At 49.8% G+C, this 265898-nt stretch overlaps 103 protein-coding genes across 103 annotated transcripts; 52 read left to right on the top strand and 51 right to left on the bottom strand.

The window, feature by feature from the left end:
- Positions 1 to 11746: 11746 nt before the first annotated feature.
- Positions 11747 to 13277, bottom strand: IAQ61_001174 (uncharacterized protein; the record flags this gene model as incomplete). Its single annotated transcript, XM_066095005.1, has 4 exons — positions 11747 to 11790; positions 11858 to 12511; positions 12563 to 13190; positions 13239 to 13277. The coding sequence occupies 4 exons, from the start codon at positions 13275 to 13277 to the stop codon at positions 11747 to 11749; spliced, it is 1365 nt and encodes a 454-aa protein (XP_065955313.1).
- Positions 13278 to 14735: 1458 nt separating this feature from the next.
- IAQ61_001173 (uncharacterized protein) lies at positions 14736 to 15939 on the bottom strand (the record flags this gene model as incomplete). Its single annotated transcript, XM_003841048.1, has 3 exons — positions 14736 to 15583; positions 15652 to 15804; positions 15873 to 15939. 3 exons carry the CDS (start codon positions 15937 to 15939, stop codon positions 14736 to 14738), a joined length of 1068 nt encoding a protein of 355 aa, XP_003841096.1.
- A 357-nt stretch (positions 15940 to 16296) lies between these two features.
- IAQ61_001172 (uncharacterized protein) lies at positions 16297 to 17163 on the top strand (the record flags this gene model as incomplete). Its single annotated transcript, XM_003841049.2, has 1 exon — positions 16297 to 17163. The coding sequence occupies one exon, from the start codon at positions 16297 to 16299 to the stop codon at positions 17161 to 17163; it is 867 nt and encodes a 288-aa protein (XP_003841097.2).
- Positions 17164 to 17647: 484 nt separating this feature from the next.
- Positions 17648 to 18991, bottom strand: IAQ61_001171 (uncharacterized protein; the record flags this gene model as incomplete). Its single annotated transcript, XM_003841050.1, has 1 exon — positions 17648 to 18991. The coding sequence occupies one exon, from the start codon at positions 18989 to 18991 to the stop codon at positions 17648 to 17650; it is 1344 nt and encodes a 447-aa protein (XP_003841098.1).
- A 344-nt stretch (positions 18992 to 19335) lies between these two features.
- IAQ61_001170 (uncharacterized protein) lies at positions 19336 to 19759 on the bottom strand (the record flags this gene model as incomplete). The annotated part of the gene is made up of 2 exons (XM_066095004.1): positions 19336 to 19614; positions 19718 to 19759. 2 exons carry the CDS (start codon positions 19757 to 19759, stop codon positions 19336 to 19338), a joined length of 321 nt encoding a protein of 106 aa, XP_065955312.1.
- Positions 19760 to 19865: 106 nt separating this feature from the next.
- IAQ61_001169 (uncharacterized protein) lies at positions 19866 to 21255 on the bottom strand (the record flags this gene model as incomplete). Its single annotated transcript, XM_003841052.2, has 2 exons — positions 19866 to 20847; positions 20900 to 21255. 2 exons carry the CDS (start codon positions 21253 to 21255, stop codon positions 19866 to 19868), a joined length of 1338 nt encoding a protein of 445 aa, XP_003841100.2.
- Positions 21256 to 21419: 164 nt separating this feature from the next.
- Positions 21420 to 22110, bottom strand: IAQ61_001168 (uncharacterized protein; the record flags this gene model as incomplete). The annotated part of the gene is made up of 2 exons (XM_066095003.1): positions 21420 to 21791; positions 21871 to 22110. Coding segments are annotated over 2 exons (612 nt in total), but the record flags the coding sequence as incomplete, so codon positions are not given.
- A 643-nt stretch (positions 22111 to 22753) lies between these two features.
- On the top strand, positions 22754 to 24955 carry IAQ61_001167 (uncharacterized protein; the record flags this gene model as incomplete). Its single annotated transcript, XM_003841054.2, has 4 exons — positions 22754 to 22892; positions 23183 to 23500; positions 23549 to 23719; positions 23769 to 24955. Coding segments are annotated over 4 exons (1815 nt in total), but the record flags the coding sequence as incomplete, so codon positions are not given.
- Positions 24956 to 25326: 371 nt separating this feature from the next.
- On the bottom strand, positions 25327 to 27102 carry IAQ61_001166 (uncharacterized protein; the record flags this gene model as incomplete). The annotated part of the gene is made up of 1 exon (XM_003841055.2): positions 25327 to 27102. One exon carries the CDS (start codon positions 27100 to 27102, stop codon positions 25327 to 25329), a length of 1776 nt encoding a protein of 591 aa, XP_003841103.2.
- A 1140-nt stretch (positions 27103 to 28242) lies between these two features.
- On the bottom strand, positions 28243 to 29475 carry IAQ61_001165 (uncharacterized protein; the record flags this gene model as incomplete). The annotated part of the gene is made up of 1 exon (XM_003841056.2): positions 28243 to 29475. One exon carries the CDS (start codon positions 29473 to 29475, stop codon positions 28243 to 28245), a length of 1233 nt encoding a protein of 410 aa, XP_003841104.2.
- A 76-nt stretch (positions 29476 to 29551) lies between these two features.
- Positions 29552 to 29839, bottom strand: IAQ61_001164 (uncharacterized protein; the record flags this gene model as incomplete). Its single annotated transcript, XM_066095002.1, has 1 exon — positions 29552 to 29839. One exon carries the CDS (start codon positions 29837 to 29839, stop codon positions 29552 to 29554), a length of 288 nt encoding a protein of 95 aa, XP_065955310.1.
- A 1212-nt stretch (positions 29840 to 31051) lies between these two features.
- On the bottom strand, positions 31052 to 31882 carry IAQ61_001163 (uncharacterized protein; the record flags this gene model as incomplete). Its single annotated transcript, XM_003841057.2, has 1 exon — positions 31052 to 31882. One exon carries the CDS (start codon positions 31880 to 31882, stop codon positions 31052 to 31054), a length of 831 nt encoding a protein of 276 aa, XP_003841105.2.
- An 890-nt stretch (positions 31883 to 32772) lies between these two features.
- IAQ61_001162 (uncharacterized protein) lies at positions 32773 to 36270 on the bottom strand (the record flags this gene model as incomplete). Its single annotated transcript, XM_003841058.1, has 1 exon — positions 32773 to 36270. The coding sequence occupies one exon, from the start codon at positions 36268 to 36270 to the stop codon at positions 32773 to 32775; it is 3498 nt and encodes a 1165-aa protein (XP_003841106.1).
- A 1305-nt stretch (positions 36271 to 37575) lies between these two features.
- On the bottom strand, positions 37576 to 37875 carry IAQ61_001161 (uncharacterized protein; the record flags this gene model as incomplete). The annotated part of the gene is made up of 2 exons (XM_003841059.2): positions 37779 to 37875; positions 37576 to 37662 (listed from the first exon to the last, which is right to left on the bottom strand). Exons 1-2 carry the CDS (start codon positions 37839 to 37841, stop codon positions 37576 to 37578), a joined length of 150 nt encoding a protein of 49 aa, XP_003841107.1. The 5' UTR covers positions 37842 to 37875.
- Positions 37876 to 37999: 124 nt separating this feature from the next.
- Positions 38000 to 39416, top strand: IAQ61_001160 (uncharacterized protein). The gene is made up of 2 exons (XM_003841060.2): positions 38000 to 38407; positions 38470 to 39416. The coding sequence occupies exons 1-2, from the start codon at positions 38170 to 38172 to the stop codon at positions 39048 to 39050; spliced, it is 819 nt and encodes a 272-aa protein (XP_003841108.2). The 5' UTR covers positions 38000 to 38169; the 3' UTR covers positions 39051 to 39416.
- A 446-nt stretch (positions 39417 to 39862) lies between these two features.
- Positions 39863 to 40852, bottom strand: IAQ61_001159 (uncharacterized protein; the record flags this gene model as incomplete). Its single annotated transcript, XM_003841061.2, has 1 exon — positions 39863 to 40852. One exon carries the CDS (start codon positions 40850 to 40852, stop codon positions 39863 to 39865), a length of 990 nt encoding a protein of 329 aa, XP_003841109.2.
- Positions 40853 to 42744: 1892 nt separating this feature from the next.
- IAQ61_001158 (uncharacterized protein) lies at positions 42745 to 43161 on the top strand (the record flags this gene model as incomplete). Its single annotated transcript, XM_066095001.1, has 1 exon — positions 42745 to 43161. One exon carries the CDS (start codon positions 42745 to 42747, stop codon positions 43159 to 43161), a length of 417 nt encoding a protein of 138 aa, XP_065955309.1.
- Positions 43162 to 43301: 140 nt separating this feature from the next.
- Positions 43302 to 45304, bottom strand: IAQ61_001157 (uncharacterized protein; the record flags this gene model as incomplete). The annotated part of the gene is made up of 2 exons (XM_066095000.1): positions 43302 to 44677; positions 44806 to 45304. The coding sequence occupies 2 exons, from the start codon at positions 45302 to 45304 to the stop codon at positions 43302 to 43304; spliced, it is 1875 nt and encodes a 624-aa protein (XP_065955308.1).
- Positions 45305 to 46518: 1214 nt separating this feature from the next.
- On the top strand, positions 46519 to 48237 carry IAQ61_001156 (uncharacterized protein; the record flags this gene model as incomplete). The annotated part of the gene is made up of 1 exon (XM_066094999.1): positions 46519 to 48237. One exon carries the CDS (start codon positions 46519 to 46521, stop codon positions 48235 to 48237), a length of 1719 nt encoding a protein of 572 aa, XP_065955307.1.
- A 389-nt stretch (positions 48238 to 48626) lies between these two features.
- IAQ61_001155 (uncharacterized protein) lies at positions 48627 to 49334 on the bottom strand (the record flags this gene model as incomplete). Its single annotated transcript, XM_066094998.1, has 2 exons — positions 48627 to 49060; positions 49169 to 49334. 2 exons carry the CDS (start codon positions 49332 to 49334, stop codon positions 48627 to 48629), a joined length of 600 nt encoding a protein of 199 aa, XP_065955306.1.
- A 1349-nt stretch (positions 49335 to 50683) lies between these two features.
- IAQ61_001154 (uncharacterized protein) lies at positions 50684 to 53176 on the bottom strand (the record flags this gene model as incomplete). Its single annotated transcript, XM_003841065.2, has 3 exons — positions 50684 to 51347; positions 51396 to 52285; positions 52349 to 53176. The coding sequence occupies 3 exons, from the start codon at positions 53174 to 53176 to the stop codon at positions 50684 to 50686; spliced, it is 2382 nt and encodes a 793-aa protein (XP_003841113.1).
- Positions 53177 to 53423: 247 nt separating this feature from the next.
- On the top strand, positions 53424 to 53654 carry IAQ61_001153 (uncharacterized protein; the record flags this gene model as incomplete). The annotated part of the gene is made up of 1 exon (XM_066094997.1): positions 53424 to 53654. The coding sequence occupies one exon, from the start codon at positions 53424 to 53426 to the stop codon at positions 53652 to 53654; it is 231 nt and encodes a 76-aa protein (XP_065955305.1).
- Positions 53655 to 54588: 934 nt separating this feature from the next.
- Positions 54589 to 56235, bottom strand: IAQ61_001152 (uncharacterized protein; the record flags this gene model as incomplete). The annotated part of the gene is made up of 1 exon (XM_003841066.1): positions 54589 to 56235. One exon carries the CDS (start codon positions 56233 to 56235, stop codon positions 54589 to 54591), a length of 1647 nt encoding a protein of 548 aa, XP_003841114.1.
- Positions 56236 to 58005: 1770 nt separating this feature from the next.
- Positions 58006 to 58323, bottom strand: IAQ61_001151 (uncharacterized protein; the record flags this gene model as incomplete). The annotated part of the gene is made up of 1 exon (XM_066094996.1): positions 58006 to 58323. One exon carries the CDS (start codon positions 58321 to 58323, stop codon positions 58006 to 58008), a length of 318 nt encoding a protein of 105 aa, XP_065955304.1.
- A 211-nt stretch (positions 58324 to 58534) lies between these two features.
- Positions 58535 to 60945, top strand: IAQ61_001150 (uncharacterized protein; the record flags this gene model as incomplete). The annotated part of the gene is made up of 5 exons (XM_003841067.1): positions 58535 to 58653; positions 58712 to 58820; positions 58886 to 59095; positions 59158 to 59268; positions 59329 to 60945. The coding sequence occupies 5 exons, from the start codon at positions 58535 to 58537 to the stop codon at positions 60943 to 60945; spliced, it is 2166 nt and encodes a 721-aa protein (XP_003841115.1).
- A 524-nt stretch (positions 60946 to 61469) lies between these two features.
- IAQ61_001149 (uncharacterized protein) lies at positions 61470 to 64127 on the top strand (the record flags this gene model as incomplete). The annotated part of the gene is made up of 3 exons (XM_003841068.2): positions 61470 to 63615; positions 63668 to 63963; positions 64089 to 64127. 3 exons carry the CDS (start codon positions 61470 to 61472, stop codon positions 64125 to 64127), a joined length of 2481 nt encoding a protein of 826 aa, XP_003841116.2.
- Positions 64128 to 64416: 289 nt separating this feature from the next.
- Positions 64417 to 66238, top strand: IAQ61_001148 (uncharacterized protein; the record flags this gene model as incomplete). The annotated part of the gene is made up of 2 exons (XM_003841069.1): positions 64417 to 64471; positions 64599 to 66238. The coding sequence occupies 2 exons, from the start codon at positions 64417 to 64419 to the stop codon at positions 66236 to 66238; spliced, it is 1695 nt and encodes a 564-aa protein (XP_003841117.1).
- A 664-nt stretch (positions 66239 to 66902) lies between these two features.
- On the top strand, positions 66903 to 68100 carry ARD1_2 (N-terminal acetyltransferase A complex catalytic subunit ard1; the record flags this gene model as incomplete). The annotated part of the gene is made up of 2 exons (XM_003841072.1): positions 66903 to 67106; positions 67189 to 68100. The coding sequence occupies 2 exons, from the start codon at positions 66903 to 66905 to the stop codon at positions 68098 to 68100; spliced, it is 1116 nt and encodes a 371-aa protein (XP_003841120.1).
- A 466-nt stretch (positions 68101 to 68566) lies between these two features.
- Positions 68567 to 70384, bottom strand: IAQ61_001146 (uncharacterized protein; the record flags this gene model as incomplete). The annotated part of the gene is made up of 4 exons (XM_003841073.1): positions 68567 to 69447; positions 69505 to 69914; positions 69963 to 70220; positions 70275 to 70384. 4 exons carry the CDS (start codon positions 70382 to 70384, stop codon positions 68567 to 68569), a joined length of 1659 nt encoding a protein of 552 aa, XP_003841121.1.
- A 552-nt stretch (positions 70385 to 70936) lies between these two features.
- IAQ61_001145 (uncharacterized protein) lies at positions 70937 to 72100 on the bottom strand (the record flags this gene model as incomplete). Its single annotated transcript, XM_066094995.1, has 2 exons — positions 70937 to 71334; positions 71998 to 72100. 2 exons carry the CDS (start codon positions 72098 to 72100, stop codon positions 70937 to 70939), a joined length of 501 nt encoding a protein of 166 aa, XP_065955303.1.
- A 1745-nt stretch (positions 72101 to 73845) lies between these two features.
- On the top strand, positions 73846 to 74423 carry IAQ61_001144 (uncharacterized protein; the record flags this gene model as incomplete). Its single annotated transcript, XM_003841075.1, has 3 exons — positions 73846 to 73903; positions 73985 to 74301; positions 74358 to 74423. 3 exons carry the CDS (start codon positions 73846 to 73848, stop codon positions 74421 to 74423), a joined length of 441 nt encoding a protein of 146 aa, XP_003841123.1.
- A 717-nt stretch (positions 74424 to 75140) lies between these two features.
- On the bottom strand, positions 75141 to 76407 carry IAQ61_001143 (uncharacterized protein; the record flags this gene model as incomplete). Its single annotated transcript, XM_003841076.2, has 3 exons — positions 75141 to 75389; positions 75451 to 76251; positions 76381 to 76407. The coding sequence occupies 3 exons, from the start codon at positions 76405 to 76407 to the stop codon at positions 75141 to 75143; spliced, it is 1077 nt and encodes a 358-aa protein (XP_003841124.2).
- A 454-nt stretch (positions 76408 to 76861) lies between these two features.
- IAQ61_001142 (uncharacterized protein) lies at positions 76862 to 77989 on the bottom strand (the record flags this gene model as incomplete). The annotated part of the gene is made up of 2 exons (XM_066094994.1): positions 76862 to 77916; positions 77974 to 77989. 2 exons carry the CDS (start codon positions 77987 to 77989, stop codon positions 76862 to 76864), a joined length of 1071 nt encoding a protein of 356 aa, XP_065955302.1.
- Positions 77990 to 78234: 245 nt separating this feature from the next.
- On the bottom strand, positions 78235 to 79075 carry IAQ61_001141 (uncharacterized protein; the record flags this gene model as incomplete). The annotated part of the gene is made up of 3 exons (XM_003841077.1): positions 78235 to 78621; positions 78679 to 78915; positions 78992 to 79075. 3 exons carry the CDS (start codon positions 79073 to 79075, stop codon positions 78235 to 78237), a joined length of 708 nt encoding a protein of 235 aa, XP_003841125.1.
- A 200-nt stretch (positions 79076 to 79275) lies between these two features.
- IAQ61_001140 (uncharacterized protein) lies at positions 79276 to 81836 on the top strand (the record flags this gene model as incomplete). Its single annotated transcript, XM_003841078.2, has 3 exons — positions 79276 to 80252; positions 80306 to 80396; positions 80444 to 81836. Exons 1-3 carry the CDS (start codon positions 79442 to 79444, stop codon positions 81834 to 81836), a joined length of 2295 nt encoding a protein of 764 aa, XP_003841126.1. The 5' UTR covers positions 79276 to 79441.
- A 227-nt stretch (positions 81837 to 82063) lies between these two features.
- Positions 82064 to 83419, bottom strand: IAQ61_001139 (uncharacterized protein; the record flags this gene model as incomplete). Its single annotated transcript, XM_003841079.2, has 4 exons — positions 82064 to 82093; positions 82149 to 82488; positions 82565 to 82745; positions 82807 to 83419. The coding sequence occupies 4 exons, from the start codon at positions 83417 to 83419 to the stop codon at positions 82064 to 82066; spliced, it is 1164 nt and encodes a 387-aa protein (XP_003841127.2).
- Positions 83420 to 84032: 613 nt separating this feature from the next.
- On the top strand, positions 84033 to 87264 carry HIS3 (imidazoleglycerol-phosphate dehydratase; the record flags this gene model as incomplete). The annotated part of the gene is made up of 2 exons (XM_003841080.2): positions 84033 to 86478; positions 86532 to 87264. 2 exons carry the CDS (start codon positions 84033 to 84035, stop codon positions 86714 to 86716), a joined length of 2631 nt encoding a protein of 876 aa, XP_003841128.2. The 3' UTR covers positions 86717 to 87264.
- A 1-nt stretch (position 87265) lies between these two features.
- IAQ61_001137 (uncharacterized protein) lies at positions 87266 to 88976 on the top strand. Its single transcript, XM_003841081.2, has 2 exons — positions 87266 to 87986; positions 88068 to 88976. The coding sequence occupies exons 1-2, from the start codon at positions 87394 to 87396 to the stop codon at positions 88831 to 88833; spliced, it is 1359 nt and encodes a 452-aa protein (XP_003841129.1). The 5' UTR covers positions 87266 to 87393; the 3' UTR covers positions 88834 to 88976.
- A 178-nt stretch (positions 88977 to 89154) lies between these two features.
- On the bottom strand, positions 89155 to 91005 carry IAQ61_001136 (uncharacterized protein). Its single transcript, XM_003841082.2, has 4 exons — positions 90952 to 91005; positions 90449 to 90899; positions 90258 to 90396; positions 89155 to 90208 (listed from the first exon to the last, which is right to left on the bottom strand). Exons 2-4 carry the CDS (start codon positions 90752 to 90754, stop codon positions 89214 to 89216), a joined length of 1440 nt encoding a protein of 479 aa, XP_003841130.1. The 5' UTR covers positions 90755 to 90899; positions 90952 to 91005; the 3' UTR covers positions 89155 to 89213.
- Positions 91006 to 91809: 804 nt separating this feature from the next.
- IAQ61_001135 (uncharacterized protein) lies at positions 91810 to 94139 on the top strand. Its single transcript, XM_003841083.2, has 2 exons — positions 91810 to 92654; positions 92767 to 94139. The coding sequence occupies exons 1-2, from the start codon at positions 91828 to 91830 to the stop codon at positions 93980 to 93982; spliced, it is 2043 nt and encodes a 680-aa protein (XP_003841131.2). The 5' UTR covers positions 91810 to 91827; the 3' UTR covers positions 93983 to 94139.
- Positions 94140 to 94654: 515 nt separating this feature from the next.
- On the bottom strand, positions 94655 to 96142 carry IAQ61_001134 (uncharacterized protein; the record flags this gene model as incomplete). Its single annotated transcript, XM_003841084.2, has 1 exon — positions 94655 to 96142. One exon carries the CDS (start codon positions 96140 to 96142, stop codon positions 94655 to 94657), a length of 1488 nt encoding a protein of 495 aa, XP_003841132.2.
- A 1485-nt stretch (positions 96143 to 97627) lies between these two features.
- Positions 97628 to 98459, bottom strand: IAQ61_001133 (uncharacterized protein; the record flags this gene model as incomplete). Its single annotated transcript, XM_066094993.1, has 3 exons — positions 97628 to 97804; positions 98009 to 98079; positions 98348 to 98459. Coding segments are annotated over 3 exons (360 nt in total), but the record flags the coding sequence as incomplete, so codon positions are not given.
- A 1661-nt stretch (positions 98460 to 100120) lies between these two features.
- Positions 100121 to 102136, bottom strand: IAQ61_001132 (uncharacterized protein). Its single transcript, XM_003841087.2, has 4 exons — positions 101818 to 102136; positions 101499 to 101761; positions 101144 to 101437; positions 100121 to 101094 (listed from the first exon to the last, which is right to left on the bottom strand). Exons 1-4 carry the CDS (start codon positions 102000 to 102002, stop codon positions 100310 to 100312), a joined length of 1527 nt encoding a protein of 508 aa, XP_003841135.1. The 5' UTR covers positions 102003 to 102136; the 3' UTR covers positions 100121 to 100309.
- A 383-nt stretch (positions 102137 to 102519) lies between these two features.
- IAQ61_001131 (uncharacterized protein) lies at positions 102520 to 104192 on the top strand (the record flags this gene model as incomplete). The annotated part of the gene is made up of 4 exons (XM_003841088.1): positions 102520 to 102617; positions 102669 to 102680; positions 102733 to 103186; positions 103239 to 104192. 4 exons carry the CDS (start codon positions 102520 to 102522, stop codon positions 104190 to 104192), a joined length of 1518 nt encoding a protein of 505 aa, XP_003841136.1.
- Positions 104193 to 104785: 593 nt separating this feature from the next.
- Positions 104786 to 105025, bottom strand: IAQ61_001130 (uncharacterized protein; the record flags this gene model as incomplete). The annotated part of the gene is made up of 1 exon (XM_066094992.1): positions 104786 to 105025. The coding sequence occupies one exon, from the start codon at positions 105023 to 105025 to the stop codon at positions 104786 to 104788; it is 240 nt and encodes a 79-aa protein (XP_065955300.1).
- Positions 105026 to 105482: 457 nt separating this feature from the next.
- Positions 105483 to 107447, top strand: IAQ61_001129 (uncharacterized protein; the record flags this gene model as incomplete). Its single annotated transcript, XM_066094991.1, has 2 exons — positions 105483 to 106028; positions 106090 to 107447. Exons 1-2 carry the CDS (start codon positions 105773 to 105775, stop codon positions 107445 to 107447), a joined length of 1614 nt encoding a protein of 537 aa, XP_065955299.1. The 5' UTR covers positions 105483 to 105772.
- Positions 107448 to 108119: 672 nt separating this feature from the next.
- Positions 108120 to 109580, top strand: IAQ61_001128 (uncharacterized protein; the record flags this gene model as incomplete). The annotated part of the gene is made up of 1 exon (XM_003841091.2): positions 108120 to 109580. One exon carries the CDS (start codon positions 108120 to 108122, stop codon positions 109578 to 109580), a length of 1461 nt encoding a protein of 486 aa, XP_003841139.2.
- An 870-nt stretch (positions 109581 to 110450) lies between these two features.
- Positions 110451 to 111774, top strand: IAQ61_001127 (uncharacterized protein; the record flags this gene model as incomplete). The annotated part of the gene is made up of 4 exons (XM_003841092.2): positions 110451 to 110876; positions 110955 to 111355; positions 111412 to 111548; positions 111626 to 111774. 4 exons carry the CDS (start codon positions 110451 to 110453, stop codon positions 111772 to 111774), a joined length of 1113 nt encoding a protein of 370 aa, XP_003841140.2.
- An 893-nt stretch (positions 111775 to 112667) lies between these two features.
- On the top strand, positions 112668 to 113647 carry IAQ61_001126 (uncharacterized protein; the record flags this gene model as incomplete). The annotated part of the gene is made up of 2 exons (XM_066094990.1): positions 112668 to 112967; positions 113057 to 113647. 2 exons carry the CDS (start codon positions 112668 to 112670, stop codon positions 113645 to 113647), a joined length of 891 nt encoding a protein of 296 aa, XP_065955298.1.
- A 431-nt stretch (positions 113648 to 114078) lies between these two features.
- IAQ61_001125 (uncharacterized protein) lies at positions 114079 to 117040 on the top strand (the record flags this gene model as incomplete). Its single annotated transcript, XM_066094989.1, has 2 exons — positions 114079 to 116089; positions 116181 to 117040. 2 exons carry the CDS (start codon positions 114079 to 114081, stop codon positions 117038 to 117040), a joined length of 2871 nt encoding a protein of 956 aa, XP_065955297.1.
- Positions 117041 to 117278: 238 nt separating this feature from the next.
- On the top strand, positions 117279 to 117545 carry IAQ61_001124 (uncharacterized protein; the record flags this gene model as incomplete). The annotated part of the gene is made up of 1 exon (XM_066094988.1): positions 117279 to 117545. The coding sequence occupies one exon, from the start codon at positions 117279 to 117281 to the stop codon at positions 117543 to 117545; it is 267 nt and encodes an 88-aa protein (XP_065955296.1).
- A 470-nt stretch (positions 117546 to 118015) lies between these two features.
- On the top strand, positions 118016 to 119279 carry IAQ61_001123 (uncharacterized protein; the record flags this gene model as incomplete). The annotated part of the gene is made up of 3 exons (XM_003841093.2): positions 118016 to 118028; positions 118122 to 118307; positions 118396 to 119279. The coding sequence occupies 3 exons, from the start codon at positions 118016 to 118018 to the stop codon at positions 119277 to 119279; spliced, it is 1083 nt and encodes a 360-aa protein (XP_003841141.2).
- A 67-nt stretch (positions 119280 to 119346) lies between these two features.
- On the bottom strand, positions 119347 to 119603 carry IAQ61_001122 (uncharacterized protein; the record flags this gene model as incomplete). The annotated part of the gene is made up of 2 exons (XM_066094987.1): positions 119347 to 119417; positions 119474 to 119603. 2 exons carry the CDS (start codon positions 119601 to 119603, stop codon positions 119347 to 119349), a joined length of 201 nt encoding a protein of 66 aa, XP_065955295.1.
- A 592-nt stretch (positions 119604 to 120195) lies between these two features.
- On the bottom strand, positions 120196 to 121862 carry IAQ61_001121 (uncharacterized protein; the record flags this gene model as incomplete). The annotated part of the gene is made up of 6 exons (XM_066094986.1): positions 121636 to 121862; positions 121273 to 121547; positions 121125 to 121143; positions 120880 to 121080; positions 120330 to 120809; positions 120196 to 120279 (listed from the first exon to the last, which is right to left on the bottom strand). Exons 1-6 carry the CDS (start codon positions 121774 to 121776, stop codon positions 120196 to 120198), a joined length of 1200 nt encoding a protein of 399 aa, XP_065955294.1. The 5' UTR covers positions 121777 to 121862.
- Positions 121863 to 124814: 2952 nt separating this feature from the next.
- Positions 124815 to 126599, top strand: LAE1 (Secondary metabolism regulator lae1; the record flags this gene model as incomplete). Its single annotated transcript, XM_066094985.1, has 8 exons — positions 124815 to 124828; positions 124903 to 124996; positions 125400 to 125548; positions 125614 to 125632; positions 125692 to 125729; positions 125846 to 125989; positions 126072 to 126497; positions 126566 to 126599. The coding sequence occupies 8 exons, from the start codon at positions 124815 to 124817 to the stop codon at positions 126597 to 126599; spliced, it is 918 nt and encodes a 305-aa protein (XP_065955293.1).
- Positions 126600 to 137163: 10564 nt separating this feature from the next.
- Positions 137164 to 137830, top strand: IAQ61_001119 (uncharacterized protein; the record flags this gene model as incomplete). Its single annotated transcript, XM_003841100.2, has 2 exons — positions 137164 to 137358; positions 137414 to 137830. 2 exons carry the CDS (start codon positions 137164 to 137166, stop codon positions 137828 to 137830), a joined length of 612 nt encoding a protein of 203 aa, XP_003841148.2.
- A 709-nt stretch (positions 137831 to 138539) lies between these two features.
- On the bottom strand, positions 138540 to 144634 carry IAQ61_001118 (uncharacterized protein). Its single transcript, XM_003841101.2, has 6 exons — positions 142167 to 144634; positions 142033 to 142103; positions 140360 to 141978; positions 140129 to 140293; positions 139453 to 140074; positions 138540 to 139385 (listed from the first exon to the last, which is right to left on the bottom strand). The coding sequence occupies exons 1-6, from the start codon at positions 143966 to 143968 to the stop codon at positions 138928 to 138930; spliced, it is 4737 nt and encodes a 1578-aa protein (XP_003841149.2). The 5' UTR covers positions 143969 to 144634; the 3' UTR covers positions 138540 to 138927.
- Positions 144635 to 145747: 1113 nt separating this feature from the next.
- On the top strand, positions 145748 to 147069 carry IAQ61_001117 (uncharacterized protein). Its single transcript, XM_003841103.2, has 3 exons — positions 145748 to 145912; positions 145978 to 146571; positions 146639 to 147069. Exons 1-3 carry the CDS (start codon positions 145858 to 145860, stop codon positions 146971 to 146973), a joined length of 984 nt encoding a protein of 327 aa, XP_003841151.1. The 5' UTR covers positions 145748 to 145857; the 3' UTR covers positions 146974 to 147069.
- A 109-nt stretch (positions 147070 to 147178) lies between these two features.
- On the bottom strand, positions 147179 to 147779 carry IAQ61_001116 (uncharacterized protein; the record flags this gene model as incomplete). The annotated part of the gene is made up of 5 exons (XM_066094984.1): positions 147179 to 147204; positions 147280 to 147308; positions 147377 to 147447; positions 147541 to 147629; positions 147686 to 147779. The coding sequence occupies 5 exons, from the start codon at positions 147777 to 147779 to the stop codon at positions 147179 to 147181; spliced, it is 309 nt and encodes a 102-aa protein (XP_065955292.1).
- A 612-nt stretch (positions 147780 to 148391) lies between these two features.
- IAQ61_001115 (uncharacterized protein) lies at positions 148392 to 149017 on the top strand (the record flags this gene model as incomplete). Its single annotated transcript, XM_066094983.1, has 3 exons — positions 148392 to 148493; positions 148819 to 148825; positions 148878 to 149017. The coding sequence occupies 3 exons, from the start codon at positions 148392 to 148394 to the stop codon at positions 149015 to 149017; spliced, it is 249 nt and encodes an 82-aa protein (XP_065955291.1).
- Positions 149018 to 149445: 428 nt separating this feature from the next.
- Positions 149446 to 150930, bottom strand: IAQ61_001114 (uncharacterized protein). Its single transcript, XM_066094982.1, has 4 exons — positions 150659 to 150930; positions 150119 to 150333; positions 149828 to 150010; positions 149446 to 149793 (listed from the first exon to the last, which is right to left on the bottom strand). The coding sequence occupies exons 1-4, from the start codon at positions 150917 to 150919 to the stop codon at positions 149688 to 149690; spliced, it is 765 nt and encodes a 254-aa protein (XP_065955290.1). The 5' UTR covers positions 150920 to 150930; the 3' UTR covers positions 149446 to 149687.
- A 576-nt stretch (positions 150931 to 151506) lies between these two features.
- On the bottom strand, positions 151507 to 151761 carry IAQ61_001113 (uncharacterized protein; the record flags this gene model as incomplete). Its single annotated transcript, XM_066094981.1, has 1 exon — positions 151507 to 151761. One exon carries the CDS (start codon positions 151759 to 151761, stop codon positions 151507 to 151509), a length of 255 nt encoding a protein of 84 aa, XP_065955289.1.
- Positions 151762 to 152101: 340 nt separating this feature from the next.
- On the top strand, positions 152102 to 153788 carry IAQ61_001112 (uncharacterized protein; the record flags this gene model as incomplete). Its single annotated transcript, XM_003841107.2, has 2 exons — positions 152102 to 152553; positions 152603 to 153788. The coding sequence occupies 2 exons, from the start codon at positions 152102 to 152104 to the stop codon at positions 153786 to 153788; spliced, it is 1638 nt and encodes a 545-aa protein (XP_003841155.2).
- A 578-nt stretch (positions 153789 to 154366) lies between these two features.
- On the top strand, positions 154367 to 155533 carry IAQ61_001111 (uncharacterized protein; the record flags this gene model as incomplete). Its single annotated transcript, XM_003841108.1, has 2 exons — positions 154367 to 154426; positions 154487 to 155533. The coding sequence occupies 2 exons, from the start codon at positions 154367 to 154369 to the stop codon at positions 155531 to 155533; spliced, it is 1107 nt and encodes a 368-aa protein (XP_003841156.1).
- A 617-nt stretch (positions 155534 to 156150) lies between these two features.
- Positions 156151 to 157624, top strand: IAQ61_001110 (uncharacterized protein; the record flags this gene model as incomplete). Its single annotated transcript, XM_003841109.2, has 3 exons — positions 156151 to 156245; positions 156354 to 157205; positions 157258 to 157624. The coding sequence occupies 3 exons, from the start codon at positions 156151 to 156153 to the stop codon at positions 157622 to 157624; spliced, it is 1314 nt and encodes a 437-aa protein (XP_003841157.2).
- Positions 157625 to 157933: 309 nt separating this feature from the next.
- On the bottom strand, positions 157934 to 158362 carry IAQ61_001109 (uncharacterized protein; the record flags this gene model as incomplete). The annotated part of the gene is made up of 3 exons (XM_066094980.1): positions 157934 to 158087; positions 158170 to 158276; positions 158324 to 158362. The coding sequence occupies 3 exons, from the start codon at positions 158360 to 158362 to the stop codon at positions 157934 to 157936; spliced, it is 300 nt and encodes a 99-aa protein (XP_065955288.1).
- Positions 158363 to 158755: 393 nt separating this feature from the next.
- IAQ61_001108 (uncharacterized protein) lies at positions 158756 to 163985 on the top strand (the record flags this gene model as incomplete). The annotated part of the gene is made up of 3 exons (XM_066094979.1): positions 158756 to 159383; positions 159430 to 163501; positions 163562 to 163985. The coding sequence occupies 3 exons, from the start codon at positions 158756 to 158758 to the stop codon at positions 163983 to 163985; spliced, it is 5124 nt and encodes a 1707-aa protein (XP_065955287.1).
- A 2523-nt stretch (positions 163986 to 166508) lies between these two features.
- Positions 166509 to 167852, bottom strand: IAQ61_001107 (uncharacterized protein; the record flags this gene model as incomplete). The annotated part of the gene is made up of 1 exon (XM_066094978.1): positions 166509 to 167852. The coding sequence occupies one exon, from the start codon at positions 167850 to 167852 to the stop codon at positions 166509 to 166511; it is 1344 nt and encodes a 447-aa protein (XP_065955286.1).
- A 1438-nt stretch (positions 167853 to 169290) lies between these two features.
- Positions 169291 to 170945, bottom strand: IAQ61_001106 (uncharacterized protein). Its single transcript, XM_066094977.1, has 2 exons — positions 170191 to 170945; positions 169291 to 170120 (listed from the first exon to the last, which is right to left on the bottom strand). Exons 1-2 carry the CDS (start codon positions 170307 to 170309, stop codon positions 169832 to 169834), a joined length of 408 nt encoding a protein of 135 aa, XP_065955285.1. The 5' UTR covers positions 170310 to 170945; the 3' UTR covers positions 169291 to 169831.
- Positions 170946 to 171457: 512 nt separating this feature from the next.
- IAQ61_001105 (uncharacterized protein) lies at positions 171458 to 173414 on the bottom strand (the record flags this gene model as incomplete). The annotated part of the gene is made up of 4 exons (XM_066094976.1): positions 171458 to 172338; positions 172399 to 172791; positions 172857 to 173050; positions 173202 to 173414. 4 exons carry the CDS (start codon positions 173412 to 173414, stop codon positions 171510 to 171512), a joined length of 1629 nt encoding a protein of 542 aa, XP_065955284.1. The 3' UTR covers positions 171458 to 171509.
- A 1060-nt stretch (positions 173415 to 174474) lies between these two features.
- Positions 174475 to 174702, top strand: IAQ61_001104 (uncharacterized protein; the record flags this gene model as incomplete). Its single annotated transcript, XM_066094975.1, has 1 exon — positions 174475 to 174702. The coding sequence occupies one exon, from the start codon at positions 174475 to 174477 to the stop codon at positions 174700 to 174702; it is 228 nt and encodes a 75-aa protein (XP_065955283.1).
- A 269-nt stretch (positions 174703 to 174971) lies between these two features.
- Positions 174972 to 175785, bottom strand: IAQ61_001103 (uncharacterized protein; the record flags this gene model as incomplete). The annotated part of the gene is made up of 2 exons (XM_003841119.2): positions 174972 to 175573; positions 175668 to 175785. 2 exons carry the CDS (start codon positions 175783 to 175785, stop codon positions 174972 to 174974), a joined length of 720 nt encoding a protein of 239 aa, XP_003841167.2.
- A 1266-nt stretch (positions 175786 to 177051) lies between these two features.
- Positions 177052 to 179562, top strand: IAQ61_001102 (uncharacterized protein; the record flags this gene model as incomplete). Its single annotated transcript, XM_003841121.2, has 1 exon — positions 177052 to 179562. The coding sequence occupies one exon, from the start codon at positions 177052 to 177054 to the stop codon at positions 179560 to 179562; it is 2511 nt and encodes an 836-aa protein (XP_003841169.2).
- An 830-nt stretch (positions 179563 to 180392) lies between these two features.
- Positions 180393 to 182413, top strand: IAQ61_001101 (uncharacterized protein; the record flags this gene model as incomplete). Its single annotated transcript, XM_066094974.1, has 4 exons — positions 180393 to 181124; positions 181180 to 181422; positions 181473 to 181705; positions 181759 to 182413. The coding sequence occupies 4 exons, from the start codon at positions 180393 to 180395 to the stop codon at positions 182411 to 182413; spliced, it is 1863 nt and encodes a 620-aa protein (XP_065955282.1).
- Positions 182414 to 189757: 7344 nt separating this feature from the next.
- IAQ61_001100 (uncharacterized protein) lies at positions 189758 to 192930 on the top strand (the record flags this gene model as incomplete). Its single annotated transcript, XM_003841125.2, has 3 exons — positions 189758 to 190386; positions 190479 to 192729; positions 192778 to 192930. Exons 1-3 carry the CDS (start codon positions 189869 to 189871, stop codon positions 192928 to 192930), a joined length of 2922 nt encoding a protein of 973 aa, XP_003841173.1. The 5' UTR covers positions 189758 to 189868.
- Positions 192931 to 193728: 798 nt separating this feature from the next.
- IAQ61_001099 (uncharacterized protein) lies at positions 193729 to 194400 on the top strand (the record flags this gene model as incomplete). The annotated part of the gene is made up of 1 exon (XM_066094973.1): positions 193729 to 194400. One exon carries the CDS (start codon positions 193729 to 193731, stop codon positions 194398 to 194400), a length of 672 nt encoding a protein of 223 aa, XP_065955281.1.
- A 349-nt stretch (positions 194401 to 194749) lies between these two features.
- Positions 194750 to 195999, top strand: IAQ61_001098 (uncharacterized protein; the record flags this gene model as incomplete). Its single annotated transcript, XM_066094972.1, has 3 exons — positions 194750 to 195001; positions 195191 to 195238; positions 195337 to 195999. The coding sequence occupies 3 exons, from the start codon at positions 194750 to 194752 to the stop codon at positions 195997 to 195999; spliced, it is 963 nt and encodes a 320-aa protein (XP_065955280.1).
- A 1438-nt stretch (positions 196000 to 197437) lies between these two features.
- IAQ61_001097 (uncharacterized protein) lies at positions 197438 to 202076 on the bottom strand (the record flags this gene model as incomplete). The annotated part of the gene is made up of 3 exons (XM_066094971.1): positions 197438 to 201595; positions 201802 to 201841; positions 201958 to 202076. 3 exons carry the CDS (start codon positions 202074 to 202076, stop codon positions 197438 to 197440), a joined length of 4317 nt encoding a protein of 1438 aa, XP_065955279.1.
- Positions 202077 to 202780: 704 nt separating this feature from the next.
- IAQ61_001096 (uncharacterized protein) lies at positions 202781 to 203214 on the bottom strand (the record flags this gene model as incomplete). The annotated part of the gene is made up of 2 exons (XM_066094970.1): positions 202781 to 202948; positions 203161 to 203214. 2 exons carry the CDS (start codon positions 203212 to 203214, stop codon positions 202781 to 202783), a joined length of 222 nt encoding a protein of 73 aa, XP_065955278.1.
- A 487-nt stretch (positions 203215 to 203701) lies between these two features.
- IAQ61_001095 (uncharacterized protein) lies at positions 203702 to 204001 on the bottom strand (the record flags this gene model as incomplete). Its single annotated transcript, XM_003841129.1, has 1 exon — positions 203702 to 204001. The coding sequence occupies one exon, from the start codon at positions 203999 to 204001 to the stop codon at positions 203702 to 203704; it is 300 nt and encodes a 99-aa protein (XP_003841177.1).
- Positions 204002 to 204709: 708 nt separating this feature from the next.
- On the top strand, positions 204710 to 206090 carry IAQ61_001094 (uncharacterized protein; the record flags this gene model as incomplete). The annotated part of the gene is made up of 2 exons (XM_003841130.2): positions 204710 to 204730; positions 204786 to 206090. The coding sequence occupies 2 exons, from the start codon at positions 204710 to 204712 to the stop codon at positions 206088 to 206090; spliced, it is 1326 nt and encodes a 441-aa protein (XP_003841178.2).
- Positions 206091 to 207123: 1033 nt separating this feature from the next.
- IAQ61_001093 (uncharacterized protein) lies at positions 207124 to 209166 on the top strand (the record flags this gene model as incomplete). Its single annotated transcript, XM_003841132.2, has 3 exons — positions 207124 to 207448; positions 207532 to 208809; positions 208901 to 209166. The coding sequence occupies 3 exons, from the start codon at positions 207124 to 207126 to the stop codon at positions 209164 to 209166; spliced, it is 1869 nt and encodes a 622-aa protein (XP_003841180.1).
- Positions 209167 to 209941: 775 nt separating this feature from the next.
- On the top strand, positions 209942 to 211138 carry IAQ61_001092 (uncharacterized protein; the record flags this gene model as incomplete). The annotated part of the gene is made up of 1 exon (XM_003841133.2): positions 209942 to 211138. The coding sequence occupies one exon, from the start codon at positions 209942 to 209944 to the stop codon at positions 211136 to 211138; it is 1197 nt and encodes a 398-aa protein (XP_003841181.2).
- Positions 211139 to 211819: 681 nt separating this feature from the next.
- Positions 211820 to 212212, top strand: IAQ61_001091 (uncharacterized protein; the record flags this gene model as incomplete). Its single annotated transcript, XM_003841134.1, has 2 exons — positions 211820 to 212023; positions 212096 to 212212. 2 exons carry the CDS (start codon positions 211820 to 211822, stop codon positions 212210 to 212212), a joined length of 321 nt encoding a protein of 106 aa, XP_003841182.1.
- A 74-nt stretch (positions 212213 to 212286) lies between these two features.
- On the bottom strand, positions 212287 to 213255 carry IAQ61_001090 (uncharacterized protein; the record flags this gene model as incomplete). Its single annotated transcript, XM_003841135.2, has 1 exon — positions 212287 to 213255. One exon carries the CDS (start codon positions 213253 to 213255, stop codon positions 212287 to 212289), a length of 969 nt encoding a protein of 322 aa, XP_003841183.2.
- Positions 213256 to 214114: 859 nt separating this feature from the next.
- On the top strand, positions 214115 to 215359 carry IAQ61_001089 (uncharacterized protein; the record flags this gene model as incomplete). The annotated part of the gene is made up of 2 exons (XM_003841136.2): positions 214115 to 214258; positions 214433 to 215359. The coding sequence occupies 2 exons, from the start codon at positions 214115 to 214117 to the stop codon at positions 215357 to 215359; spliced, it is 1071 nt and encodes a 356-aa protein (XP_003841184.1).
- Positions 215360 to 216750: 1391 nt separating this feature from the next.
- IAQ61_001088 (uncharacterized protein) lies at positions 216751 to 217011 on the top strand (the record flags this gene model as incomplete). The annotated part of the gene is made up of 1 exon (XM_066094969.1): positions 216751 to 217011. The coding sequence occupies one exon, from the start codon at positions 216751 to 216753 to the stop codon at positions 217009 to 217011; it is 261 nt and encodes an 86-aa protein (XP_065955277.1).
- A 564-nt stretch (positions 217012 to 217575) lies between these two features.
- Positions 217576 to 221901, top strand: IAQ61_001087 (uncharacterized protein; the record flags this gene model as incomplete). The annotated part of the gene is made up of 4 exons (XM_066094968.1): positions 217576 to 217671; positions 217728 to 219439; positions 219498 to 220914; positions 220983 to 221901. 4 exons carry the CDS (start codon positions 217576 to 217578, stop codon positions 221280 to 221282), a joined length of 3525 nt encoding a protein of 1174 aa, XP_065955276.1. The 3' UTR covers positions 221283 to 221901.
- A 1229-nt stretch (positions 221902 to 223130) lies between these two features.
- On the top strand, positions 223131 to 224143 carry IAQ61_001086 (uncharacterized protein; the record flags this gene model as incomplete). The annotated part of the gene is made up of 2 exons (XM_003841138.2): positions 223131 to 223258; positions 223316 to 224143. Coding segments are annotated over 2 exons (924 nt in total), but the record flags the coding sequence as incomplete, so codon positions are not given.
- Positions 224144 to 225282: 1139 nt separating this feature from the next.
- On the bottom strand, positions 225283 to 226843 carry IAQ61_001085 (uncharacterized protein; the record flags this gene model as incomplete). The annotated part of the gene is made up of 4 exons (XM_003841139.1): positions 225283 to 226273; positions 226325 to 226423; positions 226479 to 226569; positions 226621 to 226843. 4 exons carry the CDS (start codon positions 226841 to 226843, stop codon positions 225283 to 225285), a joined length of 1404 nt encoding a protein of 467 aa, XP_003841187.1.
- A 2797-nt stretch (positions 226844 to 229640) lies between these two features.
- Positions 229641 to 233486, bottom strand: IAQ61_001084 (uncharacterized protein; the record flags this gene model as incomplete). Its single annotated transcript, XM_066094967.1, has 9 exons — positions 229641 to 229645; positions 229702 to 229789; positions 230048 to 230099; positions 230147 to 230193; positions 230246 to 231116; positions 231168 to 232863; positions 233234 to 233245; positions 233300 to 233323; positions 233459 to 233486. The coding sequence occupies 9 exons, from the start codon at positions 233484 to 233486 to the stop codon at positions 229641 to 229643; spliced, it is 2823 nt and encodes a 940-aa protein (XP_065955275.1).
- A 390-nt stretch (positions 233487 to 233876) lies between these two features.
- Positions 233877 to 234347, top strand: IAQ61_001083 (uncharacterized protein; the record flags this gene model as incomplete). Its single annotated transcript, XM_066094966.1, has 3 exons — positions 233877 to 233937; positions 233987 to 234048; positions 234222 to 234347. 3 exons carry the CDS (start codon positions 233877 to 233879, stop codon positions 234345 to 234347), a joined length of 249 nt encoding a protein of 82 aa, XP_065955274.1.
- Positions 234348 to 235457: 1110 nt separating this feature from the next.
- On the bottom strand, positions 235458 to 235907 carry IAQ61_001082 (uncharacterized protein; the record flags this gene model as incomplete). Its single annotated transcript, XM_066094965.1, has 1 exon — positions 235458 to 235907. The coding sequence occupies one exon, from the start codon at positions 235905 to 235907 to the stop codon at positions 235458 to 235460; it is 450 nt and encodes a 149-aa protein (XP_065955273.1).
- Positions 235908 to 237188: 1281 nt separating this feature from the next.
- Positions 237189 to 238874, bottom strand: IAQ61_001081 (uncharacterized protein; the record flags this gene model as incomplete). The annotated part of the gene is made up of 2 exons (XM_066094964.1): positions 237189 to 238367; positions 238665 to 238874. 2 exons carry the CDS (start codon positions 238872 to 238874, stop codon positions 237189 to 237191), a joined length of 1389 nt encoding a protein of 462 aa, XP_065955272.1.
- A 1285-nt stretch (positions 238875 to 240159) lies between these two features.
- On the top strand, positions 240160 to 240402 carry IAQ61_001080 (uncharacterized protein; the record flags this gene model as incomplete). The annotated part of the gene is made up of 1 exon (XM_066094963.1): positions 240160 to 240402. The coding sequence occupies one exon, from the start codon at positions 240160 to 240162 to the stop codon at positions 240400 to 240402; it is 243 nt and encodes an 80-aa protein (XP_065955271.1).
- Positions 240403 to 241627: 1225 nt separating this feature from the next.
- On the top strand, positions 241628 to 243780 carry CYP6 (Peptidyl-prolyl cis-trans isomerase cyp6; the record flags this gene model as incomplete). The annotated part of the gene is made up of 2 exons (XM_066094962.1): positions 241628 to 241791; positions 241908 to 243780. Coding segments are annotated over 2 exons (1509 nt in total), but the record flags the coding sequence as incomplete, so codon positions are not given.
- A 545-nt stretch (positions 243781 to 244325) lies between these two features.
- On the bottom strand, positions 244326 to 248066 carry RPB2 (DNA-dependent RNA polymerase II; the record flags this gene model as incomplete). The annotated part of the gene is made up of 1 exon (XM_003841144.2): positions 244326 to 248066. One exon carries the CDS (start codon positions 248064 to 248066, stop codon positions 244326 to 244328), a length of 3741 nt encoding a protein of 1246 aa, XP_003841192.2.
- A 521-nt stretch (positions 248067 to 248587) lies between these two features.
- Positions 248588 to 249715, bottom strand: IAQ61_001077 (uncharacterized protein; the record flags this gene model as incomplete). The annotated part of the gene is made up of 3 exons (XM_003841145.1): positions 248588 to 249174; positions 249228 to 249627; positions 249683 to 249715. 3 exons carry the CDS (start codon positions 249713 to 249715, stop codon positions 248588 to 248590), a joined length of 1020 nt encoding a protein of 339 aa, XP_003841193.1.
- Positions 249716 to 250177: 462 nt separating this feature from the next.
- On the top strand, positions 250178 to 252257 carry IAQ61_001076 (uncharacterized protein). The gene is made up of 3 exons (XM_066094961.1): positions 250178 to 250923; positions 250979 to 251101; positions 251157 to 252257. Exons 1-3 carry the CDS (start codon positions 250462 to 250464, stop codon positions 251970 to 251972), a joined length of 1401 nt encoding a protein of 466 aa, XP_065955269.1. The 5' UTR covers positions 250178 to 250461; the 3' UTR covers positions 251973 to 252257.
- Positions 252258 to 252670: 413 nt separating this feature from the next.
- Positions 252671 to 253151, top strand: IAQ61_001075 (uncharacterized protein; the record flags this gene model as incomplete). Its single annotated transcript, XM_066094960.1, has 2 exons — positions 252671 to 252694; positions 252930 to 253151. 2 exons carry the CDS (start codon positions 252671 to 252673, stop codon positions 253149 to 253151), a joined length of 246 nt encoding a protein of 81 aa, XP_065955268.1.
- Positions 253152 to 253779: 628 nt separating this feature from the next.
- Positions 253780 to 255960, top strand: IAQ61_001074 (uncharacterized protein; the record flags this gene model as incomplete). The annotated part of the gene is made up of 3 exons (XM_066094959.1): positions 253780 to 253879; positions 253932 to 255484; positions 255607 to 255960. 3 exons carry the CDS (start codon positions 253780 to 253782, stop codon positions 255958 to 255960), a joined length of 2007 nt encoding a protein of 668 aa, XP_065955267.1.
- A 520-nt stretch (positions 255961 to 256480) lies between these two features.
- On the bottom strand, positions 256481 to 257484 carry IAQ61_001073 (uncharacterized protein; the record flags this gene model as incomplete). The annotated part of the gene is made up of 3 exons (XM_066094958.1): positions 256481 to 256719; positions 256783 to 257306; positions 257375 to 257484. 3 exons carry the CDS (start codon positions 257482 to 257484, stop codon positions 256481 to 256483), a joined length of 873 nt encoding a protein of 290 aa, XP_065955266.1.
- A 557-nt stretch (positions 257485 to 258041) lies between these two features.
- On the top strand, positions 258042 to 259145 carry IAQ61_001072 (uncharacterized protein; the record flags this gene model as incomplete). The annotated part of the gene is made up of 4 exons (XM_003841149.2): positions 258042 to 258142; positions 258211 to 258779; positions 258836 to 258885; positions 258935 to 259145. 4 exons carry the CDS (start codon positions 258042 to 258044, stop codon positions 258971 to 258973), a joined length of 759 nt encoding a protein of 252 aa, XP_003841197.2. The 3' UTR covers positions 258974 to 259145.
- Positions 259146 to 265898: the final 6753 nt, after the last annotated feature.

The raw sequence follows: 265898 nt of genomic DNA, 5'->3' as shown, positions 1-265898 counted from the left end.
ATCTCATTCCACTTTCCGCACATTCACCACCACGAGCCTCGCCATACTTGCATAGTTACTAGAATTACCAGCTCACAAGTTTACTGTGCAAACTCAGATATACACTCATATCAAAGAGCCAATATGGCGGGTGTACCACGGCTTTCAGTGTGGCTCTCAGCGACTGAAGGACCCAGCTGTGATCATGACTACGTTCCCATGTTTGTTACCGCCTACAGAGTTACCGAAGCCTTGAAATGTGCGCCTTGGATGATTAATCATTGTATCCGCGACATACATTCTGTGCAAGCAGGACTTCAAGGCCGTGGTTGTATCTTCAGTTCCAAATATCACGGTCAACACGACCGCCTTGACGATAGTCCTCAGCACCGGGGCTGGACAAACAAGTGGAGGTTGCACAAGATATATTGCTGCAATTTCATTCGGGCCCTGGAGCAGATGACATACGAGAATACTGGCAGAAGCTCGAAATTGTGGGATGCACGAGGCGCTGAGGCTTTGGAACGAGGCGAGGGAAGAGTGCTCTCGAATGCCCGGTTACCAATGCCTCGATGAAGACTCGGAACAGGGTGTGCTGAAAGAAAGACCGAAGACCGCAAGTTCTGAAGTGAAGACAATATTCAACCTGGCGAATTCTCACCGACCGCCTTACGACAACATTCCCACTGGCTTCGATCGAATGGCATTATACAGGAACAGAATATAAAGTGTAGGTATGGATACAGATGATTTTTGTTTCTCCAAAATACATACACTGGTCAACTATGACTCTAATGCATCAACTGTTGATTTAGATACCACTACGGTAAAAAATTGTTTACTGTAGAATGGTACGCTAGGGGTTTACTATATAGGTGTAAACTAACCTCGTGTATACCTATAAATAGGTTTAAAGTGGTGGTTTACTTTTATTAAAGTGGTAGTTTACTTTTATAGTAGGGGTTTAAATTAAGTATAAAAAGTAGTTTTATTTCTATTACACGCTATAATACCTACCTAAGACTAAAAGGGGTAGAGGAGATTAGCTTCACGCTATACGCACATATGACATAATAATGAGTCATGATATTTTTACTAATAGGAGGTGGTGATAATAGGAGGTGGTGATAATAGAGGTGGTGGTAGAGGTGGTGGTAGAGGTGGTGGTAGAGGTGGTGGTAGAGGTGGTGGTAGAGGTGGTGGTAGAGGTGGTGGTAGAGGTGGTGGAGGTGGTGATAATAGAGGTGGTGGAGGTGGTGATAATAGAGGGGGTGGAGGTGGTAGAGGTGGTGGTAGAGGTAGTGATAGAGGTGGTGGAGGTAGTGGAGGTGGTGGAGGTGGTGGAGGTGGTGGAGGTAGTGGTGGTGGTGGAGGTGGTGATAGAGGTGGTGATAGAGGTAGTGATAGAGGTGGTGGAGGTGGTGGAGATGGTGGAGGTGGTGGAGGTGGTGATAGAGGTGGTGATAGAGGTGGTGGTAGAGGTAGTGATAGAGGTGGTGGTAGAGGTAGTAGTAGAGGTAGTAAAGAAGATTAAAGAAAGGAGGGGTAAAATACTTAAATAGTTAGTAGGAAACTAGTTATTACTACGTAATACTAGTAGATTAATAGAAGTAGAAATAAAAGTAGTTTACTTTTGTGGAATACATAGTATAATAAACCCTATTTAGGTTTACTTCTTCTACCTAAACCACTTCTTAGTCTACTTTAGATAAATATGGCTACTGTAAACCGGTTTTGTACCGTAGTAATAGATTATTAGATTATATCTACTACGATTAGACTTATATATATAGAGCTTTAGCTACCCTTACTAGAAGGTAAATAATTAGTAAACCTTCCTTACTAGAGCTCCTACTTTTTATTAGGCACTTAGTAGTAAGCTAGTAGTTAATTAGATAGTAGGTTATACAGGGGTATTAATTAGGATTAATTAGATTAATATACTCTATAATCTAGTTAATATCCCTCCTATAACACACCCCCTAGGTATAGGTAGATCTTTTATTATTATAGTTGCGCTTATAGTTAGTAGGTAGTATAGCTAATTAGAGTATTATATATCTAAAGGGTTAAATTAGCTTACCCTTTAGATACTAACTAGCACGCCTTCCTTATTTAGCCTGCGCTTACGCGCATAGATATTATCTAGATAGAGCTCTATAACTCTATCTACCTAACTATAATCTTTACTATAGCTTAAGTTATAAGATTATATAACCCTAAAGATCTAAACTATACCTATATCCCTACTAACTTATATCTTAGTTAAAGTTAAAACCTACTACTTATACTTACTCTACCTATGCTACCCTTATTACCTTCTGCGTAGCTAAAGCTATAGTTACTAAAGCTACTACTACTAAAGAAGAGCGCGCTACTACTAAGTATAAGGCTATTATAGAGTGTGTAGTAGCTAAGTATATAGCTACTACTACTATAGTTAAGATTATAAAGCTAAGGAAGGGCGCTCCTACTCTAGCTCCTACTACTCTAGCTCTAACTCTAGCTCCTGCTCCTCCCTAGACCCTACCCCCTATCCCTACTCCTACTCCTACTCCCTCTCTAGCTCCTAAGGAGACCCTAAGATCCTCCTATTATAGAGAGCCTAGTATTTATTATACTAAAACTTATCTAAATTATCTACACTTAGTACTCTTTAATAAGTCTAATAGTAAGTGCTATAACTCTTCTAGTAGAGGGACTTAGTACTAGTAGTACTCCTCTAGGTATAGCTATATCCCTATATATATAATCTATATAAGAATTTTTCCTTTATAATACTTAGTAAGATCTATACTAATAAACTAATAGCCCTAAGCTTGCCTAATATTCTACGCTATCCTTTCTAGTAAGGAAGTAGGTAGGTAAGAGCTAAGACCTTCTTAAGGATAAGAAGTAGAGGGTCTTAGTACTCCTTAAGGAGAGTAAGGCTAAATAGCAGGAGCTAGTAAAAGCTACTACTACTGCTACTAAGCTTGCGCGTAAGGCTGCTACTATAGCTAAGGGCGCCTAGAGCTCCTTATTAGAAGATAAGGACTCTAGCTCCTTTAAGGTTCCCCCTATAGATCCTAGGATAGGGTAACCTAGGTAGCTCCCTATAGACTCTAAGGCATGCTTTACGCGCGTAATAGAGCTCCTTAGGGAAGCTATCTAGTTAATAATAAAGAGGTAGGCTATAGTTAGTTATTCTTATATTATATATTAATAGATCTTATATACTACCTTACTTTAATTAATATTATATAATCTATACTCTACTATTATATAACTTTAGGTGCTCCCTAAACCTTATAAATTATTATATAGTTAGGTTTTTAGTAAGCCTATTAGCTAGTATATTACTAGTAGGTAGGTAGGTAATATAGAAAGATCCCTTTTTATACTCTTATCTAAGCTATATGTTTTAAATATCTATATAGCGTAGCTTAGTAGTAATCCTTTTATTATTACCTATTACTAACCTAATAGTTTATTAATTATTATAATTAATTATCTAGGTAGTATCTAAAGTAAGGTGTATTTTAGTTAAAAAGTGTTTTAACACTATTACTTCTTTGCTTACTTGCTTAAGCGTAAGGAGCTCTACCTTAGTAGTTAAAGTAGTAATAGTTGCTTATTAAGCTGCCTTCTAAATAATAGGTCCTCTAAAGAGCGTAATTAGGTATCTATATAATAATTGCTAAGTATTAATATTATTAGCAAATAACGCATTACTATATATTATAAGCTTATTAGGATCCCTATTCCTATATTAGATTAATTAGTATTAAGTTTAGTATAGATAGACAATTACTTAATTAACTATATTAAAGTGTTGTTTAGATAGGTTAGTAAGGTATTAGGAGAGCTAGAAGGCTATATAGGTAATATTAGGGCGCACTATAATTAAGGTATAAAGGATTAATCTAACGCGCTCCTAATAGTCCTTAATCTCCTTTTTAGTGGCTTCTCTAGTGCTCTTTTTAATATCTTTACTTAATAGTAGTGTAGTAGGGAATTTTCCTATCTCTACTAGATTAAATTTCTTTGTAATCTTATTAATGTATTTGTTATAAATAAGCGTTATTATCTATCTCTTTCTATCCTAGATTACTCTTACCCCTAGAAACTAGCTTATAGGTCCCTTCTCTTCTATAGTATATCTTTGCTTTAGAGCTTAGATAACTTTATAAGCTTAGCTTGCGTAGTTTTAGTAATAGAGCGATAGGATATTGTCTATATAGAATATTAACAAGATACTACAATCTCTATTAAAGAATAGGTATAGCTCCTCTTTAGAAGTAATAAGCTTATTTTCTTAGAGTGTAGTTAAGAGCTTGTTATACTATAATAATAGTAAGTCTTTTAATCTATATAGAGCTTGTTTAAGCTTAATACACTTCCTAGGTATTTAATATCCTTTAGGTAGCTTATAGATAACTATAGGGTGTTAATCCCTTAAGGTGTTAAGGAAAGCTCTAATAATATTATATTAATATATCTTAAGGTTAAACTTAGCTCTAATAGCTATTATAGTCCTAAAGGTTTAAGCTACTAGGGTAGCTACGTAGGTTAAATAAATTAAGTTAGTAAGCTATAGATCTCCTCTTACTACTATCCTTGCTTTGCACTTAATTAGGTAACTATCCTAATTAAGCTTGTATGTAAACACCTATTTAAGTAGGAGTAGATGCTCTCCTTTAGTTAGCCTATTAATCTCCTCCTAGGTACTAGCTTTTAGTAGAGTATTAATTTCTTTATATACTACGTCTCTAAATTGCTATCCTATTTAGTAGTTATAGAGATCCTTCTATTATTTTAGCTCTTTTTGTAGAGCGTCCTAGTGCGTATTTCTTTTAGGGTTTTTAGGGGGTTTGCTCCCTATTACTACTGCGATTATAGCGTGGATTATAGCGTTTAGTTTAGGATATACTAAAAGATTATATAAGGGATTTCTAATTAGATCTATATCTAATAGATCTATTACTATATATATCCCTATACTTATAGAGCCTCCTAGTAGTTTATTAGGGTCCTGTCCCTAAGCTTGCTTACTAACACGCGTTAGTAGTAGTCCTTTAACTTGCAGTTTTCTACTTCTTCTAGGAGCTCTAGGTGCCGCTTATAAGGGATCTATAGGAGATACAGAATCTAGTCCTAAAGCGGGTAGGTAGGAGCTCTACTTACTACCCCTATAAGAGCTAGATAGGGTACCCTTACCTATCTCTGTGCTCTTATAGAGTAACCTACTAATAGCACTCTCCCCTCTAGGTCTTTCCTAGGAGCTACCTATTATAGCGTTATAGTAAGTTAGATTACTACTATCTTAGGTAGTAAGACCCTAATCTATAACCTATATAGATCCTTTATCTTCTATACTAAAGTTTAGTTCTAGTGTTAGTTTAGGAGTTTAAAGCCCTATTAACTTAGGGGACTTTATATAGATCCTTTGTGCTAAGCTAGCTATACTTAGTACCTACGCTAGAGGTGTCTGCTTAGGGGGTTATAAATTACTAGGCTAGCTAGCCTAATTATCTACCTCCTCTAGCTCTACCCTACCCCCTAGCTCCTGCGCTAGGTTTAGTCCTCCTTGCTTACTAGACTCCTTATATTACTCTACTATAATATAAAGCTAATTAAAGATATTAAGCTCTTTATATGCTTCTCCTATATTATAGATCTTATCTTTACTAATAATATTAACTATCTTTTAAGCCTCTAACTATTAAAGCTACTCTAGATCTTTCTCTTTATAGAAAAGATCCTTATTAAAGGTAATATTCTATATTATAATAATCTAATTAAGTAAGGGGATCTATATCCTATATATATTAGATACTCTATATCCTACTAGATATCTAATATAACCCTAAGGGTTTACCTTAAAAACCCTCTTGTAACGCCTAGCTACTTAATCTTAGTTAAGGGGGTAAGCTTAACAGCTATAGGCGTATATTCCGCTCTAATTAGGGCAGAGATTAGTAGTTGCCTCCCTTATCTACTCTAGTTGCTACTACCTAAAGTATCTAGTAAACTAACAATCTAGCACTTTATTAGGTAATATTATATTATAAGTATAGGATAGGCTTATATTATAGAGCTAAGTTACTGCTTTAACAATTTTAGGCTAGAGCTTTGTTAGTAGGTTAGCACTAATCCTTATTTTAATAAATTTTGTTATAATCTCCTGCCCTACTCTTTCTACTCCTCTATTAGGTTTATAGGTATATACAGGTAAGCTCTTAATCTTAATACTATTATTAGCTGCCTAGATCTAAAAGTAAGATTTGCCGCGCTAAGGGAGCGTTATAATATTGTTGTCTTGTATAATCTTAACTATGCTAAGCTTATATTAGTTAAGTATTAAGCTCTTAAAATTTTTAAATACCTATATAATCTTATTAAGGTTTTTAGCTTATAGTAGATAGGTATAAAGCTTTCCTAAGTAGTCGCACTTTAATACTAAGATCTATTACTTATAAGCTATACCTATTAGTATATTAAATAGATCCTATAATACCTAGTAGTATAGACGTAGTAATCTTTCCCTTAGTTATCTTAATATAACCTGTTAGGCATATGTAATAGCGTAGTGCTCGTATTTGCTCCTAGGAGTTCCTTTAATCCTAATATTTATAGCTAACTTAACTAGAGCTTTAAGCGCCTTAGGTCCTAAATAGCCTAATTATTAGTGCTAAAGCTCCTTACTATTATATCTTAGGTAAGTTATCTAGGATTATTAGGGTTATTTAGGTACTATGCTTTAGATTATTTAATAAGGGGTAGAGGGCTTATATTCTAGGAAAGTTAAGTTAAACTTGCGCAGTAACTTAGCTAATACAACGCTCTTCTCTAATAATCTAAACTATAAGGTAGTATCTAGCCTAAGGAACTAAACTCCTGCTTTAAGTAATTAAGCTTCTAATATAATATTTATATAAAAACCTTCTACTAACACTATATTAGTAAGCACTAAATCTTCTATTTTTAGACCTCTTAGTCTATTAAGAGTATTAGGGATTACTCTAGTCCCTCTGCCTAAGATTAGAAAAGCTTAAGTTCCTGCTTTAACTATCTTATATTTAACTAATCTAAACAAGCTTTCTTCTAGGTAGCTTATATTATTAACTAGGTGCACTGCACCCCTATTGTTAAAGATAGTGCTCTTTAATAGAGCGTGAGCTTTAAAGTCTATAGTTAAATAGATCCTATTTGTTTTCTCTGCTATTAATATAGGGTTAATTAGTGCCGCTTAGATACTACCTAGATAGGTAATTACGCTTGCCTTACTACTATAATCTTAATTAATAGGATAGGACTTAATTAGAGCTTTTCTTAACTCTTTAAATTTTAGATTCCTATTAATCTTTTTCTTAATCTCTAATTATTAAGTAGTAGTAAGCTTATTACCTATATTAGTCTAAGCTTTAATAATATTTTTATATTTAGGAGGTTTCTATAGGTAAGATCTACTACATAGGTATAAAGACTCCTTCTTAGGTTAGTTAGAAGGTGGAGCTCCTATTATTGCAAACACTCTAGGACCCTTAGAGCTTAATCTTATATTATTCTCTTAGAGAAGTAATAAATAGATCTTAGTAACCTATAGGAGGTTATAAGTTAGCTCTCCTATTACTAACTTTTTAATAATCCTTTAAAATATAGTTTAACCCTAATCTAGTAAGATCCTAGTAGATAGAGCTTTAAGATAATCCTATACTATAAGCTATCCTTTAATATTAGGAATGTTGTATACCTTAGCTTACGTATATAGGATTATCTACTCCTTCTACTAGTAATTAGTGTCTTAGCTACTTATCTTTACCTTAGCAAGATAAGCTTTATACTATAATCTTGCTAGTGTTACAGCGCTTAAGTTAGTTAGCGCTAGGTTATTGTAGAGCACTTAGATAAGTGCTTAGAGGGTTACTCTTCCTTAATTAACAAGCTCTATATAGGCTAGGGTAAGGATCCCTTAATCTACTATATTATTAACCTATATAAAGAGGTTCTAGATTACTAATAACTTTAATACCTAATCTAATAAGTAGGCTTAGTACTAAGCTATTTTAAGTTTATACTACTTGCTTGTTATATTAGATAGCGCGATATCTATTAGCATATTAGGCTTAATAGGTTTATTCTTAAAGTGGTTTTTAGTATCTAGAGCCTTAGGGTCTACCTCTACCTAGATCCCTTTAGTTAGGGTATAGTATCTAAATTAAATATACTAGGTAGGCTAGTTAGTTAATCTAGTAAGTAGGATATCCCCCTTTAAGATTTAGTTACTTATAGTAGAAGAGTAATAAGTAAGCTTCTGCTTAAGAAATAATATAAAGAGTAAAGCTTGCTAGCTTAGTGTCTAAGTTAAATAATACGCTTAAATAGATAGGACAATCTTTAATAAGGTAAAGCGCGAACTAGGCTTATAACTATAGAAATTTAGATTACTAAGGTTAGGAATAATTTAGGAGATAGATTATTAGATTATATCTACTACGATTGGACTTATATATATAGAGCTTTAGCTACCCTTACTAGAAGGTGAATAATTAGTAAACCTTCCTTACTAGAGCTCCTGCTTTTTGTTAGGCACTTAGTAGTAAGCTAGCAGTTAATTAGATAGTGGGTTATATAGGGGTATTAATTGGGATTAATTGGATCAATATGCTCTATAATCTAGTTAATATCCCTCCTGCAACATATAGTATAAAGAGTCCTAAAAGTAGCTAGATACTACAAGATAAAGCCTATAAGGAAGCCTAGGTTAACAAAGAAGATAAGACAGGACAGACTTAAGTAGTGTCTTGCCTATTAAGGCTAGACTCTAGAGGACTAGAAGAACGTTATCTAGTCTAATAAGACTTCTATCCTACTTAACTACTACTATAGTAGCTACTATATCTAGAGAAAACTGTAACAAGGTAGGCGCCCTGCCTATAAAATGAATACTACGTCATCTCCCCTGTCTGTACCAATTCGGCCATGGTCCAAAAGGTACGCACGAGAATACTTAAGCTAAGTAATCCTCGCATAGTATAATATATATATCTTAGCTAAACAGCCTAAGATAATAGTGCTAGACCCTAGCGCCAACCCATGAACCTTGTTTAAGTCTAGCCTAGGCATCTAGTAAGCGCTAGCTATTTTAGCCTAGCCTTGTTACAAAAACCTAATAAGGCTTTTGCTAAGACTATTATTTGTAAGTAGTAGAAGGGCTACTCTAAGTTTATATTCTAGGGCTACTTTTCTTATAATTATAAGGGCCTATACTACGTCTAGTGCCCTAAGACTATATAGGAGAAGAGAGAAGTAGCTCTAAAGATTAAAGAGATAAATAAGACTCTTAAGCCTATTATAAGATAGGAGTAGGAGCTTATTACTAGTATAAAGAGGATAGGATTAAGGAATAAACTAGGTAAGACTCTATAGTAGAAATAGAATAAAAAGAATAGCAAGCTCTCTTATAATAGTAGAGGAGGTATAGATTAGTAGCACTACTAGAGTTAAGTTCTAATCCCTAAGCTTATCCCCTTTACTAAAAAGTGTAAGAAAGAGAGACTATATACTATAGTTTAAGAGGATAAAGCTCCTTTATATACCTACTATACCTAATAACTAGTATATAAGAGAGAGGGAGTAAAGAAGCTTCTTTAGTATAGTAATTTACCTAACCTTAACGCTATTAAAGTAGCCTAGCTATAGCTTAAGTAGAGAACTACTAGGAAAGGCGCTCTTAAGAGTAGAGTAGAGGGTACAAAAGTATAGTTAAAGGCTTAGGATAAGCTACCTTAATACTAAATCTAGGCTTAGATAGAGCGTATATAGTATTATATTTAGCAGATTATTAGACTAGAAGGTAGTAATAAGTATAAGGAGGGGCGGCGCGATAGAACAGTCTAAGCTTTAGTGGTATCACGGCGGTAATATAGACACCCCTGTTAGCAAGAACTTTTAAAAGCCACCTCCGTACTGTACCATACTGTTGCTGAAGAACGGCAAGAACCCCCACAATTAGCCTCCCTTGTTCATTTCCGCCCTCTTGCTCGCCGTGTTTCTCACGACTTTTGTTGGGTGGGCGAGGTGGGTGATTTTTCGGACACGACAGAGGATTTATTGTGATCGGCGGGACTTGATAAGGGATAACGAGATTTTTCTTGTTTTTATCCCGTCGTCGTTGAAGCTTGGCTAGGTACTACTGTGTATATCTGTGTTGCTATTGTGGTGGATGGATGAAAGATGGATAGAAAGCTGTGTACATGGTTCACGCCCGCAATCTGTGAGATGTATCTGGCATCTGGCATTTGGCATATGGCATCACGCGTCCATCTCACATTCATGTGTCGCCTGCTTTATCCTATCTACCGGCTACACCTACCTAGTCCACTGAAATAATAAAACAATGAACTCTGAACACGGCGCAAAAGCAAAGCAAAACCACCCTTTCCATTCCTCACGCTTACCTACTATGTGCACAATCAGACTGTATCTATCCCACACACACACCGCATGAAACCATTCAAGCGTAAGCCAGGAATAAGAAACCACACACACAATGCACATTGACCTACCATCTACATGACACACCATCATACCACGCACCACACTGCATATCACGAATACAACACACCCGCCGCCCAATGTCTCTCCCGCGCCCGCTCGACAGTGCAGTAGGTACACAGTAAGCCTGCTCCGTCACCGGCAACAACGGCATGGCACCATGTCCACGAAAGCCAGTAAACCACCGAGCAAGTCGGACGCGACACGCCACGCCATGCTTCTGCCCGGGCAAAGTTGCACCGTGTGGGGCGTTGATCATGATCAACACTGTACATACAGTAGCTAGTGCTTTCGTGGTGGTACGGGCAGGCGGGTGGGGAGGCTCGTGAGGATCGAAAGAAGTCTTCTCGCTCGCCTTGGTTCTTTCCCGGGTGCTGATTTGTGCAAGGGTGGGTGGACAAACTTGTATGCGGCCAGAGTTCAAGTGTTTGTCTGATTGTGGGGAGAAGGGGGCTAAGAAAGGGTAGAGGTAGAGTCGTGCGTGACGTGGTATATATCATAGCTAGCTTTCCTAAATTACATTCTACGTTGGATGATGAACACACACTCTAGTTACTTAGTGACAGCGACGTGAATGTTGTTACTGTATGACGCTGAACAAGAAGCCTTGAAGGATAAAAATCCGACCAAGGGAAGAGCAGTGTGTGACGTTAGCCGGCACGCGAAACCTGAAGGTTGCTCTACCGGTATCCATCGCATTCGGTGCTACTCCTGAGCCGAATGAAAAATACGCTCCCAGCACTTAGAGTTCGGAAAAGCAAGAGTTTTTCCAAACTCTGTGTACCCAAATCATGTGTCAAAGGGAACGAACAGTAACGACACGACATCACAGCTTTTATGTTTTGAATTTAGTTTACATAGTAAAGTTAAGACGGAGCTCTCATAAGTTATCTCTATCTATCTAGAACAACAAGAAACTCTTTTCTCAGGGAGTGTCTTTTTTAAACGCACCAACTCTCTTTGAGCGCGCGTGCGCGGGACATTGTTCTTCATCTGCCTGAAACTGGATGCTGTAATGCTAAAAATGCTGCACGTGTGTATGTACTGTGTATTTAATGTTCTCAAGGAAAAAGAAAATATCGAATAAACGCCCTGAAATGCCAGACGAGGTTGTTGGTATCCGCGAAGCTGAAGCGAAAAAGGCGACAAAGGGAATCGTAAATCTGCAATGGAAGAATAATGTGCCAGCACGGAATGCAACGTGGCTAGATCTGGCAGGAACTTTTTTTTAGTGTTTTGCGGTTCCTACGGTACGCCTGTGTGGGTATGCTTCTGCATCGAAACACGTTCGCCTAAAGTCTTCTTCAGGCAGTGGTGCATCGGCGGAATCAAGCCATACCTGCCACACCGAGCTTTTCGTCCTCGTTCTTCTCGAACATGGCCTCTTCCAGCCATTTCGTGGCTTTTGCGCATTGCGAGTCGACGTAGGTGGTCCATAGGTGCGCAACTGTGTATTCGACAACAAAGAAGGTGGGGATAGCAAGAGCCCATACAAGCCAATTTGTTGACCGGGGAATGTAGTGGTGAATAGGCTCGCCGCCTTCAAGCTGTTCGACATAGTAAGGTGTCGTGCTCCATCCGTAAATGAGTCGTACAAGGCCGACTTTCATGACCGCTCCGTGGGTGAGGTAGACTGCAAAACTGTTGCGGCCAACCCACATGAAAAGTTTGTTGGAAAATATGCTCTGAAGGGTAGGAGAGAGCCAGATTCCAGTGACCATGAGATCCCAGCCAATGGCGGTGAAACGCTTCGGATAGCTATTTTCTGCTCCCTCTGGCATGATCCAGTCACCAATATTCTTTAGCTGGACAGACCAGGTTGCCCATTCCCAGTGTTCTCCGGGGTAGCATGCGACATACCAGCCCAGGCCGATGAGGAACACTGTAGCCAGGCGACGGACTTTCGGTCGGTTGTTGATGAAGTCTCGGAAAGTCTTCTCGGAGCCGATATCGCAAAGGATTACACCATAAAGAAATTGACACTGGAAAGTTTCTACAAGTGAAGTCAGTAAACGAATGTACCACTGGAAGCGCAGATGCATACCAATCTCGGGACTATTTCTCATCCAGTACCAGACGTAGAGCACAGCGCAGGTGAACACGCGCATGTGGAATTTCATAAAGACCGTAGCGAACAAGAGGACATAAATGAGAAAAGCGCCCTGCAGCAAGGGGAGCAGTGCCCACTGGTGATCGTCGTACACGTTGTTAGCGCCAGACCAGGCGTTCTGGAAGTTCTTGAACAAGCGTGGAATTTCCGTGTCGAGACCTCCAATGTCGGTAGGAACTGAGCGGCGAAGCCAGCGAGAGTCACTCAGATGTGAGATTTCGTAGGCACCCAGCTGAGCGAAGATCCAGGCAATACACATGGCAATCGTTGCCGGTAAGATCAGGCGGGGGGGTCGACGGAAAGCCGATTTGCCCAGAGTCTCGAGCGCGCCTGGAATATTGCCAGACTTGGCCTGTCGAAGAGGTTTGATGGCACACACATAGCCAGTGAGGAAGGCGAACATGGTGACGCCAATTCGGCCTTGCCATGGCAGTCGTAGAAACGGTAATTGGAGAAGTTGAGGCGCGGCATTCTCGTCATCGCGGGGCGACCATAGACTGTAGTCCCACGCTCGACAGAGATGTGTGACGACAACCCAGAATGAGGCTACGCCTCGCACACCCTGCCATGGTCAGTTTGAGACGAATTATCTGACGTAACAGAAGCCTACCTCGACCCATGTGACATTTTGGCGGTTGTTGCTTGCCATGCTGCCAGGGCTGGACTGGGCTTCTGACGATGGCGAAAGTCTGGTGACGGTTGCGCGCACAAGATGTAGTGGAGCCTTTGCAATAAAAGACATGTGCATGCAGACAATAACTATAGGAAAGGAAAAAAAAGGGAAGCGGACGGCCTGAGTATGTATGTGGCCGATCAAGGGAAGTAAAAAGTAACAGGAACGAACGAGCGACAATGGCACCTATAGAGGTGCATTGGCGGGTTTTGTCTGACAAGGAGGAGGTTGAGTGCTGGTCGCCAGGATACAGGCAAGTTCCCTCGATGCAAAGACGGGTATCCGGCGAAGAAGCTTGGCATGATAGAGAGCGGGCAGGGAGGAGAGGATTTTGGTATCAGTTGTGGCTGTCTAATTGGCCTCAGGCCTAGAAGGGGAAACAAGCGCCGAGCGTGTATGGACGGCCGCGTAATGTTGCTTGGCGTGGAGAGAATCATGTCCAAATCGTCTCCACTCGTTTCACGATTGTATCGCTTTTGGCTGTCTGAGTGCGCAGTAGAGTAGTCATCTACTCAAGACTGTACTGATGGACCGACTCTTCGGCAGCACTCGATGGGTACTCGGAAGACGGGAATTCGGCACATTAGGGGGGGGATAGGTTGGCCATCGCATCAAAAGGATGGCCGACTGCAGTGATCACATCTTCCATGTGTGGCGCATACACAGTGACAGTGGAGCAAAGGCGCATCAGTGCTTGTCAACTAGTCCCTTTCTGCAGACATGCAGGATGATGCTGCACTTGTTGGGGCCCGGCACAGGACGAGGAGCCACAGAGCGCCTTTCCAACGCGGGTCAGGGGACAGGGGCCGATGTTGGTAAGTAGGATCGGCTGTGGAGAAATTAGAGATTAGAGTACATAGGTATGAGGTATATGTCTATAGACGCACCACGTAGACGATGGGTTGCCGTCCCATTTTCGCATGTCTTGGGGTAGGTGGTAATGCGCATGGGAGGCTTTAGGGGGTGGATATTTGGCATTACAGCTGTGTTGAGACGTACCGGTACGTGCGGCTTCCCATAGTAACGGTAGCTACAAGTGGTAGAAAAGGGGACGCGTTTCCAGTCGAGACGCTTGGAGGGAGACTGAGATTACCATGTTGCGGCTCTGCACAACTCAGGGATACCGACACAGGCGAGTAGGTACATCCCATAGTACAAGTACAAACTCCACCACCATTCTGGCGTTCCCACTGGTGTTCCCCTCGCACACCATGTACCACCACCAACAGGGGCTCGATCTTCGGACAGCGGCACCAGTTTAGCGTCACGAGCCACACAGCAGACTTTCTTGCCGGGCCAGGATGTCTGCAGATGCCACTGTCGTCATTGCGCATTGTCGCGTGGACACACGATAGGCGCGCGTAAAATGGCCATGTTTGTGAGTTTGTAGGTACGCGCAGATGTCAGACACCAGCCCCCATCCCGATCGAACCTTTAGTGGTTCTTTTCCACAATCTGCCGCGCAAACGCTGCGAAATCTCGATGCTCGTCGACCTTGTCCCACAGATTCGGCTGCGTGAAGACAGCCAAAGTGTTCCTCGCTACTTTACCGCCAACCCCTGGACCAGCGCCCCTCACAAAGTGGGGTACGGCCTTGAATTTTCCGTGAGTGATGACCTCAAGAGCCTCGCCAGTCTGGAATGCGAGACAATTACGCGGGATGCTGACCTTGACCACTTTGCCGGTCCGCGAGTGAATATACAGCCCAGCCTTGGGGTCTGGTGAACCTTCCAATTCCTCGAGGGGCGAGAATGCTGATCCAGTTTGGGGCGGTTGGCCGGCCTCGTCAACAAACATGGCAGACGTTAAGCCTGTGAGACAACCGTGGTCAAGATGTGTTGCACACCAGTCATCCTCATCGCCGCCAGACTCGCCAAGTGGGTTGTGTGGACTGGGGAAATAATGCAAAAGCCGAGCCTTGGTCGAGATACTGGTCTTGACCACATGCTCGAGATAGCCTTTTTGATATGCTTCAATGTTCGCTTCGGCATACTTGTCACATGCGCGAGCCACTAGAACAGCAATGCCGATGATGAGCTCGCAGAGTTGGCGAAAAGTCTCCTCAAAGCCCGGTAGAAGTTCTTCAGAAGGCCAGACATTGGGTGCAGTATATTCTGGGAACGATGGATACTTTTCAGCAATCGACTTTTGCTGATGGTCAAACTCTCTTGCACAGTTGACGTAATACGAGCCTTTGAGGGTGTCGTAACGACCATCCTTCAGCGTCTCTTTTCCACATGACCATCCCACCAGCCACTTGGATGCTGGAGACTCGAGCTTCTCTAGAGGCCGTGTCAGTCCTGGGACAGTCCCTCTTCTCAGCGTACACAGTAACGCGGTAGCCACATACCCAGCTCGTCCCGAGGAAGATTACCCAAGGCAGAGGCGTAAGAGAGCAGCTTATGTCTCAGCTCGTGAAATCTTGGCGGAAGATCTCTCACGAGAACGATGCCGAGACTGGAGGATCCAAAAGCCTCTTCCAGGAGAGAGAAGTCGACATTGTCTACATGGATCCTCGTCAGGGCGTATGCTTTTCAAACCTGCATGAGAATCGGGTATGATGGGGCTTACCATTCTGCAGATCGGCCAGTCCCACGGCCACTGCACTCTGGCTGACTGCGTTCTTGGCACTTGCCATGTAGATATGCTGCGTAGGTAGGTGTGCGTGAAGAATCCAAATTGAAATAAACAGGGTATGCTGCAGAGCAAACAATATACTAGGTATGCACAGCAGACCAGAGCCTTCAAGCGACGAGTCTTTGGGCTTTCTCCTGATTGTCCAGCAGCGTGCAGAGAAGTTGTTGTTTTCGTCTCTGAGGTGTGGGCGGTGGGGGAGTAAGAGTGCATTCACCAGCCTGATTTGTCTGCTGCCTCGGCGAACCCCGACGCGTCGCCATCCACAGGGTCACGCGTTCTCGCTAGAACTGGAACCTCCAAGTTCGAACTGACGACCCGAAGGAGAGCCTTGGACGCACCACCAAGCGAAACAGCAATCATGCCCAAAGCGCTCCACTTCAAGGGCGACAAGAAGGTGAAGAAGCGCAGGAAGGCGGCGGACCCCTATAACGCCGACGCCGCACCCTCGAAACAGGTCAGCACCAGCGCTCCTGCTGCGACCGAGGACGACGATTCCTGGGTCAGCGCAGACACGCCCAGCGATGTCTCCGGGCCCATTGTGGTCGTCTTGCCCACGGATGCGCCGACCTGTCTGGCATGCGATGCCCATGGAAAGGTGTTTGCGAGTGCGTTGGAGAATATCGTGGATGGCGACAGTTCGACTGCCGAGCCTCATGATGTGCGCCAGGTCTTCATCGCCAATCGCGTGGCCGGCACCGAGAATCTCAGTCTCAAGGGACACCATGGAAGGTACATAGCTGGCCAGCGCCCCCGTCTCCAAGCAGCCTTCTCCGCTAACAAGACTACCAACAGATACATGAGCTGCGACAAATTCGGCATCCTCAGCGCAACAGCGACCGCCATCTCCCCGGAAGAATCCTTTCTCCTTATACCTATACCCGACAACCCCTCTGCCTTTTCTCTACAGACGCCCCGCGACAAGTTCCTGGCCATCAGCGACTCCTCGATGAGCACCCCTGACATTAGAGGCGATGCAGAAGACATCACCTTCAACACGACCTTCAGGATACGCATGCAAGCACGCTTCAAGCCACGCCTCAAGGCATCCAAGGAGGAGAAGGCCAAGGAGAAGATCAGCAAGCGGGAACTCGAGGACCTGATAGGAAGGAAGCTCAACGACGACGAAGTCAAGAAGCTGCGGAGATCACGCCGAGAAGGCAACTACCACGAGGTTGCCCTGGACATGAAGGTCAAATCCAGTCACGACAAGTACGCCAGCATGTGAGTCACGTTCTCCTGAGCCGCGAGTCTACACCCACACGCACCGGTACACGCAAACAGGTCGTCGTCCTACCTACAGAGTACACAGACCTCGAGATCTGCGGTGGCGGTGCCTTCTGTCCGGGCAGTCATTGCCAAGGCGTTGTACAGGCTACCGCTGTCCTTGTCCGTGCAGTTCTGTAACCTTGCATACTGTGTACTACCTACATATAGTACAATACCTTACAGGTGGTGGCGCAGCAAGTTCTGTAAATGCGTAGCCGCACACGCCACAGCCTTTGAGCATACAGAAAGACGCTCGTCTACGCGTAGGTACGCAATTAAACACTGAATAGTGAAGACAGCATGAAAGAACATCCGAAGATGTGACGAGGTCGTTGCGGATGACGCCTTTATCTATTATACACCAAAACAGTAGAAAGTATGTTATGGCAATGCTATTGTCACACCTGCTTCCATACAGCACTCTATCAGGAACCCTCGTCTTCTCATTCTGTCTCGTTCCACAGGCCCATTTCCTCCATCTCCGCCCGTCGCCTCTCCCACCTCTTTACCATCTTCTCATACGTCCAATAATCCTTCCAAGCATAATACTTGGGTACACTCCACATGAACCACCAAGCCACCCATGCATACCCGGCCGCGAGTTCTCCTCGACTCACCCATTTATTGTCTGCGGCAACACCCATCCATTTCTTCGCTCTGTGCCAGTAATGCTGCACCACGCTCTCGGCGACAATGGGCAGCATCTGCGCAATATACCACCACGTAATAGCCAGCCACTCCTCCTCTGGATCCTGCTGCCATTTGACCACACTATGCATCGCCCCACTCACCGTAAACACAATCACATTCTCTAACAGCCTCGTAGACAACGCCCCTCTCTTGCAGCCCAGCCACGTGCGCGTAACCACCTGCGTATGCGTCGTAAAACTAATATATATATAATTATGCCAGTGAGTGCCCCAGTAGCGACGCATGCTCCACGACTCCCTGATGTGGCCGCAGAGACTCAGCGGCCAGTGTGTGGGCGCGTCTGTGCGCAAAAGGGAGACGAAGAGCAGTGCGAAGAGGGAGTAGTAGAACTCGTACTCGAAGAGCGAGATGATGGTCCAATCGAAGCAGTAGCTGGCTCGGGCGTACATTTCGTTGGCGTCGAGCGAGGCGGGGAGGCGTCGGAAGAAGGAGCCGTAGCCGGACTCGAAATCGTACGAGGGTGGTCTGTAGCTAGATGCGCGGAATCGGTCGTTGAGTGTGAGGAGAGAACCGAGGAGGATGGACTGGACGAGGTGGTGCGAGGTGAAGCGGACGTAGCCGTAGCCGTGGTGGTATTGGGTTCCTGTAGCGGTGTGGGTGAGGGTAGGTTGAGGTAGGTTTGGAAAGGCATGCTGGGGATTGATCATGGTTGTGCCTGCTGCCTTGCCTTGCTCTTCTCGAACCCAGTCTCTTCTTTTTCCCTGCTCCTTTTCTACAGCTGGCTTGTGATTCCGGTCAAAGATGACTCGCCACGCCAGCTTCATCCTGCTCTTCCAGTTGTCATTCTCCTTTTCCACTGCGGGCGCAAACTCCAAGATCAGGACTTCGTAGCTCATATGCGCGTACCAAATGTACAGGAAGCGTCCGAATGTGTCGGTAAGCATGAAGTCTGGCGCCGCGTATAGGTGTTGTTTGAAGGCATAGGCCAGAGGTATGGCGAGAAGGAACATGCTGAGCTTCTTGTAGGTGGGTGGGTAGGCGAGAATGTAGAGACCATAGGTCAAGGAAATGGCTGCAGCGATAATGGGAGGTATTGCAGAGCGGATAGACCACCATCTCCAATCATTGGTTAACATTGTGGATGCTGGACTAGGTTAAGAATGGTGAGTGGAGGTTGTGGAGTTGAGAAAGGAACATTGTAGACCCTCGGATCAACTGAAGTCTCAAGGCGATACGTTACGCAAACGCTCGAATCAGACTTGCAAACGGCAAGAAGTTTCAACCGAAGCGGGTGAAGAGTGCTCTTCTCTGTAGTAATCCCATTCGCCGAACAAGATTTGGGCTTAATTTCATCTGCAAAGTTTTGGTGTGAAAGTGAAGAATAGCGTCTGGATGAAGATTTTCATTAGAAACTGGCCATCAAGATATTCCCTTGGGTATCAATATTCCCATGCATGGCATAGCGTAATATATGCACAAGCTAGTGAAAGCTAGCAGGTGAATGTGATCCTTGAATAATTTCAACGTGTTGACGTTGCAATGCCTCTGGGAGAATAGTCTTATTGTGGCCTGTCGACAGTGTTGACGATGCGTGGCGGAGAGCCAGCTTTCCACTACAACGATTACCCTCATTTTCCGTCCTGTATCCATACAGTACCATCTGGATATCTAAATCAGTGCATGAAAGTCTTTCGTGTCTTACTGAAACTTTTGGAAGCGAAGAATGCTCGAGCTCCAACGTTCCAAGGTACACAAAAGCCTAGTCATACAATTTTCAACTAGCGTGTTGCAAGACTGCAAAAGGCTGTATTCGACGTTCAAGTGCAAATCTCTCTCAGGTAATTGTCACCATAAGGGTATACATTAACACATGCTGGCTCACTCTCATGTAAATTTCTCGGCATCGATGCTCAAGTTTGCTTGATATCATGATTTCATTTCGAGCTTGGATCATCGAGGTATCTTTAGAACTATAAATGCGCAAAACAATTCATTAAGCATAATGATTCTTTAATACCTAGTCAGCTCCGGGCTGCCCTTCCATGCTGGGAAACTCCACTTTGTCTCCACAAAGACCTTTTGCATCCCGTCTTCCTTGTTCTCAAACTTCTTGTAGACCTTGTCCAGGTCTTCGAGACGTACGCGGTGAGTGACCATCTTGGACGGGTCAATGCGCTTCTCTTGGATCATCTGGAGTAGTGACTCCCAGTAGAGATGAACCGGTGCCTGACCGTTACCGATGAGGCGGATACCACGCTCCATCAGCGAGCCAATGTTGAAGTGGTTAGTATAACCAACATAAACGCCGGTGATGCCACAACTTCCAAAGTTTCGTGTGCTGGCAATCATCTCGTTCACGAGCTCGCTGGTGTCGGTCTCAAGACCCAGCATGATCTCAAAGTAGTGGGCCCAACCCTTGGCGTACTCGCCAGCAGCGCACTCAATGCTGATGTCGGGGCCGCGATTGTTGGTCATCTCCTTTAGTTTGGAGGTGACCGTCTCTCCCTTGGCGAGGGTTGAGAAATCCAGAGTCCGTACGTGGGGGTATTTTTGCTTGACGAAATCGAGACGCCAGTTTTGGTCGATCATGATCACTTCCTTTGCACCGTTCAGGAGCGAGAAATCAGCGGCCATTTGACCGATGGGACCAGCTCCCCAGATGGCGACAACATCGCCCTTCTTGACTCCAGTGTCGACGACGGCGTGCCATGATGTGCAGAGGACGTCAGACAGGAAGAGACCTTGCTCATCTGGAACATCATCTGGAAGCGCGAGTAGATTGACGTCACCATAGGGAACACGTGTGTACTCGGCTTGTCCCCCAGCAAATCCACCGGTGAAGTGAGAGTATCCGAACATGCCTGCTGTTCGGCCACCGTACATGCCCTTTTCGATGGTGTTTGAGTTGGTCTTCTCGCATTGTGAGGATAGCTTCTGCTTGCAGTAATAACATTCACCACAAGCAATCTGGAAGGATGCAACGACTCGTTGCCTGTTCCCTGGTCAGTCATCAACTCATTCACAAAAGGCATTTCCTCACGTACCCCTTCTTAAATTTGGTGATGGCGCTACCAACATTGTCTACCACACCGCAGAATTCGTGACCCAAGATGTCACCCTTCTGCATCTCTACGACCGACCCGTGGAGGAGATGGAGATCAGAGCCGCACACTGTTGATCCAGTAATCTTGACAATGACATCACGGGGCTCGATCACTGCTGGCTTTGGTGCATCGATGACGCGAACGTCGTTCTTGCCAAACCAAGCCAGAGCCTTCATAGTCTCTGAATGATCCGCCCACTCCTCTTTGTTGGCTGGGTTGGCAACGTCCTGGGCTGTAGTGTTGTTGTCATCATGGCCCATGGCCTTCTCTGCCTGCATAGCAGCTTGGGATAACATATTGGAAGAAGGTTCGGTTGATGTACTCGGAGACTTTTGGTAGAAGCAAAGGGTTTCAGAGAGTCTAGGAGGAGTCGTTGGTTGTGTTACCGTGGTTTACTGGGAGTAGACACCCAAGGTCGCGAACAGGAGTTGTATATGTACCGGTAGCCCAACAAAGATAACTATGACATAGTCATAAATCTGACGTTGCAAGGCATAGCGTACGCCCAACTACCGACAAACCAGAGTTGATCCCATTCCCTTGTATATGCGCTCGGAGAGGCTAGTTCGACGTCATGACTTGATGTTGAGGGGTTCATGTCCGTTTTGTCGAACGGGCAGGCAGCAAAATGCCATGTAGTGCGGATCGGATTTCGCGACGAGCATTTTTGGCGAATGTCATATTGACGTAGGGCGGGGCCATTCAGGGCTGGCCGTTGGAGCTTGTGTGCGAACAACAGTGGGACCTGGCTAAATGAACGGGAAGGGAGAGAGTGAGGTCCAGCGCGTTTGGCCTGCTCTGCAACCGTGGTGTGGCTAGCAAAGAAATTTTCCTTTTGGGCGTCATATTGCCTTCATATGTGGAAGGTGGCGAGGCGGTTGCCTTGCAGTTTAGAGTACACTACGGCCTACTACTCGAGATCCACAGCCAAAGAGCCATCGACGGCTAGAGTAGGGTACTGTTATGCGATTCAGACTGTCGAGTTTTTCAGCTGGGTAGATGCTTCGCGTGCGGCTTCTTATGTGAACTGGATTTGAGGACCGTGATGGCGGCTCGTTTCCATGTGAGTTCAAGATGCACGTGTTGGTAACTTGTAATCTATAACTTGTACAAGTGTCAGTGCCTTGGCTGGCTTTGGTATTGCAACACCTCCAGGGCTGTTGACACAGAGGCCGACAAAGGCTATTGTACGGTAGGTAGTCACGCCTCACTGACTATAGTTTGCCAACGCCATCATTGCGACACCTTGACGAGCTCTTCGACGCGAGTGCCCAAGCGCGCACAACCGTTGTTTATACCCTCACGACAACAATAAGGCCATCACATCTCCGTCCACAAGTCACATGACAACATACCCACACGAAACACGACATCTTAACTCGTCCATCTCACACGCAAAACAACGCGTCCTCACGAAACTAACCAACAACTCTTCCTCAATCCACCGCACAAGACGATGAAATCAATGAAAAGGTTATGTGCATGCAAGATGCAGACCAGCAAAAATTGCCCCGCCGAGATTCCCGAAGGAAGCTCGTAAAGATTCCACGCCGCGCTGTGCAATGCAGGCGAAACCTTTAGACCACTGAATGCTTGAGCTCAGTGAGTCGCAAGAAGGTAAGTATGATTTCTTGCAACGGGGACGGGGGCAGGCCGCCTTATATAGACAGACGATGCTGGCTCGTGCGCTGTGTCACGTGACCGCGGCGCTGCCTGGCCGGCCTCCGTTCTGCACGGGCCTTGTGTTACAATCCAGTTAGGCAGTGTAGCGCTTATTGGCTGCTGAGGACTAGCGAGAGCTTGGGGCATGCTCTGCCCGCAGACGCGACGCCAAGATTGCACCAGCGACCGAGCTCGAGAACTTCTCTCGTTGACAATCTACCGAGTCATCAGCCCTCACCTTTGCTTGTGAGGGGACATGATCAAAACACAGGTAAGCTCAGCATCACCCTTCCACTAGATAGGCCAGGACGTTGGAGATTTGCGCTGTGTTATGGACAAGTCCCATGTCGTGGGAATCTTTTCAAATGGCACCTCTGCAGGCTCTGATCGACCCTTCCTTCCTTCACCCACACCCTCTATGATGATTATGTACAACCTTAGAACCGTTGCGAATGACGCCTTCGGGCGAGTGACTTCACAGCTTCACCCTATCTGAGATTCCATCCTCTCTCTAGTTCAAGCAGATCCTTCTTTGCTCGAGCCACAGCTAACGAGGAACAGACATCATGAGGAGATCATATCTCAGCTTCTTGCGCCCGTACCTTTGTCAGGCTTCACGGCCGCTCAAGCCTGAGCATGCGCGCGCCTATCTCGCTATACAGAGACGCCTCATACAATCGATAGCTGCGGAGGAGTACACTGGGCCACACGATGTGGAGAAGCAGAAACGGATTGAGCAATTGAGCAAAGTCAAGTCACTGGGTGATTATCACCCGCGGCTTGTGCATTCTGCTGGAGTAGACAGTTTGTCACTGCGTGACTTCAATGCAAAGTACAATAGTATTCAAGTTACACAGAATGAAGTCGTTTCGGTACTCGGTATGGCCCATGTCCCATCAGGTCGATTGTGAAATCTGACATCGTCAGGAAGGGTGCGTTCGGTGCGAACGCTTAGTGCCAAGCTGATATTCCTCGATGTTGAGCGTGATATGCAACGCTTGCAGGTCATGGTGGAGCTGAAGAAGCTTGCCACGCCCGAAGATTCCCTGGAAGCTTACAAACGCTTCAAGAAGGTCGCTCGACTTGGTGACTGGATTTGTACGTGACCACCAATTTTCACGTCTCCTCTACAACTAACATGCCTAAGCTGTACAAGGATGTCCAACTAAAACATCGACCGGCCAACTCTCCATCCTGGCTCGGGAAGTACCTCAAGTTCTTGCACCCTGCCTTCACCATATCCCCGAGCTTGTCGACAGTGCTGAAACGCTTGCACGACGGCCGCACATTCACCAGCTCACCAGCCACGAGCCTGGCGATGTTCTCCGCCTACGCGCCATGATTTACGACTACATTCGCATGTACTTTATTCAAAGCGGCTTCTTGGAGGTCGAGACCCCGCTCTTCGACGTCAATGCCGGCGGTGCCATTGCGCGACCCTTTGAGACTGTCGCGAACGAAATGTCCAACATACCAATCAAACTCAGAATAGCACCGGAGCTTAATCTCAAGCGACTGATCATTGGAGGGCAGGACAAAATCTTCGAACTCGGACGCTCATTCCGTAACGAAGGAGTGGACAACACACACAACCCTGAATTCTCCACATGCGAGTTCTACGAGGTTGGTGCCACGCTCGCCGATGTCGTTGCGCGGACCGAGCAGCTCATTCACGGTCTACACACCGCGACTAAAGCCCTGCGACCAACCTACTTCCCCTCTCTCACCGCACCAGAAGAGATTGACTTCTCAACTCCATTCGCGCATCTGCCCTTCATCCCCACAGTCGAGCAGGCATGTGGTCGCAAACTGCCCAATCTCTCCACCCCAACAGCAGCAGATGACCTTCTCGCCCTATTCAAGGACCTCGACATCACCATACCACCCAACCCCACACTACCCCGTCTCCTAGACACCCTAGCCGAAGTATACATCGAGCCGCTCTGCAAGAACCCCACCTTCATCTCCCAACATCCCGAAGCCCTCTCTCCGCTGTCAAAGTCCTACGTCGACGATGTAACAGGGCAGCGCGTCGCTTCGCGCGTAGAACTTTTCATTCACAGCCGTGAATACGTCAATGCGTATGAAGAGGAGAACTCTCCGTTTGAGCAGCGCCGCAAGTTCATCCAGCAGCGCGGGTTTCAGGCCGAGGGCCATGAGGGCGCAATCGATGAGAGTTATCTAGAGGCGCTGGAGTGGGGGATGCCGCCGACAGGGGGCTGGGGATGTGGGTTGGATAGGCTGGTCATGTTGTTTGCGAGTAAGAAAAGGATTGCAGATGTATTACCTTTTGGCACGTTGAGGAATGTGGTTAGTATTGCTAGGATGAAGTAGGGGAGGATGAGGGGATCCTGAAGGAACGTAGACAAGGAGGGGGGGTTCTAATCAAGATCAAGTCATTGTGTTCAGCAGCGTATTATAGGGCTTACAGGGCTTACGAGGAACGGTGCATCTGAGTACTATGAGTATATCACGGATGATGGCCACGGAAAGAAACGTGTGCAAGCAAATGACCACGTGAACTATGAAGTCTCAATTGACGACCAAATGGGTATCCTGAATGACTGGACAAGTAATGTATGATCCACCATGCCTTTTTTCGCCTGCAGGCATGCATATCATACGTCATCATTGCCCTCCTATAACGGACACTCTTTCATCATGTACATGCACATCCATCACCCTTCATCTTGCACAACCCATCATTACTTTCTCTTCTTCAATTTCTCCCACTCCATCTCCTCAAAGACCGTTGGCCTCCTCGCAGCATCATCCTCACACCGAATCGGATCCTGTCCCTCGCAACGCTCGAGCTGGAACCGGTACATGGCCCTATCCTTGTCCACGACCATGTACTCCTTGACCTTGTACAAGCCATCGTAGCGTAATCCGACACTGGGTCTGTACTGATTGCTCTTGGGAAGCTGGTGGGAGCGGATGACGCGGATGGGATTCTGGAGCTCCTTTGATTGAATCAGGTGGTGGGTGTTTTCAGTTGGGGTGGCGTCTTTGGACTCGGTGCCGCTGTATTCAATGGTGTCGCCGTTATCCAGATCGTGGTAGCCGGTACCGCTGGAGAGCACAATGGAGTAGGCGCCGCGGTCTTTTTCGCCGAAGATGCCTGCGTGCTGAGGTGAGCGAGTGCAAGAGTGGATGGGGGTTGGTGAGTGGGTTTGCAGATTCTTACCTCCTTGCGCCGCGCCGTGGGCGCCGTCTCTTACCGTGCAGAGCTGGGTGGGCCACCACTGTCCCTGAACTAAATTGCCTTCGCCGTAGTACTTGGCGGTCGTTGGATGGGCTGATCGATACTCTGGGTCGAAGCTGTCGTTGTTGCGATCTTTGCCTGCCTTGGTGATGATGCCGCGAAGTATGTCTTGATCAAAGTCCTGGTTGTACCAGCGGTTGTAGAGCTGATAGCTATCTGCCTTGAGGTCGGAAGGGAAGGCCGAGTCTTTTCTGAAGATTGCTGGTAGGCCAGTATCTGGATTCAGAATTCGGGCCTTCTTGAGGATATACTTGTTGACAGAGAGTTTGATCTCGGCTTTGTGGACTTCATTGCGCAGTTCCTCGTAAAACGGCTTCTGCTCTTCCCGGCATTTGGCAATGTAGGCCTTGAGTGAGTCAAGCGCGGTGAGATCTTGAGGTTTCTTCTTCGACAGTTGCTTCATGTCGAAACTGTTCTCGTTGATGGAAGTATACCATTTGGGTAGAGGACGGATTGGATACCGGTCTGTTGAATCTTCTGGGAAGTAGAGGCCATCCATTGTATTTGGCAACGAGACTGGTGTCGTTGCATTCGTCAAAATCTCTCGTGCAGCGCCCGCTCTAGAGGACTCAGCCACAGCGAGAATCTCTTGCCCATTCACCTCCACTTGATTTGCCACGACACCTTCCTTTGCTTGCTGTGCTCGAATCAGTTTCTTCTTACCCTGCCTCTTTTCTCGTAGCCACTCTTGCTCTTGACCAAGGGAATCATTGGATTGGGTCACACGGGGGATTTCTGCGTCTGGTAAAACATGGCGATCCATCTCTTCCGTAGGCTGAGGTTGCGCAGTGAGGGAGAGCGGTTCAAAACTTTTTTGCGTTCGAACTTCCGCGCTTTCCTGCACAACATCTTTCTTGGCTGTCTTTCTTCTGCTCTGTGCTTCATCGATGACATTCTGTAGTCTCACCTTTAGAGCGTCTGATGGGACAGTCGCTCGAGCAGCGTCCCGGACTTCCTCGACTTTTGCCCTTAGAACATCTGCTGTGACCTCCGAACGAGCAAGATTGTGCTGAGCCAAATCAATCAGCCAAGCGGGCGGCTTGAATGGCTTATATTTGTCTTCACAGCGAGGATCGTCCAGATCTGAATCACTCGCATCGCAGTCTTCCATATTGGCATCAACCGTGCTAGGATCCCGAGTCGTTGAATTCTTGAGTTGTGCTGCTGTACTTGAGCACGGAGGCTCCACGTAATTATTCAGTATGATTGGTATCATGTGCCACAGAGTAAGTAAACAACTGGTTTATGACGTGCTATGACAGCGTGCTGCAGTGAACGCGACTGTGACGCGATCAGTTGTTGTAGCTCATGGTAGAATAGCCTAGTCGGTGAGGTTTGTTTGCACTAGTTGCTAGGTATGCGACGCGCCTGGCTCTAATGTACCACGTCGTGTAAGGTCAGGGCCATTCAAATCTAACAAGCCAAATAAATTAGGCTTGGAAACGTTGCATGCCAAAGAAAGAGGTGATTAGAATATTGCAAACAGTACCTGGGCACAACATCTTCAGGACACGTTAGATCACGGGGTTAGCGCGGGCCTGAGTGGGCACCAAAATCCGGTAGGGGAGAATCAAACTATCGGACCTTGAACTCGCATTCCTCTTAGGTATCGAAGAGCGTCATTGTGAATTTACAATAGTTCCAGAAACCTAGTAACATTCTAGTAATTAGAATTCGTAGCATTTTGTACGTAGATATTTGTTCAAAATAATATAGAAGTACGCTACTATACCTTGCAACTGTAACTTTGTTCTAGGAAAAGGCATTTATTTGTAAGGTGATGTTTAAAAGTAATCTCGCACATCAAGAGCCGTGCGCGCATGCCCCAAACATCCAAAATGCCTTTACTCGCACATAACTATCTTAATACAACGCTGTCACACATATCTGAGGCACGATTTAGATCTGACACAGATCTCGTTGCGGAGGTTCACCGCACCTTTTAGCACCCGGAAAAGTGCTCATGGTTTGCAAACAGGCTGTGACTGGTCCTGTCAGATGTAGTCTGACATCTGTTGGAGATGGTTACCTGCTGCAGCAAAGCATCTCGGCGTATTTATGATGATGACGTGAATTTATCTAGGCATTCCTCATGTGATCAGGGCGATATCTAGAAAATACGATCTGTTCTAGAATGGGAAGAACGTTATAGTAGATCCCGTTGTACTCACTCCACTTTATTGTATGATGTGGCGATGGGCAATTGAACTGTTATGCAATGAGATTCGTAACTTCGTCGTTGAACCAGGTACGCCTGACCTATATTTTCCAAGGACTTCTGTGCTATGCTCAAACGCCGTCTCCAAAAAAAAATGTCTAAAATCTTTTTGGCAAGTTGAAGTCCAAGTTCAAGTGTTCAATTTCCATTGCCCTCAACAACCTGCCCCAAAGCTTCTCCCTCAACCATAGCCTCCTCGGGCCCCTTCCCGTCCTCCCCAACCCTCCTGTCCGCCTGCCTATCATCTCCCTCCTCCACCTCTGTGCTTAAATTTACCCATCCCCTCACACTGTCCTTCTTTGTACTCAGAATTGCGGTATCTTGCGCCAGCATCGCATCCTCCCCTTCGATTTCAAGGTCCGCGGCGCTTGTATTAGCAACCTCTACGCCACTCTCTCTGAGCACCTGTAGAATGGCCCTAGTGTTGAGTCTCAACACACGTTCTGGCTCCTTGGCACCAAACGCCTTAGTCGTGATCCAAGGAAACAGGACGCCGAAATCGCTCTGGGAAAGATGCGCAGAGGAGATCGGGTAGAAGATGTGCGGTCCTGGTTGATTTTGGAACTTGGATTTTGAAGGGGAGGGAGGGGCGATGATGCGTTTTGTTTCGCGAAAGTTTGCGGACCACTTGTAGAAGCCCTCCGAGGCAATGACGAGGAGGTTGCGGCCTCCGGTCAGGGAATCATAACAGGGCATTGGCTGGGAGCTGAGCCAGGCCGTAAAGGGACTTTGTATCGGCAGGGTCCAAAGGTCGAGGAGTACTACTGGTGTCGATGGGGTGATTTGGCGGACAAGGGCTGAGCCGGAGGACGGAGTGAAGAGAGGCTTATAGTATGGGATTTGGGTGGAGGGTCGATGGTAGATGGATTTCACAAACTGAACCATGGTGCATGCGCCAAAGGAGTGGCCCGCAAAGCTTATAGCGCCTGGCTCGTGAACTTTGAGAGTATTCTGGAACATGGTGAGGAGATCTTTCTCTGCATGCTTGGGCTGGTCGAGTGCAACATTCTTGAGCTTCTCTCCTTGGTCAATCTTGATGAGCGCATCGTGAATTGTGGCTACTTCCCACAGTCGTATGCGCAACTGTTCGTCTCTCGCCTCGTAAGTTTCGGTGCTTGGCTTGTGAGCAATTGACCGGTACTCGACGCGCTTAGTCTTCTCTTTTTGGTCTGGTGTCTGGTGTACCGACAATGGCGCACTTCCATCACGATGGTCGGCCGCTACAACAACGATTCCGTGACTTGCGAGCGAGCCGCAAATGTGTGAATAAGCGTTTCTTGAGCCACCGAGGCCATGTGAGAAGACCATGACGGGCCACTGTTTGGATTTGCTCGGGGATTGGAGGATATCAGCGTTCTGATGTACGGGCATGGTGATGAAATAGAGTAGTTGGGGGATCAATCTGCCTTGGTCTTAGCATTCTCATCCAGAGCTCCTGCATGTCAACTTACGCAAACACTCCAGCAAATATGCTGTTGGCGCCCAAGAACTTGGCATACGCCGCAATCATGTCACGCTGTGGACTTGGAATCCACTTGACAGCATTCTGGTCGCTGTCCTGTTTGCATGGGTAGAACATGCGGAAGGCCACTGTGGGCAGATGCGCCGGGGGTGCATCGCCTGTCGGACTCTCCAATCCACTTGTGGGAATCTCTACGTCTACGGAGCCGACTTTGTAAGGCCCTGTATGCGCCGGGAATGCGGGCGTGGGATTGATGCGCCTCAGCCATGTCATGTTGGCGGCTGGGTGGATATTGGCCTTGGTGACAGAGACGTGTAAATGTATTTCAGAAGTAGTCTAAATGGATGCAGGGAACGGAGTGGCCGTAGGAGAGAGGTTGGGTGCGGTGTGAAGCGCGACAGAGAAGGAGAAAGGCGAAGAAAAGATGAACAGCAGGCCGAGGCACACTCACGCATGGGAAATAGGAAGCAGGACATGGGAGTGAGGCAGATGTCCATGTTTATCGCAGACGCTAGTTTCACGAACAGTCCGGAGCAGGCGACCTTTGAAGTCCCGGGCACTCAGGCGCTGAGCGATACGTGGTCCTTGTCCAGGAATAGTATGTAGCGTAGCGTGGCAAAGGTAAAGAAAAACCGTCTCTACTACAGTACCGAGGCTCCTCCCCATGGCCGGTTTGTCGGATGAACGTGACGGCCTGGAGATTGTTCGCATGTGCGTGTTTTTGCGTAGTGCGCACTCGAATGCCGTCCGCTTTACAGAACAATCGATTGCGTCTGATCTTTTCCCTCTTTTGGCTCCATGTGCAACGTTGGGGGAGGGTGTGAATTGTCGTGCTCGTGTGCTCTCCCCAAAAGTGCGTTGTGCGGAGATGACGACATTGGATTGGCAGAAAAAGGACGCTAGCCGCGGTCCGGCTCGGGCTCCGGGGCAGGGCCAAACAGAGTTACTACATGCAGTGTAGTGTGTACTCTAGTCACAGGACTTGGGTTGTCAGAGAAACATGTGACATGTGTCATGTGACATGTGACATGGCATGGTGATGGACACTTGGGGGAACATCAGCGAATGCAGCGAATGCTGTCTGCGCACATTGGCTCAAGGGCAAGGGTAGACAAAGAATCCACCAGTGACTTTGATCTCTGCACAAAGTACTGTTGGATATAGCGCATTGGCCGCAAAGGGAGCAGGGCTGCCCAACCTCCGAAGACTATCCCTACACGAGACAGAAAGAAACTTGCCAACGCCGTGCCCATGCTGCGGACGCAAAAAAAGAAAAAAGAAAAAAGTCTGGGAACAATTCAACGGGAGAAACAAAACAAAACAAAACAAAACAAAACACAAAAGGCGAGAAAAGAGTATTCGCATCTGTAAACCGACCCCCGCTCAAGCAACTTACAAGCATCAAGTACTCCGCTCTAGTCATCAAAGTCTCTCCTCCATCAAAGAATGCCCCAGAAGCCAGGGAACTGCAATCATCATCCCTCCTCAGCAACAACCCCCTCTTCGCCGGTTCCCCCCGATCCTGAACACGCCCTCCCATTCGCCCAAAGCTCCAGCTTTCTTTCCTCTCCTCCTCGACCGTAGACCCTCATCCCCAAACCCACTCTTGATGCTCCCGCCGCCATCGTCCCAGCCCAGATCGCCATATTGGATTCCACTTGCCGGATCGTCGGGGTCGATTTCGCCCAATTCAATCTTTGTGAGTATCATGCGTGCCAGTCTTGTAAATAGCTCCTCTACATTTTCGCCATTCAGCGCAGACACTTCGACCGCCACTGGTATCCCATTCTCACCTGCCCAACGTGAAGCCGTGTCGGTGGCTACCTCGCGTCCATCAGGCGCAACCGTGTACGACGCATGTAAATTTCCGTTCAGTGATGGCGCATGCGAGGACTGCGAACCGGGCGTTGGTGGGGAGAACCCGCTTTCACTAGAGGGCGTGCTGCTGTAACTTCCCAATGCCCCATGACCCCCGACGCTCGACGGCGGTGGCGGCCCGTCTTCCACGTCGGCTTTGTTGCCCGCCAGTATAATGGTGATGTCTGGTCCCGCCAGTGCGCGCGCATCATTCAAAAACGTCTGTAGTTGCTCAAAACTCCGCCAGCTGCTCACATCGTAGACGAGAATGGCACCGGCCGCGCCGCGGTAGTAGGATCGCGATACCGAGCGGAAGCGTTCGGTGCCGGCCGTGTCCCAGAGTTGGAGTTTGATGCGCTTGCGGGCAGAGGCGTGGGCTTTGCGGTCGGCGATGTGGACGATTTTGGAGGAGAACTCGACGCCGATGGTTTGTGAGGAGAGGACGCGCCCTGGGCCCATAGTCAGTCTGTAGCCCTCGTACATGGGAAGAGAGAAAGATCGCTCGAACATAGCAAGGAATGTAACAAGGCACTTGTTCGGCAACTTACATTCATTCTTTACGAATCGGTGTAGCAGACACGATCTTGAACAGGTCAGCCCTCGCTCGTGATTTCCTTTGTCCGCCCAAGACTGATTTACTTTCCAGCTCCGCTCGGACCTAGCAGCACAATTTTCGCAAGGTAATCATACATGCTGCCCAATTCCTGGGCTTGCTTAGCATGATTCGCGGATTCCTGCCATGTTCCCTACCTACTTGGTGCCGGGGCTCACTGCTCTTGTTCGACGCAGTCGAGGCAGCCCGATTGCGCCCCATGGTGCCAAATGGCCTTGCCGCGTTGAAAAGAACGAGGGGTTGTGTGGTTTTGGCTATGCACCTCGGTCGCGCATATCCTCTGGGCGGAGTGTACGATGAACAAGAGCGAAAATGCACCAGGTTGTGCAACAAAGGCGGGACCTGTCGTGCTGTGTTGCAACCATACGCTTGGCTCATCGCCCTGACGAACCGCGGTCCGCGACTCCACTGTCACGCGCAACGGCCATTTAACTACATACATGGTTGTGATTGGCCTGCTAACAAACTCGTCACCGTTCGAAAGCACGAGAGTAGTACATGGAAAGGATTGTAGGCGTGAGCTTGTATCGTCATGTATTCTAAACAATGGTATAGGAAAACTAGTCGCTGTGAGAGTCTATGTACAAATCAATTGCCGAATGATCTCTCCTCATTCGGACTTCAAAACAAAAATAGTAATGCAAAGGTGGGTAGTTATGCCGCTAGTTCGACTCGACATCCAAACCTGTTCAAGGGAAATGAGAATTTAGGAGTAGAAGTCCAAGGTGCACACTCTTTAGTCGCCGAGATCCTTGAGCGGGATGTAGCCTGCCTCTTCCTTATTTCTTCCCCATGCAGACATTGCATCTCTCATCCAATCCCGCGCTGAGGCAAACGCACCCTTGCGAGTCTGTTTCTCTTGTTCGGCTTCAAGCTCGGAAACAGACGCTCCAGGGTCCAACACCGCAACTTTCATCCAACTCGGGCGACGCCAAAACTTGAGGTGCAGCGAGCTAGCAACGACAGAGACAGAGGAACATGCCATGGCAGCACCAGCGGCCATGGGATGGAGTGATAAGCCCCATGGGAGGAAGAAACCCATGGCGAACGGGAGCCCAATGAAGTTGTACATGCATGCCCACGCAAGGTTGAGTTTTATTCGCCAGAAAATGGCACGGCTGAGCACGAGACTCGCGGGGATGGCCAGAAGATCGGTATTGGTCATGAGGACGATGGAAGCGGCCTCCATGGCTACGTCAGTACCCGTAGACAGCGCGATACCAATGTCAGCGGATGCCAGGGCCGGACTGTCATTGATACCATCTCCCACCATGCCGACGACTTGACCACGCGACCGTAGGTCTTCCACGATAGCTTTCTTGTCAGCCGGTGTCGATGAAGCGTGAACATCACTTTGATCGATGCCAACTGCCGCTGCTACGATCAAAGCAGATGCTGATGTGTCGCCTGTTACAATGGAAGATGTGATACCCAGACGCGAGAGAGCCAAGACGGCTGCGCGAGCTGAGGGTTTGATAGTGTCAGACAGACTTAGCGTGCCCGTGTATGTCGTGCCGATAGCAGTATGGATAGTCGTGATACCTGCAGAGCGGGATTGCGGCCCATGTGGATTGGCAGTACCTGTGGTCTGAGGCTCGTCTGAGAAGTCAGGAATGTTGACATCCTGAGAGGTCAGGAAGGCAGCATTGCCAATGAGAACTTTGTAGCGTATGCGCTCTTGGGAAATGGCAGCCTCGACAGTCGCGCTAATACCCTTGCCGACGATGGCCTCGAAGTCTCCGACAGACCCGTCAAGAACACCGTCAGGCCCAAGTCGCAGATGCTCTTTGGCAGCAAGAACGATAGCTCTGGCAATTGGGTGCTCAGAGCCCATCTCGGCCAGTCCGATTAATGTCCACCAAAGATTCTTCTTCTCCGCACTCGCCCATTCGCCCTGGATGTCGGCCTTGGACACACTCATCTTACCAACCGTCAGCGTCCCAGTCTTGTCAAAGATGACGTGTGTTATTTTCGTGGCTGTCTCGAGAGCTGTGCCACCCTTGACCAAGATTCCTTGCTCAGCGCCAACTCCAGTGCCAACCATGACAGCGGTAGGTGTAGCAAGGCCAAGGGCACAGGGGCAAGCGAAGACGATAACAGCGATGCAAAGCTTGACGCAGACCATCGTTTTACCGCCACTGGCGTGCCCTTCAAAGGCCTTTGGCGGATAGGGAAGTACATGGCTAAGCACCATCCAGCCGACGAAGGTGGCCAATCCAAGAGTGATGATAATCGGAACGAAGTAGCCGGCGACTACATCGGCAAGACGCTGAATAGGCGCTCGACTAGTCTGAGCTTCCTGAACAAGGCGAACAATCTGGCTGAGCTGAGTATCGCGGCCAGCCCTTGTGACCACGAATTCCAAACGGCCATTTCCGTTGACCGTTCCAGCCATGAGGAGCGCTCCTTTTTTCTTCAGAATAGGCATCGCCTCACCAGTGACCATGCTCTCATCGAGATAGGATTCGCCGCGCGTCACCGTACCGTCGGCCGGAATCTTGTCACCAGGACGTAAGATGACCACATCTCCAACATCGATTAACTCTGTGGGAATGACGCGCTCTTCCGCAGCATTGCCATCGACAGACATGCGATCCAGCTTTGCGTCCTCAACATCCCAGTCTTCGGCAGCCTTGGCGGCAGCAATTGGGTCTGCATAGATGGTTGCCATGGGTGGAGCCAGAGACATGAGTCTAGAAAGTGCCTTTGACGTCTGACCCTTTGCTCTATTCTCAAGGTATCGGCCCAAGCTAATGAAAGTGATCAGCATGGTGCTGGTGTCGAATAAGGTAGTCGGTTTGGTATGAGGCTCAACAAACAGCGATACAAGCATGGATGCAACGCTGAAGAAGAAGGCGGCGGATGTTCCAAGTACGACGAGGACATCCATAGTGGGAGAACCATGGCTAAGTGATTTGTATGCGGAGGTATAGAACCGTCTGCCGATGCCGAATTGAACGGGGATTGTGAGGACCAGACAGAGGACATCTCGGACATAGAGACCGGGTATAATACGAATGGCGCCGTAGTTGAGAAAGGGGAGACAAAAAGGAATGAACATGCTGGTAAGGAAGACCGGGACGGCGAAACAAGCCGTAAATATGACAGCGTGTCTCCATTCCTGGATCTCCTTTGTTTTCGCAAGAGACTCAAGCTGAGCACTGTTGTCGTCGGAATCAGCGACCAATACACTGTATCCGGCCGCTTCAATGAGTTCAACAATGGCTCGTAGACCAATGACTTGTGGCTCACGCTGGACTGTGACGCGAGATGTGCTGAAGTTTACAGTCGCCGATGTAACGCCTTGATGTTTCCGCAAAAGGCCTTGGAGATCCTCGGCTGCACTCGGGTTGGAGAGTCCAAAGATCTTGAGTTGTACTGGCCCGTTGTTCGCCGATGACTCCTGCAGACTGCCGTCCACTGAAGAGACGAGCTTGGCATCGAATCCACGGTCTTCAATAATCTCCACGATTTGGTCCTCGGTCAGTTTGGCGGGGTTGTGGACAATGACGGCGCGGTTCGCAAGCAAGCTGATGTTGAACTGAAAGACACCATCCAAGTCCACGAATCCGCTCTCAATAGCCGAAGTGCATGCGCCACAGGTCATGCCCTCGACAGCAACTGTGGTGATCAGCGTCCTTTGTTTCTTTGCCTTTTTGTTCTTCTTTGCTGCCGGTGTAGCGGCTACGCTATCCAAGACCTCGGCATCGAAGCCTACATCCTCGATTGTTTCAGCAAGTTTTGCCGCATTGATGATTGTGTTGTCGTGTTGGATTACAGCGCGTTCGGAGAGTAAAGATATGCTAAAGGAATGGATGCCTGCCACGTCCTTGAAGGCACCCTCGACGGCAGATGTACAGGCACCGCAAGTCATGCCCCCTACAGAGAGTGTAGTAGTCAATATGTTGCTGTCCATTTCGTCTTCTTCCTCCTCTGAGTCGCTTAGGAAATGGTCATCGATCTCTTGGCCCATGGGAAGATCGCTAGAGAGGATCTCGGCGTCAAAACCTCTGTCTTCGATGATTTCCCTGACCTCGTTGGCGGAGATGATTTCCGGGTCATGTTGGACTACCGCCCGCTCCATTACCAGGCTTATTGATACTTTTCCGACTCCTTTGACACCTTTGAAGCCCGAGTCGATGGCAGATGTACATGCGCCACAGGTCATGCCTTCGACCTTGAGCGTAGTTGTGGCCATGTGCGCCGTTCCGCGCGATGCTAAGGGAGGAGACATGTCGTCAGAAGAACCGTCGCACGGCGGCAGGGTCGCTGTGTGGGGTCTGTGGTGCAGTCGTCGAGGTCTCAGCGCGACGCTTCCACGCGAATCATGCAAGGCGAAAATAATTGGGGGCTAGGGGATCAAAGGGGTAGAGAGTATATGATGGGTATTGCTGCATGCACCGGATTGATATCGCCAAATCACGAGCAAAGAGGGCTCCCAGAAAAGAAGAGAAAGTCCGGCTTCCGATAGTGGTCAGATGTCGAGGGGTTGTTAATCTGGCTGAATAATTTGGCTGAAGGGAAAGCCGCAGCCACAAGTTTCCCAGCTTGTTTGTCGGACGGCTAAAATAAGGCCACCCAGATCCCGAAACTGAGGGCGGACAAAAATGGGCTAGACGAGCTCGGTAAGCTGACGATGGGGATGGGACCCTGTAGCTGGAACCAGCCGCAAAGGACCGTGTGAGTCAGGAGTGGAGAGGGTTAAGTGGGCGTGGGACCAGGAAGAAGATTACTTTTCTTCCCTCAAAGGATAAAGGGCGGAGACGACGAGGTTTTGAAGGCAGGTTTCCATGGTGGAGCGTGGCGCTCTTCGTCCTTGTGTGAGCGGGGGTGGTTGACAAGGAGATGATTGGAGGGCCGTGCGTCCTGTGCGCGCTTCCCAGGGCCGGATGGAGAGTCGTTTTGGCTTGGCATCTGAAACAGGAAGGCATCCAAAACACGGCCCCGAGGCAGGATGCGGTGCCATGCGCATGTGCGACAAGTGGAGCCTCAGCCTCGGAGCTTAGAGTAGCATGTAGTAAAGAGAGAAGGGAAAAAAAGAGGGTGCATGGTAGTACTACTCCTCTCGTGTAGTAGTAGCTTAACCAGTATTTCGTCCACCGAGCAAGTAAGATTGGTCTGCTCCTCCAACAATACATGTGTGCTATCGTACAGTACTCTACATGCACAAGCATAGGCTAGCTAACATAGGCAAGTCAAACTAAGTTCACCCGATCTCCTGTTGCTTGTTTTTCTTCTCCTTCTGGCTCTCTTTCACATCCTCCTTTTTCTCTTGTATATATATATATATATACTTTTACACAAAGACTGTAAAGTCCAAGCCAGGGCGGGATGTAGGTGGGTATACCATACCGTACCACCTATGTGACAAAAAGTGAGAAGATTTCTGCACTTGATACCGCCGTCATACGCACATTCCCCCGTTTCTGTTTCTAGCGCCCATCCTGCAGCACATACTACATAATGCTCCCGGTAGATAAACTCCACCGTACGCAACAATGCTCATCCGTCCACATCCGCCCGCCTTGGCCATGGTCGTTCATAGGCGATCCGTGATCCACCACCTGTTCACGAGGTCACGACATGAAAGTTCCGGATCGACGCCAGACAGCTGATTGGGCTCAGGCTAGCCGCCATCAGCCTCTTCGGTGTGCGGTAGGTAGGTAGGTAGAGAGACAATTTACACGGTAGTCTGTATTTTGGCCAGCGTATCGCACAGCGCGAGATGGTGAGGAGACTCACGTAGGGTGTGCCAGGTACTGAACAGCACACCGTCGACCGTGTGTCGTTGGCATACTCGTACATGGATGATGGATTGTATGTAGTGTAGGTACTTGTACTGTATGTAGTATATGTACATGCACGCCATCGCGGGGCAGGGAACAACTGATGCCAAGCCCACACGCCGCATTGGGACTAGGTAGCACGTCGTGTTGGTACTCTACTACTGACATACCGGTAGCACTTGAGGTACCGGGACCATACTAGGTAGATGGCAGTAGGTAGGTAAAGCTGCCTGCTTACCATCAACACCACACAACAACAACAACAACAACAAGCTTTGCAACGATAGCCGGCTCAACACCTACCTAGTCCCAAAGACAGAGTCTCGGCGTCTTCGCACAATTGCACCATGGAGCAGACCAAGGCACTCAATGCCCTCGAGCCGTTCCTTGCCCTCAGCAAGTCTGCAACCTCACCACGCGCTGCATCCGACTTGGTCATGCAAGCCACAAGTGCGCCCAACACATACGTCTTCGCCGAATTACTACAGACACCCAATATCCAGAACCTGCGGAGTTCTGAAGACTACGCACCCTATCTCTCACTTCTCGAGATCTTTGCGTGGGGCACATGGGAGGATTACAAGGGTATTACTCACTTTGCTGGCTTGCATGGCAATAGAACTAGACACCAGACTGACCGCCACCAGCACAACCGGACCTGCCCAAACTCTCAGCACAGCAGCATCAGAAGCTCCTCTTGCTCTCGCTACTTCCACTGTCACACTCACACAACACACTCACCTACAAACACTTGCTCGTGGCGCTCGACTTGTCCACCACACGCGCCCTTGAAGAGCTGATAACAACCGCCATTTACTCTGGCCTCATCACCGCTACACTCGACCCCGCCCACTCTCTCGTCTCGGTCACTTCCATCTCTCCCCTCCGCGATCTCGCCCCTGGTTCATTGCCTGCACTACAAACCACACTACAGTCATGGTCACAACGTTGCGACTCGGCACTTGCAGACCTCCAGGCCCAGGTAGAGAAGGTGAAGAATGAGGCAGCTACCCGGGAAAAGGTTCGCAGGAAGAAGGAAAGGGCTATTGAGGCGGCTTTGCAAGCTGAGAGCGAAAAGAGCAACGGGAAGCGGGGGATCATGGGTATGGCTGGTGATGATGCCATGGATATTGACGAGGAGAGTGGGAGCAGCCGGAACACCAGGGGAACTAAGAGAGTTCCTGGTGGAGGGCTGGGCTCCATTGGCATGGGCCGCCGCTTGGGATGATTCATCGTCGCATGTCGAGCACCTAAACATGATTCGATGACCTCATGCATCCACATGCCAAAAGGTACTTGTTGTAGGCGGTAGATGGGATGCGAAAAAGCGCCATCTTTTGTTTTTTTGAAGCATTGCCGTGCCTTTGTGGCCATGGAAGAGACGAGGCGAGGTGGGAGCTGTCTCGTGCACTCTGGTATGGAGGAGAAACGTACCCACTATCCATAGGACGAAGAGCCATGTCTCTCAGGAGAATGTCTCGACCCAGCTACTGCTAATATAGCACGAGCACATGAAGTACATGAAGCGAGGAACATCATGATACACAAAACATGGACTTTTGCTGAAGGCAAGGACAAAAGAGCAACAAATAAATAACGGGAAACACTGGCATCGGTACAGATTCGATGCATGATTACAAACTAAGCTGCTGCTATGCCATGCTAACATGATAGTCTGCATCCAACATCCCTATGCCCATCTATCGACTAGAGAAAAAGCTTCCCTAGCATAATCAGAGTATCGTGCATGCCATGCCATGCATTCCAGTCCCCTCCGTGAAACGCCCTGCCTTCTGCGAGGTAGTAGAGGAAGAAGAAAGGGAAAAAAGAAAAGAAGAGGGAAAGAACGCCATGCAGTGCCTATTCACAGCCAGTCAACGAAGTATGTGAATGTCAGCCATCCAACTCCCCAACCTCCAACCGTACCACCTCCTCTTCCTCCTCCTCCTCCTCCTCCTCCTCCTCCTCCTCCTCCTCCTCCTCCTGCTCCAACACCCCCACCGCAGTAGCAGTAGTAGTAGTAATAGTAGTACCAACTTCCTAAGCCGGCGCTGCAGGGGCTTCCAAGCCCACACCTTCTGCCCCCTCGGCGCTTCCCACGGCCTGCTGCGTCTGCGCATAATTTTGATGCAACAGTGCCATGTGGCCGGCCATGTTGCGCAGCGCCTCGCGCGTGGCATCCATGTTGAGCTCACCCCTCTCCTGCGCCTCTTTGAGATATTGTTCCCATTCCGGGTCCATGGACACATTGGCGCCGTGGTCGCGGAGGGCAGCGGCATGCAGGAGCCGCGCGTTGAGGGAGAAGCCGATGCTGGTGCTGAGGGAGGGTTCGGAGTCGAGTTCTGCGTCGTCGGTGTCGGAGGAGGATGAGGAGTCGGGCATTTCGGTGTCGGTATGTTGCTGTTGCTGTTGCTGTTGCTGCTGTGATTGTTGGTGCTGCTGTGATTGTTGTTGCTGCTGTGGTTGTTGTTGCTGCTGTTGCTGTTGCTGTTGCTGTTGAGGTCGCGAAGACATGGTTCCCCTATCAGCAGCGTGCGTCGATGTGCTTGTGTTGTTGGCGAGTTGTTCAATTTCGACTTCAATGTCTGTCTTTACGTTGATACCCTTGCTGTTGTGCGGGTTCCGCTGGCCTCTTCGGTCGACCCATTCCTTGATCTCTACTCCGGTTGTGTCTTCTACCCGTACACCCTCGTCGCGCTCGTATCGCTCACGCGCCCAAAGCGTGCCTTCCCATCTGCAGAATCCTTGTATTTCTGCCTCGGTCAAACCCAGGCGGTCGAATGCTTCGAAGAGGCGTCGGTGGTGCGGAAAGCGGCCTAGACGCTTCCGATGTGGTGCAAAAGCGTAGTTCAGGCCTGGATAGCGCGCTTCGATTGTGTCGAGCGAACCATAGAAATTTGCCGTCTCGATGCGAACTTCGCCCACGAGGTTCTTGGAGAGGTGCGCGCTGAAGGACGGGGGATCTGTGGGTGAAGGTGTCGGGAAGAGGCTGTTGTAGACGAGCACACTAATGGGGTTCTTGCGATGCATGGTCTGCTTGTGCCGTCGAGTTGATGCTGGGTGGGAAAGGGGAGACGCTGCCGGAGTTTGGAGAGAATAGGTGTTGGTTTCGCAAACCACCCCTTTGTCGCTGCCGTTTGCGCAAGCGCGATGTATGTCTCAGAAGTTCCCGGCTCTGTGTGAAGTTTTCCCTGTCTTCAGAACCTTATGTACACTTCGTAAATTGTCGTCTTCGCCGTCGCCGCCGCCGTCGTCGTCGTTGTCGAGGAGGATGCTGACCTAGAAAGGAGTCCAAGGGAAATGAGAATATGGGAGGAAGTCGCAGAAGGATGGCCTTGGAACCTGGAAGGAATCCGCTCGTCCTTTCTCCGCCAGCGAAAAAGGATCGTTGCTGACCTCGGGCGTGACCGCTGTTTTGCCTCTTTCCAGTTCCTGCGCCGCCTAGCCACACTAGTCAGACGGTCAAGAGCGTGGCCCTCTCCGAATGACCCTGGTGCCCTGTCGGGTACAAGTCACAGACACACAGACACACAGACACACACACCTGCACACACCTGCACACACCTGCACACGCACACAGAAGAAAGACACCCCTCTCACCCGTGCCCGCACCCTCTCACAGCCTGCTTGATGGAGGGGGCACGTTCTCGTTGAAAGGCGTTTGCCCTAGGAAGCTGGTGCGCGGGCAGGGAACGAGCCGCTTGAATCGGCTGGGGACTGGCTTGCAGATCGGACGGCCCAGGCACCCCCAGTTGCTGTTGAAAAATGGCTCAGAAAATATGTGTGTGTGTGTGCGTGTATGGGAGAGAGAGGGAGAGAGGGAGAGAGAAAGTAACAGAGAGAAAATAAGTGAGCGAGCTTGGGGGAACGCGCTGTGCTGCGCTGTGACAAGGAAGACGGGCACAGCGACAACAAGTTGCTGCAGATAGCCGCAAGCCGGGCCGTGCAGTTGGGGGAGAAAAGAAGGATGATGCGTGGCGGGTAAGTACAGGAGGAGGACTCGGTACATGCAAATTCACGTAGTACAAAGCCGCCAACGAAGGGGGAGCGAGGCAGCACTGAGGAATGGCAAAGAAACGTCTCCAATGTATGGCAAGGGGGGAGATGGATGGGGGGGAAAGGGGAGCAACAGTGAATGCTACAAGAGTGAATAGATATATACTCTGCCTCCCCTCGACCCAGCTCCTCTTTCCGCCCTCTGATCCTTCACACCGCCAGCATGCAATGCACGTCTCCGACTCATCCCAACTCTTTGCCCAGCCCACCTAGCTACTCTACCCACCAGGTGCACTGAGCAGTCCGTCTTTTTGGACATGCATGCCCTTCCTAAAAGTGCCTGGCACATTGCCCCAAAAGAAAGAAAAGAAAGAAAAAAAAAACCCCTCTCGTCCCCCCCCCCGGGGCCGCCCTATGCCAGCCCAGACCCTGAATGCTCGCCTGAGACTTGCTTGGGTGCGCTGTCACCGTAGCCATGTAGGTATATGTATGCAGATGAGCTGTAACGCAGGGAAGACGGCCATAGGGATAGGGTCCGCCGTCGACTGGCAGTCTGGCACCGAGTCGTGCACTCGCATTGGACCGGCCAGCCAGCGACCGACATGGGATGATGGGGACGATGGGGGGCTACCTATGGCCCCTATGCCGTGTCTATGCCGCATCCTACTGCTTTTGCAGGCGGGACAAAGACGTACAGGATGACGGCCATCCAATCCTCACCTCCTCTCGGTGCCATGCCCGCAAGGCAGCAAGCCCATACATGTACACACCACCCAGTCAGTATGTACGATCCAGCCCATAGCAGACTATCCTATAGATGCATAGATACATGGAAAGATAGGTAGGTAGATAGATGGGTAGGTAGGCAAGTAGAGGAGGAGGAGGAGGTGACAGTGATACCAAGAATCTACCGTGTACATTCTGACATGTCTTGCACCATGCGCCAGACCATGCATCTTTTGCACTCACAGGGCCCCCCGTATGTTGTCAGCCCTCCATCATCAGATCCAAGCATCGTCGTCGCAGGGCGCTTCCACTCGACTACACTACACAGTAGGCCGAGTTGGGTCAGGTGTGGCGCTGACAGCCCATTGGCCCTACCCACGACGCACAAGTCCCCCGAACTGAACACAAGCCAATTCTCTTTTGTCAACTGGTCTGCTCATGTGCAATCGTGTTCCTCGAGGCAAACAGGAGGGAAACCCAAAGTTCAAATCATGACTTCTTCCACACAAAACAAGGCAGCAACACCTCCTACCTTGCCTGGACATTCCTCTAGTCTACCCCAGCCATCTGCATGCGATCATCGCAACCCGACAACAACCAACCCGCTGTCCCAATAGGAGAAGCTTAGCTTGTCCATGCAATGCATTGGAACAAACAAGCAAACGAATAAACAATACACCCTAGAGACCCACGCTTGTATCACTGTCATCATCATCTTCCCTTTCGTCTTCGTCTGCTTCTTTTCCTCCCTAGTGGTCTATTCCTCCGCTTCCGTGTTCCATATCTCCACCTCTCGATTCTCCAGTTCCTTCATCTTCTCTTCATCAAAAATGGTCGACGTGGGCAGCCCCGTCTTGCCATAGTTGACCACCGGGCCAATCGTGCTGATCCACTGTTGTCTCCTCTCCATCAGAGTCCGGATCGGCTCTCCCACACCAGGCCTAGTAATCCCAGCGTTGGCGACGGCATGTGACCCGCCTCCTGCCCCACCGGGTCGCTTGTTCTGTTTCTTGCCTTTGCCAATGTTACGATTGCGCTTCAGGTACGCGGCATTGAGCTGGTTGTCGAGATCGTCGGCAATGGTGTTGTATTCCTGTTGTGCTATCCTCTCCTCCGTCAGTTCGAGAAGACGTTGTTTCCGCGCCCCATTCTTGATGGACTGTTTGCGTAGCTCTTCTTGTAAAAATCGCAAGCGCTGCGCCACTTCGTCGTCAAAATGCGAGTCGTACGACTGCGACTCGGCATCCGCTTCACTGATGAGACCGTAATGCTTCAACTCCATCATGACACGGTCCTCCAAACCAGCGTAGTCGGCACGCCCGCTTGGTGGCACGGGTCGGAAACCTGGCTGGCTGAATTCAGGAAGCTGTGTCGCTGCCGGTAACGAGTTGGGATTGGTCGTATCGGCAGGTGCCCCGGAGCCCTCATCAATGTCCATAAGGTCGCCGTTTATGGCATTTGTGTCGCCGACAGCCGTCTGACTGCCACGGCCTTCGGGCCTCAGTGCCGCCACAAGCCGCGACAGTAATGGGCCGGCAGAAATCTGATCTGTGTCCAGATTGTCGTCTGTGATATCATCCGCTGCCCCACGAGGTACGTTGGGCGCCGGCCGTTGATCGTTGGAGTCGACTATCATCCCCCCATCCTCCTCTGCCCATATCTCTTTGTAGTGACGTTGGCCCCTTCTAGGGAGCACAAACGGTGCTATTCGATCACCTCGCTCCTTTAGAAAGGCGACATCTTCCTCGGTCAAAGGTCTTATGTAGGGCTCCACGTAATTTGCAAAGACCGTGGCGTTGACCTGTGCGGCAGGTTTTGCGTTGGAGAAATCCTTGTCAGGCGGCAGACCAGCAATCCTGTCACGTAGATCTGATGGAGGAAACTCTGCGACGCAATATATCTCTTTCTTCTCCTCATCCGTCATGCCTGGTGTGACCTCGCGTATGTGATATATAGTAGGGTCATCGAACTTGCATGGATCTGGACCAAAGGTCTGATGTTGAGGCAATGCAGGCGCGGGCGCGGGTTGGTGAGAGATATCTGACCCAGTGGGAGAGGGAGCCTCCGCAGCTGCTGCACCGCCGGCTGAAGGGGGAGCTTGTGATATAGGCGAGGACATGGATGACGAATTGTCTGCGTCGAGATAGAGTAGATTAGCAATGTGTACAATGGTTGTTGCTATCTCCATGCCAAGAGAGGTAGATGCCAGCGACGGGGTGAGACGAATGCATAGGTGAGACTTGGGCTGGAGGAGGAGGTACCTTTGGGGTCCACGCCGTCTTGCCTGGCGACACCATGGGCGCCCGTCGTGGGCGGATGCTTGCCATCCTCATCGTGCTTCTTGCTCACTTTCTTGAGCTTGTGCTTGCGGTCACGATCGTCTGCCTCCTTGTCCTTGTCCCTCTCTCTCGGCGTACGGTTCTTGCGGATGCTCTGCAGCTCCCTGAGGGCGCCTTCGGATTGTGTGCAGCGTGCCTCGACATGCTTGAGCACCGTCTTCTCGATCTGGTCGCGTAGCGCCACCAGCTTGGAGCCAGATGGTATTTGTGAGCTGGTACCCGCACTGTCCAAGATATCTTCGACGGTGGACTCGGACTTTCTGAGGTAGGAGCTGAGCGGTTTGCTAAAGTAGGTCGACGCTGTGGAGGGCTCGACCGAGGGGCGGGCATTGGGGAGTGGTGTGGTATTGCGACTGCGTGGGGCGCCGGCAGCCTTTGAGCCTGACTTGGCCTTGCCCTTGCTGCTGACAGCGGGGGGCATGGTGAAGGTGTGGACAGGCACAGAGGTTGGCGGGGAACGAGGAAGGGTCGCGTCCACGGCGAATGTGGGGTTCAGTGGTCCTCGATATCTACGGTAGGTACCGGTAACGTTTGACTACTCTAGAGTATTGAAAGGGAGGGGCGGAACTGTAGGTATATGGGGTATGTAAGGTAGGTCAGTGTGTTGGCCGTTGCGCGCGTAGTGTAGGCAGTCCTCTTCGTCCTCTTTCGTTCTTCTCCTCTGTCTTCTTCGTCTTCTAGCACATGGGCCGGCCGTTTTGTTCCTTGCAAGGTTCCTCAGGCCGGTGTCGGTGGCGCGTTGTTGACCACTGCGTTCGCCAAGCACAGGCAAGTCGGCCAGTCGGCGCCAGGTTGAACAGCGTTAGCGTGAGACATCGGACATGAGATGTCGTTCCATGATGGCGAAGTCATCCCATCCCCAGCCTCAATCATGAGTGCTGGGAACAGTAAGCCATGAATGTACTCTACGGTACAGTATACTAAGCATTCAACAACACTAACTTTCCATCACGGCTGCCGCCAGATGCCAAAGCCGCTACGATACATAGGAGTCGAGTAGAACGGACTGCCCTGCTACCGATACATCATAGTACATGCAATGGCACATGCAATGGCACATAGAGTACAAGGGCCCATACAGTAGCTAGGTGGACAGATAGCTTCTACGGCGTACCATGTACGGTACTACTATAAGGTGGACAGATAGCTTCTACGGCGTACCATGTACGGTACTACTATACTACCAGGTAATTCATTCCTTCTCCTCACCCCAGTGCCGCCCAGCGCCTCCATCATCCCCACCCGCCCCCCCTTCCCCCCCCAAAAAAAACAATTTTCTCCGCACCAGCCTCTTGGAACCCGCTTTGCTTCGTCATCCACCCCCCTTGTCCTCTCCACCCTCAGCCCTCTGCCCTACTCTACTACTCTACTCTACTCTACTCCTACCCTACCCCTCGCTCACGAACCCCCGACCCCGACACCAACACACATTTCCTGCACACTCCCACCACCACCTTGCCCCCGTCCTCTGTTCGCCTTCCAGCAGCATGTGCAGTCGTAGTTGGCGCACCATAGCGGTCGTGTAACCCACCTAGATCTCCCCACGCTCCCTTCATCATGTGTACGTCATCCATCCGCCACGACCACGGCCACGGCCATGGTAAAAAAAAAGTAGGTTAGTTAGGATGCGCTGACATGTCGTCGCACACCCACACAGCTGCCCAGCGCATTGGCATCTTCACCATCGCCTTCCCGGATCCGTATGCCATCACCTACGAAAACAACAAATTCGACACACTCAACGACACCCTCGGCTTCTCCTACCGCATCCTGAACAACATCCAGACCCTGTCCACCAAAGGCGTCGAAGCTGGCAGCGATCCATACGGCATCCTCTATGTGCCCGACTTGCGCACCGATGGCTGCAAAGAGCAAGAGCGCCAACATGTGCCCGCCAATGTCACGCGCCTGGCTCAACTGCCCGATGACAAGAACTACGCCCTCATAGCCGTCGCGCCCTGGTACAGCGCGCAATGCACCATCGAGTACTTTACCGCCGCTCGAGACACGGCAACCAAGGCCTTTTTCACCTACCAGCCAGGCAACACCAATGCGAGGCCGCCCGTCTTAAACGACGCCTCTTGGAATCTCCAGGATGGGGGCAGCTGGCAGACGGCCAACACGTTCCCGACCTATGCTGTCTCCTCCAACACGGGTAACAACATCATGGAGCAGCTGGAGCAGTACTCGGGCAACGTCAGTACCGTGCCGCACGGCGAAGTCCTCTCGCAAATTTATGCTCCTACCGAGTACGTCCGATTGTGGGCGTCTGTCAGTACAGAGACGGGCGCACAGCTTCCCAGTCTTTGGGTCTTCCTCGTCATCGTGCTCGCCATCCTGATCCTTGCCGTCAGCGTTACCTCTCTCACCATGCACCTGTTACAGCGCAGGAGACGCAACAATCTGCGCGAACGTGTCATCGCCGGCGAAGTGGATCTTGAACAATTGGGCGTCAAGCGTCTGACCGTGTCACAGCAGCTACTCGACAAGTTTCCGCTTTACACATACACAGCTCCATCCACAACCGTGCCGACGGATAACACCGAGAAGACGCCGCCGCAGTCGCCAATCCAGCCACTGAACTTGCCTGTCCCCCGGGTCGCTGTCGGACCGGGTCAGAAGCTGCCATCGCTTCGTCACTCATCCGCACCCACGGTACCCACTGCATCTGCAAGCGCCATGTCCGCAGCCTCCTGGGCCCAGCCTACCTGTCCAATCTGTCTGGACGACTTCGAATCTGGTGAAACACAGGTGCGCGAGCTGCCCTGCCGACACATCTTCCATCCCGATTGCATTGACACCTTTCTCCTCAACAACTCGTCTCTATGTCCCATGTGCAAGCAAAGCGCACTGCCCACAGGCGATTGCCCTGTAAAGATCACCAACGTCATGGTACGTCGGGAACGCCACATCAACCAAGTGCGTGCACGCACTGCCAACGGCCAAGCCAATGCTGCCTCCCCTTCAAACACTTCGACCGATCCTTCGGGGGATGCACATCCCTCGCTGGGTAGGCGAATAGGAGGTGCGATCACAGGTCGGCGAATTTTCAGCGCCCCGGAGCGAACCACAAGGCCATCTGATATTGAGATGGCACACACGGCAGGTGCAACTGTCGCCGGTGCACCTGAAGTACCCTCTCAAGCCACTGGTGCTCCCCCTAATACATCTTCAGTGGCGGCTCCCACCCAACACTGTACGCCCACCCAAAATCGAAGAGAATGGGCACGGCAAAGAGCGCTGGCAATGCTGGGTACTCGTCATGCTGCGATTGCAACAAACGACGCCGAAGAGGAAGATAGTGGTCCCCGCTGGCGGCGAGGACTTCGTAAAATCTTCCCTGGTTTCCGCTAAAGTTTCCTTTTGTTTATACACCAGTGATACCGACATCGTAGCAAGCGACATAGCATTTAGAGGCGTTTTCCATTTAGTTTTTAATCTGTAGGGACACTGCATTTTAGGCATATCATAACCAGTCCTTTTTTGTATATCATAAGCAATTTCGAGGAGGCGTACAATGTTTGTCTTGAGTTTGGTTGAAAGTCGTGGATTCACAAAGGACAATTGTTATTATGCTCAACGGAGCTCAATTCTCCAACCCCAATGGGTCCAAAACTTCCTCTCAACATGATGCACGACAGATGAACTTGGATTCAGTCTTCGGTCCGGGAAATAGAAAGAGAAGACTTTTGAACTGCTGTACACACACATACACACACACACGGGAACCCCTTCGCAACTATCTAACATTTCCTCCATTGCACATACAATGTCGAACTCACCTTCGCACTCTCCCTCGTCTGCGCCAAAACCCCACTCCCAGCCCCTCCCAACGGACTCAATGCAACCTCTGAATTCACATTGAGCGCCGCCTCGCCTCCACAAGCCGACCACACACTGACATCCACCTGATCTTTCTTTTCATACCGGCCTCGAAACGGACCGGGGATATTCAATGTCGTAGACGTCTGGGCCGTATTGCCGGAGAGATAATAGGTTGATTTCACGACGCCCGTTATGCCGGCGTCGAGGTCGCCGTAGCCGCTGTGGTCTGCGCTCAGGAGTGAAAAAGAGTAGCCTGGGGTGAAGGAGAGGGCGAGGTTGAGTTGGCAGTTTTTGCGCGAAAGCGCTGCATCGGTCGAGGGACCGGTTTTGGCGGTGAAAGCAGGGGTAAAATCTGCAATAGTTCAAGTTAGGGATGACAGCGGTGTTGTGCTTGTTGGAGGAAGTATTGGGGTGTAGAGAGGGCCTGTACTGTGGCCGTGCATGGGGGGCTACTACATACAGATGGGAAGGATTCTGCTGTCGGTCCAGCTTACTTCAATGCTACCTTGAGGACAACCCGAGCCTCCTGAGATGACATTTGTAATTTTAAAGGCTGGTGGTGCAATATTTGTGGGTGATGCTAGGGTAATGGCTGCGAGAGCGAGTGTGGGCAGAGTGTATTTCATTATTAGCAATGAAGTAATATGTTTCTAGATGGATATGTTTGTAGATGGAGCTTTAGCAATAGGGTAAGGTAATGAAATGATTGAGTCGTGCACTGCTATCGCATTTATCGGCCAATGATGGAGACTATGTTCTGTCTCTCGTATGGGAGAGGTTGAAGAGTCCTTTATATGGAAAGGATTCTCTCTTCGCAAGCGAGCACACGGTCTTTACAACACCATGCTTTTTACACTACGAGAATATATTTGACCCGGTGTTACGGCCCGCATATAGGCAATTTTCGTGAACATTGGCCAAAGATTACGTGCTCACTCGCCTGTCTAGACCTGGTCGTCGCCCCTTCTATCGCTAGCCCAGAGATGGCTACAGACCTGATATAGTTGCCACGGTCCCAATATGCAACCCTTCTGCTGATATTGTTGCTAACATATGTATACAGAGACTTATCCGTGAAGCGAGCATAGCCGTTAACGAAATGTGCTCTAGGGGCTCCTCGGAATCTAGACCACGGGAGACCCTGGGGTAACCGAGTATGAATGCAAGGCAACAATCCAAGAATAAGCCTCCCGGGGGAGGGGCAAGGCACAGTGTGACGAGGAGTATGGCGGGACTTCTTGTGACGGGAAAGTTGTATATATTATATTGGAAGACCTAGGTCGAGCTCGCCAAAACCAAAGGCTGCGGTTGAATTGTCAACTTGGCTTTGTCTATTGCTCTTTTGGGAAGCTCGAATTCTTTAGCGAGCGAGTAGGATCATTAACCATTTTTTGGTGCGAAATTACCAGCCCAGTTTTGCAAGGTTGCTATTGATGTTCGTATCGGTGATTACCGGTTATATCGATGTGGAGTCAATGGTTCTTGTTCGAAGCGAGAGCTGCCAATACCTAGCCGTTGTTGCGAAGTTGAAGTTTCCTCTTTGCGATCTGAAGAGCCCATCACCGTCAATTCTTCACGGAGAAGCACAATTCTGTTTGAGATCCGCACTCACCTAACGTATTTCTTATCGATCCGAAGTAGTTATGATGAACGATTGACGATCCTGAGCAGTTCTCGCTTAGGCTATTGTATAGGAGCCAAAACCTCATGTATAAATCTGACCGCAACTTATCTTCATCAAAAAAAATTCGCGACGTGGAAGAGTACATCGGGCAGAATCACCATCTTTCCAAGAAATGGACTCTTTTTATGAGCAAGAGCTAAGATGTTAGTATGTCAACTGCATTACATGGCAGGCTAGCTTGTCTCAGGATCATCATAATCTAGTATTGTCGTGCAGAAGGATTGTCATTCAGTCGCGTGTACTGTCAAGATCCGTCACCACCTTATGGGTGGACGTCCATTGGGCTCTAAATTATTCTTGCTTCGGAGGATACTGCGTGTCCGCTGTCTCGTGCGAGGCACTTGAGCTCACATGTGAAAGCTTTGCATTCACACCAGCAATTGCTGACTCTACGGCAGCAGGCACATCAATGTGGAAGAACGGTCTGTTTTGACCATGTACAGTGGTAACTTTGCCAGGCACTAGTCCATTAGAGCCTTGAACCTTGTCTTGCGCTTCTGGGTCGTGAATTTTGCTTGTGATGGTATCCAGTGGCGTATAGCTGTACACCGGGTTCCAATGTGCGCGAGAGGCGAAGCGTGCGCGGTCAAGGTAACCAAAACCCGCCGTGGTCAAAGCTCGTTTAGTCCACCTACTGTTTATAGAAGCGAAATGCCACTCTACAGTATCGGGGGCAGCGTAGCGATCCAGTTGCGCGCGCACGTCAATAAGGCCCTGAATAGACGTGACGTCAACGTTGTTGACGGCGCTGAAGTCCAAGATGATGGCGCGGAGGATGGGGCGATGATCATCAGCGTTCACCTGTCGTCCGCGTCTTGGGCCAGGGTCGTTCCAAGGGCGATCTCCGAGCCTCTCATAACGGTCGAGAATTGTGGGACGTGAAATGGTCTGGGCATGATGAACGAGCTCATCCATGTAGCCTTGTTGATTTAGATAGGAGAACCCTTCCGTGAATCTGGTAAACATTTAGCGATTTTCCACTGTTCTTCGAGTCTAAACATACCTGTAGATCAAGATGCCAGGGTACGGAGTTTCGACATCAACAAGAGGATTCGTCCCATCCTGGCGACTAACAGGAACATACGCCTCCCGGACTGATGTCTCAAGGGCGACAACACCCTGGATATTCTCCTTATGTGCGGCGATTGATTCAGGGGTAGAACAAAAGACCCTAACCCGGCCGAGAACGACGCCATGAGTGAATAGCTGACGCCATAAAAGCAACGCGAAACTTGCCGCCACCGTCGCGTATATACCGTTTTCGATGTTGGTGAAGATTGTAATCAGAACACCAGCGAAGAAAATGACAACCTCCAGTGGACTGGTCTCCCAAAACTGAAAAACCACGTTTGGAGGGGTGATGAGATCTCCCACAGCATGTATGATGATCGCTGCGAGCGTAGCCGATGGAATGTAGAAGAATACTGCGGTCAAGGCATAGAGAGCGAGGAGAACGATAACTGCTGTGAAAATTCCTGCGAGTGGTGTCCGAACACCAGCTTTCGATTTAATAGCGGTCCGGGAGAAGGAACCAGTCGCTGGGTAGGCGCCGAGGAAGGGACCAATGACATTAGTAAAGCCAACAGCGACAAGTTCCTGGCTAGGGTTGATAACATAGTTATTAATACGGCCGAAAGATTTCGAGATGGCGATGTGTTCTAGGATCAGGACGATGATGGTAACGGGTAGATCGGGGGCAATTGCCGAGAGGAGCTCGGTGTTCATCTTAGGCGCGCCCGCATGCTGAAAGCCTCGTGGAACGCGTCCGAGAATCTTGAAGCGTGCATTTTTGAGGTCATTATTAGCATCATGTAGACCTTTGATATCTTTATTGGCGAGCCAGCTGATCAAAATGTAAAGCAGAATGACAAAGGCCATGCGGAGTGTACTAACCTGGAATGAGGGTCAGACGGATATGCTTTGGAAGAATGAATTTTGTCGAATTGTCTAACTTACAAAGAACCATAGCTTCTTCCTCGAGGGCTGCTTCCTCGACATGAAGTTACAGAATATGCGAATTGCGTAAAGTAGAAACAAGGCACTGAGACCCATGGCCGCGTCAAGCTTGGTCCGCGGTAGACCCTTGAGTGAGTCGATAATGACTCTGTATGTCGCTCCACGGTTATTGACACCGGAAATTCCCATTAGGGCAGGAACCTGGCCCGCACCAATACTGATGGCAGCGCCTGTCATGAAGGAGGTGATAGCGACCAGAGGGATCAGTTCTACAATCCGTCCCAGCCGTGTGAGGCCGATGAAGAGAAGGACTGCACCAGCAATAACGGAAAGAGCTCTGGCTATATCTACAGCTTCCAGCTCAGGCTTGGTTTCCTGGATCTTGATGATGATGTTACCGACAATAGTGCTCATGACAGCAACTGTGCCGATGGTGATATCTTTGGATGTAGCGAATGCCCAGTATAAAATGAAACCCACGAAGCTGGTGTACAAGCCATATTCCGGAGGTAGCTTGGCAAGCAATGCATATGCCATTCCCTGGGGAATGACTACAAATCCCACTGTGACTCCCGCAACCACATCGCCGAAGAGCCAGGTCAAGTTGTAGTGAAATATCCAGTCCCAAAACGGGAATAGACTTCGAATGTAGAGCTTTGTAGCATGGACGGACGGCTTGAACTGGGACAACCACTCGGAGGCTGTTGGTTCGGGTTCAAGGTAGGTCTCAACCGATGAGACAGAAATTCCACCTGAGACGTCGGGTTCTCTGCGGTAGTCAAGGTCAATACCGAGTACCTTGGCTGCTCTGCGCCCAGGGGCCGCCATGGTGACGAGATTGCTCAGCAATAGCTTTTTCTTTGACCTTGGAATGAAACGTGGGATCTGGGGAATGCGAGAACGACCGAGGTACTTGGTAGAATGATGTATCGAGACCACGGTACGGTTGTTCTTCGGAGAAAATAACAAAATGTGCTCAAATGCAGGGAGCTGGTGGTAGGTGGCAGGTGATTCTTAGCATCTAGGAAGGCATGTCGACAGCTACGACTTATACCAAAGTGGATGGGAAAAGCCCATGGACACAAGTCGATGGCGAAGTCCGCCATCAGTCAACAGACAGCTTAGCTTGCAAGGTTCCCAGACCACGTCGGAAAGCAGCCACAAGCGCTCTGGTCTGGCTAGGTTACAAGATATCGGCCGCCGTGCTCAAGCTGGAGGTGGGATGGCTCTCTTGGCATGGGTAGATCGTGGCAGTGAGAAGATTTGGAGCAAACGGAACACGGATGCTGCCGCTGCAGGATGGTAAGGCCAGATCATGCGGCGAAGGATGAAACCACAGACTTGGGCTGAGCTTTTGCAGTCTAGGCTGGACAATGGCTTGCAAAAGGGGCTGATGGATGCTTGAGATTGCCCAGTGTCGTCAATGGGTTGGCTCCGTGCATGGCACGTTTGGTTTTGTTTGGTGGTTGAAGGGATGACTAGGCACAGTAGACAAAGCCATGGGGACCGCGCAAAGCCAGGATGCTGGTAGACGACATTTCTAGTGACTTATCAAAGAGGCAGTTAGCTAGTACATCAGAGTTAGAAGAAGTGCCAGCTGAGGTTTGGCGGCCCACTGGTAAGCGTTTCGCGTCAACGATCGCAATTGTGCCATGCTATTGCGACATCGTCCATCCACCTCCAGGCCTAGGCGGAACTTGGCGGCCCTCACGGCCGTCTGACGCGCCTAACCTAGTTGTGCTTAGCCCCGCTCCTCCGCATATGCACCACATGCCACAAAACAACCTCTTGCTTATCTTGACTGTACACTTGCTTGTTCCAGTCCTTGATCATCGAGATACACCTGAACACACCAGCAATGACAAATCCTCAAGAGTTGGAATGAATGACAAGTGGCTGGATGCAACCTTGGTTCGTCAAACCATGCCGTCGTTCTCACTTCGGACACCACTGATGCCTCTCACTGCTAGCACTGAGTGAAAGCCTTTTAGTGGCCATCAAATGGCATGAAATGGGAAGAATTCGGACTGCAGGTAGTTCTTTACGATACCATCAGACCGTTGTTTTTACTGGACTCCTAGGCCTTGGCTTCAGCCAATGCATGATTCCTGCTACTACTACTACTACCACCACCACCGCCACCACTACCATCACCTCCACAAATCAGGCTGAGACAAAAGCCCTCAACATGCCCACATGTCCTATTCTGTTCTTCCGGCTGATGTTGCCACTTGTACCATTCACCGCAGCAGCACTTCCGCGTTGAACTCAGTGGTCACACCCGTCGCCGGCGGCTTACCCAAGTTATCACTCATGGGACGGACAACATCGCAACGAAGCGACTGTTCAGGCGACATGCTTTCCATCCTGGTGTTGTTGGTCTGGATGAACAAACGCTCGCGTGAATCAATCCCGCGGAAAGGCGACCATTCCACTGCGCCACTCAGGCGATCGACATTGGGATCCAAATTTCGAATGAAGCTTGTCCAGTAGGATCGAACCATCGAGATGATGGGTCTGTTGGTAGTGAAGTAGCTTGGAGGCTCGCTGCCGTCGGTGCGGTTGGTACCCCAGAAAGCGTATACATTCACCGTGTGCCAGGCACCATAGCCTTCGGCCTCGTCCTCAGGATCCAGCACGGTGTACTTGTAATTGTAGGTAGGTACTCCGTCGCGGGCAAGGTAGGTCTGGAGATTACGGGTGATGCAATGCGTAGCGATGTTGCCAATCGCATTGGCCCCATGGCGCCAAAAGCGACCCTTGCCTGGAAAAGAAGGCTGTGGTGGCTTGATGAACAGATCATTGAGAGTGGCAATCGAAGCGTTACTGAGACTTGGGTCCTTGTCGGCAACCCACTTGAGTGCCTCTTCCGCGGTAGCCAACGTCTCTGGAGCATTGAATTTTGTCCCTTCCTCGGCGCATGATCCCATTATGGTCGGTACTTTCGTGTATTTGCCTTGTTCGAAGAGGTTGACGAGAGAGTCTGTGTACAAATCCCCTTCAATATTGGGACTGAACCAGCAATTTGCAGAGCGAATGGCCGACTCATTCAACGCGCGCAGACAGGCGAGGCTATCTGGAGCGCCGCCGCATCCCTTCTCTTCGACCAGACACTTGTACTGTTCTTCACCTTGCTCCGGAGTGCGCATAGTAACCCACCCTCCAGATTCCATGATTCCGCCCGCGAACAGCTTCTTGCCTGTATTGGCAGCCAGCATGAGGGATACAGAAGTACCACCAGCACTGACTCCATCAAGAACAACCCGGTTTGGATCGCCGCCGAATTGAATGATGTGCTCTTGCACCCACTCGAGGACCTTGATCTGGTCTCGGAGCCCAGCGTTGACATCTCCGCCTCCCTTTTTGACTTCGGCACTGCTCAAGAAGCCGTACATGCCAACACGATGGCTGAATTGAACGAATACGACCTGGCCATCGGCTACGATCTCGGTAGGATCCCAATTAGCACTTGATTGGGACGAGAACCCTCCCCCCTGAAAAAAGACAACCACTGGCAATTTTGAGTCGACGGTTGCCTTGGTAGGTGCGTATACGCTCAGGTACAGACAATCCTCCGCAATATGAAATCTCTTGTTTGGCTTCGCGGTGAAATCGTCAGGTGATCGAGGGGGGCAAGTGGCGCCATGTTTGGTAGCATCGATTACTCCGGTCACCTCAGGATCCTGGGGTGCCGCAAATCTCAGGTTTCCAACAGGAGGTTTGCCATACTGAATGCCTTTCCAGGCCGAAACTTCAAGTGCTGGGTCGACGACGGCACCACGATACTGAGCATAGCCAACATCAACTAGAGTGTCCACTGCTCGTACGATCGAGGCAAAGGCTGTTGCCACTACGAGCGAGCGCCGAATGGTCCAAGCCAGTTTCATCGGGAAGTGGAGCTGGAGGCAATCGATCAAGATTATGCGGTTCCACGCAACGTGGTTGTTGACACGCTAGGGCGGTTGGACAGGGAGATGGAGATGACACAGACTTGCAGCCAAGATTGGAAGAAGTGATTTCCCTGTACGCAGACGAAGGCGCTCAAGTTGATAGTATACGGTAGTTGGACTCAATGGTGGTTTTGGCTGCATCCTCGGCGCGCAGGATACACATATTTAAGTTGTCTATATTCTCGCAAAGTACCACCGTGGCATTGAAAGGACCGAGTACAGAACGAGTACGACGCGGATCGTTAGAAGGTGAAACAGACCAAACCGGTATGAATTATATACTCGTTTGTATTGCATTTGATGCGACTCCAGGACCCTGGGTATATAGCGATGGAGCGAATTAGCGAGGGTCTATATTCGGGCCGGCGAACCAGGCGCAAATTAAGGGTTTCAGGCGCTGCTATGCGGACTACGCTGCGGTTCGGTGAAGGTGTCACTCGTAGGATAGCTTCAAGTTATTTGGTAGTGCATGGTTCTCTAGCCATCTATATGTGGGCGGTACAGTGTGCAAGACGCGGGGTGAGAGACAGGCGTTGGAGCCTGAGGTTTTGTGCCCGGACGGCGGCTGTTGTCAAGCCACAGCCGCGGCTAAATCGAGACATGCGTGTAACACAGTGGAGACGGAGTATGGATTGTAGAGTAGGACGAATGTTGAGCTGTGGTGGAGGAGGGTGAAGTTTGAATAAGGTCAGAATGTGGGTCAAATGATTGGGCCAGGTTAGGATACCGAAACGGTGGTAGGGTAGACTCAAAGCGGGCTAGAGTGAGAGCTTGTATTGCGGTTTTACGTGTAATATACATGCTTACAGTACGTTACTACCAATTGATATCCGCCAACTGCGATCCATCCCCCCTCTCCCCCTCAGAGATAGGGGGGGAAAAGGGAAAAAGAAAAGGAATCACAATGGCAGGTCCCTATCTTCTAAACATGCCAATGGAATTGGTTTGGTGTAAGCAGGCCACGTTGCGGAGGTGGGATGGCGCCAGTTTGTCAGAGCAGTCGGGAGCCGTCAGACGGGCCAATTCGCCGCCCGCAACCACGCCGCACGAGTACATACCTACAATAGGTTCTAGAGTATGGTAGGTGACGATGCCAACTGCGCCGCTTCGGGTAGCTGATGGACATGACCCGATTGCGTTGTTGAGAGGCCAAGACCAAGGCGTGCCGACAGGCAGCACCTGTTGTCACTGCCCAGATGTACTGTAGGTTGTAGAGTACCGTTCAAGGAATCGTGTTAACGGTCAAGCGGCATGTTGTTATTCTTTGGTTACTACTTCTTTTTATCGTCTTCACGTTCTTGTTGTCGGTGTTGTTTGATTGCCATGTTGCTTTTTGTCGTAGTCGTCGATGTGGCATGGTGCCAGTTGGTCGCGCGGGTGCGGGAGACAGGGCCACCCAACTTGGGTATAGCGTGCTCCCAGCGCTTAACAGTTGACAGCCCACCACTGATTGGCCACGCGCAACAAGCAAGCTCTTTCGGCACCTGGTAGGAATACGGGTTACATGGAGAGTACAGAGAACAACAGGACATATGTGGCTTAGCAGCACACAAGTAGCTTACCTACATAACCGCGTCCTGACTACTCTACCCTTGCTTGTCCTGCTACTCGTTGCCTGTTGCGTTGCGAGCACTTTGTGTCCTGTGTGGTGTTGGCCAAGTCCAAAGTTCGCCAGCATTTACCTACTCTACTCTACTCTACACCTGCTTATGGCTGTGCCTGTCCCTGTCTCTTCACCGGTACACTACTATCAGTCCAGTCAGACTCAGATCTTTCCCTTCTCTTCTCTTCTTCACAACCTAAACACACAATCTTCTCCCACGCCTCTCCACGCCTCTTGAGCCTCGTTGCGGCAGCTGGCCTGCTATCAGCATCCCCCGCCCTCTCCTCCTGCCCACCCCCGCCCGCCTCCCTCGCCTCCCTCGTCGCCTTCGTCGCCAGCGCTTCCGTAACGTTTTTCACAGCGTTTCCCCTTCTTCTCCTCTGGCCCGCCTGATTCGCCGCGCCAGAGAGTGCTCCGTCCATCTGCCTTGTCTCTCCCCAACGCGCGGCCTGTGCACTTAGTGATAGACAGCCCCCATCGGACGGCCGAAACAGCCATCCATCCCATCCCATCCCATCGCAGGCAGGGGAGCCTCACCACGCGGCGCAGATCTGGGGCACAGACCTGGGCACAGCCGACGGTTGTCCTGTCTTGCCTTGCGACGCCGTACCCGCCCAACCGCCATTGTGAGGCATGGCCACAGCGACGCAGCTCATGCCGTCACCGAGCGGCCTCAAGTCCATGTCGGCCTTCAGCCCTTACACCGACTCGCCCAGCTCACCGGCCAACTTTGCGCACGTCTTCTCAAATAGGTGCGCCTGCCCTCATCGCCGTCCATGGTGCTGCATGCGTGCTAATGGATTCCCCAAGATCATCAAACACCTCGGACCATCTGCAGCCACCACCCAGTCCATATCCTGCCACGGTTGACCCTTCGCCCGTCGACAGCAATGGAACCAGTCAGACGGACCACACCGATGTAGGTACTGTCGGAGGCAGCCATGGCTTTGGTCGTCATGCAGCGCGGGGCTGACCCCACTCCAGATCGAAGATGATGCACAGGTCAATCACCTCGGTGAAGAGAGCATGACCAACATCAGATCCCCCGGCACCGACGACCTGATGAGCCCTGCGAGTCCAACAAGTCAGTCCAAGCCGCATCGTCTCAACACCACACTTCCAGTGCGCACACGCGCAGACTCGGACGATGCGCCTCCTTCCGTCATTCACGCGCCAGACAACTTCAAGCAGTTTGTATGTAGTCTACTCATCGCAGCTGCACTCGCTACAGAATGGGCGCTGACTCTCTCCATCAGAACCGGGTGGATATATCGACGTCGTCTTCGACTGCAAACACGTCCGACAACACGGCCGTCGTCTCGCCCTCGACACCGGAAGCCCATTCACTGCCCGACGATGACGAGAAGGTACGTGACTGGCATGAGCCATTCTCTCTTGGCTGCATCCCGCCGACTCACCATCTGTAGCACACGCAATCTGCATACACAACACCAATCGATACCGCAGTGACATCCATTGGCCCTCCCGATCGGAGCACACCACGTGCCCAAACGCGCCAGGATTATGAAGAAGACCAACGCCGCAGTGTCAGGAGGAGCATCAACCTTGCAGACATTGCTGAGCACGAAGACAATGCTCTCACCGAGTCATCGGCAAGCTCTGTGATAGATCAAGATGACAGTGTCTCCTCCCACTCTCAGAGCGCGGAGTCGGCATCCATTGGCACGCAAACCATGGGCGAAGCGCTGCATGGTATCAATGAGTCCGAAAGAGAAGTGGCTGCTCTACACGGCGCTCTCAATGAGTGCTGGATACTATGCAATTCGCTAGCCAAACTCAGCCAGCATCACAGACAACGCATGTTTCACTACTCTGGCGAACGTGCGGACATACAGGAACATGCTTGGAGGACGTGCTGGAAGCTATGCCAGAAGCTATACGAGAGTCGCGATGAGAACCCCTCTGCGCAGACTAGACCGGTCTTGGAACTCTGCCGGGATTTCTGTCAAGCACTCTTCGATGTGCGCCAACGTGGGGATGAAGCATCCGACTCGGTGCTCCGCGTGAGCTTTGAGTTGAACAATCATCTATACAATGTCCATGACCGTGCTTTACCCGAAACGTTCCGCGAACGCACGCTAGATTTCTACCTGACATTGTGCCATCGGCTCATGAAGCAGCGTACATCTCTTCCAGAGGAGACGGATTCATTGTTGCACGCCTGCTGGTCGCTTGCAGAAATGCTTTTCAGCCTCCGCCAGAACAGTCGCGACGGAAAAGGTGCGGATGAGGAGCTTCTCGGCTCTGCCATCCAGGCCTGCTGGGAACTGTGTGACCTGTTCCGGGAAGGGTGGACACAGGTACGACCCGAACGTGGAACCCCGCGCCCGACCCAGTACACCTTCTCTGGCGGTGGCAGTTCCGTGTCTCACTCCCACATGTCGTACTCGGATCGCTCGGGACGTTCTTCGAGCATGAACGAATCCTACCATTCTGCCATCCAGTCCAGAAGGCCCACGCCCATGCAACCAGAGACACCGACGACGATTTTTGATGACCGAGAAGAGTTTTCGCCCGCCGAAGAACCAAACGTACCCAATATTTTAGTGCTGGGCCCGGAGGCTGGCTTGACTCGCACCCATGACCGGTGGTCCTCTGCGTCTTCCAATCTCTCCACGTATTCTGATGCATCGGTGCATACGTCGTCGACAGCAACTGCAGGGCGGGAGGACCCGAATCTGATCCGGCTGAAAGGGCTGATCATCAAGGCGGCCATCAATACAGGATACAATCGTCAGATTCCACTTCCCGACTTCATTCGCGCTCTGCCCTCGAACAGTTTTGGGACAATCCCCTGGCAAAGCCAGTTGTTTGAGAGCTACCGAAAGCTCGTTCTGAGTGATCCGACCTTGCGGACCGCTCACGCTCAGCCTTTACGCAGGTTGACGGCACTAGAAATTGGCCGTTCTGTGCAATGGCTAGCTAGGAGTGAGCAGTTCAAGTGGTTACGCGAACTGTATCGGTTTGTTTTTGGAAATTACCCTGAAGACTCTAGCCAGCGTAACCTGATTATCAATGCATAGTGCGGCCTTGGGATGGCATACAGGCTTGTGATTTTTTCTTGTTTTTGGTCGGGTGGGATGCTCTGTCATGTTTTCTGCCATATACCCCCCCTTCCCCCTTGACGCTCATTTTCTGTGCGTTTGGATATTCTTTGGCCATGTTACCACAAACGGCACATTGGTTGAAATAATATTTCTAATTTGTGTACATGTATATATTTGTTGTATAAGCTAGGATCCATCTAAAGACACATGTGCATAGTAGAGTCATGCATCACAGACAGTATAATAGCTATAGATATGTAGTACACATACCTACTATATACACTCATGCCAGGAGGCGGCGGAAATAGCGGCGGTAACTTTAGGCCAGGTTCTCTCCGCGTGCCTCGGCTCCCACGCCTCACATGCCGCAAACATGAACCAGCAAGCAAGCATTCACACAACCACCCGATCACCTATCTTGAGAGCGGCACTAGCAACATCCACATAAATGTGCGCTGCGACATGACCAACTTGCACGAAAAGCATGTCCACGGCGTATAATGGCCGCTCAATCTACGCTTCGACCCACGCATGATCCGCTGCTCGCTCTCTACGACCGCTATGCCCGGCTCGTCAAGGCGCGCGTCCGGGGCGCATCCAAGACGGCGCAGCTCGTGTCAACCATCACGCTGCTGTTCACCATCATAGGCGCGGGCTATGGTGGAACAAGATGGTACAACAGGCGCCGTGCCGACAAAGAGACGGGACGGCGGCTGCTCAGGAGGAACAGTGGCCTCAGGAACAAGGACGGATCGCGCACCATCTACGTGCCCTATCGCGACTCCACGTCCAAAGTCACCATCAATCCTACCAAGCCGACGACGTTTGATGCACACAAACGACTCTTTCTGCACCCTCCGCGCGTCACTCGTATGGCCGACCCGAACAACCCGCAGGCACCACCGCCGGCGGCCACCAAGCCTGGCTTGAACCTGGCCTTCCTGCACCAATTCCTCTCGCTGCTGAACATCATGATCCCACGATGGAACAGCAAGGAGACGGGACTGCTGCTCAGCCACAGCGCCTTCCTGATGCTGCGCACTTATCTCTCGCTCGTCGTGGCCCGTCTGGACGGTGACATTGTCCGAGACTTGGTTGCCGGCAATGGCAAGGCCTTTCTGTGGGGCATTTGCAAGTGGCTTGGAGTGGGCACCTTCTCCTCGTACACCAATGCTATGATCAAGTTCCTGCAGAGCAAGGTCTCGATTGCCTTTCGCACACGGCTGACCCGCTACATTCACGACCTGTATCTCAACGATCACCTCAACTATTACAAGCTGCACAATCTGGATGGCGGGGTGGGGGTGGGTGCGGACCAGTACATCACCCAAGACCTGACGCTATTCTGTGCCAGTGCTGCGTCCTTGTATTCCAGTCTGGGCAAGCCTTTTGTTGACCTCTGTGTCTTCAACTACCAGCTCTACCGCTCCCTGGGCCCTCTAGCACTTACGGGCCTGCTGACCAATTATTTCCTCACCGCGACCATCTTGCGTCGACTTTCGCCACCTTTTGGCAAGCTCAAGGCAGTCGAGGGACGAAGAGAAGGCGAGTTCCGCGCACTGCACTCACGGCTCATTGCCAATGCTGAGGAAGTCGCCTTTTACGGCGGTGATCAGATGGAGAAGCACTTTCTGGAACGGGAATTCAAGAATCTGAAGCACTGGATGGAAAACATCTACAGTCTCAAGATCCGCTACAACATGCTGGAAGACTTTGTATTGAAATACTCCTGGTCTGCATTTGGCTACCTCGTCACATCGCTTCCCGTCTTCCTTCCAGCCTGGGGTGGTCTGGGTGGTGCGCCAGAACTGTCCGGGGGTGAGAAGACACACCGAGAACGGAGTCGTATGAAAGACTTCATCACGAACAAAAGACTCATGCTCTCACTTGCTGATGCGGGTGGACGGATGATGTATAGCATCAAAGACCTATCCGAGCTTGCTGGCTACACCTCGCGAATCTATACCCTCATCAGCACCCTGCATCGCGTCCACGCAGATGCATACTTCCCATCCCCTGGTACCCGACCAGAGTTGTACTCTGTATCCGATGTTCAGGGCACCATACACAAGGGTTTCGATGGCGTCCGTCTAGAACATGTCCCCATCGTAGCGCCTGCCCAATTCCCCATGGGCGGTGAGGAGCTCATCGAGTCTTTGAACTTCATTGTGCATTCTGGAGAACACCTCCTCATCACTGGGCCGAATGGATGTGGAAAGAGTGCTGTTGCCCGTATCGTGGCTGGGCTGTGGCCAACCTTTCGTGGTCTCGTCAGCCGCCCGCGCTCGATTGGTGTGGACGGCATCATGTTCTTGCCCCAGAGACCGTATCTGTCTACCGGCACACTACGCGATCAAGTCATCTACCCCCATACCGATGCAGACATGAAGGAGGCAGGCCGTCGCGACATTGAACTGTCGCAGGTTCTCGAGCAAGCGAAGCTCGGCTACCTGCCAGACCGCGAGGGCGGCTGGGACACGAAGAAAGTATGGAAGGACGTGTTCAGTGGGGGTGAAAAGCAAAGGATACAAATTGCAAGGCTGTTGTATCACGAGCCGAGATATGCCTTCTTGGACGAATCGACAAGTGCGGTCAGCAGTGATGTTGAAGGGCTGATGTACGAGATGGCCAAGGCGAAGGGTATCAGTAAGTTGCATGCCGTGTACAGCCCAGACCTGCCAGACTAATGGCCATACAGCACTCATCACAATCTCTACTCGCGCCTCGTTGAAGCGCTACCACACGTTTACGCTCACACTGGGTCTCGGAGACTATGGCGGTGACTGGGAGCTGCAACGCATTGGCACAGTAGAGGAGAAGTCTTCGGTTGAGAAGGAGCTCGCTGAACTCGGCGAGCGGCTGGCCAAGGTGGAGGAGTGGAAGAGGAGGAGGGATGAGATTGAGGAGGAACTGAACAAGGTATGGGTAGAGGGCGAGGAAGGTGGCGGAGAGGAGGAGCTGGCCCCACCACCGTATCTTGCGACCGAGTCTCAAGTGCGTGAAAGGGATGGAGAGGGAGAGGGAGGTGAAGAGGGAGGTGAAGAGAGCTCGCGAGAGGAGAGGAAGAGAGGAGATGGCGAAGATGTGTCGCCTTCTACCGTATAGGCAGAATAGAATAGAATAGCCATACTACGGATTATGATTGGGCCAAGACTTGACCGACTGTTTGTTCATGATGGGTGATGAGTGGTGGGTGGGGGGGCATCGAGGACATGATGGTGGCGCACAGACTTGGTGACTACATACTCTACCGGTAACCATGGGGGGAACTACTGGATGGCTTTGGCATCACTGCATCCACCCTGTTCCTTGTTGGATGAAGCAAACATCAATGTCAGTCACTGTCTACATGCCTATATCGCGGTAGTCGCCCCCAAAGCCCTCACTGCCCGGCGACGCTCGACACCACCATTGCCCACCTGCCGATACCGTAATGCAATCACAGCAATGCCTACGCGCGCAATCAAGGCCATCTTCTACACGCGATTCCACCACGAGAAGGGTGGGTACGCCACGATGAGCGATTACTGCATCTACTGCTTGTGTTTTGTTTGTATGGAATGACATGGGATGACACTTTTGTATGCCAACTTTTGACGCACCAAGGCTGACAAGTTGCGCACGACTAGGAAACCGCGTCCTCCACCAGGTCCCCGCCGGCAGCATCATCCCCTCACAGCTGCCATCTGCCCTCCCGACGCCGCTGATTCCCTTTGCCTCGGTCACGCAATATCTCATCCCCACGCAGCAATTCTGCGATCGCCTGCTCACCTTTTGCGTCCACCACCACCGCGTCATCGGGTACCCCGTGTGCATCCGTGAGGGCCGGTACAGCCGTAACGAGTTCATCTTCAACTTTGCCATTGTCATTGGCGAGAACGAGGCCGATTGGGCGTGCTACGGCGAGGTTGTGCGCAAATTGGGCCGTCTGCTGCGCGGCCTGGAGGAGCAGGGTGGCTTCCTGAGCAGAGAAGAAGCCGGCGTATGGGAGTGGGACGACGATGCCAGCACACGCGACCAGGGCAACGGCGACAGCAAGGTGTATGCCTTGTGTGAAATGGTGCTCGAGGATCTCAACAACTATGCGGAATGCATGATCCCCATCGACGACTCCAACACCATCAACCTCAAGCTGTTCCCAACCCGACCGCCGCCTCCGCCTATTCTCGCCCACCAGGTTCCGCTGCTGACCATGTCGCTGTCGAGCCTGCAGACGCCCATTTCCTCGGATCTCACCCTCAACCGCATTCTTCCCTACATCAACGGTGTCAATTCCATTTCGCGCATAGCACAGCTCGCCGACACGGATCTTTCCCTCACCCGCCGGGCCATACAGCACCTCGTCTACTACGGCTGCTTGGTGCTGCTGGACATTTTCAGCTTTGGCGCCATTTATGCACCGACTGCAGAGATTGGCAGCTTTGTCATGGACGCGGATATCAAGGACGAGTGTATGCGCTATGTGCGGGTGCCTCGCCTGACACCAGAGTCGAACCCCAAGATGGTGAGGATGGGCAGTGAATCTGAATCGAGCCTGACTGGTGGGCGAAGCCCCCTATCACCATCTGCATCGCAGCTCAGCGATCCTGGAGGATCAACGTCCAGAGCGACCGAGCACCTTGGCGTCAATGCGACTGTGAAGAAGGATGCAAACGCTACCGACGAATGGCACATCGGCCACGAGACACTTATCACGCTGTACACTTCCCTTCGCCAAGGGCTGACACTGAAGAATTGGGTCCTCGAGAACCTACACCACTTGAGCGGCATCGATGTACGACGACTCATCAGCTTTGGCATCATCAAAGGTTTCCTGTACCGTGTGCACAAGTACGCCATAGCAGCACCCAGCACTCTACCCCCAGCACCACCTACCAGTTTACAAAGCTCTGCTGCACCCTCGATAGTCAATGCGCAGGATTCAGACACAGTTACGATCCGTGGTGGAGCTACACACCATACTTCCCAGTCCAAGGTGCACTCCCACTCTCAACACCCTTCGGTGCAGATTTCTCGACCGAGCAATGCGTCGACTACATCACTCAATCCGCACGTAGCTACTACACAGCACCTGAACTTTGGCAAACCAGAGGCTGTCGAGAATATGGTCGCTGGAAGGGAGCAGAAGAACAGCCTTACGCTGCTGAAGTTTCTCGATGGCGTGCATTGCTTTGATGAGATTTGTTCCGAGCTAGGGTGGCCGGAGAAAGTGGTGGAAGGGAAAGTACGGGGCATGGGGGATGGTTTGGGGGTAGTTATTCATCGTTGATGCTTTGTCGACTAGCAACGCAATCAGAGTCATCTTCATTTCCCCAGCAGGTGATTTCTCGTCAGTGAGATTCAGATTAGACTGAAAATTGGGAGCTGGCCAATGCCCGCTCTCCGCATGGATGCTTCCATGAGCATTGTATGTACCCAGTGCGAATCTAGCCCATGGCGAGTTTCGAGTTTCGAGACCCTTTTCCGAAATCGACAACCTTGGCTACTTAACGTTACTGTACCGGTACGACAGCTAGCATCGGCCCGGATGCCGAGGCCACTCCCCATCGAAGCGGCAATCCCACCGAGCCACAGCTTACCAACCTCCCAGAAACAAACATCGTGAACGCTATAGTACATACATAGCACACTTTGAAGGGGGGTCGGATTACCGCTAACAGCATGGTTGGCGTCGCTCCCATCGGAACTTCGACGGGCCATTGCGGACTTCCTCACCTCTTCATTCGTGGAAACTCCCAAAATCATGCGCGTGCCGCCGGTGGGCATGTCCGTACAAGTGGCATTGCTACTTACTAACAAAAGAGTGCCCCGCACTAGATTCGGTCAAGGGGACCAGGTGATCTATCTGTATTGTTGACTTCTGTGAATCTGTCTTTTCACAACACCATCCATATAGGTACCAGCGGTGAAGTTGGACTGGATTCCTCTTCAGGATGAGCACAACAACAGTGACAGCGGTCAAACCGACCAAAGCCAACATTGGTGTCTACACAAACCCCGCACACGATCTCTGGGTCGCAGAAGCAGAGCCCAGCCTGCAAGAGGTGCAGAATGGCGGCGACCTGAAGCCGGGAGAGGTGCTGTTGAATGTGAAGAGTACGGGGATTTGTGGAAGTGACATTCACTTTTGGCACGCTGTAAGTCTTCCTCTCTCCCTTTTCCCATTCTCACAAAAATCGGAACATAGAGAGCGACCCCAAGGCTAATGAACAAACACAGGGCTGTATTGGTCCCATGATTGTAGAAGACACTCACGTACTTGGCCACGAATCCGCCGGCACAGTCCTTGCCGTTCACCCTTCCGTAACCTCGCTCAAAGCAGGCGATCGCGTAGCCATTGAACCCAATGTCATTTGCCATGAATGCGAGCCCTGTCTTACCGGTCGATACAACGGCTGCGAGCGAGTGCAGTTCCTATCCACACCGCCCGTCACCGGCTTATTGCGACGCTACCTCAAGCATCCTGCCATGTGGTGCCACAAGATACCCGACAGCATGACATTTGAAGACGGTGCAATGCTAGAGCCTCTCAGTGTAGCCTTGGCAGGTATGGACCGTGCCAATGTACGATTGGGCGACCCGGTGGTCGTATGTGGCGCCGGGCCTATCGGATTGGTGACCTTGCTATGCTGTCAAGCTGCTGGTGCTACGCCCCTCGTCATCACAGACATTGACGAGGGCCGTCTGAAATTCGCAAAGGACCTTGTCCCCAAAGTTCTCACACACAAAGTCGAATTCACCCATTCCCCCGACGACTTCCGCAACGCCGTCACCAAACTCATGGACGGTGTGGAACCCGCTATTGCCATGGAATGTACGGGTGTGGAGAGCAGTATCGCCGGTGCCATTCAGGCCGTCAAGTTTGGTGGCAAGGTGTTTGTCATTGGCGTGGGCAAAAATGAAATGAAGATTCCCTTTATGAGATTGAGTACGAGGGAGGTGGATCTACAGTTCCAGTACCGGTACTGTAATACGTGGCCCAAGGCTATTCGGCTGGTGAGGAGTGGGGTGATTGAGCTGAGTCGGTTAGTCACGCATAGATTTCAGTTGGAGGATGCGGTTGAGGCTTTTAAGACGGCGGCGGATCCCAAGACGGGAGCTATCAAGGTGCAGATACAGAGCTTGGATTAAACATGTGTTGGGTTTGAGAGATATGTTATGTGGAACACAGGGAGGGACATCATCTTCAGGGGAGTTTGCATATAGAAAGAGGGAGGGCGTTGAGATTTGGTTTATTCCTCGTATCAAACTAGCTTGCTGATAGTGCCGTGCATATACATCTATATATCCCAGTGTGGCTATCCAAGTGTGGTTGCACACGTGCCTAGGCAAAACAGCTGGAGACACTGGCGTGTCTCACAAACATGGTTACGCTTGGTATCGCTCAATAGTCAATAGCAAATAGGCATGTTCAAGATTTACAGCAGATACATTCATACATGTTTCCGAAAGGGCTATACACGCAGACGCCAGCAGATGTACCGCGCAGCTCGGCCCAGGCCTCGAATTCTTCTTATTCATCTGGCCCCTCATGATGCCGTTGCAAACCACCACCATGGAATCAACGCCAACAAAAAAACAAAACTTCAACATGCGTCTAGAAATGCTCCTTCCAAAAGTCAAAAGACACTTCCTGGCACGTAGCCTGCTTACACGCCTTCTTGATGTCCCTGGCGGCCACGTTGGGACCGCAAAAGTAGACTCCAACCTTGGTTCGCAGTGTGCTTTCTAGACCATTCATATAGGTACGGTCGAGGATGCCATCACGCATCCCGCAGAGGAGGCGCTGGAAATCAGGGCGTCCAAAGTTTGTCCGGGACTTGAGCTCGGTCAGGGGATCTTTGTCTGTGCCTACCGAGTTGAGAACGATATTTTGTGCAGTGTTGGCGTCCATTTTCTGGGTGAGGTAGGTGTGTATACGGAGAAATTGGTCACCATCTGGACCGCCGAGGGACTGTGCTTCGAGCGAAGAGAGAAGAGTCTGGAACCATTCAAAGGACGAGGTATCCTTGCAGACCCAGATGAATTCAACACGACGAAGGCGCTTAGGCGGGTTCGGGCTCAGACGGAGGTGGTAGATGGACTTGAGAATAGAGGCCCATGGAGTGACACCAATTCCAGTACCGATCAGGACGGCGACTTCGTTCTCAAAAACGTCCTCGGCAGGGGCTCCGTATGGGCCGTCGATTCGAAGGGCCGGCATCTTTTGTCCGTGCTGCAAGGCGATCTCGTACATGCCCATGGGGTCAAGCTCGTCGTAGAGCTTAGACTGGGACTGGCCAGCGCCTAGAGCATCGGCAAGAGCGCGGGTAAAGTCACCGACCTGGCGTACGTGCACCGAAATATACGGGTCATGTGGGCATGATGTGATGGTAAATGGATGCCACTGGTGGTAACTGACTTCTGGGCAGTTGAGGAAGAGCCACTGCCCAGGTTTGTACTTCATGCTGGGCTTTGTGAACTGGATCTCTACAGCGTCTAGGATGCCGTTAGCAGAAAGTAGATGTGAATGCTGGAATTGTTCTTGGTGCTTACCATAAGGATGGCGGACCACCTTGACAATTTGAGTCTGTCGTCTGCAGCGAATCTCCCGGTAGAGGCGGTCAAACAGGTACAAACCACCACCGACGAGCTCCCAACGCCAACCTTCGTATCCGAGGCAATGCTTCCACCTGTTCACGGGGTCGAATGGCGACTGTGGGAGTGCGCTATCACGGACAAAACAGCTAGTGGTGTGGGTGTACATGCCGAGCAAGAAAGGGATGAACAAGTGGTGCGTGTACCAGAAAGTTTCGAATGATTGCTGGCGAATCCTGTGATGTGCCGTCGTGTAGATCATGAGCATACAAAACAACATGATGTGCCCGGTAACACCACCGCCCTCTGTGTAATGAATCTGTAGTGCAATTTGTGGTCTGACCTGGGATTTCTCCACGGTGTAGAAGCTAGTATAATTAGGTATGCTCTTGGGGAAAGAATCGAAGGATACTCACTTGATATAATGTGATGCTGTGTGCAGGATAGTAAAGAACAGCATCGCATATGCGACTTGCCTGTGGAACCATTGAGACTCATCAAGCGGCAAGAACCGTGCCTTGGGACGAAGCCAACGCAGAATGTTGCGGCACATGGGCATTACGATGACCATTGTGTCGACAGATAAAACCAGGCCTGCGCCTCGGGAAATCCATACGGAGTGCTGCAGAGTATCGTTGAGAGGCTTCAATTTAGGTTGGGCGACTTGTAGATGCCTGGTTTAGGTCAGTACGATAGCAATCGAATCCACTGCACCCTGAGAGACCCACCATCCTAATCCAAACAGCATCCAATGGAAGCCCCAGAAGAAGAAATGAAAGAAGAACTTCTGTGGAGTGAAGAGCCGGGCTATTGAACTGCGACCTGAGCTTGAACCCATGTTTGCCAATAAGCTTGAGAAATCTGATGGGTGATGTTCCTCTTCTACAGCAGGTTTTCGCTTGGGTCAAGGGTGATGGTTGAGAGGGCGTCGATTAAAGAGCAGCGATTAAAGAATGTAAGTGTATAGAAAACGGACCACGACGGAATAGAGGGAATCCAGTCGAAGTTCGACCCGGCCAGCCAGATACGAAGTGAAGAAAAGAATGTCGGCGTCCGGGACCCGCGGAGAATAGTGTGAAGAGAGAAAGAGAGAGGAAGTCGAGGTGGAGGACGACGCAATAGGGTCAGCGATTGGCAGGGTATTATTATGTCTTGGTGCTGGATTTCTGGGAGGAAGATAGACAAGGACTAGGTGAGTATCAGACGAGCCGTGGGATGGTGGGTATGGCGGCACCCTGTACTGAAACCTAGATGCCTGGTCCGGATGGAGGTGGCTCAAACCGATTTGCTGTATAGCCAATGTATTAAGGCGGATAGAACAGCTGTAGACTGCTCAAAGCGGAGCAGAGACAGGGTTATGGAGCAACGCACCCAGCCTCAATGAGTCGAATCAAGCTTTGTGGAATGGCAGCAGGGTGGAGAAGGATTGGGACCTATGCGATGGGCGTCTGGTGTGAGAGAAACGTTTCAGAGCTGTAGCGCCAGGCACGGGATCATGTTTTCCTCGCAGAGTTGAGACGAGACGGAAAATCGGAGCCTGAAGATGGCCAAGTAATGTTTGCAAAATGCGCCTGTTGGCTGTACTACAGTACTCTACTGTTATGCGTAGACCTGTAGGCTGCGTCTGTGGCGGAGAGGAGCGAGCCAGGGCGAATGCGCAATTCGGCGTTTTGCAATGGATTGCGGGCAGCGGGAAGGTGCGTGAGATGGTTTGGAATTGTTCTACAAACCTTCTTTCACGGCGATGGTCGATATAGGCACTGTGAGGTGGCGATGGTAGAGTGAGCGCTGAAACGGGTCGTGTACGAGGTTGTGAAGGTGGAAGGGGGAGAGAGGGGGGCGGCTGCAGATTTACAGTTGGCACAGTGATGGGCAGAAGTCGTAGGATCGATCGAAGCAGAAAATGGCCGTTTTCTGTAGATCTGACTTGGGGATCGATGAAGGAGGTAAACTTGTTGGTGATGACTATGAACAAGATGGAAAGTGGCAGAGTTGGCGCAATGATGCTTGCTCCTCTACTGATAGGAAGGTAGTATAGAATAGAGTATGTTTTGTCCGTCCAGTCTAGCAGCGAAGCCCTGCAGCGAAGCCGAGCGGGCCCCCAAGCATGCATGGTAAGGCTTCGCTGGTACGAGTTCTAGTATGTATCCCGACTTCTCCATTGGAGCCAGCGAGGGGCCGAGTTCGATGGTCTCCAAGCCCAGTGGCAGCTGCAAGTCGTCGATGGGATGTGTGGTTGGTAGGACAAAGACATGGGAAGCCAGGGGAGCTCCCGGGAGTGCAGGGTGGGTAAGCCTCGGCGCCATGGACACGACCAATGCGGGCTGCCCGCGAAGCGCTGGAATCAGGATGATCCCCTCCTAGGCCAGGCTGGCTGCAGCGCTTGTACTTAGTTGTACTATCAACTGTAGGTACTGACTGTGGCACCGTGGCACCGTGGCACTGTGGTACTGTGGTAGGTCACTAGGTACAGTACACCAGATCTCGCCTCTATTTTGGGGTACGAGTTGTTCCTGTTGGTCGCCATTTCGGCCCATTGAGAGTTTCCGTGCATACCGGTAATAGGGCTGTGATGGTGCCATGGAGGATCGAGGACATTGATTGCTCGATCCAATCCCTCGACGCATCTGGTCAACTAGGTATCCTCTTGCTGTGTAGTTAGTTGCCACTGGGTAAGAAGCCCATCAAGGAAGAGCCACAACAGGCCATCAAGGAAGAGCCACAACAGGCCATCAGGGAAGAGCCACAACAGACCCACTACGTGGGACTCGCGGAAGCATACCGAGAAGAAACAGCCGTTGCAGGCTGGGACAGAACCATTATCGTACGACATTGTTTGTCTCGACACGGTCATGCCTTGGGCATGGCCCTGATTCGGTTCGGAGAGGAACTTTGTAGGTACTATCGTGGCCTAGCATCATCTTGTTGGAACATGGAAGCGTGAAGACCCTTGGGGCCTGCAAGTGGAAACCGGCACTGAGGCAGTCCGTGAGGCTCCATCGTGCCACCACGCTCGGACACAAAGACAAGTCCCTACTGTCTACCTGACTCTTTCTCTCTCCCTCAATGGTAGCAGCTATGTATCTACAATACCATGACTGGTCCATGGCATGTACAGTACAGTACAGTACAGTACAGTACAAGTAGAGTAGGGAACTTGGTCGACATCCGCTGCTTCTGTCGGTTAGTGCTTTTGTCATTTTCACGATATACCGGTAGATGTAGCATGGTAGCTAGTAGCATACGGTAGGTATACCATAGCTCCCGTAGGATACCGATATGCATAACAGTATGTCGGTACCGGTACTATACCTCTACCAGACAGGTGATGGTGGCCTCTTGCCAAACGGCACACTCTCTACCCGCGATGGGTGGGATAGGCATTGTACGATGGAGGTACTGTGATCAAGACAGACATGGTGTGCATGGAGTCGTAATCATGGACTGCCATCCTCCAAGGCGCCATCCAGGATGCTGGTATTGTGTGGTGTGGGTTTTGTGACTTGAATCTTGCGGGCTGCAGAAGCGGGCTGGTCTTGGTCGCTGGCACATTGCATGCCTCAATGGCCCCTTCACCCCCGCCTAGCGCCAAGGCTCAGCCATCCAATCACAACTGCGCTACACCACATCCATGCAAGTGACGCCGAGTGGGTCCAGCGGCTACACAAACCACCATGTCCAACCTCCCCTCTCCCGCCAAGTCCACATTCGCCCGCGCGGGCTTGTTGCAATGGCACTGCAACTACCTAGACAGAATAAGAGAATGAGAGAGAGACACACAGACATACACACTCGCACTCACACTCACACACGGAGAAAGAGGGCCAGAGAAAGAACAGAAACCCGTGGGCCGTCAACGCATAAAAGTCCATCTACATTGGGACCTGACCTCCCGCTCACTGTCTATGCCTCTGCCCTGATACACCTCACGTCGCGAAAACCACACACAACGGCAACGATACGCTCTGCCTGAACACCTAACAAGCCTGAGACTCGCCTACACCTCAGCCATCCACTACCCACTACCTGACCATCACCGCCATCACCCCAACCTTGACTCTTTTCGACTGCGAGTGGACCCATCGCAGCCGACAGCCCACTGCTATAACAAACCCGCGACCCAACCTACCAAGCCGGCTGCTCTTGCGTCGTTCAGGCTACTGGTAGTCCACACGCATCCCATCTTTTGCCTGTTCTTCCCTTCTTCTCTTCTCCCAGTTTTCCCTTTTCTATACGCCGCGGGCTCGGTCTACTGCTCGTATCCTTTCTTTTAATTCACAATCACAAAATTTCGCAAGCATGGGAAAATTAATCAAAAATCACTGGGCGCGCCTCATTGTTCTCTCAGCTGCAGCCTGTAAGTCACAGGCCCCAAGGCAGCACATGCCATGTTTTTGTTCAACCACAGCTGTCTCTGCCGATACTGACTGTAGAGTAGACCAAGTAGCAGCTGCCATTGAAGGCTTTTTCTGGCCAAAGATCTTCTGGGACTTCCTCACAAAGAATCTTGATGGTGCTGTGACACCCGTCCCAGTCCTGCAGATACTGAATCTCCTCTTGGGACTCGTTGGACTTGCATGGGAGTGGCCATTACGACCGCTCGCAGGCACGGGACTACACCGCTCCATTGAAGCCCGACTCATCATCTACCCCATATGCGCTCTTTGCGCCCTTTTGCTCTACCAGGGAACCAACGCAGGACTGTACTACATCATTGGCATGGGCGCTTATTTCTGGGCATACAGTGAAGGCGAGGTACGACATGGTTATCCACCCACTTCCCCACGATAACGTGCTAATGCCCTGCCTAGATTGTCTGCCCAGAACCATGGACACTCCCAAAGAGAGGCTCCACGGTGCGGAAAATGGGCGCATAGTCCTTTGCCCATTGTTCACCTCGCATTTACACTTCTACTATATCCACATTGTTTCTCGGTACCATATAAATATTGACAATGACTACTCCGACCTGTATATTTTGAGTTTAGTATCCAAATAGGACGGTCATGTGGGCGAAACAGCTAGCACCGAGAGAAAGCCTCAAGGATCAGCAGATTGCTGTGTCCAGCGCGCGTGGCCATTTGGTTGCAGACAACCTGGATATCAAGCTACAAAAATTTATCCTACACACATCTACTAAACGTCCCCACTGGCTAATGACTTGTGCAGAGAGAATTACTGTAGCCATTTATTCCCGCATGCTTTCAATAGACTCACCAGCACTCCCTTGCTCATTGTCGTTTTTTCCTCCTCCAATGAAGATCACAAGTCAGCAACTGGTCCAATCTTCTCCTGACGCTGTCTAGGTTTCAGAGCGGCTAAGCTGCCCGCGCGTTGACAAGGCTCACACCTCTGGTGCCTCAGCAGGATAGTATCCTTCGCTTAGACACATCAATACGTACCCCGCAATCCCGTGATATTGCCTTTGGGTTCTGGGTGATGATGTTGCAATCATCCTCGGTGATAGGCATGCTCAAAAGGTACATTATACATGAATTTTTGCTGGTGCCATTTTCTCATCGCAATCCGCATAAATGACCAAGGTAATGTGATCTATCTTTCACCTGCACTTTTCCTCTCGAGCTTGCACGACTCTACTCCCCAGGCCCTTCGATCAGAATCTTGATTCCCTTGCCCACCTTGACATCTGCAAATGCCTTCTCTGCATCCTCAAACTTGACTTTGCCCGTGATCAATTCACCGATGGATATCCGTCCGCTAGCAACCAGATCAATGGCAGTTTGGTAGTCACCTGAACCGTAGCGAAAGGAGCCTTTGACGTTGAGTTCCTTTGTGCACATGGCCATGATAGGAAAGTTGATATCGGGCTTGCCCATGCCGCCCTGTGATGCTGTCAGTGACCTGTTTCTGTCCAGACCCGAGACAAAGTCCATGGAGATGTACCTGAACATAGGTGCCACCCATACGCAACGCATGTATCGCCATCTGAATACACGGTTCCGCCCCTGATGCATCGATGATGACATCGGCACCGGCGTCTAACCCGCATTCCTTGATCAAGTTGGCAGCGTTCTCTTCCGCGCTCACTCTTTGACTCTTGAAACTTGTGTTGGCGGCGTACTTGAGGGCAAATTGCATCCTCTCGTCGTTGATGTCAACTGTTACAATCTTCTTTGCTCCATATGCCTTTGCCACAGCACAACATAGCAAGCCTACAGGACCTGCACCAAAGACGACTACAGAGTCACCCGGCTTGACAGCTGCCTGTCGTGTAATGTGTACTGCAACCGCAGTGGGCTCCATCAGCGCACCCTCCTCCATGCTCATATTGTCGGGTAGTTTGTAGCAGTAGTCTTCAGGGAGAGTGTAATACCTTGCAAGCGTTCCGTCATACGGTGGTGTCGCTGCGAATGCCATGTCTGGGCACAAGTTATATTTCCCCTCTTTGCAGCGTACGCAGCGTCTGCAGGGAACTCCAGGCTCCATGGCAACTCGATCACCAATCTTCAAAGTCCTGACTTTGTCGCCAACGGCATGTATAATGCCTGAAGATTCGTGGCCGAGGACCATGGGCTTCTCGACGATGAAGTGGCCGATGCGGCCATGGACCCAGTAATGCACATCTGAGCCACAGATACCAGTCCACTTTGGCTTCACAATGACATCGTATGGCGAAGGGAGCTCAGGAATCGGTCGGTCTTCGTATCTGACTTTGTTGGGTTCTTGGAGCACGAACGAAGGGTTCTGAGTCTTGTGTGAGCATTGCTAAATGCCCAGTGGAAGCCGTCTCGTCAGGTTGTGTAGCACGCATGTGGCGCGCGTTACGTGATGCATGGAGGGGTAAGTAGATGATGGCGGGGCAATGGAGCTCACCTTCTGCGAAGATGTCTGTGTCGTCATCTTGAAATTCACACCGATTGTCTATAGCAACGAGGAGAACAGAGAGTGGAACTTTTTGGAACGGCGAACAAACTATAGAATGTGTACGTGCAACTAAAAAGACATGGCCAAGCATCGGTGGACCGCAGAGCATAGCTGCACGGTAAAACCATACGACCAACTGGTTGGATGCACTCCTCGATTGCAGCCGGGCTTGTGGATGCCTAGCAATTATCCGAGCTAATTACCCGGCGTTTACACTGCTGCTTGCAAAGAGCTATCCATGACTGTCGGCGCAGCTACCGATGGCGTTTTGCGTTTTAGCGCACCGTTCGTCAATGTGCGTGAAGCCAAATCAAACCCATCTGAGTAGAATGGTGGGGCCTTGCGGACACTCCTGGTCGGCCATTATCCGCGACGCCGGAAGAATCGGGCTTGAATATCGACGGTCAGTGAGATCAAGCTCACACGGGCGTTACTCATCTCTGCCAACAGCAGCTTTCCAGGCCCAGCATGACCACCAGCACGTTACGATGACAGCATCGTCCTCATCCTCGTCCGCCCCATAGTTTGTTGACGATTGCCAATCGTCGAAACCATTCTCCTCTCCTTGGTCTACAATTTCTAGTCCAATGTCTGACATACGCTGGCGAAAGTCTTTGATCTGTGGCAGGTACGCGTCACGATATGGGAATTCTACAATGACTTTGGCCTCATCCTCTCTTGAAAGCCATTGAGCGATGGAATTCGCAAGCATACGAGGATGATCCGGTGCGTACAGCGAGTCTGCTGCAAGGATGAGTGGGAATTTTTCTGGTACATTGGAGGCTCCGTAGGGAGTGACATGGTCGTCGAACGGCTCGTACAAGGCAGGGCAACTCCAATCCAGAGTAGCTGTGCGGGCCGAGCCATTGTTCTGAGATATTGTGTGATAATTAGCTCGCACATTGCGTGCAAGGTTTGGACATATCGACGACATGTCGGTGAGGTGCACATGGGCGCCCAGCCCCGCCATTGCAAGTCCTACGAGACCAGTGCCTGACCCAAGCTCCAGGACACGGAGCTTCCGGGTGTCCTCTGACGGCGTCAAATGGAATTTATGCAGGCGCTTGGCGAGAAGATATGAGGCAGCCCATGTCTTCAGGCCAAGTTCATCGCCAGTCATTGCAGGCTCATGAATACTGAGCTCGAAAGGGTTGGTCGCAGTAGGTATTTGAAAGGTGCGCGACATGGACCCCATGGCAGAGCGACCTGACCGTTCGCTCAGTCTAGCACTGGCTTGCTTGTATATCGCTTCTTTGGCATCCTCATCCTCAATCCAGCGCAAACCACTGCTGACAATGCTGGTAAGGTAACGTGTGACGCCTTCGGGATTGATGTCTATCTGGCCTGCAACCGCATCTCCGCTCTGATTGCTTGGGCCAGACGCACGGCTCTTCTCCCACGACGGCGGGACCGTGGTAAGAAGCGCAAGGGCTTCGAGAAGGATGTGTGCTGCGGGCTTGGTGTAGAGCTGAGGTAGGTCGAACACTGTCGAACCTCTTTAGCAGAAAGAAGAGGCTAGGAAGAGGTGTCGATGCAACATACCATGCAGCGTGGACATGACGTTCGCTGTCATCAAGGCGCAGATGTATGCTGGTGTCGCATTGCAGCGAACTGGCGGGTGAGCTGCGCAACAAATCCATGTTCGCTGAGGCGGCGCTAACTAGTACCTAAGTCACTTTTTGGTGCACCATGTAGGCCCCCCTTGGCACGAGAAACACACTCCCATGCAGGATATGGTATAGTACATATTCAAGTACTGGGCGGCACAACGCCTATCCACCGAGCATGTGGTCATTGCAAGTGTCAGTTATTCTTCAGGGTCGTCTTGAAGCCGTAGTACGCCTGATCCATGTCGAACTGGAACTCGCGTGCTTGCTCGTCGTCCAGCTTCTCTGACGCCCGCATTTGGTTCAGCGTGATGAGCCACTGCACAATCTTGCCCTTGCTCTCAAAGTCCTTGTCCGTCACCTTGTTCACAGCCTGTATGATCTCGACAAGCAGGGGATGCAGCGTGTCCTTTTCCACGAGTCCAATCTTGATGGCGTCTAGCAAGGTAATGAAGTTTTCTGTTGCATTCATGACCAGCGTCGCGTCGGCAAAATCGCCCTGCTGGCTGGGCTTGGATGGACCTTGTTCGACCGTAGCTGGGATGCCTACCCGCAGCCGCTCCAGGGCACGAGGACATTCCATCTGAGATCGGGTCAGCATACAGCCAGCCAAAGGCGCGCATAGTCGAAGATGACGCACATGCCACTCCTTTGTGAACTTGTCCAGATCCCCAAATGCATTGGCGACCGTATCGTTTGCCAAGTTGGACTTGTATTGCTTCAACAGGCGGTTGCATGTCTCGGTGTAGTCAGCCTCGGCGATGGAGTCTTTCAGATAGGCCTTCTCAATCGCGTCGAGGGTGATAATGATGCTGTAGATTTCGGCCAGCGAGTCGTTCAGGTCACGCTCGGCATTCGTTGTCGACAGCTTGACCTCCTACGGGGAAAGGAGGGGGGAAAGGAGTCAGCGGGTGCGCGAGGGCAGTGAGCAGCGGGACCACTACGTCGCATACCTCGTCGAGGTTGATGGTCGCAGAGAGTGCCGAGCGTGGCATGTAGGGTGTTGGCGCATAGGCCAGCTGGCGATTGGGATACATTTGTGGCAGAGTTCTCGTTTGGAGCGATGCTGTGATTTATGCGACACAGTTTCTGCTGTCTACCTTCAAAGAAAATGGTGCGCTAGGCAAAGAGGATCACGCTCAGACTAGGAATATGTACTGTATGGGAACATGTAGGTTAAGTAACTTGCATGGTCTTAATGCCTACCTCGGGAGAGGGCTGGACCCTGCAAAGCGAAACAAACCTCCCCACTTTTTTTGAAGCCGACTAGTGTTTTTTTTTGGTCTTCGAGCAAGCCTCAGGGAGCAGCATCACCACCAGTCCACCAGCACCAGCACTATTACAACGACCACGACAACGTGCTAAAGACGCCAGTACCCCGCACAACTGCGGACTACGTCGAGATGCCCGTCTCCAAGGCAACCAAGAAGTTCGAAAAGAACAAGCTACACGATGTCCTCAAGCGCCGCAAGGATGTCGCCAAGATTAAGCAGAAGAAGCAGATGGACGTGAAGAAGAAGGAGCGCAAGGCCAGAGATAACGCCAAAGCCGAGGCTCTCGAGGGTGATGATAGCGCAAAACCCAAGGCAAATGGGTCCAAAGATGATGGCTTCGCCGACATGTCCATGGACCACTTCTTCCAGGGTGGCTTCCAGGTGCCTGAGATGACCAAGAAGCCAAAAGTGAAAACGGGCAAGCGGAAGCGCACTCCAGTGGAGTCGGCCGGCTCTGACGACGAACTGGTTGAGCCGCGGACTTCTGACCTGGAGTCGGCATCTGACAGCGACTCTGGTGACGATGCAGATGCGCACAAGGAGCAACTCGCTGGGCTGGCCAGCAAGGACCCTGACTTCTACAAGTACCTCAAAGAGAACGATGCCGAGCTCCTGGACTTTGCCGAAGACGCCGACCTTGCAGAAATCGATGCGCTCAGCGCCAGCGAAGACGAAACGACGCCAAGAAAGAAGAAGACGAAGAAGACCGAGAAGAACGGGACAAAAGCAAAAGCGTCAGAGGAGATTTCGGATGACGAAAGCGATGCCACGGGGAGCAACGAACTCACAAGAAAGACTGTGCAGAAGTGGAAAGAGTCCATGGAGTCCAAGTCGTCTCTTCGAGCCATGAAGGAGGTCGTCCTAGCTTTCCGGGCAGCAGCACATTTGAACGACGATCAGACAGGAAAAGAATACAAGTACACCATATCGGACTCCGAAGGTACCCTTTTCCCCCATCGACGACTATGTTCTCAGGTCTGACGCATCATCTAGTGTACCATGAGGTCCTCGTTAGCACGCTCCAGCTCGTCCCTAAGGTGCTTCAACACCACCTGCCCGTGAAGGAGAGCGCTGGAGGCAAGATGTCAGTACAAATACCTTGGCCGGCTTACATATTGCTGACACTAACAGCCGTGTGCCCACCGAATCAAAGAAATTTCGCACCCTCACGCCGCTCCTCAAGTCACATACTGTCTCAATCCACCATCTCCTCGAGAACTTGTCTGATGCTTCCACACTGCGCATGACATTAGACTCGCTATCATCGTTGCTGCCGTACGTCTTGTCCTTCAAGAAGATTGTGCGTGAAGTCGTACGGTCGGTCTCGTCTGTGTGGTCAGATTCCGCAAATAACGAGATGAGCCGACTGTCCGCTTTTTTGGTCCTCCGCCGATTGCTTGTCATTGGTGATCCTAGTATTCGCGAGACTGTGTTGAAGCAAGTGTACCAGGGACTGGTCAAGGGCGCAAGGAACACCACTGTACACAACATTCAGGGCATCAACTTAATGAAGAACACTGCATCCGAGCTCTGGGGCATCGATCCTACCGTTGGCTACACGACAGGCTTTGGCTTCATCCGCCAACTCGCTATCCATCTACGAACGAGCATCACCAACAAAACCAAGGACTCTTACAAAACCGTATACAATTGGCAGTATATTCACTCACTAGACTTTTGGTCCCGCGTGGTAGCAGCTCACTGTGAGTCTCTGCGTGAGGCGGAGTCTGGAAAACCATCGCCACTTCGACCGCTCATCTACCCCGTGGTCCAAGTCACGCTCGGCGCGATGCGACTGATTCCAACCGCACAATATTTCCCTCTTCGATTCCAACTTGTGCGCTCACTTCTTCGAATCTCCTCCGCGACAGCAACTTACATTCCTCTCGCGCCGGCCCTTGTCGAAGTCCTCAACTCAGCAGAAATGAAGAAGCCACCGAAGCCTAGCACGCTGAAAGCTCTTGACTTTGGTACCACGATCCGCGCAACAAAAGCTTATCTACGAACGCGAATTTACCAAGATGGCGTGGGTGAGCAAGTCGCCGAGCTTCTAGCCGAATTCTTCATCCTCTGGACCAAGAACATTGCGTTCCCAGAACTAGCACTTCCTGTCATCGTTATGCTGAAGCGCTGGGTCAAATCCATGACGAAGAAGAGCACTGGAAACCGCAATGCGAAGATCAGTGCGCTCGTAGCGTTGTTAGTGCAGAAACTCGAGGCAAACTCGCGATGGGTCGAAGAAAAACGAGCGAAGATTGACTTTGCGCCCAATGACCGCGCCGGGGTTGAAAGTTTCCTCAAAGAGCTGGGCTGGGAGAAAACGCCTTTAGGCGCGTACGTGGCAGGCCAAAGAAAGTCGCGAGAGGCAAAGGCGAAGATGTTGGAGGACGCGAGGAAGACGGATGATAAGAAAAGGAAGCAGGCTGAGCAGGCAGATGGGAGGGGTGCCCAAGAAGACTTTGGAGCCGAGTCGGCGGATGAGGATGACGTGGACATGGAAGAGCTTAGCGATGAGGATGCTTGAAGCAAGGAGGAGAGGGAAGATTATGAATCCATGGGCATTTTAATCGTTGAACGACGAGTAGGAGGGTGTTATGCTACGAGTGTAATCTAGCAGGCTCGATATACCCACTCATGTCAGAAAGAAAATCGATGTCACGCAGCCAGCTCTATGGGTAGAGTTCAGTCCGTGTAGACTAATTCCCTCTTATTATCACGCTTCAAAGTCATTGTCTGAGCCCTGTTCCACTCCTACATTTTCGACGAGAACGACCAGGCGCGCTTGCGCACACGTCAGTCTAAACCCCACGCCAAAACCTCCCCTGCGCAATCATACCTTCCAAGCTTTTCCCACATACTCCTCGACGTCTTCGAAAAACTCTCTAGGCTTTTCCAACGCGGCAAAATGCCCGCCTCGTTCGTGTTGCTTGTAGAACACCAGGTTGGCATGCTTCTCCAAAACAGACTTGATCCCAGGATCTAGTTCGTGAGGGAAGAAAGAGAAGCCCGTGGGCTTTTGGTGAAACTTGAAGCCTGACCGGTTGGGTCCGAACAGCTCTCTGTAAGGGTAGATTGAGCGCGGAAACGAGGAGGTGTACCAATAGAGGGAGATGTTTGTTAAGATTGTATCGAGGGAGGGGTCCTCGTCTGTCCATTCGAGAAACTTTTCGCCAATCCTGGATTGAAATTTAGCTTGTACATGAGGGGTGATGGCGGATTATGGGAAATAGTGGGAGGGAATGGATGGCTTACCAGGCGAGTAGAGCGAGGGGGCTGGACGAGAGCACAGCGCCAATGGTATTAGGTCGAGAACCATGTTCCTGGGCGTACGCTGTTCCGCTGGCACGCCATGTCGCAGCGCGATCGAGGGCCTTCTTTTCGAGAGGGGAGAGCGTGTTCTCATCAGGTTGATCAGGGGTAGTAAACATGTTCACTGCAAAACTCTTCAGTCAGCGCCCGATACAGGGCGGCAAGAAGGGGCGATTTGCACGCACAATGACAGCCGACGCAGGCCTCATATTCCTGCGAGAGCAACCTTGCCTGGAAACTTCCCACATCTCCTCCCTGCGCAAGGTACTTTTCAAAACCCAAAGCCAGCATGAGCTGATTCATGATTCTCGCGCTGTCCGCCATGGTCCACTCTTCCTCCACAGACTGCACCCTGCTGAGCGTATAGCCTGGTAACGAGGGAATGATGATATGATACGGCAAGTCCTTTGCACTATACTTTTCCCTAATGACTTGACACATGGGCAAGAACTCTATAAAACTACCGGGCCATCCATGCATGAAGATGATGGGAATCGCATTCTTGTTCTGCGAAAAGAGGGCGACAAAATGGACGTCGACATTCTCAATCTGCATCTTGTAGTTTGGGAAAGAATTGATGTGGGCTTCTTGGGCGCGCCAGTCGTATTGGTTGAGCCAATACTCCTTGGTCTCCGAGAGCCATTTCCGTGAGGGGCCAAAACGACGGTCTTCTTGTCGGCCTGCCCAGGTATCAGGGGGCAGAGGGGAGAGTTGGAGAAGCTGATGCCATTCGGAATACTCTTGGTCTGAGATGTGGAGGGTGAAGGGCTTCGCAGTGGTGGGGGGCGAGTATGACATGATTATTGGGAGCAGGCAGGATAGACGGTGATGAGTGTGCAGTGTGTGCAGTAATGCTTTGGGGTACTGGAATCTCTCGACTGTTCCCTCTGAAGTCTCTCTCTTCGTGTCTCGTCGTGTCTCTTCGTGTCTCGTCGTGTCTCGTCGTGTCTCGTCGTGTCTCGTCGTGTCTCGTCGTGCTTCCCTTGCTGTCTACTCTCTCCGCCTCTGATCTTCCCTGGTGGGCGTTGGCGTCATCGATCAGGAGCTCGGGAGCAATCAAAGGCGGGGTAGATCGGAACGCTGACCGGGCGCGAATGACACGACAGAGATATGGTACTCTACTGGTGCTAGGGTAATGAAATAATGTCAAGCTGGGCTGGCTAGCTTTGGTGGATGGCTGGTCACTCTTGCTGAATCCCAGGTGCAATTTTTTTTTATCTTTTTTTCCCCCCTTGGTGTGTTCAAAGTGAGTCCACGCTAACAAAGACTTGTATACCTAGGGTACTATGCAAACATACATACATACACACACACACCTCGAGGGCCTCAGCGGCAGTATAGCAGTCGGCATTCTTCTTTCTCCCTGATACCAGCGCATCGCCGTGTAGCGAGTAGCCCCCGCACAGAACACATGGCTCCCGCTCTGATCGCTGCCATTGACCTGGCCAACTACGCCAGTTCAACGCGGGGTTTGAGTGTCGATGCACTGTCCTATATCGGCAATGTCTTCTTTCGAGTCACCGACGATGCCATTGACCAGGCCCTGGCTCACCTGAAGCAATCCGTCGGCCGCTTCGCCAGCTACGTTGCCGTCGACGCCATCACCGCCATCAATGATGTCGTTGCCCTTCTCGATGCTGGCGCGGCCAAGGTCTTCGTCACCCGCCCGCAGCTCTATGCGCTCCTATCCGAGAAGATCGCCCAGGACCGCCTCGTGCTCGTCCTATCCGGCAATACGACAGCGCACCTCACCGAAGCCCTGGCGGCGACCCCACAGGTCGACCTCTATATGCACCACGTCCAACACGTCAAAGTCGACGAGCCGTGGCCGACCAAGCAAGGGCCAGATCGAGCCAATGTCTTCGTGTCGTTTGCAGAGGCTCGTATGGATAGTGTCCTGCCGCTGACCAAGCTCTCCACCATACCCATCATACCCGCCGAGCACCTCACCGTCGATCCGCAGCAACAGCCTGCCGCGTTGAGCGTCGCGAAGCTCCTCATGGCCAATGCCACCAGCGACCGACCGGACGGCTTGTTCACCACCTTGGTCACCGACGAGCGCGGCGTAGCCCTTGGTCTGGTATACAGCAGTGAGGAGAGTGTGGCCGAGAGCCTGCGCACGGGACGCGGCGTGTATCAGAGCCGGAAACGGGGTCTGTGGTATAAAGGCGAGAGTAGTGGTGATGTGCAGGAACTCGTCTCCATGTTGCTAGATTGTGATCGTGATTGCCTACAGTTCGTCGTACGACAGAAGGGCCGGGGCTTCTGTCATCTAGCAACCCCAACCTGCTTTGGAGAGTATAGCGGCCTGTCGCGTCTTCAGAAAACACTCGAAAGCCGTAAAGCTTCAGCCCCCGAGGGCTCCTATACCGCCCGACTATATCAGGACGAGCAACTGTTAAGAGCCAAAATCCTCGAAGAAGCAACAGAACTGTGCGACGCCAAAACTAAGCAGGAAATCGCATTTGAAGCCGCCGACCTCTTTTACTTTGCTTTAACCAAGTGCGTGGCTGCTGGAGTCTCATTAGAGCATGTCGAACGCAATCTCGACGCTAAGAGCATCAAGGTCAAACGACGTCAAGGGGATGCCAAACCAGCATTCGCTGCTCAGGCTGCCGCTGCTGCTACGAGTCAAACTCCCAATGGCCCTAGTACGACCGTGTCTGTCGAGGAAGCTGCGTCGGTGCCAAAAAGTAAGCAGGACCCAGCGGGCACACGACACGGTCGCATTCAGATGAGACGATACATCACTGCCAACGAGACCCCGGATACCATCACGGCCGCGTTACAACGCCCAGCTCAACGCGGAAGCGAGAAAATTGTCGACATTGCCAAGCCCATCATTGAGGCTGTAAGGACAAGAGGAGACGCTGCACTTCTCGAATACACGCACAAGTTCGAGAAGGCGACTTCATTGACATCGCCTGTTTTGAGAGCGCCGTTTCCTCCAGAGCTGATGCAATTAGCGCCAGAAACTTCCAAAGCCATTGATGTGTCTTTCGAAAACATTCGCAAATTCCACGCTGCGCAGAAAGAGGACAAGCCATTAAGGGTGGAAACAATGCCAGGCATTGTTTGTTCGCGCTTCGCTCGACCAATTGAACGCGTCGGGCTCTATGTTCCTGGTGGTACTGCCGTTTTGCCATCCACTGCACTCATGCTGGGTGTACCAGCTATGGTGGCTGGCTGCAAAAAGATTGTTATCGCAACGCCTCCGCGCTCTAATGGTAAAGTGACACCCGAGGTCGTATATGTCGCTCACAAGGTCGGCGCAGAGTCCATTGTCCTCGCTGGCGGTGCGCAAGCTGTTGCAGCCATGGCATATGGTACTGAAAGTGTTACCAAGGTTGACAAGATTCTGGGGCCCGGCAACCAGTTCGTGACAGCAGCAAAGATGCATGTCTCCAACGATACCAACGCAGGTGTTAGCATCGATATGCCCGCAGGGCCAAGTGAAGTTCTGGTGATTGCAGATGCGTTTGCCAATCCAGCCTTTGTCGCCTCTGACTTGCTCAGTCAAGCAGAGCACGGTATAGACTCACAGGTCATTTTGATCGCAGTAGGACTAAATGAGTCCCAATTGGCTGCCATCGAGGACGAGCTCCACAACCAAGCTATGGCGCTTCCACGCGTAGACATCGTTCGCGGCGCAATTGAGCACTCCATTACACTTGCTGTGAGCTCGATCGAAGAAGCCATGATGCTGAGCAACGAGTACGCCCCTGAGCATCTCATCTTACAGATCGAGGATGCAGAGAAAGTCGTTGACCTGGTGGAAAATGCTGGCAGTGTCTTTGTGGGCAAGTGGACTCCTGAGAGTGTTGGTGATTACTCTGCAGGTGTGAACCACTCCTTGCGTAAGTCTACCTGTTCGCTAGTAGATCCTGTATTCGCTAATTCATCTTGATAGCCACATACGGCTACGCGAAGCAATATTCTGGCGTCAATTTGGCATCCTACGTCAAGCACATCACAAGTTCTCAATTGACAAGAGAAGGTCTCGAAAATGTTGGAGCTGCAGTTATGGAGCTTGCGCGCGTTGAAGAGCTTGAAGCGCATCGTCGTGCTGTTAGCTTGCGATTGGGCTTAGTATAGTCAAGTCTCTGCCCGAGTTATGTGTATATCACTATGTTGTATAGTCGTTGTTCCAGAGCGCTTCCTCACCATTCTAGATTTTGCATAGTAGCCACCAGCGGCATGTCATTGTAGCTGCAACGGGTATAGGCGATGTATACTTCTAACTTGCTACACCCAGAGCCTGGGACGGGCATGAATGTCAATTTGGATTCTGAATAAGGGGAATTTACCTATCCCAGGCGTCACACATAGCCCTACGCCGACCAGCATGGATCATGTCATTGGTAATCTCATTGATGCCTCCTCATTCCTTTGCGTCCAGGATCATACAAGTTTGCCTAGCTGCTTATTCGCTCAATACACGGATGAAGTTTTTCCTGCCCTGTAATGATCTCCAGGATGGGTGTTTCAAGGGATCCTGAAACAACGCCCTCGAGAACTAGACATTATCGACCCACCAACCAATCCTTCAGTTTGGACGTTCTCGATGTTAATATAAGCGGCTCACCCGCACGCCATTGCGTTCGATGCGTGATCCATCTGGTCAGCATATTTGGTCATTTTTGATCCGTCCCTTCTTTACCCCTACATTCTTTCGAAAGCCACCACCACCGTATCAATATATTGGAAGTTGAGCCTTTGTTATTCCCTTCCTACATCCGCCACGACCAATTCGGGGCCAGTTAGACAAGATAATGCATATTCGCGGATCTTCCATTTACTTCGCCGTTGTTGGTCTTTCATCCACAACTGCCGTTCTTGCCGCCGTACAACCCTACGGTCAATGCGGTGGTTCGACGCACACAGGCGAGACAACTTGCGCTAATGGCTGGACCTGTACCAAGTACAACGATTACTACAGTCAATGTGTTGCTGGCCAGGAAGCCGGAAATCCTTCTACATCGACTGTTGGCAATACTACCCTCGCTAATGAGCCCACCCCGGTACCAGAACCACCGATCAATGGGACCAGTGTTCTTATTGAACCCTCTGCTGCTCCTCCAACTTCTGGAAATGCGTCTGTACCCTTTATTAATTCGACGACACTCGCTACGGCTGTGGCGACCACCTCTACTGCTGTGATTTCGTCACCGGTCGCCAGCGTGGCGCCGATTTCCAGCTCCATTCCCAACAATGGAAGTGGTGGAACAGACTGTTCTCTTGATGCTTTGTTCAAGGCACATGGCAAGAAGTATATGGGTGTGGCCACCGACCGTGGGGTCCTTGCCAAGGGAGACACTAAACAGATTGTCATAGACAACTTTGGCCAGGTCACGCCTGAGAATAGGTATGTCGAATTTCTTGACTAATCCGTGAAGCTCATGTCATGGACCATTATGCAATGTACTAATATAATGAACGACGCTAGCATGAAGTGGGATGCTACAGAAAATGTGCAAAACACATTCACCCTATCTGGTGCCGACGCTCTCGTGTCCTTTGCCACAACAAACTCTAAGCTGATTCGTGGCCACACTACAGTCTGGCACTCTCAACTCCCGAACTGGGTGTCCTCCATTTCCGATAAGACGACCCTGCAAGAAGTAATGGTGTCTCACATACAGAAGCTCATGGGTCAATACAAGGGCAAAGTCTACGCCTGGGACGTCGTGAATGAGATTTTCAACGAAGATGGCTCTTTTCGTAGCTCGGTTTTCTACAATGTTCTGGGAGAGGACTTCGTCGCCCTCGCCTTCAACACGGCCCGTGCCGCCGATCCAAACGCAAAGCTCTACATCAACGACTACAACCTAGATTCCCCATCTTACGCAAAGACAAAAGCTATGGCGCGCAAAGTGAAGGAATGGGTTGCAGCAGGCGTCCCCATTGACGGTATTGGCTCCCAGGCTCATCTTGCCAATAGTTGGCCAATTGCAGATTTTCCCGCCGCATTACAGAGTCTGTGCCAAGTAGTGGATGAATGCGCGATTACCGAGCTAGACATCAAGGGTGCTGCAGCTAGTGATTATCAGACCGCTGTGACTGCGTGTCTGGACGTGGAAAATTGTGTGGGCGTTACGGTTTGGGGAGTTGCTGATCCGGACTCGTGGAGGGCGAAAGATACACCTTTGTTGTTTGATGGTAGTTACAAAGCGAAGGCGGCGTACACTGGGCTTTGCGATGCTCTTAAATAGAATAGCACTGTCAGAAGTAAAGATTGGGCAAGGAGGTTGCGACTGTTTCCATTGTACATTTTCAGCTTTCCAATTGAATATTCGAGTATTGAGTATCCACTGGGTTTTCGAGCATATATAGCTATGAATGTGAGACTTCCAACTGACGGCGATGCTTGTGGGCTTTTCATGGTTCAGTGTGCTACTGCTCCAGCATAGGCTCAATGTGTCAACGGGATCCATGGACTGAATTAACAAACTTCGCCACCGTTATATCCGGACTAAGTATCATCGACATTCACCAAAGGTCAAATTAGCTTGAAATTAGTTGGTAGTTACCATTCCATTCTTCCCTAACATGTAGAATTGTGGTCACTATACTATGATAGCTTGAAAGCAGTCTATGAGTTGTAGACGTGGATGACATGAGGATTGCAGTAGGCCAGCACACCAGTATTACCCCACTCGCCACCAATACCTGATTCCTTTTGTCCGCCAAAGTAAGCCTGAGGTATCAGCTTTTCAAAGGAATTGACGAATACAGAGCCAGCTTCTAGTCGTCGTGCAACCTTCGCCGCCTTCTCAACGTCCTTGCCCCATACACATGCAGCAAGACCAGCCCTAGTGTTATTTGCGCGTGCGATGACCTCATCGAGATCAGACCACGGCTGCGTAGGTACAATCGGACCAAATGGCTCTTCTTGTACGATGCGGGAATCGTTGGGCGGGTTGTCGATGATGGTGGGCTGGATGAAGTAACCCTCTGATGCTAGAACGTCTGGCTCACCGACGGCAAATTTGTAGCCCTTTGCCTTGCTATCCACGAAAAATTCCTTGACGCGCTCGTATTGCATTTGGTTCTGCACGGGCCCTAGCATATTGTCACCGTCGTGCGGGTTGCCAACTTTGAATGTCTTTGTGACGTTGACCATCTCTTGGACAAACTCCTGGTAGATAGACTCGTGGATGTAGATGCGCTTGGTCGCTACGCACACTTGTCCACTGTTCTGGAATGCACCCATAACCACCTCGGGGGCGACTTTCTTGATGTCCACGTCGGGAAGGATGATGGAAGCGTCGTTACCTCCAAGCTCGAGGGTGACGCGCTTTAGCGTCTTTGCCGCAGTTTCCATCACCTTCTTTCCAGTAGCGGTCGAACCAGTGAAGGAAATTTTAGAAATGTCTGGATGTTTGCACATGGACACTCCCAGGTCGTTATTACCACCGACTACCTGAAGGACACCAGGAGGAAGGACCTCTTGTGCGAGCTCAGCAAACTTGAGAGCGGTGTAGGGAGTGAAAGGTGACGGCTTGACGATGATACAATTACCGGTCAATAAAGCAGGCGCAATCTTTCCACAGGAAAGAATGAGAGGGAAGTTCCACGGGCAGATAGCTAGAACAGAATTAGTACCATGACGGCTCTAGACAGATAGATCACATACCTCCACAAACACCAAGCGGCATGTATTCTGTGTAAACCGTCTTCTCGTTATCCTCAAAGGTTTCACTGGGTATTTGAAGTGAAATATGGTGGTTGAAGAATCCTACGACGCCACCGACTTCAAGGGCTGCGAATTTTCTCTGCATTTAGGTATGAGCAAGTCTGCGAGTATTCTCGGAAAGTGAAGCCTACCGGCCTGCCCAACTCGGCGCAGAGCAGATTGGTGAACTCGTCAGTGTAATCACTGTAAAGCTCAGCGAGCTTGCCCATGGCTTGCTTGCGCTTCTCAATACCGGCATCCCGCCAGGCGGGGAAGGCTTTCTTCGCAGCCTCGACAGCGTCGTCTAGGTCTTTTTCGCTCGCAACTGGCACGCCCCAGAGCTCCTTGCCAGTTGAAGGGTTGACGCCATGGTGAGTCTGATCCGAGCCACGCTGCTTGCCATCGATGATGTTGTAGAATTTCTCGAAATCAAGGTTGGCGACTTTTGCGGGAGACATGATAATTTGTGGCGTGTTGCGTATGAATGGTCGGGTCAGGTATTCAAGAATGCATTAAGCAGTATCAAACAGGTTATCAGTCCTGTCAAGGGAGTCCTAGACATATTTATCTTGTTGCCGCTTATAATGCACCGATATGCGCGGTCTAACGTCTGTTATCCTCGGTACAAGCACCAGGCCAAAACGTGATGGTTAACCTAGTCTGGCTACGTTGGACTTGGCTACGGTACCGGTAATCCCCATCAATTGCCCCACCTTGGAGATGTTGCATGCAAAGAGTACGGTAGCATATTAGCCTAGAGTAGCCACCTTCAAGAGGCTGTAGAGGTGTCTTGCTAATATAGATGTCGTAGGCTAGTGTTACAACCTTGAGTCAGAACACTGTGACTGACACAACACGCCGCGTCCACGATACCAAGGCAGAAGGCTGGAAGGACGCCCTGCCGCCCCTGCGAGCTACCAGTGCCGTAGTGGTTGCGAGGCAGTCACGTGACTGATTACGACGCCCAAGGACTATTGCTAGTAGCAATCACGACTTTCACGCTGAGCGACAGCCGTGCTTACAACCATCGTGATCCGTGACTGATTCAGAGCCTATACCTAGAGGTACTAGGCCCTGCTCTAGCTACAGTACATCCACCTACCGGTACTGCTCCAGCCGCAGCCACCAAAGGTCATAGACCACAGAACATTCATTAGGGCTTCTGACTTCAGGCTCTCACAAGCGGATCAACATCCGCATCCCGTCAACTTTCTCCCAAGCCAGCACCAGGCATAGCTGCGGCAGAAGGCGATTGTAATCAAGTAGGAATTGATGAACGAGTATTATAATGTTGTTTATCATTTGTAGCTTGTCAGTATTGTCACGCAACGCAGCTTATCATGTCCATGGACACGGTATGCAACTATCTGCACATGCAGCCTCAGCTTACCCCCCTTCTACATCCATCTAGGATTATTTACCCGATGTACATAGTAAGCATCAGCCCTCTCTACCAAGTTCCCCGCTATACGGGAGCAGTCTTAAGCTCTGGCTTCGCCGTCACTAACAAGAATGTCATTACCCATCAATAATGGCAGAGGAAGGCCTTCTTGTATACCAAGTCCTAGATCCACCAGGAAATGCCATCAGACTCCTCAATTTGCTGCCCGGACAATTCTCAGATGACGTCTACATCTCCATCATCCACGAAAGGCTCCAAGACGAACCTCGCACACCCTATGAATGCCTCTCGTACACATGGGGCTCCGCAACGCAAGCCCACCAGAAGCTGTACATTTGGCAGAAGCACAACACCGTCGGCGGCGAAAAGCTTAGCCTGCAGTATCTCAACGTCCGCACTAACCTCATGACCGCACTGCAACATCTACGCCACCATGATCTCCCGCGAGTGCTCTGGATCGACGCCGTATGTATCGACCAGACGAATCTCACCGAAAAGGGCCAGGAAGTAGCCCGCATGGGACAGATTTACAATAAAGCTTCGCGCGTCGTAGTCTGGCTCGGCCCAGAAGACGAAAGTACGCCGTTGGCTCTGGACATCATCCAGCGAATAAGTAAAGGTGTCGAGTTGACGTGGGATCACCGGGGCATTAACCGCACGCTTCCCGGGAGCGAGGCGCAGGTCCTGGAGCAGCGGCCCGAGGACTCGGCACTGAGTCCGGAGCACTGGATGGCGTTGAGTAGGTTTCTGCGCAGACCATGGTTTAGTAGACTGTGGATTAGGCAGGAGGTGCAGTTGGCGTCGGAGGTGCGGGTTCTGTGTGGTAAGAAGAAGGTGGATTGGGGAAGTTTGGAGAAGATGAGCGTGTTTGTGGAACATAAGATGGATAGGAAATATATCGGCGTTCAGGAAATTTTGTTCTGTCGCTCGTTGTTTAGGTACTTGGGGTCGGATAGGTACGCAAGTCCGCGTTCTCTACCACAGAAGTACACAGTACACGTTACGGTATTGACGCTGATGACGAAGATCCATTTTTATATGCTAACGCCATCTCTTCCACACCAACAGTTTAATATACACCCTCCACCGCTCAAGCCTCTGCAACTACTTTGACTCCCGCGACCTCATCTACGCCAACCTCTCCACCTCGACCGCCATGTCCGGCCTGCACATCGCGCCAGATTACTCTCTCACTCCCGCTCAAGTCTACAAAGATATGACGCTACGCTATATCGCCCGCTTCCAGACCCTCGACCTCTTCCGCTCATGTGACTTCGAAACCTGTCCACCAGGTTTTAATTCGTTTGTCCCGGACTACGCGAGCCCGAAATCAGAATCGCGATTGTTTGCTGTGCATGCGCATGCTGGGTCCCAGCAGTCGTATGTGGGTACGGGGGATGGAGGTATAGTTGTGAGAGGAGTGGATGTGGATGGTGTATGTAAAGTGTCACCTGCACGCAAACCCCTGGCTGTGCGCACGCATGAAGACGACAATCACGCAGACATAATCGCTACGTATCGCACGTGGGAGCCACCCGGACTCATGGAGTCTCTGTATCCGCTCGGTGGAACTCTCCTCGACGCTTTCGTCCTACTCCTCTCCAACGGCTTTTGCAAGGATGCGTATTACGATGGTCACCTACCCACGTTCGCAGAATCCCGCGACACATTTATAGCGTGCGTATGGTCCAGCGGCGATGCGGAGTTGTGCACGGAACCTAATCATAGAGCGTACATCAAGGAACTTACTAGTGATCGGCGGGGAGAAGTGTTTTTCACGACAGAGAAAGGGTATTTAGGTGTGTCTCCTGCGAGTGTCAAGGCTGGTGATGCTGTCGCCGTACTGGCGGGCGCGAGTGTGCCAATTGTACTGCGGCCGCAACACACCTTGGACAGCAGAAAGTACCAGATCGTAGGTCCATGTTACATCCAGGGTCTGATGCTCGGGGAGGGCTTACTCGGTCCGCTGCCACCGGGCTGGATGGGCGTGATGCACGAGACTCGCAAATGGTGTTTCCAGACTACAGATAGTGTGCTTAGGACATGGGAGGATCCGCGGCTGTGGAGTTTGCCGGGGCATTGGCAAGCGCATTTCTGCGATATCCAAAATACAGTGGAGAGTTGTCAGGGAGGCTGCGAGATTAAATATGTGAGGGGTGCGAGGTTGGCGGATCGTTGGTTTTTAGATATGAGGTCAGGGGAGAGAAGGAGAGAGGATCCGAGGTTGACTATAGAAGGGTTAGAGGAGGGTGGACTTGTGCTAGAAGCTTTTGAGCTAGTGTAAGACTTTTGTCCACCTGCTCAAGATCACATTCTGGCATGGCAACCTCATGGAGCGTCATTTCCACCCAGATGTAGCGTATATGCAATTACTGGGCCTCAGCACCGTGGTTTCTGGCTGGTTGATGATCGAGTGTACCGGTATGGCTCCTCTGGCAGGGCATGGTATGGTGACTTGGACGGTACCGGTAAAATAGAGCCAGGTACCCAGTACTTACCTCTTCTCGTAGTAGAATACAGTATAACACGTACGACCAGACGCCATGCGTTATGGAAACGGCAAATTTAACACAAGCTTTACGATAGTGAAGCTTTTCACGTTTATCCTAATCTTTCTCATTACTTCAGTCAGGTATCATGTGTGGTGGAACTTTTGAATTGTCACCTATCTAACACTGTCTATCTAAGCTAAAGATGCGCGCTGTAATCTGAACAAGTCCTCCAAAAAGAAAGTGTCAGATGCCAATTAAACAATATTGATGCGATGTCGACGAACAACTACGCTGCAATTATACGATATACTAAGGAATGTACGCTCCCTAATGAACCGAGGGGGACATGAGCTCATAAAGTTCATAAGGCAAGAATGCCACTCAGACGCCTAGGAAGCCGTAAGCCGGAATCGGCCATTTGAACATTTCACCACACCAGTCCATACAGGATCGGTAGAGTGTAGCTAGTAGTGCGTAGCCACATAGCCTGTAGGGCTAGGTGTAGGCTTAGGGGAAGAGGCAGGGTATTCCGGGTAGCTGGGAACTTCTTTCGAAGAAGAGGAAGCGACGGGGTACTCGGGGTACGAAGGAATAGACTTGGAAGCAGAGGGAGAGGGTGTCACTGCTGGGTAACCCATGGTGCTTGAGGGGCTGGGGGTGTGCACTGGATAGCCAACCGAAGATGAAGAAACCTTGCTGGTGGGGTAGGGAGCCGGGGAAGAAGCAACGTAGCCAGGGATTGAGTGCCCAACGGAAGCAGAGTGAGAAGGCTTAGGTGCATCTGAGTGCTTGGATGGCTTAGGAGCCTCGGGGTACTCGGAAGCCTCGGGTGTCTCGTGGTGGGCCGTAGTGGTGGGCTTTGGGCTCTCAGGGTACACATCTGTCGGTTTGGGGCCAGCAGGAGGAGCAACAACTGTTGTCTGGGGCTTGCCTCCCTCAGTGTAGGTCACGGTGACAGGCGCCTGGTGGTAGACAGTGACGGTTGTTGTGACTGGTGCAGGGCAGTTGTCAGGAACGGGAGCAACAGGCGAGTGGGGCTTAGGTGTCTCTGCAGGGTAGACTGGCTTGTCACTGGTCGGCGCTGGAGGAGCTGGCTTGGCGGTTGTAGGAGCTGGGCCATGGGGGTAGACAGTGGTATAAATAGTGGTGTACGTCGAAGCCGTGAGGTAAGTGGAGTAGTACGTCGTCTTATCGTTGTGTCCTACAGATGTGCTGCATGGCACCCAAGAATACATGGTGCTGGTGATAGTCTTGGTAACATCATGGGGGTATTCGACCGACTTGGTTGGGTGAGGCTGATGAGGATAGCCAGTACCGTGGGGAAGGCTCTTGGAGCTAGGAGTTGGATAGGCGGGATGCCCAGGGGTTTTGCTCGAAGCAGGGTACTGTGGGACGTGGCTTGAAGCTGGGTATTCAGGCACATGGCTTGAAGCTGGGTAGTCAGGCACATGGCTTGAAGCTGGGTAATCGGGGACGTGGCTTGAAGCTGGGTAGTCGGGGACGTGGCTCGAGGCTGGGTAATCGGGGACATGGCTCGAAGCTGGGTAGTCGGGGACGTGGCTCGAGGCTGGGTAATCGGGGACATGGCTCGAAGCTGGGTAGTCGGGGACATGGCTTGAAGCTGGGTAGTCGGGGACATGGCTTGAAGCTGGGTAATCGGGGACGTGGCTCGAGGCTGGGTAATCGGGGACATGGCTCGAAGCTGGGTAGTCGGGGACGTGGCTCGAGGCTGGGTAATCGGGGACGTGGCTCGAAGCTGGGTAGTCGGGGACGTGGCTCGAGGCTGGGTAATCGGGGACATGGCTCGAAGCTGGGTAGTCGGGGACGTGGCTCGAGGCTGGGTAGTCGGGGGTCTTGCTGGAAGCTGGGTACTCAGACTGCACTGCGACTGGATAGTAAGGAGCAGCGGATACTGAGCCCACGATGGCTGCGGCGACGAAAGAGTACTTCATGTTGCTTTTTGTAGCTGGCAACTCTGAGTGAGGGGTTTGGAGGATTTGTGATTAAGTGGGAGTCGTGCTTTTGATGTAGCACACAAACGAATGTTGGCTGTTAACTAATTAGTTGGAAGCGAGAGTTGATAAGAAACTTTTCGAGTTGATGAACAGATGTAGGCTGGAAACATACGATTTTTATATACTCATCACGCCAGCCACTTGCTTCAACGATGACTGACGTGTGAGCGACCATGTTCTGCTCAATACGAACAGACACTCCCGATGCTGCCATGTGAAGTGATCCACCCGTACGAGATGCCATTCTGGGATACGGATTGTCGATAGCGTATGCGACCCAGATTAGCAACCCCGGCCCACGCCACATTATTGCGAGATGCACAACACAGCCCTATGGATTCTTAGCGATGGCGAGCAACAGGGGTTTGTGGATGGGCGAGACTAAATTTAGACGTGCAAAGGTCCCATCACACTATCTCATCCAAGTATGATCATATAGGTTACGAACTCCGTGTCCACTGGATGGCGTCATCTCCACTGGCACAATGCAACAGGTGGTTGGGAGTTTCTCGAAAATAAGCTTTCATTCTCTCATCATCTCGTAGCACATACCGGTAAGCCGCTCGTCGGAAGTTTGGCATCGCGCACGCTTGCTCGGTCCAATCTCGGTCCAACGGCAACGATACGGCATCACTCACAGAACTTGTTTTTGCCCAATCACAAGTATCGTATGGTACCGTCAGGTGAGTAGGCGAACAGGGCAGCTCATGTTGTACAAGGCAGACAGTACCATGGCACCTCGGCCCGTGGGTTGTGCCTCCGGAGGTTATACCTTCTGTGGGTAGAATTCCATCTTAAATCCAAATATGTGCAATGATAATAGCAAGGCCTTTTTTTTATTGGTCACTCAGCCACTTCAAGTACGCCGCTCCGATAGTGGCATGGTTAGACAGGCTACTCAACGCCACCCATGCTGACATGCATCTGGAAGAGCGCAGTCTGCTATGGTAATCTACCTAGCAGCTCCCCACGTGCAAGTCCAGGCAGAAAGGAGGCAATTATCATCCTATGCGCCACCTCGTATAGGTATCAGTCAATAGGTAGAGCGTTTTGCCTGATGGATGATCTCGATTCCGTGCATTGCACCAAGAGCTCACGATACACTCGGTCCCAAGCCAGCTCTAGTCAATGAATACTCATACCAGGGAAGTCTTCATGTTGTTATACTTTACTGTTGAATGTGAACATTAGGGGCCCACAGATGTACGGTACGTAGGCAAGTACCAGTAATCCCATGTGACTGGACCTCTTTCCCACCTCGGCTGCCTGGCGCTCCTTGGCGATACGATTCGGAGACGCTTTCCGGCTAAAGTCCGCTCTCGTATGACAGCCTATGCATCCCATTACTGCGCACCTGCTTTCCTTGGCTAAAGCTTGGAGGTCTTAAGCTTTCTACTAACACAGAAGTTGTACATGGAGTTGCTAGGTCAAGCGAAATTCAAAATTTCCAGTCCTGCGTTTCCCGGTGGTCTTATCAGGCCTATGGGAAAATAGCTGGCCTGCTATGTTCCGGTCAAAAATAGTCGTATCAAACCTGTAAGGATGGTATAGCATATTGAAGGTAATCATGTTTTTTCTCACTTCAGGGCGCGATTTCGTCTTTGCTTTGGCTTACCAGGTAAAGCTGAAACATGTGACCCTAGATAACAAGTCAAGGAAGGTGAGACATTTACCCATAATACTTACGTCAAGAAGTCGAAAGGTTTCTTCATCTTTCTGCCCTACTCAGGCCGTAACCCTACTTTCATTACCGTATCCTAGTACTCCCTTACCCCAGTCCGCTCTACTTACTAACCTACTTACAAACCCGATACGATGTACAACACACAACGCCAAGTATTGATATCTTCCATAGGCGGCTGATGTGTTCAAGACTATACCTAATTAGTATCAAGGGCGCGAGCAAAGAGGCGTTTGTGGCCAGGGCAATTAGCACTGCGTGCTTGTTTGACTAATCTGTTGAGGGTGGGGTTCTCGGCATCATATCACGAAAATACGAAGACTGACACAAGCGATCTGGGAATAGGCGATTGTACTTTGAGCGCACACGAGTGGATCTGAGAGTCTGCTTTGCACGTCATCCGCTAAGTCTGCCTGAACTTTCTTTTTTGCATCCCACGTTCTATACTCGTCATTCAATACTTTCCATTCTCTCCTCGGCTATCTGTTTTGTCTTGAGTGAGAGCTGGTACACTATCAACAAGATCAGATAACTAGCACGCACGGCGTACACGAGAAAGTACATGCTCATCCACTGCATTGTTCAGAGTGTCAAACAATGTTTCCAGTCTACGCAATCATTATACGAGATGCCATCCAAGAACAGTAGCGTCTATGCGACATGATGAAGCCACGCCGCATAGTTGGGAGAACGATATACCGAATATTTAGTCAGGATTTCCAAACTCATGAAAAGGCCCTGTATCCAGCCAATACGACTGATTCCTCGCTATCCACTTCGCAGGGCTCGGTCGCCTGGAACCCCGGCCCACTTCGTGTTGAGCTCCACATGCCCAGAGCGATCAAGACCAACAATTGATCTGACACCAGCATGAGCTTCGGATTGAAGGCATGCCAGTTTTGTTCTAGAACATGCTTGAAGCTACTGCTAAATCGGATACAGCCTCAACACTCTGTCAACCTCGATGATCGTAGCAATCCGACATGATGATTCCATTTTATACGGTTCACCTAGTGTACCGGTATCAGGGAACCAGAAATATATGAAGGGCTTAGGCAATTTCGAAGCCTAAACTAAGCTAACACTAATACAAATGTCAGGGCCCGGGCCTCAGTGAGGCGGGACTTGTGGATTATGTGATACTAGGTCCATATAAATACCTAGGAAAATCGATACAGGAGGTATCGATTTGTTTGAAATGCACTCGACACGTATTGTCCACTCTATCTCAAGAAACTCTATCATTCCCTGTGAAGTCTTACAACAAACCCTAAGTAAGCTCACTACACACTTATAGAATAAGTGAGACAAAAGGCGCAGGCAACTAAAGCAACAAGACACCTTGAATGAAAAAGCTCTTTAAATTTTAACGGTAGAAAAGCTGTCTTTCCTAGTATCAGAGATGTCAACAATCAAGCCAATCAAGCTGGGTACCCCAGCTTGGATTGGCTTGATAAGGTAAAATCGGGCGACTTGATTGGCTTGATTGATGAGCTTGATGGTTATAGCGTTTTTAAGGCTGTACAAATAGGTAGTATTAGCTATATTGTAACTATTCTTAGTATTAAGTTTTTTTTTAATAGTATTTAAATTATAGTAGTAGTAGTTTTATTTTAAGCCCTATATATATATATATATAGCGTTGTTATAGGATTTTTTTTGTATTATTACTTAACTCTTAACACTAGAAAATTATTGTGGCCTTGCTACTACTGCAAACCTAGCAGCCTTATAATACTAATTAAGCTTGTTAAGCTTATTAATTAAGCTAACTTTACGCAGCTTAATTAATTGTTAATTACTAAACCTTAGCTTGGCTTGCTTGAATATACAGCTTGACGCGCTTGATTGTTGACAAGTCTGCCTAGTATGGACGAGTCACGAGTCCTTACAGGAGGTGAGCTTAACTTAGAGCCTGGAGGCAAGCATAGCCTTACTTATCTTATTCAATAGAAAATTGAAAGTAAGGAAGAATATTTTAATCTAAGTAGGTGTTGAAGTTCCAAAATTTGGTTGGTTGGTTGGTTGGTTGGTATTGATCTTCGTCCGTAAGTTACAAATTTGAAACGACCAAAGGCTTTATTAGCAAATGTTATCCTGGTCTCTAGATTCGTAGTAGCGAGAGGAGTAGAGATATATAGGGAAAGCCTAGGGAAAGATAAAGGAAAATGAAATCAAACTTTATCTTGGTTCTTGAATTTGTGCATGCGTATTGCTCAAAAAGTAATTCCATCTCTGGGGCAGAATTTGGCTTTTATTGTTCCACATGGATATTTATTACACTAAAATTGTATGGTTTATGACGAATCGCAACTGAACATTGTTGGAGACAAATGTTCCAAACAAAGCCAACTATTACTTCTGACCGCAAACAAGTGCCCAGGATTAAACTTGTGGATCATGCTCAATTGTCATGGCGTTGCTTAAATAGGATACCTGAATCCCTTCTGGAGTTGCCTAGCCTGTGCAATGGAAATTCCTTCTGTATCCGCCGTACGTTGCAGCCTGGCGAGTTCTTTCTCTGACAGACTCATATTCTCATTCTCCAGTGCGGCCAATTTCGAATTCTCCCGGATAAGGATGAACCGGAGCAAAATGAGCAGGCATGCTGCCACGGTCATAAGACCAATGCAGATACCAATACCCGTGTAGAAATGAGGCCTTTCATTGTCGAGATAGGTGTACGGCGTCCAGATAGTAACAGAATTGCCCAGAGAGTTGATGAGAGCATATGCTGCAGCTCGCTTGGCTGGCGGACGGGTCAGGACGCCCGAGATCCATGAGAAAATTGTTCCATTCATCGTCATGAGGAACATCATAAGGAAGAATGAGAAGTATTTTGGGCCGAAAGAAGTAGACGTCATAAAGAGGATGAATCCAGTGATTGCGGGAACGATCGGGTAGATGGCAAACCAGAACCGGGTCTCGAATCTGTCACTGACGATTCCATGACAGTAACTCCAGATAGTCATGAAAACATGAGGCGGTGCTACTAGCAGTAGAGATATGAAACTGTTGTATCCTAATGAGCGAGCCAGAGTGGGAAAGTAATACCCGAAACCTTGTGCGCCCGTCAAGCACATGTAGATTCCGACAAAAATCCAAGTCTTGAGATCTGTAAGAGCAAGTTTCAGGCCCTTGATCTGCGACATGGCACCTTCTTCGTCGACATCGGCATCAGCGGCTTCAAGAGCAAGACGACGGTTTGCTATGGAGGGTTAGCGGTGGTCACATTCAGGCAGCACAATCGTACTTACCAACATGTTTCTGCTCGGGAGTGAGTCGGCGCCATGTCTGAGGGAAATCAGGTAAGAAGAACACCACCACGATGCCCATTAACACTGTTATTGACCCTTCTATGATATAGAGCCAGCGCCACGCGGCCAGACCCATCTTGCCATCCATTCCATTCAAGATGCCGGCCGCGATGAGGTTGCCGAAAGCGCCGGCAATCAGAGCACCGGAGTAGAATATACTCATGCGCAAGTTCATCTCCTTCTTGGTATACCACCTCGTCAGGTAGAATAACACGCCAGGAAAGAAGGGTGCCTCTACAAGAATTTATTAGTTACTCGAAGATTGGCTTGAACCTGTGCAAGATATGTTACTTACCGACCACGCCAAGAAAGAAGCGGCATGCCACGATGCCTGCAAAATTCTGCGCTAGTGCTGACATTGCGCTAACGAGACCCCAGGCAATAGTGAAAAACCCCAAATACCAGGAAGGGCGACCAAAGTAATTCAGTAATAGATTCGAAGGTATCTGACCTAGGATATATCCAACGAAGAGAATTGACAGTCCAGTCTGATATTGTTGAAGGCTGAGGCCCAAGTCTTCTTCTAGACCTGCTAGACGAGCAGAGGCATAATTATTGCTGTGACCAGTCAGCACAGACACAATGTATGAGGAGAGAAGACAACATTGACTTACCGGTCGATCCAGTTGAGCAGATAGACAGTCAAAATGATTGGCATGATGATGAAGTCAATCTTCCTCACGAGCTTCTTCTCCACAATTAACTCATCTGGAGTGAGTCGATCGGCGGACGGGTTCTCAACATCCTCCACTTCGTCTAGTTTCTGAAGGTCTTTGTCGGTCAGCTTGACGTCGCCCATGTTTGCTTAGAGAGGTGAGTGAGATGAGGTATGAGATATGGCGACGATCAGTGATGTTGATTCGTGTAGTCACCTGGATGCATTTATTCTTCTTAGCGCCTGTGAGGCATCATCGGCAGATTCGCCGAAAATGCGACTACCTAGGCAATCGACATCTCAAGCTTTCACCCCCAAGCCTTGACTGCAATTCTCCATCAATCGTCAGGTGGGGCCAAGTCTCTGTCTGGGGTCAAAGCCGAGAATCTATTCCAGTTATGGCATAGTGTGTGGAGAAGGGTTGCGGGGCAGCCCTGCACTGAGCTACCGTTGTACAGGTACGGATCATACGTTTTCGGCATTAAGGTCCGATCACTCGGATCCTGAAGTACCGAGTCTATTCCTCGCTCACCTTTTCCGTTTTTTTGTGATCCGCGTTGAACATGTTTCGGTGAGACCGCCGACTGGTGATAATATTAAGGGGTTAAGTTACTTGTGCAATTGATGCAAAGCCCATCATAACGACAGATCATAAGTCCCAATGACGACTCATACGAACTCCGCAGAGGCTTCCATTCATGTGTTCCCAAAGCATCACCTGAATCCGATCGATAGGAAGATCTACTCCGGGTTCACAGAGTACGTATGACCAATGTACTCCTAAATAACTGTAAACTCACACTGTTATAGGCACATGGGAAGGTACATTACACGTGTATAGGCCATTACTTGAACCGTTTCTCACTGAAAACAGATGTATATACGGTGGTATCTACGACCCTGACAATCCAAATAAGGACATCATTACCGCCAAGGGGTTTCGAAAGGACGTTATTAACGCCCTTAAACCTCTCAACATCCCTGTCTTTCGTTACCCAGGCGGCAACTTTTGCGCAACATATCACTGGGAAGATGGCGTAGGACCTCGTGAGAAAAGGCGAAAGCGCCCCGATCTCGCGTGGGGAGCAGTTGAACCTAATTCCTTTGGTACAGATGAGTTCATGGAGTGGTGTGACGAACTTGGTGCTGAGCCGTACCTTTGTCTGAACTTCGGTACTGGTACATTAGACGAAGCAATGGCCTGGGTCGAGTATTGCAATGGTGTTGAAGACACACATTATGCCAACTTGCGTCGCCAGAATGGACACCCTGAACCCTATAATGTGAAGTACTGGGCGCTAGGCAATGAATGCTGGGGAGACTGGCAGGTACATGCTCCCCCCATTAGTTTCGTGCATGACACCAATAACCTTTTCACAGGTGGAGCAAATGACGGATCAAGCGTACGCCGAAAGGGCGCTACAGTGGGCAAAAGCTTTGAAGTATCTCGACCCCAACATCGAACTGATCCTCTGCGGCCGCGAAGGTCCAACGAAGTGGGACTACACTGTCCTCAAGCATTGCGTCCGCGCCCGAGGAAAGGACCCCATTGGCCAGCCTCGCGCAGCTCTCATAGACATGCACAGCATTCATCTTTACACGGCGGCTGAAAACCACTATGAGAATGTCTACGCCCCACTTACAGCCGAACGTGCCATTGAAGTCGCATCCGCTCTGATCGACCTAACATACTATGAGGACAAGATACCAGCCACGCAAAAGCGACCCAAGATCTGTTTCGACGAATGGAATGTTTGGTGGTCTAAACGTGCGCCGGGATGGCTGGGCGCGGAAGAAAGATATACCCTGAGTGATGCCTTAGCTGTTGCTGTCTGGCTCAATGTCTTCGTTCGCAAAAGCGCAGATGTGGAAATGGCAAATATCGCTCAAAGTGTGAATGTCATTTCACCACTGATGACTACTGAAACCGGCATTGTCAAACAAACCTCTTGGTATCCCTACGAGCTCTTTTGTCGGTACATGTCTGGTTCACTTATCGCGGTGCACCTTGCCTGCGAAGAATACGATGGGCCAACGAAAGTCGAGTTTACGCGCGCGACAAAGAAGACACCTTGGCTAGATGTCAGTGCAACGTCTGATGGCGAGTGGGTTAATCTAGCGGTTGTCAACGTTCACCAGGACAGAGATTTTGCAACAAGCGTTGAAGGTGTAAAGGGGGAAGTTACTGTCTTTACTGTAACCGGTGAAAACGTAGATGTAACAAACATGGATGGGGGAAAGGAGCAGGTGGGAATCACGCAGAGTACGTGGACTGGCAGTGGAAAGTTCACTTTCAAAAAGCACAGTTTTACACTGCTACGATGGAGAGTCTAGTGAAAAATGTCCCTTCATGGGCGCACTTGGAATAAATAGACCAATATACGTGTACATTCGACACATTTGCGTTCGACTTCGATGACCAGGAAGTCCGAGAAGCTTTTTATCAGGCGGTTGTTATCCCGCTACAGGAGGACTGCAGGCATGTGTAGTAACACGACGCCATGTTTGTAAATGTTCCTTTATTCTAGATGAACGCTGCCGAAGCAAGTATTACATCTCGACCGCGGAGTCAGTGCTAGATAGAATAGGAATCCTCTTGCCAATATTATCTCATACTTACGGTCGTGTGTCATTCTCTGACATCGTTTCCCTGTTGTTGTTGGCTTGAATCGGGATTCGTTTACGCTACCATCTCCTCAACGTCGGCGCATTGTGGGCGATCTTGAGGTTTCCGACGGTCAACATGTTTAGTAGGTAAGCGACTCAAAGTTGAGTCATTCCAACAAGTGCAAACGCCGGCTTTAATTGTGAGTGGTTCTCTGACTCTTGCTGACATAGCAGAACGGAGCAACGTTACTGCGAGCAGAGTTGACCTGGTGCGCCTTTCGCTTAACTACTCACTAGTAGCACGCCCTACGATGGCCAGATTAGGCTATTGCATGTCTTCCGGTAGTAGTACCGGTATGCTCTCGCAACTTGTCAGGTCTACCCTGATGGACTGATGAGTCTTGCACGAATACATCCTGTGTACTCACAGCGACACCCACATCCAGCAGTTTTGCACGTTGGTTAAACCAACGGCCATCAAACCCTGCAGTCCGTGCAGCATCGGATGCCGCCGAAGCTATGCACGATTGTTGAAGCTTGAGTTGTAGCAAGCCTACCATTTCTCAGTGTCCATTAAGATTTCTGCAAAAAAAAAAACCCCCCCAATAACCACATGTGTCCACCCGCCTGTTATTGACCCGAACTTACAGCCTCTGGCTGGCTAGTCAATAATGAGAATTCTTCTTCGCTCACGGAAATAGGGGAAATGTGTTATGCCTCAAAAGTCAAACTTCGAAACACAGAGCCTTCACACGCTTGGCGCGTGAGCAACGGCTCGTCATGCGAGTGCGTTCGCCATGCCTAGAGACTGAGGCCTTCGCAGGGCATGGTGCTAGAGTGGTAGTCTTATAGTATATATGCAGCCACATGGTTGATCCAGGCCTAGTGCAGGGCAGTCGAGGACAAAGGGCGTGCCAATACATGTAGAAAGTTACACCTGCACAAGTAGGTAGCGCCCCGCATCCCGATTAGCCATGCCAAGAGTCATCGAAGTCGTATCTCCATTGTGCACACTCACCGTGCAGCATCTACCATCCCGAGGTCATCATCGTCCTGCTGTATATGACTCAGTTGATGCGAACACAGCTGGGAGACATAAGATCGCTCAGCCCAGGTGCTGCTTGTCTCCATACCTATACAGTGTTTCCTAGCCCGCAAAGACGGCTGTCCAGCACGTGACATTGTAGCCAATATCGGCTACTACTTCCCCGCCTCCGCTTTCCACCACTCTGCACTGGAGCAGATTTACCACTTTCCTGGGTCAGATTCTCTTTCACTTGTGGTGTGTCTACAAAGCACCATAGGATATGCCTTGCAACACGTCTTCCAGCACCTCTGTGCTTTCCCAATCCAGCACCATGCGGCAAATGGGAAATCAGATTGGATACAAGGTTCGGAACCTCGCTCACTATGGCCAGCCGACCATTGCGATTGATTTGGTTGATAGCCATGGTCCCCGCAGAGTCATTCCCAGCTATTCGACCATGGACGCCATTCAGGGAATAGTTACCATAACCGCGCCGCACGACATACGCTTTGAAGACATTGACATTGCGTTTGTAGGTAAGTGTAGAGCTTTTTCGGGTCATGTGACGAGCCATTATGGAGCTGATTCCACATTTAGGTACCAGCCAGGCATTTGTGGATAGGGTGACTACCGCACCCATGGTATCAGGACGTGGCGACGCGCAGCACAGATTCCTTGTCTTGAGGCAACCGATTGCAGATTCTGACTTTCCATCGCCAAGGATCTTCGAGCGGGACCGAGCATACAAGTTTCCATTTACCTTCATAATACCATCGCAACTACTTCCAAGAGCTTGCTCGCACAAAGTGGTTTCAGATCATGTCCACGACGTGCATTGCCTGTTGCCACCAAGTCTAGGGGACCCGGATCTTGCTGGCTTCGGAGGCTCCTTGCTTGACGACCTCGCCCCAGAAATGTCAAAGATTGTGTATGCTGTCAAAGTCAGAATCGCTCACACGCGAGGATCAGAGGGACTGATGGTGTTAGCTGAAAAGATGAAGAAAATTCGGGTCAAGCCGGCTCTTGCAGAGCAGCCACCACTCAATATTGATAACAGCCTCGAGTATCGTCCACGAGAGGAAAAGATCATTAGAAAGGGCATCTTCAAAGGAAGGCTTGGGACATTGACAGCCAAAACTGCTCAACCGCGACCGCTCTTCATTCCCGGTGCACGTACAACAGACAATGAACCAATCTCCACCATGTCGAAAATTGTCATCCGCTTTGACCCATCCGAGGATAATCATGGGCCCCCAAAGTTGAGCTCATTGGCCACAAAGATCAAGGTTTCAACCTTCTACGCCTCTGCTGCACGTCAGAGCTTTCCTTCGCAACTGGCTCTCGGTTTCGACCTTTCTCAAGGGCTCTATGCGGAGAGCATCCTCCTTTCTGATCTCTGCATTGCATCTGTCCAGTGGGAAGAGCATGGACCAAACTCTGATCCTATTACGGAAGACTTCATCCGTCGTGATTCTGGCATTTCAGACTGCTCACTTGTTAGCAATGCGGAAAGATGTTTTCCAACTGGCATTTTACCTCCTTCCAAGGACTATCAGCAGGGCAGGTTCTATACCACCGAGATCCTAGTGCCGGTTACATTGCCAATGAACAAAAGCTTCGTTCCGACCTTTCACTCCTGCCTCATCTCCCGGACATACACATTGGGTCTAAAGTTGTCAGTGAATGGTTCAACAATATCCTTGAAGGTTCCAGTACAAATTTGCGCGCAGGGCAGTAAGACTGGTATCGAAAATGCCAGGGCAAGAAGCATAGAGGAAGCTGCGCATCGCGAGTCTACTGACATCTTTTTGCCGCAGAGAATGGTGTCGACGAGGGTGGATGCTCAAGGAAGCAGTGTTGTGGATGCAAGGGATGAATTGCCTCCCGAATACGCGGCTTGGGCGGCTCCGTCGACCCGTTATCGCACATCGGTAGCGGCTGGTGCACGAGTATAGATTGAAGGTGTTTCTCCAAGGGCAAAGGTGGATGGACGGTTCTTTATTTTGCGTTCCCCTCTTTTGAAACACGGACGGCGTTCAAGGTCATGTTTCGTTTCACACTTTTACCTGTCCGCATTCCAAAGCTTCCTAGCTACAGATACCCCTTTGCGCTACTCCGAGTTGCACGTCAGATGGTTTCAAATCATGTTTGAGACAAAATATCAGCTCTTTTTTTACCATCCCTCGCGCTCGACGCCATGTCAATTCTGAAGCAGTGAAGGAAGCCACGCGGAAGGTTGCGCAACCCACGCCGAGCCTCGTAAGACACACGATAATGCCCACGTTCTTTGATCTTGCTTTTGGTGTTGTTTCCCGCCCTTGCTTGACAGTATTTGTGACTTATGACTATCATGGATTCGTGTTTTTTGACATTGTCCCTTACCTCTCTTAGGACGCCACGTCACCTATCACTGTCACTCATCCTCCCATAAGAGAAATATAGATGCCCGCGATCATGAGCTTCTCCGACTTGAGGAGTGGCAATTGCTCAACGCGGAAACTACCTGTCGGGCCATGGGAACGAAACCCTACAAAAGCGAAGCACACCTCTACAGCCTCTCCAAGCAATCAGATCAGCGCCACCTAGGCCTGACTACGGTATGACAATTACTGCCTTTCAAGTCGATAATGCGTCGGTTCTCGAAGCGCTTCCGGACTCCTCGGCCATCTCTTCGCAGCGACACGCCAAGCCGGCAAAATGGAACGCATACATCATATTCGATAACAGATTCGGGGCTTACGAACACCCAAAATAGCGTTGCGACGGATTCGTTACCTGTGGATGCGATTTCAGACGAGCTCGGGATCATGAGTAATCGTATCGAAGAGTTGAAAGGCCTTGTCAATACGGACCGTGCGACTATCGCGCAGATTGCAGGCATCAAGCGTGTGCTGAGGGATACACACCGCATCGTTGAGCACTTCCAGATGACGAGATGTTGCGGATTCAGCGAGGAAATCGATGTACTGGCACAAGGCATGACCAAACATTCTTGGCAGTTGTACAGGAGCGCATTGCTGCTTGCAGACAAGGTGGAAAGTCTGAACAACGTGCATGTTGGTGGAAAAGAAGAGATGCGGCAGGTCGAAGCCAACACTGTGAGTAGCAGGGAGCAGACAGCACGAGTTTACATTCCTACCGGTGCTCAGCCACGGATGAGTCGTCTGCGAAGAGAATCTTATAGAAACATCCGCATAGCCTCGTCTGGACTGAGTGGGTACTCTGGTTCGAATGTCTCTGACACAAGGACATATCCACCACCTAAAGTTGATGTCAAGAGACGGATTCAGCAGGAAGAAATGAATGCAAGATTCACCTTGCACGAAGGCAACACAGTGCGCCAGGGTAGTTGCGATGGTTCCTCAGTTGCTGCCATGGTAATGTCGGGGAGCCGTGACGATAGGCTCGTCCTGCCCAACCTTCACTACATCAAAGTTCACGAACTACGCGCGCTGATCGAATGGATGACCAAGATGGAGGCAGTGGCGCAATCTGGATCGATGAGCTGCGTGGAGAAAGTACTGCACTGTATACAGCTGATACAAACTGGCTGTCGCTATGAATCTCTCGCGGTGATCTTCTCGCGTTCACCGTGCGAAATCAAGGACTCGTGCCTCGAGGTCATGAAGGGTTTGCTGCAATTGCACGGGGCAACGGTGAACCGGGTAGGGGGACAAGAGATGTACATGCCACTATGGAAGATTTGGAGGAAGTTTGAAGCAACGAAGGGCAGAGCAAGCGCGTACTATGGGTTCCAATGGATCGAGGTGGCGAAGGTGCTGGTCACGCTCAATCTGTACATTGGCAGGTGGCGCATGCAGGGCATGTTTGCGACAGATGGGCCGACATTCCTATGGGGTCGGTTCTTCGTGTCTCATGGTGGTGGTGGTGGTGGTGGTGGTGTGCAGCCCATGAAGAGGGTGGTGGTAGCCAGCACAATTGAGGGTGAGGTTGTCGATGACGACAACGACGACAGTACCGGTACGGACAAGAATTGCGGTGTGCAGAGCGTACCAGAACAAGGACTGGAAATGGAGGACGAGAGAGGGGTGATGCAAGAGCACAGCCAGGCTATCACAGCTTGCTAGAGTTTGTGTGTTGGTACTAGGTATGTAACGGTAGGTAGTACATAATGGCCATAGTAGTAGAGGCAGGAGTCGTGTCGTGTTTCAGGTTCCGTGGTTGGGTTGGCGTCGGTGTTCTTGGCTCGTATGCAAGGGCTGCCGCTGCCGTTGGAACCGTGGCACTGTCCCGTTTGGGTGACTAAGAGACGGCGACGACGTATGCAATACTGTGGTGCATATTATGTGTGTATGCCCGTGCAAAGATGCCCAGCTAGCAAACAGAAAGGAAAAGGAGAGCACGACTACTCTAGAACACACGAGTGACGATCAAATGGCCACACGGGCGCAAGGGGGTTGAGTATACTCCCTACATAGAGTACAATTACTAGTGCCTTTAATACTGTTTTTAATTGTGTATATGTCATATGGCCAGTGGCCCTGGTCAGAGAGATCGGCAGGGCGAGGGAAAGTAATTCACAATAGTTGCATGCGCTTGAGCCAATGGCAGGCGCCAGCGGAGCATTCTTGCACGCTCCTACGCTCTAGCAACCTCCTTAATCTGCAGGGTCACAACGGCTACAGCACTGGCACACCACCAGCACGAGTCTTGTAAAACACCAGCCTGGCGCTCCCTCGCGGCATCTGCCCGTCCTCGTTCCCTTTTGCTTCGCCCTCCCTGCGAGAGTTCCACTCATTGACCCAGACACGGCAGCCACCGCTCGTGCTACACAACGGATACCTACAGCCAGCCATCACACTCTTTGAACGAGTCGCGCGTCTGGACTACGCGCGATAGCACACTCATTGCATCCCCTCTTAATACTCTACATAGACAACACATTCCCTATTCTTTGACAGCTACCCATACCAATACCCATCCCACAGAGCAGCAACATGAAGTCCTTGACCGCCTCCGCAATTGGACTGGTCGCTGCGCTTGTGCCTACCGCCCTCGCCCAAACACACACCGACTGCAACCCGCTCAACACTACGGCATGTCCGTCCATGCAGGCCCTGGGTGGCAATGCAACCTTCATTTGGAACAAGACGGGCATTCCCAGCGACGGCAAGGTCTGGATCAAGAAGAACCAGGGAAAAATCGACTGGGTGGAGAAGGGCGCCACCTTCACCGTGGAGCGGTCGGGAGACTCGCCCACGGCCAATTCCAAATTCTACATGCTGTTTGGTCGCCTCGAGGTGGTCATGAAGGTCGCAAAGGGCAAGGGCATCATTTCCAGCGCCATCTTGCAGAGCGAAGCCTTGGACGAGATTGACTTTGAGTGGAAGGGCAGCAGTTCACAAATCTTGACAAACTACTTTGTAAGTCGCGCTCTTCTCTCGGCCAGCTCCATGTCCAGCTGCAGCTACAACCAGCTATCTAACACCACGCGATAACAGGGCAAGGGCGACACAAGTACCTACGACCGCGGTCAAGACTTCGACCTCGGTTTTGTGCCGCAAGACGATTTCCACAACTACACCTTGGACTGGACCAAAGACCGCATTCAATGGTGGGTCGATGACAAGATGCTGCGCGAACTGGTCCCTGCAGACGCAAAGGGCGGAACCCGCTATCCGCAGACCCCTATGAACGTGCGCCTGGGTATCTGGGCTGCCGGCGATGTCGAAAACAACGACAAAGGCGTCATTGAGTGGGCTGGTGGCGAGACAGATTTCACCCTAGGCCCATACACTATGACAGTGCAGAGCGTGCATGTGCAGGATTATACGCAGGGTGCTGAGTATTCATGGGAAGATATGGATGCCAGTGGTGATTGGCAGAAGGTCAAGGTCATTGCGTACGTAATGGTCTACTACATCCCAGCATCACGTTCTTTCACTGACCACTTGACAGTGGAAAATCTGAAGTCCTCCAAGAGATCCAATCCCCATCTGGCGTCCGCAATCGCTGGGCTGCCCTCCCTCAAGGCGCCAAAATCGGCATCATCGCTGGATCACTAGGTCTTTTTGCCGTTGGATGCATCATCATGGGTAAGTCTCCTCGCCCCTCCCAACGTGTGCTCTTGTGCCGTTGGAAATCTCAGAATGAGACTGACCACAATCTCTAGCCTTTTGCTGCATCAAGCAACGCCGCATCGGACGCAAAGAACATGCCGCCCTCCTCGCCGAGGAAGAGAAAGAAGCCGCTGAGCTTCAAGAGTACAAGGTGCAAATGCAGAATGGAAAGTTTGGCATGGGCTCTTACCAGCGTGTGTAGTCTGGTGAACTTGGAGGGCAGGATGATATTTCCAAGGTACATGACCCGGTCGGCGTGTCACGAATGAGTTTCTTTGGCGAGTTTTTTTTATACCCTTGCTGCTATCTATGTCAGTTGACGTACCTCGAAATCTGTGAAAGCTGGAAATGAAAACATTATATGGCTTGGTGTCATGATCGATCAATTCTGCAAGCTGTCAGTAATCACTTCCGCGAGATGAGTGTGGTATCACGAGTCAAGTTGATACCTACATGAAGCGATGCGCCAGGGAGCGAAGTCCCTAGTGCGGGTGGTCTCTTGGGAGGAGCTGTGCCACAATATACTTATGTGCACACCAAGGCACTAAGTTTCGGGTACCTGGAACGTAGCATTGAATACCTATGTATATGCTATGCGTTGGCATTCGAATTTTTGTACATTGGTGAGGATTTGTTGTTGAAGTTCGAACCGTTGTACATAGAAAAATGCATATACATATCTGTAACCTGTAATTTATCCAAGTACCCGTACATATAGGACTTTTTGCTGGGTGCTGAAGTGGGTCCTGTATGACCATGGCAGACTGGGCCTAGATTCAGCTCATTCGCTCATTCCGGGTCAGGCGTTCACGTGCTGTATGGTAGCGCCCACATGCAGTCCTACCATAGACACCCACCCCCGCCCGTGTCCATCTCATCTGACGTCAAAAACAAACGAATTGCAGGAACATTGTTAGAAACTATACGTCTTTGCATGCATATTAGATGCCGAAATTTTTCTGCATCTTTTTGGCCCAGCATTCACCTTCAACCTGTTAACTTGAAGCGGGAGCGGTGCGCCGTGCTTTACTCACAGTACAAGTCATCCGATACGCGCGTTCGAAGAGCCACCAACGTTTCGGTTGATCAGCCACGATGGCTTCATCCGACAACTCTCATGCCAGTGCACATGCAAACAATCTGCCGAGCCCACCGCCTTCGTCGATGGCCTCTACACAGCACACCTCACCTCTACCTCAAACGAGACGGCACCCACTGAAGCCCGGCGGCCAGAAAGAGAGCGAGCTGATCAGATATCTTGACCAAGGTCTGAACCGTATCCAGAAGCGCGTTGACAATCGCCTTACGAATCGAAAAGTTGGGCTCGGACCTAGTGAGCCGGTCGGTTATAGCGCATTTTGGGAAATCGCAAGCGATCTGGGGGATCTAGTCGATGTAGTTTGGGTGTCTGGATCCCGTATGCTCCACATCCTGACATCGTGGGAGTTCTTCTTCTGACATCTCACTGTATAGCCAACCTGCAGATTCCTTACCTCCTGAACATGGCCGTACTGACTATGGAGTTCCTTCCCTTGTTCGCCTCATCACCCCGCTCAGCCCATGCAACTTTCCGTCTTCTCTCGAAACTCGACTTTGCCTTCGCTTCCTTATTGACGGGCCGTGACTTCGCGACTGGTGATTTCCTGCCAGGCTTCGAGCATGGTCGGAGCGTTTCCACAACAGAAAAAGTCCGTTTGAAGGGTGTAGTCGACAGAACACGGCTTACTGTTGTTCGTACTCTAAGTGGAGAGAGTGTGGTGGACCAAGGCGGTGGCAGTGGTGAGTCGATGATGTCAGACACTGATAACCAGCAGGTAGGTAGCCATCAAGATACTGTGACTTTCGAAGGCTTTGAAAACAACGAAGAAGACGAGTGGGAGGATGATTGGGAAGAACGCAGTGTTGCAAATGTGTACAAGAAGACTATCGAGGAGTTGGGCGACGTATTGGGTGGCCCTCCAATTGGCATCATCACAGATGACTGGGCCGCTCCTAAGATCAGACAGCAGGACAATGGTCGTGGGTTTGTGGAGGATGGCGGTGAGGTCAAGGTCTCTGATGATTCGCAGGTCTGAAGGGTATCGCGCACCGCTACGAAGGGGCCGTTCCAAGACATCACTCATGAGCGTCGAAATGGATCCGCATACCCAGCGCAGCACTCAGACAATGGAACAGCTGGATATAGCACCTACATACAGCCGTGGTACCATTATATTGTGTGCAAATCCTGGTTGACGAAGGCATTCGTCAGTGTTGACAAATGAGTTGACATGGAAGGTGCGCTCAATCGCTCCTGCCGCAACAGAGCCCACACACCATACCGGTATACGTCACGCGACCACGCGACCACGCGCTCCAAGCCCGTGACATCTCCATCATCTCACGTACCCCGCAGGACACTGAGAGGGTCAACACTGAGCCGTCTGTTCCGCACATGATCAAAGCTGCCGAGGAGCAGCCTGTGTCGCTCAATTATTCCTGACAGTCACCAACCCAGCCATTGAGCATGCCTACCTATCATGCACGCGGCATCTCGGCTCGCCTGGGCACACTGCCTTTGTCTGATGCCATAACGCGCAATGTCGTGGCCAAGAAGGGCGAGGTCGCTAGACAGCAGGGTGAGGCGGCGGAAAAGAAGCTCAGAAAAAGCAAGCTACTCACTGAGCAATCTGTACCATTCCCGGGCGACGACAGTGCATTGGAGCTCAATTGGATCGGCAATGCGCCATTCATGCAGACTGAAATTGCGCCAACCAGCCTGGCCTCAGCAGAGGCAACCAGGAGACACGGCAGAAAGGATAATGACAGCAGCTACAAGTCCGAAGCTCTTGTGCTCCATGTTCAGTTGTCAGACAAGACGTTCATATCAGGTCTGAATAAAGCCAAGACCAATCTTAAGATTGACGTCTTCTTCAACGGAGAACTTGCAAGCTGTGTCTTCATACCTATCCATGATGTGCGTTCTGGTGTAAAACCTCTTCACCAGGTCCTCGCTGGCACAAGAGTCGACTACCTTTCAGAACGGCCTTGGGTCATTGTGCGTACCGGCTTGACATCTGGCGACGGAGGCAGAGATCACGCTGTGGTCTTGCCAGTAGAGCCACGGTGGGGAGACATCTGCCAGGCTCTACAGCGCGAAGCACATGCACGTGGAATGGATGACAAAGGGAACACACCTCCAAGTGCAGCGTTTTTGAGAGCGTTGGCTACTATGCAGATGCCACGGCAAGTACATGACATGCAGCGACCGGGCGGTTTGCATTTCGGAGTCATCGACGTGATTATTTCCGCTGGTGATGGTAGGAAGACCGCCAGTAGCGCCGGCTACCTCAAAACTGCTCAAAGACTAATGGACAACAACTTCCCGCTAAATACCGAAAACATGGACGAAAACAAGCAGGCTCCGAATCTCACTGTCAGGGATAGCGCACTCAACACAACGGATCAAACACCTAATGACATGGATGCAGTAGCAGCCTGCGAGTCCGATTGTGAGCCTTGCCCAAAAAAGCGGGCCATGACACCGCGTGCACTAGCATTGGATGAAGTGTCTACCGCCAGCAAGCCCTTTCTGAGTCAAATCCCATCACTGCTGCCGCAAGCTGGCGATTCCACGGTCAAATCACCATCATCAGATGTGCAGACGAAGTACAGACAAGACTCTTCTCCTCCTGCAGACAATCTGGGCCCCATTCGTCGTTTCAAATCATTCCAACGCTGCTACACCGGCCATACAATTCCAAATATCACTACACAAAGACAAGAACAGAGTGCTACCGAATTTCGAATCCAATCACGCAGCGCACAATCCGATTTTGCGGTTTCTGACCCTGGGTTTGCACATAACTTGCATTCATCTTTATGGAGCTCTTGGGGTAATGGCCCCGTGCTGCAACACCCTTCCTATCCGCACCCGGGGGAGGCCAAAGTTTTCTTAGATGGACATCATTCTAGTCCTCTCCAGCACATTGGGCCGAGCTTTGACAAACAACCTCAGCTCCTCAGTTCGTCTCCGTCCGTATTGAGTGGACATGGAATCAATGAACATGACGATAGATGTGCATATCCAGTCTACACGATGTCAGATGACTACGAACGCCATGACTCAAGTGCACTTAGCAACTCTGGTCTGCCTCCTAGCGATAAAGTTCAATTCCAGCCCAGACGCAAAAATCACACCGTGGCTCCTCTGGGGCCCAAGTACCCATGGAGTGTGCTAGTTAGGCCACAACCTCACACATCCCATTCCATTTCCCTTTATAGACATACCTTAGCCGGAAGATCGCCCGTTCCAGTTCCCAACTTTCCACAGCCTTTCCCACTGCAACCTCCTATAGGAGCATATACCGTGCCTCAAAAGCCCAAGACTAGTCCTGGCGTAAGCAAGGCAAAAGGCGTGGGAAGGTCGACTAAATCTAGTCAAAGTCTATGGGTCACTCGCTTAGTTGTGTACGGTCGAAGTGTGCCAATACTCGATCATCGCTGGATCATTCCACAACGCTTGTCTCGTGATTTCAGTAAGTGAAATTTACCACCATTGGGAGGAGGCCTTCGTCGGAGACGCCGAAAGATTCAATGGCCGGCGACGATTTACTAAGATATTCGCAGGAGGTTTACCATCAGAAGAGAATACGAGTCAACCAGGTGAACCCAGCTCAACTTCTACCCAGCAAACCTCTACAAACGCTGTAACAGGTGGACCTGATGCACGTCATCTTGACGTGGCAGACAGCGTAGGGACGAACCATGTCCTTGGGCCTAGATCTTATTCCTTACGCCATGCGGTGTCTGAAAGCTGTACATCTGGTACACAGGATCCCAAGGCAGCTATGTTGCTGCTCGATGATCCGGAGGAATTACTGCGGGGGCCCTCGAGACTGCGCCGATCAAGGGCTCCCGTAAAGTTATTCGATCAATCCACGAACCCCCCTAATTTGAAAGCTGACCGCGCAACTCGAGACTTGGCGCTAGCAGAAACAACCACCTCATCTCCGCTCTCCAGCGCGCCGACAACTCCTGAGCCTATGGACTGCGCCGCATTCACTAAGCCCATCAAGGCAGCCTCCCAGAGTGTCCAAACTTGCAAACCATGTGTATCGCAAGCTGATATCCCGTGTGAAAGTCCAGCTACTCCGACTGTTATCCCCTCGTCCAAAATATCGCCACTCTCGGAGGACCTACAGCAGGTTGCTTGCTTAGAGACAACTCTAACGAAGACGCCATGTTTGCTGAACAGTAAGAAGCGAAAGACAGCGAACCAATCTACAGCCATGAAGTGGCGTATTCATGAGCGCATCATTGATGTCAATGATTCCCTGCTCAATGAGAATTGTGTCATAACATATGCTGACATCGAATCTGGCGGAGAAAATAGCGCTCCACTTCGTCAAGTCAAGAGTGAGCGACAAGGTGTTTTTCAAGAGGAGTATGTCGTTTTCGCAGCACGGTTCTTCGTGCCTGGAAATTAGGACAATGCAAGATTTAATGTAATGCGATGTGAAAAGGCTGTGATTGAGTTCTGGACAAGCTGTTCGAGTTATAGGATTAGCGGTCAAAAAAAAAGGGGGGGGGGGGAGGGGGGAGGTGGGCTGCGATGTTCCAAGCCCTTGGCTTTTGTGATTCATACCAGTGTATTCTATACAGGTGTAGAGGATTCAACATTCGTGTTGAGTGCTGCTGAATTGAGCATTGAGCATTGAACTGAACATGAACCATCCGTCCCAACTCTTCCACTTTGATAGCACCAGCTCCGACACCTCTTGCGCTACCTACCCACCCAGTCTACCCCATGAACTCAAATTCGATATCCCCCAAACCACGCGACAAAATCCGAGCATTCAGCAGAATCCCACGAAATCTTTCCAGACTTTTGCTCCAGGGTGTTTCTTCATACGAGACAATTTCTTTGAAAATTTTCTAGATTTCCCTGGATACCCATTGCAGTCCATGGTTCAAGCGATACTGGTCGTGTAAGCCTTGCAATGGTATATTTGGTACACTACTACTACCGCGCAGCAGCATAAATCCCCAATCTCCAAGAGGCCTTTCTTACTCTTCATAACCCCTCCCTACCCATCTCCAACACGCTGGTATTTCCTTCTACTCCTTCTACGCTGGTACCGGTACATCTGTGCATGATGTCCATTGCGTCATCGCCGTCCCTGATGCTAATTCCTTGGCGCTCCCCACTCAGACGCTTGGCAATGGCATGTCACTGCTCGATTGTGATTGGATGAGAGGGGTCAAGTGTGTGGGACATAAAAGCCGGTGGATACGGTAGAAAGGCAAGTAGGAAAAAAAAAGGCGGTGTTGGACGAGAAGTATACAGCGGTGGAGTTGAAATGGACACGGTTGAACGAGGTGCAATGGCATCTCAAGATCAAGTCGCCAGGCAAAAAGGAAGTGAGCGCGATGTGGAAAAAAGGGGGGGTTTTGATGCGGGAATGTTGGATTCAGGTACGATGTTTGCTTCCTAGGCTTTCACATGCTCTCTCTCTCGCTCTCACCCACATAGTCTACCCAAAGCAGTAACTAACAAACTCCTCCCAGATACCACCAATCTCCACACCCCACCCCCAACCCTCCCACCCTTGAAAGCCCTTTCCTTTCTCGACCGCTTTCTTGTAGTATGGATCATTCTCGCCATGGGCATTGGGATTGCGCTCGGCAATACAATCGACTCGGTGGGACCGGCGTTGCAAAAGGGTGAATTCGTTGGTGTTAGCATTCCTATTGGTAAATTTCCGCCTCTCTTGCGTTCGCCCAAACAAAACCCAGCCCAAACAAAACATCCCAAGACCTGATTGACTGACTGTCTCCGCAGCCATCGGACTGCTCGTCATGATGTACCCGATCCTCTGCAAAGTGCGTTACGAAACCCTCCACCTCCTCCTCCGCTCGCGCGCCCTATGGATTCAAATCCTCGTCTCCTTTGTGCTCAACTGGATCATCGCCCCTCTCTTCATGGTCGGCCTCGCCTGGGCTTTTCTGCCCGACCGGCAGGATCTGCGCGAGGGACTCATTTTTGTCGGGATTGCACGCTGCATCGCCATGGTGCTCATCTGGACGGATCTCGCACAGGGCGATGGAGATTATTGCGCGGTGCTCGTGGCTTTCAACTCGCTGCTGCAGATTGTCTTGTTTGCCCCGTTTGCCATCTTTTACGTCCAGGTTGTGAGTCGGGGGGCCAGGACGACTGTGAGCTATGAGCATGTGGCCAAGAGTGTGGGCGTGTTCCTCGGGATACCGCTGGCAGCGGCTGTCGTCACACGGCTGGCGCTTAGGAGTGTGTTGGGAGAGGACAAGTATCAGCGACATTTCATACGCTATATTGCGCCGTTTTCGCTCATTGGGTTATTGTACACCATCATTGTGCTGTTTGCCAGTCAGGGCGCACATGTGGTACAGCAGATTACGGATGTTTTGCGTGTGTGCGCGCCACTGTTGGTATACTTCTCCGTCATCTTCACGAGTACCATTTGGTTTTGTTGGAAGATGGGATTCGGTTACAAGGTGAGTTGCACACAGGGATTTACGGCTGCGAGCAACAACTTTGAGCTGGCCATTGCGGTCGTGGTCGCCGTATATGGGGTGAGCAGTGGACAGGCTTTGGCAAGCACAGTGGGACCGTTGATCGAGGTGCCTGTACTCGTGGCTTTGGTCTATGTGCTGAGATGGATTAGGGAGCGATGGCAATGGGCCGATTGATGGGGATTACAGAGCCAATTCCTATTCAGGAACTGGTCTAGGCTGTCGTCATGTAGCTACAGTAGAGTTACCACTTCCCTCCATCTGTCCCGTTATACAACGTGTTCGTGATACGACCTCGACTACTTGTTATCAAAACTGGTTTAGCTGTCAGCCGTGATCGTGCCTATTCCGCGGTGGTCATTGTTTCGAACCTGTCTTGAAGTACCACTCTGTCGAGGTAATACTCTGTACCTCTGGCTCGACGAGGGACGAGGATGCATAATTAATGCTCCCACTGAGTTGGGTTCCCAGTATTGTGACACCTGCATACCCTGTGAGCATTAGCGTACGACCCCCCTACTATTGCCAGTCTCACTTTACAGAGGGCTGACTTCTTCAGGTGATCTCTGCATATGGAATGCTGCTAGCGTTGGCATGTGCCGTACTAGGAAATAAACATGATGGGTGTCTGTTCCTACGGGACTGGCTGAATGTGTGGACGATGCTCGTGCTCAACGTCTTGCTTAAATCCGAGTATCACATATACACGAGCCTTCAACACTGTGTAAGCAACCTCAATGCGATCAGCTAGCCATAGTTACTGTAACCCCACTAGTAAGTCTGCGTTTGTAATCCTGGCGTGTATAGTAAAGATCCAGGTTGGTCGCAATCGGCCTTGTGTATCAGAATACAAGTGTGAGGCCAGATACTGTAATGGTACGACTGCACAAACAATGCATGAAGAATGATAGGCAACCTGTAGAAGCTCTAGTGGGAGGACCGTACAGGTCTAGGACATCTGGCAGTCTGTGTCAGTGCTCGTTGGTGTCTGTTAATGCAAGTCTTAGTCGCCGACAAGCATAGTTTGTAGATGATTACTCGCAGGAAGGAGGAAGGTGATATCAGCCCAAGAAACCGGGACTCCAGGACATTCTCAAACTGTCCAGTCTAAGAGTATTGGCTTAGGAACAGCCATGAAGGCGGTGACGGTGCGTTTATGTGTGTTGAGTTGAGTAGGCTTAATTATATATATATATATATGTGTGTGTTGCTGGGTTCACGTCGAACGCCCACACCGCCACTTAAAGCAATCTCTATTGATCGAATTCCCTCATGTAATAGCATGACAGCCTCTTGGGATGTTCTTTTGGGGGAGGGGGCATGTGCAGGTTGCAGCCCAGATCTCACGCTTGATGGATAGGTACTGTGTATCGTATGTCGAAGGTTGCTGTTTGTGACTTGCACCACCCTCGTTAGTGCTGAAACCACTTGCGCAATGTGGGCGAACTCGAGCCATAGCCGAACAGAGATGCCAACCTGGTGTGGGCTGCGGGAGCTCTCCACCCCGTCGTGTCGGCCAGTGTGCATTACGTATTGCATCGCATCTACTCTAGAGAGCCAGGTCAAGGCTAGTGTGCGCGTGCGTTGCACGGATTGTACTTTGTTGTAGGAATTGGGGCGGACATGCGACGAAGCGGCGGCCATGGTGCTGCCTGGACCAACAAGTGCCCGGCGCTGTGGTTGAAGAACCCAGCCAGGCGGTCCGCCCTAAAGACGTGTTTCACGCGAAGTCGACGCTGCCTTGTCGCCCTTTGCATCAGCTCAGCCTAAATCCTACGTGGGTGTCGTTCCTCACGACGTTGCATCGTTGCGGAGAAGGCCCGGTGGGTGCTGTCGATGGGGGCAGGAAGGGCTGGCCATGAGATTTCATGGCCGTGGAACTAAAGCGTATCGGGTTTGTCCGATACCAGGGATTTGCGTTCGGCAAGTGGAACATGCAGGCGTTTCTTGCAGCGTGTGGCAGACAGGTACAAGTACCCTGTACAGGAGTATAGAGTACATTACCGTACCTACTGTACCTACCGTAGATGGGTCACGGGTGCTGTGCGACGCGTCTACCGCGACAACTTGGCATAAGCACGCGTCGAAACTTGAAACCCTCTTCTTGGGCTTCTCCTGTCCGGCTTGATTTCCACAGGACCACTGGCCACCTCCTACTACCGGTACCTACCATAATCGGTGCTCTACCCGGCTGCGCAGGGTGACGTGGATTCTAGCCGTCTCACGTTCTTCCCTAGGCAGGTCTGAAGTTTCAGCAATGTCTGACGTTGCTGGGGCTATCAGCATACCAACACTTGACCGAGTGCACACCCCTCTTGCAAGACAGCTATGGATACATGGCCTCGCGATGCCGACGCAATTATGCGTGTGTCTAGATGGGGCTTGGGGCTGGCTTTGGCTGGTAGAGTAGACGGAAGTGCGCTGCTGGTATGCCGGCAGGCATCCCTAGAGTATGTACCGGTAGCAGGACGGAGAATGTGGGAATGCCTGTAGCTCTGTGCAGCAAGCCACGAGAGCCCGTAATGTCGCCTACCAACGAGAGAGGCTGGTTCCCTGTCAGCGAGCCAGCCATTGGGTCCGGCCGCTCAGTCTCGGCGTGCATCTGCCTTGGGGTCTGTGTGGAGAGAGGGATGGGATGGGATGAGCTTCGTGTGCGTGCTTGCAGATTTTCCATTTGGACGGTCAGGACAGAGAATTCGCTTTTGAGGATTTCAGGCGGCAGACTTGCGGTTGTGAGGTAGTGGGTAGGTAGGTGCCGGGCTATGGTAGGTATTAGTAGGTACAGGAGGTAGCTAGGAACCTATGCATGGGTATCCCGAGATGCCTTGCCAAGGAAACAACGATGCTAACCTTGGAAAGGGCACGGTCAGGCAGCGGAACGGCGCGGTAGGCTGGAAGAGGAACGCATGAATGACGATGCTCGCACCGCCGTGCAAGGAAGGAACAAGATGCAAGTGCTGGAAGTCGGGGCCATGGAGCCGAAGTAGATGAAAGGTTTGCAAATCCCATCACCGTGTGGTGGCAGTGCTGGCCGTGGTCGTCGACACCGTCAGAGTGCGAGGCTCTTGGGGTTACAAGTGGGTGGTGGTGGGTTGGTTGTCGGTTGACAGGAACAGTGCAGAAGGGATGGATGGAGGAATGGAGGGATGTTGGTCGTCTAGGGTACCGGTAGCATACAAGTACAATATTCATCTAGTCATCTGTGCCGTGCACAGAATGGGGCTATGCAGCGCCCGGATGAGGGTGTGAGGGTTTCCACCTTCTGCCCATTGTGGGCCTGGTTGGTGGAGGGGGGGGGGGGGGGGGAAGGAGCCAGTAGGAGGGGCTGGTGGTCGCTGGTGGTGATTGGTGGCGGCAGCGGAACCACCACGACGGAACGGCAGGTTGTGGTGCCACTCCCTCACGCCTTCCCTCTGCAGCCTGGGACGGACCACTGGGGTTAGAGAGAGAGAGAGAGAGAGGAAAACAAAAGAGAGAGAAAAAGACGGCGTCACGGCGATAGGCAAGTGAAGGGTAGGTAGGCAATCATCGAGAGCAGTACAGTACATGGGATAGGTACTCTTACACAGTACAGTACGTGTACCGTGTACGTACGTACATGGCTCTGTCCAATGTACACAAGTACACAGTAGAACTGTGCAGTGTATCGTACGGTAGAAGGCTATTTTCTCTCTTGCATGAGGGACAGAAATACATGCTACAATACTGTACCGAGCGCGACAACCATGGTTCGGCCCAGGCAAGTCGAGAACGACCGAGGGTGAGCCGCAGGAGCAAAAGAGAGAGAAGAGAGAGAGGCAGAGGCAGAGGCAGAGGCTGGCGAGAGGGCAGATGCATGCACACAGTGCGTAGCAATGAGGTGCGCTGACTGTACCAAGTACTGTACTCATTCTAGAGCTACTCCATCATTGCGCTACACGATTATTACTGTGCGCTCTTTCTCTGCACCAAACATGGCATCTTGGATGGTAGTGGTGGTGGTGGTGGTGGTGGTGTTGGTGTGGTGTTGCTGGCAGCTGGCTATGCATTATCGTGCGTCGTTCCAAGGGCAACAAACAGCTGCAAGTGCCGTGGGAGGTGTGCGCATGACGGATTGCTGAGCGGTGAGAAGGGGAGGGGGGGTTGAGAGCATAAACTGGGAGCTCGGTTCCAGGCGCAGGCAACAGAGAAGCCCGGGTTCGGGAGGGCGTCGAAAGTCCTGGACTCTCTCCCTCCTGGACTCTCTCCCTCCTGGACTCTTCCTTGCCGGACTCTTCCTTGCTGGCTGGCTGGCTGGCTGGCTGGCCGGGTCAGTGCAGTGTGTGTGTGTGTGTGTGTGTGTGTGTGTGTGTGTGGGTGGGGTGGGTTTGCCCAGTGGCAGGTGGGCGCCTGCGGGTTGGAAGGGAGCTGCAAAACCCGAGAGAGTGGGCGACCATGGAATTACCGACGCCTTGGATTTGGGGGTTTTTGGGACAAACACTAGATATCCTGGCCGCCCCCCCCTCCCCCGCTAGCCTGAGACGAGAAGTCCAGCTCCGAGCCTGGCGCGACTCAGCGAATCTCTGTCGCCCAACCTGCATGCATGCATACATGCATCCTAGCAGAATGAATGAATGAATGGAAGAAAGAGAGACAGAGAGAAAGAGAATATAGTAGGGATAGCATGCACATATACAAACATACGCACACACACATACGTATATATATATATATATATATATATTTATACACACAAAAGCAGGCCAAAACACTAATGATACCGTTGCTTGTGGGGAGGCAACAGCAGAGACAGGCACATTGCATACCCAGATACCTACAGTAGATGGAATCCAGTGGTAGTGATGGTGACAACAGGATCGACCATAGTAGACCAAATGGGTAAACAACTTGTGTACATGACTACATATACACATATACCTGTAGGTATGCTTCTTTACCTGTCTACTTCTTTACATACATACACACCTTGTCAGTATGCAGTACACAACACTATTCCACAGCTCAGGTAATCATCCACCATCGCCATCATCCTGATCCTCGGCGAGACGTGCAGGGATTCGCTGGCATGTCAAGTCGAGAGTGTGCAGGTTGCATCTTTCCCAAAGAACCCCGGCCGCCTTTCCCTACCATGTCTGACGCCTGCAGACCCAAGAGCTTGTTCTCGACTAACCATCATAAAGCCCGTCGGTCCCTTGCCTTGCCGCAATTGTGCCCCGTCTGCCACTCGCTCCTCCATCGCCATCGCCATCGCCATTGACATTGCCATTGCCGTTGCCATAGCCATACCCATTGGCCTTTTTCCTTCTCACCTCCTCACCTCCCCCCCAATTCCCCTTACCCGGCTATCCTCACCATCATCCTCGTCCTTCTTGGCCGTCCTCCTCGCCCCGCCCGCTTCGTCTGGTCTCTCGCTGCAGCCAGCCCACGCGCCCGCCCGTCGCGAGAGGAAATTCATCCCATGACCTGCGCTCTATAACGTGCGTGCCCACGGCCCTCGATTCCGACCACCAGCCCCATCCTCATCCTCATCCTCATCATCACCACCACCACCACCACCACCACGGCGCTACAGCTGTGCCGTCGCCATCCTTTTGCGCTGCACCCTTACATAGTACTTGCTCCTGCCTTGACTGCACTGCACTGCTGTTGCGCAACTCGTCTTCGGCCACGGCTCTGCGCCCCCTGCCTGCCCACGAGGCCCCCTCGTCAAGCAAGGCGGCTCCAATGTTGACGATGGCATCGAATGGGTGAGTACCACCCCGCTCTGGTGCGACGTCTGTCTGCGCTGGCCTCGCAGACCGCTAACTGGCAGCCCACCCAGTCTGCCCGTGCCCGCTCAGAACAGCAATTATTTGGAGAATGGCCGCTGGTATCATGGTTTCCGGCGAGGCATCTACATGTACCCATGCGACGAGGTAGGCAACACGCCATCTACTACTACTTCTCACCACTACTACCACTATCACACTACCACTGCCACTGCTACTTACCACACTACCACTATCACTGCCTCACTACCACTGCCACTGCTACTTACCACACTACCACTATCACTGCCTCACTACCACTACCCCCCACTACCTCACTACCACTACCATCACCACCAATATCAAGACAATCCCAAGAAGATTACCACTACCACAATCACAATCATCGCTACTACCGCTAGTACCATGGCTAGCTACCACCACTATCAATTCCTCCTACTCCACCCCACATCACTACCCATATCCTCCTCCTCCTCCCCCTCCACCAACCCCCCGTTATGCCTAGGCAACCGCCTGCTGCACGCGCGACTGCGACTGACGCGACACACAGCCCGAAAAGGACCGCATGGACATTTATCACAAACTGTTTGCCGTCGCACGGAGAGACCAGCTGCACCAAGCGCCCATGCCGCACACCTCGCAGCCCCGCATCCTCGACGTGGGCTGTGGGACGGGCATCTGGGCAATCGACATGGCCGAGTGAGTCGCGTTCCGCAGCCATTGCATTGGCGTTGTTGTGCAAGGCTAATCTGTCCCCAATGTAGCAAATACCTGAACGCCGAGGTGCGCTTCTCCTGCCCATGAGTGCGCCGCCCTCGCCGCCCGCTGACGTGAAGCTGCAGGTTCTAGGTTTGGACTTGGTCAACATTCAGCCCGAAAAGTAGCTTGCCCCCCCCCCCACTTCCCCTTTGCCATCCTCCTCCCCCTCCCCAATCAGCCAGCCCAGCCCTTGCATCCTCCATTGCCTGGCCGAGTCGCTGACCGCTGCCCGTGCAGAATCCCACCGAACCTGCGGTTCCGTGTACCACGCGACTACGAGAGCCCTTGGTTGCTGGGCGAAGATTCCTGGGACTTGATCCACCTGCGCATGGCCTGTGGCAGCGTAACGAGCTGGCCGGAGCTGTACCAGAAAATATTCGCGTAGGCTGCCCGCACGCATTGCCCCTCTGCCTCTGCCACCGCCACCTGTCCAATGGGCACGCCCTCACTAACACGACAATAGGCACCTGAAGCCCGGCACGGGCTACGTGGAACATGTCGAAATCGATATGGAGCCGCGTTGCGACGACGGCTCGCTCCCGGACGACAGCATGCTGAAGCGGTGGTACGAGTGGCTAGCAGACGCCACGCACCGCGTCGCGCGCCCAATCGCATACGAGCATCGCACCCGCCAGTTGCTGCAGCAGGCCGGCTTCATCGACATACAGGAGACGGTCATTCGCGTTCCCTACAATTCGTGGCCCAATGACCCGCATCAAAAGGACATTGGCCGGTGGTACAACCTGGGCATAACCGAAGGCCTAGAGGCGCTAACTTTCGCCCCTCTCACCAGAGTCTACCAGTGGGACCTCAACACCGTAGTCCGACCAATACTCGACTCGGTGCGCAGAGAAATATGCAACCGCAAGTTTCATGCCTATAACAATATGTAAGCTCTGCCCATCGTAGCACCAATACAACCGAGTGCTCGAACCATGCTGATCCCTTGCTCCACAGCCACATCTGGACGGCTCGACGACCACAGCAATAGCACCCTCCGTCCCACTCGCACCTATTTAACCGGCTGTCTTGTTCAAGGCCCGAGTTTGTCTCGCACAAATACCATGCGCCCTGTAGTACTGGCCCTATCCGTGTGCTAAGTAGGCCTCGTCGTGCCACCCACCCACAATGCGGTGGTGAGCAAACGCAAATCTGGAATTTCTGGTCCTACATGTCGATTTTCCTGGATCCCCCATGGCAGGCGTCATGCGCTCCACGGAGTCACCCACTGTCAGCCTCACCTGGACCGACCGATGACGGATGACCAAGCCTTGCACGGCGTAGCCGTGTCACACAGACGTACAGAGCCCATCTGGGTTTCGCAGTCCCATATCGTCATTTTTTGCACCTCTGTGCTCTTCCTTGTTCACACGGGCGCAAAACGCCTGCGGGGTGCATGTTTTTTTTATCTTGGCGTTTCGAGGAATATATCCCCTATCAGGCGTTTTGACGAATATGATACCTCGACTTCGAGTCGATCTAGGCCAACGGTCGATTTTCACACAAAGCATGCGTGGCATGATGGATAGCATCGCTCTTATTCCTATCATGGCCATGTTCTTCGTTTTGGACGTTTTACCTGAAACGAGATGCAAGGCAGCAGGCAAAACCGGTGCGGTGGCTTTCATTGTCGATTAGCAAAGTTTCATAACCTTCTGTATACCCTTTTGGCATTTCGGACTCGTTTCGAGCGGCGCTTGGGATGAGCATGGATCATTTAGCGAAGATGCGTTTCGGACGACATGGATGCCTGATGTTGAGCAGAGCTGCTTGGAAAAATCCATAGATAATATGAGGATATATACCCCCCCTCCTTCCCAGTTCCACTTTGAAGCATGAAAAGATGACGGATGACGTTGCAGTGTTTGGTTGGGGGAGACGGGCAGTTGCTGTAGAGAAGCTGCAGGTGGGTCAAGTCTCAGATTTGGGCATGGTACCATTCGTTGCTTGTGGGGACAACAGTATATATAGTTTGATGTGTGTAGAGTAAGTACTCCATGTGTACAGGATAGTATTCATGCATGTGGACAGAGCAGACTATGGCATGGTCGTAGGATGATTGATGGGTATGCGTATATCAAAAGCTGGCTACAGTACTCTGTTCCGACGAGGAGTGGTAGTTTGTATGATGGAAATTCGTAGTGCAGGTCAAGTACTAGGGCCATGTACTATGTACAGTATGTATGGTAGAGGAAAGGTACTGTACCAGTACGTACGTCCGTGTCGGCAATCCCATCCATCCAGCATGCTGGGTAGCTGAATCATGATCGGAGATGGCTACCTACATACGAGGGCGCAGTTCATATAACCATGGAATTAGCGCTGCGTGAACTCGTATTTAGTATAGGGTTAGGCTGTGCCAAGCTCTACTAGCTAGCTAAGCAAGGTTAACTAAATATTATACTATAAGATTTTGTAACACGTTCTAAACCTATTCTAAATATATTCTATACTAGTAATACTATAAGCTACTACTACTATACCTATTACTAACGTATCCCTTTTATCCTATATAAGCAGATTAAAATATATTTAGAATATATTCTTAATAAGTTATAGAAGCACTATTAATAGTACCTTACCCTTAGCTACGTCCTAGATAATATTAGGGTATAGCCTATAGTTAGCCCTAATAGGGTAGTTAAGATAGAGAGTAGAGAGCGCTACTACTATACTAAGATTAATAATAAGGGCACCTTATATAGAGTAAGAACAGGTTCTAAATATATTCTAAATAGGTTCTAATATTCTTAGGCTATTCTAGGTACTAGGGGCACTTTATATACCTATACTAAAAAAGATTATAGGCTTAATATAGCCTACTATAAGGTTAGTAAGGTTAAGAAGACTAGCTAGCCCTCTATAATAGAGGTCTATAAGGTAAAGAGTAAATATATTATTAACTTATTCTTAACTTATTATACTAATATATATAGACTTCTATATAAAGGTTATATATAATTACTAGAATACTCCTTACTATAAGTTATTTAGAATATATTTAAAACCTATTACTAATATATTTTATAGAAGTTCTCTAAGCCTAGCTAGTAGCTACTATAGGCCCCCCTATAAATACTAATACCCTCCTAAATATAATTTAGAAAAAGACTTATAGTAGCTATAATAGTAATAAGGTATAGCCTATAAGAACCTATTAAAAATATATTACTAACTTATTATAGCTTAACTTTATTACTATATCTACCCTACTAAGGATTTAAGGTTATTAGGTTCCTTATACTATCTACGCTTATAATTATCCTAGCTATAGTAAGTTATTTATAATATATTATTAACCTATTCCTAATATATTTTAAGACTATTACTTTAATACTAGTGTAGACCTTGCTAATTCCTACTAGAATACTACCTAGTTCTACTTATAGTATGCTTTTATAGAGCCTAGGGAGGATAGGGAGGATAGAGAAGATACTAGAGAGGGGGAGGGAGATAATAATAGTAATAAGTAGGAATATATTAAGAATATATTAAGAATAGGTTCTAATAAATAATATATAATAGTATATAACCTAAAGGGGTAGTAGTAATTACTAAAATAAACTTTCTACTCTTCTCTTTTTTTTTCTATCTACTAAAGTACTATTTACTTTTATAGGGTCCTTTAATAGTATATAACTTTTTTTTTTAACTTTTATAGGTATTATAAAGCTCTAGTAGTCCCTTAGATTAAAGAAGAATCTAGTATTTATAGGTGTCTAGCTATAACGTATTATTAATATATTCTAAATATATTTTAAGAGACTAGACTTATATCTCCTTTTTACTACTTTTGCTAAATATTATTTATAGTATAAAGGGGAGCAACTATTTACTTCTTTTCTTTACTCTCTACTTCCTCTTTAGCCTCTACTCTAGCTACTACTTCTTATTATAGACTAGCTATCTTAGAGGGTTCTTAAACCTTAGAGGAGGCACTTAGTATAGTCTACTCTACTAGTAGAGAACGTATTATTAACATGTTTAGAATATATTCTTAAGTATTTACTATTAAGCTCCTATAGAAGATCCTTGCTTCTATAATACCTTGTATTATAGTTCTACTATAGTTTACTAGGGCTATTTAAACCTTAGGATAATACCTTTTAAGGTAGTAGATAAGATTGCCTCTATTAGAGAAGTAACACTAAAATAGTTATTAATATATTATAAACGTGTTCTAACTTATATATATATATACTCTATAAAGTTCCTATACCCCTAATCTAGCCTAAATAGCCTAGTAGAAAAGCTTGCTAGGAAATACTATACACCTATTATTTAGGTAGGATATTACAGGAGAGAATACCCTAGTATTAGATAGAAGTAACTTAAGCTTAATATATTACTAGTATAAATCCTACTTAGTATTAGAATAAGTTTATAATATATTCCTAACGCGTTCTATTATATACTAACTTTAAAAGATCTTTATAGACTATATTAACTAGTTATATCTAATAATATTAGGAAAGATAGATAGTAAAATAGTATTAAACTCTTAAATATAAAAAGTTCTTATAGAGTGTAAGAAGAAAGAAGAAGAAAGAGAAGAAGAAAGAATATATATTTATCTACTTATATATGCTTATATAATAGACTAGAATATATTAAGAACTAGTTAGGAACTAGTTACTATATTTATAGACTAACCCTACCTTATATAAAAAGTAGCTATCTCTTTCTTAAGTTTAAACTATACCTTTTGTAATTTAAATAGTGCCTTTTTCTATACAAGTTCTTCCTTATCTACCTCTAGCTTTTCTTTTCTCTCCTTTAGAGCCTAATTACTAAGAAGAGCCTTTTATTATAAAGTTTATAGTTATAGACTAATAATAAGTTAGGAATATATTATAAATGTGTTTTGCAAAGCATACCTTTAGGTTACTATTAGTAGAGGAGAAGAGCCTAGTAGTAGAGAAGATAGAAAAGGGGCTAGTAAACTTCTTTCTAATACTACTCTACTACTTGCCCTCTAGCTTTAGGCTTTTAAGCGTGCTCTTTTATTTCTTATTAGGACTAAGATATATCTAGTTAAGTTAGATATAGTAAGACTTGCTTTATTATTATCTAGAGTATTATTATTATTATAGGACGTGTTCTAAATATATTCTAAATATGTTTTAATTAGTAAATATATATAATACTAGCGTAAGACTTACTTTCTCCCCTTTAAAGCTTTTTAAGGTACCTTTGCTTAAGCCTATTAGGAGTTCTATAGTTATAGCGTATTCTAAACTTACTCTAGGCTTTAAACTCTTTTATATCCTATAGATCTATCTAGTATACACTATATAATATTACTTATATAATTCTAACAGGTTAAGAATAGGTTGTAAACTTACTTCTAAGTAGCCTTAAGAATACTTACATGCTTACTAGTTTTATATCCTTTCTAGCCTGCTTGCTTAGCTATATTTAAATAAGATTCTAGTTTTTCCTATACCTCTTTTAATATTTTACTATAGTATTACACAATCCTAGTAGTAATTACTAGGTTTTTCTTATAGATTACCTAGTTTTAGGTATCTTTAGAGGGTTTGTATTCTAATTATATAAGAATAAGTTAGGAACACGTTTAGAATAGGTTTAGAATATATTTACTTATATAAGAGGAGGTTAGCAAGCTAAAAGTATTCCTTTACTATTAATACCTGTAGTAATTTACTTAGATATAAAGAGGTAGTATTATCTAGCTCTCTTTTACATGCTTTATGAATACTTTTTTATAGATATACTTAACAAAATCTTATATAAGATTAAAGTTGCTAGCGCTAGTTACGCTTATAGGGATTAATTAACTAGAGATAGCGCCTAAGTCCTAGAAACAAGTTAGAAACACGTTATAAATATATTATAGTGCGCTATAAAACTTGCCTATTATCTACTTATTATATATATTAATAGTAGTCCTATAGAATCCCTATAAGTAAATATACCTCTATAATACTTATCTTTTTATAAGTGCTTTACACTTCTAAAAGAAGTTAGTAATAGTAACTTAATATATCTTAGTTATATCCTTATCTATAATAATTTAGCTAAGTGTAATAACTATAACATGTTAGAAACGTGTTACAAACCTGTTCTTAATACGTACGCTTCTTTTCCTATAGGTAGAAGATTACTATTAGAATCTCTACCTATACCCTATATAACCTCTTATATAATATATCTATCTAGAATATATCTTAATCTAATAGAATTAATACCTACTCTTTAAAAAGGTAAATAATTAAGTTACCTAAGCTTAATATAAAGATTTACTATATATACGCCTGTAGTAATATATTAGTAACATGTTCTAAACCTGTTCTCTTATACTATGTATAGTTTTAGGATCCTAATACTTTATCCTCTACTTATAGTATACTCCTTTAAGGCTACTCTTAAATAGGAACTATAGAAGCTTTTTACGCTTTATAATACGTAAGATTTTATCTTTATTTGTAAAGCTAATATACATTTCTTTAATAGAATAGAAACCTTTAAGTTAGAGATAGGTTTAGAGCTAGGTTAAGTTTAGGAACTAGGCTATAATAAGTTAGGAACATATTTATAACAGGTTATAAATAACTTATATTATATAAGCTATAGAGTAAGTATAGGCTATAACACCTTTACTACTTCCTTAATATTACTATTAGATAGTGTTAAGGGAGGAGGAGGTATATATATATATATACTAAAAGAAATAATAGTAAAAAAAGGTATTACTACTATATCTATTAGTATAATTACTTAGAAGGTAACTTTATATAGGATTTTAAATAGAGATCCTTACCCTTATAGATAATTAACGCCTAGAATATATTAGGAATATGTTAGGAATAGGTTATAATATACCTACTACACTTCTTTATCTAGCTTAACTGTGGCTTAACTATAGAATATAAAGCAGGACTACTAGAAAGATTTAATATCTCCCTAGTTAGAAGACCTTATAGATATATAGAGTCTACCTCTAGTAGTACCTAACTAAAATAATGTTTTTTCCTAGTAGTAGATATTAGGCTATAGTTCTAATAGCTAATATATAGTTAAGCCTATTCTATAATTTACTAACTTATTATTAACACGTTTTAAATATATTTAAGTTTTGCTCCCTACCTAATTTACTATAGTCCTTATTATAGGATAATAAGATACCTAGTAGTCCTTATAAATCCTTAAAGAAAAGCGCTTAATAAGGCTATAATAATAGCTTCTTATTTATAGTTCTCTTTATAGAATTTTCTTAGGTACTATACTTTTTAAGGTTTAGATCTAATTATATAGTGCGTTATTAATAATATAATAAGAATATATTTATAATATATTCTTAAGATACTTATACACTTTTACCCTAGAGTATTAGTATTTATACTAGCTTACTAGCTAGCTATTAAAGAATAGTAAAGTTATAGGCCTATTAAGATAGATAGACTAGTAGGAGTATTATACCTACTAGAATTAGAATAATTTAAGAACGTGTTCTTAATATATTACCTATATAGCCTGTATAAGCACCTCTTCTCTTATTAGGTAAGAGCTATCTTTATATTGCTAAACTAGTATTATATACCTATACCCTTAGCTATATAATTAAGGGTATGCTAGGAGAATAGCTGCATGCTTAATAATTGCTAGTGTAAGTAGTAGTCCTTAACTATTACTATAAGTAAGGTATATATTATGCCCCTATAATATATTACTAACCTATTCTAAACTTATTCTATTTACTTTTACTTACTTCTTTAATACTACTACTACTATCCTCCTCTAGCACTTTATATAGTTGCCTAAATTTATCTCTAATATTACTATCTAGTTTAGATATATTATCTAGTACTACTATACTAAACTCTAGTATAGTATTTAGGAACACCTATATATTATTAAGAATAGGTTTAGAATATATTTAAAAAAGATAGTAATAAAAACTACGTTTACTTACTTAAATTATCCTAATTTATACTTAACTATAGGCTAGTTTATATAACTATAAAAATTTGCCGCTGTGACGTGGACTTGAACCTACAGGGATATTCTAACCACTCAGAGTAAAGCCCAAGTCGCCCGACGCTAAACCCATGGTCATATGACATGCCACCACCCTACATACGGCAGATATTGTACAGTATGGCTGCAGCATTTGCACCTGTTCGGCCACGATACCGCAAAAGGGGGTGCTGATCAGGAACCAGGCAAGGGGGGGGGGGGCCGGGCAGGCAACATGGTCTGCATGGCACTACGTGTAGCCACTAGCCAGGATGGAGTTGGTCCTAGGTAAACTGTTTCGAATAAAAGGACTGTGGGGAAAAGTGGAAAGACGGCGATGTTGGTGTGATGCGCGCGTACGCGTGAGAAGGTGCTTTGAGAACCGACCGGCTGGCTCCAGCGAACGCTTCTTTCTCCTCCCACCCATCCCCCCCATGCCCTGCCGCTTTTCTTTTGGTGTCGTTTGTTGTTCACTCCGGCGGCCTTGGCCATGGAGCCTTGTTTTGTGGTGAGTTGGGTAGGGTAGGGTACAGAGTATAGATGGACTCGCCAAACTCACTTGGCATGCTTTGCGCATGTGAAAGAAGCGTGCTGTCTACTTACTCACCAGCCCCCATGTAAACCCACGAGTACAGTACAATACAAACAAGGGCGGTAGCCGCACCAAGGCCGGGCCTTCTTCGGAGCACAGTGTTGCACTCTCCTCGTCCTCGTCCTCCTCTTCCTCCTCTTCCTCCCCCCCCCCCCCCGGCTTGTCAACTGGCCCCCATCGTCTCACCGTGACAGGCCAGAAGTTTGAACAGCCTGAGGCTGAGGCCCTCAGTCTACTGTACTCCCCTACTCTCCCCTCCCCTCTCTCCCTTCCTCTCCTCTCCTCCCCTTCGCCCCGGTCGATATCGGCGACCACGCCTAGCCATGTCCAAGAGCGCCCATTCGCCTGTCTGCACATTGCGTAGCCAAACTGTCGGGCGCACATGGCAGGCATTGCGCGAGTGGGGATTGTACTGTACCACACCCACACCACAACCCCCCCCCCCTTGCCCAACGGGGAAGTCCTTCCTTCCTCCCAACCAGGGTGAGTCGCGGACCCGTGTCCATGTCGCACACACGGCCTGCAAACTCTGTCCCGCCCTACCTACACTACATACCACAGTACATGCTTCGTTACATACTCTAAGAAAATAAACTCGACTAGTTAGGTGCCTGGATGCAACTTCATTCACCCGCCTTTTGTCCCGCCCTTGGGGTTCAGCCGCGCATCATCAATCGTTTACACACCAGCGAACCGCGCCAACAGCAGGAGTGGCGGCAGCAGCAGCAGCAGCAACAGCTACACACACACACACACACACACACACACAGTATGCACATCCATATCGTACAGCAAGCAGTCCACAGTTACAGTGTCCAGTCTTGATCTGCCAAGGTGGACGCTACCATGCGTCGCACTCCGACGGTGTTGGTGGCTGAGGAGGCCTGACCATACCATCGGATCACATCTTCGAGAAGCTCGCAGACTCCGCAGCCTTTGGAAACCGGTCGTCTGGCCCTACCCAAGATAGCCACGAAATTCCCTTCTCCTCTACGGTACAACTACCGATCCGGTGATTGCGCCTGTCTCATCGAGTCCAAGCGCACACTCTTCAATGACATGTCGGATTGGTCGCCTGCGGTAGTCCACTTGCTTGGTAAGTCAGCGGCATCTTCTCCTCCCACGCCCTGATCGCCCAAGGCTCAACCTTCCAAAGATGACACCTGCTGGGGCCATATGAGAGTCTTTCCACCAAACATGGTGTTGAGAGGCCCACTGCTTTCTCAACCAGCAATCCATATCTTCTCAATCTGTCTGAATCACACCTTTGCTTAGTGCACTTCTTCCCACTTGAGTTTATGGACAACCTACTAACCATTACTTGGGCCGTTCTTAGGGACTAGGAACTTTGCCTGTCATGCTCGGCTCTTCACTTTTACTCCCTTCGGAGACTGGTTTCGATGCAAAGTCTACTTTATGCTTTCTTGGAGACGCAGGAGTGCTTCCTTTGTGGAGACGTGTTCTCTTTGTAGTACATGGACTCTCTCTCGGATTGCAACCGGCCCTGGATCTGTTGCATCGCAACGTCTAATCATCGTTTCGACGTGGGCATAATCGTAGTAAAAGCTCGCTCGATCATGTAGCTATGAGTCTACCGGTAGGTCTTGCAGCGCCTGTGATGACAAACCTTGTTCATGCCATAGAGCGTGCCCCACGGTGCGCGGACAGAAACGTCACCATGTGCTCATCGGGTTGGTACCTGCGCAACTGCATTCAGCAGCATGGATTGAACAAAGGTGCCAAGTAGAGGAGAGCAGAATACAGCCGTCCAGCAAGAATAGGACGTTTCCGGGTAATCACCACGGTATGTCATGGAACGAACCGCGGCCTATTACACAACTCTCGTTTATCCTGTATGAGACGATTCGAAGGCTGCTCAGCCCAACAGCTACTCCCACTCACGGAACATCATCAGACAGCTACCAACGGACAATACGGGAGACCACGGAAGACGATGTCGTTTGCTGAATGAATGCCGTATGAGGATATATGTCATGCCTTGCTCTGCCAAAGTTGCACGCGGACGTCCACCGCTGCTGCAAGGCTGCAAGCGTCAAGAGACGTACTTGTGGTGATTTGGGCTGCACAGTCCACCTCGACCCAGATTTTCCCCAGAATTAGACGTGTCCACCAGAATTGCGAATTGCGACTCCATGGAAAATCGCAAATGGTGCTGTTCTACACAAAAAACTGCCATCTATGCCGAGAAAATACTTGTAGCCTCGAAGCCCAATTTACTGATGCATTTTGGTGGGCTATATTTATGCTCGATGTCACCATGACATGACGAGGGAAGGTCAAGAGGCAGACGCAGCGAATTTGCTGGCGCAAATACCCGACAACTCATCTCATCACCTGAGATAGAGATAGCTTCGCCAGGTCAACGATAATGGTCTTGCACCTTGCCAGCAGTCTCCTCCCTTACCGCCACGAGAGTTGTCAGGGAGAAGAAGCCTTGGAATGCGTCATGCGCCACAGGATCGCCACAGCAACCCTGCATCTCTCATATAGAGCAGAGCCTGCAATGCCTGTGTGATGGTTTTGGGATCACGTCAAGTAAATTCAATCATGACGTCTAGTATACTGCAGAGTATTATCTGCTCGTGGCCGAATTCGATTGGCAGGTTGGTACCAATATTCCTTGATTCTATATCCTTCATGCGAGCGCAACCAGATTGAGATGGGCTTCGAGCGTCAGTGGTGGACGCATGCAGCACGCTGATAACCCTGTTTGTACGACGTACGTCTTTTTGACAGCACTGTGTCGTCGCTGCTTTGCTTGCTGGTACTTTGTCCGCGCCATTACATATATATAAGGCAGAAGGTGCATTCTTCGAACCTTTTTGTTTCAAGTGCGCCAGTACTACCAGTATTGCTACATCGTCTTCCACCATCACCGTCGTCACCACTCAAGACATTGCTCTCTCCTTTTGCAACATCACCACCAAAACATCTTCAAGACTTATCCTTCTACTTCGTGACCATGGCTCGCACTCACACCGCCGCCAACGACTACGGTGCACCCGTGACAAACAACCGTTCAAACAAGCTCTACCGCCCTCTAATCATGGCAAACCACGTCCTACACTGGATATCCTCCATCATCGTACTCGGCATCTCCGCCTACTTCATCCACAGATACAGACACAACACCCACCTAGTCTACTGGCTCTCCATCGTACGTCACCCCCCCTCTCCCCCCCTCTCCCTCCCCCCTAACACCGCGCCCCCAGGCCGCCGTCGACGCCCTCCTCTACATCCCCGCCATCGCTCTCCCCGCTATGAAACGCTACAAAGGCCACGGCGCCCCCCTCGCCTGGATCTTCTCCTACCTCTGGCTCACGGCCTTCATCTTCGCCGCACAAGACTACAACTACGGTAGCTGTGCGCTGCGGTCCCCGGCGTTTGTGAACAAGTGCGCGCTTAAGAAGACGATTGAGGCGTTTGCTTTTCTTGCTTTTTTCACTAATGTTGTGGGTACGGCGCTGGAGGCTAGGTTGTATGATGTCAATCGTGTCCGCGGTACCAATCGTGTCCGCGGTACCAATGCAACTCTTGTCGAGGATAAGCATGCTGCCGGTGCGGTTCCGGTGACTTCTACGGCACCGCATGGAACTACTACAACTGCGCCTGTCCACACTACTGTTTAGACGGGGTTCGCATCTCGAATGTGTCGTCGCCGTTGCATGGGGCTTGGACGGCGAAGACGGACGGGTGGTACGAAGGCAGGAACAGTGGTTCTTGTGTCTGGCGCAGATGCTAACAGGAATCGTGGACGTGGAGAGGCAATGTGTAATGTTTAATCGAGTGTGCGTGTGTTTACATCTCAAACGAAGATGAAGGCTGGTTACATTCAACGATAGTGATGAATACCATCAGAGTCGTCATCACACCAACTGGCCTACATTGACACCGTACCGTACATGTCCGCCAAACACTGCTCTTGCTGTGATTGTAATGCCATGTAGCTGACCTCCAATCCACCATGATGATGGATATTCCATGAGTAAAGCCAGATGAGCAACCAAGCGCCCGACCTGCGCCACCAAGACGCGATGGTGCAGGAATCGACAAAGAACCCGCAATCACTTTTGCTGGCAGAGCTCACGCCCTCATTCCCACTCCATACCCGTACGCTCCAGCCTAGAATCGCACATGACCTTTGCAATTCAACATCGATGATGTCTTCTGCAACAGTGCTGCTGACTACTACATCACATTGCACATATTCAATGCAAATGTCGTAATCGGCATACTTCATCAAGCGACATCATACCGGATACAGGATACATTCCCAACAAACACCCTCGTCGACTTGCATCTTCCCCCCCCCCCCCCCAAAAAAAAAGACGAGTCCAAAAAAAAAAGTCCAAAAAAAAAGTCCAAAAAAGTCCAAAAAAAAAAAAAGTCCAAAAAAAAAACTCCTACATCCCCGTAATATTTCAAAGAAGAAAACCTTGCTAAAAGAAAAGGGGGTATACTCATCAAAACCCGGCACCAAGACCCAAATATGCTATTCTTGAGATGACCTTTTTAGTTCTTGCGTCGCTTCCTTTTGCCTGCCGATTGATCCTCATCACGTGCAAGTCCAAGCGCCAACAACGACAACGACAACGCCTAGACGCCATGATCGATGCAAACACCATACCATACCCACATGCTATGCATCACCCATATCTCATGAAAATGGAAACCCCCACTCCATCTTTTCCCCCTCCGTGCCCAATCCAACCACTCACGCGTCCTCTTAGACCCCATAGGGCTGCTCCACCGGTCCACCCGGATGCTTGATACTTTCCTCATCGGCCCTCTTCCCTCCCGTCCCGGGATACCGCTGGGCCAACTCTTCAATCTTGGGTATCAGCTCGCCGATCCTAAATGGCTTGCTGACCACATTATCCATTCCCGCTCCCAGAAGCGTCGCAATCTGTTCTGATCTAGCATTTGCCGTGACCGCGATGATGGGTACATGACGTTGTAGCGCCCCGGCCTTTTCCAGCTCCCGGATTCGAGAGGTGCATTGCAAGCCGTCCATTACGGGCATCTCTTTGTCCATGAGGACGACGTCAATGTGCGGGGCATGAGGGGGGGAGAGCGGGTTGTAGGTTGAGGCTTGTAGGGCGTCGAGAGCTTCGCCACCATGGTTGGCGACGGTGGTGTGGATGCCATGATTTTGAAGTTGGCGTTGTAGGACTTTTTGGTTTACTGTGTGGCTTGATGTTAGCGTTGCTCCTCGTAAAAGGAAAACGATGATTGATTGCATGAGACATACCGACATTGTCCTCTACAATCAAGACCCTAAGGTTATTGGTAGTCCGGGGTCTGACCCGTGAGGCCACCAGCTCCTTTGCTGGTACGGGCGCAAAATCCTTGATTTTTGGCGGGATGGTGCGATCTCTTTCCTTTGCGTTTGATACCTTGCGCGAGAGAGCCAGGGCAGCCATGTCGGTAGTCTCCTGTGGCTCACTACTCCTTCGACACATGACATAGAACGCGAATGTACTGCCCTTGCCTGCTTCTGATGAAACACCAATCTCGCCACCTTGAAGTTCAGTCAGTTCGCGCGAGATGAAGAGGCCTAGCCCAGAGCCACCATAGGTAACATGTGTGCGTGGGCTTGCTTGGGAGAATCGCTGAAAGAGGAGCTTCTTCTCTTCCGCAGTAAGACCGCGGCCGGTGTCTCGTACCGCGAATTCTAGGAAGAGCTCCTCGCCATCACCCCAATCGGAGCCAAAGACTTGTTCAGTCCGCTTGGCTCGCATGGGGAAGTAGCTGACGGCTGGCGCGAGGCTTGCCGAGGGTCGCTCGCGAGACGCTGAGAGGATGACGTGTATAGTGCGGGTGTCTTCGGTGGTTGTGAACTTGATAGCATTGGTAGTCAAGTTGATGAGAACCTAGCAAGGGTCAGCAAAGTCACGAGGAACAAACAGGTGGGACAGTCTGCCTACCTGAAGCACCCGGGACGGATCAATCTTGACCCAATCGACGCCCAACTTCTTGAAGGAGTCGTCCAGTATAAACTCCATATTGATCCCGGCTGTTTGGACTTCGCCCTCGAACATTTTCAAAGCGCGTTGCACGACCTGCAACGGCTGTGCATCCACTGGGGTGACCTGGAAAGACAGAAGTATTGTTAGCTTCTCATGCTACTGCGGCAAAGGTTCCTCAACGGAGCTTACCATGAGCATAGCGCTGTCAAGCTTTGACAGCGTCAATACATCATCCACAATCCTCTTTTGATGTTGCGCACACAAGGCAATTGTCTGTGCTGCATCAATCGAGTCGGCAACGATGTTGTCAGCAATAGTTTGTGACCCCGACGATCGGAAGTCGCCGAGGAGAGTCGAGATCTCGTCTGCACACTGTAGTATGGCACTCAATGGATTACGCATCTCGTGACTGGTGATGTCGATGAAATTTTCTTGCTGCCTCTTGAGCTCCACCGCTTCTTCCATTTTTCGCTTCTGGAAACCTTCTGCCCACTTCTGGGGACTGATGTTGGTGATGCTCCCAAACACACTCTTCAGCATGCCGTGTTCATCCTTTTCAGGGAAGGCCGAAAAGAGGACCCATGTGTCACTCTTGTTTCGGTTCCGATCTTCCCATGGCGCCTTGAATCTAAACTCAATGTTGATAGCAACGGCGTCATCCACCAGACGCTTCCAGTGCCTCAGTATCAAGTCCAAGTCCTCATCTTTGACGTAGTCCATCCACCTATCGGTCCTATCTCGCTCCCGTGGAACCCGGGAGATTTCATACCAGGTATCGTTGCAGTATGTAATCTTACCCAGGTGGTCAGCAATGAAGAGACCGGCTGGAGAGTATTCGGCCATTCGCGTGAACCTTGTCTCGCTCTCTCTGGCTTCTTGCGTACGTGCTGCGAGCTGCTCGGACAGGTTGAAACGATCCTCTGCCGCGAGCCTGGCCGCCTTCTGGCCTCTGCGGATCTCTTCTTCGAACAGGACAACGGAGGCTAGCGAGGTTGCGAGCTGCCTGCTTAGCAATTGCACAAAGAGATTATAGTCATCATCGTAAGGCCTTCGTGGATTGACACCCATGACCAGAAATCCCAACATGGTCTCCCCTGTCGTCGGATGAATTGGACAGATGACAACATCGCGACAAGGATCCCCAAAGCCGCGCCAATCAAGGCCTTCCATGAGAGAATGCGGAAGATCTCCTGTGCCTATGCCAGTCACAACGGGCTTATCCGTCTTCATGACTTCGCGGAAGACGGGCCCAAAACCTTCATTGCCCTCCTTGAGATCGATCTGATCTGGTGCAGCTTGGTGACCGAATGGCACACCCAAAGAGCCTTCCAAATAGCAATACTTGGATCCAGCCCAACTATTGGAGTGCAGGGACGACGAGTCACTATCGTTGTCGTCATTGACAGAGTACAGCATGACGAAGGGACAGTCGAGATCGTTGTCGGTCAAGGCCAACAGGACCTGGCCCCAAAACGCTTTGACGTCTCGAGCCGTTGCCGTACGTTCACCAATCTCGCGAAGTGTGAGCATGCGTCTTTCAGCAATCTTTCTTCTTGTTTTTTCAAAAGCCGGATTGTATAACCCCATCACGGTTCCACCTTCGCCGACCATGGGTATTATGGACCATGAAAAATATGTCTCTTCGAGGAAGCCATTCCGTTTCATGAATAGACAATCATCGTCTTTCATCGTCGCTTGGCCAGTAGTTCGTGCATTTGCAAAGACCTCTTTGACATCATCCCAAATCTCTGCCCACGCAATCTTATAACTTTGACCCATGAGCGCGGGATGTTTCTGACCAGCAAGACCTGTTTGCGGATTAGCACAGTCTTACCGAAAACAGGGATAGCTCGACTACAAACCAATATAAGCCTCATTGTAAACGGCGACGAGCTCATCACCCCAGTACATGGCGGCTGGGTGAGGACTTGCCCTGGGCAGCGATTAGTATGTAGTCTACTGGGACGCCTGGAATCGTGGCAGTGTGAATACCTACATGATGAGATTACACATGGCGCGCAAGTCATTTGACCAATACTCTATGGGTCCCAAAGGCGTCGACGCCCAATCTATAGAGCGCGCAAACAGAATATGTGGCGGGAGTGAGGGCGACATGGCCAGTCTGGTCCAGTCAAAGAAGCCCATGTCGTGATTCTCCTCACCACGACCTGCGTGATGCCTGCCAAAGGAGTCAACATTGCCGGCCGATTGGGCCCGTAGTACGCACTCATTAACAAAGGAAGTTGAATCTTGCGTCGACGGCAAGAGGACAGCCGGTTTCGGGCAGAGACCGCTGCCATCGTCGCGTGAGGCAGGGGCAGAGGGTGCGAGTTGGGCCGGAGCAGATATGGGAGGCGTCGATTCTCCGACAGGCAGTGGCGGATGGGTGCCGAAATAATCTTGTGGTTCAAGCACTGAATCAGAGGAAGAAGTGGCTCTGTTGCTATGTGCAGAATGAAGAGTGGCTGATGAGAGGGAGGGCATTGCAAAATCCATCTGCGCACTTGTGGACGTAATGCTCGATGTGGAACAAGAGGGCAATGCGGCAGACACGACACGCAATCTCTTTCTCATGGTATGACACGTCCAAACGATAGCTCCATGCTCAACAGGAGGTGGGTCCCCTTCGGGCCCTTGGGTAGAAGGAAGATGGCTCATGAGCCAGGCGCGAAAGTGGTGATTGGCAAGTGCAGCCTGACTTTCTGCATGCGAGTCTGGTGGCTTGCCTGCGACGGATTCCCATATCGAGGGGCTGGAGCGGAGGGCATGGTTGGCAAAGAGGACCTGTACATGCGGCGCGTCGGGAGTCTGTGATTGACACTCGTCCAGGTCAATGATGAAGGTTGGCCTCGGATCGTGCTCGAGCAATTCGACGATGCCCACGGAACCCAGCAAATTGAGGGGGTCGCCCTTCTCGCGCTCATAGGGCGAAGTGGTCGGCGCCAGGCTCGACCGTTCCGATGTTCTCCCACTGCCACTCGGGATGCTGGTCGGCGCGGGCGGGCTCTGGCGATTGAAGGTACCCCGGGCCAGTGTCACCGTCCGAATGCCACTGTCCTCGCGCGCATTGCTGAGCATTCTGGCCGCCGCCTCGGAACTGGAGAAGCGCGGCGGCAGGTGGGGGCGGGCGTTGTGTGAAGAGAAGAAGAGCGGGGAGAGCGGGTGAGGACCGAGGCAGGACTGGGCGCTCTGGGGGAAGAGGGTATTGTGGTCGAGCGAGCGCTGGCCGCGGGCGTGTAGTCGTCTGCGCTTGTGCAAGGGCTCGGAAGCGGGGACAGGCGGTCGCGTGGGTGCTGCCGAGGAGAGGGGCGTACGATGATGGGTGATGAAGGGCGCAGCGCGCTTCTGGCCAGCAGTCGCGGGAGGTGTTTTTGTAGCTTGTATCCCGCAATGTTGTCGTGCTCGGCCAGGCGGCGGGGCAGAGGCAGGTTGGCGGGTGGCGGCAGCAGCAGCGGCAGCAGCAGCGGCGTCGTCAGGTCGCAATTCGGGTGGCCATGGGGGCTTGAGAGCAGCCGTTGTGATGGTTAGGCGTGTGAGCGATGTCGCGGTTGTCGCGGTCGTGACGATCGTCGTCGTTGTCGTAGTCGTAGTCGTCGGCAACGGGAGCGGGAGTGCCAGTGGGGGTGCGAAGAGAGGGACGATGGAATTGGTCGCCTCGTGATGTCCTGGCGTCAATGGCCTCCTCTGCTTGGGGCGAGGATCCGCTGCGATCGCCGCCGTGTCGCTGCCAGTGCCAGTGCCAGTGCCAGTGCCAGTGCCTGCGCCAGTGCCAGTGAAGATGGAGCGCGGCTGGGGCATGGAATAAAAAGGATGCGCGTGCTTGACTCGATCGACTGTTTGACTACCCCTTCAACTGACTGGCTGGCTGGCCGACCGACTGGCCCGACTGATGCACGCAACGACTGCTCAGCGGACACCCTCGTCGCGGCAGACACGAACAGGGAGGGTCGGGGCTGGACTGGCGGACGGGTGAGCGGGTGGGCGGACGGCGGCTCCTGGCCGGACTCCTGACCCTTGGTTTGGGCAGGGCAGGGCAGGGCAGGGCAGGGCCAGAACCAGGACCAGGGGAGGGCAAGCAAAAGAAAAAGGTTCCCCCCCCCCAAGAGTCAAGTCGAGAAGAGGCTGGGAGGGTGAATGGGAGGGGAGGTCTGAAGTAGAGGTAGCTAGGTACAATCGCAATCCTCTTCCACTTCACACAACAGGCAGAACAGAAGACAACCTTGGGCCCCTGGGTAGAGTCGAGTAGGCGTTTGTCGAGGGCGAGCTTGTCACCCACCAAAAGGGACGGCTCCCCCCCATCCATCCCTTTGTAGTGCTCGTCGTACCTAAGAGTAGCCAGGGGAAAGAGGGCGCTTGGCCACAGTCACAGTCACAGTAGTAGACACAATCACCCACTTGATTCCCATGAGTTCGCATGTCGATCCCGATGCAGCCAAGAACACGCAATCCTCCCGAGCATGTCTATTCCACTCGATGGAATGCACACAACTGCTACTCGCTACTCTCCTCTCTCTTTCTCTCGTTTTTTCTTGTCGTGTCTCTCTCTCTCTCTCTCTCTCTCTCATCACCCACGAGTTCTCGCACGCACACACAGACATACACAGACACAGACATACAGACACAGACAGACAGACACAGACAGACAGACACAGACAGACAGACACAGACAGACAGACACAGACAGACACAGACAGACAGACAGACACAGACAGACACCCTGACAAAGCAGCCTGATCTCCATCCATTGTCGTCGTCGGTGACCTCTGTGCCAAAACGTCATAGTCAGAGTCTTAGTTTTGCGACGTGGGTTGTGGGGTCGAGTCTCGTTCTCCTCCACGCTCCACGCTCTAGAACCTAATGTTTCCCATCCCTCCTCTTTGCACCCTCCCGACAGTGAACACAACCCCCTCGCCGTCTTGCCCACTGCCTGGCTGCAAACGTTCGGCAACAACAACCACTGCAACGACACAAAACGAATCCCACGTGTCCTCGTCGTGCGCTGCCCAACTGCACCGACAGGCGTACTCAGGCATGCGATGACTAGAAAGCGCGACTTTCCCTCCTTGCTTTGTCCTTCCAGCAATCCTCACCCCGTCACCTCCTGCTCCCCCACCCTGGTTCCGAAGCCTTTCCGAAATATTCCGACGTCTTCCGATGCCATGGCGTGTGTGGCTGAGCAACGTACTCTAGCTCCAATGGCGCATACCTTCGCTAAGCCTCACCTAGCATTCATCAAGACCACCAAGGAATACCATACCAGAATGACAAACTACTAGTCATGTTTACAAAACTTACAAAACAGCCCATCCCCCAGATAATCCGGAATCCAGCCCACATTTTGTACACCCACATAGGTACACTGGATGACGCAGAATTCTTCCCCTGCCGCCGCATCGTGCCCGTGCTGCAGTTTGCAACCAGTAGACACTTGGAGTGTGCCCAGTGCTGAACCAGCAGAGAAGCACTCTGCTCTAGTAGGAGTATGAATCATTCCCGTCTGCATACTAGAGAGTGGCCCGCTGTAACAGACAGAGCCGACAAATTTCACTTCAAAAGCCGCCCGCTCCCCCAGCTCCAATCCAAGAATTGGCAAGCCTCTTCGATACCTTCTTCACTTTCTGACCCATCATCTCCTCAGAAACCATTACATTACTAGATACACAGCCTCACGCTGCCACGCCGCCACCATGGACTTCCTCAAGAAGAAGATGAAGGAGCTAATGGATGACGATAAGCCAAAGGGTGCGACACAATCCAAACATCCATCATCTGACCAACCAAAAGACAATGGCTAAACATCTCTTCAGAGACTCAGGGAGATCATGGGGCTCCTGGCAGTGTAGCTCATGGTGAACGATCGGCTTCTGCTAGCTACTACAACCAAGAACCTCCCACTGCTGGCTATTACACACCGCAACAGCAGTATCCCCCACCACAAGCTCAAGTCCACCCTCAACAGGATCCTCCTCCTCCAGGTCATGCATACCCACACCAGCAGCCGTACGGACAGGGCCTACCCACCCCAGTGGGCCCTCCTGCACCCTACGGTGCTCCTCCACCCATGCCCCCAGGATGGACTCAGCACTGGGATCAGAACAGTCAGCGATGGTACTACACGGAAACAGCAACCGGTCGCACTCAGTGGGATCCTCCCGCCCATCTACCTCCGGGCCCATATGCACCGCCTCCAGCTGGAGCGCCTTACCTAGCTCCGGCTGGCCATGACGAGCGTGGCCTTTTTGGCAACACTCACGGCCACCAAGGTCATGATTACACCCAATCTGGCATGGCTACCAATGAAGCCGAAAAGAAAAAAGAAAAATCCGGCCACTCGACCGCCATGCTCGCCGCGGCTGGTGTTGGCGGTCTTGCTGCCGGTGCCTGGATTGGGCATGAATTGAGTACGTGTCACTTTGCCCACTTTGCCCTCGTAGCCTCTTAGTCTGTGTAGCTCATGATGAACAATAGCCGAGGAGGACGACAAGTCTCAGTCCCAGTCCTACGCTCCGCCTCCTACAGCTGCTGCAGCCGCTGCGCCTGCTCCTAACTCTGCCGCACCTGACCCTTATGCCGCTGATCCTTATGCCGCTGATCCTTATGCCGCTGATCCTTATGGTGCGCCTGCTGCGGATCATTATGGCGATCAGGCCTTTGCCCCGCCTCCCCCAGTCCCGACACACGATGCAGACGGAGATTCGATTTCTAGCAGCGACCGGGAGTCCATGGAGGAGAAGCGGGAGGAACTCATCGAGGCTCAGGAAGCGTATCAAGAGGAGCTTGAGGAGAATTATGATTCAGACTAAGTGCACCATGCTACCCTTATTTCCTATGCGTCGTGTCTTTAGAGAGGGATAGAACAGCTATTCCACGACGAAAGAGTTTGAACTCTGAACTCGCTGGCCCAATCTCAATCTATTGGAAATATCTCGTATTCAGCCTTTGCATGTAACAGCACAACATGCCTTGTAGCCTTTCATCCTCCTCGAACCCATCTCACTCCACATGAACTCATTTCTTCTTCTTTTCTTCCCCACCTCCTCCCGCCCACTCCCCGACATCTCAACAACAGCAATCACAACAATCCAAACAACATTCGCACGTCTCCCCACACAACCAACAGCAGCACAAAGTCGCAAGACTATCGCCCATGTGTCAGCACTCCCGTTCCCCGCCCATGTACTAAAGCGCACAAGGAGACAGACTCACCAAGTATACAAACAGCCCCTGTCCTTCTTTTCCTCGGCCGGTGGTGGCGGTGGACCCTGCTGATACTGCATCTACAGCGCATGCAGCATTAGCCACAATCCCAACTTACAATACGCAATCCCATTTCGTGGAAAGTAACAACGAAATCTTCAGGGAAAGCTTACGGGTGCAGGAGGAGGATACTGTCCCTGAGGAGGAGGAGGACCGTAGTAGCCCTGTTGCTGAGGTGGTGGTGGTGCATACGACATGGCGACTCTTTTGTGTTAGGCGTGACGTTGGATTAAACACTGTTGTGGCTGGTGAAAGTACTATGTTGTGGCAGAGTGGACAGTGTGGCAGGTGAGATCAACTTTTTGTTTAAATCGTGGGTGTGGCAGAGCAATAAGCAACGAGCACCCACCATGTATTCCTAGCAAAGGCTGGTAAGCCCGGGGGGGGGGGGGAATATGACAGCCAACGCTCCAAGCAATTGGCTCGGTCAGTTACCGGGGCTGTGCCAATGGCTAAATGTTCAACATGCCTTTTCAATAAGTGATTGCACAAATTGGAGTTGCCTTACTACCTGCCATGGTATGCGATGTAGAGTACAATACACCCACCACCACCCACGCACCCACACCAGGCTGCTGACACCTCAGCTGCCATTCCGTCGTTGCCGTTCACCCCCGGCAAAATGGACAAATTATCGAGCGCACGACCCGAATCTCCTATTTCGCGCAGTAGAAGAGGCTATCCATCCATGCGGAGGACGGAGCTGATAGGCGCCACAAGGGCCGAGGGGAACAGTGCTGCGCCGTGTGGCAGCAAGTGTGGCACGAGAGGGCTGCCGGTCAGCCACTTTCGTAAGCTTAGGTGCATGGTTTCCTTGTCAGACGCGTATGCGTCTGGGCGCGCGTGATTATTGTGGGAAGATTGCGGGTATTGTCATTGCTATTGGTTTTTGCTCTTTGATTGTTTGAGAGGAAATGGCTTTCTTGTTCGTCGTTTGATGTAAAGATTATCTATCAAGTTGATCATGCGGCGTCCTTTTCCAAGAGTCAAGACTCATCCAAGTCGTCGACTTCCAAACCGCGACTCTGCTCGTTGGTGTCGATTGCACCGATATGAGACAAGCGATGTGAGGTGAGGTGCATACGGACATGCCGTTTCTTCCGCACGCTAACACTAGCTGTGGCGCTACTGTGGGCCTTTACACACAGTAGGCAGCTTTAAGCGGGCCGGGAAACACAAGGAGAAGACGAACGTGTTGTCTCTTATGATGTTAGAAAGGAGATTGGGGAAAACTAAAACTCTTACATGTCGTAGTCTGTCTTAAACATACCATACTTACTAATATGCTCATGATACCCTCCTCCCGATTTCCCCAACTTTCTTGACGCCTCCTTCCTTCTCGTGGACTACTGATTGTGAAACTACAAATCTTCGTAGCAACGACACCGTAGACCATAGGTAAGTCAGTCTGCCACCAAACTCACAGTCATGCACATGACTATCAGCAAAGGAAAATTCGTTGCAAACCTCTTTGCCTGTGTGTCTCAAAGAACTCGAAATGCGAGGCTGGCAGAGGCCTCAACAGCTCGTCTTCGACAGATTTATCGTGTGATTCGTTGGTACAATGCCATTTTTTTCGGCGCGCTATAGGACATTCAGAAGATAGAAAAGTGTAATGTGGTCACTAATGGATGATCGTCACGACTCAAAGTTACTGTTCAAAAATCCGAAAAGAATTGGCCTTTATACCTGGAGGGCTCGTCATTGAATGTGCTTCTACTCTGCGTTCTTTAGAGAGAGCGAACACACCATATATTTGCGACGATGAAATTCTTAATACAATAGTATGAGGATTTTGACACTTGGTGCGATTGCTGGTCTGCACCTTGGATTACCCACTCTTGAATCGTAGACTTACCTAATCCAGCTGCACCGCATTCTTCCAGACTATGGGGATCAAGTTTGAAACCTCGAGTCTTTTGCAATCCCATAGTGTGTCAGTAGTCTAAATAAAATCTCTCGGGCCCAGAGCTTCCGTAGACCAAGTCTGTCGTTCATTAGCATCTTTGCAATTACAATATTGTGTGGCAGTTGAGAGAAAAACATAACAGAGAAGAGTGACTGAACAAAGTTCTGGTGCATGCAAAATGGAACCCCACATGCGATAAGCTGTGTCGTGCAGATATGTTCAGGTTATCTGGGATGACAGGATGAGGCAAACGTGCATTTGCGGGCTGTGGAGTTGCAAGGTTGGCGAGGAGGGAGTCCTATCGATTTTGAAAGTCTGCACGACCAAAAGTAAATTTGCGAACAATGCTGCTTAGTCGTCTGTGCTGCACAAACAGTATGCTTCGATGCCAGAAATACCCGAGGGCCAAAAATTTCCAGGTATACTGGTTGTTATGCGTCTAGGAACACATAAGCAGCTGGAATATAGAAGGGAAGCATATCAAGATTTACTGGTCGAAGTGGGGAGGAACAAAGCCATCATAGCCTGAGAACTTATAGATCTTTCCTGCTTTGTGCCTTACGGAGAGGGCGCAAGACAGCGCAGGGGTCTGGAGGAGGGGTGGCCGAAAGGCTGATAGTAAACGAGTGAGTTCAACAACAGGTTCAACCATGGTACTATTCGGTCCGTGAAGACTGCATGTAATCAATCAGGGACGTAGTGGGTGAGGAGATTGCAAGTGGATAGATCATCTTGATTGATGGGGTGAGCAACTCCGTCCGTACATGGCCCTCTCCACGTACCACGGACTTGGCTCTATCCCCATCTTCTTGGTCGCTCCTCCAGACTTGTTGGAGAAAGGTGGCCCCCAATGAACAGTGAATTTGTGATGCTCTCCGCAACCACGGCGCTTCCTGCTTCGGCCTTCGGCAGGGAAATAGCCGCCCATGAAGCAGAAAGAGTGGGTTTGCTTCTTGTCAACCCCAGGATCAACTGGAATTTTGGAACCCCCCCACCCCTATAGATTAAATTTAGTGCGATAGGTAAGTCGGTAAGTCGACATCCGTATTCGTTGACTCAGAAGTGATAGTACACAGTACTATCACACCGCATCTACATTCAACAGAAGGTCGAACATGGCTCTCGTTGTATATTTGTTTGTGTTCTGAATGTGCTTGTCTTCGCATGTCAGATTCTTGATTCTACTTGATACATGAGTGAGATTGTACTGCTGAACTGAGCGATCATGTGATTGAATCGCAGGTCTGCGTTTGCGGGGATGGTCGCTGCGAAGTGGTCAAAACAGACGGCTGCTAGGCAGTCAAGATGCAATGAGTGAGTACTATAACTTGGCGTTGCATGTATTGACCATGTGTTGTGTGGTTCGGGGCGAATTGATCCTCATTCCTGAATCGTGTCGTCTCTGGAGCCTTTGTTGTTGTCTGAGGTTGCGATGCGGCGTGGGTCCGGAGTCGCCCAAAGAGGCAGCCCGACGGGTCATCGACATGGGGGAATTCAGCTCGCAGATCACAATCTTGGCCCCTCAACGTCCACTGCATAACAGTATGCCAGCTAAGTCCTGACGATTTGTTGTAGTCAGCCATGGCAGATATACCTGCCGGTATGTCCACAAGACCGCTCTTGCCGCAAACATGCGTTCAACCGAGCCGCTTCGCTTTGCCCATCACTGGTCAGTAGGAGTACCTAGAGTACCACCGAGGCCCTTTCGACATGGCCAAAAATTCTGTCAACCAAGACCAACAGATATTCACTGATCTTGCGAAAGTGACGTCGTCCCGGCCGGCTTGATTCATGGGATCGGCTTAAGACCCCGCCAGCTCTTACGGCAGCGTAACCGGGCATGGACATGTCAGTCCAACGACAGTGTAGAGAGTTGTCTTGTGGTGCTCCTGGTTCCCACCCTCCATCTTGACTTTCGGACAAGATCGGCGCCAAGCTGAAGAGGCTGCAGAGCCTCATCGCGCACGGCCCGCAGAACCCTGCATGCAGTTGCCGCTGGATGACGTCGCGCATTCCATGGGTTGAGAATGAGAATGGGATTTGTTGGCTCATGTGAAAACTCGGGACGCCACGCTATCCAGCACGAATACTCTACTATGGTCTATGCGAACTGACTGGATTCACTGGAATCGCCGTCCAACAAATCAACTCCTCAAGCTTCAACACTGGCCTAGGTAGAGTACTCTGCTCTTGGTGCGCCGTTGTTCTCATCCATCCATGCTCCTCGCTGGTCTGAAGTCATGGCGGCTTCATGGCCCGAGACCAACCACTGTTCGGCCAGTATGCAAGACTTGACAAAGTATTCACAACAGCGTCGTGGTATGACGTTGATGTGGAGGGAACTCACACTAAGACGAAAACTGCTCGTTGCCGAGCACTGCTTCTCCCACCCCAAGCCTCCTCCGCTCCTCTTGGATTGGACCATAGCGTCTTGCTCCACCGACAGTCCCTGCAAGTTCGCCTTATCTCCACAGTTTATTTCGCGCTTCCGTCGTCAAGAGCATCACGTTGCATTGCAACACCAGCCAAGCCCGAGATGCTGGGAAAAACTGTCATCTTAGTCTACTCCACGTGTAAGACGATACTCGGGTAGCGTAGGTTGGAGTGGGTCTCCGGTGGACTCGCTCAAGGACATTGTAAACCGAGTTAGCGACTTGGTGTGTTGAGGATCATCACTTAAAGGTGATTCATCTCCCCATCCCCCCCACGATTCTTCCCCTCAACCTTTCCTCTCCATAGCTACAGCTTCCACCTCTTGTAGCAAGATGGCACCACGCATCAAGGAAACCGAGGGCGGTGTCCCTACCTACTGGGGCCAATCCGGCCGGATGCTCCAGGTCCTTGTCACTATTGTTGCGACTACAGATTTCCTGCTCTTTGGATACGACCAAGGTGTCATGAGTGGTATCATTTCCGCCGACGCATTCACCACCGCTTTTCCTGAAGTCAAAGATGACAGCACTTACGAAGGTTTCGTGGTTTCCATCTACGCTGTTGGTTGTTTCCTTGGAGCCTGCTTTATCTTCATTGCTGGTGACAAGCTTGGACGTCGAAGATCCATTTTCCTTGGAGCTACAGTCATGATAATCGGTGTCATTCTTCAAATCGCCATCAAGCCCGTCGGTTCCGGCGCAACAGCCCAATTCATCATTGGACGATGCATCACCGGTATCGGCAATGGTATCAATACATCCACCATCCCCACCTACCAGGCCGAGTAAGTGAAATGGAATACAACCACATTGGATTCCCGCTAACAAGCCCAGATGTTGCAAAGCGAAGAATCGCGGCAAGGTCATTTGCATTGAAGGCAGTATGGTTGCTATCGGTACCCTCATCGCGTATTGGATCGATTACGGTTGCTTGTACGGACCGGATGACTTCTCGTGGAGGTTCCCGATCGCTTTCCAGGTTGTCTTCGCCATCATCGTGATCGGAATGATGATCAGCCTGCCAGAATCTCCTCGATGGCTTCTCACTCATCACCGTGAGGAAGAAGCGGCTACTGTGCTTGCTGGTCTCAACGGTCTACCTCGCGACGATCCAGAGGTGCTTATCCAGATGGGCGTCATTAGAGATGCTGTCAGCGCTTCCGGCGGTGGTGGCAAGGTCCCCAGCAAGGCTCTTCTCACCAATGGAAAGACTCAGCATTTCCGCCGCGCGATCTTGGGTGCCTCATCGCAGATGATGCAACAGCTGTCTGGTTGCAACGCTGTCATTTACTACTTCCCTATCCTGTGCCAGGATGTGCTTGGCACCGACCACAACCTTGCCCTTCTCTTGGGAGGAGTCAACATGATTGTCTACGCCATCTTCGCTACCACTTCATGGTTCCTCATCGAGCGTGTAGGTCGTCGCAAGCTCTTCATTGTCGGGACGATTGGGCAGTGCCTCTCCATGGTTCTGACATTTGCATGCCTGATTCCGGACACTGAACAAGCTGCCAAGGGTGCGGCCGTCGGCCTCTTCACATACATTGCCTTTTTCGGCGCTACCTGGCTTCCGCTGCCTTGGCTGTACCCTGCTGAGGTTAACCCTCTCAAGACCCGCCAGAAGGCCAATGCTTTCTCAACCATCAACAACTGGCTCTGGAATTTCTTCATTGTTATGATCACCCCTGTCCTCATCACCGGTATTGGCTGGGGCACCTACCTTCTTTTCGCGGCCCTAAACGCCTGCTTTATCCCCATCATCTATTTCTTCTACCCTGAGACCTCTGGTCGCTCTCTTGAGGAGATTGACCTCATCTTTGCCAAGGGTTACATTGAGAAGATGTCGTACGTCCACGCAGCCAAGCAGCTTCCAGCCATGAACGAGGCGGACATCGCCCGCGCTGTACGTGAGTACAACCTCGCGGATAGTGACGTGGAGAACCGATCTACCGATGGCTCGCTCAAGGAGAAGCGCGAGCAGGATGAAGGACTCATGCCTCAGGTCGGTGCACAAGCTTAGATGCTTTGTATCTTGGTCCTGCTGTTGCTGAGCGGCGGGGGATGAGAAGATACGATCACTCACATTGCGCACGTCACCCGTTCGGCAAAGTCGATTACTGTGATGAGTTTGTGCGGAGGCGAAGATAATGAAGGAAAGATACCCGACGCATTCGTCGTCAAGAGTGCGAGTAAAGGAACCGGCCGAGTCGATTGTATTTTCGTTTATTGCTAGCGAAGTCTTGAGACTTGCTATAGACATGAAGATAGACTAGACGTCATCATATACCCAAAAGTCATGTTGAACAATGAATCTTTTCTAAATTACTTCTTTGCGACAACATCTGTGACATAACTACACTTGTTGATCCTGGAATTGTTGACGCGACGGTAGGTACCTTGGCATGTTGCGGCCCGTTACGATGATTCAAGGAAGATTAGTCCGCTAGATAGGTACCGGTACCTAACACGTCGGCGTGGACCGAACAATGCAAGTTGGCCGTGGAATAACACTAAGGTAACACGTGCACCCACACATCCACCACCTGTCTCCTTCGCGCGCATGCGCCACCTGTCTCCTTCGCCCATGAGTTCGCAGTCATGGAAATATCTTGGGACACGTTCACGCCATTTCTCGTGTGGCAATTCCTCATACCTCTGGTTTGTTTGCCATTCGCATTGTGCTCGCACATGGTGGTCATGTAGCTAACGCGTCGAAAGGCAGCAGGTTGGACGCAGACCATCCTCTACAGCATCTTCATTCGTGCCGGTGACCCCAAACCCCAGTCCGGCTCTGTACGCTTCGCAAATGACCGACGCAAGATCCTCCTTGTCATCTACGCCGCCTACTTTGCCTTCACCGTCTATGAAACCGACTGGAACCTCCAACGCTCCAGCAATGCATACAACACGCTCGGTGTGCCCATTGACGTGGACGAAGGTGGCATCAATTCGCGATTCAGACGTCTGACCATCAAGTACCATCCTGATAAAATTGGCCCAAACATCGACCCGGACCAGGCCAACGACTTCTACATCCAACTCAAGAACTCCAGAGATATCATCCTGGATCCGGTGAAGCGCTTTGCATACGATCGCTTTGGCCCGGGAATCATTGGACGATGTCCGCGGGAGACATGTATAACCGCAAAGGATTATTTGTGGCACGGACTTGGCGAGGTACTTTTAATCTACGTCGCTGTGTTCTTAGGGCTCATGATGACCAACGCTGCTGGTTTCATGAGGCAGGGTTCTTACTGGAGATACCTTGGTGTCCTCGCCGTGGCCACGTTCGAAGTAAGCGCGGTGATTCGCCCAGACTTTCCAACCTTCCTTTCCAAATATATCAACCCGTTTCTGGTCTCTACCAAGATCCGCCCACCGTATCTACCCTTTCAAGTCATTACGATTGTGAAGAAGACGTCGGTTTCGCTTGTGCAGTTCCTCGCCTTCCTTGCACCACTCTACCACGCAGACCCGGCTCGCCCGGTTTCGACGGCAGAGGACACGGTAGAGGCGCGCCACAAGCAACTTGACCGTCTCACTCACTTCGTGACGGAGGCGAACAAAGATGCAAGTAGGCTGTTGGAGATGGAGAGTATACCCTACCGGGACAATGAGAAGGCGAAGAGTGAGCTGAGGGAAGCATTGAAGAAGTACATGGTGAATAACGCGGTACATCAAGAGAAGGAGGTGAGGAATGCAATGGGCCAAAGTATGGCGAGGCGGCGAGCGGGCGTGCCACATGGGGCGCAGGGTACGAAATGAGTTGATAGCCATGGTACCTATAGTAGGACCCATCCGTCTGACTGGTGGCTGGCTGAGAGCACTGTCTGTTTATAACCTTCGCATCAAAACTCTTTGTCCGCGTCAAAATGCATCTCCATTTGGGTCTTCGAGTTCGATGAGTGCACAATCGGGGTTGCTCTGGGCCTTGTCCAACTTCCTCCTACAAACAGTGCGATATACCTCTCATCTGCATGCTGAACCGCTTTTACTAGTAATCTCGGCTCGTTTGAGCATCACGTTACTTATCTTGTGCCATCAAAACAGCCAGGATGTAGCAGTGGCAAGTCACATGATACTCAAACTACCCGAGCGCATGAGTTTACAACTTCTGGCCTCTTGGGCAAAAAAGCACATGGACTTGCAATACGTCATGGGCCTTGACATGTGACAGGGGCCCATCGGGCGCCTCCCCCAGACCGCCCGGGTGGAACGCGGCTTCAGCGCGGCTACCAAAGGAAGGCTGTCTGATGCTGCCTCGGCTCAGCCGCAACGTTGCGGCCAACGGTATTTTCTACCTTGCATTCTACCTTGCAGCCCACAATCTTTCTTTGCTACAAGGCCTCCTCTTTGCCATTGCCATTGCCATCAGATCAATCATGTCTTCCTTCTCGCGATCACTACGACCCTTTGCGCGCGCTGCTGCCGCCCCGTCCCGCCCGCTTTCACGCGCCGCCCCGCGTGTCGCCCCGCAGTAGGTGTGCACTTTTGCTATCCTAATCCTTGTTTCGTTGTTGAATCGATCCTACCAAAGAACCCTGTGACAATCGCATACACGACTAACACTGTTCTTCTTTTACAGGACTCGATGCCTCTCTGCAACGGCAAGACGGCCAGAAGCCGTTGACATTTCCGACGTACCCCCAACGCCCATCACGCACCTGTCCGAGACTGAGCAGCTGATGGGCGAGTCTGTGTCCAAGTTTGCCAACGATGTTGTTCTGCCCAAGGCACGAGAGATGGATGAAGCGGAGACGATGGATCCCGCTGTGGTCGAGCAGCTGTTCGAGCAGGGTCTCATGGGCATTGAGATCCCAGAGACCTACGGCGGCTCAGGCATGAACTTCACCTCGGCCATCATCGCCATTGAGGAGCTCGCTCGCGTTGACCCCAGTGTCAGCGTACTGTGCGATGTGCACAACACATTGGTCAACACAGCCATTATCAAGTATGGCTCCGAGCGCATAAAGAAGGAGTGGCTGCCCAAGCTTGCCACCAACACGGTGGGCTCCTTTTGCCTGTCTGAGCCGGTTTCGGGCTCGGATGCGTTTGCGCTTGCGACCAAGGCCACACGAACAGACAATGGCTACAAGATCAATGGTAGCAAGATGTGGATCACAAACAGCATGGAGGCGGGCTTCTTCATCGTCTTCGCCAACCTCGATCCCAGCAAAAAGTACAAGGGTATCACGGCCTTCATTGTGGAAAAGGGAACCAAGGGTTTCTCTATTGCGAAGAAGGAGAAGAAGCTTGGTATCAAGGCAAGTAGTACCTGTGTCATCAACTTCGATGATGTCGAGATCCCTAAAGAGAACTTGCTTGGCAACGAGTATGAGGGCTACAAGTACGCCATCGCGCTCTTGAACGAGGGACGGATTGGCATCGCCGCGCAAATGACTGGTTTGGCGCTTGGTGCATGGGAGAATGCTGCGGGGTAAGTGACGGCGGCGACTTTTGTAATTTTTGCAATGACTGATGGTTGGCAGCTACGCATGGAATGATCGCAAGCAGTTCGGCCAACTGGTAGGAGAGTTTCAGGGCATGCAGCATCAGTTAGCGCAAGCCTGGACGGAGATCCAGGCCGCTCGTGCCCTCGTGTACAACGCAGCTCGCAAGAAGGAGGCTGGAGAAGACTTCGTCATGGATGCAGCCATGGCCAAACTCTATTCTTCACAGGTCGCTGGCAGAGTATCGAGCTCGGCTGTGGAGTGGATGGGCGGTATGGGCTTTGTACGAGAGGGGCTTGCGGAAAAGTACTTTCGGGACAGCAAGATTGGTGCCATTTATGAGGGAACGAGCAACATCCAGTTGACAACGATTGCGAAGCTCCTGCAGAAGCAGTATACCAAGTAGAGAAATGGCAAGCTTTTCGTGCGACCACAGTCACCGTGAAGACTGGGTCTAGGATGATGGACCAAATGACGACTATCGAGTTGGCAGATTGGTCGAGGTGATGGCCCTAGGCGATGTCGGTACAACACGGAACGGTGGATCGCGATGGCGGCCTAGGTGATTACACGTGTCTGTCGAAAATAGCAAAGCAATACTAGGAGAGTCGTAGTACAGTGGTACACTGTATACAGCACCTGTTTATTTGGGAGAGGGGCCATGGATGTAAACATCGAGAACGACAGCTAGAGTACATGATGGATTCCTATTTTCTCAATCAATACCGTGCCTATAATTCATGATGAACTGGGCGCCATTCCAAGGTTCTCTCCTGATAACCCCCCTATGTATGGCAACCTCCCTGGAGTGGAAAAGCGAGGTCTGACGGTCTGACGGTCTGACGGTCTCAGGTTGAAAAGTTGGCTTCCTGGATCCTCCGTGTTAGCCTCGGACTTTGTCGCGGTTGGCCTCCCCACCGTCGCCAGGTCTCCAGCGGCTGGGCAGCATACCATCCATCATAGCCCACGTCTTCCCACAGGCGCAAGAAGGGTTGCGTGCGCAAGCAGGACCAGCGAGTGTGGGCACAGCGCATCTCACCCTGCACCTGCCCAACAACCTGATTGTGCTGTGGACTATTCTTGGGGCTTTACGCACACAACGTACCACGGCCATTTCCAACGCCTTATCATTGTGACGGCCCATCTTCCCACTTTGACTTCCCACGTAGCCGGACGCGCTTCTCTACCAGCCAGGCCACTGTGGGCCGATGCAGCCTACCAAACAGTCCCAGCCCTCTTTTATCTGCATCCTCCCTTTTCCCCCGCTGCAGCTTATCCTCATCCTTGTGCCAATTTGACCACTTTTCCCTCATCTATCCTTGCTCCTATTTTTTTTTAAAACAAAAATCCCACTGCTGCATTCGCCTGACAACGCGTCCCGCCCTTTCATTCAGCCCTGCGAAACAACGCAACCACTCTGTCGCGTGGCCTTCCCATGGGCCGCACTATACACTTCAGGCAGCCAGGCACGAACCCAACACGGACGTTTGCATAAACTTCCTCAATGTAGCGGCAGAGTCGCAGACGTTCGCCCACTATGGCTTCCCCACCAAATGGCTCGGACCAGGATCGCCGCCCTGCTGCGTGCACTCGTTCGCGCACTGGTCTGGAGAACATGCTTCCGACCAGCTTCGGAAAGAGGGACAGGTCGAAGTCGCGCACGCGACCTGGTCCCGCTCCGCATATGAGCCGGTCCATATCGTCGGCCATGACAGACAGCTTCGTGCTGGATCACCGGGGCTCATACCGTCCATCACTCAATGACAATGACAAACATGCTGCGAGCGCTTCGGATCCTCGGAAGACCGAAGAGGAAGAGGGCCTCATGCCGATTTCGAATTGGGCGCATCTCAATTTTCTCAAGAATCAGCGCAACACGCTCCGCAACGAACTCAAGGTCCAAGCTCTTGCAGGTGCTGAGGCCAAACGTTCTGTCAGTTCGCTTCGCAGACTTGCCTTCCGCATGGCCGTAAACATCTCGGTCAAGGAGAGGCAGATTGCAACCAGCGCAAAGAACTTGTCACAGAGTAGAACAGGGAATGATCTTCAAAGCAAAGAGGCCGAGACAAGGATGGAGAGCCTGAAGCGGGCTTTGCGTGTGGAAGAAAAAAGAAATGTCGAGGTTCTTGAGGCTTTGGAACGTGCTTCCATGTTGACCCTGCAATGCAAGTCGGCCGTACTGCATGTCTATGTATGCTGACAACCAGCCAGACTCGACCCCAAAGCCCAAATCACAGCATCGTCTGCAACGCAGTCTCCTGTCTCCACCTCCTTCTCCACCCACGCAACTGTCTGATTATTCAGAATCTTCCCTCGGCTCACCTAGAACTCCCACACGACCCACCACTTTTGATCGGAGCCTCACACCTGGCTTAGAGTCACCCACTGAAATTCGTACTTCAGACAGTCGCTTGATACAAGCAAAGCGGGATTGCGACCGTGCGTTGGCGGCATGTCGGAGCCGCATAACGGAGCTCCAGGAGGAGTGTGCACAGAGCAGAGAAATCAACGAATCTATCTTGGCATCTCGTGATGAACTTGAGCACGAGATCAAGGACCATCAGTCACGCATTGCGACTCTGGAGCGTTCAAGGGCTGCCATGGAGGCAACGCTTGTAGCTACAAAGCAACAATTGCTCTCAGTGAAAGAGACTGAAGATCGACTGACGCAAGATCTGAATAACAAAGCCCAAGAAATCCGCAATCTCGAGCACAGTGACAAAGATAAGCAGCAGACTATCGATATCCTGCGAGAAGAGAAGCTCGCCTTGGAAAAGATGCTTCAGATTCGTGCTTCAGAGTTTCAAGAGCTTGAACATCGTACATCCAGTTTGGATGCAGACACACGACTATTACAGAGTAAGCTTGAGTCTGCTGAGCGCCAGGAAGCTTCACTTCAGGATCGCTTCAACGAGAAAGAGCGTGCGCGGGAAGACTTGCAGAAGCGACTGGACCGAGGTACACGATACATCCAACTTCTCGAGCATAAAGTACGACATTTAGAGTCGGATGCTGTGGAGAACTCCAAGTTGAAGACGCAACTGCAGGAATCCAAAGAAGCCACCGACAACGCCAAGGCTGCTCTGGCCACACTTGCATCTGAAGTGGTAACCTTACGACGCAATCTCGAAACCGAAACGAATGCTCACAAGCAATTGAGTACTGAGGTGGAGACGAATCGTGCAACCATCTCACAGCTGAAGGACGAGCATGCTATCGCGCAAAGTACACTCGAGCAAGAGAGAGCCCTGCAAAGCGCACTTCGAACTGAGCTCGAATCGACGCGTTCTCTATACGAATTAGCTTGCAACAACTTACAAGCTGCCGAGACACGCGTCCAATCTTTGGAAAACCTGGATCACGACAACCGTGAAAAACTCGAGGCTCTGCGTGATGGCAAGACTTCTCTCGAGGCGGATCTAAGGGAAGCACGAGAGTCACTCTTGATCTTACAACAAGACAAAAAGGATGGTGAAGCTGAGCTAAGTCGAATGGAAAAATCGAGAGCAGAGCTACGTGACAGATTACAGACATTGGAAGGACAAGTTGTATCGCTTCAGCAGGAGCTTGAAGATGCGCACATTGCTGAAACAGCGATGAAGGAGGCACACGCGATGGACCTACAGAAGAACAGGACACAACTCACTGAGTTCGAGACCTCACTGCGTGTCTTGAAAGGGATGCTGGCTTCTGCCGACCAGGCCAAACTGGACTTGCAAGAGGAGGTACATCATATTCAATCTTCCAAGGAATCCACAGAACTTCAGTTGATTGACGCGCTCCAATCCAGGGAAAGTTATCGGTTGAGATGCGACAGTATCGAAGATCAGCTCAAGTCTATCGAAAGTGAACGCACTATGCTGGTGACGCGGGTATCCCAACTCGAGAATGACTTGGCCAACAGCTCTGTAGCTAAGAATGCTCTAGAAGAGCGCCTAGATGACGCATCGGCGCGTCGTAAGGAGCTTGAGTCTCTCGTCTCAGAGCTGCAATCGTCTCTCGAGGCTGCTCATGATGTGTCTTCCACACTTGAGGCAGCCTATTCCTCGGCGCAAAGGGATAGCGAATCTTCTAGGGCACAGGTTGCAAACCTCCATGAGCAACTGGATGAGATCAAATTGTCTCGAGAGGAGGCAGAAGCAAGATATCAAGCCTCGAACAACTCCAACAAACTTCTCGAGGATCAGCTTCTCGTCGCTAAATCAAAGCTGGCAGAAGTGGAGAGCGATTCAAACAGCATCCTCACTGAGCTGTCAGCTGTCCGAAATGAGCTGAGCCAGTACGAAAAGCAAAATGCGGTCTTGACTACAAGCCTCGAAGCGCTGCAGATGCAATCTAAGGATCAACAGGAAGAGCTGGCCGTCGCCAAATCGCGTTGGGAAGCTGCAGAGCAAAGGGCGGAGACTCTCCAACTGAAGCTATCGATGGCAGAGGAGGAGATTGACATGACACGTCGAGAGAAGCTCAAGACAGAGGGATATCTCGAAGAAGCAATTGAATCCAACAAGGACCTTGATAACAGTCTCCGTACTGCCAGACAGGAAAGGGCGAATGCTGAGGAACGTCTTACAGCTGCACTTGGCTTGAGTTTGCAGGCCACGTCTGAGCTTGCATCAACCCAATCGAAATTGTTCAACGCTGATTCAGAAAGAGCTCACCTAGTCTCCACGTTGAATGAGAAGGAAGTCGAACTCGAAGCTCTTCTCCAGTCCCGCGCAAAGATACAGAGCCAGCTGAACGAGTCTGTGGCCCGGGTGACAACGCTGGAAGAAGATCTACTGTCCACACGTACACAACTATTGGATATTGAGTCTGAGAATAGCTCTCATGTTGCCGAGCTTTCTGCAAACGAAGAGATGTTTGCCAGATTGCGAAAGCAGGAGACCGACCTGAAAAAGCAGTTGGCGCAAGCTGTAGCCCATAGTGCGAGTCTTGAAGAAGATGCTGCACATGCTCACAAGCGCGTCCTGGAGCTGGAACAGAGAACAGCAGAATACTTGGCTCAACTCTCATCGAGTAGTGCCGACACTGAAATCTTACGCGCCGCTTACGCTCAGTCTGAAAATCATCTAAAGACAGTAACAGTGGACAAGGATGATCTGGAAAAAAAATTGCGCGCTACAGCCATGCGACTCGACATTGCGGAAGTTGAAGGTCTCCGTAGTGCTACTGAATTGCTCGAAGCTGATCATGTCCTTAAGATACTTCGTGAATCCAACGCGAAGCTGGAACAGTCAGAACAACATCTATCTGCACGCCTAGCATCAGCCGAAAACGATCTTCACACTGTTCGCGAAACGAACTCCCGTCTGGAGTCTATTCTTGAGCGCGTAACAAAGGACATGGATCAGGCCGAAGCTACGGTCAAGGAGAGTAGTAGGCAGTTCGAAGAGTATCTCACAGAGTCCCAGACAAAACTAGCCGAGTCCCATGCAAAGCTAGACGCTGCGAGAAGCGCAAAGTTGAAATTGAGAGATCGTCTCTCTGAGAAGGCGATTGAGATGGAGGCGGTGACTGCCGAAAACCGGAGCTTACATAAACAGGTTGATGAACAGACAGTGGAGTTGGGCGATCTCAAAAAAGGAAAAGCCAAGCTAGAAGAGGCTTTGTCTCTCAAAGAGAGCTACATGAACGAGTTGCGATCTTCAAGCGACAAGAGGATACGATCTTTGAATGCTGCCTACAATGGGTTGAAAAAGGAGCACGAGGAGCGCGCACATCAAACACGGCCTACTGTTGCAAGGAACAGTACAAGCCGACTCGAAGCCGAATTGCGATCAAAAGACGCGGAAATCGAGAAGATGCAAACCTCGAAAGACTCGTACGCCGCTTTAAAACGAGAGGTCGAATCACTGCGAGAAGACAAGAAGGCGTTCCAGAGGCTTGTGGAACAACTCCAGGAGAAAGTTGAGCAGCTTCAAGTTTTAGAAGAATGGGTGGACCCTATTCACATCGGTAGTCCAAATAGCTCGCGTCACATCACCATCTTGGATGATACATTCTACTCGTTGCCATCGAGTCCTTCGACAGGGCATACGAAGAGTCCTCGACCTGAGAGCATCTTCTCTATGGGACACCAAGGAGATAGGCCACCAACACGCGCAAGCCAGCATTCTCACGACGAAGATCTCGACGGTTGGGCTCAAGAAGTCGAGCACGTACGTATGTTGAGAAATGAGACTGCAATACAGCTCCGCGACCTGAGAAGATCAAAACATGACCTCAAGAAAGATCTCAAGCACACAGAAGCTGAGCTCCACCGGCTAGAAAAGGAGCACAAGGAGTACGTATTCCTGCATCATACATGAAACCCATCCAATCAATAGTTACTAACACAACCCAGCAAACGCTATAGAAACCTTCTCAAAAAAGGTCACCGTCCTACAACACCATTCCGCTCACCAGCCCTACCATCGGAACCGTTCGACGACCACACCTCCCACGTTCCGCCAACAACACCAATCCGCCCGCGCACCTCCTCTGGCATTCCCATCACAGCCAAATCAGACTTCAGGCCCGGCCACAAATCCCGACACAGCACAATGGACATGCCACAAGACATGTTTGCATCATCGCCCGACTCTGAGCATAGACGTTGGCCCACGACGCTCAGAAATCCACACGCAACAAGTCAGCGCCCCGGCACGGGTCATAGCTTGAGACAGAGGCTTAGTCACCGGCAGACGACGAGTGTAGGAGAAGAGGAGCATGGAGGGAAAAGGAGGTGGAGTTCTGGTCTGAGGAGTTTGTTTAGGACGCAGGGGTGAGGTGTATGGGGGGTGGATTCAAGGGGGGGGGGGGGGTTTTCAAAGGGAGGGATTGTGTTCATTTGCATGTGATGTTTGCGATTACAGTGTTTGTCTGGTTGGCATTGTGTATCGCGGGATGTTTTGGAGGATAGAAGGGCGGTGGACTTGGGAGTGTTGTAACAGTATTGTTATCATGATGTTTAGATGATCAATGAAATGTGCGAGTATCAAATCCCCTTGTGGCGCAAGGATTTGTAAAATCAAGAATCCAAGTCTCACTTTGGCCAAAGGAAGTGGTCGTTGTCGTTGTCGTTGTCGTTGTCGTTGTCGTTGTCGTTGTCTCTAGCCTTTGTTCACAACACGCAGGGATCCTGACTCCTGAGATTTCAAGAGGAAAACCCCCTATCCCGAAATACAAAACATGACCCCCTATCCCCAATAGTCGCCCCTCCTTCGACCAAAATACTCAATCACCACACTCACACTCACTCCCCCTCCTAACCCTCCCCGCAAACCACTGCACACTCCTCCTCCTCCTCCTCCTCCTCCTCCTCCTCGCACTCCCCACCCCCTCCTCTCCCATCTCCCCCTTCCCCTTCCCCTCCCCCCCCCCCTCCCCCTCCCTACCCCACCACCCCGCAATAACACCCTCGCGGCAAATCGGCCCCCCATCCAGCCCCCTCTCCTCATCAACAAGGACAAATTCGTCGTCGACGAGCACAGTGTGCTTTTGTTCGGGCGGCGGGTTGTAGGCTGGGTGGGAGTGGCGGGTGGAGAGGGCGGAGGTGGTGCATGGGAGGTAGTCGGTTGGGGCGAGGATGTGGTGGAGGATGCTGGTTAGGAGGGAGGCAAGTTGAAGTTTGTGGGATTTTGGGCTGTGGGAGTTGTGTGTGTTTGGTTTGAAGAGGGTGTGTTGCATTGTGTTTTATTATATTTTTTTTTCTTTTTTTTTTCGTTTGGCTTGGTTTGGGGGCGTGGTGGGGTGTGGGATTTTTGTGGTGGGGGTGAGGGGGTTTTGTTGCCGGGCTGGTTGGGTGGGGTTGTGTGTGTTTGTGGGGGTAGGTTGGATGGGTAGGTGTGAAGGAATGGTGTTTGTGGTGAAGATGGTGTTGTTGTTTACCAACTAGGTATCGGTACCGGTATACCACAAAGCATCGACAATCCTGACATCTCCCTGTATCCGTGTGTTTGTGTGTGAGAGACAGTAAACACCACCAAGCCAACCCCCCAACTCCATGATATACCTACCGTGTTGCACACCCAACACCCAACACCCACAATACAACCACACCACACCATGAACTGACAATCACCCAACCCCCCCGTCTCAAAATAAACACAACCACAACCAAAAACCCCACGCCCTCACACGAGCCCCAAACACCCAGCACATGCACGCGCCGGTGGCGAGACCAAGTGGCGTGAGGAGAACAGGGAAGATCGGGCGACAAGATCGCACGCCTGCGCAAACGCAACCCAACCCAACCCAACGCAAACCCAACGCAACCCCAATCAATCTCCCAGACGTCCCAACCACAACCTCCTCGAAACAGAAGAACAAAAAAAAAAGGTTTGATGCATGCTGTGGCACGACATGTCCCATGTGCGCCAGGAAATGGACATCTAATGACATGTGCATACTACAGCACATTCTCACCGAGTAGCTATCCGGACGAAACATCCCACCCTCGCCTCAGGTGCTGGATTGATTTCCCCGGTGCGAAAGAGAATCGCATGGGCTGTGCAATCGATAGACCTAGAGAAGAGAGGAGTGGAATGGAAATAGGGCTCGTTATTTGTGGGGCGGGGGTTGGGGGTTGTGTGATTAGGGTGTGAGATTTGTGGCTGGGGCATGGGGGAGGGGGATATAGATGGATGGATGAGTGCCTGATGGGTGGGAAGGTTCCGAGGATTTGTTCCTAGGCATGTACAGGTATCGTAGATAAGGCTGTTGTTTCTTTGGTAATGCAGACTCGAACCTTTTTTTCCCATGTGGAGGCTAATCATCATCATCATCATCATCACAAGCACAACATCTATACATCTATTTTTCAATTCCTTCTCTCTCCAACTACTTCAACCCAACCCCCACAAAACAAACACCCTCGAATCGAAGCTTCCGTCATTCGACCCTGCCCACTGCACACCCCAGACCCAACAAACCCGTTTGAAAAAAAAACCCCCGCGCGCAATACAAAACCCACATTGTCCGCCCCTAATGTTGGCGCGGTGAGCTGATCCCAGCGCATGCGGCATGCTTTGTGTACGGTAACCATCAGACCATCAACGCCGTTTCATTTCATTACAAGTCGAAATAACAAGAAGGCCTCCCGGATTTGCATAAGAGTCGGGGATCATCATGAACGTCTGGGTTGAAAAAGTTCATAAGCCGGGGGAGGACGGTTGTCGGAGAAAGATCGACCAAGGGAGACTGAACGAGCGTTCTTCTATAATTTGTAGTGTGTGCATGTGTATGTGTAGATGCCAGCACCCAGTTTCGATGGATTGGTCGAGGAAGTGTGTTGCCAAGGCATTCATACCTCAAGCTGCTTGCTTGATCTTCAGATCCATGACGTACTGCATCAAACTGCAATCGTCGCATTTGACCAAGGCTTGGAGTGCCTTGACTCTGGTGCGTAGTAGTTGGTTCTCTTCGGCTAGGCTCTTCTTTTCTTTTTCTTGCTGCTTGATGTAGGCCGTCGCAGAGGCCAATATGACGGCCTTGCTGGGCTTTGATGGGGCGGGGAGGTCCTCAATGTCTGCGCCGTCACACGCCCGCGCATCTTGCTGCAGGGCGGGCACGACGCGTCGAAGAGAGTCGAGTTGGGTGTTCAAGGACTCGCGGTACTTGCGTTCGACTTGGTTGTGCGGTAGTCGGCGGCGAGATTTTGGCTTTTCCTCCTCATTGGTGTTTGGTGATTCCTTGGGAGGTGACTCGTCCGTCCCCTCGCTCTTCATACGCTGCTGGCCATGGACGACGGGCGAGGTGGTGTTGGCTTTGGCCTCAAAATAGCGGCCAGAGAAACCGTTGGAGGAGGCATCGCTTTCCGACCGCTTCCTAGGCCGTGGTTGGATTTCGACTACGCCCTCCTCGGCGGTGACCTCCCGAGGCTCCGTGAGAAGGTGGTTGAGGGCGGGCAGAGCGTCTTCGTTGGCGAACAAGAATGGGGCGCATCCTCCTCCACACGTCGAGGGATTGGGAGGTGGGCCATCCTGGTCGTGATTGGGACAGAGCGGCGACGTCCAGCAGGCGGACAGGATGTCGGGCTTGTTCTTGGTGCGCTTGGTGGTCTGGTTGGCTGGCGGTTGGGACCTGTCCAGACCTGCCTTGGAGGAGGTCGACACACCCCTTGGCCCGTTGGGAAAGCTGAGATCCTCGACCAAGCCCGAGGCGCCCAGGTTGGAGAATAGGGAATCCAGGGCGGGGTTGGGGATGGTGTTGGAGCGTTGCAGGGCCAGTCTTTGGGCTTGCGCCGGCGACATTTGCGACGAGGCTCGAGTCGGTCCGTTGGCCAAGGGCGGTTGAGAGTGAGGATTCGAGTATGGGGCGATGGTTGCGTTGGGCTCTGGAGAGGATTCGGTGGTGGAGGACTTGCCGCCGGCGGCCACGTTGTTGGCAAAGGGCTGCAGAACCTCGAGGTCGCTCAGGAAGTAGTCGTTTGAGGTGAAGAGGGAGTCGTCAAAGTAAGGGTCGACGGAGACGCCGTTGAGCAGAGAGTCAAAGTTGGTGATGTCTTCAGGCGAGGACCCCGATGTGTCGGTGGACACGGACTTTGGCATCTGAGAGGATCGAGGGGGGTGCAATGATTGTTGGTAGTCTGACCATTGGTCGTTCGGTATATTGATACTCTCAGCATTGAAGAATCCATCCCAATTGTGGTCCATGATGGGCGTCCAGGGGTGGGGGGGTTGTTGCACGAGAGAGCTCACGCGTTGATCAGGAGATACGCTGGCACGAGGTCGGTTTATTGGACGGAGCCAAGCCACTCACGTGAGACTATGGGGCGGCCGGACGCAGGAGACGGAGCCAGCTTGGTTACAGATATAAGTACTAAGGGCGTGGACGGTTTGTCTCGATTGTGAATGAGACGGGGCTTATGGCGTTCAGTTCCAGGCAGGAGGTGTTGGAAGGGGGGGGTCTGAGAAGAGGTTTCGCAGCAACGATGTCTTGTGATGGCAGATTGTAGTAGCTGCTTACGGGTATGAGTAAGTCAAGTCACAGGGGGGAGGGGAGAGAGATCCGAGAGCCGGGTGGAGAGAAGGAGGCAGTGTATGTAGGTATGGTATGGCGGCAGATGATGGTCTACTGTTGGGTTACCCTACTTGAGGGGTTCCCTGTGAGGTGGGTGTGTAGAGTACAGTATGTGGGTGTATGTGGGTGTGTTTGTGGGTGACAGATGTGTGGGTGGGTGTGTGTGTGTGTTTGTGTGTGTGCGTGTGAGAGTTCGGGTGTAGCCGGGCGATAGGCAGGTCCGGCAAGGAGTGTCTCTCCAGAGTGTGTAGGTTAGGTAAGCAGAGAATGGCTCGAGGGGGGCAATACACCTGTGTGCTCCCGCTCAAACGGCCATCTCGGAGAAATGGCGGTTGCACGACAAGACGGGTTTGTTCGAGTTTGCAGCTGTTGTTCTGGCTGGGCGCTGCCGATGGGCCCTTTGGAGGACAGAGAGAATCAGACCACCGGAAGCGTTGGTGGCGTGACATGTCCCAGCAACCTCGTCACCTTTCCACCTTGGGAACAAGGGGTCCACCCACCTTTCCGCTTCCGACAACACAGGGCCAGGCCAGCCATCGAGATGGAACTTGCTTCCTTCTCCCTCGACTCGACTCGGACAAGCAGGATGGTATAGGATAGGATAGGAGGGACTATGGGAGTAGAGTAGAGTAGAGTAGAGTAGAGTACTCCATGTATCCTCTACATGGGGCCCGCATCTTTCCATCAACGAGAGATGCATCAAGGGTGTCACCTTCCTAGTACTGTACCATGCATTGGCTCTTTATACATGTCGTGAGAATGGGATGAGACTGGATGGTGGTGATGATGATATAGTGGTAGTATGGGTGGTGTGTTGGCGTGTTGGTGTGTTGGTGTGTTGGTGCATGGACATGGACGGGGGAACGAGAAGCAAGTCCTCTGGTGGGGCCGAAGAAACGTTCCCGCTAGCGTCCCTTCGCTAACCATGCCGGTGCCTAGAGTACTAGTGATCTCGGCTAGTTTGAGGATCACGTTACTTGTCTTGTGCCATCAAAATGGCCAGGATGTAGCAGTGGCAAATCACATGATACTCAAACTACCCGAGCGCATGAGTAGTAGCTGCTGCTGCTGCTCTCTTCTACGCTAGTGCTTCACCAGAGCCTGTAAACACATACAGTCCACCGTACCTGGGTAACAGCCCTCACATTCTCATCATCCACCCAAACTACTCTCCTACAACGCCTCATTTCTTCGCTATCCAGCTCGCTACACAAACCCAAAACTTTGTCAAAAACGCTGCCAGGGTATCCCTTTGTCCGCACACAAATCAACAAAACCACAACAGCCCTTGTAGAAAGACCACTTCCCTGCACCCCACCCCCAACGAGGTCCTCGATTAGCCTCCAGCGCCCACCTCTTCTCACACGAGCAATCCACCTCGCCCACCCTCAAACCATCATAACAACCGGCAATCCAACCGTCCTCTCCCTCGGCTTCTTCTTCACCGCTCTCCTCCCCGGGATAATCGCCCGATGGCAAAGAGGACAAAACTCATTATACCGCGTGAACCACTCATCCAAGCACTGTGAATGAAACGCATGACTGCACTGCAATCCTCTTACTTGCGCCTCGGCCTCGAATTCCTCTAGACAGATTGCACTAGACGTTCCCATTAGTGAATTTCACCCTCTCTCAACCAAACACCAAACCTCCCAACCGGAAACCGAACCCCAACAATGCACAGCAAACCTCGACGACAAAGAAACAAAACATACCACAATGGATCCACTGCCGGCACCGACCCTGGATGCTTCTCCTTTTGCCCAGCCAGCCAGTCGCAGAAATGCTGTGCCTGAATACTATTTTCCAGTTCAGACTGCCGCGTCTGTCTCCGTTCTTGCCTCACCAGTACATCGTCTTCGCAAGGGAAACAGGGGAAAACACGCACCCGGCGTCGATGGCTAGATCGTCTCCACTTAGTCCCACTCCCACAGACAGAGATGGAATCATCCAAACCAGTCCATGACTTACAGTACAATCAGCCCGACGACAACAACGACCATGACGGAGGGAACGAGGATGGCAATGACCATTGTGCTGAACGGTAACCCGTGTCCCTCTCTCCCCTCGTCGTTATTCGCCATGATCATCCAATCGCACAATGGCAACGACCATGCGCTGATTTCTCTCCTCGATGGCTGTATATATGTATAAAAAGCACCGAGTCGTCGTGCCGCTGCGCCGGTAAACGTAGTAATCTCGCCTTCTCACCCCCCCGCCTTCCTCCCCACCAGCTTCAAACCCAACCCAACAAAAATCCAACCTCTTTCCCAACTCTTCACCTCGATCCCCCTCAACGTCGTAGATCCTCCTAGCCCTTCTTCCCAAACCCAGCGCGCGCACCCTGATTCCTGTCGTAGCGTACGGTTATCGCCTCGTCCAGCACCAAACCCAGTCCCAAACAGTACAACACCGTTGCCCACACATGCACAATCAAACACGCACAATATATCCCCAGACCTCGAATCAACAAGAGTAACAGCGCAACTCCAACCTCAAGTCCACGCACACCCCTCACCTTGATATCCCGCCCAGCCTAATCAACTGCACAAATCACATCCACCCAAGACCTCTTGGCCCAATGCAGCCCAGCACAGCCCCCACGGCTTGCACAGGTCCATCACATCCGCTTTGAGCTTTTGGTCGGCTGGAATCTGGTTTTCGGCGGGAGGAGGTGTGGGCTCGTGATGCGGGGGTGGCGCTGAGCGGGGGTGTGGAGATTGCGGGGGAGAGAGGGGCATGTCGCTTGGAAGTGACGACTAGTGGTACCGGTACCGAAAGGTAAGTAGCAACATCATGCCATACTCTAGCTACGCCTATGCAAGTCGAGTGTGTTGAAGAAGGATAAAGTGCGGGTAACAATTGGGATGCACAAAGAAAATAAAATTGGAATGCACATGAAAATATAAATTGGAATGCACATGAAAATATAAATTGGAATGCACATGAAAATATAAATTGGAATGCAAAAAAGTACTCATACATCACTGAAAATCTCATCCAAATCTATTCAACCCTACAAATCCTTCATCCCCCCAAATCCTTCATCCCCCCAAATCCTTCATCCCCCCAAATCCTTCATCCCCCCAAATCCTTCATCCCCCCAAATCCTTCATCCCCCCAAATCCTTCATCCCCCCAAATCCTTCATCCCCCCAAATCCTTCATCCCCCCAAACCCTTCATCCCCCCAAATCCTTCATCCCCCCAAATCCTTCATCCCCCCAAATCCTTCATCCCCCCAAATCCTTCATCCCCCCAAACCCTTCATCCCCCCAAACCACCCCAGACCTCAGACCTTTTCAGCACCAACACTCTCCCTCACCCTCACCATACCCTCCACACTCTCCAACGTCTCCACCAACCGCCTCGGCCCGACATAGCCTCGCGTACGAATAAACGCATACCAACAGCCAAGCAGAAAAGTGCATCCACCCACCATCGCCGAACTGTAATTCATCGTCGTCGCGTCAAACGGCACCGCAAACGGGAAGCAGTAAATCGGAATCCAAACAAGCATATACCCACACGCGATGCCGGCAACGGTATAAAACACTGGCGTGGACATGGTAAATGGTCCCTTGATCACGTAGCGTCGACGTGTGAGCATGTTGGGCAGAATAAAGGCCAGATAGCTGAGCGAGCTCATGACGATAAAACTACCGACAAACGCCGAGAACGCGGTGCTCGATCCAATGTACACGAGACCCAGGATGGTGTTGATGACACCGCAGATGATCGTCGCATTGAACGGGTTTCCCCATTTCTTGTCAATCTTGCCAATCCATGCCGAGAAGGGAGTGGCGTTGTCGCGACCTAGCGTCCATAGCATGCGCCCGCTGGTGATGTAGGTGCCAATGTTTGTGCAGAACGTAGGGAGGACAATGACAATGAGAAGGCCTAGGGAGCCGGCATGGCTGTTCGTGGCCTGACGATAGAGCTCGGCAAGAGGAAAGGGCCAGGGATTGGAGAAGAGAGAGTCGAGGTCGTTGACTGAATAGAAGATTGTGACGAGGTAGAGGAACGCGGTTGCGATGCCAACGGCGTATTGCGCCAGAATGGCCTTGGGAATGTTGCTGTGTGGATTGGGCACTTCTTCAGCCATGTGGGAGACACAGTCACTGTACTTGTCAACTTTGCTCGATGGCCGAAATGGGAGTGGCTGGTTGGAGAAAACTTACGGAGTACCCACGGCAAAAGCGCCGTTCAACATACCAGCACAGAAGACGAAGCCATCACTTGACCAGCCGGCTTGGTTCGACCAGTCTTTCCACACAAAGCTGTTGGTAGCGTACCCATTCCCTGTTCTACTTGGCATGATTGCGCAAACGAGGATTGTTATGAACACGCCAGCCAAGATGAGTATCAAGCCGAGCGTCGAGATCTTTGGAAGGGCTCGGTTGGCAAAGAGGACCACGGCACAGGACATCCAGGTGATGATGAGATATACGATGAAGACGTGCCAGCGTTCGAAAGCATAGCCTTCATGAAAGAGACCATACATGCTGATGATCTGATTGGCGAGGATGGACGATATGGAGGCGGTGCCAAAGATCCAGCCAAGGCAGTTCCACCTAAGGTTATGATTAGCGATTGCTTCGTCGTGTGAACGGTGCAAGAGGTGCGACAATGGACTCACCACCCAGCAAAGAACCCGACTATGCGGCCGTACTTGGCCCCAGCTGTAACACTGGCCCAGTGATAGACACCAGCTGAGGAAGGGATTGCAGAGCCCATTTCAGCGATGCATGCAGCAATTGTGCAATAACATGCCGCAACTGCGATGAATTCATAGATGACACCAGCCGGCCCTCCATTGTAGAGCGCGATAACCTGTGGAATGTGGTCAGCATATGGATACGCTCACTTGGCTTCTCCATGACTGTGGTCGAGATCTATCCCACCATAGGGAATTGAGGAATAGCAATCCAGGATGGCAAAAAGGACAGGGCAGGAAAAGAGACTGTAGGGCATGGCGACGTACAATTGAACCACCCAGTGCCGCCCAAACATTGCCAACGGTGATGCCTATCGAGCATAACGATACCAGGCCGAAATTGGCCTCAAGCTCCTGCTTGTGCCCAGAGGCATTCAACACCTCGCCAATGGCGACTGCGTCGTCGCCATGCAGGCGGGGCGTCTCCGATGACGCTGACGACGACGCCGACTTCTTCTCCGACTTCTTCTCCTTATCCATGACGAAAGCTAGTGGCAGTGATATGGTGAGTCGAAAGCTGTAAGTAATCAACTGCGGCCTCAATGTGATGCAGTGGATGTCGTAGGTAGTCCAAAAGGGGTGGAAACGAAATGGCACTGGCGCAAGAAGTCAAAGACCTGGTGTGTCTGTGTTGGCAGCCGACCAACGACCGAGAGATAGATTAATTGCAGATGGATCGCAAAAGCTTGTCAACCCTATTTCTGAAACGACGCGGGATGCACGAAGAAATTGATAAACAAGTTGTGATACTGGGGAACTCCAAAGGCCCATGGGGATCATCGCCCAAGATCAAAAGGCAAAGCTCTGCATCTTAAGTCCGGACACACTCTGCCACGAACACTGCCGACTCGGACACCTATCACGATTGCATAGACACGCAGTTATTCACGTAACCCCAGATGGTAAGCGACGCCAAAGATAACTAACTGCCGGACAAGTTCCGCCGTGCAGGTCGTCGCCATGGAAGTGTCGAGGACGGGAGAGATCAAGGGTTCTAGAGGGTGCCATCTCCGCAGAGGCACCGTGAATAAGGGTGAAATATGCGGGCGACTAATGGACTAATGAAGTCACATATGTGCTCTGGGTAGTTGACTGATAAGAAAGTGCAATGGCCAAGCAGAGCAAGATAGTCGATCCTGGTCGCCTGTGCAAGGAACACACGTGACGGAACCAATCAGCTGCAGACGCCGTTGATAGCGACCGATACGCGATTCTGATACGGAGCAGCAAAAGCCGTTCGGGGTAGATCGGTGGCGTAAGGCGAGATAAAGGATGCGGATCTCAGTGGTGCCTGCATCGGACGCAGTGCGACTATCTGCTGTGGTAGGTAATCCCTATACCTCATGTTAGAGTGTGCATCCAACAGTACTGGGTACATTGTGGGACATGGCAACTTCATACTCTACTTTGCACGAGATGAAAGCTGCATGCATGCAGCATGGAGGGTACATGGAACAAACTTCAAAGGATTCTGCGCGGGAGCACGCCAGGGTCCAGGAGGGAACGGGGCCGGCGAGCCGCAGTGCGCTAAGTCAAGAGAATGGTGGGCGGCCCCCCCATATACATAGTGCTGCGCATGGCAGCAGTGAGCTTGGATAGCGACATGTCCCAATACAATGGCCTTGGGTGCATCAGGTCAATGATACTGGTATTGGCAGATGCAAGTGGTGACCTCGATGCACAGAAGGCAAGACCCGAGACCGTCATTGGACCAGCAACTGAGAACGGCGGCCAGCGCAGAGCTCAAACAAGGTTTGGTGATGTGTGATATGCCATTGCTTTTTTTTCGTCTTTACTGTACATCAAGTAAAATGCACCGTGGAAACTCCGAGCCCGTGTTGATGCTGCAGTCTGCAGATGACCGTGTAGTAACCTTTGCGTTGGTTCACTGAAGCGTGAGCGACCTCCATCTAGTGACAAACGAGAATCCATGAGAGGGGAAATAGTGGAAGCACCGCGGTGGAAGCGGGAGAGGTAGTGGCAGTGGCAGTGGCAGCGACGGCGACAGTGACAGCGACAGTGACAGCAAGCAGATGCTCAGCCAGCCATGGTGCTGTCATCAGCAACGTCAACATCGCCAATCTTGCGTTTGCTGAGTGTGGTACGGCTCTCGTCATCGCCATCGCCATCATCGCCCTCGGTCCACTCGACAACCTCCCACTCGACGCGGACGCCGTTGTCTGTATGCGCGCCCCGTTGCTGCTTGAAGCGCCCCAGCCGGGTGTTTCGCACAATCTCTTCGAACCATGGCGCGCCTGCCCTGCGCGGTGAATTTACCTGGCGTGCGGTAGACCGCGTCGTGCTTGAGCGCGAGGACCCTACTAGGGTGGCTTCATCGTCGCTACTGTCGCTCCCTGGCAAGAGGCCAAGGTCGCCCAGCAACGCCTGGTCCTCGTCCAGCAGGCTACCCACAGTCAATGCGATGTGCTCGGCGTCGTCCCGTGTGCGCTCTGTCCAGGACGAGAGTTGTGTGCCGCAGTAGCCGCAGAACTTGCGACGAGTGTGTGGTGCAAAGGGCGATACAAAGCTGCGTTGGATGCTCAGGCGTGTCTCGTCAGGGTACTGCGCAAAGGTAGCGGACGTGTACCAGTCCAGCGGCACGCGGAGGAAGATGGTTGCCGGGCTGGACGACAATAGTCCTAGATGTTGCAGTCAGTCTCTTGGTCTTTCTTTTTTGCTGCCACCAGACTCGCTTCAGACTTCAGAGTCCAGAATAAAAGGTTGCTGGCTTACGTGAGGCAGACGTGTTGTCGTAGAGCAGTTCAGCCCGCTGCATGTGGCCCGCAGGCATCTCGACGACATAGCGATTGCGGCCGCAGGCACATGATCCGTGAAGCGTCTGCGTTGCCATTGCCAGATGGTATCTTTAAGGCGTGGAGTATACGCGAACGCGAGCTAGGTGGAGGGAGAGTTCTTTTCTCTCTCTTTCTTAACGTCTCTGTTTCTTCGTGGGTGCGAGGGGCAAATAACTGGAAGATCACACGATGTTTCAATTCCCAGTCGCGACTTTCTCTCAGTTGCGGCCCGTGCGTGATGTCACCAAACTTTTGAGTTTCAGCCTTGTGATGCCGTGGTATGTGGTATGCGGACCGTTACCTATTAGTAGCAGTATCGTGCGTTTTGATAAGATTGTGAAAACAGAGTTTCAGAAGAGCCTCAATATTGTGGAATGGGCAATTCTCTAGGTCGCAATTCTACTATATACGTGATTGACGATAGGTGTCGCTGTCGTGAGGCGTGACATGAATCCATTGGCCCGTCCTCGCACGTGCATCGGCCTCACCCACTAACGAACATTCGAGATCCATCTACGTGTGACCATGACCTTCACTCACCCACCTGTCAACCTTCATCTTTCTGTAGACAATAAAGTACTGTATGCTGTATCCAAGTACAATCTACTTATCAAAGTGCAACACAGAGAGAGATCTGCCCTGCTTGTTGTGGCTACACTGGAGAAGAAGAATTACGGGAAACCTAGTGCTATTTCCCTGCGAATCCGAGAGGCTCCATCTTCATTCCTATTCTAAATCAGAAATCTGCGTATAACAGCCTTGATGTGCAGTGAGGAAAATTGTACAATACCGCCCCGTTTTTTTTTTTTTTGGTTGCTATGAAATTGCTACCTAGTTTTCCTTCTTAGAGCTGCATGTGTTGTCTCTATACTTATGTGTGACTGTGGCTACTCGTACTCGTAAGCATGGGTGAGCAAATGGTGGTGACGCCACAAGCAGCCACAGAAATGACGTATGTACTGTGGCGTCTACTCCTTACCCCACTCTCCTCAACACTCCCGTTGTCCCCTCATAGATGAAAAGAACAACTCTAGAGTAAGTCAGTAGACTTTGGGGTCGAATCTAGGTAGTCAAGCGCAGGCTTCGAGCATGCAAGACGCGCGTCTTATTGTCTTTATTGGACCTTCCCTTCAAGGCCTCCAACTCGCGCCAGGCAACAGCTTCCGCGGACCGCAGCATAGTGAAAACACAGCCTGTGAGGCGGATATACAGACCTGCCGAGCTCCTGCTCCACACGTGAAGACAACAAAGCTTGTGTGAAGATTACTTCGTTCCCCTCAACCGCGACTTGAACGTTCCAAAAGCTGTTTCGAGTTTCCATCATGGCTCCTGACCACTCCGCCACTTCTCAGCGTGCCCCTCAGCACGCACCACCTTCAACAGGACCATATGCACCACAAGCAATCTCAATTGCAGATGACTCGGACACTGATTTCGATCCCACACCTGTTCACAGTCCCGGAGGACCACATTACGATGACCTGCCACCTTCATACGACCAGGCTCAGGAGCAGGCTGTGGTCGACGCACGAAACGGTGTCATGCCTCTAGATGCAGCCCAAGTAGAAGCACACCGATTAACACTGAACGAAGGCCCAAACGAGCCGGAAGTTTGGGAATATCAAATGCGAGATGAAGAAGTCGATAACACGGATGAACGTGAGCCTGCACCAGACTATGGAAGTCCGCCACGTCATTTTGCGGCCACCATGCCTAATGAGCATGTCGAGAGGAGCGAGAATATTTCCGTCGGAGTTTTGGAAAACCAATCTTCTCCAAGGAAAAACGATGATCACCAATTACCCGATTTATTCAGCGAAGCACTCGAGTTTACTCAGCTTCAGCCTGACCTCGATGCAAATTACCAGCGTTTGCCACGAGTTGTTGCTCTTCCTCCAACACGGCCATCTTCACAGCAGCTGCCATCGCATGAAACGCCGGTGCAATTCTCCCAGGCCTACTCTTGGACCCTGCAAACCCACTCGATTCATCCTGCACATTTCGCAGAATTCCTAGAAGGATTGAACGCTCTTTGTCAAGCCTTTCATGCCACGTCTAATGATCTACTTTTCGGGAATGGCTTACACGACTCTCGGGAGAACTCTGTGCATGAATATCTCGATAGAGCGAATGAGAGGTTCTTCCACCCCCGTGCCTTACATGTATCGTTGAGATCGCTATCTTCGCTTCTCGGCGATCTGGACATTTCTATCGATCAAGCCAAGAGATCAGGTTTGATAACCACGCTTTTGGACAGGAACAGTACTGCGAAACAAAGAGCTGAAGCTCTTTACCCTCGGATCGAAATTATCGACTTTAATGTCGAATCAGCCAGTCTACCAAACTTGTCAGTACGTGAGATGGAGAATAGACTCAATGTATCCAGGTCTGCCGCCAATATCGCTGGAGACCATAAGCTTACAATGTCTCCACGGTCCCAGCCGCCAGAAATTCCAAGTCCGGCAGATTCAGACCCCCCTCACTCGATCCCACAATTTCCAGAGCAGGACCATGGTTCACCTAGATTACCAGGACGAGACAATCATACTCATGACTCACAGAGTCCTCCGGCAGGTGGCTCTTCAGGACATCGCCATCAGGCCCCTCCGTCGTTCGGGCCGCCCGAACCACCCAGCTTTAGTCAAAATTTTCCTGGATCTGGCCCTGGTCAATCACAGTATGTGAATGATTGGGAGACTCTGGGTCGAAATATGGGAAAGTGGGGTGAAGAATATGGTAGAAATATGGGAAAGTGGGGTGAACAATACGGTAGAAGCATGGGAAAGTGGGGTGAACAATACGGGAGAAGCATGGGCAATTGGGGTGAACAATACGGGAGAAGCATGGGCAATTGGGGTGAACAATACGGGAGAAGCATGGGCAATTGGGGTGAACAATACGGGAGAAGCATGGGCAATTGGGGTGAACAATACGGCAAAAGCTGGGGAACCTGGGGCGCAAACCTGGGTCAAAGTTTTGGAACCTGGGGTCAGGGGGCTGGACTGGGCTGGACTGGGCAGGCCGCTTCGGCAGCAAGTGGAAGCCGTCAACCATGGACTGGGTCAAACACGACAGCGGCGCACGGGGATCTTCCTCCTGCGTACAATCAAGAAATATTAGGTGGAGGTTCTGCCGGCATTTCTGGTGATTGTAAGACCAATGGCGATGGTCCAAGCAAAACACAGGGCGAATCAAAGAGCGTCCGGATCAATCCCGGCGATGACGATGATGACGATGACACTTCGTCTGTATCTTCAGAAACCTCAGACTCCGAATCCGACTTCGACTCCGACTCCGACTCCGACTCAGTTTCAAACTCGGAACTATCCGAAGCCGTCTTGCAAGAACGCGTCGAACACATCAACTCAAAAGCCAACGCCGCTTTGAAGAAAGGCAAGAAACCCGCGTCCGATATCCTCCATGAACGCACCGTAGCAACACAGCGAGTACTTTCCGAAAAGCAAAGTCGGCAACAATGCAAAATCGCACATCGTGCTACACTACGCAATATCAAACAGCGGGGTCGCGACCTAAAACAACAGCATCGCCAAAGGAAACGGGAGCTACGCGCGTTATCCATGCGCAATGGCAAGGGTAAAGGTAAAGCGAAGAAGAGTAAGGAGTGGAAGGAGGCGAAGAAGGAATATAGAGCTAAGAGGAAGGAATTACGCAAAGAGAAGCATGCTGCGAGAAAGGAGTGGCGGGAAGCCAAGGGAGAAATTCGAAACAATGGTAGAGATGTCAGGATGACTAGTGAAGATTTTGAAGGTTTGGAATCTATGGTGTGGGTTGTAGTTGATAATTGGGATTTGCAGGATACGCGCAAGGAATAGAATACAGGACGCAATGGAAGACACAATTAATGTGAAGGCGACATTTTCCCCCCAAGGAATTCAATTGTCTTATGATTCAAGAAATGGTCTTGTTAGATTGTGGCCTTTTGAATGATACAGTCTTACTCCATTTCTGGTATTGGAAAGCCGCCTTGTAACAGACTCACCAGATCCGTTGTCTCTTCAGTCTAGTTCATTTTTTGAAATGGATTGAGTGGGTGCATTTTGGCTTTTCTTGTGATTGTCCTGGGAAATAGGCCTATGAGATTCCGCAGTCCTGGGATGTCAGGATGATCAGATCTATTGGCCACCTATGAAGCGTCCAGGCTGTCTTCCAATCGACAAATTGAGGGCCATATATGTAACAAATATCATTATGGTGTGCAAAATGAGGAACATTGTGAACAAGGCATGTAGGTTATAGTACCCCTACCTATAGCATGCAGTTTTAATGACCGAACGAACAAACCTAAATCTTAAAACTGGCAATGACGACAGAGACACCAACACTTCCGAACAATACATCAAAGGCCTGTACTTTCAAATTTCCAACGGTTGAGAGAATTCGAGAAAGAGCTTTCTTGACCAAATAATGGACCAAATGACGTCGTTATTACATGCGCACAAACACCCCGAGGGCCGTGTAACAACCGCAACTGGACACGCGCGCAATAACAAGGCGCTGCTAGATCGTCACAGCCACTGGTAGAGTATACACCTACGTAGACAAATCCTGGCTGCCTCTGCGCATTATCTTTGCTTGCCTTTTGTGACCATAATTCGAGCTTCTATCCTCAATCCTACAGCGAAGCCAAACGAATCACCTTGCCATGGGGCCCACCGACGAGTATAAGCAGATTGATGCAAAAGACATCGGTCTAGACCGATCAAATATCACTGCTGATGGCCAGATTGAACTTCCGGATACGACTACGCGCAAGTCTGATGATGAGGTCGCTCGTGACGTAGCCCGCCTACAACGAGAGCCAGAATCAGGTGTATCGACCCACAGTACGGTGGAAAAGATAAAAGAGAAGAAACATCGAGCTGGCGTTAAAATCAGGGAAAAATTACATATGAGCAAGGCTTCTGATGATCTTGAACCAACACCGTCAGCACCCATTCTGGCGAACAACCCGGACGAGCCAAGCCATTCACGGCTGGATGATGCCGATGCCAAAGGAGAGTCCCATAATCTCAGAGACCTAACGCACGATCCTGTCGATACCATCAAATCAAAAGTCTCCAGGCAGGGGGAGAGCGAGGTCGCTGCAAACATTGCGGCGAAGGAGGTACCTCATGGTCAAGATGTTGATCTTGTCAATGCAGCGAGCGAGTTGGACCACGCGAGTTCCGAGAAAGAGAAGATGCTTGCGACTCAGAACATCACCGAGTTACTCAAATTACGGCAGAGTACTTTTGTGCGATGGACTCTGGATCGACATGTAACAAAGGTCAGGAAACTGCCCCGAGATACTATACAGAGGAAACCGAGAGCGGCTTTCGAACGTAAGAATGAGCAGGGAGGAGTAGACGTCGATTGGAAAGCGTACGGTTATCATGTCAGTTGTCCCAAAGTCATCTCGAAGATCTCTGAAACCTTTTAATCAATCATAGTTGCTCTGGTACTGTGCCCAGATGTATGGCGGACAGTATATTGGCTACGGATCTGACCCACCGGCCCCGTCCAAACAAACTATCCTACCAAACATCGAACGGCTGCTGGTTGCTACTTCACCCCTCCAAGAGCTTATCATGACCACTCGACGTGTCTATCGTTGGGAATATCCCGCCGAGACAGCAAAGTATTTGGGCATCTACATTGTGTTGTGGTACTTCAATCTCCTACTACCGGGAATGGTGAGTTTGGTGAAAAAATCGCTGGAAAAGGCAGTATCTGACTCTGTTAGCTTTCATGGCTCGTTTACATAGTAGCAGAGCGTAAAATCCATGGCGTAAGTATCGAAGATCTTCGTGAAGATGTTAAGCATACCGAAGACCAGCGACGAACAGCTCTATCCATCACCGAGTTCATCGAGAAGAAGGGAGATGAGCACTGGGCCGATAATATTCTCCAAGAACTTGGTCCATGGCTCATGATACAACTAGCAGACGCAGCCAACTTCTTTGAAACCATACGCAAGTACGCATATCTCGTCACCTCCACCAACACTACAAGCAACTGACTCGACACAGTTTCTACGAATGGCGTAAACCGTACCGCACAGGCGCTGCCCTTTGTCTCCTCAGCATCGGCGTCATCATCACTACCTTCTTGCCCCTCTGGCTTCTAGTCAAATTCCTCACCTTCAGCATGGGCTTCACCTTCTTCGCCCTCTTCCCCCTCTCCGTCAACTTCCCCGAATACCGCCTCCTCGTGTCGCCAACCAAACGCTTCCTCTGGAACATCCCAACGCACGCAGAATGGGCCATCCAATATCTCCAAGCCGAGGGCACGCGTGTAGAAACTACCGCCACGCCCGCGCCCACAGCTCTCCCTCTGCGCACGCAAATCGATGCCGCAACCGCAGACGACTACGGATTCTACAATGCATATCATGACAAGACGGCTGGGCACTTGGTGATTAGTACAAAGTCGGTGCGCTTTGTGAGTAGGCATCCACACAGCGTGCATTTCACCATTCCGTACGACCATATCCAGGTGCTGGAGAAGGTGGATCGAGTTGTGAAGAAAAAGGTACCAGATAAGCTGTCGAGTGATAGTGGCAAGGATTTGAAGATTGTGGATATCTTGGGGAGGGAGACGGTGTTGAGAAATTTGGATCAGAGGGATGAGGCGTGGTCGCAGATTGTGGGGTTCAGTAGGGTGAATTGGCAGGTCATGTGGTAGGAATGGGGTTGGCGGGGGAAGGCGGGAGGAGAGGAGGAGAGAAGGGAGGAGAGAAATGCTGATATGGAAACAGCAGCATTGTTGATGGGTATTGCAAAGAATGGCAGCTTCGACATGGTGGAAAAATCACATGTGTGGAACAATTACGAGTTGTGCGTATTTCGTTAATTTATTTCATGGTTGAATACAAACGGTTGGTATTCAATTGAAGACTTTTTAGCTAGCGGACGCTCTTTCACAATCAACGATTTGAAGGTGTTTAGTTCAAAGGTGACATGGCCAACACGTTCGCTCTCGGCTTGCAGATGACGCGTCAAAAGCATCTCGAGTACCTCATTCGATGTCTTACTTTTGACGAAACTTATTTTGCCACGTCGCCAAATGAACGATGCGTCAATATGGCCAACATGGCAAAGGCGGTGATGTGGGCCAATGGAAGGCGTTCTCTGTTGCGCTGGCATCAGTGTCTATGCCGTATTTTATGTTCACCTTTGAATCCATGATTCTAGTTGGAAGGGAAAGTTGTCCATGGTCCATGGCAGTGATCCCACAGCCAGGGGATATGGCGCTTCTAGCACTCAATTTTGTGGACTGAGCGGGACGGGTCGACGCGAACGGTGCGGCAACACAAAGTCAACGAGGAGATGTACCTGTCTGTTTGTCGCGATCTCCGACTTTAATGTTTTCGTGCGAGCTCAGAGGGTCATTCTTGGAGTAAGGCGACATTTGAAGATTTCTTTTGTCCAACCATCTTGAGATCGGAGATTTGAAAGGCCGCGCTCGATCATATTGAGAAGGCCGAGCGAGGATCAGTGCGTGGTGGCATGTCATATGACCATGGGTTTAGCGTCGGGCGACTTGGGCTTTACTCTAAGTGGTTAGAATATCCCTGTAGGTTTAAGTCCACGTCACAGCGGCAAATTTTTATAATTATATAAACTAGCCTATAGTTAAGTATAAATTAGGGTAATTTAAGTAAGTAAATATAGTTTTTATTACTATCTTTTTTAAATATATTCTAAACCTATTCTTAATAATATATAGGTGTTCCTAAATACTATACTAAAGTTTAGTATAGTAGTACTAGATAATATATCTAAACTAGATAGTAATATTAGAGATAAATTTAGGCAACTATATAAAGTACTAGAGGAGGATAGTAGTAGTAGCGTTAAGGAAGTAAGTAAAAGTAAATAGAACAAGTTTAGAATAGGTTAGTAATATATTATAGGGGTATAATATATACCTTACTTATAGTAATAGTTAAGGACTACTACTTATACTAGTAATTATTAAGTATATAGCTATTCTCCTAGTATACCCTTAATTATATAGCTAAGGGTATAGGTATATAATACTAGTTTAGTAATATAAAGATAGCTCTTACCTAATAAGAGAAGAGGTGCTTATATAGGCTATATAGGTAACACGTTAAGAATATATTCTTAAATTATTCTAATTCTAGTAGGTATAATACTCCTACTAGTCTATCTATCTTAATAGGCCTATAACTTTACTATTCTTTAATAGCTAGCTAGCAAGCTAGTATAAATACTAATACTCTAGGGTAAAAGCGTGTAAGTATCTTAAGAACATGTTATAAACGTGTTCTTATTATATTATTAATAATATATTATATAATTAGATCTAAACCTTAAAAAGTATAGTACCTAAGAAAATTCTATAAAAAGAACTATAAATAAGAAGCTATTATTATAGCCTTATTAAGCGCTTCTCTTTAAGGATTTATAAGGACTACTAGGTATCTTATTATCTTATAATAAGGACTATAGTAAATTAGGTAGGGAGGGAAACTTAAATATATTTAAAATATATTAATAATAAGTTAGTAAATTATAGAATAGGCTTAACTATATATTAGCTATTAGAACTATAGCCTAATATCTACTACTAGGAAAAAATATTATTTTAGTTAGGTACTACTAGAGGTAGACTCTATATATCTATAAGGTCTTCTAACTAGGGAGATATTAAATCTTTCTAGTAGTCCTGCTTTATATTCTATAGTTAAGCTATAGTTAAGCTAGATAAAGAAGTGTAGTAGGCATATTATAACCTATTCCTAACACGTTCCTAACATGTTCTAGGCGTTAATTATCTATAAGGGCAAGGATCTCTATTTAAAATCCTATATAAAGTTACCTTCTAAGTAATTATACTAATAGATATAGTAGTAATACCTTTTTTTACTATTATTTCTTTTAGTATATATATATATATACCTCCTCCTCCCTTAACACTATCTAATAGTAATATTAAGGAAGTAGTAAAGGTGTTATAGCCTATACTTACTCTATAGCTTATATAATATAAGTTGTTTGCAACCTATTATAAATATATTCCTAACTTATTATAGCCTAGTTCCTAAACTTAACCTAGCTCTAAACCTATCTCTAACTTAAAGGTTTCTATTCTATTAAAGAAATGTATATTAGCTTTGTAAATAAAGATAAAATCTTACATATTATAAAGTGTAAAAAGCTTCTATAGTTCCTATTTAAGAGTAGCCTTAGAGGAGTATACTATAAGTAGAGGATAAAGTATTAGGATCCTAAAACTATACGTGGTATAAGAGAATAGGTTTAGAACACATTACTAACACATTACTATAGGCGTATATATAGCAAATCTTTATATTAAGCTTAGGTAACTTAATTATTTACCTTTTTAAAGAGTAGGTATTAATTCTATTAGATTAAGATATATTCTAGATAGATATATTATATAAGAGGTTATATAGGGTATAGGTAGAGATTCTAATAGTAATCTTCTACTTATAGGAAAAGAAGCATATATATTAAGAATAGGTTTATAACACATTTCTAATATATTATAGTTATTATACTTAGCTAAATTATTATAGATAAGGATATAACTAAGATATATTAAGTTACTATTACTAACTTCTTTTAGAAGTATAAAGTACTTATAAAAAGATAAGTGTTATAGAGGTATATTTACTTATAGGGATTCTATAGGACTACTATTAATATATATAATAAGCAGATAATAGGCAAGTTTTATAGCGCACCGCAACCTATTTGTAACGTGTTTCTAACTTGTTTCTAGGACTTAGGCGCTATCTCTAGTTAATTAATCCCTATAAGCGTAACTAGCGCTAGCAACTTTAATCTTGTATAAGATTTTATTAAGTATATCTACAAAGAAGTATTTATAAAGTATATAAAAGAGAGCTAGATAATACTACCTCTTTACGTCTAAGTAAATTACTATAGGTATTAATAGTAGAGGAATACTTTTAGCTTGCTAACCTCCTCTTACGTAAGTAAACATATTCTAAACCTATTCTAAACATGTTCCTAACTTGTTCTTATATAATTAGAACACAAACCCTCTAAAGATACTTAAAACTAGGTAATCTATAAGAAAAACCTAGTAATTGCTACTAGGATTATATAATACTATAGTAAAATATTAAAAGAGGTATAGGAAAAACTAGAATCTTATTTAAATATAGCTAAGCAGGCAGGCTAGAAAGGATATAAAACTAGTAAGTATATAAGTATTCTTAAGGCTACTTAGAAGTAAGTTTATAACCTATTCTTAACCTATTAGAATTATATAAGTAATATTATATAGTGTATACTAGATAGATCTATAGGATATAAAAGAGTTTAAAGCCTAAAGTAAGTTTAGAATACGCTATAACTATAGAACTCCTAATAGGCTTAAGCAAAGGTACCTTAAAAAGCTTTAGAGGGGAGAAAGTAAGTCTTATACTAGTATTATATATATTTACTAATTAAAACATGTTTAGAATATATTTAGAATATATCCTATAATAATAATAACACTCTAGATAATAATAAAGCAAGTCTTGCTAATCTAACTTAACTAGATATATCTTAGTCCTAATAAGAAATAAAAGAGCACGCTTAAAAGCCTAAAGCTAGAGGGCAAGTAGTAGAGCAGTATTAGAAAGAAGTTTACTAGCCCCTTTTCTATCTTCTCTACTACTAGGCTCTTCTCCTCTACTAATAGTAACCTAAAGGTATGCTTTGCAAAATATATTTATAATATATTCCTAACTTATTATTAGTCTATAACTATAAACTTTATAATAAAAGGCTCTTCTTAGTAATTAGGCTCTAAAGGAGAGAAAAGAAAAGCTAGAGGTAGATAAGGAAGAACTTATATAGAAAAAGGCACTATTTAAATTATAAAAGGTATAGTTTAAACTTAAGAAAGAGATAGCTACTTTTTATATAAGGTAGGGTTAGTCTATAAATATAGTAACTAGTTCCTAACTAGTTCTTAATATATTCTAGTCTATTATATAAGTATATATAAGTAGATAAATATATATTCTTTCTTCTTCTCTTTCTTCTTCTTTCTTCTTACACTATATAAGAACTTTTTATATTTAAGAGTTTAATACTATTTTACTATCTATCTTTCTTAATATTATTAGATATAACTAGTTAATATAGTCTATAAAGATCTTTTAAAGTTAGTATATAATAGAACGCGTTAGGAACACGTTATAAACTTATTCTAATACTAAGTAGGATTTATACTAGCAATATATTAAGCTTAAGTCACTTCTATCTAATACTAGGGTATTCTCTCTTATAATATCCTACCTAAATAATAGGTGTATAGTATTTCCTAGCAAGCTTTTCTACTAGGCTATTTAGGCTAGATTAGGGGTATAGGAACTTTATAGAGTATATATATATATAAGTTAGAATATATTTATAATATATTAATAACTATTTTAGCGTTGCTTCTCTAATAGAGGTAATTTTATCTACTACCTTAAGAGGTATTATCCTAAGGTTTAAATAGCCCTAGTAAACTATAGTAGAACTATAATATAAGGTATTATAGAAGCAAGGATCTTCTATAGGAGCTTAATAGTAAATACTTAAGAATATGTTCTAAACACATTAATAATATATTCTCTGCTAGTAGAGTAGACTATACTAAGTGCCTCCTCTAAGGTTTAAGAACCCTCTAAGATAGCTAGTCTATAATAAGAAGTAGTAGCTAGAGTAGAGGCTAAAGAGGAAGTAGAGAGTAAAGAAGAGGAGTAAATAGTTGCTCCCCTTTATACTATAAATAATATTTAGTAAAAGTAGTAAAAAGGAGATATAAGTCTAGTCTCTTAAAATATATTTAGAATATATTAATAATATATTATAGCTAGATACCTATAAATACTAGATTCTTCTTTAATCTAAGGGACTACTAGAGCTTTATAATACCTATAAAAGTAAAAAGAAAAAGTTATATAGTATTAAAGGACCTTATAAAAGTAAATAGTACTTTACTTTTAGTAGATAGAAAAAAAAAAGAGAAAAGTAGAGAGTTTATTTTAGTAATTACTACTACCCCTTTAGGTTATATACTATTATATATTATTTATTAGAACCTATTCTTAATATATTCTTAATGTGTTCCTACTTATTACTATTATTATCTCCCTCCCCCTCTCTAGTATCTTCTCTATCCTCCTTATTCTCCCTAGGCTCTATAAAAGTATACTACAAGTAGAACTAGGTAGTATTCTAGTAGGAATTAGCAAGGTCTACACTAGTATTAAAGTAATAGTCTTAAAATATATTAGGAATAGGTTAATAATATATTATAAATAACTTACTATAGCTAGGATAATTATAAGCGTAGATAGTATAAGGAACCTAATAACCTTAAATCCTTAGTAGGGTAGATATAGTAATAAAGTTAAGCTATAACAAGTTAGTAACGTGTTTTTAATAGGTTCTTATAGGCTATACCTTATTATTATTATAGCTAGTATAAGTCTTTTTCTAAATTATATTTAGGAGGGTATTAGTATTTATAGAGGGGCCTATAGTAGCTACTAGCTAGGCTTAGAGAACTTCTATAAAATATATTAGTAATAAGTTTTAAATATATTCTAAATAACTTATAGTAAGGAGTATTCTAGTAATTATATATAACCTTTATATAAAAGTCTATATATATTAGTATAATAAGTTAAGAATAGGTTAATAATATATTTACTCTTTGCCTTATAGACCTCTATTATAGAAGGCTAGCTAGTCTTCTTAACCCTACTAACCTTATAGTAGGCTATATTAAGCCTATAATCTTTTTTAGTATAGGTATATAAAGTGCCCCTAGTACCTAGAATAGCCTAAGAATATTAGAACTTATTTAGAATATATTTAGAACCTATTCTTACTCTATATAAGGTGCCCTTATTATTAATCTTAGTATAGTAGTAGCGCTCTCTACTCTCTATCTTAACTACCCTATTAGGGCTAACTATAGGCTATACCCTAATATTATCTAGGATATAGCTAAGGGTAAGGTACTATTAATAGTGCTTTTATAACCTATTAAGAATATATTCTAAATATATTTTAATCTACTTATATAGGATATAAAGGATACGTTAGTAATAGGTATAGTAGTAGTAGCTTATAGTATTACTAGTATAGAATATATTTAGAATAGGTTTAGAACATATTATAAAATCTTATAGTATAATATTTAGTTAACCTTACTTAGCTAGCTAGTAGAGCTTGGTATAGCCTAACCCTATGCTAAATACAAGTTCACGCAGCGCTAATTCCATGGTCATATAAACTGCGCCCTCGATTAGTGCAGTAAAATAGGATTTGCGAAACGATCTTAGGAATTCCTTGGTAGGGAAGCCCAAGAGTCATTGTACGATCCAAGTGGGGCGACATACATGATGATGGCGTCACCCTTGATATTATGCGTGGTGTGAGAGAGCTGAGAGTCAGGAGGTATCAGCTGCGAAAGCTGTTACGACGATTGATGGCTCCAGATTCTCAGATTCTGGGGTTCGGCTACCAACGTCTGGTCCAAATGGGTCGTCTCGGGGACGGAAGCCTTGATCCGAACTACTCTTTCGTCATCCCGCAGCAACCATGCACTATGCATTACTAAGTATCGAAGACTTACAAGGTATAGCAGATCATGTCATCCCTGGACCCTGTGTGTGTGCTCTGAACAAGATGGAACCTGGCGCTCCTGAGCATCGTTCGTAGACCGAATGAGCCCAGGTAAGGATCGGCAGTCATCAAGTTGTCGGCGACCTCGTTCAATCGCCATCATACATGACGTTGTATTTGCACTACCAGGCCATCACCATGTCTCTCCTCCGGCTGTGAAAAATCAGATCAATGGAGAGGAAGAGGACAAAGAAAAGTCAAAGGGGGTCGGGCTATTGGGGATGCGCGTTGGACGGCACTACGTCGGATGACCGACCGATAGCCTGGAACGCGATCTCGAACGGCTTCGTCATTGCTTCTTCCCGAAAAAAGGGCCGTTGCGATCCAAAGTAGACACAGTCCTAGATAGTCGGAACCCTTGTTTTGCCCCCCGAGACGGTCCTCATTTCAACAAAATGCCGCGACCGCTCCTTGTCTTAGTGACCAACACACTCGTTGCCGCCTCATGCAGCAACTCACCCCACCCCCGGAGGACGGGCCTGAGCAGCCTTTGATGTGTACGCCTCGAGACTGTCAAGACTGGACACTTGACCTGCCGCAAACCGACCATGTCCGCTTCTTCCGTGCGACCAATTGGGCCCGCACCAGACTGGGACCTGTGGAATGCTGGAGTCCAAGTCTACGCCTCTTCACAGGCTTCGTGCTGGCAGACTCGAACCCAGTCTGCCTTTGGTGGGGTCCGGTAGAGGAACTCACCGCCATCTACAATGAGCATTATGCCGCCCTGGCTGGACCACTTCACCCGAGGCTCATGGGTGCCACCTTCAAAGAAGGCTATCCCGAACTCTGGGACTCGATCAGCGTCTACTTTACAACCGCAAAGAAGACTGGACTAGGCCAAAGCTATCCATCAGCCGTCTCGACCATTGTGGAGCGCAAGGGATGGCGAGAGGAGGCGTTCTTTTCTGGTAGCTTCGTGCCTGTCGGATGCTCTCCCGAAGCAGAGGGCTTCATCAACACCACGTAGGTGCAGGGAAATCTTGGTTGATTCGGGATCGCTGCAGGCCATTCGGGGCAATCTCATAGTCTCGCATCCAACTGACGGCAAACCATAGTTATGAAGTCACCGCCCAGGCACTCTCCGAACGACGAAGCTCGATGCTAAACCTGCTTGGCTCAGTCTCCGCGAAAGATGTCGGAACTGTCTACTCTCATATCCTCAAAACACTTGCAACGAATCCAAAGGATGTTCCCTTGGCCATGCTCTATCGGCTGCAGGAAGTTGAGAATTCGAACATTTTGAGGTTGCATGGACAGATTGGACTTCCGGACGGACATGGACTCAAGATCCAAAGCGCGACCATCGACAGCGAAGAAGGACTGATCCCCGACTTGCGACGAGCTGGTTCTGATGTCGCCATCATTGACTATGACGAGCGATTCGACGGTGTCTCGTGGAAGGGTTGGGGAGAGCCTTCGCAGAAAATAGTCATTGTACCCATCATATGCGCATCCCGTCTGTTTGGCTATCTTGTTGTCGGGACAAATCCATTTCGGCCCCAGGATGAGTTCAGTGGCCAGCTCATCCGAGATCTTGGTCGTATGGTATCGAGCATTGTGTCCTCTGCGAACGATTCAGAATTGAGCAAGAAGCGCCAGGAACAACTAGAAGCGGATCTCGCTTTTAGCGATCTCAAACTGCGGCATCTCATCGACCACGCATCCGTGGGCATGTGTCATGTCTCTCGGGACGGTTGCTTGCTCTGGGCGAACGATCATTATTACAAACTAGCCGGACAAAGCGCAAATAATCACGACACTGGCGATTGGGACTTTCTCGACATGTTCCACGAGGAAGATCGCAGCAAAGCAGAAGCTATTTGGGAGGACCTCGTCAAAGGTGCAGACCACGTTACGGCCGAAATGCGCATAAAGCGAATGTATAGTCCACCGTCTGGTGACCCAGAACCAGCTCAATTGCAAGTTCTAGCTTTCCCGTATCGCGACGAAACTGGCTGTGTAAGATCAGTCATGGCGTGCACGACGGACATTAGCCGCCTGAAGTGGGCGCAGACATTCCAAGCTCGACTAGCCGCAGAGGCAAGAGAAGCGAAACGCCAGCAGGAGGCCTTTATTGATGTCGTGTCCCACGAGATGCGAAATCCGCTCAGCGCAATCGTGCATTGTGCGGATGCTATCACCATTGCCGTGCAGGAATGCCAGACTCAGCTTGCAAATATTCCAGAATCGTGCGTGGAGGCACTCGACGAAAGCCTGCAAAGCGCGAAGATTATCCTACAATGTGCTCACCACCAAAAGCGTATCATCGATGATGTCCTCACGCTGAGCAAGCTGGATTCAATGCTCTTATCGATAACACCCGTCGCAGTCAAGCCAGCCAAGTTGATAGACTCCATTGTCAACATGTTTGAGGCTGAACTCAAATCTAACCAAATCACCTACAATGTCAATCCTGACCCATCACTCTCGAATCTGGACATTGACTATCTTTGCTTCGATCCTTCGCGCGTCACCCAAGTCTTTATCAATCTCCTCACCAACGCTATCAAATTCGTTACACCTGCAAAGGAACCACAAATCTCAATACGATTCGGTGCTTGCCTTGACAATCCACGGTCTTTGTTCCCGGAGAATATGTTCTGGGCAACAGACCGTAGATCATACAACGATCCGACGAGTAGTCCAGAGTGGGGAGCTGGCGAGGAAGTTTATCTGACATTCAGCGTCAAGGATTCTGGCATCGGCCTGAAACAAAAAGAAATCCACAAGATCTTTGAGCGATTCCGGCAGGCGAGCGTCAAGACACATGTACAATATGGTGGTAGCGGCCTTGGTTTGTTCATTTCAAAAGAACTCACAGAGAAGCAAGGTGGCGAGATTGGTGTGTCTTCCGTCTTCGGCCAGGGCTCGACATTTGGATTTTACGTCAAGACACGCCGAGCCAAAAGACAGCCGCAAATCTTGAATGGCGGTTGCAACTCGGATGGATCTGAAACAGCAGCTGGACCGCTCCACGTTCTATTGGTGGAGGACAACTTGATCAACCAGAAGGTTTTGGGCAAACAACTGAAGAAAGCAGGCCTGGAAGTGGAAGTGGCAAATCATGGCTTGGAAGCTCTGGACACCCTAGCAAAACAGTCATTTGATGTAGTGCTCATGGATCTGGAGATGCCAGTGCTTGATGGACTTGGTGCAATGCGCCAGATCCGCAATAGAGAACTTCTCGGAGAGGGTCTAGCGAAGATGAAAGGATCAAGCCAGACAGGGGGTGAACGGCTGCCAATCATTGCTGTGACTGCGAATGTTCGAAAAGAGCAGATTGATACTGCTATCGCGGCTGGTGCAGTACGTAGGGATACATTGTGGCCTTGGTCATCTGCTAACAGCATACAGGATCGCGTTATGCAAAAGCCCTTCAAGGCCGCAGATCTTGTCTACATGATGAAGACATTGCTCCCATTGAAAGACCAAGTTTCCGAAGAATCTCCGCCGCAGAAGGGTTCACAAGCAACATTAGTTGACCGGACAAAGCAGAAGATTTCATGAGAGATTTGGTCCAAAGTAAAGACGGCAAGGACTAGTGGGGAAATACTGCGCTGCCATATAGTGTCGTCATTATCGACATGCGGTAGCCAGGCTGCGGCAATCAGGCCGTATCGGAGCATGCCCAGAAGCGTGTTGCATATCAAGCGACCAGCACAGGGGCCGCATTTGATCACACCGCACTACGAAGGACGACTCTTTCGAGCCAGATTTCTATCGTGGCTTCGGTAGTAGATGTGCATCTGCGAGGATACAATGAGGACTACCTTTTGGTTAGGAGAGGCGACAGGAAGGTGGGTGTTGAAGTATGACTTGGAGACAAGAGTCCAACATAGAAATGGCCATACCAGAGTGGGTGGTGAGAGATGGAAAGACACGGAGAATAGAGAAGGGCAGCACGTGAGCCGGGGATTGGGATACCTTGGACTTGCTTGGACACGTCATCACGTGTTGACGTGGAGGAACATTGCGCTAGGACACAACTTGGCCATAGGTAGGGTAGCAGGGTATTTGCATGAGCACCTCCATGCAAGGCATACCGCCAGGCTCATCTAGAGTATTACTCTACTTCACTCCAGACAGTCAGGCATAGTGGCATCGGCTCTCGATACGAGGTGCAACCTCCAGACCAGCTCTAAGATGATTTCAAAATCTGACTCATGGCCAGTCATCACACAAGTTTGCAGACAGTAGTAATATCATGCCGCCCATCTTGAATCAATGCCAACAGCATATACCTCCTACTCTAGTTCCATCTCTTTCTGAAGCACCACAGCATCATTCCTCCCACAATCTACAAGCATGCAGTCCCCAATCCACACTCGGCGCCTGACACTCGTCCGCCTACACGACACAAGCCCGGGATCCCAGCACATCCAATGGTACCACGAGAACTGGTCCGACGTCGCCGCCACATCCTGGAGTCTCCGCGGCGCCTCCAAATCGCTCGAAGAAAGCGGAGAGCGCATGGTGCAGCAACTCACCGAGACCTCCATCCTCTTCTACGCCGTATTTGCCAAGCCATCCGAGGGCGAGGTCGCACTGCACAAGGAAGGACATGTAGAACTAGGTCGACATCTCGGCAGCATAAGCCTACGTCGACAGAATGGTGGACCGACACTGCAGCCTCCAGGCCCCAGCACCACCACAGAGGATGCATCATCTGCACATGCTACAACGGATCTCCAAGTCCTAGGCTACGCATTCTTTGAGGCAGCGAGGGGGAAGGGGTATGCGGCGGAAGCAACTGGTGCAGTACTTGACGCGTATGCAGCATTTGTTGCGCCTGAGAAAGCGGTGACGAGCACGAGGTTCTACATTGAAGCTTGTGTGGATGAGGAGAACCCAGCGAGTAAGGGCGTGTTGAGGAAGTTGGGGTTTACGGAGGTCGGGTGGAAAGACGAGAAGGAGAAGGTGTTTTTGAATGGGGCGTGGAGGGAAGGGGGGTATTGGGTTTGGGGGCTGTATGTTTGATGGACGGGGTGTGTTTGCGTGCATGACTGGATTGGCCGATCATCCTAGGTATCTGGAATATGGCGAGATGGCTAGCATTATGGAAATTCAAGATGCAATTCCAAGAGAATGGTATGTACCTTGTCCGCCTCATGTACCTACCGAGTAGGAAATCCATGGCGCAACGAACCCCTGCGTCATGATCTACACCAGCTCTCTTCACCCAAACCACCAACCACGTCACTAGCGCCCCAACGCGCTTTCACACGCGTCCCCCAACCCACCGACTTTCACCACACCACGCCATGCTTCCCTTCCGACGTATCTGAAAGGAAACCAGCCCTTCCGCCTCCACCAAAAAGACAAAATCATGGACGCGCCCTCTCTCCAACTCAACCTCGAGATCCGCGACGCGGTTGTAAAATCCTTTGCGACGCGGCGACCCGTCCTACACCACTTGAACGCGGATACCTCATGGCTGCTGCAGATACCACGGCCGGCGAATGCAGTCAAGCACGGCAGTCGCATCTACTACAACGTGCTGATTGACCCGTGGTTTGTTGGTGGCCAGTCGGATGTCGCGCGCTGGTTCTCGCAGCAGTATCATGCGACGGAGAGTGCGGTGAGGAGTGTGGCGGAGGTGGAAGAGTTGGCACGGCAGGTGGAGATACTGGCGGGGGGGCTGAGGGTAGGGGGAAGAAGGGGGAAGGGGAGGGGGAGGTTGATGGACGAAGACGAGGCGGAGGAGAAGGAGGAGTCGTTTATAGATGTTGTGGCGATTAGCCATGAATTTACGGATCATTGTCACAAGGAGACGCTGTTGGAGCTGCATAGCGATGTACCCGTCTTTGCGACCGAGGTGAGTTTGAAGAAAGAAAACCCCCCCAAGATGATTCCACACACTGCAACCCATCAACCAACCTACCAAGCAACCTACTAACCATTCCCATTCACCAGCAAGCCGCAACCCTCATATCCTCCTGGTCCCACTTCCGCACCGTAACCCCCACCCCAACCTTCCCCACCCACGCAGACTGGCACGACTACTCCCTCCCCCCGCTCCCCACCTGGCTCAGCATCTCGCGGCTCACAGCCCCAAAAGACAGCCTCTTCTACCACTCCGCCCTCCTCATCACCTTCGCAACCCACCCCTTCCTCCCCAACACCACACCCAAAAAACAACGCCCCTCCCTCTCGATCCACGGCGACACCGCCGACGACACCCACTACTCCCCCTCGGCCTCTGAACCCGCAGAATGCATCGTCTACACCCCGCACGGCATTCCCCACCAAGCACTCTCCCCCATCCCCACTGCAGACCCCCCTTTACACACCCTCGCCTTCCTCCACGGTCTCCACGACGTTTCCATCTCCGCCGCCCAACAACTCAATCTCGGTGCGCGCAACGGCTTGCTCGCCCAGCGCCTACTGCGCGCCAAGTACTGGGTTGCGACGCATGACGAGGTGAAGAAGGGTGGCGGGTTGGTGTCGTGGTTTCTGCGCCGCAGGGTCTGGACGGTGCAGGAGGCGCTGCGGGAGGTTGGAGGTCAAGGGGTAGGGGAGTTGGAGGATGTGAGATTTCAGGATTTGGGAAATGGAGAGAGTAGGATTTTGGAGTGAGGGTTGTCGATATGACGTTGAATTTTTGATTCTCGTTTTTCTTTTGGCTTTTGTTTTGGTATGCGGGTTTGAAAGCGAGTGAAGCGCATTTGTTGGATTTTGCCTTTATTGTCTCTCCTCCCTTTTCTCTTCACCTTTCCTCCCTCGCGTTTGGACAGGGAGAGCATGTGTATACCCCGGATTATCCCTGCATCACCACATAGCCAGCCAGCCAGCCTGTTTTCCATCCTCTTGCACATCCTTGTATACACTCTGATCCTTGTATCTCTCTGTTCCAACTTAGCACTGCATTGCAACGGAGCCGACTCGCAAAGAAACTCTGCTAGTCTTCTCCAAATCAAACAGTTTATTCATGTCCAGCGCACTACCTTGAACAGACAAGCGCCCATGTTTTTGGTACATTTCAAACCCATCTTGTCCACCCTCGACGCTTGTTCGTTCTAGAATCACAGACTTTATTTTGCCCTTCTGTTTCCACCACGATAGCATCGGCATAGTCAGACTTGATTTCTTCACTCGGACAAGCATACAGACATACACACAAGCACACACACCACCAAGCCAAGTCAAATCAAATGAATAAAACCGAGACACACATTCTATTCCCCCTCCCCCTCCCCTCCAACCCGCAAACTCGGCGAGCGCCCTTACCAAAACAAACCCATCAAACCCATTGCTTTTCTTCAGTATACATACACATATCGCAGTGACCAGGAAGCCTGGTGTTAAGGGTGGGGGTAGGTGGAAGTAGAACTGGAACTGAAAATCAATCCAGGAACGTTTTTTGTTCCTCTCATCTAGCCAGCCACCAAACAACCACGTCATAATGCATGGAAAAAAACACACGATGATGTAGTTGCGCGGGGAAAAGGGGGGCAAGACAACCCCCAATTCAAAATGTGTACATATTTCTTCAGCTCAAAGGTACATCGCACCATCGGGCCATTTCTATTAAAGCTACTGGGGAAAACAATAAGCAGGATCCTCCTCGAGGAGCGGAGGGGGGGGGGTTACAACCACCATCACCCCTACCATCACCCCTACCACTACTACTACCACTACCACCATCACCAACAACAACAATAATAAAGTATCCATCAAAATTACTAGACGTAAAAAACAAACACCGGGCCATGCATGCGCAAAAACAAATGCTGCCAAAAGTAGCCCGTTTCGACGCCGACATATCATTCGGGGCAGGGGGAAGGGGGACATGTCGTAGCTCGCATCACAGGCAATGTAGACCCAAGGGGGATTGGGGAAGAAGGGGCTCCAATTTTGTTATAAAAACAGGGTGTCGTGACGATCAAGACACGGAAAAAAAAAAGGCCAAGGTTGCAAATGTGCAAGGGTAGGGGCGGCAGGGAGATAGGCGTGGGGGATAGACTGGGTGTGCACCTTGGGTCGAAAAAAGGGGGGAATGAGAATTTTGGGGTAATTAGGAAGAAGGCAAGGAGTCGTTGTACTTTGTGGCAAACTCTTCGGCGAGTTCTGGCGACTTGACTGCGTATAGGATGGATTGCAGACCACCTTCCTTGGCTGGCTTGGATGTGAGGACCATCTTCTTGCTGCTACCCGTCACGGTGGCGCGGATCGAGGGAAGGATGGAGTAGTTGAGAGGGGTTGATCCGTTGGGAAGGCGGATGCGAACAAAGCACTTGGCAGTCTTCTTGTCTTTGAGAATCCAGATGGGTCCCTTTGCCAGGTTTGCCCAAGTTTTTTGTTTGCCGTCATCAACCTGATGCTTGGCAAGCACGACGTCTGTGTGGAAAATCACGTCATTTGCATTAGTCTCCTCTGGAGTAAGTTGCGAAAAGTCGACCTGTGTTGCCTGGCCTTCCTCCTCCTCATCGTTCTCCGCAGCAGACGCATTGGTATCGCCCTCCGAGAGAGGTGTTCCGGCGCGGGAAGAGAAGACCGATGATGGCATGGAGCTTGCACTGGAAAGCCCTGCGCTTAGTGGCAACAATGACGATCCGCCAGTAGATGGAGCAAAGTTGAAAAGTGACGTGGGTGGTGGTTTGGCTGGAGTGGTTGAGAATTCGCCCGGTGCAGGGGTGGCAGGCTGGAACTGGAAGAGAGGTGCTGAACCCTTCTTATCGGTAGCTGGAGTCTCATTGAATTTAATGGGAGTTCCAGGCTTGAACGTTTGGTCACCGGCAAACGTATCAGGCTTGGGGCTAGAGGGTTTCGAGCTGGCAGCGCCGAAATCGAAAAAGGAGAATGGCTTGTTTGTCGGGGTTTGTGCGCCGCTCGACTGTCCAAAAGCAAATGTACTACCGTCACCCTTCTCGGAACCGGAATCATTGGAGTCATCTCTCGTCATCCTTGAAAGAAGACTGCCCTTGGAGCTATCCCCAGTTTCTTGCTTCTTGCCTCTTGCGCTCTCCCCAAACGACTCGTCCTTCTCAACCGCAGAGTCACCGCTTTGGCGTGTTGGCGGCGTCATGGGCTCACCTGAACCAACAGGTTGGTGTTCACCATTGTCTTCATCAGACTCTTCTTCATGGTTTGAAGATGGACCAGATGAAAGATGCCCAAATATGTTGGCAGATGTAGGGGCATTGCTTGCCGTGAAAAGCACAGGTTGGCTACCAGTGGACGATGCGGGACTACCAGCACGAGGTGTGGAGGCATTCGAGGCCGATGTTGGGGCAACAGGCTTCTTCAGAGTTGAAAAGGGGTTAGCTGAGGTAGGAGTGGCGGTACCGGACGACGTTGCTGAGCCAACAGCACCGAAGCTGGGGGTACTTTCTGCGACCTGCCTACTCGCTTTGGCGATGCGCTCAGCCTCCTCTTTATCATACCTAGCAGACCACTCTTCCTCGGTCTCGTCATCTTCATCAAAATCCTCTGCCATCGCCTTGGCCTTTCGCTCCGCGTAAAGCTCTTCATAGGTTTTCGCTCCCTTCTTGAACTGGCTCATGAAGTTGCCACCACTCGAAGAACCGGTTGAGGGCTTGAAACCACCTACTGGCGTACTTCCAAAGCTAGGCTTGAAGCCAGAGGATGAAGACGCAGTGGAGGTAAAGAGGGAAGGAGTGAAGCCTGATGCCGCTGGGGTCGATTTCGTTGGCTCAATTGGCGCCTTATCGGCCTTCTGTGGGGTAAAGAGGCCCGATCCTGCAGATGAGGACGAAGACTTGGTTCCGTTGATGGCCTTGGCGAACATGTTTGATGTTGATGTTGCCGTCGGTTGCAGGCTCGGCGTAGGGGCAGAGGGTTGAGGGGTTGGTGTTGCGGGTGCATCACCACCACGAGCCCGCTTGGATAGCGAGGGATCCTGATTCTCATAACTGTCCTCGGCTACCTTGCGTTTTACTGATAAAGCTGATTCAGTTCCGGTGACTCCATTGGCAGCTGCACGTTGCTTCCTTGCGTTGTCGATCCTCTTCTTGATATCGGAAGCATGTTGGTAGTGCCACAAGGAGATGGCAGACCAGTCCGCCGGCAAAGGTAAACTGATGAGCTGCTGTCTGTACCTGTCGTTTAATAACTGAAGTTGCGCAGTTAACTCTGCGATATGGTGATGGACTCCGTTCGTATCTAGAGCAGCTAGCGAACCTGGCTGAGGCCATGACTTGGGAACAAGAACCTTGGGAACCTTTGGTAACTCCGAAGCTCTGGATGTACCAGCACTGGCACCAGTGAAGGTCGAAGGCTGAGGAGCTGGAGATGCTGCGGGTGTCTCCTTAGGCGCACTGAACAAATTGGGACGTTCACTTGCTGGTGTGGATTGCTGATTGAAGGGGTTGGACTCCCTAGGGGTGCTCTGCGCCTCCTTGGGTGCCTCCTCTGAGGATTTATTGGGGGTTGAAAACCCCGAAGTTTTGGGATCCATCTTGAATGCCTCCGGATTGAAGATGGACGATTCCGACGACGACGACGTGAAAGGCTTGGCAAAGAGGCCAGTGCCCGGCTTCGATTGCACAGTATTGAACGCGGGCTTGTCTACATCAGCCGTCTTTGCAGGCTGTGGCGTGCTGAATGCATTGAACAAGCCTGGCTTCGATGCGCCAGGCCCATGGGAGGAATCTGAAGGCGTTTTAGAATCACCAGACGAGCCGTCTTTCTTCTGTGCAGCTCCAAAACCGCCAAATCCTGAGAAAGTCGGTGCCGGCGCCGCTGTGGGTGTACTCGCCGGCTTTGTGAGCGATGCAAAAGGGTTTGCCTTTGGTGTCTCGGAGGATGCATCATTATTTTGCTTCGATGGAGTGAGACCGCTGAACAGGTTGTTTGACGTCGAGGTGGCCTTTTCCTGAGCCTGTGGAGTGAAGCTTGGAGTGAACAGTGAAGGTTTCACGCTCGTTGATTCTGACGCAGGTGCCAGGTTTGCAAATGGATTGCCAGCTGGCGTTGATGCTGGCGCAGGCGCACTGAAGCTCGCTGTCGGGGCGCTTGATGTATTCAACGCACTGGGCGCAGGCGTGTCATTCTTCGGTGCGGTAGGATTGAAGCTGAATAGGCCTGATGTAGGCGCTGGCGCTGTTGCTGGCGCTGTGCTACTTGGTGTCGCAGCACTAGAAGCACCAAAAAGTGTGGGCGTGGATACGTTGCTGTTGGAAGTCGCCGAGGCGAAGTTGAGAGAGTTGGAAGCAGGTGCAGGTGCAGTCGCAGCAAAGCCTGTTGACGCTTGCGCACTCGTGGAAGTACCGCCGAACATGCTGTTCTGTGCCTGCTGTGATGGGGGATCCTTATTCGGTGTGCTCGATCCGAAGTTGAAAGCGTTGTTTTGTGCTGGCGGTGCTGTCTGGGTAGACGCACCGGATCCACCGAACATGGTGCTTGTTGCTGGCGGTGCTGTCTGAGTGGACGCGCCGAATCCAGAAAACAGGCTGCCTGTTGCCGGCGTTGCGTTGCCGGGGGCAGGAGAGCCAAATGTGAAAGGTGTCGAGGCTGGTGCGGTAGTCGTCGCAGCCTTTGGCGCATCGGTAGCGGTGGTGGTGCTGCTGAAGAGGCTGCTTTGAGAAGCGCTGCTGGTGTGTGCGAACAAGTTGTTCTGAGATGCATTGCTAGTTGGCGCAAACATGTTGTTGTTCTGTGGTGCGCTGCTAGTCGCCCCAAATATACTATTGGCCTGTGGTGCGCTGCTAGTCGCTCCAAACATGGTATTGCTCTGAGTGGCATTGCCAGTCGCTCCTCCAAACATGCTGCCTGACGGTGCTGAGTTTGTGTTGTTTTGTGTGGGTCCACCAAACAGGCTACTCGGGCCTTGCGAGCTGAAGAGCGATGAGCCGCCGAATGCTGGCGTTGATGTGTCTCCGTTCTTCGCAGGCGCGGGCGCAGATGCTCCAAATGGGTTGTTGCTGACGGACCCAACGGAGAAGTTGAAACCGTTGGAAGAGGGCGGCTGGGGATTGAAGTTGGTGCCCGGTGTGCTGGTGCCGAAGGCTGGAAAAGAGGAATTCGAGAAGTTGTTGCTCGGTGCTGGCGGTTGTGCAGGCGGGAAGCTGTTGGTTGTGCCGGCTCCAAAGACATCATTGCTGCCATTATTCGCTGCCCCGAAGCCAGTGAAGGAGCTGGTACCGTTCTCGCCGGGCGCGGGCGATCCGAAGCCGCCTAACGGACTGCCAAAGTTGGCGCTTTGTGACATGCCCTGCATCTCCAGGTCAGTATCAGAGTAGGTACAAGTGCCAATGTCCGCTTGAGGCGCCTGGCACAGTTCCTTCTGGCGACGACGCCTGGCCTCGGCCTTGCGCCATTCGATCGTATATCTCGCTGGCGGTGGCGGCATAGCGCCGGCGGTAGGAAGGATACGGTCGAGGATGTGCAGCTGTACTACGGAAGGGGACTTTTACTCACGGAGGATGCGCCTGGTCGTCGCGGCTTTACGCTCTTGATTCTAGAGGACAAAGAGTCAGCGTATGAAAAGATGGATGAGGGACAAAGGGCGCTGTGACGCGACAAGACAAGGTGGCCGCGTCGCGGTGCGCTTCGTCACAGTCAGGGCAGACGTACTTGCGGGCTGCCATCTGTGCTGCCGTGGCCCGCTTGGGCGGATCTGGAGGCCCATCACGGTCCTGGTAAGGGTCGTCCGGCCGGCCTTGAGAAAAGAGGTTGGCTCGCTTGGCCGACATGGTCGCGTGGAAGGACGACGGACGGCAGTGCAGTCGCGATATGTGTGCGTGCGTGTTATTTCGGGCGGCGACGGCGGCAGCGGTGTTAGTTCAGGGCCATTCGGGTGAAGGGCGCGTGGGAGCGTGGGTGGTGGTCGATGGGCTGTTGACGATTTGGGGCGTGAAGCCTTCAAAATGTTTTGAGGCTGGCGACATTGGACGAAGTGAAGAGGAGCGACTGTGCACGGGCTCCCCCGCGCATCGGGCGGTCGGTCTTGCACCTTTACGCAGTCTCTCCATGTACACACATGGAACACTGCCTAGCAACCACCACCACCACCACGACCTCTGCTCTCTCGCGTTTATCCCCTTCTTACTTTTCTGTTTCTTTATTGTTTGATCTGGCAATTAAACCACAGTGACTGAGACAAGTCATGTACATGTCATCTTATCTCATGGGATGTGTGTAGGAGGGCCGCGAGCAGTCTACCCATACTTTGATCCTGCAGCCAATCTAACTTTTTATCCTGATCACATCATCTGCCACGAATCCTCAGCTATGATGGCCATGTTTCTCCATGATAGACTGGAATACAATACCTACTGTATGCCGGCCAAAGGAAGGGGAAATGTACCAAAGTGAGAAGCTACTCTAGGTGCCTAATTACATTATGCTCGATGGGATCGATCACGCCATCACCCAATGAGCTTGCGATGGCTGGCTGCTACACTCTGTTCGTCCACTTGTCTTCAACACAAGTACCAAGAATGGTCAAAGTTTGTCCAAAGCAGGAACCAAAGCCAATCGCCATCTGTGTTGGAGCCATGGCAAGGAAAAGCTTCTCGGGTATTTCCATACTCTGGGATGAAACGGGTTGCTTAGACTCTACATACTACCTACCTACTCTACTCTAGAAATTATGTGAGGCAGCTCACCGATGGTGGAGACCATCAGCAAAACTGGCTCTCGCTGCTCCCTTACCCCCCCGCCTTCTTGCACACCTCTCATACTGTTGAGCATCGCCATGCTGCAGCGCTGGAAGAAAGGGAAAGGATGGTGGCCGAGTCGCGCAGTATAGGGATGTACTACAAGTCAACCATCTACTCTACCTAACTCCACATGTTCGAGACCTTGCATAGCAGCCTTGGCCACGTGCATACCTTCGAAACCACCAGCACACCGGCATCAAAGCCTGACGGCGGTGTGGGTGGGCGACGATTGGGTGACGGAAGCCTCGGAGTGGACCACATACAGGCTGTCGGTCTAGCATGTACTTACTCTACCTCACAGTACGTGCGGTAGAAGACTTGTATGTACTATGTAGGAGTACATGAGAAGGTAGCTGTCTGTCCAAGACGCAGTTTCTTTCCTCTTGCAGCATTACGATTCATGGACGACGCACACATGGCCGTTGTTTGCAGCACTCGCAGCGTATCACGTTGAGAGGAGAAAGGGCGGTCAGCCTTGGCGGCAAGAAGGTTGAGAGCAGAAAAGATGGTTCTGGTAGAGTGCTCTGATTTGTAGGTAGCCCAAGGCACATAGTATCTGCTATGTATTGGGGTGAGATGAGACGATCGAATCAGCCAGCCATGGTCTGCCATAAGATGGCGCTTACGATCAGCGACCATTTCAGGACTAGGTGTACCTAGCCGCCAGACCGAATGGTGTCCATTTGCAACCTATGTATTGTACATCTTGTAGTATGCACTCTGGGCAAGTTGCTGTAGATGCCAAGTATCCACTCGATCGCCAGTGGCAGTCCTGAGACGACGGCAGCATCAGACGTCTGAGGCACGGCACTGCACTGGGCTGTGGTGGCGGCAACTTGTCCGCAGCGGGCTGAGCTGAGCCGTGGCTTGGATTGCGTGGTTTTGCTGGCCAGGCGGGGCCAAAGAGGAGAAAGAGGTCTTGTTGCGAGTTGCAAGACGCGCAATCCCCACGACATCGTGATGTGGTCAAACAGCCGCCAGGCGGTGTGGTGGGCCCGGCCACTCGCTGTCCAGGGCCGTGAGAACCGAGAACCCACGATGCCTCGAAGAAGAACCAGATCCTTACCGCCTGCCTAGCTACATGTCACGTTCCAAATACATTGTGATTGTGATAACAGTCGAACTTGCTAGTCTGAATAGAACCTGGGCCACTCCGCTTCCCCACACAGCTTATCCCACGCCGCCGCCCTCGCCGGCAGTCCATGGGACGAGACCTACTTTAGTAGAGTAGGCACCCTACCCTGCCCTACCCTACCCGTCTACTACCTAGGCACATAGTATATATGGATGCATATGCCGCCCGCCGCCCCAGCTGCTGCGGTTGCTGAGGAGTCTTCTTGGTGGCTACAGGCTTGCGCGCCACCCACCAACGTAATCGAGCTTCGCCCTCGAACGCGCTCTACCTAGGTCAAACTGGCTGGTAGCCTGGAGGCTTCTCAACAGTCCCGTCCCAAGTCCAGTAGCTCGCCATCGATTCCCGCCTGAATCTTGGATTCGATCCTCCGGCCGTCCGCACTGGCGGCCCGTACCAGGCGCCTGACACGCCTGCTCTTCGTCACCATTCTTGCGGTTTCCCGCCCTTCTTGTAGCTGCGCCGCGGAACCCTCGCAAACCCCCCAAGCCAGGGCCGCTACATAGAGGAGCGAGGAGAGTACAGTAGTAGCATGAGGTTGTCTTGGATACTTGTGCCACCATCCCCCCCCCCAATTCTTATTTACACCTGACATGCGGGACCTGTAGCACCGCGAGCGTCCGACCCTCACCATGGCCACCTCGAGGCATGTGCCCTCCACGTCCGGGCGTCTGCACAAACGCTCTCGCTCCGCCTCATCGCAGAGGAGTGCCCTGAGTCCGGTGCCTGATATGGGCAGCTTCTCCTTCAGTCGCACCGAGACGCCCCAGGTCATCGAGGAAGCCGCCTGGACGGAGCAGCCACAACGTCCAATGCCGTCTGCCATGCCCACCCAGAAGATCAAGCCCTTCCTGCGCCAGAAGCTCTCCCACAGAGAGAGCAGCGGCCTGGACCTCTCACGACCGGCTGCAGAGAACGACCTTGCTGGCCTCGGCATCTCCGAGTACGATGGCTATTCACCCTCCATCACCGATGTCACCTTCACCTCTGTCAACGGCCGCAATCGCCACGCCCGCTCCACGTCCAACACGTCGCAGTTCTCCACTTCCTCGGGCGGTCTGACGCGACCAACACCTTTGCCCCCAATCCGCCAGGCACCCCAACCCTACTCACCGCCCATGCCCAGGTCCTCCCCGCCCTCGGTGCTGGAAAGTGAGTACGAGAACGGCGACATCATGTCCGATGACGAGCTTCGTTCGAGGCAAAATGCGTTTGATCCCTCTCGTCGATCCGGTTCCATCTCCTCATCTACCCAGGGTGCACCCCTGCGCCTTCATTCCAACAACTCGTCCACACGACTCGCTGGCAGCTACTCGCAATCCTCGGTATCCTTGACATCGCCTGTAGGGATCGCACGGTCAAGGGGAGACACGTTGAAGTCTATCGACACCACCACGTCTCCAAGTTCACGCACGTCCTTTGATCGAACCTACAAATTCATTAGTGGCGGTCGTGATTCGCCCATCGATGCTGCCTCCCGAGCTGCCTCCATTCGAGCGGCGCGACAGAAGTTTGAGGAAGAGCAGCGAGCCAAAGAGCGCAAATATGAAAAGGAAGCGTACAAGCAGCTGGAACGCGACCATCGCAAGCAATTGAAGAAAGAGGACCATCAGAGACGTCAGTCCGAAACGCACGATCGAGCTGATTACATGCGCTCCCGCACTATTTCCGACCCCGAGAACGAAAAGGTCTCGCGACCCTCTATCAGCGGTCGGCCCTCGGTAGGTGGCCGTCAGTACTCCGACCACCGCGAGGCCCACAGCAACTCTCTGCCCAAGTATGTGACGACCATTGACCCCGAGAAGCAGACGGGTCTGGTGCCCGAGGTCACTAGGAGCCGCGCCGTCAAGGGAAGATGGCTGAGGTTCGTCACTTGGCTCAAGACGAGGCTGCTACGTCTGTCGGGGGGCTGATTGGCATGCATGGGGCCTTGGTGACGTGCACTGCCACGCAACCACGTACACGATACCTAAGATCCACCACGCTCACTCTACCCCACCCCGACATCCTGGTTCCGCCTTCCGCCATCATCAATCTCCTCTCGTACTGGTTGATCCTTTCGAGCTCCATTTTCCCACTCCACCACACAACTATATGTGGAATACATGCATCTTGCATTCGCTGTCATCAATACCCCTTGCCTTCTTCATTTCCATACTTTTTTTCCCTCTTCTTGATTTCCTGCATAGCGTTCTATGTTTTCTATCCTGTAACGGCTGCTTTGACGATTCATGCGTTCCGACATTTATGCTGCACATCCGCGCACATGTCTTCAGATCCAGCCGTATATCACTTGCGCTCTGCGGGGGCCTTTGACTCCGTTTTGCACATGCTGGTTATACATTGACGCAGGGATTTTGGGCGTTTGGCAAGTTTTTGTTTTTGTTTTCTGGGGGGTTTGGCTATACCAGCACTGCACCTATTTCAAGGTATTGCGGGCTGAGTGGGACTGGGAATTTGGGACTGAGTTTGCTATTCGCTCTGGCTGAGGCCATGGAGCTTTCGGAATACGTTTGGTTTTCACTATCAGATGCCTCATCAAGTGCTTGACAGTGAATTTAGCCAAAATTGATCGTGTGAGATGATGTAGAGTTGTTGCATGAGATGGTAAAACCATGGCCAGACTGCATGATCATGGCTAATGGTTTCTTCTGGGTGGCCGTTACAGATGCTTAAGAGGCCGATTGCAATCCCTTGCACACTTCTTTCATCGATCATACCTAGGTACTTGTTCTCAAACAAGGATTAAATACAGATGACTTTCAGCCTTGATCCGAAGCGGTGGGTCGGATTTAGCTTTGTCAAAGTTAATTCCGCTGCCAAGCAAATCTTCACTGACTTCCAAGGTTGCCTTACAACCGACCGAGTTCGCATGGCCAGACTGTCTTCCCCGCATCTGCACCGTCGCCACGCGCACAGCATGAGATACCTGCGCTCATAGTCGCAATGTCGCTACCAAGGTTACCGCGGGTGCCAATTGCCTTACCGCGGCCGGGGAGTCGTGGGCCGAGTGTGCGGCCATCAAACGCAGCATGGCGCGCGTGCGGAGTTCAGGCAGGAGTGCCTGTCGCCCTCGGACAATGGACACAACGACGATGGGCGAGCAAGGGCAAGGACGATAGGGACAGGGACAGTGATGGCGAGAGGCCGTTTTATCTCCAGTTGAACGAGAGTATCTATGAGCGTGTGCAAAAGGAAAAGGCAGAACAATTGCAGATTCAGTCGTTGCAGCAGAGAACGGCGCGGGGGCAGTTTTTTGCAACTATTGTTGGTAGGGACGATTTCAAGACTTGCCGTTATATCAAGACTGTTTTTACTGTATGGATGATGGGGCATATACTAATCTTCTTGTAGCTTGTCTCCTTACTGCCGGCATAGGCTACTACTATGGCCAAATGATCCCCCCGAAGCCAGACACGAGCTCGACTGCTCCCCTGAGCACTTTTCTACCGCCCAAACACAATATCTCCGAAGCCAACATGGAAGCCGCATGGACAGACCTGCACGATATCGTGGGCAAGGAGAATATTTCGCTCGACAAGCACGATCTCGAGTCGCATAGTGGATCGTCATGGTCTTCACATCCATCCGCGCCCCGCGACGTGCCATTCTGCGTGGTGAAGCCAGGAGATACAAATGAAGTCAGCGCCATTATGAAAATTTGCCATGAACGAAAGATTCCAGTCACCCCTTACAGCGGCGGTACCAGTTTGGAGGGCCATTTCGCAGCTACAAGAGGAGGCGTCTGCATTGACTTTAGTCGCATGGATAAGATCGTTCAGCTACACAAGGACGATTTGGATGTTGTCGTGCAGCCAGCTGTTGGTTGGGAACACCTGAATGACGAATTGGCAAAGGATGGCCTATTCTTTCCTCCAGACCCCGGTCCAGGTGCAATGATTGGCGGTATGGTCGCCACGGGCTGTTCGGGCACGAATGCGTACCGATACGGCACCATGAAGGACTGGGTCATCTCGCTCACAGTCGTCCTGGCTGACGGGACCATCATCAAGACTCGTCAAAGGCCAAGGAAGTCCTCTGCAGGCTACGATCTCACACGCATGTTCGTCGGCAGTGAAGGAACCTTGGGTCTTGTAACCGAAGCTACACTCAAGGTCACTGTAAAGCCACAACACACCAGCGTAGCCGTCTGCGCCTTCCCCACCATCCGCTCCGCCGCAGACTGTGTCTTCAAGGTTGTAGGCGCAGGTGTACCCATTGCCGCGATTGAGATTCTCGATGACGTGCAAATGAAGTGTATCAACGACGCTGGCCAAACCTCCAGGACGTGGAAAAACGCGCCCACGCTCTTCTTCAAGTTTGCAGGCACACCCAATGCGGTCAAGGAGCAAATCAGCCAGGTCCAAGCCATGGCCAAGAAGGCGGGCTCCGTGAGTTTTGAATTCGCAAAGTCGGAGCGGGAACAAGCAGATCTGTGGCAGGCGCGCAAGGAGGCCTTGTGGTCCGTCATGGCGAAGAGCCAGGGCCGGGACGACATGGGTGTCTGGACCACGGACGTCGCAGTCCCCATTTCTAAACTCCCCCAGATCATCGAGGAGACCAAGGAAGCCATCAGCAAGAGCGGGCTGCTAGGCAGCATCGTAGGACATGTCGGTGACGGTAATTTCCACTGTAAGTCCATGTTTGAGCACTCTCAAAAGCCCTCTTCTGTCACATGACACACAGACAAACACCCAACTAACCACCCCCAAACCCCCACCAGCCATCATCCTCTACAACCGCACCACCGAATACGAAAAAACTAAACGCCTCGTGCACACCATGGTCCAGCGCGCCATTGAACTCGAAGGCACCGCCACGGGCGAACACGGCGTCGGCCTCGTTAAACGCGATTACTTGCCCAAGGAGCTGGGCCAGAGTACTGTGGATGCTATGAGGCAGCTCAAAAAGGCGTTTGATCCCTTGTGTCTGCTGAATTGCGACAAGGTGGTCAGGGCAGGTAGGAGCAAGGAGGGGGATGGGGAATGATGGAGGTAGAGGAGGGGTGTGTGTACGGGGTATAGGCATGTAAATTAGATGAATATTCGAGATGGATGATATGTATCCCGATCATACACTCCTACCGCTCTTTTGAGAGGAAGAAGAAAGGGAACTCGATGTTTATTTCTCTCTGCTGTTGTTGCTACTTATACACGGTGTGCTGTGCACCTTGAACGAGTTGCATCCATGATTTCAAACTTCCTACCTACCGCTCATAAGATTGTGCCCGTATGAGGCCCTTGATGCGTGTCCACGGGGAAAACATAACGCAGAGGTGGGGAGTTGTGTAAGAGATTGAAGCATAATAGGAAAGAGAGGGTAAAAAACATAGTGCTTGAATGAGTATCTTGCGTTTTGGTTCAATGCAGACAAAAGTTTCTGTTTGGCATTGTCGGCGCTCTGGTTGGCACTCAGCTAATGGATAAGGCGTGGGAATCTATAGATTGGGCGAAGTTTTGGGCTAGTGTTAAGAGAGCGTTGGGGAAGTTTGTGAGGTTGTTCTGTTAACTGGGGGAAGTGTAGTGCCCCACTAGAGGGCCATGACGTACTGTAGTCAAGGACATTGACTGCACAGCCACAACGCCCATATCACTGCTGCGCCCGCATGCCTGAGGTCCTATGACTGGTACACACCAGTACCATATTCATTGTAGCTTCTCGTACTTCCTTGCAACATCACACTTCTGACATTGGACTTGTGGGAACATAGCCGACAACCTTTGCACGCTTCGCTGGCTTGAAGATATCTCGAACTTCAGTCACCATGCTCAAGAAGCTGAAGGAAAAGATAAAGGGGGATGAACATGCGGCAGAGTCATCCCAGTCGAATAATCAGTACTATCAGCAGTCCCAAGAGCAACAGCATAATGCCCTCCCTACACAAAAGTACCAGGCGCCTTCTAACCCACCACCGTACTACGATGCATCTTCGTCATCCAGGCCAGCGTATACGGCCCCTTCAGGTCCACCGCCAGATCATACTTCAGGATACAATGCGCCCCCCGGGCCACCTCCAAACAAGTCATCCGAGTACGTACCACCACCAGGTCCACCCCCATCTTATCCATCGCAACCACCCCCAAGCTGGGATCCTCCGCCATACCACGACTGGACCGTCATCCCTGATACCGCACTCTTACCCCCTCCTCCTTCCATGGGCTATGACACTTCTCCCACCGCGAACGCATCTGCAGAAGACGGCGATCGAGCGTTGGCATGGACGAACATGAATCCACTATGGCCACCGCAAAATCTGCAACCATCAACACACGCCGCCATTCAAAACGCCCAGCTCGCCCTCCTAAAACCACCCTCTTACCTCGGAGACCTACTACCCCAGCCCCAAGCAGGCCATTGGCGCTGCCGCACCCACGCCAAATGCAAAGACTCCAGCATCCTCACCAATCTCCCCGTGTACTCTGTACTCTGGGACTCGCCGCTCACCACGCAACGCCCAAAGACCATTTACTTTGAGCTCAAAATCATAGGCATCGGCCGCGGCGGCTCCTCGCTCGAAGAAGCAGACGCTGGTATCGCCATCGGTTTCGTGGCGCCACCGTATCCCACATTCCGGCTCCCGGGCTGGGAGCGCGCTAGTCTAGGCGTGCATGGCGATGATGGGAGAAAGTATGTGAATGATCCGTGGGGTGGGGTCGACTTTACTACTGCTTTCAAGCCTGGTGAGGTTGTGGGAATCGGCATGACTTTTTCTGTGCCGAAAAATCCGCCTTTGTATGAGCAGGTGCAGCAGGGGAGGATTTTGGATATCGATGTCTTCTTCACACGGAATGGGAAGAGGGAGGGTGGCTGGGATGGCAATGAGGAGCTTGATGTTAGGAGTGAGGGGGGGAACGTTGGCTTGCGAGGAGAGTGCGATTTGTTTCCAGCAGTTGGTGTTTTTGGGGGCGTGGATTTTGATGTTTTGTTTCATCCTTCGCAGTGGATGTTTAGGCCTTGCTAGGCGGTTTGATGGCTTGAGTACTGGGGCGATAGGGTAAAAGCTTCTCGTATCAAGGGTATGGTAAAAGCTGTTTGTATCAAACACAGGTGAGGGGCACATGTTAGCCTCATCCTATACCTATATCTTTCTCTTTGCTCAATCCACTACATCTTTCCAATCCTTCACTTTACCCACCCAACGCCCCCATCCTCCCAGTCCACCATCTAACAAATAAACTTTGCCCACCCCCAACGCCCCGATCAAACCATAAACCACAAACCACATCCCAACTACCTCCACCTCCACTTCCACCTCCACCTTCTACCCCCTAGCGAAACCCTAGCCCTCCTCCCCAGCACCCCCTCCACCAATGTCCTCCCTCACCCAAGACCTCGGCACCCCCCTCATCCACGAAGACTTCCTCCCCACCCCCTCCCCAACCTCTGCACAACCTGCCACCACCCCTCCCTCAGCACCCGCTGCCACACCTCCCCCACCTGCCAAACCACCGACCACCCCTCCCACAAACTCCTCTGCAAACCCCTCGCCAACTCACACACACAGCGTCCGGGACCACTGTTCCGCCACGCGCCGTTGTTCCCTGCACCAACTGCTGCCGGCAGTGTTGGTCATAAAGGGAAAAGCAACGAGAGTGCGGTATTAGCGCCAAGACTACGGTTTATATACCTACCCCCTACCACCATGATATTCACTCCTTCTCCCCTTGCAAACCCACCCCGCGTCCCCGGCCTCACTCAACACCTCCACGACATCCCACCCTCCCCCAACTCCGATGTCAAAACCGTGGCGTTGTATAACCGGCATCTGCACACGTGGACGCAAATCTCGTATGATGCGAAGCCCCAGGGTCTGCGTTTCCTGGGCGCGAACACGAGTATTGCGGGGGTATGTTGGGGTTAGGGGTGGGTAGGGGGGTTTGTTTCGTGGGGGGAGGGGAGGTGTGCTGATTAGATGTAGCAGCCGCAGAAGAGGTATACAGAGGAGGAGTGGGGGGAGATTGAGCGGGCGGCGAGGAAGAGGTATAGTGGTGCGGAGTGGGAGAAGGTTATGGGCACTGTTGGGCCGGGTCAGTGAGGGTGGGAAGGATGAGCGAGTCTGATGAGTGTATCAGAGGTAGATTTCGGTCAAATTGGTTCGTGTAATGGCCGTCATGTTTGTGGGTTGTTTTGATTGACAGCATCACTCGACGCCACCTGCGGAACCCATCCCCTCTCCTCTCTTCTCTTCCTCACCCACTCTCCAAACGGCCGCCAAATCGCCTCTTTCTCAGCTGGTTTCAGACTCGCCGCAAGCCCACTCGTACTCGTCGTCACAAACACTCTTGCGCCCTCCCATCCACCATCACCATCAACCTTGCCCATATTCTGCTCTACATCCTGCCACCCATACCGAAACTCACCTTTTCTCATCCCCCTGCCAAATCTATATCTCCAAACAGCCTCCCAGATGCCTTTACCGACAATACACACCGCCTCTGGTCTAAACGATCGAATCTTTTCTTCTAGCCTCTGGGTCCCTGCGGCCATTTCCTCCTTGGACAGCTCTGCGGCGTCTTTGCTAGGACGCTCTACAATGTTCGTGTTGCCCATGCAGTACAACGCTGGTAGACCACGATCTTCCTCTGGCTTCAAGCGGCGATCCGTCAGACCGGACGAGTGCAGCAGTTTCCAGAAGAGATTGGAAGGGTGGGCATAGGCGTGGCCTGCGACGGCAGTGCCAATGCCCGGGTTGGTGCCGACGAAGACGCAGATTAAATTTGGGGCGAGAATGTCCGTCAGGGGACTCAGGTGTGCGTATTTTGAGGGTGGTGCGTATTTGCTGGGTTTGCGCTTTTGTTTCTTAGGCTGGCTGGATGGTGGGGTGGTGGAGGTGGTGGAAAGGGAGCGTTTGCTAGATCTTGTTGTGGAGGTAGAGGCAAAAGCTGCTTTGGGTATGGGATTAGTAGAGGTTCGGCCTTCTTGTTCTTTGAATTCAAATTTGCTCAGCTGGCCTCTGAACGATGAAGCTGGAGGAGGCGAAGCTGGTGATTCGGGTGGGCTGGATAGAGCATTACTGCTTGAATCATCATGAAAAGCGTCAGGTACAACGTCAGACTTTGTCGAGGGGGTCCGTGGCATGACAAGTTCACAGTAACGAGGAATCTCAAAAGGAAGGATGGTTCTATCAGGAAGTTAGGTTCTGAGCCACGAAGGGAACAAAACCTTGAAGATGTCAGGATCCGGCACGTGTTTTCGTGTTTTAGTTTCACTGTGGTCGTCGCGTTGACGTCATTGTCGCGTTGTCACTTGACACGACTCAAATTCATAATGATGAAAGATAACTTCTTAATATTTCAGTATATTCTGGCATTCATGTTGTAATCAGACAGCATACTGCTACTTATTGCGCTTCCTGTCTTTCATAGTTGTCCCTAAGACTCCTCTCCATTCGGAATATCGTGGGAGATATCCCACTGCTTTCGAGAGAAATTCCATCCTCATGGCAATCGCTCTCCGAAACTCTGCAGATAAGCAAGTCAATGTAGTATAGGATATTTGAATATTACATATCTATGGAAGTCTGTACGTAGTGTAGATAGTATAAGTAATCTCAGTTTTTAAATCATACATCTGCTTATATCTCTCTCTATAATACCAGGTAAATCAACAGAGCCATAGGTGAGTCAGGAAATCGGACCTATTCGAGCCCGCTTCAGACGGGAGCTCGCACGACTTGTGCAGGTTCTTCTATTCAGGGGTAATCTATTAAGGCGCGATGACCAGTCGTTCCTTGTGGGGGGAGGTCGAGTCAAGCTAAACAAACCTCACCATTGAAAGGTAGTACATTCGGTACCGGTACGCTGTTTGTTGTTCGTGCACTTGTAGTCTGGCTGCATGCGCGACCGATACCTAGCTTTCCATGACCAGTGGTAGCACAACACCACAATGAATCAAGATGCTACGTTGTGTGCATGTGAAAACAATTTTTAATGTTACGATGGGTGTTTCACAAAGAGTTTTCACCGTCGGAGCTGTTAACGGTGGTAGTGGAGGAGAACCAGCGACTGTGCAAGCTCATCTACTCCCCGATATTGCGACCAATGCGACACCCAACGCGCAACCACCAAAAACCTCCCGTACGGTACGGACCAGCTGTAGCATCTATAGAGAGACAGCGCTGTATTTTCGGATACCTAGTGCACTTGTGTCGGACTGGTGGAGGGATAGGAAAGGGGTTTTGAGTATAGTCCCTCGTGCTAGAAGGAACAGAAAAGGGTAAGCGTACCGGTACCGGTAATGACAATCAAATCTCGAGCTAGCCTCTAGCTCTAATGGTTCTGTCATCGTCATCGTCATTACCTCACCACCCACTCTCCTCAGGCGCCATGAGCACTACGTATCCCACAACGGCGATGCGCCTGCTCAATCCCCAAAATTTATTTCTTGTCGACTGGCATGCGGCGCATTGGCGCAACGACCCGATCCATCAGACAGCATTATGACCACAAGGCAGCGCCTGAGTCTCCTGGACTTGGATGTGGACCACGACGAAGAGCTGCCTGGCTACGAAGAGTCAACAGCACCAGCCTACGACAGCGGCACCTTTGATGAACCCATCCTTACCTACCACCTTCGCCAATACGATCGCAAGATACAAATCCTGGTCGCGTATGGACCATGCTCGTCGACTTCGTATCGCATCACGACGAATGGGTTTCGTCTCTTCACGAAGAAGCCGGATATGGAGGTACTCTATACATCACATGAGATGCGCCAGCGCAGACTAGCGAGTATGAATTTTGACGACGACGGGCCACTGCCATGGCGACCCAGGGCACACTTTGACCATGTCGCATCAAATGGGACGCGCAGGACGTACAATATGGAGTCTCCCAACTTTGCAGATTGGACCTATGCTATCGAGAACCGGAACTATACATGGGCGCTCAATGTGGCACCAGTGTCGCTCGTCCTTACCGAGGTGGGCTCGACGGTGGTTATTGCACGCTTCATCTACTCAGCCAAGGGGACGTCAGCGATGCGGGGTGGTGAAGTGGGCGAGCTATGGATTTACCGCGATACGTTGATCATGGAACAAGATGGGCTTGATAAAGCGGTTTGTGGGCTCATGGTGAGCTTGCATCATCTCAAGAAGATGGGACGCCACTACTCGAACAAGACGGCCGAACAGGGCAGGAGAGGTTCTGTGACAAGGGCCATGCGGTCGCTTGAGGGTTCGTAGGCCAGCGCGCCTAGGTTTTCAGGGCTGGGGTCAGAGTGTGACCTGGGTGATGCAAGCCAAATGGCAAGTGAGGAGCGGCTCCTCTGAGAGACGAGCGGATGGAAACGGCGACGATCAGATCCATGATGAATGCATGGTTAGGACAATCATGATGAAAGCATAATCAAACAAAGTGAAGGATGGAAACATCAGGATCAAACCGGTGGAGATGAAAACAAGGGCACCGTTCAATGCTGAGTTCTGGTGAACGGTAAGAGGAGGGACATGGTTCCGCAAGGGGACATGCCTAGTTGACCCGAGACAGGTTTTTGCGGGTTAGGAAGTGACGGTGTATTGTGGTGGTCGAGACATGCAACTACCAAGGTAAAACGAAATTACTGGAATCTGGTGGTTGACTGTGCCCGTATGCTGCGTAGGTAGAGAGGGGCACAGGTACAAGACAGAAGAAACGTCGATGTAGTATACCGACCTAGTTAAGAGCTTCACTGCATCATCAACGATCTAGCTTGGTAAAAAAAAGATACCATTTCTCGAGTCCAGTACCGTGTTCTAGGCTAGCAAAGAAGATGACAAGGGTTTCATGGCATTGTTCTCCTAGGAGCGAAGGATGCTGGGCAGATGGACGCATACATACTGTGTGCCAGTGTCTGGGTTAGACGGGGGAGGATGGGCGTTGGAACGGAAGCATGGACCCGGGCGAGACCGAAACACGGATCCCGTGATACAAAAGGCCAGTGCGCTCATAGTCTCCTGTGTGCTCTCCTGTGTACTCTCCTGTGTACTCTACCGTGTACTCTGCTGTCACTGTGTACTCTAGTACTCTAGGTTAATTGTACTCTAGTAGGGTAGTCCTATGGTAGCTCGGAACTTTTTCTTCCCTTGCCCCCCCCCCCAAGCGTGGTTGGTTCCAAGGTTGGTTGCTTACTTGCTTTGCTTCTCAACTCGGCCCCAGCAAGAGGCCGCCAAGAAAGTCTCGACTGTTTGGTGTGGGACGTCCGGGTTTGTTTGTGTGGATCGTAGCTTGTTTGGATCATCTGCCGATCGCTTTTTCTTCGAGAAGCGGGTGCTGGGCCGTGGAATCAGAGGCCCCGTTCCCCGCCTGCCAAGGCGTGCAATAGTTCGATACGAGGGTGGCGTGGATACGGAGATTCACTCACCACAAAACATGGTCTGTCTTTAGTTGGTGTGTGGTGTGTGTGTATGCATGTTCAAGAGGTATGCTTCACTGTCCCTCTTCCGGTGCAGCCATGCGCCCGTCTTCAGCAGCGCAGCATGTCTACTGTCTAGGTAGACAAAGTAGACAATGGACATACTTAGCTCATACCCGTTCAGAGTATATTCACCTGCCCTACCCTAACAAGGTTCCGCCGCGCACCGTTGAAGCCAGGCCCATGTCTCTTCCGCAAGCGAACAAGACTTCAGACCCGGTTAAGCGCAAGGGCCGGCAGCTAATCTCAACTGGACCACGGCGAGATTCTCTTCCACTGCGGCGGACGCGCGCCGCCGCCCCCGACTGTCCTTTTCCCCATGTTGCCTTTGCGATATCCGATATCCTCGGCCTCATTCTCCATCTCCATACCACCGCCAGAGAGCGCCAGCTCGTCCTTTCCTTTGCGCCTGCCTGCACGCCCCTCCCCCACATCTACATATAGGCAGTAGACGATTGCAGACCAATCTCCCATCACACGTCCCTATTGTCGCCTACCTGGGATAGCTATCCATCCTATCCTCTCCTCTCCTCTCCTCTCCTCTCCTACCCTACCCTACCCTATCCTATCCTATCCTACCCTAACCTGTCGTGTCGTGTCGTGTCACCATCCAAAGTCTGCGCCTTGTACCTTTGAGGACGTTCTAACTTCTGGCTGCCGTGCCTACCTTTCACAACTCCACTGCGCCAGCGTCGCCCCCACACTACACACATCGCGACACACGCCTCGCCAACACCCGCTTTCGTTGCCACCAGAAATCCCCCGATCGCACCGCAAGGAATGGGATACCAGCAAACGCCCGTCGCATCACGACCACGTCGTCTACCACGTCGCTCAGTCTGGCAATAGCGCCTGCTCTCCTGCAGCCGACTGATTTCCATCCACGCCTGCGCATTTCACCCCATCCTCCTCGAGCCTCGGCGCTCCCCCTTCCCTCCTTCCCCTCTGCCCCTCGTCCACTGATCAAACACTACTATATTCACGCCGGTGCTTTGGGGAGCCCGAGTCATGGTCAAGATGCGGATACCCATTCGCGAGCAACTGGGCTGTTTGGTCCTGCTGGCGTCTATGATCGGCCTGGCCGTCATAGCCATTGCCACTTGGGTATGCACATAGCTGTGGGTATCTCAATGCTGTAGGAACCGTCTAATCTTGCCTAGATCACAAACCACGACTTTGTTCTTGGCATACGAGCCACGCGTCTGACCTTGACAGCTTCGCTGAAAGCGGCTCAGCTATCATCCAATCTGGCCCTCATGCAAATCCTCGTTCAACAGGCTGCCAACCGTCTGGCCCCACAATCCGCCCTCCAACGCTACTATCGCGGCAATGACTCAGAAAGCAACTGGCAGCGGACCGCGGAGGACTACGATGCCATCTTCTCTGGAGACGCCAAGGCTCGTGGCGCCATACAAGCACGGATATACGCCTTCAACTCGTCTTCGCGGGTGCTCTTCAGTCGGACCGCTAATACCGTTGCGAATGTTGTTCTTCCCTTCAAGGGTCCAGACGGACAAAACGTAACGCTAGGCAGTCCCGAGGGTTTCATTCCCGAACTTTATCCTGCCTTCACCGTGGAGCCGATACGCTTCAACTCGACCTTCGATACACTCAAAGCCCACTACGAGGGACGAACAATCGACAACACAAGCTATCTTTTTTCTGGGCCGTACCGCGTTAATGAGTACCTAAGCCTTGTCTCAGTGACTCTGCCGATCATCAACAATACTTCGAATATCGAGACATTGGGCTGGCTGACCACAGTACTGGATGCTTCGCTCATTACCAACGTGATCAATGCACTCGAAGGCCTGGATGACAGTGGCCTCACTCTATTGTTTGGCCCGAACAATGCTACGAACATTTTGCCCCCAAACTACCTCTACGACGCCGCGGATCCCAATCCTCCTGAAGATTTCGAGGTGCGATTCCTTGTGCCGCCCACTCCCAGACAAGCGATCAAACGGCACGGTGCTGCGGACACGGCACTAGACCCCCCACCGTTCAGCTGGAGCAAGTTCCCCGCTATTCGCAAAGGCTACTCGGAGCCCACGGGTGCCACAAATAATGCAGGCAGCATCATCTCGACGAAGAATGAAGATGGGGATAATGTTGCTGTTGGCTATGCTGTCGTCAACAGTCCCATGGTGGATTGGATGATCATTGTGGAACAGGGCCATGGTGAGGTCTGGGCTCCCATCTACCGTCTCCGCAACCTCATCATCGCCTGTGTCTTTGGCACCATGGGTGCTATGATTATCCTCGCCTTTCCTGTTGCCCATTACTCTAGTCGTCCAATCAGACGACTTCGAGATGCCACCAAGCGGACCGTCGCACCCCATCTTTTCGACAATGATAGCATCAGCTCGCAAAACGACGGCGCTAATGACTCGGAAGATGGCGCCCTTGCGCGGAAGGAAGGCTTCTTTGGATCCATCATTCACTATCGTAGAAATCAAAAGGTCAACAAGGCGGAGAAGCGGGACGCTGAGCGGAGAAAACAGTTTCGCATTCCTAGTAAAGTAAAGGACCGCAAGCACCTCATCCACGACGAGCTCACGGATTTGACCAAAACTTTCAATGAGATGACGGACGAACTCATGATGCAGTATGAACGGCTTGAAGAAAGAGTAGCGCAAAGAACGGCGGAGTTGGAACAGAGCAAACAGGCGGCTGAAGCTGCTAATGAGAGCAAAACTTTGTTCATCGCCAACATCTCCCACGAGTTGAAAACGCCTCTCAACGGCATTCTGGGCATGTGCGCTGTTTGCATGTCAGAAGATGATCCGATTAAACTGAGGCGATCTTTGGGCATCATCTATAAGAGTGGGGATTTGTTACTGAACCTGCTGACAGACTTGCTCACTTTCAGGTGAGTTGATTTACTCTGACGGTCGATCAAATAGATTGTATACTGACTACACTGGCAGCAAGAACCAGGTTGGCCAACAGTTGAGTCTTGATGAGAAAGAGTTCCGATTGAGAGACATTAGCTCACAAGTCCTCGCTATTTTCGATAAGCAGGCCAAAGATGGTGGTATCTCAATGGCTGTGAAATTTGAAGGGCCCTACGAGTGCAATCTGGACGAGAATGGCCGACCAAGTGGGGCCGGGGATCTGGGCCCATTTGGGCTTGGCCGCTTGAAGGATATGGTGCTATATGGAGACCAACACCGGATACTTCAAGTCGTGATCAACTTGGTATCGAACAGTCTCAAGTTCACTCCAGCAGGCGGCGCAGTCACGCTCACCATCCGGTGTTCTGGCGAGGCGCACATGTCGGATAGTCGAAAAGCTTCGCTGCAGTCGCGCAATAGCTCTATGCGAAATTCGAAAAATCGTATACGGGCGTCTGCTTCAGAAGTCGGATCTGTATCAAGATCCATCTCGATGACCACCCCAACCCACTACGAGACCGCCAATGTCATCAATGCCCACGATAAGCCAACGGCATATTCACAGTACATGGCACAGGAGAGAGCAGCAACACCACCTCCGGGACGATGGCTATCGTTCGAGTTCGAAGTCGAAGACACTGGTCCAGGCATCCCTGAGAATATCCATGCCAAGATCTTTGAGCCTTTTGTTCAAGGTGATTTGGGTCTCAGCAAGAAATTTGGGGGCACAGGTCTGGGTCTGAGTATCTGCTCTCAACTAGCTGGTTTGATGAAGGGTACAATCGGGCTGAAGAGCGAAGTCGGCCATGGCAGTGTATTCACAATGGTGATTCCATTGAAGCACCTCACAAGTAGAGCAGACAGTACAGCCAGCTCGCGAAACGTCAATCTGGACACTGCAACGCCACGCCACAGTCTATCAAACGATGAGTCACGGGGCCGTGCTGATGAAGCACTCTCAGTCCGTTCCGTGCATTCTGCTACGAGCGGGCCTACCTGTAACACGGCAACAGGCGGCGGTCCAGTGCCTTTCGATGCAGACCACCAGCCTCGCCTTGTTGGGCTGAGTCAACCATTCTTCGCCTCGAATGCCCCTCTTCAATCGCCAGGCTCACAGGCAGCGGCTATGCAGCGTGTAGAAGCGGAAGCCACTAAACGTGGCGACAAAGTAAAAGTCCTCGTGGCTGAAGATAACAAAACCAACCAGGAAGTCGTCTTGCGAATGCTGAAGCTAGAAGACGTGTACGATGTAACTGTAGCCAAGGACGGCCAGGAGGCACTAGATAAAGTGCGGGAGAGCATGGAGCGACAATGCCCTTATAACCTCATCTTTATGGATGTGCAGATGCCCAACCTCGATGGCCTGCAGTCCACACGATTGATCCGACAATCCGGCTTCTCCGCCCCCATTGTAGCACTCACGGCGTATGCGGAGGAGAGTAACGTCAAAGTAAGCACCTTGCCCCCTGTGCCCAAATCCCAATCCCCTATTGCCCTGCAACTAACCCCACACAACAGGAATGTCTAGACTCGGGCATGGACTTTTTCCTCTCCAAACCCATCCGCCGTCCTGCCCTCAAGCACGTGCTCAAAACATACTGTCCCACCATTCTTGAAGAAGACGCAGAAGCCACGTCTCCAGCGGGCCAATCCGCGCCTGCTCCTGCGTCGAATGCGAAATCAGCAAAATCAACGAAACCACAGGCTACGATGACTACACAGACAGTGGCACCCTTTACCATGGTAGCGAGAGATCGCGAGTCTAGGCGGCCAGATGATTCCCCTGCCATTTCGCCTGCTACTTCTCCATTGTCGTAAAACGAAGGTTGGTGGGCATGGTGAATTGGTGGTGTTGGCTCTTTTCTTTTCCCTCTCTCCCCTTGGGCATTTGAGACAAGCTAGGTGTTTTGTTGTTTTGGTTAATTGCTCGGCTTGATTGTTTCTTTTATCATTTTTTTTATCTTGGTCTGGCGAAAAAAGCATAGGCTCGATACCCAATTAGCGCTCCTTGTTCCGCTCCTGTATTGTTTTTTGCTTCTTGGATGATTTCTTTGGCCTGTTTAAGGACGTGTTTTTTGTCCGTTCTTCTTGCTTTTCCAGGTTGTTTTTTTGGCAAACATTATTTTTTTCTATACATTGGATGCATATGATGAATGCTTTCGGCAGGGAGGGGGGCGTTTTAATAGCAAGGATAGGAAGGATAGGAATTATATGAAGGGGTGAGAGGGATGAATGACACTTTATGCTTACTGTTGCATTTCGCACAGTATAACCTTTAACCGCACCCATCACAATTCTTTCATCTTCTTTTAGAGTGGCAAGGCTTGACGAGGAGATTTGTTCATATCGACGCTTTTTGCAGGTCCAGGTGGTGGGGTTTGTTGGGCGCATGGTTGGGCTGGCTGGGTTGGGTTGGAGTGAACGTTCCCGGGCCAAGGCGAGGGGGGGGGGGGGGGAATGCAATATTGGACAGGCGTGTGGCTTTTTTTTTTTTACCTTTTTGGTTACCTTTCCTAGTTGACATTTTCTGGGATCGGTTTAAGCCAACCCTTGATTTCCAACTCGCTTGCTAGAACCTACTTAGGCCACAGGGTTCATAAAGGACAGAGTTGGAATGAGGAATGCATTGGAATTGCATGTTGGATTGCGATTTATCCGTCCGTTTAGATTGTTAAAGTTTAGGTTAGGAAGCGGGGGTAATGAGATTTGCATGGCTGGGGTTTGGGTCTAGAGTGGGTTGTTAGGTATGGATAGGGTGCTGTAGCGCGGGTGAGCGTGGTGCGTGGGGTGGTTTTGGTGTGTTTGTTTGTTTGTTTGTTTGGCTGTTTAGGGATTGGTGTGTTGTGGTGATGGTGATGGTGATGGTGATGCTAGGGTGAATTTCTTTCCTACCGGTACATATTTTTTTTCTTGGAGGAGGGCGGGGGGAGGTCCGCCTATTTCCTCGAAAGCACGCAAGGAAGAGTCTTTTAGCTCGAGATAGGCAATGGGCGATGGGAAGACGATGAGGGGACGGTGGTGCTGTGTGTGGAATTGGATAAGTGTACTTACGCGAGCATGAACATGGGAAACAAATTGTTGTTGCGGCGACGGAGTTGCGATTCCCGAAAAGGGTAACTGGGGTGAACACGATTTGATTGGTTGAACATGGCACCGCAAAATCAACGGGCTGCGAGATGGTCTTTTGCATGGGAATTACAATTCTGATACACTATTGTATAGCATACGTGTATTCGACGTCTTCTAGTGCCACACAGTTACTTATGGTAGACATGATATGGTACTTTGCACAGTCTGAAGTTGGAAGACACTACCTAAACCCCAGAACGGGCTTTCGTCGGAATAATGACCTCGGAGTCTAATTACGGCACCCAGTTATCGTCCGCTCTAACCAAGACACGACTAGATTTTCCATCTAGCAGACCATCGCGACACTAAGCAGACGGAATTGAGACTATAGATGGCATGATTGGGCTCTTGTGGGCTCTGCTAATCCGGGGCCGTGATCAAAGGGGTTAAGATACCTCTGATAAGAGCCAAGTTGCGGAGGCTCTACTGAAGGCTGGTGGAGCTCCCAAAAAACGGGATTGCGGAGGCCGCACGTGATCAGGACGACCAAGTGGAATCTCCCCGGATTTCAGACAATGTCCATTACAAGGTTGACAGTGGCAATTGAGTACATCTATCAAGATGCCGAACCCTACTTCAATACTCGTTGCAGCCTGCTTGCTCGTCAGCCCTCTTGCCACCGCCTCTAGAGGAAACAATGTGCATAACAGCGAGTACTCCCCCAAGTAAAATGCCCTACCCTGCCTGATTACCTAGAAAGTCTTAAAACTAACTCCTCCCAGCTACTCAACGCCGACCTCATACAGCAACATCACCTCCATTCTCGATAAAATCCTTGCGCGTGGCTACCTGAAAGTCGGCACAACCGGAGATTACAAGCCGTTCTCCTACAAAGTGGCCAACCAAACAGCTCTGCCTGCGACAACACCAGCCATAAACACCACTTATATCGGCGCTGATATCGATTTGGCCCAGTCGCTTTCAAACTCACTCGGTCTCCCACGTCCAGTCGAGTTCGTCCCCACTATCTGGGCAAATGTCACAGCGGACATTGCAGCAAGCAAATTCGACGTCGCCATGAGCGGCGTCAGCATCACCCTAGCCCGTGCGCAAAAAGTCTTCTTTTCCACTGCAATCCAGCGCGTGGGCAAGGCCGCCTGCGTGCGATGTGCCGACCTCGCCAAGTTCTCGTCTCTGGCGGCCATTGATACTGCCGGTGTCAAAGTCGCTGTTAACCCCGGAGGCACGAATGAGGCGTTTGACCGGGCAAATCTGAAGACGGCTACCATTGTTTTGGTGCAAGACAATAATGCCGTTTACAAGGCTGTCATGGACGGCGATGCCGATGCCATGATTAGTGATATCATCGAGGTTGAATTGCAGGTCCGGTTACATCCGGGCGTGCTTTGCATTGTTAATCCGAATGCGACGTTTACATTTGAAGAGCTGGGTTATATGGTGGAGCGAGATGTTGTGTGGAAGCAGTATCTGGATCACTTTGTACATATTCAGCTTGGAAGCGGTAATTGGAATCGTACGCTGGAGAGATGGATGTCCTATAAATGGCCCTCGGTATGAACATATCACCTGAAATGACGGGTCTAGGGGAGGTAGTGTAGATAATGCTAGTTTCTATGTAAATGGAATTCGAACTAGCCCAGAATACATTGTCGCTACATATTTAATTGCAGCCGGCTAGAACCTAAGCAGTACCACAATTCAGTGTTTATGCAACATAGATTAAGCCTGACCTACCGAAGTAGAAGGCGTGACTGCCCAAATCCGGAAGACATATGATATCCCACTTGAAATAGTACCACAAAAGATACGGGTTAGGTAGTCAAACTGACCGTCAATGTTCTACGGTTGTATGGGGAAGAAATTCGGTGATGAATAGCTATCGTCGTTTGTGCTGCTGCAGATCACGAGGAACGCACGTTTATAACCGTCAATAATGGACATGAAATTTTCCCTACAATTAATCCACTTCAAGTCATCGCCATTCCAAATTTCTCATAGATAGTCTTACCAACGGCCTCGTAGGATGGAAACTTCTCAACGTAGTCCCCATATGTTGGGCACGATCTACAGTTTTCCTACCATGGCAGTGGAACTAGCACACCGCGGTGACGAAAGTAGAGTTCGATACCATTATCCAGTTGCCAAAACGTGTCTATTCAATGGACACTTTTTGCTACTTTAGCTAAGTAATGGTAGGCGTATTTCAAGCCAGCAACAGACGATTACTGCACGGTATAATCTATCAGACTGCAACCCTCTTGAACTCTCGCTTGAACCTACGGTGTTGGCCCTGTCAATTATGCCCCAATCTAGTAATAGCTACTCATAGCTATGATAGTAAGGCGTAAATATAGCTACCCAAAATGATCTAGCCGCGTTGTTGTCTACAGTATATGTAGTCAATGGTTATACCTTGATACAAGCAATTGCAGTCGATGATTCATGTACGGAGCTTTCAAGGCGGCCGCTTCCACTTACTTCGAGGCTGTATAGGCCCATATGCTAGAGTCTGAGGTCTAGAACAGAAAGTTGCATGCATTAATATCACTTCAATTTTCGGCCCTGAATGAAACCGTTGTCAATGTTGATGCTTTTTCGCTCACGGTCAGTTGAGCGAGCAAAGATATAGTGCACCATTATGATTTGGAAGGAGGAACCACCTGACAACAAGTCATTTAGTATGTTGTAATCTTACTCAACATCTTTCTGCGTTACATCTGATCGATATTCAACCAATTCTGGTAGGGTTCATCGCCCTAACCCAAGGCTTCCAAAACTTCTCAATGCCTTCCGCATAGTTCCAGCCCGTCCAGTCATAATTCGTCAGACCCCATGTGTCGGGGAAACCTTGGACACCGGATCTAATCCTGTAGGAACCAGCAACGGACCACATCATCCAACTGATCCCATTGTCGATGGTGAACTCGCGAAGGCAGTTCTGAAGTGTAGCATTGTAAAGCGTTTCGTCTTGGGCACTGCCAAACTCGGAGAGGATGACTGGGGTTTCGCGAATGGCTTTGGGACAGTCGTTGGTGGTGTTGCATGCGGCTGGTGCGTCTATTCCTAGGGCGTTGAAGCCGTTGCGGAAGAGATTGGCTTGGATGATGGGGCACGTGCCTGTGTCAACGTCCTCGCTCATGCTGTACAAATGAACTTCGTAGACAACCTTATTCGCCCATGGGTGATCATCGAGGTTGAAGTATTCTGGTTCACGGCGAGCAGCATCGCGGATGGCAGTGCACTTGTAGCAAGGTGCTGTGAGGATGTTCTTGCCGCTCGTCAGAGCCGAGACATCCTGTCCGTACTGCATGCCAGACCACAGAATGAGGATATCGGGGTTGGCTTCGTGGATCGCGTCAGCACCCTGAGTCATGTTTCCAACAAGTGTTTGCCAATTGTAGTACAAGTTCGTGACGTTCCAGGATTCGCGGAGCTCGTTGCGCAGAGACATGCTGACGATGTTGGGGTGGCTCCTGGCCCAGTTGGCAACGTAGGAGAGACCACGGCGCCAGTCTGATGCGTTGAAGTGGATATCGTCGAACCAGGCTGTCCCATCAATATGGGAGCAGCACCATTGTGCTTTGCCTGTGTGAACGTCTGGGCTGATGAAGATACCCTTGGTAGCAGCAAGGCGCGTAATGTCGTCCCAGATCTCAAAACGAGTGGTTTGGGTGGTCCAACCAGGATTCCGAGCGATGATCTCGTTTGTGACTTTGGTGCTGTTTGCATATTAGTCGGTGATTCGATCGAAGAGATGTCAGAAAACTCACCCGTTGACGTATCCAAGCGCATTGATCATAGCAACTTCGAGAGGGACGTCTGAGCCATTTCTATGATACACTTGGTCGATCATTTCAATGGCATAGCCCCTGGTAAAATCATCAGCATCGCGGTTGCGATTCAAATGCTTCAAGATAATCTTACATGCGGATGTAGTTATATCCAACACCAGCGATATCATCAAGAATCTCCTCTACTGATGCCCATTCGAGACCTTCAGGAATCATTGTTTCGCCTGAGAATCCTCGTTAGCTATCTCTCTAACCAAACATCTTGCATGACCTACCACTCATTGGCCAATTGACTCCAGCCCATGTTACCTTTTCGCCTCTACTGTCGACGATATCCCTTCCACTGGTACTGTATGGGCCATTGAATGAGGTTCCATTGTCAGCGCGCTTCCGCAAGTTGTAACGGAAGTGGCTATCGCTTGCAGATTCTGGGAGGAATGTAGCCCATGCAACAGTATTAGCAGTCGCCAAAGCGATCAATATCCTTTTTCCGAACATTTTGATCTACACAGAACCTGGGGATTCAAGCTACCACGCGAGCCATTGGGTTGTACATCCATCTTATAAAGCTCCCCAAGCTTGACGGGCCTACTTCCTTGATCTGCCCAACCTCGGAGCTACTACTTTCCAAAAGGTTACTTGACGTAGGGGCCGGGTGATCATGACTCGACTGTACCGGTCTATCGGACCATTGCCCTCCGAGCATGTCTCCAGCCCCATCCTGGTAACGTGATCCACCACCGAGCGCCCACCCCCACCGAGCGCCCACCAACACCAAAATCCACCACCCACTAAATAAGGATATTGCGCCACCCACAATAGCTATTATTACAAGATTTCTTAGAGTTGCAATTATTAGATCTATTAGAGTAGATTAAATATTTTAGATTATATAAGCAGCTTTTTAGGGGGTCTAATTAGGCGCCTATGCTATAAAGTTACCTCTACTACTATATCCTCTTCTACTAGCTCCTTATTAACTACCTTAGCTAGTATAATAGTAGAAGGCTTAAGGATTTACCTCTTACCTATTTAGGATATTTTAATATTATTTTAGAGTTACTTTTCTAGTTACTTAGTAGTTTTCTACTTATTATATATAGTAGCTTTTTAGGTAGCTTTCTCCTCCTACTCCTTCTTAGTAATTACTTAATTTAGGTAACACTCCTTTATAAGTTAAGCTTTAGTAAGCTTTTATTACTTATAAAGCTTAATTACTTTACTTTTTTAGTATTATAGCTTTTATTCTTTAAGGTTCTTTTACTCCTAAAGCTTAAATACTTACTCTACCTTTAATAGTAAAATAAATTAGGTACTACTACTATAATTATTATTAAGGGGTAATAATAGAGGTTTACTATACTTCCTATACTTCTTCTTATTAGCTAGGGTAGCCCTTAGGTATTTATTTTTATAGTTAAGTAGAGTATTTCTTACTAATATAGTATAGATTATCTAGCTAAGCTTCTTTAACTATTTATTATAGATATTAATTATAGTATTATAGAGTAACTACTCTATCTTTCTCTAATTACTTATACTTAATATTAAGGTTATACTATTACTTAAAGAAGGCTAGTTACTATTATTTATAAGTACTTTAAACCTTAAAAAAATAATATTAGAGTTAAGTAGTAAGATACTTATTACTTTAAAAGCTATTAATATTAGCTTTTCCTTAAAGGTATTACTTTATATAGTATTAAATAACTAGTAGAAATCCCTCTTAGTAATGCTTATAAGCCCTTAGGAGCTATCTAGAAAACTAGATAGTTAAGCTTTATATAAAGCTATAAAGGGAGTAAATACTATAATATTAAGTAGCTAAAGGGTGTAAGTGCTATAAGGGGGATATATTATAAGTAGGATCTTATATTTATTATAGTACTTAATAAACTTTATTATTATATAAGATCTATAGCTATTAAGGATAAAGAGCTAGTATAAAGTATAAGCTTTAGCTTTTGTCTTATAATTAAACACCTCCTTAAGCTAGGATACCCCTAGGGTATAGCTTATCTACTTACTTAGTAATCCTATAAAGAAAGCTTAGTATTATAATAGATTAAAATCTTATAACTAGGTATCCTATAAAGCTCTAGATTAGGACTAATAAATAAGAGTAGAGGTAAGAGTAGTACTATTAGCGTATATATAAGCTATAGTAGTAATCTACTCCCTATTACTATTCTAGAGTATAGCTCTAATCTTTCTTTACTTATAGGCGCTCTTATTAAATATATATTTAGTTTTTAATAGTACTCTAATAAGAAAACCCTTCTTATCTATATTATAGATATACTAACTCTTAATATTATATTACTTTATTTTTTAGTATAAAAGCTTAAAGTATAAGCTATACTTAAAGGTAGAATTAGCTTTAAAGTAGTTATAATTAAGCCTAGTAGCCTAATAGAAGATAAGATTAATATTATAGTAGTTAATAAAGCACTATACCTAATTTTTACTTACTAGATTCCTTATTATTTTAGTTATAAAATTTTAAATAATAGTCTATATAGGGGGTAATCCTTACCTATAAAGCTCTTTAATATACTTTATAAGCTTACTTTCTTATATAGTATTAAGTATTTAACTATTTAGTAGAGTAGTAGTATATACTTACTAAATTTTCTAGTAGTATCTAGATAAGGTTAACTATAAGTAACTATACTTTTCTACTATTTCTAAGTATATAAAATCTTCTCTAAGAGTTAAGGATTTAATTACTACAAGCGCGTTATTAATAGGTGCTATAGTTATTAAGAAATTTAGTGTTAAAAATTTAGTAATTTCAGTGTTAGTGGGCGCTTGGTGGGGGTGGGCGCTTGGTGGTGGATCACGTTATAGATCGGCCAAACGCGGGGCACAACGCTTGCCCCTCTTGGTATGCACTAGCGTGACCACATGGCTGTAATTCAACGTCGTATTGAAAGTTATACTATGCCTGTTATGTCAAACGACAGCTGTGGCGTGATCCCGTCGTAGACTGCCCACTTCCTGCTGTGTCATGAACGCCTGGGTCACGTGTGACGGGCTTAGCCTCTTGGCGGTGCTTGCCCATAGATAGCTCCCATCCTCCTAGACTAGGACAATATGATCACATTACACACTGCATTTGGGCCCTCCTCATCGTCGGATATTGCAATACAGCCTCTAATCGCAGCCTGAGAGAGCAAGGTCCGATTATACGTATCCTGAAATTTAAGTGATACCATCTTTGAGGCTGAAAGATCTAGCACTTCAATTATGACCAGATAAACAGCTGTCTATAGACAGCGCTCTATCGTGCTTTTTACCCTACACTTCAACCTCAGCGCCTGCTTTAAGCAGTATCTTGACTAGTTGCCTGTCACCTTTTAATAAGGCCGCGTGCAGTACGCTGCCGTATGGTTGACTTTGCGCGTTAACATTGGCGCCTGCTTTAAGCAGTATCTTGACTACCTGCTCATTGTCTCTCCACGAGGCTGCTTGTTGTACGGTGCTGTGTAGTTGAGTTTGCGTGTTAAAATTGGCGCCCGCTTCAAGCAGTATTCTGACTACCTGCTTGTTTCTGCTACGTAAGGCTGCGTCCAGGACGTTTCTGCTACGTATGGCTGCGTGCAGGACGTTGCTGCTATGCATGGCTGCGTGCAGGACACTGCCATGTCCTGGAATACACGCGTTAACATTGGCGCCTGCTTCAAGCAGTATCTTGACTACCTGCTCATGGCCTGCCCATGAGGCTGCGTGTAGTACGCTGCCGTATCGTTGACTTTGCGCATTAACATTGGCGCCTGCTTCAAGCAGTATCTTGACTACCTGCTTGTGGCCCATAATTGAGGCTGACTGTAGAGCGCTGCCATGTCCTATAATACACGCCTTAGCATTGGCGCCTGCTTCAAGCAGTATTTTGACTACCTGCTTATGACCTTTTGATGAGGCCGCACAAAGTGCGTCGCCTTCGTTTCCACCCTGTGCGTTAATATTGGCGCCCTTGTCGACGAGCAGTCTTGTGACTGTACTCAAGCCTAACAGTGATGCGTAGTATAGCGGCTCAGGCACGCTGTCTAGACTCCTATCCAAGTCTGGCTGCGTGCAGGGATCCTCGGGATTGTATAAACGCAGCCATGTGAGAAATGCAGGTTCTTTAATGTCTAGTAACCTGATGCCTAGCCGACATAAATCTTCCATCTCGTATTCTACCTTTCGAAGATGGCTACTCCAGAACTCTGCTGAGTAGCGTGCCAACGCGGCCTGCTCTACGGCTATTTTTGACTTTGGCGGCTGTAGTTGAAGCAGGTACTTCAGACAACCTGTTGTTATGACGTTGTGGCATTCGACCTCTTGCATGCTATACTGCTTTGCTGAACCTTGCTTGATCCTGTCCGACACAAGGTACTCTTGCACTGAGAAGTGTGCTAGAGTAATGATTTGTTTGACAGGGCTTGATTCTCTTTTCGCCCTGTTCGATGTAATAGTGACTAGACTAGAGCAGATGTTGAGCGCTTCTAGCGGGTCTTCTAACACCTCATCACGGTCGAACGCTGGGTCGCGCGCGACATCGATGGCGACAACTTCAGCGATCTCTTCGACGGATAGCGGCCGCGCAGAGAAGGTCAGCCAGCGCAGAATGCGCATAGCATACTCGGAATATTCGTCGCTTATTGCGGAGAGAATGCGTTCGTATGTCTGGTCTAGTGTTCGGGGTAGAGTGGCAAGAGACTTACGCAACATCGTCTGATTGCAACACGTTTCTAGCGTGTCTAGCTGGCATGCAACCCATTGAAACCTATATTCTTGTCAGTGTCAACTCTGCGGAGAAATTCGTCAATACACGCACATCCCGTGAGCTCCACTCATTAGTGCTGTCTCAATCTCCTCCCTAGTAGCAGCGTTCTTGTTCCATTTCGCTAAGCGCTTATTGTCAGACAGCCTTTGTCGAACGTATCGCTGTATATCCTTATTTACTACGTCCATCTGAAGACAGACAGTCTCCTCTTCCTTGATGTAAACCTCCAGGGAACCCTCGATATCCCGCTCTTTTCGGCTGGTAATAAGCAGATGCACATTGCCAAGTTGCCACCCAGCCACTGTTTCGAGCATATCCATCAGTTCTTTGCGTTGTGCACATTCGTCAAGAGCATCAAGAACAAAGTAGACTTGCGTGAACCCTTTTGTTACCTGCTGTATTACTTCTAAAAGCGCATTCGCAGAGGGTTTTCGCTGTCCGTTGTTGCAAGATGAGAACAACGCGTCAACGCTCTCGGGTACAACAACCGAAGACTGCACAAGCTGGCAGAGCAACGAGCAGAGCATCAGCTCTGCGTCCTGTTTATGTATGTCGTTGAAGTCGAAGTAAAAGTACGCCGTTACCATATGAACGTTATTACGACAATGCTGCTGCAGATCCTTGATGACAGTGGAGCTAAGGATTGTCTTTCCACACCCTGGGATCCCATACAGCCATAGTTGCGACGCTGCACTCTCCTTCCAATCTTTGAACTTTGCACTTTTCAGCAGCCATAGCCCAGTCCCAGTCTGTCGCTGCTTGTCCGCTTTGTGATAGTTGGTGGACGGGTCAGGCGCCCCGAGCCAACTGTAGATCTTTCCAAGGTTCTTTTGAACACGCATGACGTACGCGGAAGGCTCCCTTATTTCTTTATCAAGCCTCTTCAGGGCATGCTCTTTGCCTTCGCCGTAGATCAGGGGAAGATGAATATCGAATATACCTAAGAGGCAATATGCCTCGTCTTCTGGGTATCTCGTCTGGCGATTTTTTGCCCAAGAGAACCGCTCTTGTACGCTGAATTCCGAGAGCTGCTTCCCCAACAGAGCATCGCTGGCAACGCCTGTAATCTCGTGGATAGTGTCTTTCAAAGAGTTCTTGTCCCCCAATAGTTCTTCATCACTGGAATAAAACTCTACCGATGCAGGAGCAAGTAGTTCCTGGAGTGTCCAACCTCTTCTAAACCACCTGCTCTTCCTGAAGGCCGGCTTCCACCTCCGGCTCGACTCACTATCCGCATCAGGAGCGTTAGACTCGACATCTGAAAGGTAGACGTAACACTTCTGTGCGTTCTGATACCAGCAAAACATAGAGTTGATCGCCCCTTGGAGCTCTTGATTGTTTGATTTGTCGATGCAGCAGGTGTCTATCCAGAAGTACTGCAGACCGTCACGCTCTGTCTGTTGTGCACAGAAGCGAATCTTGCGCCAACTAGCTGCCCACTTTGCATCAATGTCTTCTACATTATCAAGGCTCTTCAGACTGTTGAAGACCACCTCGTGCTTTTCCCAAGTATGCGACAGGATCGCGTAGGGAGGAATATCCTCAATAAGGTCCTCCGTCCATTCAAGTTTCCCATTGCTTGCGGTATACAGTAGTCGCATCGGGCGGTATGTGTCTATGGTATCTGCGCGGGTAGATAGGAGGGAGTCTCGGAACCTCTGAAGCAGGCTGGCTGCACGAAGAATAGTGCACTGTGGCTCGCTCGCACAGCGCGTAGAAATAGCAACTACTTGGCTTGTTGTGAATGCTGAATAACGGTTTGTTCAGTTAGAGATGAGGAAGGCCGGTCATCTTCATTGTTAAGTCAGGCTGCGTTTCGAATGCCCAAGGCCGCGAGAGGCGCAGCTGACCTGCACAGTGACGTGAGGATGAGCGAACAGAGCTGACAATGCATGAATGTGCAACAGCCATTACCGGTATGCTATAATTCGAGCAGCAGTCGTTGCCTGGCGAAGCGATTGTTACCTACGCCACAGTGTCTACCCCAATGAGCCAACAACCAAAGGGGTGCGTATAATCTATGTTATGCTACTAGTACAATAGCTAACAGCGATCTGATGTTGCATAAAGCAGGATGTAATGGCAGTAGGCTGTCGTTGGTTGTAAGATTTTGTTACCATTGTTCATGTCTGCCTCTACAAATCAGCCAAAGTCGCACAGCAATCTCTTCCACAGGCACACACCAATAGGATGACCTTTATCTCTTGCTGGCAATTAACAACAAAGCTGAGCTGCGCGATGGTCCACCGGATACGTCGCTAGTAGCAGGCAAGACCAATGTCATTGGCTATGAGAAACCCATAGAAGTATGAGAAAAATCTGTTGAGACAGATGCTGCCTACTCGTATCCGCGGGTAGTGCGGAAGTCATGTGAGTGGGCTTGGCGTGGCGAATCCTAGCATCCTCAACCACACTATATAGCCAAAATATGGCAGCAGCTACCACAGGCAGCTATTAATACAGAGACTCGTGGGTTTTAAGAAAAACTCTAAAAAGTTATTAAGAATCGAGGTTAGAACAACTTCTATAGGTAGCAGACTAGAAACTATTAAAATTGCTGCAAAACAAGCCTATACAAGCTCTCCATTGCATGGTGTTGGTTTCTCGCCACGGTCGGTATCGCTCGGCTGAGGGGTGGCAAAAAACGTGACTTCCGCACTACCCGCGCGCATGAGTAGAAGGCTGAAGGCAAAGGGAGCAAGGTCAGGCAATCCGAGGCGATAGCGACAGCTTTAGTGGCGCTGGTGTACATATCAGCAAATGAGACGGAGTTATGGTGCAGGTTTCATCGATTTTGGTTATCTTCGAGAGGTTTTTACCGGTACTTCTGAGTGACCTGTCTGTTTTAAACGGAAACTGATGAGTGACAGAAATTCCATCTATAATGTTCCTAGAGATGAAGACTTTCTCCCTTACAATGCTACACATGATGGTAAGATCCCCCTTGAAAACTATGGACATGCGCCACCCCCTATTTCGAGAGACGTACGGGACTCATGTAATGCTGTATTTTTTACAATATGATACAGCGAGTGATAGGCTCGCTGCAACCAACTAGTATACACCAAGTCATACTAGCGAGGCCGCCAGCTTACCGTACCTAAGAAGATCCGTCTGTGCATTGCAAGGCCCTTCAACTCCCTACAACGGAGTCCCCAGCGTGCAGGCTGCTACGTCAATAACTCTCAACCCCGCAATATACTATCTTCCTTGGACGCGCTTGCTGTGTGACCTTCCAAATGTTACAAACCGTCACCTCCACAAAGGAACAAGGGCGTAACGGTAGTCGCAACAGTCGAATGAAGACATCAACGAAACGATCAAGAGGCTGCAACACCACGTTGATCTGCGTCGGACATGGATCAACTCAAGAAGTAGTAGTTGGAAAATCGTCGAGTGTCGGTCACATCCCGTCAGTTTTGAGGAGAAGTGTCTCCGGATGTCCGAGGCCGTGAACCTTTCTTGCGACTGTGTCTCTGCACTTACGGACCGGAGCCCGGGACATTGACAAGAAGAGGGATTCATTCCGCCGCCGATGAGCCACTTAGCGGGCGGAAATAGTTCTGCATGTCGTTATTCCGTAACCCAAAATTCATCCTATGCACAGACAGATTACTATACGAGCACAAGAGCACCAAGAATGCATTCAAGACTCCATTACAGCACGGTGTTGTAGCCGCGCTTGGAGTTGCGGGGTTACCGGTACCTAGGTACCTAGTCGGCTACTTGACCGAGCTCACCCACCCAAACACTACCTACTGGCATTCTTCAAATTATCAATCATTTGTATTGCTACTCCAATCTTGAGTTTATTGTACAGATTTGTATACAAATTATAATCGTTCTACCATATTTCATGCAAGATTAATCTCTCTGACTTTAAACACTTGGGCAAGCGACCATCATATTCGAAGTCTTCTGCAATGTAAACATAATCCTCGTGAATAATAAATCTACTGCAATAAAGTATACTCAAATAAATTCAATGTATTTGTCAAGCTTGATTACTGGCTGCTGTAACTTTTTGATGGTATCGTCCTTATCGAGAAGTGATGATATTTTACTAACAGAGACCTAATCATAGGATGTAACATGCGATGATGAACAAAACTCCCATACAAAAATCATTACCAGAAGTTCAACTAAGTGTTTGATATAAACAAAGCTAGGTATCACCAGGATGAGGACCATCTAGAAATCCACGTTGACTACCATGCTAGAGCCACCACCTCTATCTATTCTTTGCCATAATATTCAGAGTGCAAGAGTAAGTTGCAACATAAACATCAAAACACAAAAGTTGTAAACATTGGGGTCTCTTGTGGAACAAGCTAGATATTGTCAGAAGTAGCCAAACTTCTCTCCCGAAGAATGTCGAGCATCTACCATGTCGCTCCAAGCAGTATTGAATCCATTATTCAGTCGCACATTCACAATGCCTAGTTTTGAGCGACGTTCCTCCCTCGAACCACCAGCTTCACCAGTCTTACACCCCCATAAAAACTCAGCTCCAGGCACATCACAAAGACCAGCATTCCATCTGATAACGACGGGCATCATTCTTCCCACAAACCTCACATACAGGCCATACCAGCCCACTTCCAGCCCACTTCCACACCTCCCACACTCATCCCACACAGACCTCACCCCACCCCATGTCGTATTCCGGACCGACCTACACACCACCCACTCCTTCAACCAACCAAATCCCTCTGAACCACACGGCTTGTACTTCCAGCCTCTCACCACCCCCGCGGAGCCTCCCTCACACCCCTCCCATGTCCAATGCATCTACTCACCCCCGTACTGTACCATGTACGACCCTGTGCTACAATTGATGACAAGACCGCAGTCCCTGTTCCTGCAGCAGGGTCCTAAAGCAAGCGCGAACGTGCATGTTTCGCAATATGCGGGTGTGCACTGTATCTAAGGCGGTGTACTGTTTTCGATGCGGCGGTGAGGACATAATGTGCTCTGGTGCGGATAGGGGCGGGGGATCGAGCCGGGGGTTGGGGGGTGGGGGTGGGAGAACGAGCGTAGGCGGGCGTGCAAGGTGTTAGGGGTGATGCTTGTTTGGACTGGTAGTACAGAGAGAAATTGTTCATGACCTTTCTTCGAATCTAGGTTTTGAGCGACCGTGGGAGCTGGCGTGTGAGTGCGGGACGCGCTGTAAGTTGTGTTGTGTGTGTAAGTGTAAGTGTGAGTGTGAGTGTGAGTGTGAGTGAGTGTGTGATGGAGCGTCGTGTTAGATGGAGATTTTCTGGTACGTGTGATCTGTGTTATTGGGTGTTGTGGTACTTTGTGTCCATGGTACGATACTCAGGAAGATTTCTTGTGGGATAGTGGTACTATAGAAGCGAAAATCGCACATTTCGTGACCTTCGAGAATGCATGTACAGTGATACGTTTACACAAAGCTAGGGGACGACATTCTAGCAATTTGGGAAGTTCAGCAATCGGAATTAGATGATTATCTGGTTGTGGTCTAAATGAGTGGCCCTGACTTGTTGTGTATCGGCATCACTGGCGGTGATGTGACGATACAGTGGAGATATAATGTTACTGAAAGCGTACAGATAATCGTATCGGTACGTAATACTGATGCTAAAAGCAATGCATACAGTAAAGAAAGAGCCCGTCCGCAAGTAAATGCTCGAGATGATGTGCAGTATGACCCTGTCGCCATTAACCGGTAATGGTACGAGTAACATGCATATGTGACAATGTTGGAAGAGACAATCATAATGTGGAACTAAGAGAAAATGCCCATGAAGGCTACAATCTGCGTTGTACATGTCCCAGGTACGCCAGACAGTTGTTGAAAAAGACACCAATGCAAACGTGCATGAGCAGGGTTGTAAACATGGCGAGCGAAACCAAGGAAAATCGCTCCATGTTGAAAGTATGCTGATGAATCGCACTCGTGCCAACAGAGCATGAGAAGGAAAAAGAACGCCCGACATGCGTATTCGATCGCTAGCCGGTCCTCGAATTGCAGCTATGTTACCGACTCCAAAAAGCTAGGCTCAATGACGCGCGTATTGTAGTCTTGATAAGCATCAAAAATGATTATCAAGCCTGGAAGCTACTGTCCATATCATTATTTAGTCCACGGTGTGCTGTAGGATGCCTGGTTGAAAGCACATCACGTCTCGACTTCTTGTTCCCTGGAGAACCTTGAGATGGCGAATAAGGGAGGGGCTGATAACGGAGGCCGCTTGCCAATGTCCCTTCGTTAGAAGATCCACCACTGACCGAGTTGCGTTTTGGAGATCGGTCAGAGTCAAAGCTGTAATACGTGTTTTGAGAACTCCGGCGTACCATTTGAGCCGAGGCAGATTTGGAAGCACGACATTCGCGAAAATTCGAATAGGTCGTTGCTGGCGATGTAACACTCATTGGATCAAGAAGGCCGGAAGTGCTGAAGTTGAGTGGCACTTGCGGTGCAAGACTTGTTGCTAGGCCATCGCTGGACATGGACGTTGTACTAGGAAGATAACTCATACCTGATTCCGCGATGGCGGGAACATGGGCTGATGTAATGGTTTCGAGGGCACCTGCCGATTCTGCTCCTGACCCGTGGATAGGAATTTCACCATCGTTGCTCCACGCAAGCAACGATTTTCCGTAGGAAGTTTTGTCGTCTGATGTTGATGATCCTATTGCTTGTCCAGATCGTAGTCTTTGACTATGTTCTAGGTCGAAGCTGACACGGGAATTCTGAGCCGGGCTGGGCTGTGGAATTGGAAGCAGCCTCTGTGTGGAACCCGATCCTGATGCGTGATACTGGCGCATGTTCGGCCTCTCTGGCAAGTTCATTTGTAATGGGTTCATACTACTTAATGGATCAGGCGCACCATTTGAGCGATATGAAGGCTGCATGTATGGCAAGCTGGCCGAATAAGTCGTTTCCGGATCCACATAAGCCTGCACATGATGGGACTGCTTTTGTACTGGGTGATTCCATCTATATGATGACCCATATACATTCGAATTAGCCATCGGTGTTGGATCGGGTAGATACATGGATGATTGATCTATTTGGTAGCTCTCCACTGGCGAAATATCTTCTTGGTAGGGCACAGTCCAGGTGGATGGATAAACGGACTTCGTGTCGACTTGGGGGTACTGATGAGTTGCCATTGGGCGCTGATAGGGAGTACTGCCGTCGTTCGAGTATATTGGCACCATACCGTTGGCAGTGGACATATTCGTAAGGCTATGCGCCATACTGATACCATCGATCACCTTCTGTACGTGGTCCGATCCGACCTGAACCGATCAGCATGAGTGATCACACCTACTGAGATCACATACTCTATGGAATTGGCAATGACTCGGATCAACATTAGCCATGGCGCAGCTTGCGCATCCTGCTCCGTTTCCTGGATCACCGCTGCAGCGAATTTTTCTCTTCCGACAACGCGCACACTAGAAAAAGTGTCAGTGGTGATTCATGTGGGTTTCTTGACTGCACATCATGCGAAAAACGATACGGATATTGATATGGCAGCAAAATTCATAGGTCAGATCTTGGAGGCAACATACGGCGACTGCTATGCGACGTCTCGCTGATCCAACCTCGATTCGGTGCTCATCACGGCTCAAATCGAGACGGCCGTGAACTCCACCTACAGGGCCTCCGGTAGGGTACCCACGCACGTTGACTCTATTTGTATGCGAAATTGGAAGAGGAGAATAGTAGTCAGAGAAAGGAACAGCAGAATTCGGCAGATAGCGCCGGGTTTCAAACTCCATGGCTAGGAGGTTCAGGAGTCTGTGATGATGTTAGCCTCATAATACTCATGAATACATGCTCGCAAGGGGAACAAACCCTGAAGAGAGACTGATCAAAGCGTGGGAACGATGGGATGAGAGTAGCTCAGCCTCTTGCGTTGCTCCGATTGACCCAAGGAAGGCGGCTAGTAAGCCACTGATCTGGTGGTGACGAGTCTTCTTGTGCCGAAATGGGATCAAAAGGAATTGCTTGTTTAACAGATCAAACAACCATCGGATATGCGAACGTTTATATCCCAATAGAGAAGAGACTGCAGCCACTACCAAGTACTAGCCAGAGGCGACGATACGACACGCACGTAGTTTGATGCTGGGCAACGTGGACGAATGAATGTTATTTGAAGACCTTAATTAGGAGGCTCCAGACTGTACATGAGTGACAAGTGTTTGTACCTTAGATTTTTGGGAGAGTTCAATGCACTTTACGGAATCATGCATGCAAAGCCCTGGAGATCAGGTTCTGGGGACACAACATGGCAGGGATCGCTAGACCAGATGCGACCATGAACGATCAAAGGTACCACGCTGCGTGCTCCAAATCTCTGTACTCGTCCCATTTCACAAGCGCCATAGCCGTCTAGGTTGGGCGGTTCCATGGCTGGTTATCAAGGTAGTGGTAGAAGGAGCGTCCTTCGTCGGAAGCGCCACAGCGCATATGAAGAGTGAAGCTGCTGCAGTAGTGGATTAAAGACTGCAAACACTATATCATGCTTAGGAACCTAGACGTGACCATGGAGTTAAAACACTAAAGTCTTAAGTCCTCACTGTTTGCAAGCTGCGTAGTGTCACAGCGGATGCGGGAACAAGTTACATATGCGAAGCTTCGACTCTTTGTTCCTCACCAGTACCGGAGTATAATATTTGGTTGGGGGTCAGCAGGGTGGCTGAGGGATGGTCGCTGCCTGGCGCTCGGATGCAGGAGATCATCTGTCCTCGGCCTGAAGGCCATCGGATTCTTTCAGACCTGCATCTGCACATCTTGAATCGGGGCGCGGCAGTGTGGAAGCCGAGGACGGTATAGCCTAGAGCTTGCTTCTCTCACGAAATGATCCGGACGCAGATCGAGCCTGTGGTGAGTATGCTAAGTCACAGCTACAATGTAGCGAGAGGCCGTGGGCCTACAAGCAGATGGGAGAAATGACAGAAGTGGAGACTTCGTACTACTAGCACTGAGAGGCCCTTAGTATACCCAAACGGAGCCCTTAGCTCAAAGAACATTCGAGTTTGAGGTCGTGAAGTTCCATAGATGATCTATGGGTATTCTTCATATGTGCCAATGCAACATGCCGCTGTCGTCGCCATTTTCTCGTCAGATGTGGTAGATCTAGTGCAAGCGGGGAAGCTGGGCAAACCTCCGGCGGGTTCACACTCGTTCCCAGGCTGTCAGACAAGACTCATCCAATCTGACATGTCTGCTTGTGCATCGGGAGGTAACGCCAGTATCAAGAATCGTCGTGCCGCTGGTAGTATGCTGTCCAAGTATGGCTAAAACAAGCGATGAAAGCACCGTTATTTTCCTGAATCTCGGGGCAGACGCTAGCCTTGTTGGTAGAAGATGCAGTTTTTGTGTGTATGTCCAAGTGGCGTTACAGATCGGGCAGGTTTGTGGCGAGACGCACACTGCGCCAAGCTAGCAGCAAACCACTGAGATCATGCATTGTGGTTAAGGAAAACATCACAGCGCCTCGGAGATTTGTTCGAGCATTTTCCCTAAGCCGCATATGAACCTTGTGCATATACAGCAGGATCGTCAACTATGCGACGGATCCGCAATCGGCTCAATACGGGCCTAGGACCCAAAAGACTGGACGTCAAGCGACTACAGCACGGATACAAAGCTCGTGGTAATGCTGCGAGGATCACTCTTTTGGGACAATAGGGTGATAGAGGGCCAGGATGTTCGCGAAAACCCCTCTTCCATAGTAATCGTACCTCCCTAGGTGGCGTCGGAAGTGACGCACTGTCGCTTGCAATATGACATGGACCTGTTACTGTACAAACAAGTACCATGCACGGCTTGCATATATGTCGAAGAGTGTGGTGACTGTGGAGTGAGCACAGCAGTCATCGCTGCACTCAGGATGTACCGTCATTTCCAAGTAGTCCAGGCGGAGAGTAGAAGATCTGAGAAATCATACTGTCAACCCACCCCGCGGTGGTTGAGGATACCAAGAGTAGTAGCAGCCAGCTCCGGCAGCGCTGACCATGAGACAATGTTCGGCTTGAGGCCGAGGGTTCCGAGCAAACGATAGGGTAGGATTGTCTTCGGGTCGGGACGAGGCAGAACATTACGGCTGCCTGAGCTGCGAGCAGGGGGGAGTGTACACAGCGGGTGCTACGTTCAACGGCCCGCATCAAGTGACGCACTTTCATCTCTTTAGGAAGATCTTGCTGTTGAAACGTGAGGGCTTTGCTCCTGGTCGTCGGTTGTGCACCCATGTCTCTTTGTTTGTATGCCTGTCGTGCAGTGTGTCGAAGGAGACTGGACACATAGTAGGACACATTGAAGGACTTTCTGTGGGTACTGTGTTGCATGTCCCCTGGTCATATGAATCTCGAGCAGACAAGCCACTGAACGCATTGGAGGGTGTGAAGCATGTTGAATAACGTTGCCCAGAGTTTATTGACAGGAGGCCTTTGCAAGACGCCAAAGGCGGAGAGGAGGGCGAGGTGCCTGAGCTAGCGACGTGAAGTATCACGTGACCAGGCTCTAGCTCCACTCCGTCGCGACTTCTGTTGCGCCTGGGGGAAATGTCTTGCGACAAACACTCGTTCTCGGCACCACCTTGCCCAAAGCCATGTCCGTCCTGCTGGAAACCTCCTTGGGCGACATCACCATCGACTTGCTGGTGGACGACGCGCCTAAATGCTGTGAAAAGTAAGTAGATCCAATCCCTACGCGCGCCTCATGTTCCTGCGTCTGCATCCTGCATGCTCTCTCCCGCTGTCTTCCCAAGCTGAGCACACAACAGAAACTGACAGCTGGTCACGTAGCTTCCTTAAGCTATGCAAAGTGAAGTACTACAACTTCTCGCCTGTGCATAGCGTTCAGCCAAACTTCTCCTTCCAAACCGGCGACCCCATTGGCCCAGGCTCCCAGGACAGCGATGGCGGCCGCTCGATATGGGGCTTGCTCGAGCCTACCCAAATAGCAAAGAAGACCTTTGTGCCCGAATTCCGGCCTAAGCTAAAGCATGCGGAGATGGGCACTGTTAGCATGGCCACGGCCCCCAATCCAGACGACCCTGATGAACGGTTCGCAGCCAGCCAATTCATTATTACCCTGGGCCCGAACATTGATTTCCTCGATGGCAAGGCAGCCATTTTTGGGTCCGTGGTTGAGGGCTTTGATACGCTTGAGAAGATCAACACAGCATATATCGATGACAACGGCCAACCACTCAAGGACATCAGAATACTCCACACTGTTGTGCTGGACGACCCGTTCAACGACCCAGCCGGGCTTATAGAGCCTCCAGAAAGTCCTGTACCCTCTGCAGCACAGCTTGCAACTGTACGAGTAGCCTACGATGAGAACATCGAGGAGGAAAATGACCCAGAAGCATTGGAGAAGGTGCGCCGAGAGCGTGAGGCGCGCGCACAGGCGCTCACGCTGGAGATGGTTGGCGATCTTCCATTTGCCGAAGTGGCACCGCCTGAGAACGTGCTGTTTGTGTGCAAACTTAACCCCGTTACACAAGACGAAGACTTGGAGCTCATCTTCTCTCGATTCGGCAAGATCCTGAGCTGTGAGGTCATCCGCGACAAGCGAACAGGGGATAGCCTGCAGTACGCCTTCATCGAATACGCGAATCAGAAGGACTGCGAGCAGGCCTACTTCAAGATGGACGGCGTCTTGATAGACGACCACCGCATACACGTCGACTTTTCGCAGAGTGTCTCGAAGATTGCAGACGATTGGCGAGATGACGCAAACAAGAAGCGCAAACGTGCAGCGGGCGGCTTCGGCGGCATCGACAATCTGGAAAAAAAGAGGCAATACCGCGAAGGGGGACGCCAGATCGTACCGGACTCTGTGGTGAACCGCCTCGTCGTTGACAGAGAAACCCCCAACAATGCACCAGCGCCCCCACGAAACGTAGATCAAGAGAGACGACGTGACGACACTCGAAGACGCGAGCGCCGCCAAGAATACCACGACGATCGCTTCAAGCGAGAGCGCAGCCGCAGTCCCAAACGCGACCGCAGACACCGAGATGACGGTCGCTACGAGGACCGACGACGTGAACGCACTCGCAGCCCCATCCGCCCCAGAGACGATCGACGGGACAGAAGTCGAGATCGACACAGGAGGGACGACAGCCACCGTCGGCGCTGAAGACAGAATGATAAAGGCATGCCAGATACGAAATCTTAATCCAGCAAATGGTCGTACTACCACCATGTGGGATTCGCACAATACCACTTTAATCTCCTGCGGACGTCATACATCATCACATACCCCACAAAGCACCCTGTGCACAAAACGAGTCAAATCAAATCCATCATCTGTCAAATCTGCTCCCGGTACTGGAATATCCGGGAAGCATTCTTTTGGAACAACAAGCCCAACCTACTTTATATATGTAATTTTCACGAGATATGAGATACTGCAGTTCATCATCTATTAGATCCACATGCATGAATGCAAAGATTCTAGCACCGTATTACTCGATCATTTATACTGTCTATTTACTATTTACTGCGGTACAGGGAAACAGGGCGTCTGGTTTAGTTGCCCTTGCCATTTAACGTAGCGCCTGAGAGTGGAAATGGAAGGGGATTTGGGGGTTGTATATCGCATCCTTCCGCCCCGTCCTTAAAAGGAGGAAGGAGGAATCAAAAACAAAGTTTTGTCACGTTGATGTTGTTACTTGGATGACGCAATGCGATATGATATGATACAATACGATGTAAATTTAGATTTGATATTCGTATTTCCCAATCTGCATCTATTGCATCCGCCCTTGTCTCTCCATCATCTACGATGGGCCAACCGACAAACCAAAATAAAGGTAGGAAAAAGATGGAGAAAGATATATCCATAAAAGGTCGTTAACGCCATATGCAATGCTCACTCAAGTTCCTTGATCCCATATATCTCACTTCATCCGTACCTGCGTCCCGCGTCTTCTCCGAAACCCCAGTTACGCAATGCAATCCGCAACAACGCTTTTCCCACCTTCGCATTCGCAACACCCCCAGAACAACCCTCCAAATCTCAAATCAATCCCTGACACTAAGGCCCGAGCGATCCGTAAACATGCGTGTAGCAATATTCATCGCGAGGAGCTCCTGAAACAAGAGTTTGGCGGCATAAGGAATGTGGATTTGTGAGATGCGGGTCTTGTTCTGGCAGGGGCGGCATTCGTACTGGCCTTTTTTGAGTTGTCTGTTGGGAGGGGGTTGAAGTTAGCTTTTTGGAATTCTGGTGGGTGTGCTGTGGGGAACAGGGGTGGGGAAATTTGAGGGAGGGGGGAAAGGGGGAAAGGAGAGAAAGAGGGGCGGAACATACGCAATAGGACTCATAAGTCCACAGATATCACAGACGTGCACAGTATACGCGTCCGATACCGTGAACAAGCGCTCCTTGAGGAAAGCAGCTGCACCATGCGCAATCATACAATCGCGCTCCATTTCCCCGAAGCGCAGCCCACCATCTCTCGCACGACCTTCCACTGGTTGCCTTGTGAGAATCTGCAACGGCCCTCTGGCACGGGCGTGAATCTTGTCGTCGACCATGTGCCTCAAACGCTGGTAATACGTGGGCCCCAAAAAAATTTGCGTGCGCATCTTCTTGCCCGTGTGTCCGTTGTACATGATTTCGAACCCGCGCTTCTGGTAGCCTTTGGATTCTAATATCTCCGAGATCTGGTCAACGGTGATGTCGGTGAAGGGTGTGGCATCTCCCTCGCGGCCTTCTATGGCTCCGACCTTGGAAAGTAGGCACTCGACCAAATGGGCAATTGTCATACGAGAGGGAATGGCGTGTGGGTTGATGATGAGATCTGGCGTAAGACCCTCTCGAGAGAAGGGCATGTCTTCTTGACGGTATGTGATACCGATTGTACCCTTTTGACCGTGGCGAGAAGCGAATTTATCGCCAATTTGTGGCACTTTGGTGGTTCGGGTGCGGACCTTGACGAAACGGAGGCCTTCAGTGTTGGTGGTGAAGAGAACTTGATCGACAATACCATTTTCGGTGCTACGCAGGGGGGTAGAGACGTCACGCTTGGTGTGGAGCGTGGTCTTTTGGCCGAGTTCTTGCGCGTCCGTTGCAATAGGCGCAGTCTTACCGATGATGATATCGTCTCCAGAAACACGGACACCGGGGGCGACGACACCATCGTCGTCGAGCTTGTCATAGGTTCCACCCTTGAGACGGAGGGTATCAGCGCGAGTCGGCTTCTCGAATTGTTCTAGGACGTTGACACCAATGCGCTTCTCCTGCTCTGTGTAGGCACGATAGAACAAACTTCTGAACAGACCTCGATCGATGCTGCTCTGATTCATGATGACGGAATCCTCCTGATTGTAGCCACCATAGGTAGCGATGGCGACAATGGCGTTCTGACCAGCCGGGAGCTCACGGAATTTGAGGTACTCCATCGATCGAGTGGTTGCCAGAGGCTTTTGCGGGTAGTACAATACATTCATCATAGTCTCCATTCGTAGCGCATAATTAGTAAGGGCGACACCCATGGCCTGCTTACCCATAGCAGACTGATATGTGTTACGAGGCGACTGGTTATGATCCGGGAACGGAATGATACTGGCACAAATACCCAATATCATGGCTGGATGAATTTCGCAATGCGTGTAAGCGTGGACGCGCGTATCCGGTTTCGGCTTGATGCTACTGAGACGGAATTTAGGATCCTTCAGACGTCTCTCATCAGGTGCACGACCTGTCTTCATATCCCGCCATGCATCCAGGTCTTCAGGTGAGAAGGTGATCATAGCGGTCTCTTCCTCCTCTGCATCCAAGTACTCGATAACACCATCCTGAATAAGTCCCTTCCAGCCGTATGTCGCAGCTGCAATATCCTCTTCACTCCAGCCTTGACGTTGGTCCTGTGTCTCTTGTTCGTACGTGAGCTTTCTACTAATCTCCTTGGTAAAGATAAGCTGATGACGATTTGGCTTTCGAATGTCATTTTCAATAACGAATAACGGCCGCATGACCCGACCAGCATCCGTAAAGATCTTGAATTCACGGTCACGGATGTCTCGAATCAGACTCATTTCGTAGGACAGGGTACCGTTCCTCCGGAGTTCTTGCACCACCGACACAAGCTGATGAGGATTCGAATGTACGCCGACCCAGACACCATTTACAAAGATCTTGGTAGCATCCGGACTTTGGTTTTGATCGTACTCTTCGAGAAGCTGCATGTTTCTCTGTGTCATGAAGTCGATGATAGGCGATGCGTCGCTGCCGACACTGACGTAGCACATCAGGGACAAGTTCTTGACCAAACCACAAGCCTGGCCCTCAGGGGTCTCAGCCGGACACACAAGACCCCAGTGAGAGTTGTGCAGCTGACGCGGCTTTGCCAACTTGCCATCTCGACCAACCGGAGTGTTTGTTCGACGAAGATGAGAGAGGGTAGAGGCATACGTGTATCGGTTCAGCACCTGTGATACACCAGCTTTCGCCGAAGCTGCCTTCTTCTGGTCACCCCAGTTTCCTGTGGCTAGCGAGTACTTCAGTCCGTTTGTAATGATGCTGGCTTTGACAGCCATCTGAACATTGAAGTCCTGGTTGCTCTCAACGCACCGCTGTAGGTATTTGAAGACATCCTTGGTCAGCTTGAGGAACAAGATACGGAAGAGATTTGCAATCAATGGTCCCGCGAGATCCAATCGCTTCTTTCCAAAATGATCACGGTCGTCCTCGTCACGGCGACCAAGCACACATTGCAACAGGCGGTGAATCATGTAGCCAAAGAAGTACGCCTTCCTCGTATCTTGGCCTTCCTTTTGTGAAATGTGAGGCAGGAACTCGCGCTGCATAATGTCCCTCGCAAACTTGAGACGTCTGTCCTTGGTGGCTTGCTGGGCGCCGCGGCGGGCAATAAAGTCCAGGGCACTTTCCCTGTCCTGCACCACTGAACCCTCTTCAATACTGGGCTTCAATAGCTCCAGCATCTGTGTGTCAGTACGGTCATATACGATGTGCGATAGAATTTCTTCATCGGACACTATGCCGAGCGCTCGGAAGACGATAGCCATGGGAATCTCGCTCTTGACATACGGGAGGGTGGCGTAGGCGAAAGGTCCAGGTACACGCTTTCCACCCGCGAGCGAATTTTCGGCCCATTTAATGGTGAACGATGAGATTAAACGGGTGCCCTTTTCGACGGCACTACGGATCTCAGCAATCCACGGAATGGGGCCTTGCTTCTTTCGGAAGACCTGAACGATGTTGGCGGCACTGCGCTCCTGCGCGATCAGGACCTTTTCACTGCCGTTGATAACGAAGTAGCCGCCCTGATCATAGGGGCATTCGTTAAGAGCGAAGAGATCTGCGTCCGACTGATTCCGCAGATGACAAAGTTCAGACCGCAACATGACAGGTAGTTTGCCTATGAAGACGCGGGCAGCAGCCTCTTCTTCACCGGGCATGTCTTCGCGCTCCCACCGGATCTGTGTCGCGCCGCCTGCCGTGTAGCCGCCGTCCAGGTCATCGTCCTCGCCCTCGACCATGGCGTTGTGCTCGCGCGCAACCATGATGCGGTTTGAAATGTCTGCCAACATGGCGCCAGAGTAGGTGAGATTCCGCAGACGCGCCTCATGCGGGTACAGCTGCACCGTGGTGCCATCGCCTTCGGTGTGCGTCGGCCGCGCCAGATAGACACGGCCAAATGTAATTTCGTAACGGCGCTTGATGATGGGGTTCTCGTCCTCATTCGGGTCATAAGGCGTGTTCTGCTCCAGTATCACGCTGCCGTTCTCCTTGACAATGTCTTGTATCGTGTTGCGCGTGAATTCGTCGTACGAGTCAAGCTGCTGGGACACCAGGCCCTTGGTGTCGAAGAAGGAGCTGATAACCGCCCAGCAGTCCTCTGGCGCAACTGCGTCGTCATCCTCGCTGTAGTCGCTGTCGTCTTCAATGCCATAGGCGTCGTGCTCGCGGTAGAGGTCCGCCATGCTTGCGCGTGAGTGGCAAGCAAGAACGCAACAGGCGCCAGCGGCGAGAGGAGGGGCAGGCGCGTGATAAGACGGGTAAGGGCCGTGAAGAGGGGGGGGGGAAGGGGTGAAGGAGAGGTTCAAGGGCGGGATGGGGAGTTGTCGAGCTCCTTGTCTGGTTGTGCTGGGCGGCGACTGCCTCGAAGAAAGAAAGTCGGAGTTTGGATCCGCCGACCGCTTTAGCGCGACTTCTTTCACGAGCACGGCCCACTCCTTGGCTATCACCAGCTGGTATTGTACACAGTACCCGTGAAGGCTTTACAATAGAGTTGACTGCCTGCACATACTCTAGGCTGGCAGCATTCTTGAAGAGCTCCATTTAAGTTTACCTGGATTGTCATCGTTGCTTTTGTGGGGTGATAAGTAGTAGTATATGCACAAGACTGGATATCTAAAGACACATCTGACATCGTTAAGAGTAGCAGCATGCATTAACAGATGGAGTACTTCGATTAGACATCTCATTCACTCATCTAACGTGTTTATATCTTGCTCTGCCCCTCCTGTGGCACCTTGACAACCACTTTGCCCCAGCTATCTCTTCCACCCAAAGCCTTCAAGGCAGCAGGCACGCTCTCCAAGCCAACATATTCGGTGTCCGTGTAGGCGGTGCCCCTGTATTTGCCCTGCTTGACCAAATCGAATATGCCATTCCATACTTCATCCTGCTTCTCCGGCTCGTTGATGGCGTACGCGCCCCAATGCAGGCCAACCACGCTGACATTCTTCAACAAGATACGGTTCGTAGCCATCTTCTCGATATCGCCTGCTGCAAATCCAATGACTAGGAGACGTCCGTTCCATGCGGTGCACTTCATCGATTGCGCGATGAGGCCCACAGGGTCGTAGACGATGTCTACACCTCGGCCCTTGGGAGTCAACTTCTTGACTTGCTCGGGCCAATCGGCCTGACGATAGTCGACGCTGTAGTCTGCGCCAAAGGCTCTGGCCACGTCTTGCTTGTGCTTTGTACCTGCTGTCGCCACAACAGTCGCACCAAAGGCTTTGGCTATCTGTACAGCTGCAAGACCGACACCACCAGCTGCTGCGTGGACAAGTACCCAGTCACCTAGCATGGTGGTCAGCACATGTTCGCACTGGCGCGGCGAAAAAGAAGGTTACCCTTTTTGATGTTGGCTCGCGTCACCAACCCGGCATAACTTGTCGGCGCTGTCACGAAGACGCCTGCTGCGTCCTCGAAACTCCACCCCTCAGGAACAGGCTTCAGTTTCTCTTCGGTGCACACAATGTGTGTCGCATAACCTCCCTGACTAGCGCCAAACACCTTGTCGCCTTTCTTGTATTTGGGCGTTTGTCCTCCGGGCAGAGATGTTGGGGCCTGTAACACTACACCAGAGAACTCGGAGCCAGCAATCCATGGAAAGGCGGGTTGGTGCTGATACTTTCCTCGGATCTGCAGGAGATCGAAGAAGTTTGTAGCCGAGGCATGGATGGCGATGAGGTATTCGTTGGGTTTGGGGGTGGGAGTAGGGAGATCGATGACCTTCAAGTCTTCAGGTCCCTAAGTGTGATGGATGAGTCTTGGTGCTGTCGACAATACAGCCTGGATATAGTACCTTGACATATTCCTTGATCTGTATGCCCTTCATGTTGGGAGTGTGGTCGAGATGGTGGAGCAGCTTCTCGAGTTGCAAGCGAATGCACTACTGGTACCTATATACCGGTACCTATGGGTAGCAAAGTAGATCAACAAAATCTTAATCAGGCTCTAGAACACGACTTAGATTTGACGGTGCTCGGAGGAGGAGGAGCAACATGGCGCAACAGCGAGAAGTGCTGAGGAAGAGTCCCCTCAAACTATCAAAGATGCCTCGGCCTTGGGAGAGCTTCCCCCCGGCTCGCGACTCCGTTTAGTCCCCACTCGTCTCCGTCGCTTGTTGTAGCGCTTAGCTAATCCAGGAGAGAGTAGAGTACTCTACATACCGGTAAGAGATTCCCGTGGAGGGCGTTGAGCCACACATGCACGGCCACACGCTAACGCCATCGGCAAGGGAAGTGACGACGTTTGGTGCGCCGCCACGCGCCTTCTGCCGCCTTCCATCCAATACTACGGGACAGACATTGACTGATTACCGGGGAGAGTCAGACAGTCTACTGTAGAACTCTCTACTCGAACACACACCAGACTCTCGCTCTCGACAGCATTTCCCTTACTCTAACACCCACAACCCGCCGCCGACCTCCCCGCGGAAGACTGCATTATTCCACAGTCCTATAAACCCCTCACCCTCTCCCAATATCGTGTAGCACTTGTACCCCGCGCCATCCCTCTTCTCTCCGCCTTAGGTATCATTCGCTGCTCGGCACTCGTGATATACTGAAGCTCCGTAACATCATGGCCGACGACGCCGCCACCACAGGCACCGAGGAGTCGCAAGTCACCTTCAATGTCAAGGCGGCCAACGACCAGAAGCACGTGCTCACACTTGCTGCGACGACGACAGTGGCCGACCTGAAGAGCAAGCTGTCGGCCTCAGAGTATGCAGACATCCCCGCGGAGCGACAGCGCCTCATCTACTCTGGCCGTGTACTCAAAGACCACGACACACTCGCTAGCGTCAAGATCAAGGACGGACACACAGTGCACCTGGTCAAGGGCGCCGCCAGCAATGTCAGACAGAACCCCGCCAACCAAGGTACGGCGAGCACGGCAGGCGCAGGCAGCTCTCCGGCAGGGCAAGTGCCTACCAACATCGCGGCTGGCACAGGCAACAACCCCCTCGCGGGCCTGACGGGAGCGCGATACGCTGGCTTCCACGGCCTGCCTGGCATGGACACGTTTGGCCCAGACGGAGGAGTGAGTGATCATAGCCATTCGCATGCCCCACCATCATGCGACTAACACACGATAGATGGGCCCACCGCCGAATCCAGAGGCCATGCTGGAGATGATGGAAAACCCCATGTTCCTGAGCCAGATGACCGAGGCCATGAACAATCCTGCTGTAGTCGACATGATGATGCAGTCCCCAATGGTACGTGCCATGACCCAGACGATGAGATGTCCTGAGCCTGGCTAACATGTCGTAGATCCGTGATAATCCTATGCTCCAACAGATGCTACGAAACCCCGAGATGCGCCGCATGATGTTTAGTCCCGAGGTCATGCGCATGCAGTTACAGATGCAACGGTCCATGGGCGGTGGCGGCAACAGTGGAGGATCAAGCTTCCCTGCGCCTGGCGCAACAGACAACACACCCGCGGCCGGCAGTGGCCCAACAGCGACACCAGGTCAAACGAATACTACTGCACCTGCAGACCCTTTTGCAGCACTCGGTGGCGGTAATGCTGGCAATCCTTTCGCTAGTCTCTTCACAGGCGGCGCGAACACACAGGCTGGCACAAACCCCCAAGCTGGCTCGACACCAGCCCCACAAGATGGCTCAGCGCCTCCAAACCCATTTCCAAATCTTTTTGGTGGCGCACAAGGTGGCCAGGCGAACCCCATCGCTGAAGCTGCGCAAAGGCTGATGCAGAATCCCGAAGCCATGCAATCAATGATGCAAATGATGGGTGCGGGTGGTGCAGGCGGTGCAGGCGGTGCCTCGCCTTTTGGAGCTTTTGGTCAAGCTCCAGGCGCAGCTCCAGCAGCTGGTGGTGGTGCTGGCGCAAACGCCAATAACCCATTCGCCGCGCTCTTCGGCCCTGGAGGGTTCGGCGCAGGCGGCTTCGGGGCGCCTGCCGCGCCAGCAGATAACCGTCCGCCCGAAGAAGTATACGAAACCCAGCTCCGCCAGCTTAATGAAATGGGTTTTTACGAATTCGATAGGAACGTCTCTGCGCTGAGACGGAGTGGAGGCAACGTCCAGGGTGCGATTGAGTATCTGCTCAATGGAGGCGCGTAGTCTGCCCTAGTTCAAGAGCGTCGATCATACCTAACGCTGAGCGAGATGAGCATGATACTGCAGTACGAAGCACGCGAAGAGAGGGTGAATAGTGTGACAGAAGACTACGGGTATGATCTCAGTGATATCCTCGAGGACTACGATAGTGATGAGTGGGACTTTTCCGACGAGGACCGGTGTCGCGAGAGTACGAAGATGCCCTGATTTACGATGAAGGGTTTGCGGGCTGTCATCACTCTGCATAGTCTAGGCCAATGTGTATATTTCGGGTTTCCTAGTAGGGGGGGGGGGAGTGCGGGGCGTATAACGCGAACATTGTTGACGTTTAGACTCCTTTTTGGGGGGTTTTGAGGGGTGTAGTTATGATACCAATGCGTAAAAATTCAAACGAGTAGCATTCCAATCAAATACAGAGAGTTTTAAAAAAGCGCACTCTGTTGTGAATCTTGTTCATCTCGGGTGTGGTGAGTGCGAGACTTTGTGATCCTTGATCAGGTCTGACAATCTCTGCAATATCCACGATGGTGAATTATTCTCATCTGCACATCTACATGGAATCCACAAACATACACGCTCACGCTGTCCTACCACTCACAAAAAGGTTATACTATTCCTGAATCGTCCGTGAGTCTGTGAGAGACAATCATCACATACCCCCAGAAATCAGAAATTAGTGATCAGATATCAGAACACTGCACATGAACACGATGGATACATGGATGGTAGTGCATCCCCCAGCCATGGAAAATCTCTAGGACACGAGATCAAGGAATCAAGTATTTAGTTGTTAGTTAGCCTCGATGATGCACACGCACACCCACGTGCAGATACAGCATTGCATACCCCATTCCAACCCTTCTACTAACGGCATAGGCGTGCGAGTTTCGTTCCCAGAAAAAAGACATCTTGGATGACATCTTGGGTAGTCTTGGGACGTAGTATTGAACTGGCCATTAGAAAGAGCCGCTGCGCGCACGGGGGCTGGGGTTGGCGCAGAGCGTGGGCCAAGGGATGGATGTGGGTGCGGGTTTGCAGAATATGGCATGTACTTTGAACCTGTGCCAGCACGCTACCGGTAGAGGGGGGAATGACGTCGGGTTGGCGGTGCTTGGCGTCGCAGAAGACATGTGTAAGTATGTACATGGTAGTGTCTATGGCTGTTGGAGGGGGAAAACTTGAGAGGGTTGTTTCATGGTATTGTGATAGGGAGGAAAAATAAAATGTAGGAGCAAAAGATGGTGAATGTCTTGTACCTTACAGCACTCACGGCCAGTACCGGTAGCGGTCATCAGCTACGATTCAATTGAGCTACTCGGTAGAGTAGTCGTTCGGTCCTATACCTAGCGTGAAGATAGGAGGCTGAATTTTGTCCAAGTAATCCCGGGAATACGCCCAGCCTGTGAGTGGCGCTGGAGGTCTGTTTTTTTGGTAGGATCGCTATGTCCAAGCTGGCTAGAGTAGATCGCCAAGCTCCTTAGTTTCTCTGACAATGTCACTTCCTGGACGGACTTTGTGGGAGGGTATACAAGAACCTTTGTTGCCTGGTGTGGTTGCATGTTTTCTGGTGGTCTCTCCTTGCACACCCGCTGTTGCTCATCAGGAACGCTTGACTGGCAGTTGCAACGGTACCTAGGTAGGTACTTGGCCCAAGCGCGCCACGTGCAAGACTTCACCCTCCCTTGAACGAGTCGACGTTCCAATTCGCTTCGAATATTACGTCTTTGAGAGTTCCGGGATGTGTTGAGTATGAGTGTCAATCTACATTGACTCTACAAGTTGTGTAGTCGGGGTAGTGGCAATACCGGAGATGTTGTCTTCACGCGCCAGCAACACTGAGGTGGACCTCGACACGAGCAAAATCAAGGAATGGAAGTCGATAATTACTCTAATCGTTTTCGTCTTGACGAGTAAGTTCCAATTCATGGATCTATGTTACAAAACCTAAAGTCTTCCTTTCAGACATCAACGTTCTATTCCCTTTTCACATACCCTTCTATATCCCGAGAGTACTGTGGAACGGCCTCCTCAACACCCTGAGCGCCATGCGGATCGTTGCATCACCGCGCCATCCAAACCATATGTCTGGTGGGAAAGCTAGAACATTCGTGCGTCTGGACTTCCCGATGAACTTCATCACCGCGCCTCTCATTGCTGATCTATTTCTCCTCGCAACCACTGCTATTGGCGCCAAAGAGGTAAGGGGTGGCATCATAGGCGATCAAGGCATCGTCCCCTACGACATCATGCTTTTCTTCCTCTCGTTGGCCTACATTGCCATCTCCGTGGACGCATCTGGTCTCATTCGCTGGCTTGCATTCAAAGTGCTGCAAAAAGGAGGCAAAGTCGGTCGCAGACTTTACTTCTACCTGTATGCCTTCTTCTTCGGCCTCACTGCTCTTATTGGAAATGATCCGATTATCCTGTCTGGGACTGCGTTCCTCTCGTACATGACACGTGTGTCAAGCAACATCCGTCACCCAAGAGCCTGGATTTATACCCAGTTCGCCATGGCAAACATTGCATCTGCTATCTTGGTCTCATCGAATCCGACCAATCTCGTTCTCGCTGGTGCATTCGGAATCACATTCATCAAGTACACCGCTAATGTGATTGTTCCCGTCATCGCTACTGGCATCGTACTCTACCCCTTCTTACTCTACATACTGTTTCGCGATGAATCGCTCATTCCCACATCCATAGAAATGGAAGACCTCCCCGAAGAACTCAAAAGCAGAAAACCCGTCAACCCCAATATTCCCTTTTCCAAGGCCGAACTGGAGATAGTCGGCAACGACTTAGGCAACGACGAAGAGGAGAAGCAACTCTCGCTAGAAGAAATTCTGAATCCCTTTCTGGATCGAAAAGGTGCAATCTTCGGTGCAGCGCTCATGGCAGCCACCTTGGTCACTGTCTTGGCCCTCAATGCTACTTCAGGCGGAACACACGAACGACCCGTATACTGGGTCACCGTACCTGCAGCAGTCGTCATGTTCCTTTTTGACCTCGGAATGGGCTGGATATCCCGAGAAGAGACACGCAAAATCGCCAACGAAGGGCGTTACCGCGCCGAAGCCGCACAGGCTGAAAGATCCCAATGCAGGAAATCAGTTGCACAGCTGGACCCCTCTGGTCCTGTTAGGCCCTTGGAGATGATTGAGAGGGTCAAAGCATCATCCAGCGATAATTCTCAAGAGAGCCCAAAGCAAGAGAAGACAGTTATGGAGGAAGGAAACATATCTGCAAACCCTGCTACCTATCAAACAACCCTCACATCCTTGACCTCCCACGCCTATACTTGGGCTCGAATCACGTTCCCGACTACCATGACGGTTCTTCACAATCTCCCCTTTGCCCTCGTTCCCTTTGCATTCTGCATGTTCATCCTCGTCCAAGCCCTCGTGACAAAAGGCTGGGTACCCGTCTTTGCCCATGGCTGGGACCACTGGGTCGAAAAGACGGGCACAGTTGGTGCGATTGGCGGCATGGGCTTTCTTGGTGTGATCCTCTCCAACGTAAGTGCACCATAACATAACACACCCCGTCACATTTTGCCCTCCCTTGCCCCCTCCCCCTCTATCTCCCCGCGAAAGCAACTCAACGCCACCACCCATCTAACACCCCATCTCCCAAAAAGTTCGCAGGCACAAACATCGGCACCACGATCCTCCTCTCCCGCGTCATCCAAACCTGGCAAGCCCTGCACGCCCTCCCGTCCTCCTCACGGCCCCCCATCTCCGACCGCACCTTCTGGGCCACAGTCTATAGCATGGCGCTAGGCGTCAACTACGGTGCCTTTAGCCTTGCCTTCAGCGCCTCGCTGGCTGGCATGCTATGGCGCGATATTCTCGCGCGCAGGGGCATACGAGTGCCAGGCGGAGAGTTTGCGAGGGTGAATGCGCCGATTGTGGGGGTGGCGATGGTGGTCGGGTGTACGGTGTTGTTGGGGCAGGTTTACATTGTTAGGGGCACTGGGCCGTATGATGGGTGAGCGTTTGGATTTGAGGTGGGATCATGGACAGGATAGGGTTTATGGTGGGCAACGTGAAAAACTGGAGGTGTCCGGTTTCAATGATCTAGGGCTCCATGGAGTTTCAGAATCCCAGGAAGGATACTTCGAAAACTACTCAAGGAACAGGCCATCTGAGACTATATGCGGAGATCAGAAACAACTGCGGGCATCACGTGGGCACTCGACTTGAAGGCGGTCCTTGATCACCACAGCGAAAGAAAAAAGAGCCCAAACCTGGCTATTCCACTCGACTCGAAACTGCAAATCCCGCTCGTGGAAACGAAAGCCATGGTTATAAGCACAATGTATCGGCAGTGAGGTCATGCTCTCACACGCCCCGCCATATTCGGCAAGTCAGACACTCAGTCTTACTGGCAGAGTATGTAAGACTTTACACGGAATGATTTCCATCTAGCCTGCCTAGATACAGCAAGTTGATTTAACAAGGAGTCGTCGGGTTTCGACATCACAGTGCCCAACATTCATATTTCCACGACATTTAAAATCCGAACCAGGCCTCCGAAACCGATAAATGCGATGGCACGGAATGTCCAACACCCTGGGCCCAGATGCCTTGAACATTCGGACCAAAATCATCGGTACGATAATTCTTCTCCGGAGTATCCTTCTTGGAGCTAGTCGGTGTCGTACTGACGCCAAACACATTGGTCCATTGCTTCAACGTCTCTTCGTAATTCTTGGGCGAAAGCGTCGAATCTGTTGAGCCGTGCCAAAATTCTGTTGCGATGTGCGGGCCTCGGTGAGCTTTTACTTTGCAAGGGAAAAAGATATACTACTTACGCATGCGTGGGCGTGTACCATTGTACCCTGGGTACATTCCCCGTACCACATCACCCCAGTGCTGCGCTGTTGAGATGCTTTGTCCACCGGAGCAGGTATTGTTCCAAGCTGCAGAAGCCCCCGAAGAGGACACAAAGCAACCAGCGGGAACACCAGAGTACAGCGACACCGCAGTGATCAACTCGGGATAAGTGGCTGCCAGTACATTCGACATCATCGCGCCAGAAGATCCTCCGGTAACGAAGACCTTTTTCGGGTCGATTTTATATTTGTCGATGGCATACAGGATCATGTTTGCAATAGCATTGGAGTCTCCACCGCCGTTATGGGATAGCGAGGATTTACTGGAAACGTCCCAGCACTCTGTCGTGGAGCTGGGCCAGACGGTGATGTAGCCTTTGGCATCTGAGCCTTGCTTCCATGGTATCTTGCTGTTCTGGAAGTACTTTTGAGCGCTGGACTGGCAGGAATGAATTGCCACGACTAGAGCGTCGCTTTTGACCTGGTCGGGCACGTATACCCACCTGAGGACAAAGTCAGTAAGGGAAGTGTGTTATTAGAAGATCAAGATCAAGTTGCAGCTTGCTCATACATTCCTGGTTTTGATCTCGCGTTGCCGCCATAGTTGGACACTTGTGTTAATTGTGCAGCGAAGGTGCTACTCGCGAGTAAGAGAATCGGAGAGAGGGAAGGCAACAGCATGTTTGGAATATGAGGGGCCTATAGAGAAAGACAGCTTGAGGGGTCCGCGATCTTACATATAGCCTTACGAGGAGCTTCTCGGCATCTGTTCAGACAGTGGGGCCCTTTGTCATTCGAGAAATGTGACGGCGATCTAAATTTCAGAGTTGCTACCATTGATTCATTGGATGCCATGTGAGTTCCTCATTTCAATCAGATATTCGGCCGGTTAAATGTTTGTCGATCTTGCAATTAAGCTTTACAACAAGCACTTCCGCACATTATCCATATAAAGTATCACCCCTGTTTCCCCACGTTTAACACCCATATTCAGCATTACAAGCATTTTCCGGACAAGCGTCTTCATATAATTCTAACTTGCAATCACAAGAGCATGTGACGTGTGACTTGTGATGGAGTTGCAATTTTAACAGGTGATTTTTTTATCTTAGTTGCAGTAAGCGTTGGAGCAGGTTCCCCCAGAACAGAATCTAATCAGCAACTTCTACGATACTTGAGTCCCCGAGCATCCGTTCCTGACCATTGTCGCGTTCTCGTCAATCCCCCATCTACCGAATATGCGGTCCATCCTCACTTTCACAGCGCTCCTCGCAACCTACAAAGTCTCCGCGCACGGTGGAGCCTTGAACTACACAGTGGGCGATACATGGTATCCCGGGTACTCGAGACCTCCCTGTCCCCAACCACCACCAAAATACATCGCCTTCAAACTAACCGCTTACCAAGCTACGATCCCTACGGCGACCAAACTATGCAAGACAGCGCGCCCTGGATGGTCCAACGGAAATGGATCACAAACGACCCCATCTTCGAAACAAGCAACACATCCCTCTCCTGCAACACACCCGGCACCCCCGCACGATCCTACATCCCCATCACCGCTGGCACCAACATCACCGCCGCATACGCATACTGGGTGCACACCGTCGGCCCCATGATCGTCTGGCTCGCATACTGCGACAACCCCGCCAACGACTGCCACACCTTCGACTCTGCCTCGGCCTCGTGGTTCAAGATTGGGCAGCGAGGCTTGCTAGCCGGCACTGTGGAGAAGGGGACGTGGTTCCAAAAGGCGTTTAGTCGGTGGGACGGCAGTCCTAGTTTGTGGAGCGAGACTGTGCCGTCGAGTTTGAGGAGGGGTAGGTATTTGGTTAGGCATGAGATTGTGAGTTTGCATAGTGCGAATAGACCGCAGTTTTATCCCGAGTGTGCGCATTTGGATGTTCAGGGGGAGGGAGATGGGTTTCCTGGGGAGGAGTTTCTGGTTAGGATTCCGGGGGTGTGGAGTATGGATGGTATGTATTGAGTTCGGAGGTGTGTATGCATGGGATTGTTGCTGATGTAGGGCTAGATCCGGGGATCAATATTGATATTTATCAGCCGAATGTGTCGACGAGGACGGTGAGTTGAGAAATGGTATTGTTTGGAGAGTCTTACTGATGTATTGTAGGAGTATAAGATTCCGGGTCCACCGGTCTGGACCGGATAGTTGGTGTTGAGGGTTGGTATTTCAGGGTTTGAAGTTGTACATCAGACTGGTATCTGGCCTTATTTCCTGAACACTTGTGGATCACTCTGGCGGATCGCATTACATGCCTTCTCCATATTGTATTGTGTAAATCCCGGTATGCAAACATCAGCACGTGTTCAGAGCAACTTAATAATGACGAGTCAGTGCTAAAGATGAGCTAGAAGGTACTGGTCTGCAATGAAATGCAGAACACACAGTGCTACACGAATCATATATCCAGTGCCCATACCGAAGGCTTCCCGTCAAGAAAATCTCTTGCTTGAATCTAATTATTAGCAGTCTTGTGAAGAAAGTGCATTTTAATCTAGAAATGAAGTACGGTATATACGGTAAAGTGCCAAAAAGCTCAGGTAGGGAAAAGCACTTGCCTAGTCTTTTCAATTCCAACGAAGAGATGCCAACGTTACGAAGAGGTATTGAATAGACTTGTGACAGGTGTAAACTTCGAACGATACTATATTGTTTGACACTGTTGACTCTCGCAATCATATAATAATCTAGTTCAGAGTGAAGAATTAGTAGAAGCCCTACCTGCGTGTGATACACATCTGATAGAGACGCATGCCTGCACCGTATCGCATGGCTACATCTGGGCTAATTACCTAGGGAGAGAGCGGATTAATCTCGTTAGCTGTGTGTTTGACCTGTAGAAATTCAAACTTCGCAACTTGCACCGTATCTTCTTTTAGACGTCACCCTCCAGTGTTCACATATTGCCCCGCAGTTTGCAAGCTAGGGACTGCAAACCAATACCGGTATCCTGTGACCAGCCGTCTAGTCATGTGATTGCGCGTTAGGCTAACCCCCTTATAATACCTAGTACCGGTATCTACCTTAACGTGATCCACCACCGAGCGCCCACCCCCACCAAGCGCCCACTAACACCAAAATCCACCACCCACTAAATAAGGATATTACGCCACCTATAATAGCTATTATTACAAGATTTCTTAGAGTTGCAATTATTAGATCTATTAGAGTAGATTAAATATTTTAGATTATGTAAGCAGCTTTTTAGGGGGTCTAATTAGGCGCCCACGCTATAAAGTTACCTCTACTACTATATCCTCTTCTACTAGCTCCTTATTAACCACCTTAGCTAGTATAATAGTAGGAGGCTTAAGGATTTACCTCTTACCTATTTAGGATATTTTAATATTATTTTAGAGTTACTTTTCTAGTTACTTAGTAGTTTTCTACTTATTACGTGTAGTAGCTTTTTAGGTAGCTTTCTCCTTCTACTCCTTCTTAGTAATTACTTAATTTAGGTAACGCTCCTCTATAAGTTAAGCTTTAGTAAGCTTCTATTACTTATAAAGCTTAATTACCTTACTTTTTTAGTATTATAGCTCCTATAATAACTTAGGTAGGTAGGGCATCTAAAAGGTATCCTATATAACTTAAAGGCATATAGGAGTACACGTCTATATAGAAAAGGATAAGATTCCTACACCTATAGGTCTTATATAAAAGAATAAGAAGAATATATCTATCCTAAATATAGGCAAGCTATTCTCTATATATATTAGTAAGTTAGGCCTTTATTAGGCCTAACTTAGTATAGAATAATAGGTAGGTAATTCTACCTTATTATTATACTACCCCCTCCTATAGAGAAAGGATAGTCCCTATCCTTAGGATTAGGTTTAGATCCCTTATTAAAGAAAAGCTCTTATAAAATAAATCTACCTTTACCTCTACCTTTACCTTTACTTTTTATTCCTAGGGCACAGACCCCTATCCTTAGCCTACCTATAACTAGCCCTCTACCTACTAACTTTCTTATTCCTATATCCCTAATTTTTTAATTATTTAACCTAATCTATCTAAAATTAAGTAAGTATTTAATCTATATAATTAAGTAGTTACTAATCTAAATTAGAACCTTTAGCTATACTAGTACTAGTACTACTAGGAGTCCTCCCTATTACTTATTACGCTCTCTATATAAGGGCAGTTAAGGCTCTAGCTAGGGGTAGGTTTAATAATTTTAATTTTAAGTTAAAGAATTCTAAGAAGTGCTAGTACTATATCTCCTAGAATAAGTATTATAATCTAGTAAGTATCTAAGTCTAATAAGGTTCCTTTACTAATTCTAGTAGATTCCTTCTTTTATTAGCTAAGAGTACTCTACCCTTAGGGGTGCTCTAGATAAGTACTACAGCCTAGTAGTAAACCCTACTAAAGGGGATAAGGATAAGGAAGCTATAGTTACTTATTAGAAGGATATTAAGTAGTTTAAGGCTACTATTTAAGAAACTACCTAAAACCTAGCTAAGTGTATTACTATTACTAATACTTAGATAAAGGGCATAGAAGCTACTAAAATCCTTATAGCTACCTATTATACTACTATATCTAATTTATATTAGCTTTAGAATAGTATCTATAAGATAGTCTTAGTAGTTAGAGGCTTAATAAGGGCTATTAATAAACTTAAGGAGGAATTAGCACTAAATTAGGAGGTAACCTTCTTAGTATAGGCTAAGATAAAGGCTTTCTATAAGAAGGAGTCTAAATTAGTCCTAGCTCCTACCCCTACTCCTACACCTGCTTTAAACCCTACTACACTAGTTATCTAGAAGCTAGTAAAGAAGCCTAGTCTAGGTACTATCTTAGCTAATATAGAGTCTAAACTAGGTTCTAATAGAGAGATAGATATAGATTAAAGAGGTTTCCTAGGGGTAGTATCCTAGGAACCTTAAGGGTTCTAGGTTAGTTCTAAATAGGATATAATAATAAATAGTAATAAGAATAATAGTAATAGATAGTAGTTAATAGCCTAATATATAGCTAAATAGGATATAAATTAGTTCTAATATTAGATATAATTATTATAAAGTAATATTAGATCCTCTTTACCTTTTTTCTAGGCTTAAATCTATCTTAGTGTTATGGACTGGCCTTAAGGGAAGAATGCAATAAGCGTTAATAATAGTATTTAGTATCTTAAAGGAGAGATAAGCCCTCCACGCCTTTTTATAGGTGTCTAGTGTGTTCGCTTAGTAGTGGTGTTAGACTTAGTCTATCTTGTGTTAGACCTAGGCTTAGGTATAAGCCTAAGCCCTTTACATACCCCTAACCTTCCCCTATAACCTATCGTGAAATTGTCTTTCTAGGGGTTTAGGGTTATGTCTTTGTCCTCTATAATCTATATTAGGCTTTATTACTATATTTTTTAGTTTTATTATTATATCTTTATATTCCTTCCTAATTTGTAATAGGCCTGTATATTAAGCAGTACGCGCGTGTGGCGTCTATACGCTTATTTTAGCACCCTACTATAAAAGTTCTAATATAGCTATCCTACCCTACTATAAATTTCCTAAACTTACTTGTTACACAACAGATTCTCCCTACTAATTAGCCCTCTCTCTACTCTTTTTCTATTAATCCCGCCTATCTAGCCCCTATTATGTTGTTGTCTACTACTACTAGTGCTAGTAGTAGGGATCTACTATAAGGCAGTTAGACCCCGCGCTAGGCCTACTAGGATAAGGTGTGTACTTCTAACGTTCTCCCTATGTTCCCTGCACTAACTTTTTATTTAGCACACATCTCCCTAAACCTAGTTGCTTAGTAGCTTTATTATTTCTAGTAACTTAGATAATAAGGAATATAATAGTAGTTTTGTAAAGCTGCTTCCCTATAATTAGTGTATTAACTAGCTTTATCTCTTTAGTAAGTGTGACTATTAGGAAGGTAGTAGTAAGTTCCCCTTAATTTTTTATTTTCTTTATAGCAAGTTCTAACTATATCTAGGGCGCTTATGCAAGTCCTACTATTGTGGCTATAAGACTTGTACTTAGTTAGAAGCTATCCTTGCTAATAATCCTAACGTTTACTAAGCCCTCTGCAACTAGCTTTAGTTTTATTATAGTTACTAGGAGGATTGCCTTTATATTATAAAGAAGGGGACTCTTAGTACTTTTATAGGGAAACCTACTAAAGGCACCTATTACTAGTTTGTACTGTAGTTCTACTAGCTCTACTATTATTTTAAGGATCTTATATCTAGGGCTTAAACTAATAACGCTGTTACTCTACTTGCCCTTACTACCTACTTGCGCGCCTATAATTAGTATTAGCTTAGTGCTATTATTCTATCTACTACTAGTGCTCTAGTATTTCTACTTTAGTCTGCTATTACGCCTTTACGTAGTAGTTATAGCAACAACAACGTTATATAGCTTGCTACTGCTACTAGTGTTGCCTTCTAGCGCATTAACTAGCGTATAAACAAGACCTAGGCCTAAACTAACCTTTATATTAATAAACTTAAGAGCGCTACTAAGCGCACTACCTATAGTATTAAAACTCTTATTATTAGTATTAATTTCCCTTTGTTCCCTTTATATATATTCTAACGTTTACTTTCTTTAGGCTTAGGGTGCTACGTGTTAGTAAACTATTAAAGCACTACCCTCCTTACGCTGCTACTACTACTGCCGCTTATACTTATTAACTAAGTTGTCCCCTACCTGCGCCACGCGCAAGCGTTACTACTATTACTAAGAGACGCAAAGGCGTTAGAATAATATAAACAATAGTTTAGGGGGGGCTAGGGGGGGGTTAGTTATAGATAGTAATAGTATAGATACTGCTACCTAATTATTAGATATATTATAAAACTTTAGTAGTAGGGCACTTGCTTAGAGTGTTATAAGGATAATTAAAAGATTTCTCTAATACCTTTCTACTTCTTAATTGTAACAAAGGTCTAAGTTATTATTCTAGTTTCCTTTTGCCCTTACTTCCTAGTTTTTGTGCGTATTAGGCTATTATTATGCGTGGCATCCCTATACTATTCCTTAAACCTATCTAGAGCCTTAGTATCCTATACTACCTCTAGCGGGTGCTATGTTAGATTAATATAACCCTTCTATTTTACTAGGACTTAACGCTTCCCTTTTCCTCTTATATTCTTTGTATAAAGGATCTCTTCTACTTCCTATTTATCTAGCGTTGTATCTTTATTTTCTAGAGTAACTATTAGACCTAGTTATAAGTCCTAAAGCTTCTAGCTTAGTAGCAGGTTATTAGTAGCTCTCTCTAGCAGGTCTATATATATAGTCTTATATAAGCTTTCTAGTAAGTCTAATACTACTATAAGTAGAGTAGGAACTTCTATTACCTTATACTTTACCTATAGCTAGTTAAACTTTTTACTTAGTTAGTTTATCTTTATATTGCGTATTGTAAACTAAACTATATTACCTTTTAGGAACTTTTTAGCTAGGTGTTAGGACTAGTTTATTATTTCCTGTTGTTATTACTATTAGAACGCGATAGCAGCTTGCGCTAGCTCTGCACCCCTCTATAGGTGCGATAAGAACGCTACAGCCTCTCTATAAGGATTCTTAGGCTTTACTAGTGGTAATATTAACTTTTGTAGCGTGTCTATAGTATACCTATTTAAAAGTAGATTTAGGCTAACACTAGTTATGCTAGAGTCCCTATTGTTAAGTGCAAGTTAGCAGGCTAGTAGGCAGTTAGGCTAGTTAGTCTACTTAAAGCATACTATTATGCGCAGCACTACCTGCACTTCTTAGTTTGCCTGCTCTGTCCCGCCGTCTATCTAAGGGTAGTATATAGTAGACAGTAACTAGTTTATCTTTATTATCTAGTATAACGTTATCTAGAAAGATTCTAACTAGTTAGAACCTTAGTTAGTAATAATAGAGGATAGGAAGCCCTAGAACTGCCACTAGTTGTCCTAGAAGATCCTTGCACAATAATTAGCTACTATAGAGACTGTTGCTTTAAGCTAAATATATTTAGATAATCTGTTAGTAATAACTAATAGGTACTAAGGTTTGCTATTATCTTTTGTAGGTAGGTTAACTATAAAATCTATAGATATTTAGGACTAGTATCGTGACGTAACTAGTATAGGTTGTAATAGACCCTATTAGCGCTTCTAGGAGATGTAAGTACTATAATAATAGTAGTTCTAAATATACTGCGCAACGTCTCCTAACATTCTATCCTAATAATAGTTACGGCGTAGTATTTAAAATATTATGTTCTTTCCTAGATATCCTACTAAACCTAATTTATGTGCTCACTATATAATAGTAGTTATAAGGGGTTTCTATATTAGCAACTAAATAACGCCCCTCTAAAGCAAAGTGCCGTGTACGCTAATTACATAGTCCCTAATCTGTTACTTTGTGTTAGCTAGAACTAGGAAAGACCTAGCGCCTTTCTAAACTATATTAAGACGTACTTAGTATATCTTATCTTCTAATACTGCTTTGTCCTATAGTGTCTATATATATAGGTTAGCAAAAAGGCTAGCGCCCTTTAGTAACTTAGACGCCTCCTCTGCTTCTAACACTGCAACCTAAATTAATTTAGGGCGCATTACTAACTATAGTATTGCTTTAGAGGGGTTTAAGTCTTGTGGTTGCCTGCTTAAGGCATTAGGTTGTCCTATAAGACGGCTAGGTCTATACTATAGGATGTACTAATATTTAGAAAGTTCCTCTACCTAGTAGCACTATTACTTGCTTAAGCTTTAAAGGCTAGTAAAATACTCTAGGTTTTTATAGTCTATAAATATTGTAAACAGTTTATAAACGCTCTATAATTCTACTAACTAGCTTTTAAGATACTTAATAATAGCTAGCAATTCCTTGTCGTGTATAGTGTAGTTTTGTCTCTCTAGTGTTAGTGCTGCAGAGTAGTAAGCAACTAGGCGCTAGACGCCCCTAACTTTTTGCGACAAGCAACCCCTAAGAGCGCATTCTAAGTAGTCCACTTCTAATAACGTTTCTTTAGCCAGGTCCTATTACGTTAGTACTAGTCTAGATATAAATACCTTTTTTAGTGCATTAAATGTACTCTATTCTTCCTCCCCCTATTAGAATAGGGTATCCTT

This window comes from Plenodomus lingam (assembly GCF_022343315.1).
Source record: "Plenodomus lingam strain CAN1 chromosome Unknown contig_11, whole genome shotgun sequence".
NCBI classification, from domain to species: Eukaryota; Fungi; Ascomycota; class Dothideomycetes; order Pleosporales; family Leptosphaeriaceae; genus Plenodomus; species Plenodomus lingam.
This window is presented reverse-complemented; position numbering and strand designations above follow the sequence as displayed.

Bases quoted from the DNA above. Each gene is read 5' to 3' on its own strand.
- IAQ61_001118 (XM_003841101.2), bottom strand. From the start codon at position 143,968: ATGCCCCAGCCGCGCTCCATCTTCACTGGCACTGGCGCAGGCACTGGC. The intron at 141,979-142,032 runs GTTTGTAGTCGA...ATCCGCAAACAG, and splicing joins TTACAATGAGGCTTATATTG to GTCTTGCTGGTCAGAAACAT. The intron at 140,075-140,128 runs GTAGGCAGACTG...GACCCTTGCTAG, and splicing joins ATCCGTCCCGGGTGCTTCAG to GTTCTCATCAACTTGACTAC.
- IAQ61_001132 (XM_003841087.2), bottom strand. From the start codon at position 102,002: ATGGGCGACGTCAAGCTGACCGACAAAGACCTTCAGAAACTAGACGAA. The intron at 101,762-101,817 runs GTAAGTCAATGT...GACTGGTCACAG, and splicing joins CTGCTCAACTGGATCGACCG to CAATAATTATGCCTCTGCTC. The intron at 101,438-101,498 runs GTAAGTAACATA...AAATTCTTGTAG, and splicing joins CTTCTTTCTTGGCGTGGTCG to AGGCACCCTTCTTTCCTGGC.
- IAQ61_001117 (XM_003841103.2), top strand. From the start codon at position 145,858: ATGGACTTCCTCAAGAAGAAGATGAAGGAGCTAATGGATGACGATAAG. The intron at 145,913-145,977 runs GTGCGACACAAT...ACATCTCTTCAG, and splicing joins GGATGACGATAAGCCAAAGG to AGACTCAGGGAGATCATGGG. The intron at 146,572-146,638 runs GTACGTGTCACT...GATGAACAATAG, and splicing joins CTGGATTGGGCATGAATTGA to CCGAGGAGGACGACAAGTCT.
- IAQ61_001137 (XM_003841081.2), top strand. From the start codon at position 87,394: ATGCATATTCGCGGATCTTCCATTTACTTCGCCGTTGTTGGTCTTTCA. The intron at 87,987-88,067 runs GTATGTCGAATT...GAACGACGCTAG, and splicing joins CAGGTCACGCCTGAGAATAG to CATGAAGTGGGATGCTACAG.
- IAQ61_001135 (XM_003841083.2), top strand. From the start codon at position 91,828: ATGGCAGAGGAAGGCCTTCTTGTATACCAAGTCCTAGATCCACCAGGA. The intron at 92,655-92,766 runs GTACGCAAGTCC...CCACACCAACAG, and splicing joins AGGTACTTGGGGTCGGATAG to TTTAATATACACCCTCCACC.
- IAQ61_001106 (XM_066094977.1), bottom strand. From the start codon at position 170,309: ATGATCATGGCGAATAACGACGAGGGGAGAGAGGGACACGGGTTACCG. The intron at 170,121-170,190 runs GTAAGTCATGGA...GAGACGATCTAG, and splicing joins GTCGTCGGGCTGATTGTACT to CCATCGACGCCGGGTGCGTG.
- IAQ61_001114 (XM_066094982.1), bottom strand. From the start codon at position 150,919: ATGGCTGACTACAACAAATCGTCAGGACTTAGCTGGCATACTGTTATG. The intron at 150,334-150,658 runs GTACTCACTCAT...TTTAATCTATAG, and splicing joins ACATGCAACGCCAAGTTATA to GGGTGGGGGGGTTCCAAAAT. The intron at 149,794-149,827 runs GTAAATCTTGAT...TCTATATTCCAG, and splicing joins GTTCCTCCCCACTTCGACCA to CTGCTTATGTGTTCCTAGAC.
- IAQ61_001136 (XM_003841082.2), bottom strand. From the start codon at position 90,754: ATGTCTCCCGCAAAAGTCGCCAACCTTGATTTCGAGAAATTCTACAAC. The intron at 90,397-90,448 runs GTAGGCTTCACT...ACCTAAATGCAG, and splicing joins GCGCCGAGTTGGGCAGGCCG to AGAAAATTCGCAGCCCTTGA. The intron at 90,209-90,257 runs GTATGTGATCTA...ATTCTGTTCTAG, and splicing joins GCCGCTTGGTGTTTGTGGAG to CTATCTGCCCGTGGAACTTC.
- IAQ61_001076 (XM_066094961.1), top strand. From the start codon at position 250,462: ATGGCCGACGACGCCGCCACCACAGGCACCGAGGAGTCGCAAGTCACC. The intron at 250,924-250,978 runs GTGAGTGATCAT...AACACACGATAG, and splicing joins CGTTTGGCCCAGACGGAGGA to ATGGGCCCACCGCCGAATCC. The intron at 251,102-251,156 runs GTACGTGCCATG...AACATGTCGTAG, and splicing joins TGATGATGCAGTCCCCAATG to ATCCGTGATAATCCTATGCT.
- IAQ61_001160 (XM_003841060.2), top strand. From the start codon at position 38,170: ATGGAGCAGACCAAGGCACTCAATGCCCTCGAGCCGTTCCTTGCCCTC. The intron at 38,408-38,469 runs GTATTACTCACT...GACCGCCACCAG, and splicing joins CACATGGGAGGATTACAAGG to CACAACCGGACCTGCCCAAA.